This window comes from Gouania willdenowi, chromosome 22 (assembly GCF_900634775.1).
Source record: "Gouania willdenowi chromosome 22, fGouWil2.1, whole genome shotgun sequence".
Classification (NCBI taxonomy): domain Eukaryota; kingdom Metazoa; phylum Chordata; class Actinopteri; order Blenniiformes; family Gobiesocidae; genus Gouania; species Gouania willdenowi.
In genome coordinates this window covers 29,797,250-30,085,607 of record NC_041065.1, presented here as the reverse complement: position 1 = coordinate 30,085,607, position 288,358 = coordinate 29,797,250, and the positions used below count along the sequence as shown (strand labels likewise).

Sequence of the window (288,358 nt, the reverse complement as noted above, 5' to 3'; positions counted from 1 at the left end):
AAATGCATTAACAGACACACAAAGCAACGTGCCAAATATCAAACTGACTGACGTGTTTTTACATCCAGTGCTGCCAAAACATTACTATACAGTATATACAGATCTAGCGGCTGGAGGCAATTTTGGCAGCTTTTACAAAAAAGTCAGTAACTGTACCTTCAAACCAAACCCTGATCCTTTTATCTACTCGAGCAACAATTTCCCACTGCTACAGCATGATTACGCAAATAAGATGTTGAAGTGTAGGAGGAAACCATAGAAATATAGAGTGGAATGGACAAAACCCCAGTAGTAGTACTCAGTACTAACTATGCACAACAGCCTGAATTTTATACATTTAAATCATCATGAAAACTAAGAAATCTATGACGTCATAGAACCACGTTGTGATGTTTAACAGGAGAAGTGTGTTTGTGAATAAAAACAAGTGTTTAGTTTGTTTTTTTTTTACATCTTTATAGTGTAATATTTAATATGTTGTGTTGCTGGTCCCAAGCAAGATGGTGTCCATTTTTGGACCAATCCTCCATAAATATCTAAATATCTAAATAAACGTAAAACAGGCAAATGCTTAGAGTGTCAAACTGATTTTATGTAAAGAGGCCAAAGCTAAAGTAGTTTGATCTCAAGTGGGATTCAAAAAGACCATTTTGCACACGTGTCAAACACAAGGCCCGGGGGCCAAATCCGGCCCATCAGAGCATCTCATTCGGCCTGCAGGAGAAAGTTAAAATGACAGCAAAAACATAAATCATTGTGTAAAATAACAAATAATTCAGCTGTAAATTCTTGTTAAAAGAACTATTTTTTACCTAAATCCTGCCATTTATTCTCAAATTATTCCATAAAATCTCCGCAAATTAAATAAAAATGGGTAAAAAATTAAATAATTTTTTTTTGTCTTTGTCGTTTTTTAATCATTTTGTGTGTTCTTGTTGTAATTTTCTGTTTTTTTTCTGCATTTTTGTGCATTTTTGGGGTCACTTTTTATATTTAGGTTGTGATTTTCTGTATTTCACTGTCATTTTATTAACAGTTTGTGTGTTTTTGGAGGTATTCTGTAATGTGTTTTCGTGGTCATTTTGTTTGTGTCTCTTCTTGTTGTCATTTTGTGTTTTATGAGTTATTTTAATGTATTTTTGGAATTTAGCGTGTGTTTTTGAGTATTGTGTGTCTTTTGCTGTCGATTTGTGTGTTTTGGGAGTTATTCTGTGTATTATTTTGGGCTTCACATTCCTTCCAACTTTTTGAAAAAAATTTTGGGGATTCGTTTTGGGGGCCGCACAAAATTTTACCCCCGAGCCACCAGCTGCCTATGTCTGGTCTACAGCAATGATATGAATTATTGTAGATGACTGAAAAGTTTATTAATATACTGTATTTATTTGTAACTTTTGCCACTGTGGCTGGTTTTCATCGAGAAATTATATTCCAACAGTGAACAAATCAATTATTGCCTTTTATGTTTTGATAAATTGTGACAATTGGACATTTGGTTCATGTTGCGCTTGGAGAAAAACCACAAAGGATGCCCTTTAAACCTAAAAACAACAGCGAACCAAGTCTTGGGAGCTTCTCAATGGGTAATACATCAATGTGACTGCACAAGCCCAGTGCCAATGTTTCATTTCCTACATCTGAAAGTGTAATAATCCCACAGTTCTACTTCCCTGTGGCACCTCCTCAAACCAATCGGGTTTATCTTTTCCCTCTATTAAATATTTATAACAAGCACAATTTCCCACATGTCCTAATCAGCTACAAATGACTTTTCTGGAGAGGTATGGTGTTTAATTGGGAAAAGTAAATTGTGAATGAAAGATTGAGCATTGTTCCTTTTAAAAGAAAAATCATTATTATTGAGCAAGAATTGTTGAATGATTAGAAAAACCAATTTCTTTCATTCTAAACTGGGTAAATCCTTTCTTTTGCCCAACATCCCTTGCAGTTGCATCGCTTTGCTGCCTTAAGAAGAAAATAACACCAAAGCGAACACTTAAAGGGCCCGTGTTTAGGTAAAATGGACTTTTCTGTGCATGCTTTAAACATCATAAAGTCCTATTTAGGCTTCATACACATGTCCAAAGTGTTTTTTCATTGATTCCCTCATAAATAAGTTAGAGGGTGATTTACTCCTTTCTTACTGCAGGGGGAGCCCAAACACCTCGCTACAATTTGATGACACGTTCCCACTTTGATGACGAATTTGACAAGGCTCTGAGCTGGAGAAGCCACGCCTCCAGGAAGCTCTCTGCCGTGATTGACATGTAAACAGACACGCCCACAAAGGTGAGCATGTCAGCGTCCTTCACGCAGTGCTATGTATGTATTTTCTACAGTCTATGTATGTACCGGTGAACGCCCCGCCCCCACGCTCTGTCTCGTGTTTATAAAGCAGCATGAGCTCGACTACTAAGTGGGAGGAGGGTGGGCCGTCCTCTGTCCCTACGTCACCGTGCAGGGAGGATGAAGTCAGTGTCCTGTTTATGGACACGCCCACTCATGAATATGCAGAAGAAGGCCACAAATCAGCCTGTTTGTGAAGAGTTGCTCAGAAAGTGACTTTTCAGAGGCTAAAACTCTGGAAAACAGACAAGTTTTGGAAAATAAACCTCAAATACTATGTTTTTGGGGTTCTTAGAACAAATGGAGATGGATGAAAAAGAGCATGACATGAGACCTTTAAAGACACACTAACTTTTGGCCACTAGGGGCGCTAGACCTGTAACTTTCACGTCTTTCACCCCTCGTGGCCACAAGCCACGCTTCGCACTCTAGCCCGACCGACCCAGCCCTTAGAGCCAATTCTTATCCCGAAGTTACGGATGTGACTTGCCGACTTCCCTTACTAATGAATCCTCGTTTAACTCAACTGTCACGGCGATTAGTGCACTATTAACCCGACACGAAACTACAATATTGTGCTCTTTTGGCTGTAAACAGAGGCTAACTAGTTTCAGCTGCCCACAGAAATGGCGCCGAGTTGGGAAAATTCCCGGATATCCGAGCCTGTGGTCACGTGACTGCCGTGAAGTGAAACGTTCTCCAGGTCACATCACCTGGCCGAAGACGGTCCGTCTCCTCCAAACATACATAGTCGGTATTTCAAGAGGGAAGCCCCACTCGGAGAATTGATATTGTCCAGTGCTGTATATTGGCCTGAGGAATCATTTAAAACAACTCATAGGGTCAACTGTTTAGGTCAAAAAGTCCACGGTGTGGCTTTAAGAAATCACATGTTTAAAAGGCTTCAGATGCCAAACAGCAGATGTCTCTGTATGTTTTTGACATATTCAAATGAAATCGCTGCTTCCCTCTCATCAGAACAGCTTCTACCAGTTGAATGTTGGGAAAATTCATTTAAATCTGACACTTGAAAAACTCCAATTTGATGTTTTTGTCAATACAAAGTGCATTGTGTTGATCAATAACACATTAGTTGGATAAAGTCATTATGTAAGAGAACAAGTTTAATAGCTAATGCAAGTGGATTTATTTATTCTATAACACAGTGTTTCTCAAATGGGGGTACATGTACCCCTCGGGGTACGCAATGGCACTACAGGGGGTACTGAGAGAGAGAGAGAGAGAGAGAGAGAGAGAGAGAGAGAGAGAGAGAGAGAGAGAGAGAGAGAGAATAAAACCATTAAAAATATGGGGTTTTATAATGATTATTTTTAATTAAAAAGGATAATCATAAAAACAAGGATGGAAATCATCTTGATTAGAACATAAACTGAAAATACAAGGGTCAGTTTTGGCCTTGCAGTTTTATAAAAAAAAAAAATTACATAGTATTTTAAGCAAAATGTTGTAGTCTGAATCAGACAAAGGAAGTATTTGCATTCAGAAATAAGAGAACGGGATGAACTTGAGGCAAAAAAAAAAAAAAAAAAAACTTTGAAAACCACTGCTACAGTAATGTCCACCTCAAGAAAGACAATATTATTAAATCCAGGGAGTTTCACCTATTCTGAGTATTCTCATTCACACTCCAGAGACCAAAAAGTGAACGTTTGTCAAACCACATTTCTCTGTCTAATAAAAGTGCTCAACTCAAAATTGTGTCTAAACCAGTGTACTCTGTGCCATTATTGCGCGTAAAAATGCTCTCTTTGCCTGGCTAAAGCATGATGTCTTTTTAACTCACCAGTCCATGTTCCGCACAACTGGGTTTTCTGGGGGGTCTCTGCTGGATTTGATGTGAAACCAGAGCCCAACGCGTCCGGAGGGATCCCAGCAGAAGCGCATCCACTCCTTTTACGCACGTCCAATGCAAACAAACGGTCCAGATTCTTCACATAAGGAGCGCGTCGGTTCCCTCCGCTCCTTCAGATGAGACTACTTTGCATCTAATCTGAAACACAGACTGCCAATCTCCCCACATATTCCAGCAAACTTAACTTCCAAATGTCTTTTTTTCCTCCTCCTCAGGTAGAAAACTTGAACCCAAACATCTTATGAAATGCGACTATCTGAAATAGCTGGAGAGATCTGCAGCTCCCTTCATCCAGAGTGGTGTGTGAAAGTGTTAAAGAGGGAAACTGCTGTGGAAGCAGGAGCTGCTTCTGCTCCATCTGACGCATGAAGGCGCAGCGCACGCACGCACGCACTGCGCGCGCTACCCCCAGCAGCAAATCCTACACCGGCTCCGGGGAGACGCAGGGGCTTCCCGGGATGATGCCTACAGCACTGAGCACTCCGCTCCAGAAGAGATGATCACATAATATCACAATGCGTAACAATCAGGAGTGGTGCTCTGTGTGTGTGTGTGTGTGTGTGTGTGTGTGTGTGTGTGTGTGTGTGTGTGTGTGTGTGTGTGTGTGTGTGCGTGTGCGCGTGTGTGTGCGTGTCATTTTAACATACAATCAGTAGGGCTTACCCGTAGCAATTTTATAGTTTTCATTAGTTTTAATTACATTTCGAGATGTCAAAAAGTATTTTTGACATCTCAATTCTTTGTCTGCACATGCTGTCGAAGGTTAAAACTGCAAGAAGTGCAACATTTTTAAGACAGCAATGCATGTATTATTATTGCAATTAAATGAATGAATTGATTTTATTGCATAATTGTGACCATCACCAGCCCTCCCTCCATAAGGAAAGGTAAGAAACACTTTATTATAGAGAGGATATGAAAAGAGAGGGCAGTGTTACACCTAGGTGAGGGGGAAGGGAACAGGGAAGAGGGAGTCAGGGTAGTAAATGTAAAGGGTGGGGAAGAAGTGACTGCTTTAAAGTGAGAGTGAGATGTGATGTTATAGTCGTGTATATTGTGCTTATTGTGTTGTGAAATCCATCCAGCCAGTCTAGTGACAAGTGTGAAGCTATTTGATATATTTGGGATCAACATAAGGTTAAAACCACTATGAGTTTATCCCACAGCCCAAGACATGCCAGTGCGTCCATGACCAAAGTTTGTGCAAGATTCGTTTCTGCAAACCCAGGTGCCCCCCTGGGCCCGAATAGGCCGCCAGGCCAACAGAAAGAGCGGGGGCCAAGGAGCCCCAGGCCACCCCCTCGGATGTCCCAGAGAAAACAAGCCGAGAGGCAGCCATTGCCCCCACACACACACCCAAGAAAGCCCCAAGAGGCCGTGGGCCCATCGTAGCCCGCCACTGACCCCAACCCCCGCCAACCCACCCCCACCCAATCCCAGCACCAAACCCCCTTTTTGCGCACACAAAAGTGACCTTACCCACAGATGTGGGTACATTTCCCTGAAAAATAAAACTCAACCAGGCACTTTGAAAAGGTTCTGATGCTGGGAGACGTTGTAATGAAGCGTGTGGGTTACTACATCCAACAACCGAACATTTTGACTTCTCCTCTCGTAACTTCTGCATCCTTGAGCTTGGACTACAAAATAAAAGCGAGAAATAAAAATGGCGGATTGCTCGAAGTGTTGGACCTGGAGTCGATGTCCTATTTTGGCAGTTCAGCTGCAAATAATGTGACAATATTTTTCAAAAAACGTTAATCGAGAATAGAAAAATTGAAACAGATTGAAAAATATGAGCAAAACAGAATATAAAGATATCTACGGAGCACCTGAAGAGACTAATTTGAACTTTTCTGTACTTCTAAACACTCTAAATATACAACAAAGTGCATTTAAGGGCTAAAAAAGTGGATTTAGCATGATATGTCCCCTTTAAAACAGCTTTCTGTAGTGTCTGTGTGCGTGTGCGTGCGTGCGTGTGTGTGTGTGTGTGTGTGTGTGTGTGTGTGTGTGTGTGTGTGTGTGTGTGTGTGTGTGTGTGTGTGTGTGTGTTGCCTTGATTAAAAATCAAGGCAACATTCTAATAAAACGTTTGTCAATGTTGGTGCAAAAACCTTGGAGGTCTTAGTTTGTTGGCCGTTTGATTAATTTGGTACCAAACGTGGCTGCTGGAAGTTCAATTTCAAATGAGGTCTGGTTGTAATTAGGTAATACATTTCTTTCCATCAGATCAGTCCCACAACAAAGCGATCCAGCGATTCATTGAGAAATCATTAATTTCAGTGACCTACGCTGTCAAAAATAATGAACAAACAAGGATCTGAAGCCAAAGATGTTTAAGAGATCCTCCACTGTTTTTACAAACATGGCCCTAAACCTTAGAAGATCTATGCCTAACAAAACACATTATTGCACCATATTGGTTTGATTAACTTTTAAAAATGGGACTACAGTTTTAGAGCCTCTGTTCCACCATCTTGAAATCACATGATTGATGATGTCACATGGCCATCCCATTGTTTTCTATTAGATAGAAACTTTCAGCCTGATTTTTAGATCTTTTAGCAGCTTTTTTGGTCAAAATAACAACTTGAGATGCTTTTGGTTGCAGTAAAGATGTTAATGCAAACCTCTTGTTTACCGAAAGAGGATAACAACAATTGTGAACCGAAAAATATCTGTGACCGCAGGGGGCGAAAGTTCCATCTCTTGTTTCGTAGTAGACAATGAAGCAGAGAAGAATAGTTCTCCTAAGATACCTTTACTCCACCCTAAACAGTGCACGGGTGATGCTTTAGTGGGTGAAGTTAGAGAGTACATTACAAACAACTAAAGACACACAGAGGATAGAAGTAATTTTGGATGCGAGTCTTTCCTCCTTTTTTTCAGGTAACAACAGTTTTTAATATTTTTCGGTAAACGATAGAGGTTCACATCAGCATCTTTAACTTTTCCTGATTATCCAGAGCAACTAAAAGCAGCACACGTTGGCATTATTATTATTATTATTATTGTATAATAATGCGTTATGTTAGGCATAGATCTTCTAAGTACATTTCAAGTATTTTGTTTTGTTGATTCTGGAATGGTTTAAAGGCATCCTCCACTGTTTTTACTGTTTGTGTGTTATAAAGTCCAGCTTCTCCTTCCTTCAGAACGTTTGCATCTCTGGAAGTCCTTGATTCCTTTTAGATGTCGAACATTTAATCCCATCAAACTCGAATAATAAAAATGAGCAGTTAGTGTCACTGTGCAGATTCCTATCTCATGACACACAATCTATATTGATTATCTTAAAAGCTGTCTTGTAAGTTCATTAAATACCTTGATTGAAGTCCTGTTTTTCTCCACCCTGAATATTTTATCTTTAATTGAATCAATAGAAGCTCCTTGAACACTGGTTAGCACTTTCCTCAAGAATAAAGATCGGGAGCGCTTCACACTCACACTTTGGCAGAGAGAGTTATGGGATATTTGAAGTATTAAGAAGAAATTCTGTTTGTTATGTTATTGATTATAAATATTCACAGTTGAGAGGAATAGAGTTCAAAGTTGGCAGGATGTATAGTTAGAAATTCATGCTAAGAGTTAAAGTTTTTCGCTGTTCTGTTAGCAATCATTCGTTCATTCACAGACGTGAGGCACAATTAAAATGGGGTACACCGTGGACAGGGAGCCAGTCCATCACTTAACACTGTCAGTGACAAACTGTCTATCTGAATAGACTGCAGATAGACAGGAAGGAACCAAAGAATTCTACCCAAACACAGCAACAACATGCTAACTGCTAGCATGAGATCACAGCATGAAGTGCTAACAGTCAGTTCGAAATTCAGCATGCTTCTAAGAAAATGTATGAGCTAACAAGCTACTATGCAGGTCCTAAAACACTGCAGATGTATACGTTAACAAATTCACCTAATTTGGCATTTACACCAAGATAATGTAGCATAATTTAAAAAGTAGGAACGATTAGTTTAAAATGGCAAATAATGGGCCTGACAAATCGTGAATGTGGTTAAATTGCCAAAAAAAAAAGAATAACATAACGCGAAAAGAGGTTAAAAGCGACAATAATGGGTCAAAATAATGTGACAATAGATTGAAAAGTGGTGTAAAGGGATTATAAGTGGAAAAATGTGCAGAAAAGACAATGAAATTTGATGGAGAAGTGGCAGAAATGGGAGTAATGTAGCAATAATGCATTAAAATGAGCAAAAATATGGCAAGAAAAAGTGATGACAGGTTAAAATATAGCAAGTTTGGTTTAGTTTCTAAAGAAAGGGTCAAAATAAGCAAAAAATTGGTTCAAGTTGTTAAAAAAAATATTGTTAAGTTCTAGAGAACCCCTGCAGAGAATAAGCAAGGTTACTCTATCATTCCACCTTCAGCTAACTTTAAGGTACAGTGGAACAGATGAGTTAAATATAAGTTAAAACTAAAAACTGGCTCATATTGAAAGTGTTCTTTTTACACTGAGTGGTTCAGTTTTGTCCCCAGAGGACATCGTCTGTTCATAATGGACGCTCGATTAATTTTTCACACTGGTCAGAAAGGGCAACATCTCACTGTAACGCGTAGATTGTTGTAAATTTGTTGAGCACATTAACTACTCCCAAGATTGATTTAAAATGTCCTCTAGGGTAATTCCAGCACTTTCACACACACACACACCTTTAGCTCCAATAAAGCGTTTACAGGGACTGCAATAACACTGTTGGCTTTTAAATTAAAGCTTATGTGGAGTTTTATACGAAAAAAAAGTTAGTGTTACTTTAATGTCCTCTTGACCTGTCTCTATATACACTTTCAAATATTTAAATTCTAAATCATTGCATAAAAATAAGATGAAACACATCAAACATAAAATAAAACAAACGCAAACATAACCAAAAACAAAACAAAGGCAAACAAAACAAATGCAAACCAAAATAAACCAAAAACAAAACCCAAACCAAAATAAAAAAAACAAAAACAAATGCAAACCAAAACAACAAGGGTCTGTACTACAAAGCTAGATTTCCTCTTATTGCGCTGATTTCCGGGATTTAATCAGTGTGTGCTGTCCTGTGAAGCTAAATCACCATGGTAACTAAACTTAACCTGGTCGGGACCAGGTTTTGTTATGACTAGGATCTGAGCGAGTACTAAAGCCCCGCCTCCTGACCAATCAGATCTCTTAGAAAATGACCTGCCCAATAAAAGGAGGATCATTGGGAACACGTCTCTGTGTGGATCTGATGTGACGCTGACAGGAGAAAAAATATTTAGACATCGATGCAATATACAGATTTATATCTGATGGACTGATGAAGTAAAAGAAGTAAAATACGTTAGCTGATAAAACCTTTGTGCATTGGTTGCTTTCAGACCGATAAATTAATTAATTCCTTCATTAATTCATGTATTCTAGGGTAATGCAAAGAGCCTCAGTCCTGTAAGATAATATAAAATGTAAATATATTCCACCTTACGCTTTAGGCTGATCTGCATGAATGCAGCATCAGAGCCACAGACAAGGTAAAAGAAAGTTTATTCTCCTTTTATAATCTCACTAATTTAATCAACACATCAATTTCTGCATTAATCACTTTCTGCTTTTACTGCAGCAACAGTGTTGTTTTTGGTCTGAATTCAGGGATTTTTTAATTCTTCATATTTTTCAAAAATGATTCCTCAATTGTGACGTAATTTGCTCTCCACTGTTTATCCATGTGTGTGATTGGTCTGACGCTGTAATCTCCTCCTTGGTCTCAAGAGCGTGCACGTCGTCATGCTGAACCTAGCGAGTTGTAATCTGGATTTGTACGACAGCTTCTGTCTGACAATGTTTGGTGAGGTGAAACACGCTAACGGCGATAAATCCAGGATATAATTATCTAGCTTTGAAGTATAAGCCCAAAGAATAACGATAAAATCTTCCAGCTGTAAATAACAGTGTCTAAATGTTTGATCAAACACTACATCTGAAAAAGTTTTTTTTAAAAATGTAATGGGTAACTTGTGCTGATTCAGATTGTGATGTAGATACAACAGATTGAAAAGTATAAAAACTCATCGACTTTCGATCCACTTCACAAACTCTAGTTTGTTTAATAGTAAAAATAAAAACAAAAAAAAAACACCGTCATGTCCTGTGGAGCAGCTAACAACACATCAGAACGTCTGCATCGACATGTCGGGAGCAAAGTTTGTTATTTTTTAGTGAAAGTTTAAAGAAGCTCTTCCAATTGAACAAAATATTCCCTCTGGATCCCTCCTAGAATAATAATTCCACCATCTTTTTTTTTATTATTGCTGGAAAGTTTGTGTTTGCTTTCAGTGTCAAAAACTTTTGTGGTGTCTTGTTTTTTTACACATTCAAGAAGAATTATATTTAATATGCTAGTGGCCAATGCGACCTCACATTGAAATGTTCCTTGGTTTCCATCGTGCATTTGGACAAATGCTCTCTATGTGTTTTGTGTGTTTTTTTTCTTATTATTCTTGTATCTCGTTGTTTTTCTTTTCAGAATCTCCTCCCACACTGAAAAATAAATGTATTTTAATTGGCACCTCGGAATCAATCTGCAGTGTGAATAGTGTGTGCTGTGCATGTAGGCGCTGGTACCAATCAGCAACCTGTCCAGGGATCATTGTGCTTCATCAATATAGCCTCCAGTGCTCGCTTCTATTTGTGATCAGTCTTTGACATTATGGATTGAAAAAAAAAACCTGGAAATTCAAGTCCATGTTAAGTTTGTGTTCGTGCGTTCATCTTTCATGAGGTTTAATCACAAAACAAATATATTGCGTTGAAGCATGATGAAAGAAAACACAAAAATATAAGAAATGTGCAATAAAAAAATAAATAAATTAAGTGACCTCATTTTAATAAGCTAAGATTGAAGGTCAAAATATGCTACGATAGCATTGATTCTCTTAAGCTGCTATAAGGCCTCGGGCGTGTTATTTTAACCATGATAAGGATGCATTTGTATGCAATTCTAAATTAATTTGAATTATTAATGCATCGCATGCTTCATGTGTGAGCTGCAAATCTATTCGGACTATTTTATTAAAGCTAATTAAGTGAGGCCATGTTTTATATGGAAGGAAGGCTGCATCTTCCTCTTATTGTAAAGGCAAAGTTTGTTTATTTGTTTACTTAATTTTTCCTTTCATGAAAATGTAATCCAACATAGATTCCCCATGTACATCAAATAATATCACAGTCCAAGTGAAATATTTTTATGATTGGATAGGAGCAGTAAGAAAAATACAATTCTTACATTTCTGCCCCTTAACTTAAAGGCACACTGTGTAACTTTTGCCCACTAGGGGCGCTAGACCTGGAACTTTCACGTCAAGTGCCTCTAGTGGCCACTGTCCCAAAAATCAACAGTCAGTCAGTCGAGCTCGCCTCCCTTGACGTTTGGTTGTGTATGCAGACTTTAGATGACCTGTAACTTTGGGAAAAGGATTGGTCGGGATGGGGTGCGAAGCGTGGGTGGGCTCACGCCACGGCTGGAGGAGCCGCCAGATGCCCGGTGTCACAATCTGAGTTTACCTTCGTACTGAGATTATAACCCTAACCCTAACATAATCCAATCAACAAATAAAACACATGTCCGTTCACTTTGAAAACAAAAATAAACAAAAATGAATTATTTTTTTCTAGCAAAAATTCATTTTCCGGTAGTGCGCGTGTGCGTGCATGAGCATATACAATCTCAGTACAATGCGCTCTCAGTACATAACACTGGTGCTCGGCCCTCCTCGCGCTCCACCCCCTACTCCCTGGCCTCGCCGCCGTCGCCGGCCCACTTTGCCGGGGGTCGGCATGGCGGCCGGGGTCGGGGCGGACGAGGGACGTGCAGGGCGGTGTCTGACGCCGGGCGGAAGGCGGGTCGGTGGTGGAGGCCGGGTCTCACCGGCCTTCTCAGAAGCAGTTACTTTTTGCTTGCCTCGGCCATGACCAAGAGTCGATCAGGTGGAAAATCAGAAGCAAAAGCCTTAGCTTAGCCCAATGAGTATATCAGAGCCTGTGGTCACGTGACCGTAAAGTGAAACCTTCTCCAGGCATTCTCCAGGTCACATGACCTGGTGAAAGACGGTCCGTCTCTCCAAACTTACAGAGTCGGTATTTCAAGAGGGAAGCCCCGCTCGGAGTATTGATACTGTCAAGCCCTGTTTATTGGCCTGAGGAATCATTTTAAAACACTCTTTTAAAAGTCCACGGTCCCATCAACCTTCCCCCGTCAGTCCACACAATTTTCACTATTCTAATAACCTAAAAATGACAAATCAAAAATTACAAATCACACCCCAAGTCGACTTTCTAAAGCCTATTGGCAGATTTTTTTTGCCCTCTAATTTTTTTTAAATTGACAAATGTTGAGCATTCCACAACCTCACACCGACAACAAATAAGCACATTAGTCATAAAGTAGTACAAGCTACTTGGTTTTTAAAATCAAACTTCCTTCTGTGATCATCATTCTCAAAAGTTGGACATGGCATAAGCCCTAGAAAGCAGTTTGATTCATTTATTTAAGTCAATCTTTTGCATCTTATTTTTTTTAACCTGTAACCATTTCTGTTTGAATAATTTTGTTTTCAAAGTGGATCAATTATGACATTCAAAAAACTGGGAGGGGAAACGGGCCGCACTCAACCTCGCTCATACATTAGTTAAAGTGCATGACAGTGCAGAAAAGAAAAAAAAAAAAAATCAATGGACAATTTGACAGTCAATCACACAATACACTTTGTTGTCTGTTGTTAATTAAAATATTCCAAGAAACCCTAAAGGTGAGTCAACTTGAATAAAGAAAGAACAAAGCCTGTATTTAAAGCTACAGCGCTCTAAATTAAACACTGCATATCAGCATGTACCATTTAACATTTGGCTTAAAACTGATCAATTCTGCCACTAAATTTAAATGCCACACTAATGTACTATACACTACAAACTCAATTAATATATAGTGTTTACTATATACTATAAATATGATTAGGTATATCTCTGTTGATTCTCCACCTGTGAAAGTTCTGAAAACATTTGAAGTGAGAAAGTGACCAAGTAGAATATCAACATGTGCTCATTTTAACCATAAAACTCACGTAAACACATTTCAGTCAAACATTTTCGGAGACCCTCCAATGCGCAACTGACAAAACTTACGGTTAACTTCAAAACAAGAGTTAAGTGTTAAAAAAAACTAATGGAAGACAAGAAGATATGCTTTTGTTTTGAAAAGGGAATGTTTGATTTACATCTGGGTATTTCTCGCGTACTCATTCTTTTCATACTATCTAATGTGAACGCACTACATAATTTTGACGTGAAACTGAATAAGTGTAGTACACAGCCATAACTTCAATGGGAACAATGGTGTCCAAGGTTTATTTTTAAGCTAATCGACAAATTTATTTTGCTGAAGATTGAATCAATATAGAGCTGGGCAGTATACTGGTTCATACCGAATACCGGTATATATATTTGTTATATTAATTTTTAATATACCGCCGTACCAGTATATTTGATTACACAACTTTCGGAACGCTACGTTGCGCCGCATTTCAGACCGGACCCTTTTCAACGTTGCTTTTCTAAATATGAAGGTAAACAGTAGCGCTCTGGTGTTAGTTACAGTGTAAATCATACGTGTAAATGGATCAAAAAGACACCATTGAAAGCTCTGAATCTGCATGTGAGCGTGTGCCTGCGTGCGCATGCCTCTGCTACAGGAGAACAACACTCACGGACACAGAGGCACGGTTAGCTTAGCATGCCGGCAATTCGAGAGTAATACACAAAAACACGGAAATAACTCCTGGTGGAGCTGCAAACAAAACGCTACCTTATTCACCATAAGGAACCACTGAGTATGCAGCATTTAAAGCTAGAAATAAAGCTAATGCTAAAGCTAAGCTAGCATGGCAAAGAGCCATTGGGCTGCTGTTACAAACTTGTATTACTACTAGTGTGGAATTATTCTATAATTCACTCATCATGACAGTAAAATAGACCATCCTAAGTCAATTCCTCTCTCAACCAGTAGAAAATGCTGTGAACACATGATTATGCATAAAAAAAATACCATCACATACCGTGAAACAGTTACAATTTAGAAAAATACCGTGATTGACATTTTTGGTCATACCACCCAGCCCTAAATCAATACATGTCAAACTCTTAAATCTTGTTGCCCTTTGAAGATCAAAGGATTCCCTGCACTGCTACCTGCTCAAAACTGACAGAAACCAAAATGAACCCTGGCAAACCAACCAGCTTTAAATATAACTGGCTGGAAGTGGTTTTAATAGTCAAGCTGAATTTCAACAATCATAGCTCTGCCTCGGAAGCACAACCAGACAGCTCTTCATTGCATGGAAACAAGTAAAGATGTCATCGTAGCACTGCAATAATGAGGAAAAGCTCTAAATATACAGCAGGAAATAGTTTGTTGACAGGACTGAACAGTGAGCCACAATGAAGTACCTAGATGGAGAGGTTGGGGGTTTGAACGCAGAGCTATATCTATCCATGTGTCAAAGTGTCTTTGGGCAAGACACTCAACCCTTTATGACAGTTTTGGTGGTAATTAAACTACTATGTAAAAAATAACAGTGTACATAAAATCAATGCAATTAAAAACCATACGCCAAAGTAAAAAGATGCATGTTTAAAAGAGATTTAAAAACAGGCAAAGATGGAGCCTCTCTGACATAAAGTGGCAGAGTGTTCCATAGCTTCGGACCCGCGACTGGAAAAGCTCGGTCGCCTCTGGTCAGCTGATCTAAGCGCCTGAGCAGGGACATACGGGTGAAGAAGGTCTGCCAGGTATTAAGGTGCGAGGCCATTCATTGACTTAAAAACAAATAAAACAGTTTAAAATCAATACTAAAATGAACTGGCAGCCAGTGTAAAGTGCTCAGGAAAGAGGAAATGTGCTCAAATTTCCTTGTGCCAGTTAAAAGACATGCAGCAGCGTTCTGTACCATCTGGAGACGAGAGATGGAAGATTTACTAATCCCCACATACAGTGAGTTACAGTAGTCCAGTCGAGAGGTAATAAACGCATGGATCACTGTCTCTAAAAGTTGCTGAGTAGGCATGATTTTGGCCAGTTGTCGTAAATGAAAAAAGCTTGATTTGACCTGGTAAAGAAGGTAGGTCTAACAACTGGCACAAAGATAAACTCGGTGATATTACAGCCTGTGCATGCAGTACGGGGACGCATTTACTCTGGTAAGTCTCCGAAATGTTTCCGGATGTTTCCGGGTCTTAGTATCACCCTTCCGTTGAAGCCTGTTGCGTTTGCTGCTGTCTGCGTGTGTGTAATAAGTCCGTGTGAATGTCCGCATGTGTATGCTTCTGTCCATCCACTCTTTTCATTTTATCCATGTCTTGAATAAATAGTCTCGGCTCTAGTCCGAGCAGCCATCTTGGATTATGTCGTCACCAGCGCGTCATCGCGACATTACGAGCATTCGAAGAACGACTGGAATTAACTTAAAGCGGAATTAAACGTTTACAAGATTGAGGAATTATTTAATTCGGAATTAAAATCTGAATAAACCAGCCACTAATTCGTAATTACGTTTAGTTCAGAATTACATTTGCATTCAGAATGAAATGTTTTCTATAGATACATTTATGAATTCGATAACTGATAAAATAACCTGCATTCAATGCTGTTTTGGTGCTGTGCATTACGTTTAATCTGATTGGCCGGCTATTATGTATTACTCAAAGGGTAAACAAATGTAAACAAAAAGGGGGCTGGCTCACTATGGTAACCCAGAAGGACGGAACACGAAAAAGTCCAAAAAAACTCTGGTTTTTAAAACTCAAATTTGCAAAATAAAAATTGTTTTTATCTACAAATTTCACAAATTGATTAAATCGATTTTTTTGCCCAGCCCTACTATCTATAGTGTACTGGGTGTTTTCTCAGACATGTGGCCAGGTCTTCGTTCTAAGGCCATGTGACTCTAAACAAAGGTCACCCAACAGTCACACGTCTTTGCTCTTCATCACTGAACCAGCCATCAAGTCACCACCGTCGTTCAGCTGTGACTGTGTATTAATGCACACATCAATTATCTTTATTCAATACGAGACTAATTAAACTTCCTCATTGCGTACGCCCTTAAGACTCATGGCTCTTTGAAAGTAATCAAAGGGAAGCTGTGCTGTGTGCTGACACCAGTGATTCCACCTTTAAAGGAGGTGTTGGGCCTCTTCAGTCAAGCCTTGTGGAATTTATTTCCAAAGTCAACCCCCAATGAGTTTTCTCTCACCAATTAGGTGGTGAATAGGTGTAACCGTGTCGCTATGCTACAGTATTAAAGGATGTGCTTTTTGAAGACTAGATTGAGAGGCAGTTTGCAGGTATTTGCTGCAGTTTGCTAGACGTTAAAGTATGTGCTTACGCTAGATTCCACATTTCAAAGATAACAGATACTTTGTTCCGAATGTAAAAGAGTCGAGTGGAGAATTAAAAGTATCACAAAAGGCCATAAGTTATATTTTGGGCAGTCGCTTTGAGGGAAGCATCGATACGTTCTCAGAAGTTTTTAACTTTAAATTCCAGTGATTCATTGCCCTGAGGCGGCTCCAGGGGGAGGTTGTTTCCACTCGACCCACCTGTCTGATGCGGTTAGTGTGTTAGGATCCACCATGTCATATCCACAGTCAGACACACACACATTATTATCAAGAATCAAGTCAAGTGCAGTTAGTGCTCCGTAGAGTTGTGTGTGTGGTGGAAATGATGGAGTCAGATACTACCAGGGTTGGGGTCGCGGGGATCTGCCGGCGCCTATCTCTAATTACTTTTTCAATTGTACATGTTCAATTACAATTAAATTATGATTATTTTGACCAGAATTTTTTCCAATTAAATTACAATTGTTATTTTTTCCCCTGAAAGTTAATTACAATAATGTTCTCAAATACAAAAGTTAATTTACAATTACACTGTACAAGTACATTGTAATACTGTTAAAGCAATCCAATACAATTTATTTATTTATTTATTTATTTTATTTGTTTATTCAGTTTATTTCCGACATGGTTACATTCACTTTTTTTTTTTTTACGGTGTATGCTTGTATTTGTATAGGCCTGTTGTGATGATTGTGTGTGTGTGTGTGTTTGTGTGTTTGCGTGTATGGTGTCGTTTTAGCATCTTTACATTTACATTTTAGTGCATTTATTATAATATCCAGTGACGTGCAGTCATGGTAGGCAAGGTAGGCAGTGCCTACCCAAGGGTGAATTGCTATTTTGATGATTTGTTTTAATTATAATATAATTATGAATTATTTATTTTTCCATTTCCAATAGCCTACAGTACATATAAGTTTTTCAGAGCCCAGATGACTAAACGTTGCTATTTCCTGGTACGGCAGAGACGCAGTCTCACTCTGCTGTAAGGCAGGAGGAGGCCACACCCCCTCCCAAAAGCACATTGCTGCTCTGCCTCTGTTTCCATAGCGCTAGAGATGATAAAGAAACTTTCTTTTGAGGAAAAACGACAGCTTTTAAAAAATGGGAGACCAACACCTGAGCTACCAGACCTTCAGCAAAGGTAAGGTCAGAAAATTGTTGGTACTTTCCACAAAGAATGGAACAAAAGGAAGGATTGGCTTTGTGGATGCTCCTCACTGAACCGGTTGTTCTAAGCTGTCATTTTTTCCGTGTGTCTGTGTTTCCAACACAAACATGAGATATATCTTGTTGGGAGAGTATGCAGACTTTATTGAATAATTGTTTGTGTTTCTTTAATGGTGTTCTACAATGTTGATTTTGTTTGATTAACACTTGCCAGCCAAAACATATGAAATTGTCATTGGTGTCGACATTGGTGGTCTCGATTTGCAACGCCCTCCCTACCCAACCCTAGTGCTCACGGTACATCACTGATTATATCTTATGTAAAAGCCCAACTAGGGACAAGAGTTGGAACTTAGCAAAAGCTATAAACTCTTTGTACTAAACATCAGTTACATTCACTATTGTTTCTATGTAAAAAATTGACATTTTTTTTTAGAATTGTCATGACAACTACAATTTCAAAGTCAATTATCTAAACTCAATTACAACAACAACTACTAATTGACTAATTACACTATATTTGTAATGATTTATCAATTACGCGATTACATTTATAATTGACCAGAACCCTGAAAATCACTGAAAGTTCCAGGACTTTGGATCCCATGGCCCGTTAGGTCAAACCGACCCTATTAGAACCAGGGATTCGGTGAAGTGGAACATTTTTCAATGCTGCGCTGTAAACAATGTGCTGGACTGGGAGTCATTAAAGACGTGTGTATAGACCTATTCTGTGCTGCAGATAGTATCGGCGTTCCAAAGAAGTGGAAATTGCAGCAACACATCACTCCACATGTTCTCACAAAGGCAGATATTTATGAACGCTCACACACTCGACCAAGTGAGATGCCGTCATGGCCTGTGTACTTCCAAAGCAGAAGCGTGGTTCAAATCCAAAAGAAACGGTCAGACTGCGTTCTGCACTACATGTGGTAAACACTGACTTTGATTATGATTAATGGATTTTTAGGCCATTTCCCCAATAAATCAAATCAAGGGTAAACCCTTGGGTAATCAAGCGTAAATATGTTTGGACACTCCCGAACAAGCAGACAAATCAATGATGGTTGTTCAATTTATCAAACCCAAACTCAAAGACTGCAATAAATGCCAGAAAAAAATATATATATACCACTGGATACTATAACAACATCTCTTTTTTTTCCATTATTGGAAACAAAGTTAAAGGTTAGCTCAACAGAAAGCATACACAGCAATCAATACATTCTGGTGTTTCTCATAAATTAAACAAGGTTTAAAGCAGTGGCAGTACTAGACTGTTATACACATTGTAGCCATGGAGAAAAAGCAATGCTACAGGAAGTTCACGTGCTACAGTGAAGTAATCAAAATGTTTCAAAAGATCTAGTCAATAAATATGACTTTAGATTACATATGCCATTTAAAATACTTATAAAGTAGGATGTGGTAGCAATTACCAATGATATTGGTGTTAAGTAGCTTCAGGTTAACGTTAGCTAATGGTATTCTATGACATTACCCTTTAGACACCATCCCCTCTTATGTAAGTATGCACAGTATTTATAATTTATTGAGAAAATCCTCTGGAAACTATTTTGCAACCGATGCTGTGTTGGTCTTTTACATTATTTAGACATTAGTTTTCTAATGTAAAATCTGCTACTTTATCATTAAAATTAGTTATAGTAGCTGTATCTGTTAATGCTGTTAGTCCCTTTAATCAATGTGTAAATAAATGTTATGGGAACAGCATCCACTACAGCTCATTGGTAGCTTAAAAGGTAACTGTACTAGTCATGTTACCAACATCAATTATGTTTTATGTATTTCCAAAAAAAAAAAAAATCCACATTCATTCAGGTTACAAAACAGCTTTTTATGCTTTAAAATATACAAACAATAAAATTTTCAGCAATATGTGACGTAGCACTCACTTTCTTTCTAGGATTTTCATCATTTAATTTTTGTTCTTTTCTTCACATGTTCTTAGATATTGCTTTCATTTAGTACTACTGAAAGCACAACTCGTATGTTGAAGGTATTTTTTTAAAAAAGGAAAAGTATATTCTGGTCATTCCAAAAAAGACCACGATGCATTGTTGACAACCAGTTACTTTACCCGTGGCTTCTTGTATAGGAGCTTGAGTATTACCAGTGGCCTATATACAATCTTTTAATATAGCTTGCAATTAAACCTCACTACATTTTATTGGGAACGCCTTGTGCTCTCCATAAAGGGAAGCATGATCTGAAAAGTCCAAAGGTTTAATGGACACATGCATGTACTTACAATATCAAGACTTTGATAGAGAAGGTGAAGCTTTCCTTTAATGCAGTGTTTCTCAAATGGGGGTACGCAATGGCACTACAGGGGGTACTTGAGAGAGTGAGAGTGAGAGAGAGAGAGAGAAAGAGAAGATGGGGGGAATTCACAAATAAAAGCATTAAAAATATGGAGTTTTATGTTTATTTTTAGGTAAAAATTACACTGAGTATTACCAGCAACTCACCACACAATAACAAAAACACACAAAACAAGAGAAAACTCTACTGAATCATAAAAAGAATAGACAAACAACAACAAAATACACAAAATGACACCAAAAAAACACACACACTAAGAGAGAAAAATAGTACACAAAATGACACACTCACCCATAAATGCAATGGTACTAATTAGGGCTTTAATGTGTTAATTGCAATGAATTACTGATACACAGTCTGCAGTACAAGACGGCAGACTGCTGAAAGTTTGGTGTCAGAAAAGTGTTCTTACAGTTTATGATGTGCTAACTTATAGCACTACATATGACGTGTTATTTATTCACTTATTACAAACCCAATGCAATAATGAAATACTAATCCTGTGGCAACACTTTATCACTGTGTGTTTGTATGTTTTTATTTTTAAAGCTAATAGTCAAGCCCAGTGTGGAAAATTCCATTCACTATGCGCCTATGGTGTATATCTGCATGAATGACAATAAAACTATATCTATTTCATTTGTATTTTCTATAATTTGGAGATTGACAAAAGTACACATCAATATGTACTATGGACTAGTCTCAAATATAGAATAATGTAAATGGATACGCCTGCATCTATTCTAATCTGTTAAGAACAAACAATAAATGACTTTATAAAGCCACTTTGTTATTTATCAATGTTTTGATCTGCCACAATAATATAATTTAATAGAAAATACCTCAAGTTGAGAGTGTTTCTCAGCAAATTTTAGGTGCAATTAAAAAAAGAGATTAATTAGATGAATTAATTACAGAGCATGATTAATTAATCGCACAATGTTTTTAATCTGTTGATAGCACTAATACTAATAATGTATTTTGGTGTTTCGGTTTGCAGTTTAGGCCAAGAATTTTCATTTTGGTGCATCCATAGAAATACATCTGTTCAGGAGGTTTCATTCCACTTATTTACAAAATGAGATTCTTTAAAATGTGTGTTTTCACTCATTCAGTTCATCATTATGCTCTATCGTTGTTTTTCACAGAATTCTGAGCAAAATGTAGCAGTCAGACAAATAAGATAAGAGAAAGTGGGTACTTGAGCCAAAAAAGTGAGAACCACTGTTCCAGACTACTCAGTGACGTGCCGTCAGGGTAGGCAAGGTAGGCAGTACTTACCCAAGGGTGAATTGATATTTTGATTATTTGTTTTAATTATAATATAATTATAATTTATTTATTTTCCATTTCCAATAGCCTACAGTACCTATATGTTTGAAGGTGTCAGCATTTTGTGCATTTCATAGCCCAAATTACTAAACAGCGCTATTTCCTGGAACGGTTGCCGTCTCACTCTGCTGTAAGGCAGGTGGAGGACACGCCCCCTCCCAAAAGCACACAGCCTCTGTTCTCACAGAGTATTTTTATGTGTTTGCGCATGCGCAGTCAGTTCCCAAAGATGACAACCATTTACGACAAAAAAGCAGCTCTCTACGCTGCCTTTGGACGTAACCATGCTATGCTAAATGCTATATGTAAGTTCACAGTGCATTAATGAATTGATATCACGTGACCGCTGCTGCTACGTTCTCTAGCTAGTGGGCGGGATAACACTATAGTCAGGATGACAGCGCAAGAGAAGATAGAGAAACTTTTTTTGAGGAAAAACGACAGCTTTTAAAAGATGGAAGATCAACATCTGAGTTACCAGACCTTCAGCAAAGGTAAGGTCAGAAAAATGTTTCATACTTTCCACAGTGAATGGAACAAAAGGAAGGATTGGCTTTGTGGATGCTCCTCACTGAGGCTGTTCCGAGTTGTTGTTGTTGTCATTTTCTCTGTGTTTCCAACACAAACAACAGATGTGCTGCCGTGTCATGAGACATATCTTGTTGGGAGAGTATAGAGGCTATATTAAATAATTGCTTATGTTTCTTTAACGATGTTTATGATGTTGATTTTGTTAGATGGCTAAATACTTGTTCATGTGGATCTTGTTGGGTTTTTCTTTCTTATTATGAATTTTATATTTTGATAAGCTCATTGAGATGACTTTGTTGTAAATTGCTTTATACAAATAAAGTTGATTTGAATTGAATTAACACTTGCCAGCAGAAACATATGAAATTGTCATTGGTGGTCTCGATTTGCAACGTGCCTACCCAACCCTAGTGGTCACGGCACGTCACTGAGACTACTGGAGCTGATCACTGCTGACTCAAGGCACAGGACTCCTCATGTTCATGTGTCATATGTCTACCTTTGAGAGAAAAGCTACAGCTTTACTGTGGGGCTTCAATTTTCTAATCAAAATGTTCACTCATTTTATTTATAGATGTAAAAAAGTAATTACTGTGCACTGTAATTCTCTTGTAATGTGCTGTTAGCTCAGCGTGAGGTTAACAGCAGGGGTGGGTTAATCAATCAGCCGACGCTCCCTGGGTGTATCTGATCGCACCATCATCAGGGAGAGCCAGACAAGAGGAGGTGATAAAGAAAAGCCACATTTGAGACATAAAACTGTGCAATTGATTCCCTGCGCGCAAACCCAGCAAACATGGAGGTGCTTTAGGTTTCAAATAAGCGCCATAAAAGAGATTTTAATTTTACAATATTTGCAAGATGCACAAGTGTAAAATAACATTAAACAACACCTCCCATTTTATGACCTTATTTATTGTAATTATCGTCACAAAACATCCTGTTTCTATGCTGAGTAATAAAAGTGTCATTTTTATGCTGGTGTTTTACAATGACTTTAATCAATAATCCCAAAACATGTCATAATCAGTGGGGGTGTAACAAAATAGTTAACTCACGATATGATTTAAAATACAACATAGGGCTCACGATCCGAAATACTCAGGATACAAAATTTAAAATGACAAAAATTCTAATGAAGAGTAACAAAAGTGAAACAAATGTTTGTTGATAAAAACTATTTGTCTACAAAAGTGTGAGTGTGTGGGAGCGTTTGGTTTCATTAATAAAGAATTAAAATAAATGTTACCCTGTATATAAAATGTTTTGTTTTATACACTACTGGTCAAAAGTTTTGTAACACCCTAATTTTCCCAGTTATTTATTGCAATTCAAGTTGTGCAATGAATAGCTTGAAATGGTACAAAGGTAAGTACTGAACAGCCAGAGTTTAAAAACAAAAAGGTTTGGTTGCCCAAAACTGAAACACAAAGTGGGTTAACATTTTAAAGCTGTTCTGCAGCAATGAAGGTTGAATCAGCTTTGGAAGCTGGTGCTACTAATTCCTACAGGTGTTCCAACTTCTCTTGGTTACTTCCAACCCCCTCTGTCTGAATAAAAGCACTGTTGGAACACTGTATCGTTCATGGATTCCATGATTTTTTATTCAACTCAAATTGCTTTTTTGTTCTATGCTTTCATTTCAGAGTACAGTGGCACAATAAACTGAATAATTTCCAGTAAAAAACTGAAAAAAAAAACATTTGACCGGTAGTGTACATTTCCACTTCAGGTAACCTTTAAGTTACAAAGTGCATTATGGACCTGCCAATAATACAGTTATTGGCACCCCCTGTAACTTAAAGGAGATAATTAAGTTGTTCAAATCATGCAGTGTTATTATTTATGATGTTCTATAGGATATTTCATACACTTGATACTGTATGTGCTTTAATATGGGAGATACGCTTTAACATGGAGGGATAGACTTGCTGTTAGTTGTAAATCACTGTTACACAGCAGGTAGGAAAGAATACAAAGGATACATAAGGTTTAAAAGCATTTAAAAGTCCAACAACGTAGATTATGGCATCAAAAGTCTCTAACAATGTAACTCCGCCTTTGCTGAATGCATGCCCCTCTCCTGCGGGGATCCTGATTAGCACAACACCGCTCAATGGACACATTGGCTCGTATCCAGACGAGCGTACGCTGACCGCGGCATTTGCTCGTTCACTGTTTCAGCCGGCTTCTTTTCTAGATACGTCACTACAAATAACCGACTGATGAGTCTACGGAGCAAATCAATTCCTTTCAACTTTATTTGTAAAGCGCAAATTACAACAAAGTCATCTCAGTGCACTTAAAATATAAAGTCCGTAGGAAGAACCTAACAAGATCCACATGATAGTGTTGTGTTCAAGACCGCACAATCCGAGACCAAGACTTGCCCGAGACCAGAATGCACCGAGACCAAGACAAGACCAAGACTTTCGGGAGCCGAGACCGAGTCAAGACCAAGACCAAGACAAGCCGAGACCATAAACATTTTTTTTTCAATTTAAAAAAATATATAAATAAATAAAATTATGACAAGGTTCAACAGTTAAATAACATCTCTCTTTAATTTTAGTTTATTTTAAATACATTTGACGGACAAAAAAGGTGCCTGCAAAAAATTAACTAAAATATTAAAACTACTACTGCTACTGATAAATTCACAATTATTCTACATATTTGAAAACAAGGTTTTTATGTCAGCTGAATGTACAGCAAGTGTTTAAAAGCATTTCTGCCAAGAAATAATGATTCTTGATTCTGATTCTTTGAGTTGTTCAGGTTTAACAGGTCACAGATTTCACAAGATAATTTTTTAGTTTGAAAAAGCCTTTACACAGGTTATTTTTATTAATTCACTTAGTTGATATAGTTTAATTTGGTTACTGTAATGTAACTAGGATATTCAATTAACAAAGGTTTCCAACTGTAACTGTAAAAGTGAAACTTTCTGAAATAAAACTACAAACAAGTTGTCATCAGTGTAAAAAACATAGAGCTACAGGTAGATGTGAAACTAAATAAAACAAACAAACCCTGGAACAGTCATGTGACAAATTAATCAATTGTTCTTGTTGAGAATTATTATTATTATTCTGGAAACAGAAACTATAAAAATTAATTATATTGTGAACCTGTTTATATTGTGGGGAACATATTGTATACATACATGTAATTGGAGTCTAAAGACACAAAAAAAAACACCACTTTAAAAGATAATAGACTAATATAAGACCTCTTTACAGTTATTTGACTCATTCTGTGATGCGCGGCGATGACGCGCTGGTGACGACATAATCCAAGATGGCGGCGGCCCGGACTACAGCCGATATTATGTAATAAAGCCTTAAAAGACATGGATATAATGAAAAGAGTGGATGGACAGATGCATAAACATGCAGACTTTCACACGGACACACAAGGACTTATTAAACACACACGGACCTCAGTAAACACGGTAAAAGGAACAGGCTTTACCGCTCGGCAGGCACTAGGACCCAGAGGCAGAGTAAGTGCGTCCCCTATCCAGCCTTCACAGGCTGTAATATCATCAGTTTATCATTTTACCAGTTATTAGAGCTACTGTCTTTACCAGGGAGATAATATTTATTACTGGTGATTGTTTTCTGGAGTTTTACTGGGATTTTTACCGGTGATTAGTTCATATCTCCCTTCTGCTCCGCGGTCCAAACTGACACCGCAGCCACACACACACACACACACACACACACACACACACACACACAGTCACATTAAGGAAGGTTGCGGTCATTATACGGGGTGGATTAAATAATGACTAAAGGATTGTTTTATCCCGTTCTTCTCCGTGTTATTATCACATTATAAAAAAGGTTAAAAATAGCAGGAATTAGTGCTGGTCTCGAACGGTCTTGACGGAAAATCCCGAGTCCGGGCAGCCCGAGTCCAAGACAAGACCGAGTCAAAATGCTTCAGAGACCGAGACAAGACCAAGACCTTTAAAATTTGGTCTCGAGACCAAGACCGGTCTTGACCACCCCAACACTACCACATGAACAAGCATTTAGTGACAGTGTGGAGAAAAAAATTCCCTTTTATAGGAAGAACCAGCGGTGGCAGCCATCCACTTTGACTGGTTGGGTTAGTGAACAGAAGGACAAACAGAATAGGATAGAAGGATAGACCATCCCAGTGTCTCAGACTAGGTGAGCCGCGCATCATTGATCAGGAACTGCCAGCTCCAGCATCAAGACACCTAAAACAGAAAAGATTGAGAAAAGTGAGGAGAAGGCACAGACTGCAGAAAACCATGAAACACTATTAGCAGGTCTGCCCGCATGGTTTTGGGCTTTGTTTTTAGTGGTTCGGTTAACATCTTGCAGCACCTGCCATGGTCTGTAATGCTACCACTACAGACGAGACTTTGTCTTGTATTGCGCGTTCGTAATGATCTAAGCCATCATTACAGACAAGACCTGCTATGATACGGTATATGCATCTGCGGTGTACGCCATGTTGTAAACAAAGAGCCTCTGAGCTGCTACAGGAAGCAGGAGGGTCAAATGTCATTGTGCTGCTGAACTCCTTAAAACTTTTTTTTGTTGATTTTATTTTGTGAACCTTGGAATTTTATAATGCTGTTTTATTTTTGTTTTACATTGCGAAATCTCGTGCCACAAAATTTCGGTACATTCCTAGTGTAAATCTACAAGCTTGATCGAGGTTCTTTATTTCGCTATCCGACTCCCTTGTTCTTCTGTTGCTTTTCCACCTACAGGTCAGAGTCCAGGTGTGGGAGTTTGACCCTCCCAACATTTTTCACTATTTGCTGGTCTTGTGATAACCAACAGCATGATGGGGTGACTTCCTTAGCCTTTGTTCTCTTTCGATTCCTGCTCCAAGAATCATTATCTTCACCTCATGTCGACTCCTTTTTACGATGCTGTGTTTACATTTACTATGTCTAGTTCCCCAATAATAATTCTATACAAGCATTCAGGTAAGAATCTAACATTCTGACAATATTTAAGCTTAGCTTATAAAATAAACATACAGAATCTGACAAAAGTATAGTATTCAAGCAAATAAAGAACACTCCTCTCCTTATTACTTTGGTTAAGTAAATAGCCTACGTTCGCTTCACCTAGCAGCTCATTAGTGCTACATTAGCTTGCTAGCATATAAATTAAATGCTAGCTGCCCTCTCAGGGACATTATTTGTCAATTAAAAAGCTTTATTTAGTTTAGTTAAATTAATTAAACAGAAATGCACTGAATTGTTGATAAAATGGCGTTAGTTTTTGCGAGACAACATTGCACATTTATTAGCATAACCGTAACACAATAGCGTTTTGGCGATGTAACCTTAGTATGTTAGTAACTATTAGATTTGCTATAGGCATTGGATAGTGATAATCAGTCTCTTTTAACAGAACAAGCATGATGTTTTTGCACTTGCTCACACAATAAAGTCCATCTGCATCTTCTCTTCTGAGTGCTTTTTTACATTTAGAAATGAATGTGATTTTCTTCCTTGGTTGTTAGCTTTATGATAGACTGTGACATTCCCTGAGCATCAAAATAATAGATTAGTCTATAAAATGGAAGATTTGTGATCTATCAATAAAGTATAGTAAATTGAGACTTTATTATATACCACATATTTTTTTCCTTTTTTGAATAAAGTAATAGAAAAATATCTGAAAAAATGAAGTTTCTGAGTTAAATGCACTATTGAGAGTCTTTGGAACACAATCAGGACTTTAGTATTTATGCGTTAAAAAAAAAAAAAAAAAAAAAAAGAGTTTTGATTCTGTAAAACAGCTTGAGTAGTCATGATATGATTGAATTTAGCCCATTCCTGCAGTCGGAGCAAAATTTTAGTTTATTGACTTTATCCAAACCACAAAAAAGTATTTTGAGCTTCTGAACATCTCTTTCCCATACAAAGCATTCTTATGACTTCAAGATATTTGCAATATCTTATTATTTACAATACTAATTGCAGAGTTTGCACTAAAGCTTTCAACAACAGACAGAAAAACACAAGTAGTCATTATTATATCACAAAATTGTTTAGGTAAAGCATTTGGCTCGAGTTTATTATAGGGTAACTGTAAGAAATCAGATGCAAATCCTTTAGAGAGTAATTTAATGAGCAATGTTATAGAGTGTCACAAAATTGTTCTTAGGCGTAGGTCCCAAGTTCTTGCAGATACTGGCATTAAATTAACTTTTAAAGAGAAGCAAAGTGTTTTTCCTGCCTGAGAGGTTACACCACTAGATTCTTCACTGTCAAAGATATCAAATATGAGCATGACAGTTGACACATTTAAGGCTGTATTACTTTGAATGTTAAGGTGTACACCTGTACACCATGTGACCTTTTGCATTTTTTTTTTGTTCATAAAATGACTGAACATTAACAATAACGTGGTTTCACTATATGGATTTGTTTATCCACTCGTTCATATAATGTAAACCACATGACCAATACATTACTTTAATCAAATCGATGTCTTGCTTGTACATTCATTTCCAATATCAGTGTTGAAAAAATTACATTTTAGTGTGAGCATTAGCCATTTTGGACGCCATCTTGAAATTAGGCATGTTAATCACAACTTTAGCCTAAATGTGATGATTCCATTGGTTTTCTTGTGTCAGAAAACCTGTATTTAGATACTTAGTAATTACATTATGTGAACTTGTGAAGAAATTTAATTATTGCTAAACGACAGCCATTTTGGACGCCATCTTGAATTTCAGACCCTTAGAATGCAAAGAAAAAATGGCACCCTCATTTTTTTTTTTTTTTAGGTTATGATATCTTTTAAAATCAATCCAGCTTTTGCTTTCACTAAAAAAGTTACACAAAATAACAAATTAGCTTATACTAACCTAAACATAAAAACTAAAAACAAAGGTTATTTAGCAGAACACTAACATGATATTCAAACACAATGAACCATTTACACATTGCTGTAATGGGCTGGAATGGGTGATAGTCCATTCAGTTGTGCCCGGTTGTAGCCACCCCCCCCCCACTTCTGAACCTCATTGTATACCCATCACATTGCTCACACTACTTACACACTATTTACACTGATGTCCACCCCATATTCATTCTTATTCCACTGTATTCCTGTATCATGTTTTTCTGCAGTCAGTGCCTTCTCCTCACCCTTCTCTCACTTTTTTGTTTCAGGGGTCTTGAAGCTGGAGTTGACAGTTCCTGATCTGTGGTTCACGGCTCAACTAGTCTGGGACATTCTGATGTTATATCTCTCCATCCTGTTCTGTTGGTCCTCTTGTTCACTAACCCCAACCAGTCAAAGCAGATGGCTGCCACCTCTGAACCTGCTTCTGCTGTAGATTTCTTCCTGTTGTGGGAGTTGTTTCTTTTCACTGTAATTAAATGCTTGTTCATGTGGATCTTGGTTTTTTCTTTGTTATTATGAATTTTAGATTTTGATAAGTACATTGCCTTCTCCTTTGTTCGGGCGACCGTGGCTCAGGTGGTAGTGGGTCGTCTTCTGATCGAGAGGTTGGGGGTTCGATCCCAGTACCTGACTATGTGTCGAAGTGTCCTTGGGCAAGACACTGAACCCTAAGTTGCTCCCAGTGGCCGACTAGCGCCTTGCATGGCAGTCCTGTCCCACTGGTGTGTGAATGTGAGAGTGAATGGGTGAATGAGCTGATATGTAAAGCACTTTGAGACTGCTTCAGTGTGGTGATAAAGCGCTATATAAAATCAAGTCCATTTACCATTTGTTTGTCAACCAGCACAGCGAGGCTCACTGCCCACGGCTAAAAGGTTTGGCGTGACTCAGATTCAACACTGTACAAGGTAAACCACTGCAATGAGATCAAGTGGCCAAATTGGACTTTTAAATTGTTTGCCTAAAGAATAAAAATACATCTTTTAATGTCATGGCTTACAGATTAGTGCTATTATTGAGTCGCACAGCTGGTTGTTTCAGCCAGTTGTATTAAAAATTTAATATTTGTTTTCTCTCTTTCTTCTTTTTTTTTCTACGGTGATTTTATGTTTGAAATAATACAGTGAGCAGGTTACATGTATTCTATCCTCTTGTGTTTTTATTTGCATGTTTGCTGTTGAAGTAATCCAAAGGTAATCCAAAAGTAATCAGTACATTACTTTAATATAGTGATACTTAGAGTAAGTTACTGATTCCATTTTTTAACTGGTAACTTGTAATTGTACCAAATTACTTTTTTAAAAGTAACCCTCCCAACCCTGACTATATACTATAAGTATGATTAGGATGATGAGCGTTCCAGTGAAGTATACCTACAAGTTTCCCAAGATGTATTTCGGACCTTCAACGACAAAAACCTGAATCACACTGAGGCTAAATATCTGTTGATTCTCCACCTTTGAACGTTCTGAAAGCATTTAAAGTAAGAAAATAACCAAGTACAATATCAACATGTGCTCATTTGATCCATAAAACTCGCGAAAACACATTTCATGCCGACATTTTGGAGATTTTATGAGACCCGCCATTGTGCTATTGAAAACATTTTGGTTAACTTCAAAACAAGAGTCCTTTTTAATAGAGCGTTAAAACAACTAATGGAAGACAAGAAGAGATGCTCTTTTTTAAAAATATGATGTTTGACTTTTAGCTTGAAGCCGGTCCCAGGACCATTTTACATTCCACTCGCATTGCATCATGGGGCGGTTGAGTATGACTAGTGTGCCAACCATGCACACTTAAAAAATGTCCCGATATAGTATACATCTGGGTATTTCTGGCGTAATCATCTTTTTATACTATCTAATGTGAACACACTACATACTAATTTTGACGTCAAAAACTTAGTATGATTAGTATGTTAATAGCACATTTCCAACACTGCCAATGATCCAGGAGCCACTCATTTAAAAATAGAGGCAAGGCAATTGGGAGATGAGGAACACCTTGGGGCAAACAGGACGGAGGGGGAATGTTACCCACTTAGGAGTGATTATACAGAAATGACTGAAACCCAAACAGACAGAGGGACTGCACACTTAACAAGTGACAAAAATATAATTAAGTTACCGAAACCAAACAACCAAGCAAACAGAAGTCCAACTATGATGAGATTAAAACTCACAACCTTCGGTATTGAAAATCAAAACCAAAGAAATGTGCCACAAAACGACTATTCTGGAAAATAAATCCAAAACCCACCCACGAAACCTCAGAACCTATTATGTTTGATTTGTTTCACAAGAAGTAATATTTGATTTCTTCTTTGTTGGAAATTATCATATTCTGACATCAGGACTGGCAGTCAGAGAATATATGGTATCAAAGATAACCCAAACCAACAAATGTCCATCTCATGGTCGCCCTAAAAATTAAAAAAAAGAAAAAGTGAGAGGGTTAATGCTGTTATCCATCCAATATATTGAAAGAGTTAGGTGTGATGTGAATCAAAGCAATGGATGAGCCGACAATCACTTCATACAGGCCGGCAGGCATCAAAACTGGATAAATATAGTCAGATTACATCTCAGTTAGCAAGAGGCAGAGCGGTGTGGAATACATCAATGCCAAATATATTCATACCTCAGTCGGCATTGCTCTTCTCCCCCTCTGTATCCATTTCCTTTGCACATTTATCACCTTCTGTTCTCACCTTCTTCCCCCGTTTCTCAGTGCATCCAGTCATCAGCTGGAGTGGCTGTGGGAGGGATGAGTACTCCACCAGAAGCAGGTATGTGCTCGCTCTGCCTGCCCCATCACTAATTCAACAAGATCATAGGTTATCCACTCGAGGTGCATTCATTTAAAAAGACACCTGATGTCAGTGTCCAAGGCAGAGCACTTGGCTGTCATTGCCACGCAGCGTTTAGCCTCTTACTCATCATTAACTAATTATTTTCTGCTAATTTAGCCTGTTGGTGCCTTTATTCAAACAGCCTTGTAGAGAGCATGCAACATTAAACACAAAATATCTGCCTGGTAGTCATAAAGACACACGCTTCATAATGTAATCATAGCCAGGAGGTACAGCAATTTTATTGTTTGACAAAAGTCAGAGGTAGGATAACACTTAATGGGATATGGAAGGGGCCATAGATGATTATATCTCTGCTGGAATTCTCCTCTCATACAGCCTCCAGATAGTTTTTAGTTTATGTAATGCAAGAGTGCAGAATTTTACTGTTGGATATTGTGGTGGCTGTTGTAATAAAGCCGTAGTGGTGTGTGTTCCTATCTTGTCATGGTCGCTGGGCTAAATTTGCAGCAGCCGCTTGCATAGTATAGCTGTCAAATGTTCACAGCCTGGTGCGTTTGTTCCAACAACAGTAAACAGTGCTTTTATTCTCGGGAGAAAGATATGAGAAAATTAAAACAAATTGCAGAACTCAATTGGACTTCTTGTTTTCTTCCATTTAATTTCATTTGAGAACCAGTTCTCATTTATGATGATGACCTGCGCCAGAGGTAGAGGGGTTACAGATAAAACACACAAACAGATAAAATACCCATAATCACAAATAATAATACAAATTCCTGGTTGGTAGCAGAAACAACGGTCACAGATAACTGAAGGCAATAGACGGAAAGATCTCGTGGTCAGAACTAGGGAAGTCTGAACCACACCAGACTAATTTTCTCATTCTGTCTACAGTGTTCTCCCAGAGCTTTTCTACCCTCTTCTGCTCAGGCAGGGGGAAAGGTACATCAGTGTCAAAGACAATCGGGACAGTGTCTGGCAACGGGACAGGAATGGTAGCTGAAGGTCAACCAACGGACATGGTCTTAGTATCAGAAATGACAAGTTGTCCAGCTGGAGTAGACTAGACTGGAGTAGTTTCTTGGAAAGACCAGACAGAGGAGGCTTTTGAGAGGAAGAACGCCAAGTACGAGGAGCTAGTGGGCAATGGATGAAAGACTCAACGTGACCCTGTTGTTAGATAGTGAGGCTTTGAGGCTCGTCTCTCTGCAGGGCCCTAAACGTGCTCTAGATTAAAGGATGTCACAGTAGGAGAGCCATCAGGAACATGAAGCAGGAGAGGCGTCAACATGACTTTGGATTAAGCGGTATGATCCATGGACCACACAATCTACGTTAAGTGGGGTACACACAAAAAGATAATCCAGCTGCTTATGTCTTAATTTTCCTTTTTCCCAACCAAGGACGGCAAATGCCAGATTATTTTATGTCTTATCAGATTATGCAGTAACACTTAATTTCAAGGGGTATACATTAGGCTGACATCACACATCATTATTATGACATGACACCTGTCATTAGCATGAATTATGTATCATAAAGGCTGTCATTAAGTGTTTTTTGTTACCCTAACCCCAAACCCTACCTTCCCCAAAAAATGCCAACATAGCTCCAATGGTGTCATAATTTAGCGAAACCCCCCAAATAAAGTGTAACTGATTATCCTATTAGATGATCCTGTGGCCTGATGTTTCTTAAGAGTGAATTTGTCCCAATAATCAGCTCTGAAATGGTTCGGGGCCGACAATAGGAAATAAACTTTCTGAATCTTTATGACCGAAGCTCCTCCTGTGATGGATTTGTGACGTAGAACGAAATGTAGCCAATCAAGAGGCGATGTAACCCAGGAACACGTAATGCTGCATTCAAGGCAATTGAAAACTCTGCATTTTTGAGTTGAAATGAGTTGAACCGAGTTCAGAGGTAGAAAGTCAAAGTATCTCAAACATGGCTGATAGGTATAATAGTTGACTTCCAAGTCACTTTTTCAAGAAGGAGTTTGAAAATCTCACTTGGAACGTGAGATTAGATCAATGTGAGATTTCTGTCTTGGACGAAGATCGGTGGCGGGATAGAGTTGTTATGTGTGTGTTGAGATTATTTGAGTAAACACACAGTACAAACAAAACTGCTCTTTGTCTGATTTTTATATCTTCATGTGTGGGCTCTGTAAAACATTAAACATTTTAGGCACAATGCGGGGTCTGAAGTAGATTAGAGTACAGAAGAAAAACTAAGAATATGTCAATAAGAGGTGCATGAAGTCAAATCAATAAAAGCTAGTGGGCTAAATCTGGAAAGCAGACCTTTAATAACTGACAGCTTCAATCCCTCGAATCTACTGAAATTAGGCGTCCACTCCTCTTAGTCATCAGTGTGCACCTGTGTGCAACCTATTGGATTCATAATGTATGATCTCCCTATTTTGGATCTCCTCCTTGTCCCATTTGGCCAGAAAAAGGACAAGCATGAAGTCCTCTGAAATGTTTCCCTCAGTGACAGGAAACAAAGTGTGGGGGGGTGGGGGGGGGGTTGGACTACTGCCAAGTGAGATAAAACTCTCAAACAGTATTCTCTGCACCAGTGTAGGGAATTGGCTCCAACCTGGAGGCTCACGAAATCAGCTCCACCTCTCGTGACATGCGAGGCACCAGAGCTTGATATCATGATATTACTGTTGGGCAAAAAGCAGACACGTAGAGGTAGAGAAGATAATGAATCATCCCGGAACCAATGATGGGAGGATTGTGACTGCATCTAGAGGCAGAGGTGAAAGTAATGGATTACAAGTACCCACAATATTGTAAGTGAGTGGCTTTTTATGGGTACCAGGGTTGGGGTCAATTACAATCAATCACAATTACTGAGCATAAAATAAATAACCTAATAAAACATAACCTTCCTCTTGTGTTAGCATTTCTTATGCTAACGGGTCCTAAATCAACCGTAAAATACACTAAAAACAAATATCTATCTAATTTCTTTCCTATCTATTGGTTTCCTTGTTAAGCTTCGTAATCAATGAAAAAAATAAGTTTTATTATTTTTGGTGTGGGCATCTGAGCCTTTTTTGTGTCAGTATATCCCTCGATTTCAAAACATTTTAAATGGTAAAATGTGGAAAAGCTTGATATGAAACCTATTTTAATAATTGGTTAAGGGCCCATGTTAAGGTAAATTGACTTTTCTGTGTTTTAAACATCATAAAAGTGCTATTTGGGCTTCATACACATGCCCAAAGTGTTTTTTTCATTGATTCCCTCAATCGTACAATTGCGCTATTATTGTTATTAACTATCAATTACACAATTACAATTATAATAGATATCAACCTTGATGGGCACTTGTACTTTGAGTATATTTGTAAATCAGTAATTTCACTTGTACTTAAGTAGGTTTTAAAAGTAGTAATATGTTACATTTCTACACCCAACCGTTACCAAGCAAATTATTACTTTTTTGTGTGATAATTTCTTTTTTTTTTCCATGTCATGGCCTCATTTATAGCTATAATTAATTCCCAAATGGCATATTGACTTCTCTTCAACAGTGTTGCCTTGACTCAGAAAATGGGTCTCAATTCACAAAGCAATCCAAAGCTGCTGAGTGTGCAAGCTGAACATGTGAAAGTAGCTGATACTGTAGAACACTTACTGCTGTTATAGTGCCGCTATGCGTACGTACAACGGGAATCCAAGGCTCCAATGAGCAGATTGAAATCGTACCATAAACATAAACCCTCCAAGAGTTCAACATTAGATCTCAGGGTCCTCAACCCCTGCAGTCCAAAAGCATTAGCAAACTTTCAACAAACACTGACGATTTCACGTTAAAAACTGTTCACTAACTTCAGAGAATCTGAGCCAATTATCAGAATGCTGATGCATGCAAATAATAATAATAATAATAATAATGGGCAGAAAGGCATCCCCAGCATTTCTGCAAGCTGGTATTTCCTCCAGTGCTTATTTTCATATTCTTTACCCACAGATTTCATCAGCAATCAGCAAACAGACGAATCACCACATAGCAAGTATAAACCCATGCTTTTTTAATGCCCAATTTAATAGGTTTAGCATTTTTATTTGGTTTATTGGTGCTATAATTAAAAAACAAAGGATAGTGAGTCAGTTATTAACAGCAAAAACACAGCTGAAGCTCATAAAACAAAGGCAGAATTAGCATGTTTAGTGAAGTGTCTAGCTGAGAAGTAAAGTAGTAAGTAAACAAACAGAATTACAGAAAAATACACAAAATTACACACAAAAAAAAAACAGAAACAAGAGCACTCACGGTACAAACCTCCACTAAGCGTGATATTGTCAGTTATCTGGAACAGTGATCCTGATCATAGTACCATGATAATTCATACTTAAAAGGCTTGGAAGAAATGTTTATCACCATTAATAACCATATAGTAGGTCCACATTTTAGAAAAATCCCTATGAAATGCACAACACGGGTCCAATCTAGATGAAACTTGGTGGGGTAATTTAGAAACCAACGTGGCATGTATGAGTCAAATTTCATAAAGATTAGTCAATCAGGAACGGAGATGTACATTTCTGAAATCCCACCAATAATAATTACTTTGATGTGAATCCCTTCCCAAAAATCAATGGAATGTTCCATGTCCAGTATTATGCTATTTTTCAACAATCTCTATTTGTTCTAAGAATCCCAACAACATAGTATTTGAGGTTTATTTTCTGGAGTTTTAGCCCTCTGAAAAGTGACTTTCATGACGCTTCTAAAAACAGGCTGTTCTGGGGCCTTCATGCATATACACGAGTTGGCGTAAAACACACACTGCTTGAGCGTGTGTGTTTATCACAGCAGCAGTAAATCATTAACAGTCTTCCTTCTCCTCCTTACCTCTTCTGACCACAGGATTAGTCCATTTAAGATACTTGATTGATTAAACTTTATTAATCCCCGGGGGGAAATTCAGTTTCAGTTACATCCCGACCAAGAAACATCAAGACAATCACATATAACATGGGGGGACAGGAACGGTTGAACTGTGGACCAGCCAAATATAGAACAATGGGTAAGAAGAAGACGTAAAAATAAAAAAAACCTAACTAGGCTCTTGTAGAGAAGGGCGGAGTTTGGGATCATGAAAAAACTCCTCAGCAAACATTGCGACAAAAACCAACAATCAACATTAATTTAAATACAACAGCACGTTAGCACCAGGGGGATGGGGTCTTTAGGGTGGGCCGTTCGCAGGTCAGCCACAGGGTGGTGCTGCCCTCACAGCCTTGCCTCCTGCTGCCATCTGCAGGGAAGGCGGAGGGGTTGCGGCCAGAGGAGATGGTGAAAAAACAGGTTGTGTGTGAAAGTGTGGGGGAGTGAATATGTGATTCTACGTCTGTTTTCTGAGACTACGCTGCAGTCTCTCACAGTTCTCCAATACCAATGACGTGGGTCGGCATTGCCGTAGAGATGATCTTGAGAGTTCATTAGCCGATACAAAGATCCCAGGTGTTCATGGGAAAGTGAGAGAAAGGTCAGAGTGTCGCATCAGCAAACCGCCCATGGAAGAGTCTGGAGATAAAACAGACCTTGACAACAGGCTGTTCATCTCAGGGGGCAGAATGAATGAAGATAAGTTTGATAGTCCATTGCTTTGTCCGACCGCTTCGTCGCATTGGGTCACAAACACGTCAGATCATCCCATAAAGGTGATCCGTTATAGTAGTATAATGGCTACTAATAGTGAAACTGATTGTGAGTGCTCTTCAGTTTATCTACAGTGTATACTGGAGTATCTATATACTGAACGTAAAGATATTAACTGTAATATTAACTGTAATACCAACCTGCTTTGGCTATGTTTGTTTTGGAGCTGACTTTTTAAAAAAATGTGGAACAACCAGGGAGGGAGGGAACAGAATTTTTTCACCTTTGGCCCTCTGAATAAGGCTAAATGAAAATATATCACTGTAGCCAAACCAATATAAAGTGATTTTTTTAAATAATACTACCCCTTTAAGCAAAGAAAAACTACCGATCAAGCACTTTTTTTTAAAGAACAAAATGACAGGTTCTCCCCTAGAAAACACATTCAACCATAATATCAAAGACATAAAAACCATCAGAAAATCTATTACTGTGACCTAACTTTCTACAATTCCCCATGTCTACAGTAAAACACATTTACAGTCCTACAAATTAACATACCTTAGAGTTGAAGGTAACATTTACTGTATTTTGTCAACTCGTGGCAGCTACATGTGCTTTTTCTCACCCGAGTTCCAACATCAATGCTTCCGTTTTGCTCCTGATATCCTTGTAGATTCAAGTGAAAATGACTGTGGCTGTCGTTCTATGACACATTCATGAATGTTTCAACAAGCAGCTATTGCCGTGTAGTCAGTCATAAATATGTGCATGCTTTATGGGCAGCTCAGCTTTGAGGCGTAGTCCTCCTTATTGGACACAACAGATAACAACCAGCAGATGTCTGAGCAGAAGTCATCCCGGGGAGGATTTCTATCCTTGGAAATCTTTTGTGTAGTTTCTCTTATAGAGTGGCGATTCTATTTCTGTGACAAAGCAAGGCAGCAGGGCTGTTCCTACTGCTCCACCTGCTTTGAATGTAATTGGAGAAATTGGGTGCTTGAAGAATAAAAAGCAATACAATCAGTGTTTTCAGCACTTTAATGCACAGCTGTCTGCTCTCTCCTCCTACTCTGTAGAAAACCCTGCATGGTCTCCCACTGCTACACCAACACACTGCTGTTTCAACACCTGCTCTGTTTCGCTCACTGTTTGGCTGACAGCTTGTGCATGAACAGGACAATATTTGAAGTCATTAAGCCACAGTTAAAGGTGTGAGGAAGTAATAACAAGCACAATTGGCAATGTGTTGGAACACTTTGCTCTAGTAAAAACGTAATCATTCGGACGAGTCTCACAACTCTAATAGACTTTGATTTGTATTTGAATTCCAAGAATATTAGAGCTTTTCCATCATTAACTGCGTTGTGGTGGTTTTAGATCAATGAGACGGAGGTAAGCTTTAGGGTTGCTGGTCAGATGCAGAAATCGCATACTAACGTACTACAATTTTTCAGGCTGTTCAGCTGTAGCCAGCTGTAGCCAAGGTCGTGTTATCGGAGCGAATGAAAACACGTCTGCTCTCTCCAAAGACCAGAGATTTCTCTTAATGAGTATATACTGTCTACTATATACTATGAGTTTATAGTGCATAGTGAGGAGTATGCCATTTTGAACACAGCCAGGGTTTATTATGTTAAAGGGTTTTGGGGTGAACCAGCATTCAGCGTGTGTGCCTTATATGACAGCGGTAGTCATAACAGAGCCAATCCTCCTCAGGCATAGACCTTGGTGTGTGCCATCAGCGTACGATAGTATCTGGCCTGCTTAGGGCACTCTGACCAGAACTGACCAATCTTTAATTTAGTTAAAGTATTAAATGAGTTACTGTAAAGGAAACCATGTTAAAAAATTAAGCAGTAATCTCAGGGCTCCTGAAGCTCCTTTTTGCTACATTACTCCAATTTTTGCCACTTCTCCTTTACATTTCAATGCCTTTTCTGCACGTTTCCACTTTCAAGACATTTTCTACACTTATAAACCCTTTCCACCAATTTTCTCACCTAATGTCACATATGTTGACACATTATTGTCACTTTTAACCAAATGTCATGCTTATTTTTGCCAATTTAACCACATTCACGATAGGCATGACACATCGCCAATGTAATCCAATTGTTCCTAGTAATTGTTCCAATATTGACACTTTGAACCCTTAATACTACTTTTTCTGTCAATTTTTGCCCACTCTAATTTGTGGTTTTTAAAATTGCATTTCACCACCTTTACTACCATTTTTGGCCACTTTTAACTCTTATGGTAAATGGACTTGATTGATATAGCGCTTTATCCCTACACTAGTAGTCTTAAAGCACTTTACAATATCAGCTTATTCACACTCCAATGGGACCGAGACGCCATGCAAGGCACTGGTCAACCTTTGGGAACAATGTTCAGTGTCTTGCCCAAGGACACTACGACACATAGACCGATATAGACTGGGATCGAACCCCCAACCATCCACTTAGATGGCCCCGTCTCTACATGACTGTTCTTCAGTGTTCACGTCTGTGTTCAACCACCTTCAGGTACAGTGGGGGTCCCCACTCTCTGGAACCTTTAGTTTGGGGATCATGGGCTGAAAAGGTTAAGAACCACTGACCTACTGTATGGTTATTAATGGTAATAGAAATGTCTTCCAAGCCTTTAAAGTGTGAATGATCATAGTACCAGGATCAGGATCACTGATCCAGATAACTATCTGAGAAAGGAGGAGATTTGGAGCTTGGTGGATGTTTGTGCTGCACCATAAAAGGGGCGTATACTATATACTTCAAGCATATTTCGTGCTTGAAGAATTGTGACCATTGACAGCCATTCTTACATGGTGGTGGATCATCAATACCAAATCACATCATTCCCGTTATCTAATGGGTTCCAACAGTCTGTCAATCGGCCTTGACTGAGCTTATTATATTTCCCTCCCCAGCCTCACAACGAGGATAAGAAAATCAAATCTTATCAGTGTGCCTTTCATTCCTTTAATCTCTGTGCAGATCGTCAGAGCTTTGAGCAGAACTCACATGTGTACAGAAACCCTGTGACCTTGCTCCTATACTTTTATCTGCTTCATGGGGCGGTCGATATGGCTTCCGTTGCCTACGTTTCTGCTGGGAGTCGCTGATGAATGTCAATAGAAAGCCATTTTAGAGAGTCACTTCAAGATCAAAAAGCTGAGTCTGAACAAACATCAGCACATGGGCTTATTGGCTCCAGTGTGATGCAATAAATACAAATATGTGCTTTTATTGTCCTCCTCTGGGTTATTAAATTAGAATACAGCAATGTGTTTGTTTTTGCACCAGGAGAGTTTATTGTCTTAGTTGATCAACGGAGCCACATATGCTGCTTTTTAACAGCAATAGGAAATAGAAACAGCAAAATCCATTATGCTTCATTAGTCACTGATGGCTAAGCATAATAAGTAAATATTTTAAGGTATTTTGAGATGTCAGGAGTGATTAGATTCAGCTTCACTTTCACCCAGAAATCATTTTAGGGTTCACCAAGAAACTTATTGTACTAGTAAGCATATTCTGTCTATTTGATCCTGCTTACAAAACACAAGCTTTGATAATATTTTCATTTCTTTTTTTCTGCCCACACATCATAAATATACATTTTGCAGCAAAATCAAACTCTTCCTTTTGTGCTTGTACAGTAAAATCTCATGGCTATAGTGGAATCATATGAGGCGCCGATTGTAAAGTAGCGTGTGCTTAAACCACAACTTTTTGCAACAAACTACGTTTAAAAAAACGTATGTGAACTTTTTTATGTTACTTTTGACCAGATTCATTTTCATTCAATTGACCAGATTGTGATATTTATGTCAATGTTAAATATGAAACCTAAATGTTAAATCTAAATATTACATTAAAATATAAATGTTAAATATAAAGCTTTCTCTTTCGCATTAATGAGTTTTTATTTTGGTACTTCCGGGGAATTTGCATATGCGCTAAATATTAAGTTTCACTCGTGACATTTAGATTTAACATTGACATATTTTTTACGAGAAAAAAACATCACAAATATTGCTGTTAATCTGGTCAAAATTAGAATAAAAAAATTAACATAAGTTCTTTAAATGTGGTTTGTTGTTTAATGTTGCAAAAAGCTGATGTTTTAGAACCGGAGAATTTTTTTATTTATTTTTTTAAATTGAATTTATTGGTGTTATTTTATTAAAAAAAAAATTAACATTTAAAAAAAAAAGAATTTTCCATATTGACAAACCTTATATTTTAAACAGTTCTTTAGACAATTTCCAATAAAAAAAAGTAAAAATAAAAAAGACTGCCATCATGTAAAATAAGCAATGGAAAAACTGTGGGGCCCTGGCAAGTATTAAAGAGTTTCACTGAATATTTGTCGAGCCTGAGATATTTACTTTCTCCGGCGTACCGAATTGGATGCTCTAAAGGGCTGGATTTGGCCCCCAGGCCTTGAGTTTGACACATGAAACACTGAACACAGCAATCAAATAAAAAATCATTATTCTCACATTTTTGCTCATTTTATTTAATCAGGTAATCTTGATGGTATTTGCCACTTAATACTCTCCATATCTGTAGTTTTTCTTGAATGGACCGATTTTAAAGAAACTTTTCATGAGAATACAGTAAGTACCTCAACAACCTTTTCCGTACAACTTCTTGCAGGTTCAGTGTTCTCACAGGCTGGAGAAGGCGTCTTGCATTTGCTTTGGAGTGCGTTAGCATTAGGAGTCTCCAAATGAAAGGACAGAACTGTTAGCATAAGGATCAAGGATTGAGATTTTGCCCTAAGCCTTTAAACAGCCTAAAAAAAAACCATGTAATTGTCTGCCAGAGGAAAAAATAATCCCTCTGATTACATGTAATTAAAAATATTGATTCACATCTATAATAGTTTACCATTGGGCAGTTTTTTTTCTTCCTCCTGACATTTTAAGGTCTCAATAGTATGTCCTAGCTTATTCTGTTTAGGCATTTAAATAGTTCTCAGCAATTAATAATTCATATCATGTCTTTTAATTCTTTGTCTCAAACTTCACAACAAAAGCAACATTAAAAAATGAAAGCAAGACATTGAATAGATATGTTCTAATCACAATACAGAGAGAAAAAACAAAAACATCTATATACAGTACGTACATACACATACATACACATAAGGAAACACACAAAGAATAACTGAGGCCCTTGCTCTGTGTGCTCGTATGAATCAAATATTATTAATGTATTTGGCATTTGAAAATTGCCAAATACATTGTTCTCGTAGGAGTTATTTTTCTTTCCCAACTCCTTTGTCCTGGAACTCCTCCTAGGCTGTTAATGCAGCACTAATGACACGTATGTCATCTCATAGGGGCAGTGTCAAGGATATGCAGTCGACCTTTTTTGCAGCCAAAATGTCAAGGTCAAGGTCATGTCAAGTGTCAAAAAACAACATTTTCTATATGTCTATGAATATTAATTGTACAATTTTGATGCTTACATTTAAGAAAAGCTCATCTCAAGTGGAGTATTTTATTTAATTGGACTGTAGCTGTACGACCTACCAGTAAAAAGATCAGTAGGGGTCAAATTTCATGACTTCACAAAAAAAAACAAAAAAATACTTTATTCCCAATAACTTGGCCACAAATTGAGATACAGTGCTCACACTGGTGCCATTGAACAACATTTCCTTTCAATGTGTGATCTTCGCTCAAAATCATATTTAAGGTCGAGGTCTGTCTTTTGTTTTTCCTACATTATTACTTTCAATTTAATTAATAAAAAGAACAAACTTGTCAACAAATCCAGATACAGGTTGTCATTTTTGCCAATTTTTAATTTGCCAAATATGTATTCGCCTTGCGAATACAGGTCTTGCCTAGTTTTGTATATATATATTTTTTTTATAGCTATATCACAGTTTATACATGATTTTAAAGTGTAATCATGTTTGTTCCACACTTGTATACTGCACACAGAAGTGCACAACTTTGAGATTTGTGTGGACTTTTGAATGAATAAAGTTGTTCCCTCAAATTGTAACCTTTGTCTCTTATTTTGAAAAAAAATTTAAAATTGTATCCAGAGAGGACCTGGAGTCCGCAATCTGTTCAGAAACAATTTTAGTTATACTGGGTGAAATGGTCCTTCCATCATGAGTGTAGTAAATACATTACATATTCAGAAAAAGGAATAAAAAGAGTCAGACCTCTGTAAAAACTCTGGCCAATCCCTGCCTTCATGCAGATGTTGCCAAATGTAAAGAACCAATTAGATGCCTTCATGCAAATGTTGCTCAATGCTCACCATTTGCTTTTTTTTTTGCTTCAGAGGCGTTTGTTATCTTCATATCAGGTGCTTTGACTTTGAGGAAGGGGTGGAGCACCTCCTCTAAGGAGGTGTTGGTAGTTCAGCTGTCAATCAATGAGGCATCACTGCTCCTTTCTGTAGCCTGTGCTTGTTTAAATGGTGATTGGACTGTCCAACACATGAGCTGGAAACAAATGATGTATCCTGGGCTGTGATGTCATCAGGACATTTATCTTTGCTTAACTGTAATAGACTGTCTTGGTTCATGCTAGTGTGACCTAGTGCTATGACCTTCAAGATGATTGGAATAAATCAAGCAGAACAAACGATTAAAAATGAGGCATCCTCACTAATAAACTTCAAATTGCAACCTTTTGCAACCTTACGGCTAATGTTAAGCTAATGCTAGGTTAATGTTATAGCTAGGTAAATGCAATGGCTCGGCTAATGTTAATGCTAGGTTAAAGCAATTTCTAGGCTACTGCTAATGCTAGGTTAAAGCTAATATTAATTTAGTGTTTGCTAGGCTAATGATAAGTTAGTGATAAGGTGCAGTCCGTAACTCTTATAAAAGTGACTTTTTGTCATATTTGCTAAAGCTGTCACTATGTAATGACAGCCTGACATGAAACTAGTAGTTTGTACGAAAAAAAAAAACAAACTCATTGAGTCCCGTCTGCTGCTCCTTTGGCACATTGCCAGAATGCACTGCGACCGAGCAAAAAGAATCAATCAGAGCTAGGATTGTGTTTGATGGGCTGTTTGACAGCTATTGTTCACAGCCCCGCCCCTTTCCGCTGTGGCCAAAACACAGCAATGTTCATAGCAAGGTAGTGCCTGGAGCGCCGTCTTTTTTACAGTGTATGGTCTGGAGGAGTAGATTATGGAATTGGTGACTTTTCTGCTTGAAAGGTAATTACTGCTGCTTGATTTACATTATGTTTGATTTGGAATTGTTACACTAGAACGCTGTAGTGCATGTGTGTGTTCGTGTGTGCGCTGCCGCCTCCGTGTGGGCTGCTGTGAGTGACACTGTGTTGTTACACTGCTGCTGCTGCTGAGGTGTGTGTACATTGAGAGAGAGAGAGAGAGAGAGAAGCGCTACAGTAATATGCTTTTAACAGTACATGTTATATTACTATCGGGCTAACGTTAGCTGTTAGCTCATCTGAGGGAGGGACTTTGGAGGCAGGGCAAGAGAGCAGTGGGGAGGGAGGGATCTGAAATGCTAATGCTATTGCTAGGCTAATGCTAATACTGAGTTAGTGCTAATGCTATTGTTCGGCTAATGCCTGGTTAGTGTGAGGGAAAGGGCTGGGATAAACCATTAATCTAGTGATTATTTTCATCGATGCAGTGCATAGGGTTAGGGTTAACCCTAACCCTAAAGTGCATTTTTTAATTCTTCATTCACATGAAAATAATAACTTAAAGTAATACACTGCCACTCACATTTTTCTTAAACTCAAAATTCCAAATGCTAATACAGAAAGTGCTTTTCGAACAAAAAAAATACATTTTCCTTTTACCCTAGGGAAGGTGTGTGTCTGTGTGTGTTGCTGCTGCTGCTGTCAGGGAGGGTCATACCCGGGATAAAGGACGAGGGTTATGGGAAACAGCTACCTTCGACGAACGAGTTGCTGCCTTGACATCAACGCGTTGTCCCAGCCCTAGTGAGGGATATTATGTGCGCAAACACATGCTTACACTTAGGATTACATATGGCTTTGAAACACAGCGTCTCTCACACACCACTGCATATCACATGGGTCACTGACTCAGGTTAGGTCAAAGGGCGGAGGGCCCAACGAACAAGGAGGGGCGAAGACGACAAAGCAGAGGGAAGCCAGGACTGCTGCCTCTTTCGGCTTCCGGAACACTCGTGTGAAGGAACTCACGGGCCAGCGCTGCATAGTCTCGTACTTACTTGTAAAACGTGTTTGTAAAACAGTAAACTATTCCTTGACTTCAGTTTTATTATAAGTGTGGGATTTTTGCTCCAGTCGACAGTGTAGACCTTCAGGGCCGGGACGGAGCCAAGTGTAAGGGAAAATCCCAACAAGTGCTAATGCTAAAGCTAGTTAATGATATGCTAATGCTAGGTGAATAGCTAATGCTAGGTGAAGTTAGCTAATATCAAAGCAGTGAAACGCAGGCCAGCACCTGCATCTTCATTTGCATTTTCTTCAGGAAATGCAAATATTCGAGTTATTTGTATTTATATATCAAATTACTTAATCTATTCCAGTTATCTTCAGGTTCAATATATTTAACGTATAACTGTTGTTGTGAAACCAGTTATAAATCCAGTGCAGAGATGAACTGTGAGATGAAGACGTGTTTTATCATCATGATGGAGTTCTCAGCCCACTACACTGCACGGACTCTCTTGAGAGCGAGTGCAGAGAAGGAGATGAATACAAATGATCACTTGTTTCACATCTCCAAAGTCTTTCACTGAATCCAAAGCCTTTTTTCACAGTTTAGTCACCAATAAATACAGATTAAGATTGAACTGTTGAAAAACACTGGAAAAGAGAAAAAAAATTACCATCATTTAAGTGTCATCTTTGACAAAAAGCTTTGAACTGAGCCAATGACCATTAATCCGAAAAAGGGTAAAAATCTGTAAAAACTGCTGTTTTTTTAAAAAAAAAAATTAAAAAAAAAATGTGTGTGTTCCACATGTGGCAAATCCCTAAACCAGAAAACTGCTCACAATGTTTCCAAACCTCTTTATTTCTCTTTCTTTTCTTAATGACGATGCAAGTGTGGAAAAAGCCTATGTATTTTTCAAGTGGTTAAGGTTAAAGTGCAGAAACACTGCATGAATTATACAATACGTTATAGAAGCACGCACACATGCCGAGTGCAGCCCACGGGCACAACAAGCAGCCGAGCTCTACACACATCATCTCTTATCGACTTAGAGCTCAGAACACAAACAAATGTAAACAAAAGAAAACAAGATCCAGACAATATTGTTTATCTTACAAATACCATGTCAAAAATAGACAAAAAAAAGAAAAGTAATTGACATGCAGGAAGTAAACAGGAGAAGGCAGTGAGATGGAAATGTGAGTAAAACAAAAAAAAGAGAAAGTAAAGCAGAACGTGACAAAAATAAAAAACGAGGCAAAGGTCAAAAATACACATGGCTGATGATGTCACATGTAACAACAGGGACGGCGTCTCTGAAGGTCCATTTCTAGAAATGTAAACGAAGACTAAACTAAAGCTTTACCGTTTAAATACCTAACAATAAGTGCAGCTGTACTTTTGGTTAATATCTTCTTTTTTACAGAATAATTATTTGTGTTTTGTCTGAAGTTGTTGATCAAGTTGTTTAAGTTCAAAATGAGCATTCTAAATATTCCCTAATGTTTGTAGCTAAAATGTGTCATAATTTGTCTATACCTGGTGGATTAAAAGAGACAAAGATAATATAATAGAGTTAAAGCAAACAAATCAATTTGTATTATTTCATTCCCTCACCCATTCAATTCCCATCCCTGAATACAACACGTGTGTTAAAGTGAAAGAACAGGAAAAATGCAACGCAAAAATCTGTATGTTTAAAAACTATAGCTGCTACACAGAAAGGGTCGTTGCCAGGCAATTTCAGGTAAAATAAGGCAATTCTGAACAACAAGCAGAGTGTAGGAAGATAGAAAAAATGTGGGTTTATTATTTATTTTTTTATCTTTTTTATGTGGCATTCTAATGTACATTTTACATCTCAATTTCTGGCCCAAGAGACGATGCTTTATGTCCCTGTGTTAATTAGCACATGGAAATATCAGCTGTAGATTTGTTAATTGACTAATCCAGTCACCTAGTGTGCAAGACAGCAGATTTCACACGTCAGTCAAAAATTCAATTATCAAGACAAAAATCCCAAAATACACAAATTGGATCTTGACAGCAGTGTTAATTTTTGTCATTTTTTTAATAAACAAAATTTGGAGATATGTAAATAATTCAAATAATATTTAGTAAAGTCAAAATAACCAGATCAAAACTTCATTACAAATGACAAAGCGTAATCCAAAATATAATCCTCACTAATAAATAAACTGTACTTACAATGAAGTATTTCAGAAGACACATGGCACACATTACCAAACAATTCCAGCTGCAGGTAATGAGGAAATCCCGCCCTTTCAGGGCTGTATTTATAGTGGAATGATGATTGGCTGAACCAAGAAAGAAGGAAAAGCACTGGTCTCTCACTGAAAAAGAAGTTTGTAGTTTTTAACAAAAGTATAAGTTTACAGCATTAGTTAGAGTCAAACATTTTGAAGCACTGTAAGCTCAATTACTGATAAATGAAAAATCTGTGTGAATGGTTTGTGTGAAAGTTTGCAGCAAGTTTAGTGTTAATTTAGCAAAAAATAGTGGGAGGAGATACAGTAGCTTAAATATGTTTTACAGAGTGATTGATTTCATAATTTTCAATAGATTTGAGTGAGTAAATGTTTCTTTAGTGTTGGGGCTACAATTTGGTGGAAGTTGTAAATATGTAGCACATATGGTTGATTTTTTTGTGAATTTTCACAATTTTAAAGATTAGAGCCTAGGTTCCCAAAGTGGGGTACGGGTACCCCCAGGGGTACGCAAATTATCATAGGGGGTATGTGAATAAAAATGTAAAACACTGACAACATTGGAAACTAAAACATAGATAGAGCAGTTAATGTTAATGCTAATGCTAGGCTAATGCTACATTATTGCTATTGCTCACTAATGCTAAGTTAATGCTAATGCTATGTTAATACTATTGTTAGGCTAATGATAATGCTAGGGTAAAGCTAATACTTGGTCAATATTACTGCAAGGTAATGCTATTGTTTACTAATGCTAGATTAATGCTATTGCTAGGCTAATGATAATGCTATACTAAAGCTAATAGTAAGTCAATGTTAATGCTAGGTAATGCTATTGCTAGGTTAAAGCTAATACTAGGTCAATATGAATGGTAGCCTAACGCTAATGCTAGGTTAATGTTATTGCTATGTAAATGTTAATGCTAATGCTAGGTTAATGCTATTGCTAGGCTAATGATAATGCTAGGCTAAAGCTAATACTAAGTCAATATTAATGCTATTGCTAGGTTAATGCTAGGTTAAAGCTAATACCAGGTCAATATTAATGGTAGGCTACTGCTGATGCTAGGTTGATGTTATTGCTATGCTAATGTTAATGATGATGCATTGAACAAAAAATAACATTTGTTTTGATTTTGTAAGTGAATGCAATATGCTTCCGTATTACATCATACAACATTTGTTATGTTTGTTTTTTTTTCCTCTTTAATTTAGGTTATAGGAGGAAGACGATCCACAGTTCAAAATTGTGAATGTGAAGTTATTTTTTAGTCTCAGTATTAAATCAGGTTTGCCCTTTGGTACTCAAGCTCTAATCAACCCTCAGAAGTCTGGAATAGACTGAATGAAGCACCTGGTGATGTTGAACACGATAAGAATGGGATGAACCTGGCACTACTGATAAATTCATCTCTTCATCCTACATGGGACTAATTTGGGCCAAATTCACAAAGATCTGAAATAAAGGGTGTTAATTCATTTGCTTCCCTAAATCCTTTAGTGACACAGTTTCCTCACCTGCTGCATGGAATCCACTAAGATTGCAGCAATCATTAGTGCATATGCAGAACTGGTGCAGAACGCCCCTATTTACATGAGCATTTTGCTCGTTTAATGTGGAGATGTCAGTGCGCACAAGCACTGACATTTGAGGAAGTTAAATTTGAGGCAGATGGACTTCTCTGTCTGAGCACAAACATTTAATAATGTAGAAAACTAAATAAACAAATAAAAATGTGGGTTTTTTTTACTTTAAAACCTAATAATTTGTTTTCCCCCTCATTTAATGTGGGTGCTCCATTCTGTCCTGTAACTCTGCTCTGATCATTGCATGCAAAATAGGCAGATTAGGACAGAAACCGTCCTATTGATCTACCATTGATCTGAGTTAATGCAGCTACACAGTCTGTCAATCAGTCTGCACCATTTGAAGATGAACTACTAATTAACCATCAGCAGCGCTGTGTCACGCACACTCTCACATGTCATCATCAGTGATCACTTGCGTAAATTACGCATCTGATCTGCTGATTCTGGCCTGACATCAACACGACACAAGACTTTGGTTAAAACATGGACTGAAAGGAGCTCAGTGGAGCAGTGAGTCTGAAGAGATATCAATTCATGGTCATATCCATATATACATCACTGCACACAGAGACCTTCTTCCTCTCTCTCTCTAACACACACACACACACACACACACACAAACTCAAGCCTTTTTTTCCATCTCTGCTTTTCTGTCCACATTTACGGCAGTGACGATGTCTGTGTGTGTGTTTGCACCTTGCCATGGCGAGTATATCCTTCTTGACCTTTGACCTAATGCGGTAGAACTGAACTAGTGCGAGAATGTGAAAAGGCTTATTTATTTGCATTCACTCCTCCCATATTTTTGCTCCCCCTGGGAGATCCGCCTATTATGCAGATTCATCAGAGGGAAACGCACTAAATGGAATGAGGGCAGATTTAGAAGCACAGTGGTGGCACACACCTGATCCCTTGGGCTTTGTACTCCTTATTAGCGCGTGGAGTGACGTTTGCACACGTTTTAATATCCCTAAACCTTTTGTGAATCCGCCCCTAAGTGTATAATAAGAATAGGAATGACTGCAGGACGGGAACTTCTTTCTCTGTCTCCCTGGAGATTTAAGAAGAGGAAACTGTCTCATTTCTACCTTCTCTTTGAAAATGACATCAGAAAGGTTGAAGAAGACAGAAAGTCACAAATGATCCTGCGGAGATCCATCCTTTTACATAATGTATTTTCATTAAGACTTTTTCCGATACGTTTGGCAGCATGTGGGGCGACTAAGAATGAGCAAAGGTTAGACTGTATCAGACGTTTTAATAATGCAGTGTAGTAAATTAGACCGGCTGTATGTTCCAACACTAGTTGCACATAAAGATTTCTGCAGGGGAATAAAGTGTCGACTACATGTTTCATCAGTGTTCTGATATATTAATGACTGAATAGCTTTGATCCATGCTCCCGTACAAATCGCAAGGATAGAGAAAAAGGAAAGAATACCAAGCTTTTACTGATCATCATCATCATACTCGATAGTGGTGGTTCTTCTTAGATAATCCTCCCAGAGCAGATGAGCTAGTCCTGGGCTTCTTCATGGTCCAGGTGGCTCACTGTTCCTCTGGCACTAGTTCTCTTAACGCCTCACTTGGCTTGTATTTTTCTGTATTTTTTCTCTCCCACACAATGGTGAAGCTGCCCAAGGCTGCAGAGATGGAGTGGTCCATGAGGAGCCAAAGCCCAACCACGAAGGGCATCAATCCAGCTGCTGCTGTTGCTGAAGAAATGTTGAGGTTTTTTTTTCCTCAAAGTCATCGTTCAACAAAGCTCCATGTCCAATGGGTCACCATGGTAACCATCGTAAAAAGCTGCTGGAGACGAACATTTTTCACCAGGTAAAGACAAGGCCTCATAGATGAATAAATCACAAAATATTTGTTCGAAAAAAGATGCAAAAGGTTGAAATTGCTGTTCGAAATTTTGTTTTGAACTCCACTTTAAACACTCCATATCCCACAATTCAATACGTGAAATTTTCCAACAACGTCAATCAGAAAGCCCGGTCCCATAATGTTTGATATCACCCATTTCTACAGGTGGGCTTTACAATGATGTGTCAAGCATTCTGATTGGTCAAAGCATTGCTGAATTAAACAAATGGGTAAAGGCTTCATAGAGTGAAAGGAAAAATAGCATTACGCATGGCACAGCAGAAACCTGAATAAAAATGAATATGTTTATTTCAAGCCAACTTTCAAAACCTAGTGGTCAAACATTTGACTGACATATTACATTATAAACTTGTTTTCAAACTTGCAGAAAACTTTGGCACAGTTGTGGCAAATTGGGCTTCCACCTGAACTTTTTTGTACAAAAACGTGTTATTATTATCACCAAACTTGCTGCAGTTGATGTCCATACATTAGTTCAATTAAATCGGCTTTTATAGCCTTCCCTATTGAGAATTGGCTTTATATTTGATGTAAATCTCTAGGTTTTTTTTTTGGGGCGGAATACAGATTTCTGTGTTTAAAACATGATTTATCGTCACTCAGTATCATATATTTCCAAATGTTCACATCATCTGTAACCACTAAGCATCCTACTTCAATCTGAACCGTGTAAGTCATGTAGAAGCTTAGAAAAACGTTATTTGTTATGGGTATGTCATTTTCAGAGAAAAATGGCTGGGGCTTAAGAGGTTCTGAAACAAAAGTTACCCAAAAAAATATCAATACGAGCGCTGTCAATCGATTGAAAAATTGTTTTACTAATTTATGGCAAAATATGTTTGAATTTATAGTATGAAGGCTACTCTTTCTTGGGATATAAAACTATTTTTAGGCCAGGCTACCGGAATCAAAACGCCACTCACTTAGGGCCCCAAAAGAAACGGCAATGACGGTTGGTGGTACTGGATTATTTGCACACACCAATATATAAATGGGGCCCATAACCCTGTACGTGTCACGGGGGCGCAAGGGGGCCCGCAGGGGCCCCATTTTTTAAATGGTTACTCCTCCGTTAGTTCTTGTTAGATCGGAATGCAGTTTGGTATGAATACTGGCCCAACCCCCATTTCCAGTAATTTCCAAATTTATGGTATAATAGTCATGTGATATATCGTTTCAAAGGTAATTCAACGTAGATTACAATTATGCCTTGCCTTGCCCAAGGAGCCCGAAGGCCCACCCCCTTTTCTGCTAATTTCTTCATTTATCGGAATATAGTTGTGTTATATATCGATTCAAAGGCAATTCAACGTAGATTTTGATTTTACGTCGCACAATTTGATTTGTTTTACTCGATGGAACCCAGTCATTTGACTGAATTCTTGGGAAAGTGGTACGTGCTATTCAGCGCAGAGACGTTCCGTGGGCCCGGTTGTAGTTCCTAATCCGTAATTTTTTAATACCGAAGTGCGTCAGATGTCCTGAAAATTCAATGATTGTGCAATTATGCATCCAAATGGTTTTTCACTATTTTTTCAAAGACAATTAATTTAGAATTTAAACGGTGCCTTTTACCTTGACATGCAATAATAAGATAAAGAAGTTGTGTAATTTATTTAGATTTCAGTTCAGAAAGTATTGCTTCTTCACATTTGTCCAGTACATATTCCCCTAAACTATGAAGCATTTTGCACCAAAATGTGCAACAGTAAAATATACAAACCTACCAACACACCTGTCCCTCTTATTTCATGCAATAAAATGTATTCACTGCATTTTAACACCTGAAGGACGCTCACTTGCTGAGTGCTGCAATTACATTTAATCTACCTGCTACTCTGCATGTGTAAGTGATGTTCTCACCTGCCATATGTTTGCCTGTTTGGATTTCTATCACGTAACTAGCTGTCGTGCCTGGCTTTTGTACACTTTGTAGCCTTTGACACAACATCAATCACCAGCAAACCTCCCATTGTCATCCCTACGTAGAAACACACAGAAACAGATGCATTGTGAGGATGTTTGGGTTGTCACGACTCACATGTGAAGGGAATCAATGGTGTTTCTCTTACTCTATGTGTGGCGCTCACATGTCAGATAGCAGGTGATTGTCTTCTACCTTCAATCCGCCTCCGATAGAATGGGAGACTCTGGCGGCGATTCGTCAACACGGCCCTGTCACTTGTTCCCATTTGAGTGTGTGTGTGTGTGTGTGTGTGTGTGTGTGTGTGTGTGTGTGTGTGTGTGTGTGTGTGTGTGTGTGTGTGTGTGTGTGTGCGTGTGTGTGTGTGTGTGCGTGTGTGTGTGTGTGTGTGTGTGATACTTCTCTTTTCAAAGCTCACTGGATTTCTCTGCATGTGCGTCTGTTGTAATAAGAAATATAACACAGGGTTACAGTCACTATTAACCATAGCTGACACCAAACTGTACTGGATGATGGTGGCACAGCCAGAGAGTGATTGAATGGTAAAAAAAAAAGCCTTTGGATGTGATCGTCTTCTTTGATTTTACTTCATCATATTCTTAGCTTCTATATTCTACTTCAGGGGTTCTCAACTTCACAAAATCACCAGATGCCTTCAAGAAGCTAAGATTATTTTTTATTTTTGAACAGTTTGAGCCCATTTTTGTTTATTTTTATCCTTTTTCTGCAACTAAACCAAACTTCTAATATTTTAACCTATTTCCATCACTTTTTCTTGCCATTTTTTTGCTCCTTTTAAAGCATTTTTGTTACATTATTCTCGTTTCTACCACTTCATCAAATTTTAAAACTGTTTTCTGCACTTTTTTCCCCATTTTTAGACACTTTCGCTACTTCCCATCTGATGTTGAATATGTTGACTTATTATTGTCACTTTTAACATATTTTCATCATATTTCATGTTTATTTTTGCCAATTTAACTACATTCACTATTTGTCATGCCCATTATTTTCCAGTTTAAACTAATTGTTCCTGCTTTTTAAATTACATTACCCCAACCCTCCCAACCTCATTCCTGACATTTTTAAGCCTATATTGACACTTTGAACACTTTTTACCACGTTTATGTCTGTTTTTAGCCACTCTACTTTGCAACTTTAAAATCCCATTTAACCACCTTTTCCAGTTTTAACCCATTTTATTTCTGATGTAAAACAAGGACTTACATCTTTAAGATGACTATACACTATGGAGCAAATAATAATAATTTATTTATTCAGACAAATGTTCCTTAAGAAATCCACTTTGATTCCGTGTTGTAATTCCAGCAAGATTATTTTTGTCATAAGAAGAAAAAAAGAATCTTGCTGGAACTACTACGCAAAAGTCAAGGAAACTTCAAAGGAAACATCAAAGGAATCGGCAGACGCCTCTGACGAAGACTGGCAGTTGACAGTCAAAACATGTCAGAAGACCAAAGTGCATTTCCTGAGGAACAGTAGTCTGAATAAATGAAACCTTAACAAATTATTAAAAAAAAACGACAAAATTAATCAAATAATAATAATTCACCGACCCCCAAGCTACGACTCGAGGACCCCTGGGGGTCCTTGCACCGCACTTTGAGAACTGCTGCTTTGTGACTGTACTTTAGGGTCTTTATGGAGCAGATGAGACACATTCTTAGACAACCCTTCCATGTCAGTTCACCAGTGAGGTCAGACTAATATGAAAGATCTTTAAACTCAATCATTTTACAAACACTCCAATTATACGGGGTGCAAACTCGTGCAAAATATTGCATTCCTTGAATTAATTAGCTCATGCCAATTAGTAAACGTCAGGGATGAGCGGCTCTTTGACCCCGCCCTGACTATGTATATATAATAAACCTTGTTATCCATGGGCTGTGTGTGAGTGGGAAGGCACTGATTACCATAATGCATCCAGAGCCAAGCACAGGCTGGGAAATCTGGATTCATCTGTCCCCTCCATCATATTCATCTTTGTTCATATTCTACCTTTCCAATGTGGTGCTGTAGTGTTTTCACAAATTCAAAGCTAGTTTTTCAACTCCTAAAGATGTTTGTGGTGAAGGTGTAACCAGGCGTGTTGCCAGTGTGGACCTTCGTACCAGGCTGCTTCCTCTTTATTTATTTTTTCTAAAAACTCCTTGGAGGATCTGAAATGATTTAAACGCATCATAAATTTGTTCGTGGTTGCTAGGTTTCAGCGCTCCACATAAAGTGCTCTATAATCCTGAACACGAGGAATAAACTGAAATCAGCTCTCTTTGAATACAGCTGTACTTCTCCGTATCTGTACTCATCAATCATTCACATGAAGGTTGTAGCTTCCCCTCTCCTGCTCATTAATCACACTATCTTTGTACTACAAAGCCTGACGTCTCTGAGCATCTGCAACCACTAATTTATTTCAATTTATAGCAGCTTTTTGGATACACTTTGAGTTAAATTAAAAAAAATAATCTGTTTTTGGATTTTTTACAGTTGATTTACAGGATTGAATAATTCATCTTCCACTCTGAGTGGATCGAAACGTGACACAGTTACAGAGTTACATCCGTACAACGCCTCTTCAGGATATACTACCTGATGTATAAACCACTGTAAGTTATGAGGAGCTGCTGTCTGAAACTGTCGCACAGAATTCACAGGCATGGGGGCTGTAAAAGTAACTTTATCACAAGTACAAGTTATATGCCTGTGTGTATTTATACAACAAATCCCCTAGATACAAAAAAGTGTCACATAAAGGTTTGTAATTCTCAGATTCTTGGTTATTACTGAACGTAAACCGCAGGCACATTCAAATTTAGGACCTACAAATGTAAATACGTCGCTGAAATGCACAAAATGACAACCAAAATACACAAAATTGCTGCCAAAATGCACAAAATGGCAACAATATGTACATTATACAAACATTGTCAGTGCAAACATTAAATATATAAGTTGAATATGGATAACCAGAAGACAAGAACAAGGATAACATTATGCAAAATGACACAAAATGACAGAAAAATATACAAAACAATAGCAAAAACACATAAAATTACTCCAAAAACACACAAAAACAACAAGAACACAGAAACATGTACAATGTGTTATAAACAATATGTGGAAAAAAAACAAAAATACACAAATTTACTTCCAAAACACACGCAAAAACATAAAATCGCTGCAGAAATGCACAAAGTGGCAACAATATTTTACATTATACAAGAAATTTGTCGGTGCAAACAATAAATATAGAGTTAAAGAAAGACAAAAAGACAAGGACAAGGATAGCAGTATGCAAAATTAGACAAAATGACAAAAATATACCAAACAGCAGCAAAGACACACGACACAATGAAAAAAATCCACAAAAATTACAGGAAAATACTAAACCAAGATTACTCCAAAAAACCCCAGAAAATGTACAAAAGTACAACAAAAATACACAAAAGAGAACTAAAATAACAAAATCACAACAAAACACACAAGATGACAAAAAAAGCCATAAAATATACAAAAATGCACAAAGGACAACTAAAATACCGTAATCAAAATAACGCCAAAAACACACAAGGTGTCTACAAAAAATTACACAAAAATATGATAAAATACAAAACAACCACAAAATTACATGAAATGAGAACAAAAATACACAAAATAACTAAAAAAAAACACACAAAACAACAATAACAAACACACACAATTAGAAATAATGATTACATAACACTACAAAAACACACACGATGACTCCAAAATTACACAAAGCAACATAAAAACAATGCAAAATTCCTTTTGTTCGTTGCTGTATTAATGATCAGATCGATTTTTATTCTAAAGGCTTACGGTGTAAATATACAGATTTTTTTTTGTATTTATTTCATCTGAACTAGCTGTGATGACCTCTATAAATAATTTGTTTTCAAATCATGTGTTGCTTCTAAACTAATAACATTGTGAAAATACAGCATGCAACTGAAATAAAAGGCTCTGTTCTTTCCTCCGTCTCTTTCTTTAGCTGAAGTCAGGGCCCAGGGGGTTTAAGAAAAGGTTAATTCAAACCAGAAAACACGTAACGTTACAAGGTTTATGATGTACGTATAGAATCTCATGCCCTCACAGGCAGATTATGATGTTTAACTGACCTATCACAGGCCTTATGCACAGCTTGGTAAATACAGCTTAGATCTACAGTCACATTTATTCTGAGCCGGTGGCTTTACGCTATAAGTTCATACCATAACTTACGCTTTGTGACACAATATTTTAATGTGATTTATGATCTATTTTACCTGAGGGGTATTCCATAAAGCGGGTTATGTTCAAACTCTGAGTATGTTCAGGCTCAAATGAGGGAAACTCTGAGTATCCCATTCCAAAAAGCGAGGTATGTTCTTCTCTGAGTATGTTACCATGGCAACATTGTCCGTGAACTAAACCTGGTCACTGGCAGGTTTGATCAAAGAAATCCTGGGTTTCTACCTGGCTCCGCCCACCTGAACACCGTTTCTTAACACTTTAATAAACCTTAACACTTTTCTCTGAAACACATTAGTAACATCACACACCACAGACGTGCTCACATGTTGTGTTGCTTTTTTTTTTTTTTTTTTAATAACGGTAATTTTCTTTATAACATTGTAAATGTAGATTTCTTCATTCATATTATTCACCACTCGTCACGTCACTGAAGCAATAAAGTGATGAAGCGACCAAAAAGTGTGACTAATTATGGGTGATTTAAGCCACTATAGTCACTGAAGACTGAACGCACCTTTACAACAGGCTCATATTCCTCAAACAACGGCTTATTTCACCGATCAGGGTGAATAAATCACTATCTTCCGTTTGGTTGTCATGGCAGTTTGAGTATTCTTTGATCCATTGATGATGGCTTTTTATCGCGCTCGTGCACGTAAGTAACCCAAGGTTTACATACTCAGGGTTGATTGATCCACTTCATACCAGCTTTAATGGAATCCGATACCCAGAGTTTCCCATCGCGGGGTATGTTGACCCAGAGTTTATGGATAGACCCAGAGTTTGTTAACCCGCCTTTATGGAACACACCTCTGTAGGATGAATGGCTAACAACTTCTGTTTCATGAATTATCATAAAAAAAAGAATCACATTTACCATTGCTAAGTTACAGATAGTGAATTTGAATGTTGTAGAATAGTAAGTTAATTAAACATGAAGTCAATAAACTTGAGCGAATGTCGGTCAAGGATGTCAAAGATGTTATAAAGACATAAAGGGCAACTTTTATCACAGTGGGGGCCACAAAAAAAGAGTGATTGTCTCATCTGAGGGCCACATTATAAACATTTATGTCAGCGTTTAGAATAATGAGGGATCTGAGCATTAATACAGGAAAGAAAAAAAGAATTTTGTCTTTGATTGTTAGGTTTTTGTGAGTTTTTAGTCATTTTTTGTATTTTTCCGTCATTTTGGGGATTTTTGTTGTCATTTCATGTGTTTTTTTGAGTAAAATGTGTGTTTTTGTTATTCTTTTGTGTGTTCTTGCTGTCATTTTGTGTTTTCTTTTATCATTTTCAAATTTTTGGGGAGTCAACCACAACTGTTGTTGTTGTTTTATGAGTTTTTAGTCATTTTGTGTATTTTTCCATCATTTTGGGGATTTTTGTTGTCATTTTATGTTTTTTTAGTAAAGATTTGTGTTTCTTATGTCGTTTTTGAATTTTTTGGATTGTTTGTGCATTTTTCTGGAGTCATTTTATGTTGTTTTGTGTATTTTTCTATCATTTAGTGTAATTTTGATGGCTTTGGAGTCATTTTGTTTATGTCTTTGTTTTGTGTTTTTGTTGTTTCTTTGCGTACTTTTTGTTGACAGTTATTTTGTATATATTGTTGGGCTTAAATTACTAAGGGTAACTGAGGGTTGCCACCAGTTTCCCACATCTGATTTACTGTATTTCGATAATTAAAAGAAAATTAAGTTATCTTAAAAAGTTTTTGTGTAAACCTTAACCCTCAGTCAGATTAACGTGAATGAATCCAGAGAAATGAAGTTTGTGTACATCTTGTAAGTCTACTGAGGTTTCTATCATTGTGGAATCTGGCAACAAAAGCCATTGTTATGTTTTCATATGTGTAGATTTAAAACAATAAAATAAATCAGATTAAAAAAAAACCTTGGTATAATAAAAACAAGTATTATAGTTTAGTGGACATACCAAGATGGTATTTCTCATCTTTAAATGATGTCATTTATCTAATGTTGCTTGAAACTTCATAAATCAAATCAGAAAACAATTAGTGTGAATATAAACAGGCTCATTAATTGAATGTGGGATGTAATGATCATGAATTATGAGTCAAATTAAGTTTTTTATTTTCTATCAGTGCTGTAAAATCTGCCTGATTTCTGTTTCAGTTTGAATTTTAGTCGAAGCATTAACAGAGATCCTTGTTATGTACAGGAGGATTTATGGGTTATTCTCTAATAATATGGCATTCACTTCTTTCCTATGTTCAGTGATTGGTTGGAGGTGGAACTTTGGGGGTTTGAGCTTTGGTTGATGCACCAGATTAGGGTGCATTCACACTGATGGATCCTATAGCGTTAGAATAGTCCATCTCCTTCAGAATCAGAATCAGAATCAACTTTATTGACCAAGAGTGTATGAATACACACGAGGAATTTGTTTTGGTGACCTGTGCTCTCTCAGATAGTGTAACATTAAATAATAACAATCAACTAGAATAAAGAAAAATAAATAAAAAAAGAAGTATAAACATAAATATAAGAGTAGTTAGACTAATATGTGCAAACTAAATAAAAATAACAAGATATTAATAATAGTAATAATAATAATAATAATAATAATAATAATGAAATAAAATAAAAAATACAATAATAATAATAATAAGATAATAGTGCAGTAGTGCAGGTGAACATTTAAATGAAAATATTATGTCCATGAACATTTCACAGTGACAGGTTGATCCAGGGTTGTTATGTTTAGTTCCAGGTTATTTCACAGTAACAGAAACAGGTCTGACACTCTATGACTGTTTAGCGTTGATCTCCTTTGGTTGGTTTGATTTGAACACGCAAACAAAGTCTAGGGTGGATGAAACAGACGATTTCTAGAGCGACTGTTTCTGTCTTATTTCCAATCGAGGCCTAGAGTGATTTAGGGGCCGCGAACGCAACTGCTCTCGGAGCGGATCAAACACAGGAAGTATCAGCGATGACTTAGAACGTACAGCATTGTGGGTGGTCCATTGTTGAATGTTATAAAAGAACAAACGAAGAAGGAAGAAGATCCTGTTCGCTCTTAAAGCTGATATGTAGAGTTTCTGAGAAATCTATGTTTATGTATGACTCCTATGGTCTACTGCTGGTGGTCATTCATATACATTCATGTATATAAGTCCCCCCTTCGTCCTATAGACCCCTATACAAATGGAAACGATCGCCGAGTGCACCCAGCCAATAGGCTTTGACTTCCTGTTTTTGAGACTGTCAATCAAAGTGAATGTGGAACTGTGCACTGAAACAAGGCTGCACGTGAACAGCAAACAGGTAAATATGATTTTGACTCCTACCTGACCTATAGAACTATATCAATGCGACCTTGTTATGTTCCACGATGCATGTACAGAAAAGAAGAGGCGGGGCTTCTGTTAGATTGGCAGAGGCAGTGGGAGGAAGTGGAGCTGTTTAGGGCGGGACGTTGAGACGTTTCTCAGAAACTCCGAATATCAGCTTTAATCCGCTTTGATCCATAAATCAAAGACTTCTTCTGGTTTCTATTTCTTTGCCTTGAGAAGTCTTTACTCCAGTTTCTTTACTGTGCAGATAACAATAAACACTTTTAATCTTTTAATATTGAAAAACTCTGACATTATACAGTATCTTCCACCAAAAAAACATAATACAGCCGAAATCAAAGTGACGCAATATCATGGAAAATAAAATTAAATCAAACCATTTTATTTTCCTTGTTTGGCAACAAAACACTTTAGAAAGAACCTTTTCCACTTTGGCGACATCTTTCCATTCTTCTACGGGACTCCAAATCCCACAAATCAATGCGTAAAACTTTTCCGATGTTTAAGTCACATGATCATTTGTCAACAACTTGTTATTTTTGGACTAAAAAACAACCTTTCGAGCAGCAAAATCTACTTTCCACCCTTCTGAGTAAATCCCTATCAGATGATTTATGAGCACAATTTTTAGAAGACATACAAGTAAAATGGTTTTATCTATACAGTAATACAGTAATCTATGGATAATATAGTCGCTTCCTGTCTTCTCCTTGTCTTTGCGATCTGGTTTCACGCCCTTTATTGTTTATGTCTGTTTGTTGTTGTGATTACGTTACAGTTTTTACCACATTTCCTATTTAATCTAGTGAAATCTCAGACTTCACTGCAGACGGATGGACACTGAAAACCTCCTGATAACACTCTGCATTCCTGTGTTGTTTCACGTCTAATGTGGCTGTAATATTTTATTTAGCATAATATGTTTTCTTGGAGAGAAGTGGTCATGTGAGCAGGTATGTCACGTCCTGTGATGTGTAAAACGTTTTTTCCACTGAGCTTTTGCGAAATATTTCATTATCAAAACATCTGAAAAACCTATTTTTGTTGTTTTTTTTTTTTAATTCAGATCTTTCCATGACCAGTTTTTATTGCACTATTTATATTTTGTACAGCTTGTGTTGTGTGAGATGATAGGAATAACTTTTTGTGTTGTTCTCTTTGATATTAAAGTTTTACTGTATCCAAACTAACTTTTAAAACTACTCTAATATCTAATCTTGTGCAGACTATATTGAATATATAATCAAAGTTAATTGCTGTGTAATCCTGTTTTATACAAAACTAAATAATGGTCAATCTTGGGTAAAACTAGCTTCAAGTATTTTTCTATTACTTTTTTAAAATCTTGATAATCAACCTAATTTCATGCATGGCCAAACAAATATGTCCCACTCAAGTAGCACTTTTCCTGCTGCATGCAGATGAAGTAGAAGACATCATTATTGTGGCTGAGTGTGAGCCATCTGTTTATTGTCACTATCTTGGCTCTAACTGCTCTGAGCCCTTGTGTCCTCGGCTACTGAAAGCCAAGGAATCATCAATCAGGAGTTTCACACTTACTGGAGCTAAAGACTATTTTGCTTTGCTGAACAACAGCGAATATTCAAGTGCCTGCTCCTGTTTGTCCATTATTGCTGGAAACACAAGCTTGTTTACTCATTTCAATTAGCAGTCCTCTCCAATCTATCCCAGTGCCTTTAAAAGGTGGCAATATATAGGCCAGCTAATTATAGCAGTAGCCATGTTTGTTATTTTCCTGACTGATCACACACTGTCACACATGTGTGATCGCTGTGTTTAAAATAACATAGTCCGTGCTATGCACTACAAACTCAGTGAGTATATAATCTACTATATACTGGAAGTATGGTTAGGATGATAAGTGTTGCCACTGAAGTAGACTTCCAATTTTCCCAAGATGCATTTTGAACCTACAATGTTGGGCTCGGCAATTTTGCCTAAAAAAAATCTTTGATTTTTTTAAAGAAAAATTTGAGTTTCAATTCAATTTTCCATTTCTTTTTTTTTATTTTTTGACTGCAGACATCAGTTATATTGGCAAAAGTGCAACTTTCTTGCTGTGATTGTCCTCAAGAGTTAAACAGCATAAAAGAATCCCTAAATAAAAAGTAAATGAGGCTCTGACATTTCAAGCTTTAACCAACTTTAAGTAAAAGTACAACAGTAACTTCACAGAAGCTTCAATTTCCTGATTAAGAAATCAGATGTTTTATAACATATAACATTACAATTAAAAAAATAATAACCTCTTCCCTTAGCATCTCAGCATAGTGTGAATAAAAAAAAATATATATATTTTTTTTTTACTAAAATTTTCAAAAATAAAAATCGTTTTTATCTACAAATTTGATTAATCGATTAAATAGATTTTTTTGCCCAGCCCTACTACAACGACAAAATAAACATAAATACCTTAGTTAGAAAGTCACCAAGTAGAAGATCAACATGTGCTCATTTGATCCATACAACTCACAGAAACACATTTTGTGTTGACATTTTAGAAATTTTCGGAGAATTTTGATGATGCTAACTTCAAAACAAGAGCTCTATTTTCAAAACGTGAAAAAAAAAAAAAAAAAAACTAATGGAAGACAAGAAGAGATGCTTTTGTTTTGAAAAGGCGATGTTTGATTTTTATAGCTAGAAGCCGGTCCCAGGATGGCTTTACATTATGCTTGCAATGCATCATGGGACGGCTGAGTATGACTAGTGTGCCTACTCTGCATACTTAAAAAATGTCCCCATATAGTATACATCTGGGTATTTCTCACATACTCAATCTTTTCATACTATTTAATGTGAACGCACTCCATACTCATTTTGTCATCAGACATAGTATGACTAGTACGTTAGTTAGTATGACATTTCAAACACAGCCATGGACGTTGGTGCATAAATAATTCTCATTTCCTACAATCATAGGGTTTCAAAGTCAAAGTCAAAGTCAGCTTTATTGTCAATTCCTTTGCATGTACAAACATACAAGGGAATCGAGAAGACGTTTCTCACTTCCCACGGTGAACAGATAAAGTGCTCAGGCACAGCAGAAAAGACATTCCTATACTAAAGGTAGACATACAATTTTTACAACAGATAAAACATTTACTAATACCAAATACTAAAACTAATACTAATATATAAATACTAAATACTAAAACTAATACTAATATATAAATACAGTGTGTAGGTGGGAGTAGCAGCATGAGTTCCTATATAGTTTATGATAGTGCAAAGGCAAAACGGTCTTGGTGGCATAAAAAAAATTCTGTATATATGTTTATATATATGTATATATGTATATATGTTTCTATCCAAATGTAACAGATTTCATAATCATGGGGAACTTGGACTTTCCTGTAAGTAAACAAGTCCCAATGTGTATTTTGTGTATTGATTGTACTATGGAATCAGCTTCTAAATAATGCAGCATGCAGGTGAAATCTGAGCATTAAAGTAACTTGATCCATTGGGCAGCAGGCCAACGGGACTTTACATCAGCTGTGGTTGCAGATAGAAGAATAAAATACATGAGAATCAAGAAAACCTGCTGCTCAGGTCAGCATACGGAGAGAAGACAGGTGTTATATTATGTCACATTTTCACAATAAAAGTCAGTGGAAGGATTGGATTCATGGAGCAACCTGCTGTATATTATTTGTGTCTGCACTTACCCTGTGCAATTGCAGAAAGAAAAGAAAAAATCCATTCTGTGTAAATTGGTTCCATGTCCAGTGAAAAAAAAGGAGAAAAATATCCAGAAAATGCAATGATAGAGTAAAGATGACATCACTGAAAAAAATCCTGCTGTGCTTTTCATTGAAGCCCGTCAAACCACCTCATCAGGCTGTGAGCCGCAAGCTCAAACTAGCAAATTAAAAGATCATTTAAAAAGTACGATGTGATCAGTAATCTGTGACAGAGGAGGCACCGGAGGAGGTTTTCTAGAAGGAAAAAGATGCTGACAATGCATGGCTTGAAAAACGTGTGTGTAGATATTCAGCTTCATGAACTGCCTCAATAAAACTAACCACAGATTTTGGTGCACGTGCAAAAAAATGGAAATCAACAACAACTGTGTGATGGTCTGTTGAATAAAAGAGTCAATACCAGACGTGGGCAACTGGCAGCCAGAGGCCACATGTGGCCCTTTGTCTAATTGTGTGAAAGTAAATGAATAAATTTACTCCAAAAACATACAAAGTAACAGAGGAATACAAAAAAGGCCAAGTATACAAAAGTGTAACAAAAAAATACACAAAATGACCACAAATGTGCACAAAATGACTCCAAAAACAAAACGCTAAAACAGAAATACCAAAAAAAACTTCACAAACAAGCAAAACGACAAAAAATGATATCAAAAACACACAAAATGACTCCCCCAAACTGAACACAACACAAAAATACTAAAAATGACTCTTAAATAAACAAAATGACAACAAAATATACAAATACAACAGGAAAACACACATGATAACAAATATCGACAAAATGAGTCAAAAAACAAAACACTACAACAGAAATACAAAAAAATCAAAAAAATAGAATGACTACAAAGACACTCAAAATAATTTTTCAAAAACACACAAAACAAAAATACTCAAGATGACTGCCAAATGTTAAAAAATGACAACAAAAATACAAAAAATAAGCAAAGAAGATACAAAATGACTTAAAAAATGCACAAAACTACACAAAATCAATCCCAAAATACCAAAAACAACAACAAGACTATGCAAAATAACTCCCAAAATACTCAAAATAACAAAATAAACAAAATCCCATTTTTGTGACTTCCACTGTGATAGCAGATGCACAACTCTGGTGATGGGTCAAAGGACTCCAAAAAACACAAAGATGACAGCACAAATACACACCATATCACTCCAAAAAACATACATTTTAAAGAAAAAATACACAAAAGGACAACAGGAATGCACAAAATGCCGCATAACGATCAAGACAACAACAAACATACACAGAATGACAGGAAAACACACAAAATTACCCCAAAAAGGGAGAAAACGACAACAGTAAAACACAAAATTACTCAAAAAAATATACAAAATTACATAAAATAACAACAATAGTTGGACTTAAAGAGCTTTTTTAAGCCAAAAAGTGACACTAAGCCTGGGGAAATCGTGGAGCAGCAGCGGCAGCACGGCAGCAGTTAGCGCAGCGAGTAGCAGCACCTGTAGCAATGATGCTAATGCAGGAGAACTATTCAGGGAACATGAGGAGGACTCAGGATGGACTCAAGATGAGCTGCTATTCTAGGTTTATGAAAGACAGGCCTCGGTTGTGAAATATGTTAAAAAGTTGCGAGGATACAAAGTTCTCCATGGCTGGAGTTATGGAGGGAGTTATGACCTCATGTTATGGGTGCAAACGTTTGTAAAGTTGTGGGTTTTTGTGTTCTAAAAATGTAGCGTCCTCTGTGGCTTAATTAGCGCTGGCTTTGCGCTGTCCTTGGTGCTGAAACATGGCAGCTTTTGACAGTTGTCACTCAGAGTGAGACGGATGCGCTTCGTAACAGGTGATTGTCCGTGTTTCTTTAACGCTGATTTATCATTCTTTTATTAATCATTGAGGTAAATTTGTTGTTTTGTGTTTACGTGATATTATTGACACATTTAGTTAGCAAAAGGCGCTTTAGAAAAATTGTATTCCGTGACATTTTTGTCTCTCTCTCAGTGCCGGAACAACACGCTGTGTGTGTTCTGGGACCTCATGATTTACACGTTCAGCAATGGGCCCCGCTGTGATAAAAGTTTCCTACCTCTGCTGTAGATCAAGATGAGAGCCTAAACCCAAAGATTGTCCTTCTAAATCAACGACAGATCAACACAGATTAATCAATATATAGAAGAACCAATGTCAAAGCTGAGGATGACATTGTCCTTGACACATGGTTTCTGTGTGACTGGGTTGGATAAATGCGTCGATGGATGGATGGAAGGATGGATGGCCTTTTTCACCTTTAATCAATCAATCCTCTGCTCCTGCTTATACCCTCATACGGGTCATGGGAGCTTTGAGATTGTTCCAGATGACTCCGGGAAGAAAAGATCAAAGGAAATTCAAACTTTGATGAATAAAAGGCAGCGTAAGGCTTTCATACAATAAAAAAAAAAAAACCCCAATCATCTCAAAGTGTTTTTGTATTCCAACATTTATGGAAGCTCATAAAGATGAACATGACTTTGCATTACTCTGTGGCTCCAGTTGGAGGCTTTGCACTTTAATGTAGAGGAATAAATCATCAAAGAAAAAACACATATTCAAACCCTCCCATGTGTAAAACTGTGTTATTAAACAGCACGTTTTAATCAAACATCAGCAGTTGTTAACTGCTCCACTGTTGGCAGCGTGTGCTTGTCTGAACGAATGCTATAACGTCTTCTTCAAACACTAATAAGAAGATTATTCTTGACTGAGTGACTTCACAGGACCACATTACCAGGAGTCATTGACACCGGGGCGCTGAAAAGTGCTGAGTCAGCATCAGTGCGAAGCGGAACAACCACAGTGATGGCAGATAAGAGTGAGAATGCTGAGGAAAGACTTTCTCAAGGGCACATGGGGTCAGTGTTTGGTTTAAGACGGATCACAATGGGGGGAAACACCGCTTGGATGAAAAGATATAAATGTACAAGAGGGGTTTCTAAACTTTTTGATATGAACCGTTTTGGAAGATTCTTCCTTTTCAGCCAAACATGAGCTGGTTTCAGCTTCAGTTCAGATCAAATACATGCCTCAGGATATTAAGATTATTAAGAAAATAATCTACATAAGTAACTGATGTAACCAGGAGTGTGTCAAGACTGGAAATAGATGCAAACAATCAGTCAATTTAATCGAAAAGCAAAAAACTAACAAAAGTACCAAATAAAGGCGACAAAGCACAAACCCCCAAAAATACAGACTGGCCGATTTAGGGTCTCAGAATTTCCTTTTCAATATTTCCCAAATTCTACCCACTTTCGCATCATTGTTACACTTTCCTGTTTACTTTTTATTTCATCATCTTTCCCTTTTTAAGGGCTCTATTCTCCCGTCTGGACTTAATTGCTTTTTAGCACGACTGCAGTGACGCGCTTCTCTTCTACTCGTATTCTCCTGCCCAGGCTGCTGACACGCCCACCGCGAGTAAGGAGTCAAAAAGCGCGTATGTGTGAATGAAGGCGGGCTGAAGGAAAAGACGTGGTGATGTCATTTTTCTGGGCTGTCTAGAAATCCCAGAACCTGGAGTTTTCCCAACGCTTGTAAATGTCATTGAAATCTGTGAAAATGATAAAGTTCACTTTTAATTTGAAACGCCTTCATTGATAAACAATGTAACAGAACTATTAGCTTCCATAATACACAGTTTTAAATATAAATTGTTTAAAGCGACCTGAGCTGAGCCTCATTAAAATATGTGTGGGAACAGTTTGTGGTCAATCCTCATCTGCATATGACAGTTTGTTTCACTCTGTAGTGGATCAAACTGTGACATAGTATGAAAATAGTTGAATCACTGTGACCAACGTGGACAGAAGTCTGCGTCTGTCAGAGTTTTCATTAATCGTGCAGCAGCAGCTGAGTGATCACAGCTGCTGCTGCGCGATATAACAATGTTTCACCTTATCAGGGCGCTGCACTTATTCCAGGGTTAGAAGCGCGTAAGAGGAAAAGGACTTACACACACCGGAGAATGTGTGTAAAGCCAGATTTGAATGGTAACACCCACATTTCAGGGCTGCTCCACCCAGAGTGCGTAACTGGGATGGAGGCGCGTAGTGACTGTCTTAAGTACAGGGGGAGAATAGCACGCAGCCGAAAACTGGAGAGAATAGAGCCCTAAATTACTTTACTTGCTATTAAACACATTATTTGTGAAACCTTTAATTACCCTACACAATCATGTGCTTGTAGATGTTTCTGTTGTGCCGTGTCACCAGCTAAAATGAGCACCAATTTTGCTAACACACCATTAGCTAAACCTGTCTTTGAACCAGAGTCTTTTTTGAATGCAGTCATAATAACGTCAACCGCTTGTTCATCACAACTCATGAAAAACACACTTCAGATGAAGTTCTGTATTCCTTGTGAATCACGTAATAACATGATCACTCGTCTCAACACAACACATACAGTAAGCACAAGCTTTTGAACAGTCTATGGGCATAATTAGAAATATTTGTCCTTTTCTCACACTTTCTAGACATTCAATCACCTGTTTTCTGTGGGAAATAGTGAATACATTATGTGATATTATCATGACTGGTGGGTGTGGTGGTAGAGGACTCAAGTGCAGAATAAGATGGAGATAAAGTGTGACATAAAATCAGTCCATGTTTATTATAATTCTAACTAGGGGTGTCCCGAATCATTTTCTGGCTGGTATAAGTCTGATATCATCGATATTGATCCGATATCATCGATATCATAATTTTATCGGTCTGCGTCTAAAATCTCCGATCTAAGCGCTCCGATATTTTTAGTGAGGACTAAGAGCAATGATCACATCGTTTTGGGCCCAGTCAGTGAAACTGAAGCTGTGAACTCTTAACTTTGAGCAGTGGACAGTGGACAATATTGTTTTTTGTCCCCGCCCTCAGTTCTTCTCACCATATACTGACAGTAAAAAAAAATAACTGAAGTGAGCTTGAATTGTTTGCACTTTAAAAGTATAATTTGTTTTCATCGGATTTATTTTAGGCTATTTTTCAGGGTTTTATAATTTATTTTTTATTTATTTTTATTAAATTGTAGAATACCGTAGAGATTATGTTGAAGGTTAAAATGTACGCAACCAATTGGTTAATAACAAATGGCTCAGTTGTTCTCATACCTACTGTTGCTGACTATTGTTCTCTGAATAGCATCACTTGACCAAACCTTTTCTAACATTTCACACTACAAAATGAGTCATAAAAGTATGTATGATTTGTGCTGATGTCGTATTGGATCGAAATCAGTATCGGCCAATATTAAAGGCTACAATATTGGTATCGTATCGGAAGTGAAAAAGTTGTATCGGGAAAGCAAAACATGACAAATCCAGCAATGTTTTCCAGTCCATCGCAGATGCTCAAACCCAAAGTGTCATCCAAGCGCAGGCAAAAAGATAATTATGTGATCAAGTGTTGAACCCTGCGCTCCACAAATAGGGAACTATTTCAAACATTTATTTTTCAGAGCTGTTTGGAAGTGCCTGCAGTGGCTGTAATAGAGAGGTCGGAGCTCTGTGTAGGTGGTGTAAATGTATAATTGCCTGCTGATTACCCCTAACTGAACCCACATGAGACTTCACAACTCTTTAAACTGCAGCTCAAACTTCACACTATCATTGAACGTAAGAGTGTGAGACCTGAAATGGAAGTGACTCAGTGAAGTCATGCAAACACGTCGAGCAAGAGGAAAATTTCCATTTAGATTCCTAATATTCATAATGTGCAAGTTTTTAAGAGTCAGGATCAGAATTACTTTAATAATCCAATGGGGAAATTACTTTTGTTACAGCTGTGGCTCCAAGTGAGTAATTATAACAAATGTAATAAGGCTAAAAAAAAGGATACAAACATGATTAAAGGTAAGCAAGAAAATGATTATACTAGTAGAAGAAGACAAATAGAGATTTATTATGTGTGCACATACGCATTAAAAGATTAATGAGCAATCTACAGACCACACAGTGAAATCCAAGAAAGATTCTGGGGTTGAAGTGTAGAGTTTTGTACGATGTGATGTCGACTTATCAGTGGCTTTTAAATACATACATGGATTTTTATGCAATAATTTAGTTGAGCAAATTGGTCAAAATTTGAGATTCTTGCATGAGAGAGAAACTTGAAAGTATGACATTTCAAACACAGCCATAGTCTCAGTGTGTTCTGGTCTGGGATAGTCTGGTCTTAGTTTTCTGATAGTTCTGAATTTTTGAACCTACATTTCTGGCACAATCTTACTTGTTTGTTGTGACCAAAGAGGAGAGAGAGGTGTGCTGTGGAGGTTGAGCTCCTGAGTGACTTGTTGATAAAACAGAGAAAGCTTCCCAATGCTGGCGACGCAGTGAGGGAAAAGTCAGCAGTGCATTTATTTGCAGATAGAGTGTGGCTTTATTTGTTTCAGGAAAAGAAGGAGATGAGACGAAAGAAAAAAACCACTCTCAGGAACAAAGGCGTTTCTCTCAAATATAAAGGAAAGTAATGGATGCAGAGGCACCTTGAGTGAGGCTGGCGGATGCACGGAAATGTGTTTGTTTTTTCAGAGATCTTTGCCCCCAAACACACACACACACACACATACATGCATATCGTCAGCTTCTGCCTGACTGAGCCCGTGAGCAACTGTATCATCATATTAGAGCTGTAGATGCTAAGGAAGCGACGGGAATTGTTCTTCTTCTTTTTTTTTTAAAGTGTATAGAACATAACTCAATAACAGACTTGGGCTCTGCGGTGCTATCAGGGTGACACACCTATTATGCAGACAAGTGGAGCAAGTCGTATTGCTGTGTCAGCACAACAAAACCACCTGGAGGTAAAAAATTCTCCCACTAAGGAAGAAAAACGATTGTACGCATTTATATGAGAGGGAAATGTGTTTTTGCGTTTTCTCTCTCTCCCTCTGCGCAGATAGAAAAGCTTTTGAAACGAAATCAAACTGTTTCCATTTTCAACTTTTAGCCCATTAGAACCTTTATCTCCAGAAGTCTAATTTCTCTGTATCTTAATTACAGCTTATTACGTTACTGCATCAGTGGGAGTGGGGATGGTATCCGTAGGATAAGCTCTCGCACACCACGACCTTGACCTTAATGAAGAATTGAGAAAAATGGATTATATCTGTCGTTTTTTACACCAAAACATCTCCCAGATGAATCATCAGGATTTATCTTCTAACAGTGAAACTTCTAGAAACCTGTAATATGTTTTGAAACCCTCCAGACATGAATAAACGATGAAGAAAAATATTTCCTAAATAAGGAATGCAAACATTGATTTTGTTACTTTTTAATCATTAACAAAATACAAAGTGAAAGATTCTTACTTAGCCCCGATAGTCAAGAGTTCTCTTGCATATTAATTTATACTTACATTTAAAATTGGACTATTTATTGAAATTGAATTATAGTTTTTTAGTAAGGTGAATTATAACGTTTTATGAATGTTTTTTATGCTGTTTTAGAATGTGACATTTTTTATTTTACTAATGTGGATATATTTTTGTTTTTAGGCTGACTTTGATGCGTTCACTGTAATGTTGATGAATGTAACAAATGTAACTTAACTACGACTTAAGTCTGTTACTGCCACTAAAAAAATATATATATATCACCATGGCAAGTCATATTTATGAGATAGTAAAATCATAATTATGAAATACAAACTGAGCATTTGCTGAAGTCCACCAACACTGACTGTTACCATTCTTAATTACACTTTGAATAATAATTCATTCAAAACACATATTTTGGCTGTTTATTCACTTTATTCAGTACCTTTGAAGTAGCTCAGAAAGGTTGGTGTCACATTTTTTTCATGTTTTTTTTGCAACTTTACATAAAAACATGTTTTTCTGATAATTATGACTTTCTTTCTGATAATTATGACTTTCTATCAGTGCTTTATTTGTAAATCATGAGCTCCTGGAACAAACGTCAGATGTTGTTCCAGCACTAAGAGAGTGTCACGGCAAATTTGCTGCTGCCCTCATTTGCAGACATGATTTGTGCTCCGGATGAATGATGAAGTCCAGTCAAAGCATGATGATTTTATAAAAAAGGATTTATTATAAACTCAATGAAAAAGAGCGTCCATCCATCCTGTAGGAAGGGCAGGTGGCCAGCGTCAGTTGGCGTGTGTGTGTGTATCTGCATGTGGGTCCACGTGTGAGTTTGAGTTTGGCCTTGGTCAGATATCTGTGTGCGTAGGTGAAAGAATGTGAGTCGGCCATCTAAACCCTGTGAAAGGCTTCAGACAAGAATCTGTTACAGATCTCTGTATATCAGAGCTTTGGTGTGAGGCCTTCAGCAGAGACTGTGAATACGGCACAATCTGTCTGTACTGTGGGTAATCTAATCTAACATGACTCAGCAAAGGAGCAACGTCTCTATTCAATAGTACAACAATATAATGCAGTCATTGTGTGTAAACACATGACAAATTGTACACATGAACACACATATGATGATAATTAATATAATAATTGCCATAACAAGAGAGACAAAAATGTCGCGGAATTAGGGATGTAACGATTCACTCAACTCCCGATACGATTCGATTCACGATACTGGGTTCACGATACGATTCTCTCACGATTTATTTTACAAAATGGGACTGTAGACAAATTTTTTTTTTGGGAAAAAAACTAGAAAATACTGTACTATTTTCCTTTTATATTTCATTGTCAAAAGAATTCCTTGATAAACTATTCAAAACAATGCAATTTAACTAAAAATAAATCTTGAATGAAATAAATAAAGGAATAATACAAATGAAAATGAAGCCTATTAATTTAAATTCTGGTTCTATAATAAACAATGCAAAACTGCATAATAGTTCTTTTTCTTTTTAAAAGTGCAACTGAAAATGTATTTTGTGCCTTAACAATTGGACTTTAAAAAAAAAATTACGTCATATTTGTTTGGAGTGGTCGGTTGGCATGCAGATATCTTGCAGTGAAGAAGAGAAGCTATGCTAACAGACAGAGCTAATAGAAAAACGTGACTTTTACAGATATTCAAGTAATATTACAGATATTCTTTCGGTGCTAAAGGGGTAATGAATCATTTATTAACATATTTAAGAGTAGAAGGCAGCCAGAAAGAAAGTAGTAGCAGACTCCGCCCGCCGCCTACACTTGTGGATATCGCCCTCTGCTGGTTAAAAAAAGTACTGCGATTCAATTTTCAGAAAATCGATATCAACCGTGATACCTATGAATCGATTTTTAACTGCCTTACGATTAATCGTTACATCCCTACACGGAATACATTTTTAAAGTACCTTTTGCTAACTAAATGGGCCAATAATATCATGTGAACACAAACAACCAGTTAACCTAAATGATGAGTAATAAAAGAATGATGAATCAGCGTTAAAGGACCATCCGTCTCACTCTGAGTGACAGCTGTCAAATCTGTTATGTTTCAGCACCAAGGACAGCACAAAATCACTGCTAATTTAGCCACAAAGGTCAGCAAACTTTCAGAATGTCAATGTCATTGTCAATGTCAGCTTTATTTATACAGCACATTAAAACAGCCAGCAGCATACCAAAGTGCTTTACAGTGACTAGAATTAAATACATAATACCATAAAACAAAAGACAATAAACAACAATAAGACGCCACCAGTAAAATATATATATATATATATATATATATTTTTTTTTTTTTGGGCAAACAAGTGAGTTTTGAGCTTAGTTTTTAAAAAGGACAAAACACAAAAAGTCACAAATACAACATATTTACAAACGTTTACACCCATAATGAATCATAAAATGTGTGCTTAACTTTTATTTGTCAAAAAAGCCATGGAGAACTTAGTATCCTCGCAACTTTTTTTTTTTTTTTTTTTTACATATTTCACAGCCGAGGTCTGCCTTGTCTTTCATAAACCTAGAGCAGCAGCTCATCTTAGCTTTGAACTGAGCTATGTTGAGATAAAGTGAAACCAGGTCAACTATGGCAGGATTGGTAGAGTTGCAGAAAAAAGAAGCAAAAATGGCCTTAAATTGTTGAACTGAATGCAACTCTGAAGTGGCCCACATGGCAAAATTGGAAATAAAGAAACGACACAGATAAAAAGTGTGTCCTTTAAAATGTTGTGTCGCTGTGGTACATGTTTCTATGGCATTCAGTGGAAAAAGTAGATTACCAGCCATTTGTGGAGCAAGAAAGAACACTTTTGTCCAAAGTTGAGGACTTATCTTAGAACTAATCCTAAATACACAGTATTAGTGTTTAGTTATGAATCCGCTGATCACTTCTTATGAGTCTCACGTAATGTAATTAACAAAAATTCAACATGTGATCATGGAAGATTCTCCGCTCTGTGAATGCCGTCAAACGAACTTTGTATTCAGGTGGATTTAAAACCTCCAGCATTAAAATTAAAAGACCAAACGCAAACATTTCAGGCAGAATAAACGTTAAGAAATGAGCTCACGCTGAAGATTAATGGTAAAATGAATAATGAAGCCTAATCACAGAGTTGGGGCCTAATACTGAAAGTGATTATGAAAGGACAAAGGGATGAATCAGATGTAAAGAGTGGAGGCAGTTTAATCATTTGACCAGGTGATAGAACCACATGAAGAAATTTGATTTTCATTATTATTACAAAAGGTTGTTTACAAATAATATTGCAAAAACTGATCAGAAACATCATCAGTCTTCACTGCCGGTAACACCACATGATGTTTCATAAAAAGGGCATCATTGGGCAAGGTTTGCATGAATATTATGATGGAAATAAATATAGAAATACTTTGAAATGTTATACAGGACTATAATGTAAATAAATATATATATATTTTTAATAGATTTACAGTTTTTTCAAAACAGCAGACCAAACCACACAGTCACACCACATTTTGAATAACAGAATTAATCACAGAAGTAATTTAGTAAGTTACACATACAGTTATTATACAAGTTATTACATATTTAGTGTCTTTTTATGCATTTAAACTTTTTTAACAAAAAAAAAATGCAGTTAGACACAATATTTAGGCGTCACTGTCATTGATTGAAAAAAAGAAAAAAAACTTCCGCCATTGTTTTCCCTAAACTTTCAGTTTGTGAAAACACCAGAAATGTGTTGGGAAGTCGCTTTGGCATAAAAACACTATATGTAACAAACATTACATTCTCTCACTTTACTCTATGCCACCATGAATACAATCCATGTGTGTTTATATTCACATGTGTACATGTATATGTATCTATATGTGTTTTTAGTTTAAGTTTTGTGATTTTCAATTAATATTTTGGTCAATATTTTCAGTTGTCTTTTGATATTGTTTTTTGTGTGTTCTATTTATATATATTATTTTTCCTCATATGTGTTTAGTTGTTAGCTTTTATTCTAAATAGTTTGTGTTTATTGAAAGGGGCGGAGCTCTTATACGAACAATTTGGGTTTTTTTTCGCTCCTTGAATCTTTAACATTGTTTTTTTTTGCGTGTGTGTGTGTGTGTGTGTGTGTGTGTGTGTGTGTGTGTGTGTGTGCTAAATAAATAAACTAAAAACTGAAAATATGCATCCATCTACAGGACTCCAACACCCATTGCACATTGGACATCAAATAAAGCAAATGATCTTCAATTTATTGATGAGGTCTACATTGTGTCTTTATCTGTAATATTACATATGAATGACATTTATTAGGCGTTTTTAATGATGTTGCTGTAATCCCTGTCGCTGCAGAGCTGACAGACACTACTGACAGACACCAGATACAGACCCTTATGTTAAAGTAGCCTGTGCAACATTTTCTTTCAGTCATTTCATCTGTTTTCATCATCAGCCTGTTCCACTTCCTGGTGTTTCTTGCACTTCTGAACCATTGAAATGCAAAGAAACTGGCTCTCATAGACAAACCAGGTGGAGAAAAGTCAAGTAAAGCCTGTAAATAGCTTTTATCTGACTGGAGACGACTTCTGACAACAGACATATTATTACTGCCAGCTGTGCGCTATTCGCTGCTCGCTGCAGTTTGCTTTTTCCTATCAAGCGCCGACTTCCCTGACACTTGGTGAACCACTGCAAGCTTTTTTCAAACTCTTTCTTTTAATAATCCTTGCAGCGATTCAATGATATTCACATCTCATAAGCTGTCTTACAGTACAACAGGGTCAAAGTGACATCCTGTTATATTGATTTAAAAAGAACTTCATAAAATCTCCTTAAACAAATGACTTTATTGTATTATTATTTTTTTAATCCAGAGAATAATTAGAGATAACGTTCAGGGTTGTTGTGACCTTGTGCATGTACTATTTTTGGGAATGCATTATTAACAGGAAGCTCTGTCCTTTATTACCACTTGTCTGTGCTGCATATATCGTTGGAGCCCAGGCAGACATTAATGTCTACTTTCATTTCAGTGGTTAGCGGAGCCATACAGCTGGATGGCGGTAATTCAAGTTTCCATTTGGAGAGAGGCACAGAGCAGGAAAAGAAGCACGCGCGCCCTTTTGTAGCGTGCATGTGTAATGTTGCTTCCACAGTTTTTGAGAAATGGGGCCGACTTATAACCGTGATTTACAGATTCACTGACACGACACGGAGCGTCTCCTCACGCACATTCCTGTGTTTACAGCTGCTTTTCGAGCTCGGTGATCCCGTTAGTCAAAGAAGACGTGCTGCCAAGAAGCTGTCAGACACAACGAGTCGAGGCCAACAACAGACTCAAGTGGTTAGTGTGACACTGGGCCTCATGCAAAAAACCATAGAACAGGGGTGTCAAACTCATTTTAGCTCAGGCGTCAAATATGGAGCACTTTCATTTCACTGATTTTTTGTGGGAAAATGAGTAATGTCAACATTATTGTGCCCTGGTTTGCACTTCTACATATACATAATATACTAAATATGTAACAAACTGACAATATCCAAGCAATAAGTGATAAAAACCAGTCCCAACAGGATCGTCACTTTAAAGTTCCTTGATTTTGTGACCAATTTCTAAGTAATTAATGGTAATGTTATGTCATATTCTGAGAAAAATTAAAGGATTTTGTAAGAATTTAGATTTTTTTTTTCATTAAGTCATTTAACATACATATATATATATATATATCTCGTGACATAAGCACTGGAAAAACTGTGGCCCCTGCAAATATTGTAATTTTTACTTTCTCCTGCAGGCCGAATTGGATGCTCCAAAGGGCTGGATTTGGCCCCCGGGCCTTGAGTTTGACACAGGTGCCATAGAAGAAAAAAATTGTTCATATCTGGGATTGTGTTGATGTTTGGGATTCACCAATATGTTCTGATGTTAAAGGGGACATATCATGCTTTTAAATCCTTCCTTTTTACATATAAATCATACAGTTGTGGTCTATATAAAGCAGAACTGCAATGCTTGGGTCTGAATTCCTCATTATTATAGCTCCACCCCTTTTCTACCCCTTTTCTGATGTGCTTCTGAGAGCAACTCGTTTTGGTGCGGTCTCTTTAAATGCAAATGAGACACTTCGTACCCCGCCCCCTCTCCAGGTTGCAGAGGTGACACTCGGTTCAACTCCACCCTGTTCGGCCATTTTTGTAGTTTGATAGAAGAGATACGATTATGTAGCGGCGATATTTCCATTCCACGGCTGCAAAAGTTCTTTTTTTTTCCTGCTTTCTTTTTGCACGCACGGCAAAACACCTGCCCTTATATGGTGTTTAGTGGGCGTCGCATATGTTAATCAGCAGTAAATGATCAAGTAGGATTCTACATGTCGCACACATGGGTAAATACACAGTTTGAGGTTAAGTACATTTGACTATCGCTTCATGAGGCCCAATGGGACAAATCCCACCCAATGGACCCCAAAATCTGCTTAGGCACTTTTTTACATAAGTTTACATTTTTAACATTGAGATAATTAAGCTGATAAGCCTCAGGATATACAGAGCAAGCACATACATATGTAAATAAATCTATTAAAGTTGCACTAAATTCCTCAAACTAGGATCCATGAATATGATAATTACCTCTGCCAAAAAGATAAAGTTTTTACCCGCATTTGTCTGTCCATACGTCATTGTCGTCTGTTTGTTAACAGAATATTTTAAATGAAATTTGTTGCGTTGAAAGACAATGTCAAAAGGAAGAACAGGTTGGATTTTGGAGATGATCTAGAAGGTACTGTAGATACAGTATCCAGAAGAAGCTTTTTGAGCAAAGATATTTCAAAAAGACATAAAGGGATTTTAATGAAATTTGGTGAACTGATAGACAATGTCAAAAGGAAGAATGAGCTCTTTTTGTGAGATGATCCGGAAGGTATTGCGGATATTGTATCCAAAACAAATTTTGGAGGCTAATGTTGATATTTGGCTGTTTCTACAGCATCACCTGCTGGTGACTTTGCACCTCTAAACTTGTAGGAGGTTTGTACTCTCTCAGTGCTCATGTGATGGATGTTTTAGACCAAACTGAGTTTAAACAATAGTGGACCTTCCTCATTAAAAAGACATGGGCTGAGAAGCAAAATCCTTCTTTTAAAAGCAGCTGCAAACGTTAGCATTCAAGAAGATTAAACATGTTCCATATAGAAAAATTTGCTGCACTTCTTAAATATTCCAATTTGGGTAAGAAATCTGTAAGAAAACCTATACTAGCTTACAGCAAATTAACACAATGAACAATGAGGAAAAAAGTCGTTATAAATTAATTTCAACAAGGACCAAAATTGCATTTCATACAGTCTTGTAGGTGTCCATTAATATATGGAAGTGTGACTCCGTCAAAGAACATCCTCTGTATTCTCGACACTATTTCACCTCCAATTCCATCAACTCCACGTAGACACAGCTATTTATCATTTGCAAAGTTTCCACCCTATGTGTTGTTTTGACTTTTTAATCAAGGGTTAGAATCCATGCTGGGGGAATCATTCAGCTGTGAAACAAGGCGCTGTCGTCCCTGGCTAACAATATGCTTCCTTAACAGAGTGAGCTGCATGCTGACAAATAAGCTCTGCCTTTGCACAAAGTTGGGAAAAAAAAAAGACACGGGAAAATGAACTCGAGGACAAGGAAATGAAAGGAACGAGTGCGTTTGATAGCAACGTCCATGTGGAGAAGCCTTTACACTTTATGTCACACAGAGACACTTTAGGATACTTTTACATCAAGGCATTATTGTGATCTGCCTAAACATTACAAATATTAATGTCATCTGTCAGTTACTCGAAATATTTTCTTTGCAACATCTCTGATATTTGGAAAGAATGTAAGTTACATTTGAACCTTTTCCATTTAATGGTGCTAAAAAGCTCACAGTATGAGCTGAGATGTGTGAAATCCTGTAGGAGGGTCCTCCAGGAGTATAGGGTATCACACCCCCAGATACGGGTCGTCCGTTCCCTTTATGACCGGTCTCAGAGCTTGGTCCGTATTGTCGGCAGTAAAGCTTGCTTGAGTGCTTGAATGCAAAAAGGCAGAGAAAACTAGTGAATAGAAAACCATTCACACAAAGGTTTCCAGGTCAAAGTAACGTCCAAACACATTTTGGCTTTCAAAAATCGCTTTAAAACTAGCTTAAAGTAATGAAGAACACAATGAAAATCTGGAAACTCGTCCCTGAGCAGCTAGTGCTTCTTAAGAGTGAACCGAGCTGGAGGTTGTGAATCTCAGTCTGATTCACTGAATGAATATAATATAATATAATATATCACTGCCTTTGTGGCCTATGAGCAGAGAGATCAGCAGGGGTTGGAAATTTATGACTCCTAGAGAGGAAAAACTCTTTTTCATTTCTCACAGGCAGGCAGCACATTTATTTTTGACTTTAAATCTTTTTTGTGATTCGATGACATTTATGCGTAAAAAGATCTTAAAATAAAACTCTCAACTTTTCTGATTCCAGTAGAGGTAGGAGCATACCTGTCTACCAGACGTCCCACCCGCCCAACCAAGCTCCAGTATTCCTTATATTTTAATATAAATGTACAATAAATCTAAAATATCACTTACTAGATACAATTATGTGATTAGAATCTGGTAGGTCGACCTTTATTAACATTGAAATGCTGTAAACATTCCTACTAGGGCTGGGCAATATGGACCAAAACTCATATCTCAATATGTTTTCTCAAAATGGTGAAATATGATATAAAATGCTACACACGCTCATTTATTACAAACAGCTGATCAATATGTGCCACTCATTAATCATCTAACTTAGCTTTACATGTTGTTCTGAGGAGTAAAAGCAGCGACTCCTAAAACTAGTATTTTAATACATAATAAGCTATAATATATACATATATATGAAATATTATAGTTTTCTATATCGCCAAAATAGAAAACTCGATAAATCTTGAATCTCGATATATCGCCCAGCCCTAATTCCTAAATTATAAAACAGTCTAAATAAAAACATAAATGTGTATATGAAGCACATGTTTATTTAATACACTTACAGTTTATATACAAGTCAACACGTTGTATATTTACTGTTAATTTCACATTGTTTGTCTTTAACATTTTATTTTTATTATATATTTTATTATAATTTCTCACGCTCACTCATGTGGTTCTCTGGTATTCACTAATGACTTATTAGACACATTTATTACAGACTTTACATCCTTTAACACTTTTTACAACAGTGTATATTTGTGGAGCTTGTGATTGGCTGATTTTTCATGGTGACTTACGTCGTTCCTTCCGCTGTAGTAGACGTTATAATCTCAGTTATTAATCTAACAGAATGTGTAACTGTGTCCCATCCTGCTGCTCTTTAGGAAGATAAACTCTGTGTCACATTTTACAACGTATTTAAACCAGTTTTTAGTTTTTTTCACCAGAACGTCTTCATTCATCATCTCTGTTCTGAGTTGTTTCCGGGTTTGTTGCCGCTGTCAGCATTAATCTCGCGAGAACTGCCTCTCAGGCCATTTCAGTTCTCGCGAGGCTAGTGACGGCGTTCAGTTTAGTAAGACATCTATTAATTATTATTACATTAAAATAAGGGATATTTACGGGAAAATACTAATACGGGAAAATGGCGGGAAAGAGGGGTAAAATACGGGAGTTTCCCAGGCGTGTGTGTCAAAAAACTAAAATAATAATGGAGTTGATGTTTTAACATAGACCATACATAGACATACATTTTAGGGTTGCTTTTACTTTTATATATTTTAAAGAATACAGCCTCAGTGTTGTAGATATGATGCATCTGTAATTTCAGATTAGACTACTATTGTTTAAGCAACAACAAAAAACTGACAACCCAAACCTATGTTTCTATAGAATAACTTTTCTATTTTTGTGCATGCTAACACGATTTCCACGCTACGGGACACAACTTTTAGTTATTTTGTGCAGTTACAATAACCCCCAATTTCCACCGGATGCGGCTTCGCTGCGTTACGTCACCGCCGCGCCACCGGTGCTGATGGGTTTCCACTTTAGTCTCTGTGTTCATTTCCACCGGATCCGCCTCCATGCGTGTCTGCTCCTGCACGACGCATCAATCAGAGTAAACGAAGCTAAACAGGAAATTAAGCACGTACTCCACGATAAAATATCCAGTTACTTTTCAAAGTAAAACACTTCAGATTATATTTCAAGTAACTACATCACCAAAACGTCATAATGTGTAAAAACAAAATCACATCCACTATATTGTTTCCTTTCATACTGTAACTGCACTGTAAACTGCAGCAACTTTGATTTAGTTTATGTTTTACTGGTGCAGTTTTATCTCTTCTTGTTCTCATTCGTTAGGAACACTGACCTGTTTATCTGTTTGTTGTTGTGTTTATAACACATACGACTTACAGTCGTCCAACCGGAGTGCACCGCGACGCACTGAAAACACAATCGGTGGGGATTAGCGGACAGCGGGGCAAAACCGTATCGGTGCCGTGGCGCAGCGGAGACGTATCCAGTGGAATCCCCCGGAGAACATTTAATCCAGGGTTTTGGGTGTGGTTAGAAAAATTTATCTCATTGACATTGGATTGGTTTGCAATTTGTTCCCAGTAGCTCCACACAAATTTGTGCTACGCAGCATGAAAGAAATTGGTTCCCTGCAGCTCAAAAATAATGAGGAAACCATCTTACCATGCACGAAATGAAACGAAATGAGCTGAAACTGAGGACAGCAAAGATACATACATCATTACAAGAGCAACAGATAAAAACACACAACACAAACTTCTATTTTCATGCGAACTAACACAATTTCCGCAGTTTTTTTCATGCTGTGGGAAACAACTTCTAGTTTTTTCGTACATATTATGAGAACATTTCATTCAGGGTTTGGGTCTAGTTAGTAAATTAATCCCATTGACATACATCGGTTTGCAATTGGTTCCCAGTATCTCTTAACAATTTTGTGCAAAGCAGCACGAAAAAAAAAAAAAAATTCCCTGCAGCATGGAAAATAATGCGGAAATCATGTTGCATTGCACAAAATTAAATGAAATGCATTGAAACTGGGGGCAGCAATGCCAAGTATCATTCCCAGACTCCAGTAAAAGTTACGCTACATTAGAAAAAAATAATTGTGACAAAAATAACATTTTAAAAATTGCTAAAATTATAAATAATGTTGTAGTAGCCTTGAATTAAAGAATATGCTAGCTACCACATGGTGCTAGCTGCATGTAGGTGGCTTGTTTGATGCTTTGCCAACTCAAGTGTGAAAAAGATCTTTGACCTGCCAAAAAATGTTTTGTTTTGTACTCGAAGCTAATCTGACTACACACAGCACCGTGCACGTCTGGCTTAGGCTACGTTCTTTTATCCGTGATCACAAACAGATGAGATACAATGCTAGCACCTCATCCAGCAAAACATTGTCCTCTAAACCAGGGGTTCTCAACCTTTTCTGCCCATGACCCCTAAAATAAAGGTTCCAGAGACTATGGACCCCCACTGAACACAGATATGAACAGTGAAGCACGGTCATGTGAGAGGGCCATTATTAAGGGGGAATAAAGGGGAGATCTTTTTATGGCCCATCCATTAAGTCAGCAAAATGTTGGTCCATTGTTCTATGAATCTGTGACAAACACATTTAATTATTTATTTATCTGAATAATATCCACTGTTTTCAAGGAATAAATAAAATGGGTTAAAAGTGACCAAAATTGGTGGAAAAGGTGGTGAAATGGGATTTTAGTTGCAAATTGGGACAGAAAAAGTAGTAAAAAGGTGTTCAACGTGACAGTATTGGCTTAAAAGTGGCAGTTACAGGTTGGGGTAATGTAATTTAATAAGTAGGAATAATTAGTTTAAACTCACAAATAATGGGCATGACAAATCGTGAATGTGGTTAAATTGGCAAAAATAAAATAAGCATGAAATATGATGGAAAGAGGTTAAAAGTGACAATAATGGGTCAACATATGCAACATCAGGTGGGGAAAGTGGTGGAAAGTGTTTATAAGTGCCCAAAATGTCTTGAGAGTGGAAAAAAAATGTGCAGTAAAGGCATTTGAATTTGATGGAGAAGTGGCAGAAGTAGGAGTAATGTAATAATAATGCATTAAAATGAGCAAAAATATGGCACGAAAAGTGATAAAAATAGGTTAAGATATGTAAAGTTTGGTGTAGTTGCAGAAAAAGGGAACAAGGTTGAGAACCCATGCTCTAAACCACTCAAAAACTCATTAGAACCAACCTTGTTAAAAGCTACAACAAATACACATAAGTTGTTTTTTTTTTCACCCATTTAAAATATTTTTTTCCACGTGAAATTTAGCTTTAGACCCAGGCAGTAGAAGCAGGTGGTGAGTGAGTGACAGACGAGGCGTATTAGGCTCTTGTTGTGCAGTCGAAGGAAGGACAGCATGGTTTCCGATCACTTTCCAGTATATGTTACGTCCTAAACTCACCCAATGCACGCAGATAAATTACAATAATCAATTAGAAGGGGGAAGTTGGCTACCATCTGTGAGCAATACAAAGCACACATGAAGAAGTTTCAAGACCTTACGAGATAGAAAGAGAGGTTATTAGCAGAGGAGGAAACAAATGTGTAGTTTCAACACAAAATGTACACATTCTGTTGGAAAAAGTTGCCTTAAAAGTGACCAAAGAAGAACAAACCATTGTTAAAACATCAATAATGACTTTTTCTGTTGATTCTCTCAAACCATGATTTAGACATACTGTATTACCAGTTTGTTACCTCAGTCCAAGTTGTGCTCCAAAGGTATCCTTCCACTAGTTTGTTTTCTGCACCTCAGGCACCTTTCTCCCTCTTTTCCTCATAAATTATTTAGCAACTCTGAAACAGCAAGCACACTTTGTAGTTGATGTAAATCCATTCCAAACAGGGACGTTGTGTACAGTATACATCACATCACTGTACAAGATGTCTGCCGTGCTGAGCACACAACTTTTAGAGCCATTTTAGAGTAAAAACAAGTCGATAAGGTCGCTTTCTTTAACGCTGAAAAACACCAGTGATAGTCAATAATACTTTTATCATTCAAATCTCACCGGTCCATTTTCTCTGCACTGACTCACTCACACAGCGTGTATGAACTTAAAAATGTGATCAACAACATTTAAAGATAAATGCCTGGATTTACCAACAGACCAATAACCTGCTCTGTGATAATCTCAATTTGAATATGTTGCCCAGAGCTGTTTGAATAAATCTGTTAGATATCGACATCATCCAAGAGATGACGTATTCACGTGGAAATGCAGATGACGTGTTCAGTTATTTACAAATATTGACTGTTCACATAAAGCCAGAGGATCGATTGGGGATCAAACAGTCAATCGTGTTGTCATTTTCAGCTCGTCAAACAAACAAAAGAATGAATACATCCATATTAAATCTAAATCTAAATGTTAAATCTAAACGTCACAGGTGAAACTAAATATTTTGATAAGGCAAGGCAAATTTATTTGTATAGCGCATTTCATACACAAGGCAACTCAATGTGCTTTACATGATCAAAAAGTGCAACATTCAAAAAGTGCAAGTTCACTGGAACTACCAAAATAAAAGCAATTTGATGGAACAATAGACGGAATAGATTTAGATTTAACATTTATATTTGAATGTAACATGTATATTTAACATTTAGATTTAGATTTATCATTTATGTATAACATTGACATTATATTTTTATGAGAAAAAAATCACAAATTTCACAAATATTGCAGTAAATCACATACATTTTGTAAATGTGGGTTGTTGCTAAATGTTTATTTTAGCATGTTTACAATCGGTGCCCCATAATCCCACTTTTTCCATTTTAGTCAAACTATTTAAATTTAGTGTTTTCAGTTGTAAAATAACAGAGTGACTGCCCTCTATGGGTTGAACGCCGACTATTACAATTACATTTTGCTATTGGCTAAGAGCCAGATTCTGTGATGTCATTGGACCATCGTGCATCACTGCTAGCCCCGCCCCTCCTTTAAAAACTATCACCTGTGGGCTCTACAATCTGTGGTGAGTAGGTTGGATTGAGATGATTGTGAATAGAGAGCTATATTGAGTAATGAGTAGCTAATTAGCATAGCATAGATTGTCCTTTACAGATTTTATAGTATAGACTGGGTGTGTCTTAACTGCTCTAGGAGCCCCGCCCATTATCAAGGCATTTTTTTTTTATTTCCCCCCTAGTAGCAGGTCAGCAAAACCAGGGGTTTCAGTAAATTACGAACATAGGATCATATCTTCTGTCACTAAATATTCCCAAGACTTTTCAATAATTGATTATGATACATTAGTATTGATAACAAAGTTTCATGAGCTTTGTTTTCCATGGAAATGTATTTAAAGTGTAACATGGTACTTTAACAAAGGAAAATGGTTGTAAATCCTTTCAACACTAAAATGCCAAAAAAAAATCCTATTTAATTATTATTTATTTAGGTGTTTTTTGATGTTTCCAAACTGACTCTGCAGTAGAACGAGAATTTATTGGAGGTTCATTCATTTGGATTTATAGTTCTTCAATTTTGGATAACACTGTCTTTCTAAAACCATGACAGCATTGATTGATTATTGATTATTGATTGATTGATTGATTGATTGTTTATTCCGAGCTCAATGTACATTACATATACGACACGACTTTTGTCGCATTAACATACTTTCATATATACAGTAGATAATTCTGTACATAAACTCAAAAAGGAGTGGGAGGAAGTAAACTTATGAGTTCCCACTAGTGTTGGGGTGGTCAAGACCGGTCTTGGTCTCGAGACCAAATTTTAAAGGTCTTGGTCTTGTCTCGGTCTCTGAAGCATTTTGACTCGGTCTTGTCTTGGACTCGGGCTGCCCGGACTCGGGATTTTCCGTCAAGACCGTTCGAGACCAGCACTAATTCCTGCTATTTTTAACCTTTTTTATAATGTGATAATAACACGGAGAAGAACGGGATAAAACAATCCTTTAGTCATTATTTAATCCACCCCGTATAATGACCGCAACCTTCCTTAATGTGACTGTGTGTGTGTGTGTGTGTGTGTGTGTGTGTGTGTGTGTGTGTGTGTGTGTGTGTGGCTGCGGTGTCAGTTTGGACCGCGGAGCGCAAGGGAGATATGAACTAATCACCGGTAAAAATCCCAGTAAAACTCCAGAAAACAATCACCAGTAATAAATATTATCTCCCTGGTAAAGACAGTAGCTCTAATAACTGATAAAATGATAAACTGATGATATTACTGCCTGTGAAGGCTGGATAGGGGACGCACTTACTCTGCTTCTGGGTCCTAGTGCCTGCCGAGCGGTGAAGCCTGTTCCTTTTACCGTGTTTACTGAGGTCCGTGTGTGTTTAATAACTCCGTGTGTGTTTAATAAGTCCTTGTGTGTCCGTGTGAAAGTCTGCATGTTTATGCATCTGTCCATCCACTCTTTTCATTATATCCATGTCTTTTAAGGCTTTATTACATAATATCGGCTGTAGTCCGGGCCGCCGCCATCTTGGATTATGTCGTCACCAGCGCGTCATCGCCGCGCATCACAGAATGAGTCAAATAACTGTAAAGAGGTCTTATATTAGTCTATTATCTTTTAAAGTGGTGTTATTTTTTTGTGTCTTTAGACTCCAATTACATGTATGTATATAATATGTTTCCCACAATATAAACAGGTTCACAATATAATTAATTTTTATAGTTTCTGTTTCCAGAATAATAATAATAATTCTCAACAAGAACAATTGATTAATTTGTCACATGACTGTTCCAGGGTTTGTTTGTTTTATTTAGTTTCACATCTACCTGTAGCTCTATGTTTTTTACACTGATGACAACTTGTTTGTAGTTTTATTTCAGAAAGTTTCACTTTTACAGTTACAGTTGGAAACCTTTGTTAATTGAATATCCAGTTATATTACAGCAACCAAATTAAACTATATCAACTAAGTGAATTAATAAAAATAACCTGTGTAAAGGCTTTTTCAAACTAAAAAATATCTTGTGAAATCTGTGACCTGTTAAACCTGAACAACTGAAAGAATCAGAATCAAGAATCATTATTTCTTGGCAGAAATGCTTTTAAACACTTGCTGTACATTCAGCTGACATAAAAACCTTGTTTTCAAATATGTAGAATAATTGTGAATTTATCAGTAGCAGTAGTAGTTTTATTATTTTAGTTAATTTTTTGCAGGAACCTTTTTTGTCCGTCAAATGTATTTAAAATAAACTAAAATTAAAGAGAGATGTTATTTAACTGTTGAACCTTGTCATAATTTTATTCATTTATATATTTTTTTAAATTGAAAAAAAAATGTTTATGGTCTTGGTCTTGGTCTCGGCTTGTCTCGGTCTTGGTCTTGACTCGGTCTCGGCTCCCGAAAGTCTTGGTCTTGTCTTGGTCTCGGTGCATTCTGGTCTCGGGCAAGTCTTGGTCTCGGATAGTGCGGTCTTGAACACAACACTAGTTCCCACCCCTGTAAGTATCATGATTTTGTATCAGTGGTTGCTTCCTTTCACAAAACAGTTAATATAACAGATAAACAGTTTACATGCAAGAAATATACATATGCATATACACATAATTATATAGACACATATAAAAAAAATGTTACAAACAATGGTAAGTACTTAGAAGCTCTTATATGTAACAGTTTTTTTAATATACTCCTGTCATTATTATTCTAGGAACACTTCCTACACTCTGATACACCCTTTACCTTTATATTCTATATATACTAAGAACATTTCCTACCACTACCAACATTAAGAACATTGCAAAAGGAACAAAAAAACGAGATCATGAATAATGTTATTTATATATATATATATATATATAGAAAGATACACCACACAATAGGAGGATATGTGTAAGCCAATATTCAAATGGTCGTATGAAAATCATAAGCCAAATTTTGCATTCACAGGCCTATTAAAAGGCCTTAGGACTATTATGAAAAGAATAAATAATGTATTAGCACATACATTATCTTGCAACATAAGCATTTTCGTAATTTGTGTGAAGTAGGCTTTTTCTTACTCATCGCTTTAATTGTAAAACATTTTTTATTATTATTATTATTATTATTATTATTATTATTATTATTATTAATATTATTACATCAGGGTTTTTGCATTTGTTTTACATAAGGTTTGACTCTGAAACATCAGCTTCCAAAGGGAGAAATATCCACTCGATAGAAGTAAATTCAGTCTTGAATATCCTCAGTCGTCCTTTGTGGAGATCCTCCCACTGCGTTTTGCTGAAGAAAGCTTGACTAATAATAACCAGATGTCAGGACAATAATTCTTGTGTACTTGTTGTGTGGGCAAACGTCTTTAATAACCCCACATTCAAAAAGTCAGAGGGTTGTTTGGTGGGCTGTGGCAAACCATCATGTGTTTTTGTGTCTTTGCTCGACAAACAGTTTTTGATTGATTCTCTAAATGCCATTTTGCAGGCTTCATTTCCACAATAGTGTGTGTGTGTGTGTGTGTGTGTGTGTGTGTGTGTGTGTGTGTGTGTGTGTGTGTGTGTGTGTGTGTGTGTGTGTGTGTGTGTGTGTGTGTGTGTTCCTGTGGAAGGCGTGTGACAAAACAGTGCGTAACTAACCGGAAATTAATGGACTAGCAACAGCAACTTAATGCAACAGCAGGAAAAGTGTCTCTTATTAAAAATGTGTCGGGTTCTGCATGTGTTGGAGTTCTAAAACGTGGCACCTGCTTTAACAATCATCTCTCTCTGGGTTCAGCCTCTGAAATGATGGACTCGCTTTGTTCTGGTTTCGCCTTTGTGTTTGTGATTGTGTACCAAACTGATGTTAATCTCTCTCTTTTTATCTGATTACCCTGTGCAGCAGAAAGGATGCTGGCTATCAGGAGAGAAATGAGGTGTGCAGCCTCATTTCTCAGCTCTCCTCTGTCACCACGATGCAGACTCACAAGCTTTATGGATTAATATGATGAGTATTTAGGAATGTGTTTACAAAAATTCATTATTGCATGTCTTACAACCAGGGCTTTAAATGAACTTTTTAGATCAGCAGCCAGCATGGTTAGTAGATTCCTAAAGTTACCAGACAACCACATTTTCCGCCACCCTCATTTTTTTCCATCCACATTGGATGAAACAAATTCAGGCTTACCATTTGCTTTTCGAAAGTATTACAACCAATCAGAGAGCTGGATTTGGTAATAATCCATCCTACTTTGTTTGCATTAGGTCTACTAGAACTACTAGTGAATATGTTGGCTTTGCCAGTACTATTAGTAGACTAAAAACATTCTATTTGTACTACTAGTGAAATATTTTAAGTGTACTAGTGCCTGAGAAGACCTACTAGTAAAGCAAAATCATGTTCAACTTTGTGTTACAATTAGTACTAGTAAACTTCCTATTATGAATTTTATATTTTGGTAAGCGCATTGAGATGACTTTGTTGTAAATTGCTTTATACAAATAAAGTTGATTTGAATTGAATTAACACTTGCCAGCAGAAAAATATGAAATCGTCGAAGGTGGTCTCGATTTGCAACGTGCCTACCCAACCCTAGTGGTCACGGCATGTCACTGCAGTTAGATGATGATCCACCTGTAACCACATAACCAGTGTTATTGCTGATGTTGGTTTGGTTCTAATGCGTACGTAGTTGTTTAGTGTTTGTCGCTACATTGACTCTTTTCTTGGACCCTACAATGATGTCATCCCCTCGCCAATCACGTTATTGTAAAACCACCATGTCCTATACCACATTAAATCTCACGTCTAAGTGTGTCCATCTAAAGTTGTGCATCATCACTGAATAAATTACCGCATCATGGTTTCTTATCTTGCCTGCGGGCTATCATTGATAAATGGCTGATGCAAAGCTCACACTGAGCCGGCTCCATGTTGAATCATTGCTTCATAATTTATACATAAAGTGGAAACACTAACTTGTCTACAGCTAAAGTGGAGCAACATACTGTAATGGAATGTACGGTAGAGTGTAATGAATTACTTTGGCTGTTCAATTTGTATATTTGTGGACAATTATTGAACAAATACTACAGCCAAACTGCAAAGTGAACTGTTTTTTTTACATTAAACTATAGCAGGACCATACGCAGAGTTTAAGACTTTAGGTTGGTTCTTCTTCCATTCGTTTTTTTTTTTTTGTAATAAACTCTTCTATTTTACAGTCAAGCACTGTTAGCATCTGTGTTTATGTTGCTTGATAAATGTGAAGCATCTTCCCTGATTAATGCAAATATAAAACAGTCACAGTTAAAAGCTTTAGGTCAGTCACAGGTGAGACATTTACTGACACTTACACCATGTTTGCGGCTGAAAAAAAAGTTATTTTTTCGTGTTCCTGTTTGTGTGTTAGCGACAAAAAGCTGAATCGCTCCAGGCTGCATCACAATGAATCAATTCAGCAATTATTTTCCTCATTCCTATTTCCCTCAGGAATATAAGACACAATAAAGGGGATTACCATTGTCATGCACCTCATCTCTAACTGTCCATAATGTTCGTGTTATCAGTGATTTGTAAAGAATCGACATCTAATTTGGTTTTAAACCTTATTTGTAATTCATTTCATGATTTTTTTCAATGAAAACATGGGGGAATTGACAGCATTGACAGCAGAAAGTATGAAAAACTTTTGTCCTGCTGGGATGTGCAAAAAGTGATAAAAATAGGGGGGAAGCATTATCAAATTAGGAAATTATCCAGAATAATAATTTTTAAAATATATATTTTCAGTTTTTTTTTTAATGATAAAATAATTACCCATGTAATAAAAGACAATAATTAATAGAAATTATAGTGTAAAATGCAATTCTTAGAATGCAGGTTCACATGATCATATGACTATCACTGTAACCAGACAAATTCTTCAATTGTCATTTGCACATTTGTTGTGTTTCTTTCTTTTTTTCTGCTTCTGTTGTTGGTATTTTTCTAATTATGTACTGTATGTCTACATTTTTTCTTTTTTTTGCACTATTATCCTGTGTTAATATTTATATTTAATTGTGTTCTTACTCTCTGCTCATATACTGTATTGCTGCAAATGTGAATTTCCCCACTGGGGATTAATAAAGGTGTATTCTATTCTATTCTACGAGTAATAGCATTAATACATATTTATTAAAGTTATGAAAATTTCTCAATTTAATGTTGACATTCCTTTTTAACTGTAAAATATTATTGCGGTTTTCTTTTACTTTCCTAATGTACCAACGGGTACTGACTAAACTCATTTGTCAACTCATAATGAGTTCAACAGGGAGGTGCAGCGGCCACGGGGTGAATAAAATATTCCACGGGTGACCCTGAAAATATCTCAAATATCATCAAAGCCCTTCATAATCCCACGGAGCTCATTTGAAACTCTGCAGTTATTTAGCCTTTATATAATTTTCTAAAAGGCGTCACGAGAACATTTAACCAAGATATTTTAATTTAACTTGAGCTCCACTTAAAAACTTGTTTTGTGAACAGAAAACTGGCAATACTTAGTATTTTCCTTAGATAATTATGATACATCTGTCTTATTCTTCATTGCTTCTTATGAGAGATGACATATAAATGTAGCACAGCTGCATCCCAATAGAAAAAAAACATTGACATGTCCATTCATCAAGTTCCGCAGCTCCCTCATTAATTATAGATTCCCACTGACACAAATCCTTAGGAAGTGATTTTTCTTATTTATTCACTGATCTCAAACTTCTATCACAGGGACGGTTGCTATGGATAAACTCACTGTCATCTCTGTAGATCAATTGGAAAACATGAGCTGGCTGGGCAGTGACGCCACACAATGAGCCTTTTTTTTAAGATTTATGACTCAATACTAATGAACAAGTGCTCCACTAGCATCATTAACCTATTGTGCTACATATCATCACCACCCCCTCATGTAAAAAAGAAACAAATGATTCTGCTGGAATGAGACTCATTAAAGCGAGACGATTTAGATTTACATGATCGATTTAAAGCTGAATATTAAAACTTAAGCACTAATTTGTAACAGAAACATCTTTGGAGTTATTTATATCAACTTTAAGCCTTAAATACACATCACATCTTTTTTATACCTATACATATTTGGCGATTTTACTCCTTTTTGTATTTGTGCTGTTTTGACTTTATTCAAGATCAAGAGCATATTGATGTTGTACGCACTTAAAGCTGAACTTCTTTGAGTAATCACTCATGTTGACATCTACAAGTGTACATGTAAAGTGATTTTTATTGCATATCTGCGGCTTCTAAATCGTTAAGGATTCATTTAAACACCCAATGGACTTAAACTCACAATTTTTGTTCGAAAAAGCAAAGAAAAAGCACTAATGTATGTCTTAAGTTTCTAACTTAAAGGAGCACATGGCAGGATTTGTGAAAAAAAATAAACATTAATTTTACATTTTTTAATGCTAATGGGTGATGAAGCCATAGCCAGAGGTGTAAAAAGTACTGATATATATTCTACTCAAGTAGAAGTACTGTTACTTGATTAAAATTGTACTCAAGTACAAGTACGCCATACATAAAATACTCAAGTACAAGTAAAAAGTAGCTCAGTTAAATAGCACTCAAAGTAAAAGTTACTATGAAGCTACTTTCACGTCCCACGTTTATTGTTGGTAATAAATGTTGTTGCCACGGTTCCCTTGCATACAGTAAACATCTCATGTATAAACAATTGAAACTTCATTTATTTTCCACAAAGGCATCTGTACAAAAAAAAAATGTACAGTTCTTTTTTTTAGATGAATTAACAGTTAACACATGAAATCATGCATTCAATGCATTACATTTAACCTGATTGGTTTCAGTTTTTTCTAGTTTCACAATGTGGGTTGATTATTTTAAAACCAAAAAATAATAATTTACTCAGTAACTGTTGGGTTGTAGAAATGTAATGGATTGCTTTACTTCTTTTAAAACTTACTTAAATTACTGATTTAGAAATATACTATACTACTACTATATAAACTACAAGTACCCATAAAGGCAACTCAATTACAATAACATGAGTACTTGTAATCCATTACTTTCACCTCTAGCCATGAGGAACACAGAGGTCTATAGTAAATAAATAACCGTGTCACAGTTGGAGTGCGGATCGGGCCGCATTTTTGAGTTCGACCCAAACCCGACATTTAAAACCTCTTTTTGTCTTCCCACAAATGACATATTTACGTTTGTTTTAGTGGTAAACCCGCTTTTATTAACAAACAACTGTTAATGTCAACATCAGATCAGCGCACGTCAAACACAAGCAGAGACGCAGCGACTTTCTTGATCCTGTCCTGTGTTCCATTTATATTATTTCTGAAATTAGTGCAAGAAACACATTTGTTTCCAAAGGAAGACCATATAGAATAAATCCAAACAGAATTTTTACTTGGAAGTTGAATAACTTAAACAACACTAAAAGTCAGTGATTGATGGTCACATGTTTTGGCTTAACCAGTGAATATGAGTGTGTGGTTTATGATCCTGGCAGTAACAAGAAGAAGAAGCTAAAGCTGCCAGTTTTATAAAAACACAGACTGTACCACAGCTCCTGCAGTTCCTCCCACAAAGGTCTTTATAACTAGAAAAAAAAGGAGGAAACTGTGATTTATTATTGCTTACCTGCAAAGTTGAAAGCATCCATAACCATAAAGGAAGCTACAACTGTGGAAAATATTCAAAATGATCCTAATAAGCGACATTTGTGCTACATAAGTCTACTATATTGTTGGAAAATTTGCTCACGCACTATAGATTCATGTTTGTGTTTATCTTTGAAACAGGCAATGACTTAAAAACCTCCTAGTGCTGTTCATTCAGGAGACAATATCACTGAAATTCATCCAGATTTATTAGAAGCAGACAGCTCCTAATAGCTCTTAAGGGAAAAGCAAACTTTTGTTCCTTTATAATAATGTCACGTATGACCAAGTGACTATTTAAAATCATTTTACATTATGATGTCATTGCATTCTTTTCTTTTATCTAGCAGTATATGTGTATGTCCTGTGGGGTTCCTCAGGGATCTGTTCTTGGACCCCTTCTGTTTAACCTTTACATGCTTCCTTTAGGACAAATTTTACAGAACTGTAAGGTTGATTATCAGAGCTATGCAGATGACACACAACTATATCTATCACTGAACCCAGATGACCATGGTCCCATTGAGGTGTTGTGTGACTGTTTAGAAAAAGTAAACTGCTGGATGAGTGAAAACTTCCTTCAACTAAACTATGACAAGACGGAGGTGATTGTCTTTGGTAACAAGGAAAAGAGGACTGCTGTCAGCAATTATCTTGAGTCTCGATCTTTAAAAGCTAAAGACCAAGTCAAAAACCTTGGTGTTCTGATTGACTCAGATCTTACATTCAGCAGTCAGATCAAATCTATCACAAAAACAGCCTTCTACCACCTAAAGAACATCTCCAGAGTGAAAGGTTTAATGGCTCAGAAAGATCAGGAGAAACTGGTCCATGCTTTTATCTCCAGCAGACTGGACTATTGTAATGGTCTTCTGACAGGAATCCCCCAAAAGAGCATCAAACAGCTACAGCTGGTTCAGAACGCTGCAGCTCGGGTCTTAACCAGAACAAAGAGGTCAGAGCACATTACTCCAGTTTTAAAGTCTTTACACTGGCTCCCAGTCAGCCTCAGAATAGACTTTAAAGTTCTGCTGCTGGTGTATAAATCTGTGAATGGGTTTGGTCCAGAATACATCAGTGACATGTTGGTCAGGTATGAACCCAGCAGGTCTCTCAGATCTATGGACACAGGTCAGATAGTGGAGCCCAGAGCTCACAGTAAACATGGTGATGCTGCTTTTAGTTGTTATGCTGCAAAGAAGTGGAACAAACTGCCAGCAGAGCTGAAGTCAGCATCCAATGTGAACATTTTTAAATCAAAGTTAAAGGCACTTTTTTTCTCTACTGCATATGATTGAGAGAGAGATTTTTTGTCATGTTGTTGATGTAATGATGATTTTACTGATGATTTTAATTGATTTTACTGATGATTTTAATTGTTCTTATTGATTTAAATGTTCTTATTGATTTTAAACAATTGAATGTTTTATCATGTAAAGCACATTGAGTTGCCTTGAGTATGAAATGCGCTATATAAATAAATTTGCCTTGCCTTGCCTTGCCTATGTCAAAGAGGAAACGTGAATATAATTCAATTGAGGTTGTGATCACAGAAATAGCCAAACACATTTCTTAATGCAGTGCTAGTGTGACATCAGTGAAAATGGCCTCAAACAAACAAACATCTCTTCATGAGTGTTGGGCAGTAATGGCGTTACGAGTAGCAGCGTTACTTGTTTACATTTCTACATCAAATAGATTTCCATTAGTTGAGCTATACTTTTTAGGACAAAACAGCGCAGAAACGACATTTTCTAAGGCTTTTCTAAACCTTAAAAGCATCTCTCCAGTGTAACGTCTCGTACCTCCTCCTGCTAATGGCCGCCCGTGAATAAAGATGGGACAGAGAGAGCACAGCTGGAGACGATGGCGGAGGAGACACTTTGTTCACTTTGTAAAACTCCATTGTCATATACTGTACCCCAATAAAACACGTTTGTCTTGTATTAAAAACAAGACAATGCAAAGAAACATGTACCTGTGAATATACAGGATTGTAGCTAAAGCTGAATTTCATCCTCAGTCCCACGCCGGACCAAAAGTCAGCCACATTACCCACACGCCATTTTTAATTCAACACATCACCAACACTCACTCTCATATAGTCTTAAACGCTGCCTTGTATCTAACTTAATAACGACAAGCACATGTTTATTCACCCACACTACGCCAGTGGTTCCCAACCTTTTTTAGTATCACAAATTTATGGCGAGCCCAGTCTTTTACTTTGGTACAAGAATTACTGTATAATCATGTTTGTTATACTGCGTTACGAGTAGCCGCAGGGTTAGCGCTAGGGATGTAACGATTAATTGTAAGGCAGTTAAAAATCGATTCATAGGTATCAAGGTTCACATCGATACTCTAAAAATGTAATTGCAGTACTTTTTTTAAACAGCAGAGGGCGCTACATATTTATCATTCTCTTGTCCAGAAGTGTTGGCGGTGGGTGGAATCTGCTACTACTTTCTTTTTGGCCACCTTCTACTCTTAAACATGTTCATAAATGATTCCTTACCCTTTAGCACCGAAATAATTTTTGTAATATTACGTGAATATCTGTAAAAGTCACGTTTTTCTATTAGCTCTGTCTGCTAGCACGCAGCATCTCTTCTTCATTGCTAGAATATCTGCATGCCAACCGACCACTGGGTTACCAGCGCCCTCTGCTGGTTCAAACAAATATCTGACATAAATACAGTGCAAAGACTGTTTTTTTAAGACCAATTGTTAAGGCACAAAATACATTTTCAGTTGTTCAACTGTTATGCAGTTTTGCATTGTTTACTATAGAACCAGAATTTAAATAAATAGGCTTCTTCTTCATTTGTATTATTACTTTACTTATTTCATTCAAGATTTATTTTTAGTTAAATTGCATTGTTTTGAATAGTTTATCAAGGGATTCTTTTGACAATGAAAAATAAAAGAAAAAGAATACAGTATTTTCTAGTTTTTTTCCCCAAAAAACTAAAGGATTATTTGTCATCATTTGGCTACAGTCCCATTTTGTGAAATAAATCGTCAGAGAATCGTATCGTGAACCCAGTATCGTGAATCGAATGGTATCGGGAGTCGTGTGAATCGTTACATTCCTAGTTAGCGCTCAAAGTGACGAGATGCACCAACTTGGATATATTTATACTGAATTATTTTTAACTAGATTTATATTTGAGAAAGTGAAAGTTTAGATGATGTGATGTTTTAATTTGAAAAAGATCAATAATAAAAACACTGCCACTACGCAAACACTCCATACTCACACACAATATAAATCTATATACCAATATGTGAAATTTACAGGGTACATATACAAGAGCACACTGATCACCCATACCAAAATGTGCACCACTAGGTGGAGCTATAATGGGTGCAAACGCATTTTGGCCTGTAACTTTCACATTTTAAATCACATCTTCATAAACCTTATATCCACGCCACAAGCCCGTCATCCTTTGTGACGTACTTCCATGGGCTCCGCAAAAACTTTCAGAACTGCTTGCATTTCTAGTTGATATTTTCTCTTCTTTTTATGGTAAAGAAACATGCAAATCTATTTTTGCTGTCAGTCAAGTTTTTTTATATTGTTGTTTTTTTTGTTTGTTTTTTTTTGTGGGTCAAAACAGTACGACAGGTCAGCACAACTTTCCAGTTAATGAGATCTTTTTTTCACTCAATGTCTGTGTTTACAGCTGTTGGTTTGTTTTCTGTTTTTCACTTTGAGTTTGACGAAAAGAAAACATTTGGATATGCAGGTGTGGGCGCATGAGGAAATTATTATTCACATTTCAAACACATTTCCTGAGTTTTTGAAGGAGACAAAAACCTCTCAGGTCTTCACCAGAGCATTAAAACATATGGTAATCTGCATAAAGCACATAAAACAGACATTAAAAAGGCCTGTGCAAATAAATAGATTAGTTTCCAGATATGGTGAGCAAACACAAAGTCCTAAAATTTGCTTCTAAAAAATCCATGATTGATTGTTTGGACGGATTAACTTTCCATCACTGTGTCATGTTACTGAAACAACAATCAGAAGTTATAGTCCTATCATTTATTTCACATGTGTCAAACTCAAAGCAGGACAGGAGGAAGTAAAATGAATCATTGTGTAAATGAAACTGAACAATATTTGCAGGGACTCACAGTTTTCCCGGTGTTTATATTGCACGATTGCAGTCATTTTTATGTTAAACTGTTGAAAAAACCCCAAATACTTACAAAATCCTTACATTTTCTCAAATTACTTTATAATATTTTCCTTGATTCAATAGAATTTGGTCACAAAATCTAGGAAATTGAAAGTAAAGATCCTGTTTGGGCTGATATCTGTCACTTATTGCTCGAATATTGTCGGTTTCTTACATATTTTGTATTTTATGTACATGTAGAAGCATAAACTATGGCACAATAATGTTTAAATTAGTCTTTTCCCACATAAAATCTGTGGCCGATTTAAGATTGAACTGCTCCGTCTTCGGCCCCTGAACTAAAATGAGTTTGCTTTATTTTCTCTTCTCAGGTGTTATTGCTTTAGTACATGGGAATAAAGAGAACTGTGATTACTGAACTGTTTCTGTGACTTTCTGAGGTTAAGCATGTGCTGCATTTATCATTGTGCTTTAGAATAAATTAACTAGCAGCCATTTAATCAGGGAAACATCCAGGGATGAGGGTTACAATAGGTTTGAGTGATTAAATACCGTTGTATCATCTTTGGAATCATGTTTTCAGACATTTTTAGTTAATATGAGAGTCAGACCTTGAAGTATAATAAAAAAAAATATTAGATTAAAATTCAGTTAATTAATCTACAACCTTCTGTCTTCATTGCAGAGATGGGCGACTTTTATTACAGCGGGGATACAAAAATGTGATTGTTTGAGCCGAGAGTCACGTTATTAGCATTCATGTCAGAATTTAGAGATCTGAGCATTAATACAGGAAAAAAAAAAAGGTTTTGTATGTTTTTCATGTTGCTTTGTGTATTTCTGGAGTCCTCGTCTGTATTTCTGTAGTTGTTTAGTGCATCTTATTTCACATTGTGTGTGTGTGTGTATATTGTTTGTCCTTTTGTGTATTTTTGTTGCTTTTTGTGTGTTTTCCAAGTCATTTTGTGTATTTTTGTTCCAATTTTATGTAATTTTATTTAATTTTGTTGTTGCTTTGTATATTTTTATCTTATGTTTGTGTAAGGAGTAAGTATTTTAGTTGTTCTTTGTGTATTTTTTATTATAGTTTTGTAAATTTCCTGTTTGCTTTTAGTAATCTTGTGTTTTGTAATAATTTAGATTATTTTAGTTGTATTTTGTGTATTTATGTTCTCATTTTGTGCAGTTTTGTTGTACCTTTTGTATATATTCTGGAGTTTGTTTTTTGAGTGAATCTGATAATTGTAGTTGTCTTCTGTATTTTTGTTGTCATTGTGTGCTTTTATCCTGTAATCTAAGTCATTTTGTGAAATTTTGTTCTCATTTTATGTGATTTTGTTGTTGTTTTGCCCATTTTTCTCAGATTATTGTGTAATTTTGGAGATGCCTTGTGTGTTTTTGGAGTAATTTTAAGTACAGTATTTTTGTTGTACTTTGTGTGTTTTTGTTGTAGTTTTATGTATTTTCTGGGTTTTCTGGAGTCATCTTGTGTGTTTTTGGAGTAATTTTGATTTTTTTTTGTAGCTGTCTTGTGTATCTGTGTTGTCATTTTGTATTTTTTCTCCTATAATCTTGCATGTTAAGTCATTTTGTGTGTTTACTTCGAGGGCTGTACAAAATTAGTCCAAGGGCCACATGTGGACCCTGGACCACCAGTTGCCTATGGCTGCTTATGAGCCAATGTTTGTACAGCACGATTACCACAAAAGCTTTCACCACATCTGGAAATCCATATTTGTGAACGACACCTTTAGCATACGGGGTTTACGGCATATTTTAGGATAGAAAATTACCTCCCAAGCCTGATTTTTATGTTGCAGCACAAAGAAAGAATATTGTCCGTGACAGTATCTTGTCAGTAGTTACATTACGAGGATGCTTCTGGCTTAAATTACACCTTTTTCATATCTATTGATGGGATTCCTGTCCTCCTCTAAAGAAGAAAAAGAAGAAAAGGTGTACTTCTTGAACCGTGATGGGAGGCAAATCAACCCCCAGGAAAGGTTTCCCTGCAGCGCTGACATGTAAAACTGAATAGCTCCCTTTCATATGTTCCTGTCTTCTCTTTTTTATTACCTCTATTATTTGACTTTCACATCAGAAGAAAGGAGGATGTTTTTCTGCCTAGGATGGACGTCTTAATACGAGCCTGTGCTCAGCAGAGTTAATGTAGACGTAAAGTGTCTCATGTACCCCAGGCATGCTCTGATCCTCAGAACAAGATGTTGTTCATAAAATTAGTCAAACTCTAGGATGAAGCAATTAGGAAGAAGAATGTCTTCGTTTTGCCTTTTGGGTCTCTTTTAAAATGTAGGAATTCATTTGGACACCGAACACTCGCTTTAATGAAAAAATATATTTATATATAAACAAAATACTGTTTCCTTAGACGTAAATAGATGTAATTAACGTGAAATATGTTGTTGTGGGTTTTCTACTTCTTTTAACTGGCAGTCATTTTTATTATGACCATAAATGGTTCCCTACAGTAACTACAGCAAAAAATAATCCAACAGTATTAAAGCTGCTGGGAACGATAACTAGCTTATTTTTTTTCATAGCTCAAAATAAAGACAGGCTACACACTCAATGAGAATATACTGTCGACTATATACTAAAAGTAGGATTAGGATGATGCACGTTCCCACTTAAGTGTACTTCCAAGTTTCCCAAGATGCCTTTGTAACCTACAACGACAAAAACCCTGAATCACACTGAGGCTAAAAATCTCTGTTGATTCTCCACCTTTGAAAGTTCTGAAAACACTTGAAGTGAGAAAGTGACCAAGTGACATCAGCGAACGGGGAAAATCCAACTGGAGCTGACTTTTTACAAAATGTAGAATAACAGGAGGGAGGAAACAGAACTTTTTCAACTTTGGCCCTCTGAATGAGGCTAAAGGGATGTATATCACTGTAGCAAAACTTTTATAAAGTGATTTTTTCATAATTCTGCCCCTTTAAAGCAACAAAAAGAAGCACAAGTTGTCATTTTGACCAAAAAAGCTGTTAAATTATCTAAAAAGTAGTCTAAATGCTGCACTCCAATAGAAATCAATGGGATGTTTACAGGCAGTGGGGCCGTGTGACATCATCAATCATGTGATTTTAAGATGACGGAACACAGTCTCTAAAACTGTAAAGGAGTCCCATTTGTAAAAGGCAATTAAATGATATGGTGCATAATAATGTGTTTTGTTATAGGCATAAATCTACTAATAAGTTTATTTCAAGGATTTTAGGCCAGATTTGTTAAAACAGTGGAGGATCTCTTTAAAACAGGGGTGTCAAACTCATTTTAGTTCAGGGGCTGCAGATTTTAGGTGGGAAAATGAGCAATTTCAACAATAATTCCTCCAAGTTAGCACTTTGACACATACATTACATAGAAAGAATGTAAGGATTAGGCAATAAGTGACAGATATCAGTCCATGCAGGACTAATTTTTATTTAATTTCAGGAATCTATGAGAAATGATTTCAGGGAAATTGTGTCCTTTGAACAATTTCAGAATAATTTCAGCATTCTAATAATTTCTATCATCATTTTGTGTGTTTTTGTGTGTTATTGGTGTTGTTTTGTGTATTTTGTTGCTATTTGTCTGTTCTTTTTATTATTCAGTATATTTTTCTCTTATTTTCTGTGTTTTTGTTGTTGGTGTTGTTGTGTGTTGTTGGTATTATTTAAATTATTCTCTCAGTGTTTGTGTTTTTGGTGTTGTTTGGTTGTTTCTTATGTCGTTTTGTATGTTTTTCAGTTATTTTTGTGTATTTTGTCATAATTTTGTGTATTCTTCTCTCATTTAGCCTGACTTTGTTGTTCTTCTGTGTGTTGCTGGTAATAAGTATTTCTCTGTCTTAAACATGTTTTTGGTGTACATTAGAATAAAAACAAAACTGGCTAAATACAAAAGATAAATTCAAACAGAAACTCTGATCATTGCTCCTGATAAAAACATCCTCTAATTAAAAACTCTCTTGGTGATCTGGGCTCATCTGTTAAAACCAGCCTCAGAAACCTTGGGGTTGTTTTTGATCAGTCCATGTCTTTGGAGGGACATTGTCGTCAATTGACTAAAAACTGTTTTTACCACCTGAGAAATATCTCTAAAGTGAGGCATCTTTTATCAAAATCAGATCTGGAACTGGTCATACACGCATTTATATCATCTCGTATTGACTACTGTAATTCTGTTTTTACTTGTTTTAATAAGTCGACCCTAAACAGACTCCAGATGGTTCAGAACGCTGCTGCCAGACTTTTAACTGGTGCTTCCAGAACATCCCACATCACCCCCATTCTTGCTACTCTGCACTGGCTTCCAGTTAAGTTTCACTAGAACATAAAATATTAGTTCTCACGTTCCGAGCATTACATGGTCAGGCCCCTAAATATATCTCGGACTTGTTGTGCCCCTACTCATCAGGGCGATGCCTTCGGTCTTCAGGTCAGGCTCTCCTAAAGACCCCAAAAACTAAATTTAAAACCAGAGGAGACCTGGCGTTCCAGGCTGTAGCTCTCAGACTCTGGAATAACCTGCACCAGTCTCTCACGGAGCTCAACTGTGTGGTCACTTTTAAAAAACTGCTGAAGACTACACTTTACAGTAAAGCTTTTAGTTACTGGATTTTAATTTTTATTTATCCTTTAATGTTGCTGTTCTTATGATATTTATGCACTTTTGTTTTATTATTCTATTGTGTTGCACTTGTACTTTTACCACAACTCTGTACAGCACTTTGTGATTTTATCTGCAAAAAGCGCTTTATAAATAAACTACTTACTTACTTACTTACTAGAACATTCTAATCAAGATCTTTTCTGTCATCATTTTGTGTGTTTTTGTATCATTTTGTGTGTTTCTTGTGTAATTTTGTTGTTGTTTGTCTGTTCTTTTTCCTATTTTGTGTGTTTGTGTTGTCGTTTTGTGAGTTATTGATAATAATTAATATGATTATCATTTTAAATTAAAAATAAACTATCTAAAACCTCATGTTTTTAATGCTTTCATTTGTACATTTTCCTCTCTCCCTCTCTTGAGGACCCCCTGTAGTGCCAGCATGTACCCATAGGGGTACACGTACCCCCATTTGAGAAACACTGATCTAAAGGGCCAGATTTGGCCCCCAGGCCCTGATATGGAGTTTTAGATTTAATAGCATTAATAATATGACTAGTATGATAACTATCTAAACGTATATACCTTACTAGAGGTTTTCCCAGGACTGAAACAAAATCCAGCTGTAAAACAGAGTTCTACCTAAGGACACCTTTCTGTGTTGAACTCTCTCTATTTCTCCTGCTAATACTGACTTAACCCTGCTTCACTTTATTTTCCACTCGGTGCAGAGCTGCATACAGAACTTTCCTGCACGTTGTCAGGTCACTTTGTCGGCCACACACGGATGCACTTGCTCATGGGAATTATGCTCGTATCCAGTTTCAGCAAAGTGCCCATTGGACTACGACTGTTTTCACAAAAGCCATTAGACGGGTTGGCTCTGGACTGAAAACAAAGGAATCGTTTTACATTCATTCTCCTTTAAATACAAGCAAGTATTGATTTGGCTCGCTATTCGCAACAAATAACTCAATAGTAAATTACACCAAAAAGCACATTTAATTACACTAAAACCAAAACCCAGTGGCATGTTTTGGACAAAGTAATTCGAGACGATGGATACTATAATCTCATTTTCTCTCACTTTTGTTTTCCAAGTCATCTTGTCATTTGCACATTGTTGTGTTTTTTATGCCGTTGTGTTGTTTTTTTTGTACAATTATCCTATGTTGGTATTTCTTTTTGTTCTTACAGTTTACTTTTTCTATTCTATGGTGTTGTTGCAACGTGTGACTTTCCCCAATGGGGATCAATAAAGGTTTATTGTATTGTATTCTATTATTTTCTATTATATTCTTCCATAAACCAGCAGATGAGCAACCGAGGAAGAACTTTAAAGTTTAAAAAAAAAAAAAGGAAGAAGTCGGACAAAGAAGCAGAGAGCTAATGAGATTAGATCTGAGGTAAAAGAATAAAATAAGCTATTGGCGATTTTCATGTTCACACTCAAAGAAAAAGCCACACATTTGATCTTCAGGACGAGCAGCTACAGCTACAGTAGTTACCGATGTTTGCTGCATTATTTATTATCAAGTAGTGTATTTTAGAATAAAAAATCATGCACAGCTTTTGTGCAATATTTTTCTTTTTCAATAAAAATTTAAGTATTTGTCATTCAAACAAATGTAGAAATTGTGAGATCTATGTATGCACACAGAGATTAGTGTTCCATAGAATGCATATGGCAGGCTCGAGTCCTAATGGATCCTTTCTCTCTATGCAGAGCTCGGATTTTATGTCTGAGAATTTATGAAGTGTGGTGCTACACCTTAAAAAAAACAGAACATGGTCCTATAAAGCCTATAAGCAATAAGAATCAAAGAAAGGCACATTTATTTAGAATTATTGTGGTAGTTGTGGTTTTTTAACGCAAAACTACTGCAAAAATGCAACAAATTACTCCCAAAATACACCAAAACAACAGAACAACCCAAAATTATGACTGAAACACACAAAAATAAGCCCAAAAATGTACAAAATTGCACCCAAATGTACAAAATGCCTCCAAAAAACATACAAAATTACAAAAGAATACACAAACTCTATGTTCTTTCCTGCATTCATCAGTCCCTCCAGGATTTTGTAGCCATTTTCTGTGATTATTGAGGCCTACAATGCCTGATTTTGCAGCAGCTTTTTCCAAAAATCTTGGCAAAAGTTGCTGCATTTTAAGTCTTTATCATTTTCTATAACTTTGCATAAACTTGCAATTCTTTCATAACAATACAGAAAAAAGACAATTTCCATCCCATTTTAAAGGTTTACAGTGCAGAGAATATTACATCGAGAATCAGTGGTTGTTTAAGCTGAACCACATTTTCGTTCTGTCACCGAATTCGCCTCAACACCTCAAACCTCTCTAGGCTCAGTTAGATTAGACAAAATTGCATAAATGCTGCGGTAATTGGACAGAATTCTTAGGGACTTGCTGAATTTGAATTAATAGTTGTGATCGCAAAAATCGCGAATCCTAAATTCTGATTTGAACGTTTATCACAATCACATTTTTGTGACCCCTTACTGTGATAGAAGTTGTCAATCTCTGGTCAAGCATCTTTCATACAGTATATACGATATCTCAAGATGCTTTATATGATTAAAGTACCACATTAAGACAGAATTTGTAAAATAAGTCTCAGAAAAGCTTAAGGAACCAAATTAATTTAACTTTAAAAGGAATAAGACATCAGTAAAGTAAATTTGCATTTTGAGTGTGCTAAAACTTACGTATTATACCGTCAGCATGTTTTTTATCTCAGTAATTGTGATTAATTAAATTTAAAAGTTGGTAATTGAGAACATAATTGTAATTGAATTTCATTTTTAATTGTAATCATAACTGAGTTGTAACTGAACATGGATAACTAAAGACGTAATCAGTGATTTACCAATTCATCGGATTTTTGCGTGTTTTACTTGTATCGGCATCGGCCGATCCACTTTATGCACAGAGCGGCTGCCACAGGTTGCTCCTGTTTCTGGAGACAGAGGCTGCAGTGAGCAGAGCCCCTCCCCCCACTAGCAGAGCGTGAAGAAAGGTCTTCAACCTTAAACTGTTTAACTTAGCTGACGTTGTTCCGTGGTTCTACGTGTTGTTGTCACTGTTGTATTTAACAAGCAGCTGGCTGGAGATTTGGCGCGCGCGTGTGTGTGTCACTCAGTGATATGAGAGCGCTGCGCTAAGAAGAAATTTTTAACTTTGAGAAGCCGTTTACTACTTGTTTGAATATTTATTCTTGTTAATGTTTAGAACAGAAACTTGAACAGTTTGTTGCTTAATGCGCACGTTATTTTCCTCTGTTAATTTATGTTCTGGGGTTGTGTTGGAATGGACTATTATTCATGATTTCTTTTTGTGTTTAATACTATAACTATATATCGTTATACTCAAAGATCCTGTTAATGAAATATATCTTCAGTCAGGCCATCTTTTGTCAAAACTATTTTCAGGACAAGGACGAACAGTTCTTTCATTATATTGCATGAGATGTCTCACTCTGTTTTTTACTTGTTCTTGTTCTACATCACCTGTTTTTATTATTTGTTAAATATTTTTTACTTGGTGTTGTTCTACCTCACCTTTGTTCATTTCAATAAATGTTCCTTTTTTTTTAAATTGAGACTCTCACCATTTGTTATCATCTTTGTGTAATTGTTATGATGTAAATTGAGGGAGCAAAATTATTATCAGCTCCAATAATTGACTCAAGAAAATCAGCAGTGCGTATCGGTCATCGGCTAAGGCTGATGGAAAAAAAAATCGGTATTGGCATTGGCCCTAAAAAATCCATATCGGTCTATCCCTAAACGTAATTGTAATTGACACCAACTCTGCTATCCACATTCCACATGCTTACAATCAGCAACTTAAGGTCGTCCAAACTTGACCAAAAACTTCAAGTTCAGGTTGTGAAAGTGTTACCAGAATAAATTTATCATCACGTTTAAGGACAGATAATAATATATATAGACTGTACTTATCCAGAATTTATTTAGACTTTAAATCTCACTCGCACAGGGAGGCAGTGCAGTGTGAGGAGGGATTTCCTGCTCACTAAAGCTGCTGTAGCATCTGGAACGTTCATTGAAGTTGTTGATTCACAAGCCAGTCAGCAGAACTCCCAGGGGCTGTAGCGATTTTTCAATGTACGCAGTTGTTAGTCTGCAGGTTCCCCTGAGAAGCCATTACACTAAAAGACTAAAATAGATGGCACGTAATGACATTTCCTCAGCACCACAACTTTCTGAAAGGACACAAAATCCTGATACCATCCTTCCATCCTCACCGTGGGAGTGATTTATTGAGTGCATCTTCTTGACTAAATGAGTGGAGGGAAAAGTAGAGCGGTGGTATCCACTTTCCCTATTTCTACTAAGTATATAGCAGTCCGCTTTAGGTCATTTGATTCCACAGAGCTGAGTCAACTCACATATTTGGATATGATTTGATCATATTCCCTATGTTCTGCTGTGTAAATTATCCCATTAACTAACCTTTCAAGGTCCAGTTATTGGTAATTGATTGATATTCCGATGTACTGAAACAGATTATGGTTATTGTTTCTTCATTTCGATCTAACAGAAGCTGCGTTTCCATTACTGTTGGAAATGCGCAAAATCTAAATAGCGCAATAAAAACTGGTGATGGAAACACCTGAATTAAAAAAAAAAAAACAATCAAATATCGCTAAAAAGTTTTTACACTTTAATGAGGCAGAATTTCAGACGTTTCGATATTGAAATGTGTCGCAAAAACGCTTTTCCCGCAATTACACATCACAAAACGTGACGTACTTTGTCCCATGACATGACATACTTGGTCACATGACCACTTGGCGCGGTACGTGTAGACAGAAGAGGAGACCGGGACATTTCTTGAAACAACAAAGGAAGTTTTCTAAGGAGGTTTGGAGCATCCATCTTCCTGCTCAGAAGTCTCACGGGATGAGATTTCACCGGAGTTACGAGGCTCCTCCCCAAAACAACCTTCAATGGAAACACGTTCAAAGCGCAATTCTACTTTGTCGACATTTAGAAATATTGATTTCATTTTGTGAAATTCTGTAATGGAAAATCAGCTCGTGACTTTATTTCATCTGACAATCAGTAACACAATCATTTGATTGTTGCTTAAAGATATAAACTAGGGGAATAAACTGAAGGGCAAATGGGCATTGATAGACCTAAAGTTAAACTTTAAGTTCCCTATCTGGATGACAGAAGACTTGAATGACCAAACAGAGAGCACAGATTTGAGTTGTGCCCTTGCCACAAACCAAACACCCATAGCAATGGTTTTCTCCCAGTTGTAGGGACTCCAATTTTCCGTGATCGCAAAAAACAGATGGAAAACGTGTAATTCCCGTTACGAAACGGAAAACGCATTGTTTAAAATCAGGCCCCAATATGAAATAGAAATACCTCACATCCATATTTTGAGATAATATTGCACACTTGCACACTATTATCCCCCCAAAAAACAGTGACGTAATGTCTAGTAAAGCTGGCAAACGGACGAATAAGTCAAATTTAACTCACAATCTCATTTCAAAATCTTGTGTTGCGTAATCATGGCTGCGCTGGATATCGTGTGAAATGAAATAGAAATCTCTCTATGACATGGACTAAATCTTCAATTGCTTGTTTTGGGACGATATCACACAATTCAAAGGTGTTTTTCCTGTAAAACGGGTGGCTGAGTGTCGAGCAGTGTAGCTAACGGACATTCTTGCAAAACATTAAAAACTCTATCAACCATATATCTACATAACATTTTTTGTACAATTTTAGCCAGTAAAGTAATCTAAATAGGGAAAGATGGAAATAAAATGGAAAACCGTAAACCGGCGAGGAAATGAGTGAACTCTGAAACAGAATTGGGGAAAATCTTATACAGTATCTCCCTTTAATTAAACCAAAGATATATTTGGGGTTATAATGAATTGTAACATGAACTAAAGAAACCCGTCTCTTATACATCCTAACAGATCATAGAGGTTCAACTTGTTCAGCTTTTTGTTTGGCAGTAAAGGGAAAAAAATTGGCCAATCTTTGGTAACAAAACCACTAAGGCTCTGGAGGTGAATGGTGCGTAGGAGGTGGAAGAAAATGTTTTTTTTTACTCATTTTCGAGCATCACAGGAGTCAAAGTCCTCAGCATACTTTGAAAAGACGGCCCATAACTCGATGCTTGGATGCTTCACAGTCTGGGAAGTCTGACAAAGACACTTGAGAGCTGCCAAACTTTGTGTGCTTTAACAAATCAATTTTTGTACGGCTGCAAACATTTCCCAGAATTTCAAACGCGTGTCCGTGATCTGAAAGGCCTCTGCAGTGTTAGACGTCGACTCAAACCTTCTTCCCGTAGCAGGTAATGTTATTCAGTGGCGGATTTAGCTGCCAAAGCTCCTTTCGGCCCTAGTTTATGTGCCTTGTGGCGGCAGAAGCCGTGATGTTCACTTTATCTGACCTCGGGTGTCGTCGCTCTACAGGGAATTCCAGAGCTCGCATTCTGTTCCTCGCCTTTGTGCTCATTAGAGATCAGTAGCAGCACCTCAGAGGAAACTAAAAAAGGATACGTGAGTAGAGTAGAGTAGAGGAGAGGAGGGGAGGGGAGGGGAGGGGAGGGGAGAGGAGAGGAGAGGAGAGGAGAGGAGAGGAGAGGAGAGGAGAGGAGAGGAGAGGAGAGGAGAGGAGAGGACGCCAGCTGATGAAACGACATTATGCTCAAAATATAAACTAATAATTGTCATTTGTGGCTTAAAGTTCAAAGAATAAACATGTATTTCAAACACTATGTACATCCTCTGTACTCACGTTACTTTAATTGAATTGCTTCTAAGGGAACTTGTACTTTTTTAAATATCATTTTAAATCAGTAATTTTACCTGTACTTAAGTACGTTTTTAAACATTTCTACACCCAATCGTTACTTAGTAAATTATTGTTTTTTTGTTTTTAAATGATCAACAGATATTGTGAAATTACAAAAAAAAATGAAATGACAAGACAAGAATCATTATCATAATACAAAATCATTATCATTTGAAATAGCATTATTAATATTCTCATTTGTATAATAAATAAATTATCTATTACTTTGACTTATTAGACCGGTGATTAAAAATGACTGACAAACCTTTTTATTTTATACAGATGCCTTTGTGGAAAATAAATTAAGTTCCAATTGTACGAGATTTGGTCTCCTCCTTTTTAAGTTTATACATGAGCTGTTTACTGTACATTTATTACCAAAAATAAATGTGGGGAGTGAAAGTAACTAGTAACTTTTACTTTGAGGGTACTTTTTATTCTAAACAAGGTTTTAATGACCTAAAGCACTTTGAATTATATTTTATATATGATAAGTTTGATTTGATTTGATTTAATTGAGCTAATTTTGACTTTACTTGAGTATTTTACTGTATGTATGACCTACTTGTATTTGAACTTGAGTACAATTTCAATCAATTACCAATACTTCTATTTGAGTAGAATATATCAGCACCGCTGATCCTCGAGTTTTACCATCATGTTAGAAAATGTTGATGAAAAAAATCAGATTTCACTTTCTTTTATTTTTTGACACTTTATCAGATTTTGTTGTTGTTGGGTTTTTTTCAAAGCTCCCACATTGACCCGTGACTCAGTAAAGTAACAGCTCAGTTTTCAGGCAGAGGAGGAACAGAAATGAAAGACTTTAAATCCACTGATGATTATTAGTCTCTGTGTGTCTGTCGCCATTCCATGGTAATTATCATAATATCCAGAGCAGTTCATAATTAACATGTCAATCACTCTCCAGGAGGGTTGATTGGGATGTTTTCAGTCCAGCCCATTGGCTATGGAAGGTTATGTTCTGTTGACACTGCTGCAGACATGAAGTCGTTAAAAGGTTTTTTACTGTGACACAGAACATTAGTGGGTTCCCACAATCCCTTTTGGCTTTTTAAACCTTAATGAGAGCGAAGCAGCAGCAGGACTGCACTGTTTGGTCCACTGTTAGAGTGTAATGAGGAACAAGTTCAACTTTATGCTACACACATCTCCCATTTCATCCACAGTTTTGAACAATTACCATCAGTAATGACTTTGTTGTTGTGTTTCAAATGCTACATCACTGGATGACATTCATGTCAACCAATAAAGCCTGTCATTTTCTACATAAATATATGTAAACTAGAGGTGGGAGATAAATCGATGCATCGTCATTATTTCCAATAATCAGAGGGGTAAAGAGTACTGATATAGTCTACTAGAGTAGAAGTAAGTCATACATAAAATACTCAAGTACAAGTAAAAAGTTGCTCAATTAAATAGTACTCAAAGTAAAAGTTCCTAGTTACTTTTACTGCCCACGTTTATTGTTGGCAATAAATGTTGTTGCCATGGTTCCCTTGCATACAGTAAACATCTCATGTATAAAATTCTTCAAATCTTGCACAGTTGGAACTTAATTTATTTTCCACAAAGGCATCTGTATAAAATAAAAGGTTTTGTCAAAATGTACAATTCTTTTTTAAATTAACGAATTCAATTCAAAATTCCAAACAATTGTCAGGCTCTAAGTAGAGCTAATTTTATTAACTCTATAACTGAGAAAATAACCACCATTCAATGCTGTTTTGGCGCCGTGCAATACGTTTAATCTGATTGGTCGGCTATTATGTGACGCATTTAATTGTTGTCTGGTCATTTCATTTTTTTGTAGTTTCACAATGTCCGTTAATCATTTTAAAACAAATAATAATCATTAACTCAATAGCGGTTGGGTGTAGAAACGTCATTAATTCCTTTTACTTCTTTTAAAATGTACTTAAGTAAAATTATTGATTTAGAAATATACTTAAAAAAGTGCAAGTACCCATAAAGGCAACTCAATTACAGTAACGTGAGTCCTTGTAATCAGTTACTTAATGATTAAAGTAAATTGATCGATTTTAAGGTGTTTTTAATTTTTCTCAACCATAAATATCACAGTGAGCATGGATCATAACTCAGACAAACTGCTTCTACATGCTAATGCACCGCTAAGAACATCCTCTTGGGTTTGATTATTTATTCCATCTCAGAGGGCAAGGTTTTCCACAGCTTCCTCACTCCTGCCCTCTTCTTCTTCTTCTTCTTCTTCTTCTTCTTCTTCTTCTTCTTTCTCTATCTCTTCTTCCCACTCAGATGGGAGAAACTCCAGAGAAATGAGGAAGGACAGAGGCCAGGAGGGAAAGGTTCCAGGGAAAGAAATAATTTATTCCCGAGCATTTCATGGGGAACATCATGAATAAATTGAGTTCTGTAAGCGTTCATACATGGCCTTCTCATTGTTACGTCTTGTTCCTCTGGAGAAAAGACAGAGAGGGTGTTTTTTGTTGTTACCAGGAAATAATTATTTATCGAAGTATTTACTTGTTTTTATTTGGCACATTTAAAAACAATGTTATGAGAAATGATTTCTGCAATTGCAGTGGTTCAGTTAACATTGAACAGCCTAGCACCCTTACATTACAATGCAGGGTTTGACAATAACTTGTATGCTAAGTGGCCACTGTGGACACTGGTTTCCCACAGATACTAGCCACTTAGCATTTTCGGTAACACTTTATTTTAAGTTTTATACATAAGGCTGACACTACGCTAGTGTCATTATTATGACGTGACACCTGTCCATGTATCATTCGTTCATTAGTTTTTCATTATGTAACAAAAACATGAAAAACGAAGAAGAAAAACACTCATTATTTGATATTTGTTTCCAAAACCAAAATGAAAAAATGGATGAAAAAACGCCTTGTTTTTCAAATTCAAACTCTTTTGCTTCGGTACAGAAAACAAAAAACGGAAAACAAACGCCTATGACGTCAAGCCCTGGTTACAAAGCCTAAGTTTAAGGTTTACACAGAAAACAACAGTTCTCATAGAAACCTATAATGTTGGCTAGCTATTTTTCGGGATAAGAATGTTTCTCAAAGTCATCCCTTCTCTGTTTTTTTCACAAATGTACTCTAAATGTGAGCAGTAGTCAAGCTTAACTGTGGTTGGTGTCACATTTGTGTTATGGCAGCATTGATTAATGCAGTGTACGACTACAGCAGAGACTCCCAGTGACCACACTATTGTACCAAAGGACACGATTATTATTCACTCAACCAGCCGTGGATAGTAGTCAGAGGGCTGTGTTAGTGCGCTGCTGTGTTACAGAAAAAGAAAAAAATCAATAGTGATTGTACTACTCAGCGTTTGAATGAATCAACCTGTGAGGCCTCGTTTGTTCTTATGGAATCTTTTCAAAGGCCTTTCTTTTTATCAGATCCCAAGTGAACACATGAGAGAAACAGGTAAGATGTAGACGTACAGCTGTCCTCCAAAACACAAGCAAGTAAAACACAACCTCATCACGTTTACAGAAGAAGAAAGTTATATATATCTATAAAAACAAAAAAAAACAAAACCTGTCTGCATCAACAAGTCGATTAAACTGCTTCATTAAACAGCAAAGTCTCAGCCAAATCCGCCTGATGCATTTATCAGTTTGTTCATGAATTGTATACTTAGTCCCGGCGCCTCAGCGTGTGGACTGATTAGAATCCAGCACAGATTGGAAACGCACGCACACAGTCTGCTGAATCAGAGGATTTCTAAAGCCGGTGTTATTGAGGAGGAGGGACACACGACTGTAGTTTCAGTCATTATTAGAAAACTGGTGACAGAGGGGAAGCAAACTTTATGAAATCTTTATTTTCTTAAGTTTCAAGGTTTGCCGCCACACTTGACAGCTTGGTGGCAGCAAGTCAACACCACAAGCACAACTGCACAAGTCTGCGTGGGTTTTCTACCAATAAACCTATTTTAATGACTCCTTAAATAAATAAATAGACACACTCCCTGCACTACATTAGAAAGGACAAAAAGGATTCTTTTAATTTCCTATAGTTTGCCACGATATGAAAACAAAGCTCGGGAAAATGAAAGCTAATGTGAATAATTAATCCATAATCCTTCCAAAGTGTCCAGTGGGATTGGCGCACATTTATTTTTAATTCAACTCTCCAAGAGCTTCTTTTTTTCACCAAGAACGTTAACACTGAGCTGGACAATCATCTAAACCTCTTCATCTTTAATAAATGAATCAGGTCTAAGTTTGTCCAACCACGAGCAGGAGGTTGAAAGAAAAATTGGCCAATTACAGTTGATCTTTTCATACTCGTTCATTTATCTGAAACTAGTCACATGTAAGGCAGACACACAGAGAGACTTGGGCTATGTTCACACTGCAGGTCAATTCCTATTTTTTTCATTTTTTCATGTCAATGTGAACAGTAGAATTACTATTTTTTTCTTTCATATGTGGGTATAAATCTGATACGTATTTGATATTTTGTACCCCGATGGAGGACGGAGTAAAAAGTAGACGGTGGAAGGAGAGTGAGTTTTTAAAATTAATAAATATTTAATATCTCATCCATATTATTAGTGCCACACGCGCACAAAGACGAGACGCCTCCATATTTACTTCCAGAAGCCACAACGTACCTCAAGACTTCTTAATGTGCGTACAGGTCACTTCAGGGCAGGAGCAACTGTAGACTCCTGATTTAGTTTATTAAATGAATTTACAAAAAACATGATAAAGCTGTCAGTGATGGTCAACATGTCTTAATTTTAAATATTATTCTCCCAGAAAACCGTAAAAGGGGGAAACTTTTAACCACTTATTACGATTTTGCAACTTCCTTTGTCCCATTTTTGCCCCTTTGTCCCAAAACATTTGACACTTTGTTTTTTTTTATTTATTTTAGCTTCCTTTTGCCAGTACATGTCCTTTTTTCCTAATTTATGATGAATTTTTGCAAGTTAATTCTGACACTTTTATCCAGTTTTTGTCAATTCTTTAACCGTTTTTTGCCACTTTTCATCCAAATAAGCTACACTTTTGCCATTTTTCACTATTGTTTGCCACATTTTGCTCATTTGAGCTACCCTTTGCCCTTACATACTACCTGTTTCTTCTTGTTTGTAATTTTATTTTTGCCACTCTTTAGTGTTTTTGGTCCATTTTAGTCACTTTTCACTCTTGTTACGTGTTTTGCCACTTTTGGACCATTTTTTTCAAGCTGTTACTCACTTTTTGTCACTTTACTCATCGCTGTTAACTCTTTGTTTACCTTCTCGGAAGTGCGGCTTCGTCAAATGGCTGGCTGTGATTGGCTCGATCACCATTCAATCAATCTAGCTGGACCAATACGTTTTCAACAATGAATCCCTCGGTGCAAAGTCAAGTTTTGTTTTTGTGAAAGTGTGGGTGTTGCATCTCCCGTGGATGAGACGAGCCTGATACAAGGTTCCATTTATACTCCAAACTGATAGAAGATGCATTTAATGTGTAATATATGAATGAGCATTGAGACCATAAGTGTAACGTAGCCTTAATTATGCTCACTAACCGATTAATTCCAACTCCCATTAAGGTTAACCCCAATAAACCTGCATTATTTTGTTTAAACTGTGGGAGGAAACTGTAATCGATTACTAAGGTTTAACTGATCGTTTCTTTTTGTTTCTACCTTAAACAAACGGGTTGTTGACAAATGCTCATGTTTCGGTGGAAACCCCAATATTAACAACCATCATTGTTTTGTCAACAACTTACAAACTGTGAAAACAGGAGAAAAGTCACTTTGGCGGTTAATGGACTCACACTAGCATCAGTAGTGGATGAGAAATACTGTTACAGTTTAATAAAATGGGATATATGTGGTTAAGCAGCTTTAAGTTGAATATTGAATCAGTTTTTTAACTCCTGAGGGGGTTTTTATACACATCCTCAGCTGGACTCCATGCTCCTATTTATTGGATCAGCCACACTTTAGTGTGCAAAGTTGACCCCTCTGGGCTTCTATTTATACCCGTCAGAATGCATAATATACAGTAGCCGACATTTAGCAGGGTCAAACTATCCGTCGCTGTGCCGTGCATGTGTATAATGTCACACATTTGAAATGTTAAGCAACTGAAAAGCTGAAAATGTTGAATATTTTCTGTATTTAACGCTGCTCTCACTTTTGATTAAACGTGAGCAAATATAGAATTGATAATATAGAAGCTCTTTAACCAAAATGACCATTTTAATGTTTAAATATGAGGTTTAATGATGGATAAGAATTTCACTGCATGATATTTAATTATAAAAAAGACATCGTCATCACTGGGCAAGGATTGCATGAAAATTATGATGGGAATAAGAATAGAAAAACTCATATACAAGACTATAATGTAACTGAAATAGGGCAGGAAATACATTTTAAAAGATTTGGAGTCATTTTAAATGTATTTTTTAAAACAGCAGTCACTTTGAATAACAGAATAGATTACAAACGTAATTTAGTAAGTAACATTTTTATTATTATTTTTTTAAATCAAGGTGACCACATACTAATTTATCTTTTTATGCATTTAAACCTTTTTAATTAAAAGAAATGCAGTTAAACAGAATATATAATATTTATATTAATTATTATTGTTATCCATGAATTTTCAAATTTACTGATTTACAAAAAAAAAAACTGGAAACACACATTATTACCTCTTGATTTTGATGTAAAATTACAGATATTCACTTGCATTCATGAACAGAAAAATAGTTTTAGTGGTTGAATGTCACGCTTGATGAATTTCTAACTTTGCAAACGAGCCAAATGAGCCGACTCAAATTTGGTTAAAAAGGGAAATTCAGTTTGAAAGTCATCATTCCTGTTCAAAATGGTAAAATGCAACAATAACATGTTTTTGTGTCCACACCGTACGTGACTGTGGCTAATTAGAGCCTTAAGCTACTTCAGAGTAGCCTCATTTCTCACTTGTATGCTTTATTCCCACGTGTGTGCATTATGTTAAGATAATGGAGGCATATTTGTGTATAAAATCTCTCAGGAAGCAAAATGAATTGCATTGTTCCTAATTTTCATTAGGGGCACATTTGGGATGGTGAAAATCATGGAACTCAAAGGTTGTGGTAGCTCACTTCATTTTCCATTTTTCTTAATTTTTCTTTAACATGGGGTTGAATGATGAAGGTCTGCGTTAACTTTTTTGTGGTGAAATGTAAAATGTGAACCCACTGTGGTACAACTCAATGGCTCCTGTTCAAATACCTAATGTACATCAAAAAAGTGGTTTCCATGGATACGTCTGATGATAGTGGACGGAGTGGAAAGGAAAAGTGCTGAAAATCATCAATCGAACCTGCGTTACAAAAAAAACAAAAACTAGCAGAACTAGAAAGCTAGGATTAATCTGCTTAATTAAGCAATACATACTAGATATTAAAAAGTAAAATTTTCCTGAAAACAATATGTTAATAAGCACAGAAACGTATTGCATTCACTTGAAGTAAAATTCTGAATAATTGTATTTATTTTTAATGGTTTTTGTACAACTTTTTTTCGCACAAATTTTTTTCTGAGCTTAGAGCTCATCTGAAACAACAGATGCATGTATTTCTTTATGGAGAATAAACATGGGCATCTTGTTTAATTTAATAAAAATGTACATTCAACTTGGTTGAAGATGGGCGGTATAGTTCTATCTTTAAGCCATATTAATGGCATTACAATTAGTCTATCGACTACGCAGGCATTTCCAAGTATCTCGATAATTCAGAAAAAAAATTTGCATGAAAAACATAAATAGTACTTTGAAAAAAAAATTGAGAATTCAGAAAAGACGGATTAAAAAAAAAAAAATTCAAGTGAATGCAATACACTTCCGTAAAAAAAAACTTTTTCTGCGTGTGTCCGTAATTAAAATCTCGCCCATTCTTCATTTCTTTAGTTTCACAGGTTTTTATGAGATCACATTAGGGTCATAAAGATTGTGTGTGCGCCGTCTTTTATCGCACAATGAAAAAGGAAGGAGGCGTTTCCAGCTGGAAACCTTCCAATGGTGTTTTGTAAGCTGAGTGCTGATTGGCTGGCCCAAACGCAGTCAAAACAGGGTCACAATTCCTCTGTGTATTTGGTTTTGTACTTGTAAGAGAAACGTTCTCACACACACACACACACACACACACACACACACACACACACACACACACACACACACACACACACACACACACACACACACACACACACACACACACACACACACACACACACAAGCAAACAAAATGTTTTCTACAAATGCCAATCATTTTTTCACACACACAAATATTTATGACCCTAACTTGATCCCATAGGTTTTCTTCAGAATACAATTATTTTCAATGCGTAACACTTTATTTGTACTATCTACTGTTGTATTTGTCATTGTTTACCTCATGACAAATGATTTCACACATGCAAACCACCCTCTTTAAAACAACAATCACAAACATATCTCATAGATCCAGAGCTCACCATGCAGATATCAGACTGATTCATTAGACACGCAATTTGTTCTAAATTGGCTACATAACTCGAGGAGCTTGTGTGTGTGTGTGTGTGTGTGTGTGTGTGTGTGCACAACATGCCTCTGAAGGCTTAATGGCTTACACGCTGTGCTGCTCAAAGCTATAGAGCAGAAGGAAATATAGACACACATCAATGCAGTCGTTGAAATAGGCTGAGTTTGAAGCTCCGGTCCCGCTGACAGGGACTAGAGAAGCAGTGGGGGGAACTTAGCGAACGCCTCGGGCCAAGCCATTTGCCTCATGTGAAATACATTTGTTTGGCTTTGCTCTATGGTAAACGCTAAATGCCATCTCATTTGACAGTCAAGCCCTTCGGGCTCTGGCTCATCATGATACTTATTAGTGCAGAACCCTCGAGAAAACACCTCGGATAGCTGCAGTTCACTAGCAATACACAAAATAAGCTAATTATCCAATATTAGATGATACATATTTCCTTTCGTCCCCATTGTCTAATCACAATAAAGCTGCAACAAAGGATGAGACTGATGCAAAATGGTGAATTACGAACCAAAAAAAACGTTATTCCCTTCTCATCCACAATTTTCTCATTATTTCTTATTTCAGCGTGGAGCTGTCAGAGCCCAGCTGTTTGTTTGTGTCTCAGTAGTCAGAGTGTGGGAGGCAGATAAAGGCTGACCTCTGTCTGTGGAGCAACTTCTGGTCACTTCAAAATGACCTTAAACATGGTTTTTTTTTTTGCCTGTAGAAGCACTTCTAATCACACTTTGGTTTCTTTGTCCTGAAGCATTAATCCCATTTGACATTGAGTTAAAGGAGGCGTAGGAAGCTTATCTGTATAGAACTAGTTGTGTTCGTCAAAGTCTTTTGGAAAAATGTGTTCTACGCAATGGTGACATTTTTTCATTGAAATGAGTTAGGATTAATTAAATTGTTTAACACAGAATTATGCATTATACATTTCCCTTTTCAAAGTATGGTCAGGTCTGCAGGGAAGATACAACATTCAACTAAAAGAATGTTTCCATTATTTACAGTTGAGGGACTATATCAGGAGGGCCACCACAATACTGCAGTGTCAAAATATTACACATTGTGAAAGGCAGCTGTTCTAAAAAAAAAAAATGCCAACTCTGTTAAGCTCCACTTAAAGACGCTGACACGACAAATACGTCATGTTTGAAAAGCATATGACAGAGAGAGCTCTGAGTTGGTTTACAGATGATGGTTGGGAAGAATGTGAAAATCTTAAGTGTTTGTAATAGAGTAAAGTTAGTTCAGTTAATGAGACGGCACAGGGCACATACCTCTCCTTCCCTCCGCCATAAATTTAACTCCACTATAACCACAAAATGCCTAACGTGTAAGACAGAAATTGGTTTGGTCACTGCTTTTGGTCTTGTAGGAAAATCCAGCAGGTGTGGCACATCATAGAGCAAGAAATTAACAAAATCTTACATATCAACACAGATGGTGGGCCATTGTCATTACTTCTTGGTATATCTAACACATGTATTACTGACAGATATAAGAGGGAACTCTATAAGTTGTTAACCTTTTGTGCCCGAAAGTGTATTCTTTTAAACTGGATCACAGACAAGGCCCCTTCCAAGGTACAATGGCAGCGAGTCATAATTAATTACATTCCACTGGACTACTTAACATACAAACTGCACTCCAAAGATAACGTCTTCTGCAGAACATGGGAACCTTTTCTGGCATATATTGGACTAAATGTTTCCACTATTCTCAAAAGGGGCTTTGTGCTATAGACACATATTGTTGTTCTCTTTTTGCATTCACTAACTCTTTCTTTACTGATGCAGTTATATAGTACATGATATACTGTATGTCCTGAGCCTGACAGCTGTTTGACTTTAAATTAGGGCTGGGCGATATATCGAATATACTCGATATATCGCAGCTTGTAGTCTGTGCGGTGTTGAAAATGACCATACCGTTAAACTCGCGGACTTTTTTTTTTTTTTTTGATTTTTTTTTTTTTTTTTTTAAATTTCTTAGTGGCATTATGCACAAAAGGTGCTGTAGTGGCAACACACAAAAACGAAATTTTACCACTTCCTTGCAGGACATGAAGTTTTCTGACTCGTCTGTTCCAAACATAATCCAATAAAAAATGAAGAAAAAAGAGGCAAGCGTAGGATGAATCAATCCGACTCTTTAATCCACAAAAAATAGAAAAACTAAAATAAAAGTTCCAAAATCAAAGTGTCCTTATATTTAAAGCTCAGTCTCAAAGTCCCAAAAATAATAAATCCTTACGTAAAGACCACACTGACGTCCGACCGCGACAATGACGTTTCCGATGGCGATGACGTCATTGACGGTGATGACGACGATGACGTCACTGACGGTGGCACTGGCGCTGACAATGCTGACCACTTTGACTGTTTAGGTTGACGGTTTGAACAGTTTTTACGGTCAGAAACACTGTTGCTCCTCGTCCTGCTTCACTAAACTGCTGTCCTTTGACCGCATGGACTTCACCAGCCTGTGTTTTCCTTCACTTTTCGACACTAACCCACACTTTACGGTAGAAATCCAGGTTTACAGCAGCAAGTCAAAACCAATGGAGCACAGAAACTCTGATCATTTAAAAACGTCAACATAAATCAATATTTAAACAATATTACCTTTAAAACTATTTCAAAATTACCTATTCCAAACATATTAATATTTAAACATAAAAAATACTGACATAATAATGATATGGCTCTAACAGATGCACTTAAATTTAGTGTTGTTTTGAAATGCCATCTTAATGACAACATGCACAAAAGGGCACTATTTGTTTTAAAATATTGTAGTGGCATTATGTACAAAAAGTGCACTTTAATTTTGTGTTTTGAAATGCCATGTGAGTTGCATCCTGCACTAATGTCTTGTTTTGAAATGTCTCCGTGACAATTTTGCACAGAACGTGCACTTTCTGTTGACAATTTTATGTTTGAGCCACTCACTGTTTAATAAATACAGTTATGTCAACTTTGACTTAGTTGTGATATCCCCTTTTTTGCATGAAAGTTTAAAATTGGCATATATTAATGCAGTATGATCAAGAATGTTTTAATGTAAACATATAGAATTATCATACTGGTGTGATTTTGTGCATCAAAGTGTTAATTCAAGGGTAATGCAAAATATCGAGATATATATCGTGTATCGTGACATGGCCTAAAAATATCGCGGTATTTATAAAAGGCCATATCGCCCAGCTCTACTTTAAATGTCTATCATAATATACATATGAGCCAAGTGTGTGTTTTGTTAAAGCTGATATCAGGAGTTTATGAGAAATCTGTGTTTATTAATGATTCTTTTGAAATGTGAAAAAATACCTAACAAGTCTTTTACTATGGTCTACCGCCAGTGGTCATTCATATACATTAATGTATATAAGTCCCTCCTTCATCCTATAGAGCGCTATACAAATGGAAACGATCACAGACTGTGCCAATAGGCTTCACTTCCTGTTTTTGAGACTGTCAATCAAAGTGAATGTGGCGCTGTGCACGGAAACAAGGCCACGCGTCACAACAGAAAACAGCTAAATGTGATTTTGGCTCTTACCTGACCATCGACATATATCAATGTGACTTTGCTATGTTCCGCAATGCGCGTGCTGAAAAGAAGAGGCGTGGCTTCTGGTAGATTGCAGAGGCAGTGGGAGGAAGTGGAGCCTTTGAGGGCGGGACATCGAGACATTTCTCAGAAACTCCGGATATCAGCTTTAAGCTGTTAAAAACCTAATAAATATATATTCAAAAAAAAAGTATGATCAGGTAAAGTTGGAAAAATAATAGTGATAAACATTAATTAATTTATTTAAACATGGTTTATTTCTGCACACTATGGTCATGCATCAAACAGGTTGGTTCAACTTCAAACAGTTTGAAGACATAATGTAGATTTCATAGATCAATAAATCAAAGATTATTTGCTCAAAAAGATGTTAAAGGTTGAAATTGTGGCTCAAAAGTTTCCACTGTAAACTCTCTTATTGACATTATCGGAAAGGTTTTGTGCATTGCATTGTGGGATGTGGAGTCCTGCAGACATAGTTATACTTCATTTCTACTGTGATTTCTTGTGTTTCTTGTGTAGAAAAGGACAGAGTTTAGCTCAACACTATTTTTGTTTGAGTTTGTTTCCAGTATTCTCCGATATAACCTCACTCCGCCAGACATACAATTTCGGCCAGATCTCGATCTTTCCGTGTAAGCCCCAAAATAAACTGCTGCCATTAATTTGCCACAATGTTTAGTGAAAACACCAGCAATGTGTTGGGAATAGAGCTTGAAATCTGTGCTTGACAAACCAGGTCGGGTTTGGGCAAAATTTTGATCGTCATACAACGGTTGCGCCAGGTTCGGACGCTGCGCAGTAAATGAACCGTCAGGTGATGTTTCCTTTAATGGGAGACAGACATACAAATATGTGTGCTGTCAAAGCAGTTATCAGATGCTTTACAGCAGAAGTAAACCGGTAAGTAGTGTCTAGCGGCACATGAAGCTGTTTGTCATGTTTATAGTTGTATGCAGAAGGAGGGGCTATCGTTAAAAAAAAAAGCTGAGATAGTAAAGAAACTCGCCTTTGATCATTCTACATGCACGCACACGCATTTGAATAGTATCTAGTTGAAACAAGTTCAGGCTTAAAGAGACATCGGCTTCTTTCAAGTTGGACGAGTTCGGGACGTGTTCCGTCATGCCCGGGCCAGGTCTTCCTTTTTACGAATAAAGCTCTCGTTTGGAAGTCACTCATGCAGAGTTTTGGGGGCAAACACAAGAAATCAAGTAAGAATGAAGTGAAAAAAACAACAACACTACTATGCATTTGTCTACAGGACTCCATATCCCACAATGCAATGTGCAAAACTATTCCAATGACATTCTCAAAGAATGGCAAGAAAATCTTAGTACATTATGTAAACTATCGGGAAAAAAAACACATTTAAATTGAATCACAGAGAATATTCAAAACACAACTTTGAATCATGGCGATTGAGGGGGAAAAGCAGTAAACTGGGAGTGTTGGGTGTGGTAAATCGAACTGTGTCAATGTGATACTGACATCTAAAAGGCTCACCTACAAAAATCCACTTAGCTGTGATATGGCATCAGGTCTGTGCAAACATGTGGAATGTGCATGTGTTTGGCTATGGATACAGACACGGAGGATTTAGAGTTGAGCGTGTGATGTTTGCTGCACCCGAATGCATCATGTTTCCCTATTGTATCAAACAACCGCAGGGCTGCAAACCTACGCATGTGTGAGTGTGTTGCACAAGCTCTAATGAGGCATTTTTATTTGTCCTCTCGTGAGACACTTGTGTGTACGCCCGTTACAGGCAAGACGTGAAGCGTTTGGATTTGCTCAAGGACACTTTGGCGACGTGCAGGTCTGCGGCGTGTCATCATAGATTAGAAACACAACCTCTCTGACTTAGGCAAGTGTATTTCCTGCACTTGTAAGTCAGGCAGGCCTCATTAACATGAAGTTGATAAAGGTTTCTGAGATCGGTGTTATATTCTTCTCTGTATCTCAGTTTCTGAATTCAATTTGAGACTCGACGAGCCACGAAGCAATCTTCAATCTTTTTCTAGGGGCCACCCTCGCCGGTAAATGTGCATAATGACATCTGTATATCAAATTTCACTTCTGTCACTCCGAATCACTTCAATTCCACTCAGAGGTCAACCAATGCAAACAAGAAAGAGACACGCGTGGACTACACATGCGTTACATCATGATGAGAGGTATTCATGAGCTGCCATCATTTACTTCATGCCAGGTATATCATATACAGTTGTGTATAATACAGTGATAAGTATGAGGCTCTGTTCACAATGTGATTTTCTCCGCACATATGATTGAGTACGTCATCAGGAGAAGATGCATTTGAATATTTCAACCCTTCATCAGTAAGAAATTACGTTTGGAAATGTAATCAATATTAGACTAATTAACTAATGTGATTACTTACAACCAGAGGTTTAAAGATATGACATATTCTACTCAAGGAGAAGTACCGTTACTTGATTGAAATTGTATTCAAGTACAAGTAAGTCATAAATAAAATACTCAAGTACAAGTAAAAAGTAGCTCAATTAAATAGTGCTAAAAGTAAAAGTTAATAGTTACTTTCACTACTCACGTTTATTTTTGGTAATAAATCTTGACATGGTTCTCTTGCATATAGTAAACATCTCATGTATAAGCTTAAAAAGGAAGAAATTAAATCTTGCACAATTTAAACTTCATTTATTTCCCACAAAGGCATCTGTATAAAATAAAAGGTTCGTCAAAATGTACAATATTCTTTTTTAAATAAAATAACCAATGAATTACATTCAAATAATTCTCAGGCTCCAAGTATAGCTACATTTATGAACTCTAAAACTCAGAGTGCGCAGACCCCTGCCAAGTACAGCAAGAGTACAGGGACATTCACACAATGCACTTCCCTACCACTACTACATTACCCATAAGCCACCGTGCCTAAAGGAGCAGGCTCAGGCACAGCTCCTATTTTCCTATTTTTTTGTATTTTCTTATTTTTGGTAATCCAGAACATCACCAAAATGTAATCTTCTGTTCCTTGTCCCAGTAGGAACATTTCCTGAAATTTGCATCCAAATCCATTCATAACTTTTCAAGTTATCTTTCTAACAGACAGACAGACAGACAGACAGACAGACAGATAAACGCAGGGTAAAACATAACCTTCCGCTCTGCGCTTCGAGTAATAACCAGCATTCAATGCCATTTGGTGCCGTGCATTAGTTTAATCTGATTGGTCGGCTATGATATATTGCATTTGATCGCTGTCTGGTCATTTCATTTTTTTGTAGTGTCCGTTGATCATTTTCAAACAAAAAATAATCAAAAACTCAGTAACGGTTGGGTGTAAAAATTTAACAAATGACTTTACTTCTATTAAAATGTACTTAAGTACAAGTAAAATTACTGATTTAGAAAAATACAAAAAAAAGTACCCATAAAGTAACATGAGTACTTCTAATCCATTACTTTCACCTCTGCTTACAGCCAATAGAAGAGAGGTTAAAAAGAATGTTTTACAGCAGTTACCAGTACTCAAATGCAAGAGATGAGATGGGATTCAAAGGCGTAGGCACTGGAGCCTGTGATGCTGACTGAGAGCACAGGAAAAAAAAGTTTTTTAGAAACCAAGCCATTAACCCAACACACTGGGAAAAAAACAATAATAGAATAAAAGAGGTCATCACAACACCAGAAGAAAGCTTTAGGAGGAAACTGGTCAGATCTGAGCCACGATGGAATCAAACAGAGGCTGTGTTCCAAATGTCACACGAACATCTAATGTACTACACATAATAAGTTGGACGTCAAAGTTAGAATCTAGTGCGTTCACATTAGATAGTAGGAACAGACTGACTATGTAAGAAATATCTGGATGTATACTATATCAGGACATTTTATCTAAGTATCCACGGTGAAGACAGCAGTCATACTCAACCGCCCCATGATGCAATGTAAGCAGACGCTCATGGAAAGTAAAATCACCCTGTGACCGGCTTCAAGCTAAAACTCAAAAATCCCCTTTTCAGAGTAAGAAAGAAATGAAGACAAGAAAAAAAGAGAGAAAAAAGCAGAAGAAAACAAAAGAAGAAAGAAAAAAATGAAACATCCCCTTTTAACACTAAACCATCTTTCCTTGTCTTCCATTACTTTTGAACTCTTTTGTAAAAATGGGCTCTTGTTTTGAAGTTAGCCAGAAGTTTCGTCAGTAGTAAATGCGGTGCAGGCGACTGTGGCTCAAGTGGTAGTGGGTCGTGTTCTGATCGCGAGGTTGGGGGTTCGATCCCAGTACCTGACTATGTGTCGAAGTGTCCTTGGGCAAGACACTGAACCCTAAGTGGCTCCCAGTGGTCGACTAGCGCCTTGCATGGCAGTCCTGTCCCACTGGTGTGTGAATGTGAGAGTGATTGGGTGAATGAGCTGATATGTGTGGGGCTAAAGCGCTATATAAATCAAGTCCATTTACCATTTAAATGGCGGACAATATGGAATCTCCGAAATATTGCAATGAATTGTGTATATGTGCGTTTTGGAAGTATACTTCAGTGGGAACGCTAATCATCCCAATCATAAGTAGATAGTTGACGGTATATAGTCAATGAGTTTGTAGTGTATAATACGTTAGTGTGACATTTCGAACACAGCCAATGTCAAGTTTTTGAGATGTGGAGGTAAAAAAAAAAGGCTCAGGGTAAATATTAAACATACAAAATGAAAATATAAAAGCAAGAGCACTCAGAGAGTACAAACCTCCACCAAGAGCCAAATATCCCCTTCTCCAGATGTTGGCAGTTCTATTTCATAATATTTAGTGAGATGTCTCGCTATGGGACGTGAGATCTGCTACATTTTTCAGAATAACTATTTCACTTTGTCAATCCTGATTGGCCAGTCAAGCGCATCAGTTTGATTGGAGAACCTCCCACCTTCTAAAGGAGGGGACGAACAGGTGTGCGTCAATTTTAAACCTCTCGGCTACCTCGCGTTTTTTAGGTCTGACCAATTTTAACTGTTCGCAGGTGGGACTTTCTTTTTTCCTGCCGACGAACGCTGGCAAGGATGATGCTTAGCTTTTTAGACCACATCAGGTTGGAAGGTAAGGTTAAACAGCTCTTAACTCGCTTTGCGTGGTAAGTGCTGTCCTTCGCTGCCACAAGGCATGAAGCTCCCAGCTCCAGCTCCAGCTCCAGCTCCAGCTGCTCTCCCGCAGCGATGGAAGACGAGGCTCCTCTCACCGAGGGAACAGGATGCACCATGATTCACCTTTGTCTATGTGGTGGAAAAATATCCAACAAGGACAAACACAAGGCCAGCTCCGGATCAAATCCCCGGCCTCCTGTCAGCACTGTTTCGCATTCAGCGCCTCCACATGACACTAGTACGGCTTCTAAAGCCTGAGCAAGGCCCCCCTCCCTCCACGCACGGCACGGCCGCAGTAGATACAGTGCAGACAATTCCCATAGAAACTGCTGCTGTTCATGGCTTCAGCTGGGGCTCTCAGCTGAACCTGGCAGATATCTCCCCGCCTGACAAGGACGTCCTCGTTATCAACTGTGGAGAATATGATGGGGACTCCACAGACCCACTCCTCTCCGGGGTGGACGAAGGGGACGAAGTATTTGTCACTCCGGCCTGAGATGGACTGTCTGCCTCCTTCACTGCCTCTCGGGAGGACATGGAGGGCTCCACACCCGTCTCTTATCCTCTGAGCCTGGATAGGGTGGAAGTGTGCGAACCCATGGGTAATATGGTCATCCAGGAGCATGCTCGCTGGCTCGACTTTGCAAAGCTGACGGATGCTGAAAGTTGTGACATCCTGGATGCTCCCATCGTTCCTGAGGGAATTTTTGGCTCCATCCTGTCTTCCATGCAGCGGCGCTGCGAAGCAAAAAAAAGGGATGATGAGGCTCTGCGCCTATGCCTCCCTAGGAAACCTCAGCTCACGCCTGCATGTCGGAGAACGGCCCCGCAGCTTCCTCCTCAGGGTTCGCTGTTCAAGGTGCAACCTTAACAAGGCCCGCCTGCCTGACCCAAGTAGTCCCCGGCCCCAGCTGCCACTGTGCTGGTGCAGTAATCTCAGCCCACACAGGCATGGAGAAAGACAAAGACGGCCTGACCGCTTTCCTCTCTCGCCCCAAAGCTGAAGCTGACTGTTCCTCGTTCGTCTGCTACAGCTGTTCCGCTTTCACATGCGTTTCGAAGGGAGTTTCACGCCGGGATGACCGTGGAGAGGTTCTACAGGACGTATGGCTGTTGCCCCCTCCTGCATGTTCACAAGCATGCATCCACACACATGTCAAAAAAAAAGTGATATGCTCATTGCTCACGCCTCAAGGCCAAAGGCCAGAAGCAACCCTAAATGTGAAAGCGTTGCCTGTCACAATAAAAAAAGGGTGATAACGGGACCCATTATATCCACTCAAAGGGAGGCTTTGGCCCCCTTCCAGTCGTTTAACGACGCTCCTCCCGTGGTCACTCTGTCCTCCAGAGCAAGCACTGCATGCTTGCCCCAGGGGGTATGGCGCTGTCCCGCCGACAGTGGGCTCCTGGTGCTCAGTGGGGCAATCAGTTGGCCATAGGGTTATCACAGGACGTGATCTCTACCATACAGAGCGCTCGGGCCCCCTCAACTAGATATCTTTATGACTCTAAGTGGAAGGTGTTTGAGGACAGATGTCTGCAGGGAGGCAACATTCTTTTTCAGTGCCTGGTGGGTGTGATTCTGTAATTCCAGCAGGGCCTGGTTGACAGGCAAATGTATTTGGCAATCACCACTTGTTACATTGGCTTTGCAGACAAACCAGCGAGTTTTATGAAGGGTGCGCGCAGGCTCCTCCCCGTGTCCAAATCGGTGGTTCCACTGTGGGATCTGGCAGTGGATCTGGAGGGTCTTAAGGGACCCCCGTTTAAACCGATGAGTGAAATGGACCTGAAGTTTGCCTCCCTTAAAGCTGTTTTGTTGCTGGCACTGGCTTCGGCCAAAAGAGTCAGTGACATTCAATCGCTCTCGGTTCACCCGTTGTGCGCTCAGCTTTCCCCAGGTTAATACGAGAATCATTCTGAGACCCAACCCGGCCTTTGTGCCAAAAGTTCTGGGTTCATGTTCTACTATTGACCAGCTGGCCTTTCCTGTCTCACAGAGTGAGGAGCGGCCTCATTTGTTATGTCCTGTTCGTGCAATCCGCACTTACATGGACAGGACAATGGGCCTCAGGAGGAGCGATCAGCTGTTCTCTTCTGGGCCAACCCCGTAAGGGGAAGCCTGTCTCACTGGGTGGTAGGGGCTATTGCTTTGGCTTACTCGTGTCAGGGTTTGCAGCCGCCTACGGGTCTGCATGCACATTCGACTTGGGGACTTGCCATGTCCTGGGCTTTATTCAGGGGAGTGTGTCCAGGACATCTGTGTGGCAGCGACCTGGTCCTCGCCCTTCACGTTTGTCCACTTTTACATGCTGGACGTATCCGACCCGTGCATGGCACGGGGGGTCTTACTGTCCTGATGTAAGCAGATTCCCCCTGGGCTGGTGACGCTCGGTAAGCATGTCCGCACTACGAGAGTTTCCATATCCCATAGTGAGACATCTCACGAAATATTATGAAATAGAACTATAGGTTAGTTTCGTAACCCCGGTTCTATGAGTAACATGAGTGAGATGTCTCACCAGACTGCCCTTCTTTCTCAAACGGGAGAAGAGGTTTGCTTACTAGGAATGACGCTCACCTGTTCATCCCCTCCTTTTATAAGAGGTGGGAGGTTCTCCCGTTGAACAAATGCGCATTACAGGATTGGCAGATTGAAAAAATGCTTCTGAAGAATGCAGACGGAGTTTGCATCCCATAGTGAGACATCTCATGAAATATTATGAAATAAAACTGTTTTTAGTTTTTTGGGTCATTGAATGATTTCCCATATGAACAAATCTATGGCCACATTTGCAAATATTTCAGTGAAGAGTTAAACTCTCCTTAATGAGCAACATTGAGTAACTGTAGAAGTCAACATGAAATCCCAATACCCAACCCAGGTCTTACAAAGATAACTAGTCATTGTGCGAAATGTTATTTTCACTTGCTATTTTGTTGACTTGTTTTATGGTTCAAATCCAGTTTTAAAACATTTCAGTTATTGTGCAGCTCATAAAAGTGAAAGGTCAGGAGTTTTTAGTTGAAAAGAGCAGCTGTGATCTTATGGCCAATGTTAAGGAATGGAGGCACAAACAGTTCAGAGAACCAATCAATAAACCACTGCCCAGATGTGTCTGTTTTACTGTAATACTTCAGCCTGATAGGGATTCATCCAATGTAGTTATACTAAAAAGAAAATACTGCATGAGTCTGTTACTGAATAATTTTCAGTGTACTTTCAAACGCATTTTTAAACTCAAATATAATGCTCATGACCTAAACCATGTTATATGCTCTTTTATATCAGATTTTAAGCAGCTTTGTGTCATTTAATAAAAAGGAAAACACATTAAATACAACAGAGCCCCCTGCTGGTGGAAACACATTTTCAGTTATTAAACAAAACGGATATATTGATCTTAAATTTTAATTCTTCTCCCTGTTAACATGTCAATCTCAAATCTGGCCTGCATACAAGAGGTGACAAAACCATGAATCATTGTATAAAGTACCAATTATTTCAGTTGTAGATATCTCAGCCCTTTGAAATGCACGAATTAAATAGCTGTAGGGTTCAGTTTCCCACATACATCAAACAATGGCATTTTTATCCTCGAATTGTTGAAACTGTCAATACTTTAAAAGTTGTTCCACTAAAGTTTGCCAAATTAAATAAAAAAATTGTCACAAAACCAAAGTGAAGATCCTGCAGGGACTGATTTGTCACTTATCGCTTGGATACTGCAGTTCCTTTAACTTATACATACCATATATAAAATCTTTCATAGATGGAAGTGCGAACTACATTACGGAAATTTCTGGTTTTCCAACCTAAATATAGGCAAGAGAATGTTTCTGTATAGTGCATTTCATACACAAGTCAAATAAATGTGCTTTACATGAATAAATAAAACTTAAAAACACTGGATATTAGGCTCCTGAAAGAAAAGGTGGACGGTCCTGCTCGGGATGCCGTCAATACTCAAATGCTCTTTAAATCCTTAAAACTTCCGGTTAACAAACTAGATTTGAAGTTAACTTAACCTTCTTGCTGTGAACCAAAATGCTTTTATCAAAATTGTATTTAACATTTAATAACCCTAGCTCGAGTTAATGTGCATCTTACAGTTTTTCCACCCACTCAGCATATGCCCGAGTTTAAATCTGGAATATTATCGATGCCAACGCCTCAGGATGTATTAATTGCCTTAATGTCTGGTTTCCTAAGAGACAACGAAAACAAACTCAAAAGGTTAGAGAACCGCAACGTTGACTCACGCTTTTTTCGTAGCATTTATAAAAATGATGCCGGGGGTGGAGGGTGCGAATGGAAAAGCAACCAATTAATACAGTAGACTTCTTATAAACATTTATTTATCTTTATTGGCCAGAAGAACTGGGCTCAGACAAGAACGCCATATTGTTTAAGAACGTCTGTGTATTTGGAGATTTTGCCCTCGACGTTCTTCTCCGCCTGCTTGGTCAACTTGATTATTGTCTTTTTCTTGGTGTAGCGGAGCTTAGCCTTCTCTTTCCTCTTCTCCTCTAGAGTGGCTGTGATGGCCTGGTACTTCCAGCCAACCTCATGTGCCAGACGCCCAAGGAGAGCAAACTGAAGAACAACGCAAAAAATTAGCAAAGATATATGCTTCACACGAAAAGATTTACATTGTGAGAACAGATTAATTTATATGTTATTGCTTCTAAATACATAGATTTGTCCTCACCTTGCGGGTGGGCTTCAGACGCACTATTTTCAGAGCAGCTGGGACCACCATGCGCTTCCTCTGTGAATCAGAAACACAATATAAGACCCAGCAAAAGTCCACATATTTACACAGTTAAAGACAGATTGTCTCAGACTTATTTTCTTTTCAGGATTACTAATCAAACAAGGCAGATAAGTAGAAAACATCATAGACAAGAACGTTAACGTCACTGTAGTAAGGAAATGAGAGTGCACCTTGTCGTAGGGAGGGGGGATACCATCAAACACCTTCAGCCTATCAAGGGCAGCCTGACCCCTCTTGGTTTTGTGCGGCAGCATGCCTGTAGAGGAAAAAAATAAATAAATAACTCTAGTTACACAAACCACTCAGTGGTAAACTTGAGATCGGACAAGAAAATGCGCAATTTCAACATTGTGGCATAGTCTGCACTCCTACTTATACATGAATTGCAAAATATGTAAGAAACTGACCATAAAGGATCAGGATCTTCACTTTTAATGTCTGAGATTTTGTGACTAATTTCTATTTATGTAAGGGAAATATGTCAAAATCCTTAAATTCTCAGGAATTTGAGTTTTTCTCAACTCTTTATCAAAAATAAGGCTGTTCGATTTTAGAAAACTTAACCACAATTATTTTAGTTAGTTAAAATCATTATAATTCAAATTACTTATCAACCAAAAAGTTACTTATTTTTTGTACAAAAGGATATCTTTAAACAAATGAAATCCTTCAAACACAAATCAAATACGTTTATTTTTGCACAAACACTTTTTTGCTGCGTTATTTTCTCGATAATGTAATTTTTTTTTAAAATTGTTAAGTTTAATAATCAAAATTATAATTGAATTTCGATTGATTGCACAGCCCAAATTAAAATCGACTGCAATCATGCGATATAAGCTCCAGGAAAACTGTCAATGCCTGCAAATATGTTTATTTATTTACATTATTTACAGAATTCACATTTTCTTTGTAATTTTTATTTTATCCTGCAGGCTGAATGGGATGATCCACAAGGCGGGATTTGATTTTTGGCACGTGATCACAAGCTTCACCTTGCTTAACTCAGCACTCAGATCCGTAATTTTTTGGTGTCATCAATAGATGATCAGCTTCGGGATAAAGTACTCATCACTGCCAAGCAAGGATCTACTTAAGATCAATTGTTCCTATATTAAAATTGTATTTATATTTGCAGGAATACGAATTATTTAAATTAAGCCACATTCACAATGCAAGGAAAAAAAGTTTTTGTATTCTACAAACGGCAACAAATTCATCTTAAATCAGGTCAAATGTTACCATTAAGAGTTTATAGAGACGTGAAATAACAGTGAATGTGTTCTCACCTCTGACCGTCCTCCAGAAAATCCTGCTTGGAGCTCTGAAGTGGTACGGCCCACGAGAAGGGTTGGTGTTCATCCTCTTACGCAGGAAAGCCAGATACTTCACTGTATGTGATAAAAATAAGAATTTTAAATTAATTTCAAAGCATAAGAACAGAACATTTGGACAAGTTAATGCTGATGTCTCAGATGGTAGTGCATGAAGATTATTTCATAGCCATTTAAACTCAAAACTAGGTGATTAAACATCACTGACAACAAGCACGAATACATGCTCAAAAGTTCTAAATGGACACAACTTACACTTATTGCGGTAGAAGTTTCCAGAGATGTTAATTCCTTCACATCTAACCACCACCACTTTGTGTCCTGAAATAGAAACAATTAATATATAAATACCACAATAAGACAATCAAAGCCAACGAGTTCAGCTATGACTGAGTATTTACTGCCTCTCGCCTCAGATGGTAGTGCATGAGAGTATTCTCATAGTTCAAACTCGAACAAGGCGGATAAATCATCATCATCGACTTATGAGGCATTAACTGAGCTGGATTAATCCACGTATGTAGAGATTATACAATGTTAACACAACTAGCGACTAGCTATTGGTTAAAATAAGCAAGTTTTAAGCTTAAAGTGAACTAGATTAAGTGTTAAGAGTCTTAGAAAGTTAAGTGTTTTAGTTTTTTTTAACTCAAAAGATTGGGATGTAATGGCACTAGGGCTGGGCGATATATCGAATATACTCGATATATCGCAGCTTGTAGTCTGTGCGGTGTTGAAAATGACCATACCGTTAAACTTGCGTACTTTTTTTTTTTTGAAATGTCATCTTAATGACAACATGCACAAAACGGCACTATTTGTTTTTAAAATATTGTAGTGGCATTATGTACAAAAAGTGCACTTTAATTTTGTGTTTTGAAATGCCATGTGAGTTGCATCCTGCACTAATGTCTTGTTTTGAAATGTCTCTGTGACAATTTTGCACAGAACGTGCACTTTCTGTTGACAATTTTATGTTTGAGCCACTCACTGTTTAATAAATACAGTTATGTCAACTTTGACTTAGTTGTGATATCCCCTTTTTTGCATGAAAGTTTAAAATTGGCATATATTAATGCAGTATGATCAAGAATGTTTTAATGTAGACATATAGAATCATCATACTGGTGTGATTTTGTGCATCAAAGTGTTAATATAAGGGTAATGCAAAATATCGAGATATATATCGTGTATCGTGACATGGCCTAAAAATATCGCGGTATTTATAAAAGGCCATATCACCCAGCCCTAAATGGCGCAAAAAAAAATCCTTTTAATTTGAACATAGAGGTATTTTGGAGTGAAAAATACAGATTTTCATTATGAGTAATCTGTCTGATTTTTTTTTACGATATATTTTCTTATTATAACCTTACAAAATGAACTCAAACCTTAAGGGCACATTTCTTCATTCATCATCGTGTAAATTTCAACAAAAACATTTTTTTTCAACAACAAAATTTAAAAAAAAGTATTTAAATCATAAATGCATTGAAGAAAAGTGACTTTTTTTAAAGTGCAGCTTATGTTCCTTGCTGGCAATGTACATATATTTTGTGTGTGGATTCGACAGGCCAATTTTTAGCTGCTTTTGGATATATCCTTACATACCTATTAAACATTACAGTCTACAACTGAACAGCACTATAAAAACAATTTAGACTTTTTTTTTTATTTATAATTTTCTATGTTAATATTTGATAATGACACCCATTAAACTACAAGCCCCGTTAAGACTGTTCCCTAGCCGACACCAGTGCTTCATGTATAATCATTTCATTTAAATTATCTGAGGTATGTTAAAATATATATTAAACAAAAACAATAATACATACCCAGAAGAACCTGCTTTGCCACAATGGCAGCAAGCCGGCCAAGAAGGTGGCCTCTGCCATCAAGCAGCAGAACCTGCGATTTGAAATGGGAAAATGGTCAAATTCTACTGTACATGGATCCTTTCCAGTCTTCCTACAATGTAACCAATAAATGTTAAAAAATAAAAATGTACAACGGATACTAAATATCGTCATAATGGACAACAGGCCACAAGCCTGTGTGGTTATTTATTTACTATCGTGATGTGCTAATTAAAATGCAGCCACAAATGCAGATAGTATTAAACATATAAACATGATTTAAATAGTAATCATTTATTTATTTCATCTATTACGCATGGATGTCCTCGCAACTTAGCGCTAGCATTAGCTTAGCTTCAACCTTACAACATGCCAAGACGCTTTAATTATGAAGAAATGCTGGTCTAATAACAAGTATTCAATAAGAATAAGTCCAAACATCCTGTTCTGGATGTTACCCTTTCATACTTTATTATAAAGTTATTTTTTATTATCATTATTACATTAGGCATACATGCTAACAGCATTGATTCGTAGGGAAAGCTGCCATGATGACGGCATGTTCACTCAGCTAAGGCTTGCTGTGCTAAAATGTCCTGTTCACGGCGATACAAACATAACATAGCATTGTAACAAAAACCAAAATAAAACCACATGTATGAGCTACATTTTTAACTATAACAGATTAAAGTATGTTAACGTAAATTAAGTTAAACAGAGGTAATTTCCACGGAGCCGTAGCTCACCTTATTGAACCGGTCCGCCATGATGCGCGAAAAGAAAGACACACGGGGTTGCTCATGGTAAAATGCAGGGACGGCGGAAGTGACGACATGAACTTTTTTTTTTTTTTTTTTTTTTCAATAGATGGCTAATATTTTATCGCCACCTAATGGTGCAGAAAGTGTAAAAATAGAGTAATAATCAACTAATTTCTGTTTTGTGATATTTAAAGACAAAAGCAGTCTCCTATTTCTTGTTTCTTTGCTTTTGTGTTTACATTTTATATCTTTGATCCCTGTGCAAAATGTGATTTTTGTGTCCTGAATTTCAATAAAAATAAACAAATTAAGCTTTGCCTGAAATGTAAATACAGTATGTTTAAATGGTAGGAGTGTGAAAAATTTGATTTCATGATATATCGCGATTTTTTGGGTGCCGATTTTAAATCATTATCAGTAAATTGCATTCACTCGTTTTTGCCAATTTTAAGGCAATATTGACACTTTGAACTCTTTCTTTTTTCTTTTTTTTTAACCACTTTTTCTGTCCATTTTTGGTCTCTTTAAATTGCAACTTTTAACCAATGTCTGTGATTTTTAAAATCCTATTTCACCACCTTTTCGGTCACTTTTAATCCATTTTATTTCTGATTAAAACAAGGATTTACATCTTTAGGATGACTATATACTATGGCCCAAATAACTAACTTCCTGGATAACAGTGGATATTATTCAGATGAATAAATAAATGTGGTTATCACAGATTCCTAGAACAATGGACCATCATTTTACTGACTTTATGGATGGACCCTAAAAAGCTCTCCCCTTTATTTCCCCTTACAGATGGCCCTGTTTCCATAGGACTGTTCCTCAATGTTCATGTCTGTTCAACCACCAAGGTTGAGAACCACTGTCATAAGGAACCATCGAGTTAAAGCTGTAAAATACTGGGACTTAGAATAAGAAATAATGAAGGACATACATTTTTATTGGGAGACTGAGGAAATATTTTGATATGCAGATACATTTTGACATAAATAATCAAATATTGCTGCATTTGGTCGGTCGTCTGCTCACAAATATGCTCAGTTTATTTGTTATAATATAACACAGAATTGCGTTTAGAGTTGCTGAGATATTTTTGCTAAATATCTGTCATCAATTTGAATTCAAAGCCAAGATTTTTGCACTTTATTTGTATTATTCTGTATGTGGATTGTTTCAAGATGGAAAGATGTGAAACAAATGTGATATTTCTACTTTTGAAGTACGGTGTTGAACTGCTGAAGTCAGCATCCAATAGGAACATTTCAAAATCCAAATAAAAAGACTGAGAGGGTGACTTCATAATTTATTTTTTTTCATCATCTAAAGCACGTTCAATCCCAATCACAAATGCATCTGCGTTGCTTTGCCTTAACGACAAAGTTTTATTTCACTCTTCATGTTCTCCACTTCACTCTTGGCCTGTTGGAGATCATCTATTTTCTTCTCCAGCTCAGTGCTCGTCATCTTCTTCTTCCATTCTACAGTCATCTGAGACACAACAGTATCCAAGATGATTTGGACCTCACACAGTGTGATCTCCATCTGTTCCATTCCACTGTCGGCCTGTTGGACAGCTTTCTTTAAACAGAGGATCTCCTTATCTTTCTTCTCCAATTCAATGCTTGTTGTCTTCTCCCATTCAGCTTGCATCTGAGACACAGTATCCTGATGGTGGTGGTTGAGCCTATGCACTTCATGCTCCATGTTCTCCACTCCACCTTCTGCCTGTTGGAGAGCTTTCTTTAAAGAGAGGATCTCCTCATCTTTCTTCTCAAGCTCAGTTCTCGTCTTCTTCTCCCATTCTGCTTCCATCTGACACACCATATCATCACGGATGCTTTTCAACTCACACACTTCGCTCTTCATGTTCTCCACTTCTCTCTTGGCCTGTTGGAGATCGTCCATTAAAGAGAGGATCTCCTCATCTTTCTTATCCAGCTCAGTGCTTGACGTCGTCTTCTTCTTCTTTGTCCTCCTCCTTCTGTTTCTTCTCCTTCCGCTTGTGGCGGCGAGCACCTTCATTTCATTGTTCTCCTTCACCAGAAGCTCAGTTTTTTGTGTTTCTTTCTCCTTTTCCTCAATCAGAGTGAGATGTTGGTTGAGCCTACACACTTCACTCTTCATGTTCTCCACTTCACTCTTGGCCTGTTGGAGATCGTCTATTTTCTTCTCCAGCTCAGTGCTCGTCATCTTCTTCTGCCATTCTACACTCATCTGAGATACAACAGTATCCAAGATGATTTGGACCTCACACAGTGTGATCTCTATCTGTTCCATTCCACTGTCGGCCTGTTGGACAGCTTCCTTAAAAGTGAGGATCTCCTTATCTTTCTTCCCTAATTCAGTGCTCATCTTCTGCTCCCATTCAGCTTGCATCTGAGACACAGTGTCCTGATGGTGGTGGTTGAGCCTATGCACTTCATGCTCCATGTTCTCCACTCCACTTTCTGCCTGTTGGAGAGCTTTCTTTAAAGAGAGGATCTCCTCATCTTTTCTCACGAGCTCGGTGCTCATCTTCTTCTCCCACGCTCTCATCTGAGACACAGTATCATTCAAGATGCTGTTGAACTCACATTGAATTTCTCTCAGTGAGCTGCTAGACCCGTTGATCCTCTTTTCACTCTGACTGCAGACCCTCTGCCATCCAAGTCCATCTCCAACCACCTCATCCATGATCCTGATCTACTCTCCAAGAAGACTTCTATCAGTCCTTCGTGCAGTCAAGCAGAAAATTCAATACACACTCAATGTGTGCTGCTGGGTCCTTTCACAAGAATCTCTCCCTTTCCGTTAAATAAACTCAATGTGCTTTTATAAACTCAATGCAGTTTAACTTGTAATGAATGTCTCTGAGAACGATTATCAAAGTCACACTGAGCAGGCCCTGATGTTTTAGAACAGTTAGGACTCAAAGTACCTTTGATGTTTTAGAACACCTATTAGTCAAAGTACCTTTGATGTTTTAGAACACCTATTAGTCAAAATACCTTTGATGTTTTAGAACACTTATTACGCAAAGTACCTTTGATGTTTTAGAACACTTATTACTCAAAGTACAGAATGTTCCAAATGTTCCACATGAACAGGGGGATAAAAGAAGAGATTAATTAGGACCGTACCAGTCTATTTATTCATGTCAAACAGAAAAAGCTTGCGGTATGTGTGTTAATGATAGCGCAACTGACTCAGTATGTCAGTTCTACATTCGTCATGTCTAGTTAAAAGCATGTTTCTTCATGCACGTGTAACGTAGTGTTAGGATGGTTCATGTTTGAGCAGTAATTCATAGTGGTCAGTGTGTAGTGTTCAGTGTTGTTCTAGTTACTGAAAAAAGTAACTAGTTACCATTACTAGTTACTTCATTCACAAAGTAACTCAGTTACTATTTTGATTACTTACACAAAAAAGTAATGCGTTACTGGAAAAAGTAACTTTTGAGTTACTTAGAATTAAAGAATGTATTATTTATTTTGGGTAATTTGTGTCCATACAGCTTCATATCAGTGCTGTAATAATATAATAATCCACTGTTGATCAACTGCTATAAAACAGCCATAAATGATGTGCATATAAAACACAAAACAGCTTCTCCAAAATTAAAACAGTAATTTTTCAGCCTTAGCACAGTAATGTAATGTAAGCTGTGCATATTCCAGGTGCACATTCTGCTGTTGAAAATGCTTATAAAAATAAATGTGGAAAAACTAATTCACAGAATTTTTCTCAGCTACACAATGCTAAACATATTAGGAAAAAAGAAAAAAGAAAAGAAAAAAAAAAACATAGGCTAATGAGCTGCTGTTAGCAGTGACTCAGCAGTCGCGACAGGCTGCATATTTACAACAACATACCGTGCAATAGTTTGGCTGACCTGTTCCTGGATAACAGTCACAGTCCGTTAAAATCCAGCCGCAGCGTTAGCTTAGCTTCACTGATGCATCTTTTGGAGACAAAAATAATCAGTGTATTTCCACTCTGAGAAGCTTGTCCTGCTCTCGCATTGACTCACCATGATTGGCGCACGTGATGTAAACACAAACACACTGACAATGCTTCTTCTTCTACTGTTTTATTGTGTTTGGCACGGCATACCGCAAAAATATGTAGCGCCACTGTAAACAGGAAGTACACTGCTGCTAGCAAAGTAACAAACAAACACACCATATTGTAATGATAACGGCGTTATTTCTTTAGAAAAATATTGCGTTACAGTACTAGTTACTGTCAAAAGTGATGTTGGGGCAGTAACGCGTTACCGCCCAACACTGGTAGTGTTGTTACTCAGGCTGCTATTCAGTTAAGCTAATAAAATGAGGCCGAGCTAATGTGGGCTATTTTTCTTTAAAATAGGTACAATTTTAAAGCTTTCTATTATGTCATGCCATAGAAATTAGTCGCAAGGGTTAATTTTGATACCAGTAGATTGTAATAACAGTCGTAATCAAGTGCGTTTTTAGAATAACGGTTTCACAGTTTACCCTGGGAAATATGAAAATATCGTTTGAGTTATTATTTTATTTGTGTGTCCATTAAAAAAGGATGGCATGGTTAGTCTTATTTAGCAGAGGTTCATCATAATGTAAATTAAAACTGTACACGTTTTAAATGTAGATTTGAAGGTTTTGTGTCGATTGTTACATAGAAATCATTCTCTGACCAAATTGTATGTGTTATTAATCCGTGTAAATCCCAAAACTGTGGGAAATGAAGGGTTAAAAAAACTGCTTAAGGTAAGATTGTATTAACATGAGTGTTACTTCAAAAACAAATCAAAATCACTGGACTGATGTGCTTCCTTGTTAAGGAGCAAGTGCTGCTAATGCAACACCACTTTTGCTCAAGTAAAAAAAGACTGTGTGAATAAACGAAATTGAAGTTTTGCATGTCAGCTTTTTTGTTCGATGTTAACTGTACTTGGAACCAGTTTGATAAATTGCGTACATAAATAAAAAATAATAATAATTTGAAACATACCTTCACTTAAATGATTTTTCATCCGTGTTTTCCCAAATTAGAGCGATGCCTTTAAATAGGTGAATTGGTATGTCTTACTGGAAAACAACTTGAAAATAGTCTAAATGATGTGAATAAAAAATAGCAATAAAATAAAATGTAACCACATTCATGATTTGTCTTGTCCATTATTTGCCAGTTTAAACTAATTATTCCTACTTTTTAAAATTGCATTCACTCGTTTTTGCCAATTTTAAGGCAATATTGACACTTTGAACTCTTTCTTTTTTCTTTTTTTTAAACCACTTTTTCTGTCCATTTTTGGTCTCTTTAAATTGCAACTTTTAACCAATGTCTGTGATTTTTAAAATCCTATTTCACCACCTTTTCGGTCACTTTTAATCCATTTTATTTCTGATTAAAACAAGGATTTACATCTTTAGGATGACTATATACTATGGCCCAAATAACTAACTTCCTGGATAACAGTGGATATTATTCAGATGAATAAATAAATGTGGTTATCACAGATTCCTAGAACAATGGACCATCATTTTACTGACTTTATGGATGGACCCTAAAAAGCTCTCCCCTTTATTTCCCCTTACAGATGGCCCTGTTTCCATAGGACTGTTCCTCAATGTTCATGTCTGTTCAACCACCAAGGTTGAGAACCACTGTCATAAGGAACCATCGAGTTAAAGCTGTAAAATACTGGGACTTAGAATAAAAAATAATGAAGGACATACATTTTTATTGGGAGACTGAGGAAATATATTAATATGCAGATACATTTTGACATAAATAATCAAATATTGCTGCATTTGGTCGGTCGTCTGCTCACAAATATGCTCAGTTTATTTGTTATAATATAACACAGAATTGCGTTTAGAGTTGCTGAGATATTTTTGCTAAATATCTGTCATCAATTTGAATTCAAAGCCAAGATTTTTGCACATTATTTGTATTATTCTGTATGTGGATTGTTTCAAGATGGAAAGATGTGAAACAAATGTGATATTTCTACTTTTGAAGTACGGTGTTGAACTGCTGAAGTCAGCATCCAATAGGAACATTTCAAAATCCAAATAAAAAGACTGAGAGGGTGACTTCATAATTTATTTTTTTTCATCATCTAAAGCACGTTCAATCCCAATCACAAATGCATCTGCGTTGCTTTGCCTTAACGACAAAGTTTTATTTCACTCTTCATGTTCTCCACTTCACTCTTGGCCTGTTGGAGATCGTCTATTTTCTTCTCCAGCTCAGTGCTCGTCATCTTCTTCTTCCATTCTACAGTCATCTGAGACACAACAGTATCCAAGATGATTTGGACCTCACACAGTGTGATCTCCATCTGTTCCATTCCACTGTCGGCCTGTTGGACAGCTTTCTTTAAACAGAGGATCTCCTTATCTTTCTTCTCCAATTCAATGCTTGTTGTCTTCTCCCATTCAGCTTGCATCTGAGACACAGTGTCCTGATGGTGGTGGTTGAGCCTATGCACTTCATGCTCCATGTTCTCCACTCCACCTTCTGCCTGTTGGAGAGCTTTCTTTAAAGAGAGGATCTCCTCATCTTTCTTTTCAAGCTCAGTTCTCGTCTTCTTCTCCCATTCTGCTTCCATCTGACACACCATATCATCACGGACGCTTTTCAACTCACACACTTCGCTCTTCATGTTCTCCACTTCTCTCTTGGCCTGTTGGAGATCGTCCATTAAAGAGAGGATCTCCTCATCTTTCTTATCCAGCTCAGTGCTTGACGTCGTCTTCTTCTTCTTTGTCCTCCTCCTTCTGTTTCTTCTCCTTCCGCTTGTGACGGCGAGCACCTTCATTTCATTGTTCTCCTTCACCAGAAGCTCAGTTTTTTGTGTTTCTTTCTCCTTTTCCTCAATCAGAGTGAGATGTTGGTTGAGCCTACACACTTCACTCTTCATGTTCTCCACTTCACTCTTGGCCTGCTGGAGATCGTCTATTTTCTTCTCCAGCTCAGTGCTCGTCATCTTCTTCTGCCATTCTACAGTCATCTGAGACACAACAGTATCCAAGATGATTTGGACCTCACACAGTGTGATCTCTATCTGTTCCATTCCACTGTCGGCCTGTTGGACAGCTTCCTTAAAAGTGAGGATCTCCTTATCTTTCTTCCCCAATTCAGTGCTCATCTTCTGCTCCCATTCAGCTTGCATCTGAGACACAGTGTCCTGATGGTGGTGGTTGAGCCTATGCACTTCATGCTCCATGTTCTCCACTCCACTTTCTGCCTGTTGGAGAGCTTTCTTTAAAGAGCGGATTTCCTCATCTTTTCTCACGAGCTCGGTGCTCATCTTCTTCTCCCACGCTCTCATCTGAGACACAGTATCATTCAAGATGCTGTTGAACTCACATTGAATTTCTCTCAGTGAGCTGCTAGACCCGTTGTTCCTCTTTTCACTCTGACTGCAGACCCTCTGCCATCCAAGTCCATCTTCAACCACCTCATCCATGATCCTGATCTACTCTCCAAGAAGACTTCTATCAGTCCTTCGTGCAGTCAAGCAGAAAATTCAATACACACTCAATGTGTGCTGCTGGGTCCTTTCACAAGAATCTTTCCCTTTCCGTTAAATAAACTCAATGTGCTTTTATAAACTCAATGCAGTTTAACTTGTAATGAATGTCTCTGAGAACGATTATCAAAGTCACACTGAGCAGGCTCTGATGTTTTAGAACAGTTAGGACTCAAAGTACCTTTGATGTTTTAGAACACCTATTAGTCAAAGTACCTTTGATGTTTTAGAACACTTATTACGCAAAGTACCTTTGATGTTTTAGAACACTTATTACTCAAAGTACAGAATGTTCCAAATGTTCCACATGAACAGGGGGATAAAAGAAGAGATTAATTAGGACCGTACCATTCTATTTATTCATGTCAAACAGAAAAAGCTTGCGGTATGTGTGGTAATGATAGCACAACTGACTCAGTATGTCAGTTCTACATTCGTCATGTCTAGTTAAAAGCATGTTTCTTCATGCACGTGTAACGTAGTGTTAGGATGGTTCATGTTTGAGCAGTAATTCATAGTGGTCAGTGTGTAGTGTTCAGTGTTGTTCTAGTTACTGAAAAAAGTAACTAGTTACCATTACTAGTTACTTCATTCACAAAGTAACTCAGTTACTATTTTGATTACTTACACAAAAAAGTAATGCGTTACTGGAAAAAGTAACTTTTGAGTTACTTAGAATTAAAGAATGTATTATTTATTTTGGGTAATTTGTGTCCATACAGCTTCATATCAGTGCTGTAATAATATAATAATCCACTGTTGATCAACTGCTATAAAACAGCCATAAATGATGTGCATATAAAACACAAAACAGCTTCTCCAAAATTAAAACAGTAATTTTTCAGCCTTAGCACAGTAATGTAATGTAAGCTGTGCATATTCCAGGTGCACATTCTGCTGTTGAAAATGCTTATAAAAATAAATGTGGAAAAACTAATTCACAGAATTTTTCTCAGCTACACAATGCTAAACATATTAGGAAAAAAGAAAAAAGAAAAGAAAAAAAAAACATAGGCTAATGAGCTGCTGTTAGCAGTGACTCAGCAGTCGCGACAGGCTGCATATTTACAACAACATACCGTGCAATAGTTTGGCTGACCTGTTCCTGGATAACAGTCACAGTCCGTTAAAATCCAGCCGCAGCGTTAGCTTAGCTTCACTGATGCATCTTTTGGAGACAAAAATAATCAGTGTATTTCCACTCTGAGAAGCTTGTCCTGCTCTCGCATTGACTCACCATGATTGGCGCACGTGATGTAAACACAAACACACTGACAATGCTTCTTCTTCTACTGTTTTATTGTGTTTGGCACGGCATACCGCAAAAATATGTAGCGCCACTGTAAACAGGAAGTACACTGCTGCTAGCAAAGTAACGAACAAACACACCATATTGTAATGATAACGGCGTTATTTCTTTAGAAAAATATTGCGTTACAGTACTAGTTACTGTCAAAAGTGATGTTGGGGCAGTAACGCGTTACCGCCCAACACTGGTAGTGTTGTTACTCAGGCTGCTATTCAGTTAAGCTAATAAAATGAGGCCGAGCTAACGTGGGCTATTTTTCTTTAAAATAGGTACAATTTTAAAGCTTTCTATTATGTCATGCCATAGAAATTAGTCGCAAGGGTTAATTTTGATACCAGTAGATTGTAATAACAGTCGTAATCAAGTGCGTTTTTAGAATAACGGTTTCACAGTTTACCCTGGGAAATATGAAAATATCGTTTGAGTTATTATTTTATTTGTGTGTCCATTAAAAAAGGATGGCATGGTTAGTCTTATTTAGCAGAGGTTCATCATAATGTAAATTAAAACTGTACACGTTTTAAATGTAGATTTGAAGGTTTTGTGTCGATTGTTACATAGAAATCATTCTCTGACCAAATTGTATGTGTTATTAATCCGTGTAAATCCCAAAACTGTGGGAAATGAAGGGTTAAAAAAACTGCTTAAGGTAAGATTGTATTAACATGAGTGTTACTTCAAAAACAAATCAAAATCACTGGACTGATGTGCTTCCTTGTTAAGGAGCAAGTGCTGCTAATGCAACACCACTTTTGCTCAAGTAAAAAAAGACTGTGTGAATAAACGAAATTGAAGTTTTGCATGTCAGCTTTTTTGTTCGATGTTAACTGTACTTGGAACCAGTTTGATAAATTGCGTACATAAATAAAAAATAATAATAATTTGAAACATACCTTCACTTAAATGATTTTTCATCCGTGTTTTCCCAAATTAGAGCGATGCCTTTAAATAGGTGAATTGGTATGTCTTACTGGAAAACAACTTGAAAATAGTCCAAATGATGTGAATAAAAAATAGCAATAAAATAAAATGTAACCACATTCATGATTTGTCTTGTCCATTATTTGCCAGTTTAAACTAATTATTCCTACTTTTTAAAATTGCATTCACTCGTTTTTGCCAATTTTAAGGCAATATTGACACTTTGAACTCTTTCTTTTTTCTTTTTTTTAACCACTTTTTCTGTCCATTTTTGGTCTCTTTAAATTGCAACTTTTAACCAATGTCTGTGATTTTTAAAATCCTATTTCACCACCTTTTCGGTCACTTTTAATCCATTTTATTTCTGATTAAAACAAGGATTTACATCTTTAGGATGACTATATACTATGGCCCAAATAACTAACTTCCTGGATAACAGTGGATATTATTCAGATGAATAAATAAATGTGGTTATCACAGATTCCTAGAACAATGGACCATCATTTTACTGACTTTATGGATGGACCCTAAAAAGCTCTCCCCTTTATTTCCCCTTACAGATGGCCCTGTTTCCATAGGACTGTTCCTCAATGTTCATGTCTGTTCAACCACCAAGGTTGAGAACCACTGTCATAAGGAACCATCGAGTTAAAGCTGTAAAATACTGGGACTTAGAATAAAAAATAATGAAGGACATACATTTTTATTGGGAGACTGAGGAAATATATTAATATGCAGATACATTTTGACATAAATAATCAAATATTGCTGCATTTGGTCGGTCGTCTGCTCACAAATATGCTCAGTTTATTTGTTATAATATAACACAGAATTGCGTTTAGAGTTGCTGAGATATTTTTGCTAAATATCTGTCATCAATTTGAATTCAAAGCCAAGATTTTTGCACTTTATTTGTATTATTCTGTATGTGGATTGTTTCAAGATGGAAAGATGTGAAACAAATGTGATATTTCTACTTTTGAAGTACGGTGTTGAACTGCTGAAGTCAGCATCCAATAGGAACATTTCAAAATCCAAATAAAAAGACTGAGAGGGTGACTTCATAATTTATTTTTTTTCATCATCTAAAGCACGTTCAATCCCAATCACAAATGCATCTGCGTTGCTTTGCCTTAACGACAAAGTTTTATTTCACTCTTCATGTTCTCCACTTCACTCTTGGCCTGTTGGAGATCGTCTATTTTCTTCTCCAGCTCAGTGCTCGTCATCTTCTTCTTCCATTCTACAGTCATCTGAGACACAACAGTATCCAAGATGATTTGGACCTCACACAGTGTGATCTCCATCTGTTCCATTCCACTGTCGGCCTGTTGGACAGCTTTCTTTAAACAGAGGATCTCCTTATCTTTCTTCTCCAATTCAATGCTTGTTGTCTTCTCCCATTCAGCTTGCATCTGAGACACAGTGTCCTGATGGTGGTGGTTGAGCCTATGCACTTCATGCTCCATGTTCTCCACTCCACCTTCTGCCTGTTGGAGAGCTTTCTTTAAAGAGAGGATCTCCTCATCTTTCTTTTCAAGCTCAGTTCTCGTCTTCTTCTCCCATTCTGCTTCCATCTGACACACCATATCATCACGGACGCTTTTCAACTCACACACTTCGCTCTTCATGTTCTCCACTTCTCTCTTGGCCTGTTGGAGATCGTCCATTAAAGAGAGGATCTCCTCATCTTTCTTATCCAGCTCAGTGCTTGACGTCGTCTTCTTCTTCTTTGTCCTCCTCCTTCTGTTTCTTCTCCTTCCGCTTGTGGCGGCGAGCACCTTCATTTCATTGTTCTCCTTCACCAGAAGCTCAGTTTTTTGTGTTTCTTTCTCCTTTTCCTCAATCAGAGTGAGATGTTGGTTGAGCCTACACACTTCACTCTTCATGTTCTCCACTTCACTCTTGGCCTGCTGGAGATCGTCTATTTTCTTCTCCAGCTCAGTGCTCGTCATCTTCTTCTGCCATTCTACAGTCATCTGAGACACAACAGTATCCAAGATGATTTGGACCTCACACAGTGTGATCTCTATCTGTTCCATTCCACTGTCGGCCTGTTGGACAGCTTCCTTAAAAGTGAGGATCTCCTTATCTTTCTTCCCCAATTCAGTGCTCATCTTCTGCTCCCATTCAGCTTGCATCTGAGACACAGTGTCCTGATGGTGGTGGTTGAGCCTATGCACTTCATGCTCCATGTTCTCCACTCCACTTTCTGCCTGTTGGAGAGCTTTCTTTAAAGAGCGGATTTCCTCATCTTTTCTCACGAGCTCGGTGCTCATCTTCTTCTCCCACGCTCTCATCTGAGACACAGTATCATTCAAGATGCTGTTGAACTCACATTGAATTTCTCTCAGTGAGCTGCTAGACCCGTTGTTCCTCTTTTCACTCTGACTGCAGACCCTCTGCCATCCAAGTCCATCTCCAACCACCTCATCCATGATCCTGATCTACTCTCCAAGAAGACTTCTATCAGTCCTTCGTGCAGTCAAGCAGAAAATTCAATACACACTCAATGTGTGCTGCTGGGTCCTTTCACAAGAATCTCTCCCTTTCCGTTAAATAAACTCAATGTGCTTTTATAAACTCAATGCAGTTTAACTTGTAATGAATGTCTCTGAGAACGATTATCAAAGTCACACTGAGCAGGCTCTGATGTTTTAGAACAGTTAGGACTCAAAGTACCTTTGATGTTTTAGAACACCTATTAGTCAAAGTACCTTTGATGTTTTAGAACACTTATTACGCAAAGTACCTTTGATGTTTTAGAACACTTATTACTCAAAGTACAGAATGTTCCAAATGTTCCACATGAACAGGGGGATAAAAGAAGAGATTAATTAGGACCGTACCATTCTATTTATTCATGTCAAACAGAAAAAGCTTGCGGTATGTGTGTTAATGATAGCGCAACTGACTCAGTATGTCAGTTCTACATTCGTCATGTCTAGTTAAAAGCATGTTTCTTTATGCACGTGTAACGTAGTGTTAGGATGGTTCATGTTTGAGCAGTAATTCATAGTGGTCAGTGTGTAGTGTTCAGTGTTGTGCTAGTTACTGAAAAAAGTAACTAGTTACCATTACTAGTTACTTCATTCACAAAGTAACTCAGTTACTATTTTGATTACTTACACAAAAAAGTAATGCGTTACTGGAAAAAGTAACTTTTGAGTTACTTAGAATTAAAGAATGTATTATTTATTTTGGGTAATTTGTGTCCATACAGCTTCATATTAGTGCTGTAATAATATAATAATCCACTGTTGATCAACTGCTATAAAACAGCCATAAATGATGTGCATATAAAACACAAAACAGCTTCTCCAAAATTAAAACAGTAATTTTTCAGCCTTAGCACAGTAATGTAATGTAAGCTGTACATATTCCAGGTGCACATTCTGCTGTTGAAAATGCTTATAAAAATAAATGTGGAAAAACTAATTCACAGAATTTTTCTCAGCTACACAATGCTAAACATATTAGGAAAAAAGAAAAAAGAAAAGAAAAAAAAAACATAGGCTAATGAGCTGCTGTTAGCAGTGACTCAGCAGTCGCGACAGGCTGCATATTTACAACAACATACCGTGCAATAGTTTGGCTGACCTGTTCCTGGATAACAGTCACAGTCCGTTAAAATCCAGCCGCAGCGTTAGCTTAGCTTCACTGATGCATCTTTTGGAGACAAAAATAATCAGTGTATTTCCACTCTGAGAAGCTTGTCCTGCTCTCGCATTGACTCACCATGATTGGCGCACGTGATGTAAACACAAACACACTGACAATGCTTCTTCTTCTACTGTTTTATTGTGTTTGGCACGGCATACCGCAAAAATATGTAGCGCCACTGTAAACAGGAAGTACACTGCTGCTAGCAAAGTAACGAACAAACACACCATATTGTAATGATAACGGCGTTATTTCTTTAGAAAAATATTGCGTTACAGTACTAGTTACTGTCAAAAGTGATGTTGGGGCAGTAACGCGTTACCGCCCAACACTGGTAGTGTTGTTACTCAGGCTGCTATTCAGTTAAGCTAATAAAATGAGGCCGAGCTAACGTGGGCTATTTTTCTTTAAAATAGGTACAATTTTAAAGCTTTCTATTATGTCATGCCATAGAAATTAGTCGCAAGGGTTAATTTTGATACCAGTAGATTGTAATAACAGTCGTAATCAAGTGCGTTTTTAGAATAACGGTTTCACAGTTTACCCTGGGAAATATGAAAATATCGTTTGAGTTATTATTGTATTTGTGTGTCCATTAAAAAAGGATGGCATGGTTAGTCTTATTTAGCAGAGGTTCATCATAATGTAAATTAAAACTGTACACGTTTTAAATGTAGATTTGAAGGTTTTGTGTCGATTGTTACATAGAAATCATTCTCTGACCAAATTGTATGTGTTATTAATCCGTGTAAATCCCAAAACTGTGGGAAATGAAGGGTTAAAAAAACTGCTTAAGGTAAGATTGTATTAACATGAGTGTTACTTCAAAAACAAATCAAAATCACTGGACTGATGTGCTTCCTTGTTAAGGAGCAAGTGCTGCTAATGCAACACCACTTTTGCTCAAGTAAAAAAAGACTGTGTGAATAAACGAAATTGAAGTTTTGCATGTCAGCTTTTTTGTTCGATGTTAACTGTACTTGGAACCAGTTTGATAAATTGCGTACATAAATAAAAAATAATAATAATTTGAAACATACCTTCACTTAAATGATTTTTCATCCGTGTTTTCCCAAATTAGAGCGATGCCTTTAAATAGGTGAATTGGTATGTCTTACTGGAAAACAACTTGAAAATAGTCTAAATGATGTGAATAAAAAATAGCAATAAAATAAAATGTAACCACATTCATGATTTGTCTTGTCCATTATTTGCCAGTTTAAACTAATTATTCCTACTTTTTAAAATTGCATTCACTCGTTTTTGCCAATTTTAAGGCAATATTGACACTTTGAACTCTTTCTTTTTTCTTTTTTTTTAACCACTTTTTCTGTCCATTTTTGGTCTCTTTAAATTGCAACTTTTAACCAATGTCTGTGATTTTTAAAATCCTATTTCACCACCTTTTCGGTCACTTTTAATCCATTTTATTTCTGATTAAAACAAGGATTTACATCTTTAGGATGACTATATACTATGGCCCAAATAACTAACTTCCTGGATAACAGTGGATATTATTCAGATGAATAAATAAATGTGGTTATCACAGATTCCTAGAACAATGGACCATCATTTTACTGACTTTATGGATGGACCCTAAAAAGCTCTCCCCTTTATTTCCCCTTACAGATGGCCCTGTTTCCATAGGACTGTTCCTCAATGTTCATGTCTGTTCAACCACCAAGGTTGAGAACCACTGTCATAAGGAACCATCGAGTTAAAGCTGTAAAATACTGGGACTTAGAATAAAAAATAATGAAGGACATACATTTTTATTGGGAGACTGAGGAAATATATTAATATGCAGATACATTTTGACATAAATAATCAAATATTGCTGCATTTGGTCGGTCGTCTGCTCACAAATATGCTCAGTTTATTTGTTATAATATAACACAGAATTGCGTTTAGAGTTGCTGAGATATTTTTGCTAAATATCTGTCATCAATTTGAATTCAAAGCCAAGATTTTTGCACTTTATTTGTATTATTCTGTATGTGGATTGTTTCAAGATGGAAAGATGTGAAACAAATGTGATATTTCTACTTTTGAAGTACGGTGTTGAACTGCTGAAGTCAGCATCCAATAGGAACATTTCAAAATCCAAATAAAAAGACTGAGAGGGTGACTTCATAATTTATTTTTTTTCATCATCTAAAGCACGTTCAATCCCAATCACAAATGCATCTGCGTTGCTTTGCCTTAACGACAAAGTTTTATTTCACTCTTCATGTTCTCCACTTCACTCTTGGCCTGTTGGAGATCGTCTATTTTCTTCTCCAGCTCAGTGCTCGTCATCTTCTTCTTCCATTCTACAGTCATCTGAGACAAAACAGTATCCAAGATGATTTGGACCTCACACAGTGTGATCTCCATCTGTTCCATTCCACTGTCGGCCTGTTGGACAGCTTTCTTTAAACAGAGGATCTCCTTATCTTTCTTCTCCAATTCAATGCTTGTTGTCTTCTCCCATTCAGCTTGCATCTGAGACACATTGTCCTGATGGTGGTGGTTGAGCCTATGCACTTCATGCTCCATGTTCTCCACTCCACCTTCTGCCTGTTGGAGAGCTTTCTTTAAAGAGAGGATCTCCTCATCTTTCTTTTCAAGCTCAGTTCTCGTCTTCTTCTCCCATTCTGCTTCCATCTGACACACCATATCATCACGGACGCTTTTCAACTCACACACTTCGCTCTTCATGTTCTCCACTTCTCTCTTGGCCTGTTGGAGATCGTCCATTAAAGAGAGGATCTCCTCATCTTTCTTATCCAGCTCAGTGCTTGACGTCGTCTTCTTCTTCTTTGTCCTCCTCCTTCTGTTTCTTCTCCTTCCGCTTGTGGCGGCGAGCACCTTCATTTCATTGTTCTCCTTCACCAGAAGCTCAGTTTTTTGTGTTTCTTTCTCCTTTTCCTCAATCAGAGTGAGATGTTGGTTGAGCCTACACACTTCACTCTTCATGTTCTCCACTTCACTCTTGGCCTGTTGGAGATCGTCTATTTTCTTCTCCAGCTCAGTGCTCGTCATCTTCTTCTGCCATTCTACAGTCATCTGAGACACAACAGTATCTAAGATGATTTGGACCTCACACAGTGTGATCTCTATCTGTTCCATTCCACTGTCGGCCTGTTGGACTGCTTCCTTAAAAGTGAGGATCTCCTTATCTTTCTTCCCCAATTCAGTGCTCATCTTCTGCTCCCATTCAGCTTGCATCTGAGACACAGTGTCCTGATGGTGGTGGTTGAGCCTATGCACTTCATGCTCCATGTTCTCCACTCCACTTTCTGCCTGTTGGAGAGCTTTCTTTAAAGAGAGGATCTCCTCATCTTTTCTCACGAGCTCGGTGCTCATCTTCTTCTCCCACGCTCTCATCTGAGACACAGTATCATTCAAGATGCTGTTGAACTCACACTGAATTTCTCTCAGTGAGCTGCTAGACCCGTTGATCCTCTTTTCACTCTGACTGCAGACCCTCTGCCATCCAAGTCCATCTCCAACCACCTCATCCATGATCCTGATCTACTCTCCAAGCTTTCCTCTCTAAGAAGACTTCTATCAGTCCTTCGTGCAGTCAAGCAGAAAATTCAATACACACTCAATGTGTGCTGCTGGGTCCTTTCACAAGAATCTCTCCCTTTCCGTTAAATAAACTCAATGTGCTTTTATAAACACAATGCAGTTTAACTTGTAATGAATGTCTCTGAGAACGATTATCAAAGTCACACTGAGCAGGCTCTGATGTTTTAGAACAGTTAGGACTCAAAGTACCTTTGATGTTTTAGAACACCTATTAGTCAAAGTACCTTTGATGTTTTAGAACACTTATTACGCAAAGTACCTTTGATGTTTTAGAACACTTATTACTCAAAGTACAGAATGTTCCAAATGTTCCACATGAACAGGGGGATAAAAGAAGAGATTAATTAGGACCGTACCATTCTATTTATTCATGTCAAACAGAAAAAGCTTGCGGTATGTGTGTTAATGATAGCGCAACTGACTCAGTATGTCAGTTCTACATTCGTCATGTCTAGTTAAAAGCATGTTTCTTCATGCACGTGTAACGTAGTGTTAGGATGGTTCATGTTTGAGCAGTAATTCATAGTGGTCAGTGTGTAGTGTTCAGTGTTGTGCTAGTTACTGAAAAAAGTAACTAGTTACCATTACTAGTTACTTCATTCACAAAGTAACTCAGTTACTATTTTGATTACTTACACAAAAAAGTAATGCGTTACTGGAAAAAGTAACTTTTGAGTTACTTAGAATTAAAGAATGTATTATTTATTTTGGGTAATTTGTGTCCATACAGCTTCATATTAGTGCTGTAATAATATAATAATCCACTGTTGATCAACTGCTATAAAACAGCCATAAATGATGTGCATATAAAACACAAAACAGCTTCTCCAAAATTAAAACAGTAATTTTTCAGCCTTAGCACAGTAATGTAATGTAAGCTGTACATATTCCAGGTGCACATTCTGCTGTTGAAAATGCTTATAAAAATAAATGTGGAAAAACTAATTCACAGAATTTTTATCAGTTAAACTCATTTAAGTTCAGGGGCCAAATACGAAGCAGTGTGATCTTAAGTGGGCCAGAGATTTTATGTACAATTTCAACACTATTGTGCCATAGTTTGCACTTCTATGTGTTCCAACAGGATCTTCACTTTAAATTCCCTAAATTTTGTGATTAATTTCAATTTAATTAAAGGAAAAAATGTTTTTTCTTACAAAAATCCTTTACTCTTCCTTAAATTATGAGGTTTTTTCCTACAGTTACCCATTCAAAATTACTGCAATCACGAAATATAAGCACCAGGAAAACTGTGAGCCCTGAAAATATTGTCAGTATTCTTCTTCCTCCAAACATGACGAGTTGAGTTTATACCAAAAAGTTCTATTTTGGTTTCATCTGACCACATGACATTCTCCCAATCCTCTGCTGTATCATCCATGTGCTCTCTGGCAAACTTCAGACGGGCCTGGACATGCACTGGCTTAAGCAGGGGGACACGTCTGGCACTGCAGGATTTGAATCCCTGTCGGCGTAGTGTGTTACTGATGGTAACCTTTGTTACTTTGGTCCCAGCTCTCTGCAGGTCATTCACCAGATCCCCCCGTGTGGTTGTGGGATTTTTGCTCACCGTTCTCATGATCATTTTGACCCCACGGGATGAGATCTTGCGTGGAGCCCCAGATTGAGGGAGATTATCAGTGGTCTTGTATGTCTTCCATTTTCTGATAATTGCTCCCACAGTTGATTTTTTCACACCAAGCTGCTTGCCTATTGTAGATTCACTCTTCCCAGTCTGGTGCAGGTCTACAATTCTTTTCCTGGTGTCCTTCGACAGCTCTTTGGTCTTGGCCATAGTGGAGTTTGGAGTCTGACTGTTTGAGGTTGTGGACAGGTGTCTTTTATACAGATAACCAGTTCAAACAGGTGCCATTAATACAGGTAACGAGTGGAGGACAGAAGAGCTTCTTAAAGAAGAAGTTACAGGTCTGTGAGAGCCAGAGATCTTTCTTGTTTGAAGTGACCAAATACTTATTTTCCACCATAATTTACAAATAAATTCTTTAAAATTCCTACAATGTGAATTCCTTGATTTTTTTTTCACATTCTGTCTCTCACAGTTGAAGTGTACCTATGATGAAAATTACAGACCTCTGTCATCATTTTAAGTGGGAGAACTTGCACAATTGGTGGCTGACTAAATACTTTTTTGCCCCACTGTATGTTTAAATGGTAGGAGTGTGAAAAATTTGATTTCATGATATATCGCGATTTTTTGGGTGCCGATTTTAAATCATTATCAGTAAATTGCATTCACTCGTTTTTGCCAATTTTAAGGCAATATTGACACTTTGAACTCTTTCTTTTTTCTTTTTTTTTCAACCACTTTTTCTGTCCATTTTTGGTCTCTTTAAATTGCAACTTTTAACCAATGTCTGTGATTTTTAAAATCCTATTTCACCACCTTTTCGGTCACTTTTAATCCATTTTATTTCTGATTAAAACAAGGATTTACATCTTTAGGATGACTATATACTATGGCCCAAATAACTAACTTCCTGGATAACAGTGGATATTATTCAGATGAATAAATAAATGTGGTTATCACAGATTCCTAGAACAATGGACCATCATTTTACTGACTTTATGGATGGACCCTAAAAAGCTCTCCCCTTTATTTCCCCTTACAGATGGCCCTGTTTCCATAGGACTGTTCCTCAATGTTCATGTCTGTTCAACCACCAAGGTTGAGAACCACTGTCATAAGGAACCATCGAGTTAAAGCTGTAAAATACTGGGACTTAGAATAAAAAATAATGAAGGACAAACATTTTTATTGGGAGACTGAGGAAATATATTAATATGCAGATACATTTTGACATAAATAATCAAATATTGCTGCATTTGGTCGGTCGTCTGCTCACAAATATGCTCAGTTTACTTGTTATAATATAACACAGAATTGCGTTTAGAGTTGCTGAGATATTTTTGCTAAATATCTGTCATCAATTTGAATTCAAAGCCAAGATTTTTGCACTTTATTTGTATTATTCTGTATGTGGATTGTTTCAAGATGGAAAGATGTGAAACAAATGTGATATTTCTACTTTTGAAGTACGGTGTTGAACTGCTGAAGTCAGCATCCAATAGGAACATTTCAAAATCCAAATAAAAAGACTGAGAGGGTGACTTCATAATTTATTTTTTTTCATCATCTAAAGCACGTTCAATCCCAATCACAAATGCATCTGCGTTGCTTTGCCTTAACGACAAAGTTTTATTTCACTCTTCATGTTCTCCACTTCACTCTTGGCCTGTTGGAGATCGTCTATTTTCTTCTCCAGCTCAGTGCTCGTCATCTTCTTCTTCCATTCTACAGTCATCTGAGACACAACAGTATCCAAGATGATTTGGACCTCACACAGTGTGATCTCCATCTGTTCCATTCCACTGTCGGCCTGTTGGACAGCTTTCTTTAAACAGAGGATCTCCTTATCTTTCTTCTCCAATTCAATGCTTGTTGTCTTCTCCCATTCAGCTTGCATCTGAGACACAGTGTCCTGATGGTGGTGGTTGAGCCTATGCACTTCATGCTCCATGTTCTCCACTCCACCTTCTGCCTGTTGGAGAGCTTTCTTTAAAGAGAGGATCTCCTCATCTTTCTTTTCAAGCTCAGTTCTCGTCTTCTTCTCCCATTCTGCTTCCATCTGACACACCATATCATCACGGACGCTTTTCAACTCACACACTTCGCTCTTCATGTTCTCCACTTCTCTCTTGGCCTGTTGGAGATCGTCCATTAAAGAGAGGATCTCCTCATCTTTCTTATCCAGCTCAGTGCTTGACGTCGTCTTCTTCTTCTTTGTCCTCCTCCTTCTGTTTCTTCTCCTTCCGCTTGTGACGGCGAGCACCTTCATTTCATTGTTCTCCTTCACCAGAAGCTCAGTTTTTTGTGTTTCTTTCTCCTTTTCCTCAATCAGAGTGAGATGTTGGTTGAGCCTACACACTTCACTCTTCATGTTCTCCACTTCACTCTTGGCCTGCTGGAGATCGTCTATTTTCTTCTCCAGCTCAGTGCTCGTCATCTTCTTCTGCCATTCTACACTCATCTGAGATACAACAGTATCCAAGATGATTTGGACCTCACACAGTGTGATCTCTATCTGTTCCATTCCACTGTCAGCCTGTTGGACAGCTTCCTTAAAAGTGAGGATCTCCTTATCTTTCTTCCCCAATTCAGTGCTCATCTTCTGCTCCCATTCAGCTTGCATCTGAGACACAGTGTCCTGATGGTGGTGGTTGAGCCTATGCACTTCATGCTCCATGTTCTCCACTCCACTTTCTGCCTGTTTGAGAGCTTTCTTTAAAGAGCGGATTTCCTCATCTTTTCTCACGAGCTCGGTGCTCATCTTCTTCTCCCACGCTCTCATCTGAGACACAGTATCATTCAAGATGCTGTTGAACTCACATTGAATTTCTCTCAGTGAGCTGCTAGACCCGTTGTTCCTCTTTTCACTCTGACTGCAGACCCTCTGCCATCCAAGTCCATCTCCAACCACCTCATCCATGATCCTGATCTACTCTCCAAGAAGCCTTCTATCAGTCCTTCGTGCAGTCAAGCAGAAAATTCAACACACACTCAATGTGTGCTGCTGGGTCCTTTCACAAGAATCTCTCCCTTTCCGTTAAATAAACTCAATGTGCTTTTATAAACTCAATGCAGTTTAACTTGTAATGAATGTCTCTGAGAACGATTATCAAAGTCACACTGAGCAGGCTCTGATGTTTTAGAACAGTTAGGACTCAAAGTACCTTTGATGTTTTAGAACACCTATTAGTCAAAGTACCTTTGATGTTTTAGAACACTTATTACGCAAAGTACCTTTGATGTTTTAGAACACTTATTACTCAAAGTACAGAATGTTCCAAATGTTCCACATGAACAGGGGGATAAAAGAAGAGATTAATTAGGACCGTACCATTCTATTTATTCATGTCAAACAGAAAAAGCTTGCGGTATGTGTGTTAATGATAGCACAACTGACTCAGTATGTCAGTTCTACATTCGTCATGTCTAGTTAAAAGCATGTTTCTTTATGCACGTGTAACGTAGTGTTAGGATGGTTCATGTTTGAGCAGTAATTCATAGTGGTCAGTGTGTAGTGTTCAGTGTTGTGCTAGTTACTGAAAAAAGTAACTAGTTACCATTACTAGTTACTTCATTCACAAAGTAACTCAGTTACTATTTTGATTACTTACACAAAAAAGTAATGCGTTACTGGAAAAAGTAACTTTTGAGTTACTTAGAATTAAAGAATGTATTATTTATTTTGGGTAATTTGTGTCCATACAGCTTCATATTAGTGCTGTAATAATATAATAATCCACTGTTGATCAACTGCTATAAAACAGCCATAAATGATGTGCATATAAAACACAAAACAGCTTCTCCAAAATTAAAACAGTAATTTTTCAGCCTTAGCACAGTAATGTAATGTAAGCTGTGCATATTCCAGGTGCACATTCTGCTGTTGAAAATGCTTATAAAAATAAATGTGGAAAAACTAATTCACAGAATTTTTCTCAGCTACACAATGCTAAACATATTAGGAAAAAAGAAAAAAGAAAAGAAAAAAAAAACATAGGCTAATGAGCTGCTGTTAGCAGTGACTCAGCAGTCGCGACAGGCTGCATATTTACAACAACATACCGTGCAATAGTTTGGCTGACCTGTTCCTGGATAACAGTCACAGTCCGTTAAAATCCAGCCGCAGCGTTAGCTTAGCTTCACTGATGCATCTTTTGGAGACAAAAATAATCAGTGTATTTCCACTCTGAGAAGCTTGTCCTGCTCTCGCATTGACTCACCATGATTGGTGCACGTGATGTAAACACAAACACACTGACAATGCTTCTTCTTCTACTGTTTTATTGTGTTTGGCACGGCATACCGCAAAAATATGTAGCGCCACTGTAAACAGGAAGTACACTGCTGCTAGCAAAGTAACGAACAAACACACCATATTGTAATGATAACGGCGTTATTTCTTTAGAAAAATATTGCGTTACAGTACTAGTTACTGTCAAAAGTGATGTTGGGGCAGTAACGCGTTACCGCCCAACACTGGTAGTGTTGTTACTCAGGCTGCTATTCAGTTAAGCTAATAAAATGAGGCCGAGCTAACGTTGGCTATTTTTCTTTAAAATAGGTACAATTTTAAAGCTTTCTATTATGTCATGCCATAGAAATTAGTCGCAAGGGTTAATTTTGATACCAGTAGATTGTAATAACAGTCGTAATCAAGTGCGTTTTTAGAATAACGGTTTCACAGTTTACCCTGGGAAATATGAAAATATCGTTTGAGTTATTATTTTATTTGTGTGTCCATTAAAAAAGGATGGCATGGTTAGTCTTATTTAGCAGAGGTTCATCATAATGTAAATTAAAACTGTACACGTTTTAAATGTAGATTTGAAGGTTTTGTGTCGATTGTTACATAGAAATCATTCTCTGACCAAATTGTATGTGTTATTAATCCGTGTAAATCCCAAAACTGTGGGAAATGAAGGGTTAAAAAAACTGCTTAAGGTAAGATTGTATTAACATGAGTGTTACTTCAAAAACAAATCAAAATCACTGGACTGATGTGCTTCCTTGTTAAGGAGCAAGTGCTGCTAATGCAACACCACTTTTGCTCAAGTAAAAAAAGACTGTGTGAATAAACGAAATTGAAGTTTTGCATGTCAGCTTTTTTGTTCGATGTTAACTGTACTTGGAACCAGTTTGATAAATTGCATACATAAATAAAAAATAATAATAATTTGAAACACACCTTCACTTAAATGATTTTTCATCCGTGTTTTCCCAAATTAGAGCGATGCCTTTAAATAGGTGAATTGGTATGTCTTACTGGAAAACAACTTGAAAATAGTCTAAATGATGTGAATAAAAAATAGCAATAAAATAAAATGTAACCACATTCATGATTTGTCTTGTCCATTATTTGCCAGTTTAAACTAATTATTCCTACTTTTTAAAATTGCATTCACTCGTTTTTGCCAATTTTAAGGCAATATTGACACTTTGAACTCTTTATTTTTTCTTTTTTTTTCAACCACTTTTTCTGTCCATTTTTGGTCTCTTTAAATTGCAACTTTTAACCAATGTCTGTGATTTTTAAAATCCTATTTCACCACCTTTTCGGTCACTTTTAATCCATTTTATTTCTGATTAAAACAAGGATTTACATCTTTAGGATGACTATATACTATGGCCCAAATAACTAACTTCCTGGATAACAGTGGATAATATTCAGATGAATAAATAAATGTGGTTATCACAGATTCCTAGAACAATGGACCATCATTTTACTGACTTTATGGATGGACCCTAAAAAGCTCTCCCCTTTATTTCCCCTTACAGATGGCCCTGTTTCCATAGGACTGTTCCTCAATGTTCATGTCTGTTCAACCACCAAGGTTGAGAACCACTGTCATAAGGAACCATCGAGTTAAAGCTGTAAAATACTGGGACTTAGAATAAAAAATAATGAAGGACATACATTTTTATTGGGAGACTGAGGAAATATATTAATATGCAGATACATTTTGACATAAATAATCAAATATTGCTGCATTTGGTCGGTCGTCTGCTCACAAATATGCTCAGTTTATTTGTTATAATATAACACAGAATTGCGTTTAGAGTTGCTGAGATATTTTTGCTAAATATCTGTCATCAATTTGAATTCAAAGCCAAGATTTTTGCACTTATTTGTATTATTCTGTATGTGGATTGTTTCAAGATGGAAAGATGTGAAACAAATGTGATATTTCTACTTTTGAAGTACGGTGTTGAACTGCTGAAGTCAGCATCCAATAGGAACATTTCAAAATCCAAATAAAAAGACTGAGAGGGTGACTTCATAATTTATTTTTTTTCATCATCTAAAGCACGTTCAATCCCAATCACAAATGCATCTGCGTTGCTTTGCCTTAACGACAAAGTTTTATTTCACTCTTCATGTTCTCCACTTCACTCTTGGCCTGTTGGAGATCGTCTATTTTCTTCTCCAGCTCAGTGCTCGTCATCTTCTTCTTCCATTCTACAGTCATCTGAGACACAACAGTATCCAAGATGATTTGGACCTCACACAGTGTGATCTCCATCTGTTCCATTCCACTGTCGGCCTGTTGGACAGCTTTCTTTAAACAGAGGATCTCCTTATCTTTCTTCTCCAATTCAATGCTTGTTGTCTTCTCCCATTCAGCTTGCATCTGAGACACAGTATCCTGATGGTGGTGGTTGAGCCTATGCACTTCATGCTCCATGTTCTCCACTCCACCTTCTGCCTGTTGGAGAGCTTTCTTTAAAGAGAGGATCTCCTCATCTTTCTTTTCAAGCTCAGTTCTCGTCTTCTTCTCCCATTCTGCTTCCATCTGACACACCATATCATCACGGACGCTTTTCAACTCACACACTTCGCTCTTCATGTTCTCCACTTCTCTCTTGGCCTGTTGGAGATCGTCCATTAAAGAGAGGATCTCCTCATCTTTCTTATCCAGCTCAGTGCTTGACGTCGTCTTCTTCTTCTTTGTCCTCCTCCTTCTGTTTCTTCTCCTTCCGCTTGTGGCGGCGAGCACCTTCATTTCATTGTTCTCCTTCACCAGAAGCTCAGTTTTTTGTGTTTCTTTCTCCTTTTCCTCAATCAGAGTGAGATGTTGGTTGAGCCTACACACTTCACTCTTCATGTTCTCCACTTCACTCTTGGCCTGGTGGAGATCGTCTATTTTCTTCTCCAGCTCAGTGCTCGTCATCTTCTTCTGCCATTCTACAGTCATCTGAGACACAACAGTATCCAAGATGATTTGGACCTCACACAGTGTGATCTCTATCTGTTCCATTCCACTGTCGGCCTGTTGGACAGCTTCCTTAAAAGTGAGGATCTCCTTATCTTTCTTCCCCAATTCAGTGCTCATCTTCTGCTCCCATTCAGCTTGCATCTGAGACACAGTGTCCTGATGGTGGTGGTTGAGCCTATGCACTTCATGCTCCATGTTCTCCACTCCACTTTCTGCCTGTTTGAGAGCTTTCTTTAAAGAGCAGATTTCCTCATCTTTTCTCACGAGCTCGGTGCTCATCTTCTTCTCCCACGCTCTCATCTGAGATACAGTATCATTCAAGATGCTGTTGAACTCACATTGAATTTCTCTCAGTGAGCTGCTAGACCCGTTGTTCCTCTTTTCACTCTGACTGCAGACCCTCTGCCATCCAAGTCCATCTCCAACCACCTCATCCATGATCCTGATCTACTCTCCAAGCTTTCCTCTCTAAGAAGACTTCTATCAGTCCTTCGTGCAGTCAAGCAGAAAATTCAATACACACTCAATGTGTGCTGCTGGGTCCTTTCACAAGAATCTCTCCCTTTCCGTTAAATAAACTCAATGTGCTTTTATAAACTCAATGCAGTTTAACTTGTAATGAATGTCTCTGAGAACGATTATCAAAGTCACACTGAGCAGGCTCTGATGTTTTAGAACAGTTAGGACTCAAAGTACCTTTGATGTTTTAGAACACCTATTAGTCAAAGTACCTTTGATGTTTTAGAACACTTATTACGCAAAGTACCTTTGATGTTTTAGAACACTTATTACTCAAAGTACAGAATGTTCCAAATGTTCCACATGAACAGGGGGATAAAAGAAGAGATTAATTAGGACCGTACCATTCTATTTATTCATGTCAAACAGAAAAAGCTTGCGGTATGTGTGTTAATGATAGCGCAACTGACTCAGTATGTCAGTTCTACATTCGTCATGTCTAGTTAAAAGCATGTTTCTTTATGCACGTGTAACGTAGTGTTAGGATGGTTCATGTTTGAGCAGTAATTCATAGTGGTCAGTGTGTAGTGTTCAGTGTTGTGCTAGTTACTGAAAAAAGTAACTAGTTACCATTACTAGTTACTTCATTCACAAAGTAACTCAGTTACTATTTTGATTACTTACACAAAAAAGTAATGCGTTACTGGAAAAAGTAACTTTTGAGTTACTTAGAATTAAAGAATGTATTATTTATTTTGGGTAATTTGTGTCCATACAGCTTCATATCAGTGCTGTAATAATATAATAATCCACTGTTGATCAACTGCTATAAAACAGCCATAAATGATGTGCATATAAAACACAAAACAGCTTCTCCAAAATTAAAACAGTAATTTTTCAGCCTTAGCACAGTAATGTAATGTAAGGTGTACATATTCCAGGTGCACATTCTGCTGTTGAAAATGCTTATAAAAATAAATGTGGAAAAACTAATTCACAGAATTTTTATCTGTTAAACTCATTTAAGTTCAGGGGCAAAATACGAAGCAGTGTGATCTTAAGTGGGCCAGAGATTTTATGTACAATTTCAACACTATTGTGCCATAGTTTGCACTTCTATGTGTTCCAACAGGATCTTCACTTTAAATTCCCTAAATTTTGTGATTAATTTCAATTTAATTAAAGGAAAAAAAAAATTTTCTTACAAAAATCCTTTACTCTTCCTTAAATTATGAGGTTTTTTCCTACAGTTACCCATTAAAAATTACTGCAATCACGAAATATAAGCACCAGGAAAACTGTGAGCCCTGAAAATATTGTCGATTTCATTTAAGCAATTATTCATGTTTTCTTTGATTTTTACTTTCTCCTGCGGGCCGAATTGAAGGCTTTAAAGGGCCGGATTTGGCCCCAGGGCCATTAGTTTGACACAAACTTCACCTTGCTTAACTCAGCACTCAGATCCGTAATTTTTTGGTGTCATCAATAGATGATCAGGTTCGGGATTAAGTACTCATCACTGTCAAGCAAGGATCTACTTAACACCAATTGTTCCTTCATAAATTAACATTTTATTATATTATCTGTAAGAATGTCCCATTTAAAATAAGTTAAAGGTTTTGTATTGCAGTAGTGGCAACAGATCCATCTTAAATCAGGTCAAATGTTACCAATCAGAGTTTATAGAGACGTGGAGTACCAGTGAAAGTGTTCTCACCTCTGACCGTCCTCCAGAAAATCCTGCTTGGAGCTCTGAAGTGGTACAGCCCACGAGAAAGGTTTGTGTTCATTCTTTTACGCAGGAGAGCCAGATACTTCACTGTATGCGATAAAAAAAAAAGTGTAAATTCATTTCAAAGCATAAATACACATTTGTACATGTATGTTTTGGGGCTGTCGCCGAGCAACACGGACTTTCAACTCCCTCCACAGATTTTCTATGGGGTTGAGGTCTGGAGACTGGCTAGGCCACTCCAGGACTTTCAAATGCTTCTTACGGAGCCACTCCTTCGTTGCCCGGGCGGTGTGTTTGGGATCATTGTCATGCTGGAAGACCCAGCCACGTTTCATCTTCAAAGCTCTCACTGATGGAAGGAGGTTTTGGCTCAAAATCTCACGATACATTCTTTCCTTAACACGGATCAGTCGTCCTGTACCCTTAGCAGAAAAACAGCCCCAAAGCATGATGTTTCCACCCCCATGCTTCACAGTAGGTATGGTGTTCTTGGGATGCAACTCAGTATTCTTCTTCCTCCAAACACGACGAGTTGAGTTTATACCAAAAAGTTCTATTTTGGTTTCATCTGACCACATGACATTCTCCCAATCCTCTGCTGTATCATCCATGTGCTCTCTGGCAAACTTCAGACGGGCCTGGACATGCACTGGCTTAAGCAGGGGGACACGTCTGGCACTGCAGGATTTGAATCCCTGTCGGCGTAGTGTGTTACTGATGGTAACCTTTGTTACTTTGGTCCCAGCTCTCTGCAGGTCATTCACCAGATCCCCCCGTGTGGTTGTGGGATTTTTGCTCACCGTTCTCATGATCATTTTGACCCCACGGGATGAGATCTTGCGTGGAGCCCCAGATTGAGGGAGATTATCAGTGGTCTTGTATGTCTTCCATTTTCTGATAATTGCTCCCACAGTTGATTTTTTCACACCAAGCTGCTTGCCTATTGTAGATTCACTCTTCCCAGTCTGGTGCAGGTCTACAATTCTTTTCCTGGTGTCCTTCGACAGCTCTTTGGTCTTGGCCATAGTGGAGTTTGGAGTCTGACTGTTTGAGGTTGTGGACAGGTGTCTTTTATACAGATAACCAGTTCAAACAGGTGCCATTAATACAGGTAACGAGTGGAGGACAGAAGAGCTTCTTAAAGAAGAAGTTACAGGTCTGTGAGAGCCAGAGATCTTTCTTGTTTGAAGTGACCAAATACTTATTTTCCACCATAATTTACAAATAAATTCTTTAAAATTCCTACAATGTGAATTCCTGGATTTTTTTTTCACATTCTGTCTCTCACAGTTGAAGTGTACCTATGATGAAAATTACAGACCTCTGTCATCATTTTAAGTGGGAGAACTTGCACAATTGGTGGCTGACTAAATACTTTTTTGCCCCACTGTATGTTTAAATGGTAGGAGTGTGAAAAATTTGATTTCATGATATATCGCGATTTTTTGGGTGCCGATTTTAAATCAACTATTTTTTTTTTTTCTTCTGATATTTAATCAATATTTTTCTTATTGTATTTTTCGGATTTTCGTTGAAGTTTTCTACTGCTGGATATCGTATTGCAACAGCCTTGCCAATACTCACCCCTAGTAAGTGGTAGTAGCTGCATCACGGCTACTTATAAGTTATACAAATACACATCTGAAGTAATAGAAGCAGACTTACATGAACTTGTGCACAGTATTTGTCCGGTATAATGTCAACTGTGCTCGTTTATAATTTGTTGCAACCAATTTAAGACTATATGATCTAATTTCGCTAACACAAATACCATCAATGGTTATTATAACTGTGTGCAAAATGATTCTGCTCAATAAACCTGTCGCACACAGTGTTTTGTTTTAACACCTTTTCTCAACCTCAGAACACTCAAAAGTTGCTTTTAAAATGCAAACCAGTCATTAAAAAAAGGTATTTTTTCATGTCACGTTTTATCTTCCTAATGTCTCGAGTGTAATTCTTTTTAATATATCATAGGGCTCAGAACAATTTACCCAGTAAGTATTATAATGCAAACAGCCTAATGCACAGCAAGAACAGGGTTCATAGGACACATTTATCCAACATAGTTTGATTTTAAGAATTTTCAACTAGAAAAATAAATTTAGCAGAAAGTGTTTGTAATTTATCGAACACATAATACCATCGTTTAGGGGGAGATCTTAAACCTAGAATAAGATCTTATGAACTTATTTAAAAACCTAGTTGATGACTAGCATAAGTGAGAGCCGCTCTGTAACAGGTCAGCTGGGTGCTGTACTGAGCAACTGAGTGTGATGAATTTTTTACAAATATATATAGTATGTTTTTTTAAAAAAAAATGTTTTATACTTTTTATTTACAATTTTATATTACATGGACAAGGAAGAAAAAAAAAAACAAAAAAAAAAAAGTATGTTTTTTTATAGCGCAGTATGAAACAATAGATTTAACGTAATCAGAGACTCATCATTTGATCACATGAAGAAAAAACAACAGTTTTTATTGTGTCACAAAAGATTTATGTAGACAAGTACATTTCCATTCACATTCTCAGCTTTGCTTCTCACAAGTTTGAACACAGTAATGTGTTTAACATATTTCAAACACTTGCAGAGGATCAATCACAAACATCTAGTGCATGCAACAATATGCTAATCTTTTTAGTCTTTTGATCTTTCCTTTTTTTGTGGCGATCGATTTCCTCTTGGTGGTGCACCCTCAGATCAGCCAGTAGCTCCTGCTCCTTACACCTTGAAGATCGACACGTTTTGGAGACAATTAGTCAAACGGAATGCAAACCGCATATGAAATGCTGTGTTTTGTTTCTGCGTTAGTGGTACGATGCACACCTGAAATACAGCTCTTCCTCAGATGCTTGCCTCATCCCCAGGGCTCCTCCAGCCTCTGATGGAGCCTCCACCACCTCCAACTGGTAGATTTTGATCAAGATATCTGCTTGGAATGATCAGTTAAAAAACGTCAGAACAGATTGAAACTAGCATTATTGCTTCTAAATACATATATTTGTCCTCACCTTGCGGGTGGGCTTCAGACACTTAATTTTCAGAGAAGCAGGGACCCCCATGCGCTTCCTCTGTGAACCAGAAACACAATATAAGACCCAGCAAAAGGCCACATATTTACACAGTTAAAGACAAATTGTCTCAGACTTATTTTCTTTTCAGGATTACTAATCAAACAAGGCAGATAAGTAGAAAACATCATAGACAAGAACTTTAACATTACTGTAGTAAGCAAATGAGTGCACCTTGTCATAGGGAGGGGGGATACCTCTTGGTTTTGTGTGGCAGCATGTCTGTAAGGTAGAGAAAAAAAACTCTTTAGTTACACTATTAATCTACAGCAGGGGTGTTAAACTCATTTAAGTTCAGGGGCCAAATACGAAGCAGTGTGATCTTAAGTGGGCCAGAGATTTTATGCAAAAAAAATGTACAATTTCAACACTATTGTGCCATAGTTTGCACTTCTATGTGTTCCAACAGGATCTTCACTTTAAATTCCCTAAATTTTGTGATTAATTTCAATTTAATTAAAGGAAAAAATGTTTTTTCTTACAAAAATCCTTTACTCTTCCTTAAATTATGAGGTTTTTTCCTACAGTTACCCATTAAAAATTACTGCAATCACGAAATATAAGCACCAGGAAAACTGTGAGCCCTGAAAATATTGTCGATTTCATTTAAGCAATTATTCATGTTTTCTTTGATTTTTACTTTCTCCTGCGGGCCGAATTGAAGGCTTTAAAGGGTCGGATTTGGCCCCAGGGCCATTAGTTTGACACAAACTTCACCTTGCTTAACTCAGCACTCAGATCCGTAATTTTTTGGTGTCATCAATAGATGATCAGCTTCGGGATTAAGTACTCATCACTGCCAAGCAAGGATCTACTTAACACCAATTGTTCCTTCATGAATTAACATTTTATTATATTATCTGTAAGAATGTCCCATTTAAAATAAGTTAAAGGTTTTGTATTGCAGTAGTGGCAACAGATCCATCTTAAATCAGGTCAAATGTTACCAATCAGAGTTTATAGAGACGTGGAGTACCAGTGAAAGTGTTCTCACCTCTGACCGTCCTCCAGAAAATCCTGCTTGGAGCTCTGAAGTGGTACAGCCCACGAGAAAGGTTTGTGTTCATTCTTTTACGCAGGAGAGCCAGATACTTCACTGTATGCGATAAAAAAAAAAAAAAGTGTAAATTCATTTCAAAGCATAAATACACATTTGTACAGATTAATGCTGATGTCTCAGATGGTAGTGCATGAAGATTATTTCATAGCCATTTAAACTCAAAACTAGGTGATTAAACATCACTGACAATAAGCAAGGACATGTTCTAAATACATAGATTCATCCTCACCTTGCGGGTGGGCTTTCGACGCACTATTTTCAGAGCAGCTGGGACCACCATGCGCTTCCTCGGTGAAGCGGAAACACAATATAAGACCCAGCAGATGTCCACATATTTACACAGTTAAAGAGAGATTGTCTCAGACGTATTTTCTTTTCAGGATTACTAATCAAACAAGGCAGATAAGTAGAAAACATCATAGACAAGAACTTTAAAAGCACTGTAGTAAGGAAATGAGAGTGCACCTTCTCGTAGGGAGGGGGGATACCATCAAACACTATCAGCCTATCAAAGGCAGCCTAGCCTCTTGGTTTCGTGTGGCAGCATGTCTGTAAGGTAGAGAAAAAAATAATATTTAGTTACACTATTAATCTAAAGCAGAGGTGTTAAAATCATTTTAGTTTAGGGGCCAAATACGGAGCAGTTTGATCCCAAAATGGGCCACAGATTTTATGCAACACATGTAATTTCAACATTATTGTGCCATAGTTTGCACTTATACATACTCAGAAAATACAAAATATGTAAGAAACTTAACATACCCAAACAATAAGTGATAGATAGTCCGACAAGACCTTCACTTTAATTTTTATAGATTTTGTGACTAATTTCTATTCAATTAAGGAAAATGTCAGAATTGAAGGAAAGTTTAAGGATTTTGTAAGAATTTAGTTTTTTCAACTGATTAAAAAAGACAGCAATGATTAATGTTTTCTCTTGTGGGACAAATTGAATGCTCCAAAGGGCCAGATTTGGCCCCAGGGCCATTACTTTGACACAAGCTTCACCTTGCTTAACTCAGCACTCAGATCCGTAATTTTTTGGTGTCATCAATAAATGATCAGTTTCGGGATAAAGTACTCATCACTGTCAAGCAAGGATCTACTTAAGACCAATTGTTCCTTCATAAATTAACATTTCATTATATTATATTATTTGTAAGAATATCCTATTTAAATTAAGTTAAAGGTTTTGTATTGCAGTAGTTGCAGCAGATCCATCTTAAATCAGATCAAATGTTACCATTAAGAGTTTATAGAGACGTGGAGTACCAGTGAAAGTGTTCTCACCTCTGACTGTCCTCCAGAAAATCCTGCTTGGAGCTCTGAAGTGGTACAGCCCACGAGAAGGGTTTGTGTTCATCCTTTTACGCAGGAAAGCCAGATACTTCACTGTATGCTATAAAAAAATTATTTTATTAAGTTTCAAAGCATAAACACGTAACATTTGAGCAGGTTAATGCTGATGTCTCAGATGGTAGTGCATGAAGATTATTTCATGGCCATTTAAACTCAAAACTAGGTGATTAAACATCAACGACAACTAGCAAGAATATATGTTAAAAAAAAGAAAATGGACACGAGAAATTTAACAATAGTGTCATAAAGAAATGAGAGTGCACCTTGTCAGAGGGAAGGGGGGGGAAGTACCATCAAACACCTTCAGCTTATCAAGAACAGCTAGGCCTCTTTTGGTTTTGTGTGGTTTTGTCTGTAAGGCAAAGGGAAAAAAAACTATTTAGTTACACAATTAATCTAATACATAGTTATCAGGTTTCAAGGGCCAATTACAGAGCAGTTTGATCTCAAGAAGGCCATAGATTTCATGGAAGAAAATGTAGGATAATGTCAACATTGTGCCAGACTGCACTTCCACAGATACATAAAATACAAAATATGTAAGAAACCAACCATATCCAACCAATAAGTGATAGATGTGAGTGCCAAAAGAATCACCAGTTTAAATTTCGTTACTAATTTCTATTTAACCGAGAGATATATGTCAGAATTCTTACAAAGTCCTTTAATTTTCCTGAAATTATGAGGTTTTATTTTACTTTTATAACGTTAAAAATCACTGCAATCATACGATACAAGCACCGGGGAAAACAGCTTTATTTACACAATGAATCATGTTTTCTACGTCATTTTTGGTCCAAGGGCCATTAGTTTGACACTAGTTGTGCTCTAAAGCTTCACCTTGCTTAACTCAGCACTCAGATCCGTAAATTTTTGGTGTCATCAATAGATGATCAGCTTCGGGATAAAGTACTCGTCACTGCCAAGCAAGGATCCACTGAAGTTAAGCCACAAGCCATAATTTATTGACTTATTTCCTCTTGCAAAGCCTACATGCTAATGACTCGCTAAAAAGGAAAGCTGCCATAATGACTGCATGTTCACTTAGCTTAGCCTCGCTGTGCTAAATGTCCTGTTCACGGCGATAAAAACATAACACAACACTGCAACAAATACCTAAATAGGACAACGTTAATAAACTATATTCTTAACTATCAAAAAGGAAAATTGTATCACGTAAATTAGGCTAAACTTAGTTAAATTCCATGTAGACGTAGCTCACCATAATGTACAGGTCCGCCATGACGAGCAAAAAGAAAGACACGCGGGGCTGCGCATGATAAAATACAGGGACGGCGGAAGTGACGACATGAACGTTTTCTTCTTCGGATGTTTGGTGTTTTATCGCCACCTAACGATGAAGAAAGTGTAAGAAGAGGGTTTTAATAAACTATTTTCTGATTTATGATCATTTAAAGACAAAAGTAGTCTCTTATTTATTGTTTCTTTGGCTTCTGTGATGTAATATTTACATTTTATATTTTTAAACCCTGTGCAAAATATGATTTTTGTGTCCAAAATTTCAATACAAATACACAAAGGAAAATATTTGCAAAAAAAAAAAAAAAGTGGGAAATATTTGCCACTGGTGGGAGCTGCATCACAACTGAAGTTTATCAAACGAGTACAAATACAGAACATAAAGGATCACGACTGACGTTAAAAAAGCAGACTTGCATAAACTTGTGCACAGTCTTTGTCCTGTATAATAATATAATATAATAGTTAACTGATACAACTGTGCTCAATTATAAGTCATTTGTTGCATTAAGACTATTTCTATTCTCATTTAAGAGTCAATGTGATCTAATTTGACTAACACAAATACCATCAATGCTTGTTAAAACACTTCACCACAAATTAACCATTCCATTACTGTGTACAAAATAATTAGACCTGTCGCACACATACAGGGTGTGTTTGGTTTATGTTTAAACACCATTTCTGCTGATATTATCAGCTGTGGAGGTACATAATAAAAGCTTTTATGTAAACCCCAGAAAGCTTAATTAAGTCTCATACAAATTGTCATCTGATCAATATCTCACTTTTTTGCTCTTTCTTCAGAAATATAAACCGATCCTGCGGCAGGTGAGTATTTACTCATGTCACATGTTTTTACTTTCCTAATGCCTCAAGGCTGTATTTATTCTTTTTTATATATATAATTATAGGGCATCAAATAATCCACCAACTAAAAGTTGTTTCCTATATAAATAATATCTTATAATGTAAACACAGTAAAATAGACGGCAACAACAGAGTTCATGGGACACATTCCACCTATATAATTCCATTTTAAGTAGATCAGACTAGAATAACCCAAGAATTTCAGTGGAAATATTTGCAATTTATCAACAATATTATATTTTAGGGTGAGATCTTAATCTCTAGAATAAGATTTTGTGGAGTATTTATGAAACTAAGTTGATGTTACCCACATGATGAAGAAAGGTCCATGGCTATATCACATTCGTATCAGACTCTGGACCCAGCCATGAAGATAACTGTTCTTCCTTTTTTTACTTTTTAACAGAAGCAGACACAGATAGATATACACAGAGAACAGATAAACACACAGACATAAGCTTTTTCTGCTAACCACCTGTGTGTGTATTTTATTTATTATTGTAATTTCAATAAACCACATTGAAAAAGACCAACTCTTGTCATCTGTACACTTCTAAAAAAAAAAAAGTGCAGTACGAAACAATTTTTAATGTACAATAGTTATTTAATGTACTCAGGAAATGATTGTTGGACTACTTGGAATAATTACAACTGTTTATTATAGTATCCCATAAGAGATTTATGTAGATAATAAAGAAGATTCCCACTCAAATTCTCAACTTTGGCCATTTTCATGCTTTTCACAACAAACTGATGAACAACAAAAAATGAAAAAGGTTGCACATCTCTCCTCACATCTTTGAAAATGGCAATTGATTCAAAAATTGATTTAATTAATACATTTCAAACACTTGCAGAGGAGCAATGATAACCCTGTGTCTAGTGCATGCAACAATCTTTAAATGTGAAGCTTCCTGATCTTTCCCTTGTGGCGGTCGATCTCACGCTGGAGACGTTCAATCTCTTTTTGGTGGTGATCGATTTCTTCTTGGTGGTGCACCCTCAGAGCAGCCAGTAGCTCATGCTCCTTATGCCTTAAAGGAAAGATCGACACATTTTGGAGAAAATTAGTCAGACGTAACGCAAACTGCATAAGAAATTAACATCAGTGGCTTTTAGTACGATGCACACCTAAAATCCAGCTCCTCCTCAACAGCTTCCCTCTTCCCCAGGGCTCCTCCAGCCTCTCCACCACCTCCACCTTTTCCTGCACCTTTTCCCAGTTCACTCAGCTGAAAAAGAGGAACAGATCCATGAAAAAAGGGATGTTTAAAGCACTAAAATTTAGGAGAAGTTCACTATTATTACATTTGTGAAATATAGGGTGGTAATTAAAGTTTAGATACTTTTTCTTTCAAAAAAAAAAAAAAAAAACCTTTAAACTAGATCAAATTTCTACGGTAGCAGATTAGGGCCAATTTTGATGGAGAAAATAATTGTGGGCCAATCAAGGATAAAGTCAAAATTTCAAGATTAAAGTTGAAATATAATGTTCAGATTTAGCTAAAGTTGAAATATGTGGGCATGTGTATGTTGTAAAATTATGTTATCATGAGCTTTAGTATTTGGGTTTAAAAGGCCCGGTCATTTGCCCCGCCCCCGGCTTGGCTCTGATTTGTTCCGCTCGTGATATCAAGATTAAAGTTGAAATGTCGAGATTAAAGTCGAAATTTCGAGACTAAAGTTGAAATATAATGATGTTGATGTTTTAATATTTTCTCCATCTAAATTGGCTCCAATCCAATCTTTTGTAATTTTATATTTGTTTTAACTCAATAAAAAAGATTGTCAAAGTTATTTTTTCCACCACAGAGGGCAAAATTCCTATTTATTTTTAACGTGAGATTACAAAAAAATAGTGGAAAACACCAGAAAACTGCAGACAAATGATGCATTTCAATAATAAACATAACACAATTGAAGCACTTTTAATTACTAGAACACATTTAGCAACATTTTTAGAAAAATCTCGTGGCTGAATTTAATCTGTAAGCTAGGCTGAATAAAGCATTCTGTAAACTTGGTTCATAATTTATTTTATTTCACATCTGTCAAATGTACTTACATGCTGCTTCACCACAGCGATGACTTCCTGTCGTCGGGCAACCATCTCATCAAGTTTGACCTCAGGAGCTGTGGGCAACCCCTCGTGTGGTTCATCCCCTGAGTCCATCTGCAAATAGAAATAAAACATATATACAGATGTTTAATAATAAAAGCAGGCTTACCACTAAAACAAACGTAAATATGTCATTTGTATGAGGAAAAAATAGGTTTTAATTGTCGGTTTCAGGTCGTGATATAAATACTTAATGTCTGTCGGACCTGTAGGTTTCACTTCTGCTTTGTCGGGTTCTGGTCAAAGCTTGAATAATGTTCATATCATAAATGGTCTGAGTTTAAAAACAAATCAGCACCACAAAATGCCAAAACAAAACATTTGTCTCTTTTTCTTTCTCCTCGTCCTCTGCACCTGATCATTCATTCGCTGTGTTTCTTTTGGTCGATTAATCGCTACATGTGCCATAGTCTTGACTAACCAACCATTTCCTTGGTTGACTGCAGCCCTAATATATAGTACACATGTATTATGTAACATAAAATATATCACATATGGTTTCATAACATGGCTTCATATTAAACATTGGGTTCTGGTTAAAAATGCCATGGTGCTACTTGAGTTTATCACACAAATCTTGAAAAATAAACTATACTGGCAAATCACATTTAAAAAGAAAATTATAAATAAAATGAAATGTAAATGATTGACTTACCTCACGGGTGGGCCTTGGGTGGCGACCAAACATTAGGAAGAAAGGGGAATACTTTGTTGTGGCCTGGTTCTGAGTGCGGACGGAGTACGCCAAATCCTCTAGGAAGGTATCCCAGTCTGTCGGATGCTCGTTGACCAGCTTGCTCAGCCGCATCTTCAGGGTCTGGTTGGTTCTCTCATCCAATCCGTTTGTCTGGGGGTGGGAGGCACGGGTGACTGGTGTAGTGATGTTGAAAGATCTACAGGCCTCAGTGGTGATCTCAGCCACAAATTCTGGACCCTGGTCTGAAAGAAGACGACGAGGAGCTCCCCATCTGAAATATACATTGTTATACATATGAATAAATGTACTGATTGATGAATAGATATATATCGTATTCTGTATGGTACATAAACTGCATGCTATAGCTAATACTCACATAAAAATGTGGCTAATGGGGTGTCTGGTATTTAACTTAAATCTATCTACATGCAAAGTCAGAATGCTTTATATTTTAAAATACTAGTAGACTAAAATAAATATTATTTCCACCCATGTGGTTATATTAATCATTGTTTTTTACCTGCACACAAAGGTCCTGATGCAGTTAGCTACACCAGCTGCTGTTTTGTCCTTTAGCGGGTACAAGTCCACGAACATGGTGTAATAATCCGTAAACGTTAGGACGTATCTGTGGCACTTCTCTGTCGTAGGCAGGGGACCTACAAAAAAATATACTGTATATATCATATATATATTTTCTACATATATTGACATGACAATTGCTATATTTATAATTTCCAATATGTCTGTGTATACCTTGTTAAATATTTACACATTTCTTCATTATTAAAATATGATTACAACATTGAGGGAAATTGTAATAATTGTAATATAAAACAGTACAAAAAACATAAATAGCATCATCTGTGTGACCTGTGCAATATAATAATACATAATGATTTAGTACTCGGAATAGGAAACAACAATACATTTTTAGGCAGAAGGCCCTGCGTCAACTTGTCTTTAACATTGACAAGTGAATATAAACCTACCAATAAAGTCCATGCCGACCAGCTCGAGGGCCTCAACTACCTTGATGCACTTCAGTTCAGGAGCCTTGGTCTTCAGCTTGCTGTGAAACTGACAGTGGTCGCAGGAAGAAATCTGTTAAATATAATGTAGCGCACGATCAGATATAAATCAAGTTGAAATACTACATGTATTGAATAATATTGTATTTAAACTTATACAACAAAAAAATAATCACAGCACTGCAGTACACTGAGGAATGATGTGTCTGAATCTAAATGTGCCTATACAGATAATAATGATCATCTTTTAAGTTGCAACAAACTTTTGTATCCCACGAATCAGTAATGTATAAAAGATGATCGCCATTGTTTAGACAGTGAATTTCACAGGAAATACCTACATATTCAGTAATGTCCTCTTTCATCATATTCCATGTGTAGTGGAGGGAAATCTTGGCCAAGGTGGAGTTGATCCCACTGTGGCCGCCCATCGGTGCTGTGTGGTACTGCTGCAAGAGCTCCACCGTCTCGTCAATGTCAGTGACCACCTTCTTGCGAACATTGCCCTTGCCGACATAGTACAGCTCTTGTTCTGAAAGAAACAAAAGTAATTCTGGCTGATCAGATGCTGCATACATGCAACAGACTCATTACATGAACATTATAGGAAGAGTCTCCTAGTATGTAATACGTATCCATATACCGGCATTCTATCCGTACGAAAGATGACGTTACCAGTGTCAGGTACTGAGTTTACCTCCGTACTGAGATTATAACCCTAACCCTAACAAAATCAAATAAAACACGTGTCTGTTCACTTTGAAAACAAAAATAAATTATCATCATTTTTTAGCAAAAATTAATTTTCCGGTAGTGCGCATATGCGCATATACAATCTCAGTATGATGCGCACTCAGTACATGACACCGGATGTCACGTGACCATTCCGTGTGGTTAGGGTTAGTTAGTCCGTAATGTAGTTTAGGGTTACGATTAGTCCGTAACGTAGGTTAGAATTAGGGATAGCGTTAGTCCGTAACGTAGATTAGGGATAGGGTTAGTCTATAACGTAGGTTAGGGCTAGGGTTAGTCTATAACGTAGGTTAGGGTTAGGGTTAGTCTATAACGTAGGTTAGGGTTAGTCTATAACGTAGGTTAGGGTTAGTCTATAACGTAGGTTAGGGTTAGTCTATAACGTAGGTTAGGGTTAGTCTATAACGTAGGTTAGGGCTAGGGTTAGTCTATAACGTAGGTTAGGGTTAGTCTATAACGTAGGTTAGGGTTAGTCTATAACGTAGGTTAGGGTTAGTCTATAACGTAGGTTAGGGTTAGTCTATAACGTAGGTTAGGGCTAGGGTTAGTCTATAACGTAGGTTAGGGTTAGGGTTAGTCTATAACGTAGGTTAGGGCTAGGGTTAGTCTATAACGTAGGTTAGGGTTAGTTCATAACGTAGGTTAGAATTAGGGTTAGGGTTAATCCGTAACGTAGGTTATGGTTAGTTAGTACGTAACATAGTTGACTTATTAATACAAAGGGAAGTACAAGTGCGTGGTGTCTCATTGCGTACGGATAGAATGCCAGTATATGGATATGTATTACGTATTGACAGTTACTGCCAACATTATATGACATTGTTTGACATAAAAAAAAAAAATCACATTGTATAGTGCAGGGTGGAAAGATGTGGAAGGTACAGTGGTATGGGGAATACCAGTTGGAGCCCTAATGGTTGATAACAAACTAGAGGATGAACTGATAATGTCATAATTTTTAACTGCTAACTTATATGCATTAATCAATCCAGCCAAGCTCAGTTATTTGTAAGAATTGTCTATTGATACGGAAACGTATCCATAGCCCCGCGGACCACCGGATCTTGTCTGCATAAGCGTAATGTGCTTGTAAGGCGCCTGACTCAATAATTCTTCTTTCCGCTGCCGTGGGTTCAAATCATTCTTTTGTCATATATATTTTATCATTTTAACATATTTATCAAGGCAAATTCCACCTTTAAAAATACATATTTGAAAAAAAATGTAGGGTTAGGGTTAAAATAAAAAGGTTAGCGGGGTAGCTAAAAATAAATATGAGATAAACTAAAGTGGCGCAATTATCACGTCACCTAAACTGGCCAATGAGGGGCGCTGCCTATGATTAGACAAGCTGTCTATTCATACGTTTCCGTATCAATAGCCACGGGGTAATTTGTATACAGGTATAATTTGAAACTATTGTAAACACTTACTGTAAGTGTCCCAGACATGGTGCTTGGCTTGGTTTCGCAGATTCCTGAGCTCCTTCTTGTCGGTGTCTGGTGATGGCTTTCCATTTATCATGAAGAAGATTAACCTGCCCATCCTTTCTTTGTGGCGTTGGAACCTCTCCTGCCTCGTATATGGAGCCGTTGTACATTTTTCCCCAAGAAAACGAGCCATGTCAGCACTAGTCAAATAACATTAATTAACTTGTACATTAACTTTGAAATTGAATGAACATTCTCAGCACAGCGGAAGTAGCAAAAAAGCACAGCGGAAGTAGCAAAAATTAATTTTCCTGTAGTGCGCATGCGTATATGCAATCTCAGTACGATGAGCCTTTGTTTTTGTTTTGTTTTCTACGTCTGAGCAGAAATATGAACAAATTATGAGTTGCGTGTGTGTGTGGTTGACGTGTAAAACACCTGATCTGAATACATCCTCAGCGGAGGTGATAAAAATCCTAAAGTGAGGCCTCAGAAACATAGACATGTTTGTAGAATAGTCGGAAGTGACGACATGAACATTTTCTTCTTCGCATGTCCAATATTTTATCGCTACGTAACGGTGCAGAAAGTGGAGCTCTTTTCTGTTTTATGATCATTTGTCTTTAAATGTCTTTAAACAATCACGCTTTTTAAACGTATGTACATGTTTGATCCCTATGTAAAATATGAATTTTGTGTCCTACCATTCAAGGCAAGGCAAGGCAAGGCAAATTTATTTATATAGCGCATTTCATACTCAAGGCAACTCAATGTGCTTTACATGATAAAACATTCAATTGTTTAAAATCAATAAGAACATTTAAATCAATAAGAACATTTAAAATCATCAGTAAAATCAATTAAAATCATCAGTAAAATCAATTAAAATCATCAGTAAAATCAATTAAAATCATCAGTAAAATCATCATTACATCAACAACATGACAAAAAATCTCTCTCTCAATCATATGCAGTAGAGAAAAAAGTGCCTTTAACTTTGATTTAAAAATGTTCACATTAGATGCTGACTTCAGCTCTGCTGGCAGTTTGTTCCACTTCTTTGCAGCATAACAACTAAAAGCAGCATCACCATGTTTACTGTGAACTCTGGGCTCCACTATCTGATCTGTGTCCATAGATCTGAGAGACCTGCTGGGTTCATACCTGACTAACATGTCACTGATGTATTCTGGACCAAACCCATTCACAGATTTATACACCAGCAGCAGAACTTTAAAGTCTATTCTGAGGCTGACTGGGAGCCAGTGTAAAGACTTTAAAACTGGAGTAATGTGTTCTGACCTCTTTGTTCTGGTTAAGACCCGAGCTGCAGCGTTCTGAACCAGCTGTAGCTGTTTGATGCTCTTTTGGGGGATTCCTGTCAGAAGACCATTACAATAGTCCAGTCTGCTGGAGATAAAAGCATGGACCAGTTTCTCCTGATCTTTCTGAGTCATTAAACCTTTCACTCTGGCGATGTTCTTTAGGTGGTAGAAGGCTGTTTTTGTGATAGATTTGATCTGACTGCTGAATGTACAAACAAAACAAATTAAGCTTTGCCTAAAAGGTATTTGGCACTGGTAGCAGCTGCATCACGACTGAAGTTCATTAATAAACATTGTACAATTACAAACAAAAAGGATTGAAGTTCTAAAAGCAGACTTGCATAAACTTGTGCATATTGTTTGCCCAGTATGATATAAACTGACACAACCGTGGTCAATTATAAATTATTTGTTGCATTAAGACTATTTTTATTATCATTAAAGAGCCAATGTGATCTAATTTGACTAACACAAATACCATCAATGCTTGTTAAAACACTTCAACACACATTATTAACCATTCCATTACTGTGTACAAAGGAATTAGACCTGTCGCACACATACAGGGTGTGTTTGGTTTAGGTTTAAACACCATTTCTGCTGATATTATCAGCTGTGAAGGTAAATTAAAGTTTTTATGTAAACCTCAGAAAGATCATCTTTAATTAAGTCTCATTCAAGTTGTCATCTGATCAATATCTCACTTTTTTGCTCTTCAGAAATATAAACCGATCCTGCAGCAGGTGAGTATTTACTCATGTTTTACCTTCCTAATGCCTCAAGGCTGTATTTGTTCCTTTTTTTTTTATAATTATAGGGCATCAAATAATCCACCAACCTAAAGTCGTTTCCTATATAAATAATATCTTATAATGAAAACACAGTAAAATGGACAGCAACAACAGAGTTCATGGGACACATTCCACCTATATAATTCCATTTTAGGTAGATCAGACTAGAATAACCCAATAATTTCAGTGGAAATATTTGCATATTTTTGATTATATAACACAATATTATATTTTAGGGTGAGATCTTAATCTCTAGAATAAGATTTTGTGGGGGTATTTATGAAACAAAGTTGATGTTACCCACATGATGAAGAAAGGTCCAAAGGCCTCAAACAACCAAGTCCAGTCAGAAAGACGAGCGTAACTCAAAGTGTGGGCCACAGGTTGGTCTGTTACTGTACTGAGCAACTGAGATGACACTGATGAATTTATTGTGACACTAATTAACCAAATAAAGATACATTATATCTTACTTCTGAAGTATATTAATTTTATTTCTACATTTTTCAAAAACAGCAGAGCAAAGCTCAATTGCCCTGTTACAGTATATATGGCTAAATCATATTTGTATCAGACTCTGCACCCAGCCCTGAAGAAAACTGTTCTTCCTTTTTTTTACTTTTTAACAGAGGCAGACACAGATAGAGATACACAGTATAGTTACTTTATGTACTCCGGAAATGATTGTTGGACTACTTGGAATAATTACAACTGTTTATTATAGTATCCCATAAGAGATTTATGTAGATAATAAAGAAGATTCCCACTCGAATTCTCAGCTTTGGCCATTTTCATGCTTTTCACAACAAACTGATGAACAACAAAAACAAATGGAAAAGGTTGCACATCTCTCCTCACATCTTTGAAAATAGGAACTGATTCAAAAATGGATTTAATTAATACATTTCAAACACTTGCAGCAGAGGAACAATGACGACCCTGTTGGTGTCTAGTGCATGCAACAATCTTCAAATGTGATTTGAACAGCTTTGGCTCAGTCGTCATGTTTCAGCTTCCTGATCTTTCCCTTGTGGCGGTCGATCTCACGCTGGAGACGCTCAATCTCTTTTTTGTGGTGATCGATTTCTTCTTGGTGGTGCACCCTCAGAGCAGCGAGTTGCTCCTGCTCCTTGCGCCTTTAGGAAAAAGGAAATTAGTCAGACGGAACGCAAACTGCATAAGACATTAACATCAGTGGCTTTTAGTACGACGCACACCTGAAATACAGCTCCTCCTCAGCCGCTTGCCTCTTCCCCAGGGCTCCTCCAGCCTCTCTGATGGAGCCTCCACCACCTCCACCTTTTCCTGCACCTTTTCCCAGTTCACCCAGCTTAAAGTGAGGAACAGATTCATGAAAAAAGGATGTTTAAAGCACTAAAATGTCAGACAAGTTCACTATTATTAGATTTGTGAAGTATAGGGTGATAATTAAAGTTTAGATGCTTTTTCTTAAACAAACAAAAAAACTTCTAAATTTCTACAGAAGCAGATTAGGGACAATTTTGAGGGAGAAAATAATTGTGGGCAAATCAAGAATGAAGTCAAAATTTCAAGAATAAAGTTGAAATATAATGTTCAGATTAAAATTGAAAAATAATAGGGGTGTTGAAAAAATCGATTCGACAATATATCGCGATATATTTTTATTTTTTAAAAAAAGAAAAAAAAAAAAATGAATTTTTTTACAATTTATTTAACCAGTTAAGTCTTTTCCACTGCAGGAGACATTGTAACTGCACAAAGAAGTTCTCTGAAACCTGGACATGTTGACCAGCTTGTGATTTTTCAATAAAATTTAAAAAGAAAATACTAACTTTCTGCATTTATGTATTGTTCTAAGCATAAATACCTCAGTTAAGTTGCACCAAAGTCAAAGTTGGTTTAAAAGCCACAGGCAGATTGTATGTTATTATTTTATTTCAAGTTGTTGGCACATGGCACGTTAAAGCCAATGTTTTCAGTGTAAAATATGCCAATAAAATACATTTCAAACATAATGTTCTCATGAAGGTGTACACATTTACAGATGAGTTGTTTCTAAAGTCATATATTGAAAAAAAAAAAAAACCCACAATAATCACCTTATATTTTCATATCGGGATGTATCGTATCATATTGTGACCTATGAATCAGGATACGAATCGTATCGCCAGATCCCAGGCAATACACGCCCCTAAAATATAATGTATCTCAATTTGTGGCCAAGTTATAGAGAAAAAAAAGTAATTTTTGTTTCTTTATTTTTTTTTCTGACGTCATGAACTTTGACCTCTACCTATCTTTTTACTGGTAGGTCATATAGATTCAAATAAATTTAAATAAAATACTCCAGTTGAGATGTACAAACTTGTACGATAAAAATTGGTAGAGATAGGGAAAAATCCATGTCATTCATGCTGCATTAACAGCCAAGGAAGAGACCCAGGACAAAAGAGTTGCGGAAGAAAATAATAAGAACTCCAATGGGAACAATGTATTTGGAAATTTTCAATTAATGTTGAAATATAATGTTGAGATTAAAGTTAAAATAAAATGTTGAGATTAAAGTTGAAATATAATGTTGAGATTAAAGACAAAATATAATGTTGAGAATAAAGTCGAAATATGATATTGAGATTAAAGTCCAAATAATGTTGAGATTAAACTCAAAAAGATGAGATTCAACTCGAATCTTCGAAAATAAACTCAAAATACAATATAGTTGAAGGTTTGCTAATAAATTACGGAAACAGCCTACAGCCAATTCACCATATGGCAATAACAGTCCAAACTTGACCTAATCTGTTGCCGTAGCTCCTCAATAGCCACAGACGGACTGAATTTTGTTTTTGTTTTACTGGTTTTTCTATCTGAACAAATAAGTTTATGGAAATATCTCTTCAAAGCCCTTAAAGACAATACAATGCCATGTTTAGGAGTGAAAAGAGAACAAATCTCTGAAATATAGTTTAACGTAATGGTTCTCAAACTTTTTTGGCTCAATTACCCCCTTTTCTCTTATTTCTGAATCCAAGTACCCCTTTTGTCCGACTACAACAATTTATTCATAATACTATGAAAAAACAAATCTAGAGCATCATGATGAAATGAATGAGTGATAACACACATTTTAAACAATCTCATTTTGTAAATAAGTGAATGAAACAGTGTTTAGTGCAGTGATTCTCAACCTTTCTGTTTGTGACCACATATTAAATTCCAGGTGACCCCACATGGTGTCACGACCCCAAGGTTGAAAAACCCTGATTCAGTGCCTCCTGAATAGATTTATTTCTACAGTTTTATTCATTTCTTGTCATCTCCCACCTGGTGTGGGGCCTTTGTATTTTCAATTCATGTTCTAATAAAGATTATTTCCATCATTATTATTATGATTATTCATTTTAACTAAAAATTAACAAAATAAAACCCCATATTTTTAATACATTCATTTGTTAATTTTTCACTCTTTCCTCCTCAACTGTGCCATTGTGTACTGCAAAAGGGTACACGTACCCCCATTTGAGAAACATTGGTTTAAAGCATTAATTGATACACAGTGTTTTTGCACAATCTGCTGTGTGTTGTTGAATGGTGAATTGGCCCTAATCAGCTTCTGTAGATTTTACTTTATTAGTAAACCTTCGACTTTTATCACAATATTGTAATTTGAGTTCATTATCGAAATTTTGATAATATTTTTTATACTTTGCTCTCGTAATTTCAACTTTCATCTCGACATTTTGACTTTATTATTGATTTACCCTTTAATATTTTCTCCATCTAAATCAGCCCTAATCCTAATCTTTCTTAAATTTCTATTTGTTTTAACTCCAAAAGAAAAAGCGGTCAATGCTGAAGGTCAAAGTTCTTTCTTTCCACCACAGAGGGCAAAGTTTCTATTTAATTTTGACATGACATGACAGAAAACTGGTGGAAAACACCAGAAAACAGCAGACAAACAAAGCATTTCAGCCTCAGAAGACAAATATTTTCATTTTTTTCTGGACTGATGTGACAATATGCATTATTATGATTGATAATCAGTCATCCACAATCCGTTTTGGATTCTTTTTAATAGCAAAAAATGAGAAAATGTAACCAATATCTACGCTTTCCCACTCCCCCTGAACGTTACATTACAGCTTTTACCTTGCGTGACCCCTTTGTTTTTTTTTACGTGTGCGCAGAAATATTAACAAGTTATGAGTGTTGTGTATGTGATTGATGTGTAAAATACCTGATCTGAAGACATTCTCAGCTGTGAAATGATAAAAGTCCTGAATTGAGGCCTGAGAAACCTCGCCATGTTTGTAGAGTCAGTGACAGTGAAGCGTCCTTGTCCAGTCTCGGCACAAACAGGGCGACGCCATTATGGCCACGGAGAGGAGGGGGCGACACCTGCGCTTTCAAACGGTTTATCACAAAAACGATTTAATTACTTTTCATTTAAAACATTAACAAATCAAGTGTTAATAAATGAAAAATAATTTTAAAGAGAAAAATTAAAATATTTGTCATTTATTTTCTAACTGTATTGTAGTTTAAAAATATATAAAAGATAAAGTCCAGACCTACAATATGCAATGGTATAGTCCTCACCTAAAATTAAACAATGTCGAACTGCACGTAGCTATCGTCATCATATGTCGAATATTTACAACTCTATTATTAAAAGGTCACTTTGTATAAAAAATAAAATAAAATAAAATGGCATTCAAAAACTATCATTTGACTTGTAGTGAAGTACGTTTCTTTTTTGATGAATAAAATATGTTGACACTACTTATTTTTATTATATATATATATATATATATATATATATATAATCAGTTTAGAAAATTTCCAAAGCAATTTCTTCTTTTTTATAATAATTTAAAAAATTTGGAAAGTAATTTATAATAATTTAATATATTATTTACGGGAAGGTTTGTGGTTCAAGCCCCTGACTGGACAGTTTTTGTGTGGCATTTGCATGTTTTTTCTCCTGTAACTCCGATTTCCAGTATTTCTGCATTTTTTCTTTGATGAAAACTTATTATGATTATTTTAGTTATTTATATTTAATTTACAAGTTTCATTGATATTACTTCCTTTTGGAAAATTATCAATACTTGGATTTTTTAAATGTCCAAAGGAGATTCTTAACTGTTTTCAAGCATATTATCTTTTTAAAATTATTTCTCATTCATTTTTACCTGTATATTGTAGTTTGAAAATAATATAAAAGATCAAATCGAGCGCCACAATATGCAATGATTAAGTCCTAACCTAAGATTAAACAATGTCGAACTGCACGTAACTCAGCATATGTCGAATATTTACAGCTGTATTATTAAAAGGTCACGTTAAATAAAAAAAAATAAAAAATGGCATACAAAAACTGTCATTTGACTTCTGGTAAAGTAATAAAATATGTTGACATTTATTTTATTTTCATTAATTGATATTTCATTTACATTTTCATTGATACTACTTCCTTTTGGAAATCAATACTTGGATTTTTAATAATTATAGAAAATGTCCAAAGGAGATATTCAACTTTTTTTTTCAATGCTTGGATTAAGTTTTGTCTATGACTTCAGAGAAAAAATATTGAGGTGTAAGTTTTGGTCCATATCACCCAGCCCTAATAAGGACACATCAAAGCAATCAGCAGACGCCGCCGAGGAAGACTGGCAGTTGTCAGTCGAAATGAGTCAGGAGTTCAAAGTAACCTTCCTGAAAAAAAGTCCTCTGAATAAATGAAATGTTAACATGTCATTCTTTCCTTAAAATGTGCCACAAGAATAAAAATATTGTGCGTTGGTTTTCAAGCATTATACAACATAACATTATGATCAAGCCAACACTGGTGTTCATGCAGTGCAAACAACATATCTGCTTTTTTTTTTTAACTAACTATGAACAAAAGAACAAAATGTGTACTTTGTTGAGTGAACAAACCTGTTTGATGGGTCTGGTAGCGCAGATGCAATATATGACCCGTAGAGTTGGAACAGCCTCAAGCACAAAACAGAACCAACTGGATTTGTGGATGATTCTCCTTCGTACCATAAAAGGTACAAAAAAACCACATAAAGAACATATACTGACAAAAGCACTTAAAAACTAATAATATCAATAAAAACTATCAGCCTATCACCTAAAATTCAAATGGGATCGCCTGAAGTGTCTAGCAATTGATAAAAAAAAATAAAAACCCAAAACTTTCATGAACATAAATAAATAAAAATATTAAATGCAGTTTAAAGAAAAGGGAGAAAAAGTTAGAAAAATAAGTAAAATGCAGTATAAACATATCTGAGCTTTGTGCACTAATCCTGGCTATTCTGTATTTGTTACACGTCATAACAGACTTGATTTAAAACTAATTGTAGAAAAAATAAAGTATTTCGGGTCACCAGAGATTAGTGAAAATGGGGTCACGGTCCAAAAAACAAGGTTGGAACCCACTGGTATAAACAGTTTTGCATGAGCATGAAAGTAAATAAAACAAAAGACAAATCAAAATACACTGAAGAGTTTTATTAAATGCCATAAAGAAAGCATAAATCCTCATTGTAGAACAAAACACACTTGGGCTCCTTTAACAAGAAAGAAACCTCACCCCTCATCCCTCCAAAAGTTCCCTATAAATGACTTTCCTTGATCAAAACACACTGGCCAAAAACCAAGAGTGGAAATTTGGAAAAATGTCAACTGAAAAAAGCTTCAATCACATTCAAAAGGTTTCACAATTCAGCTTTAAAAAAAACCTCCTAAATCACCAGTAAACACATAGAAAGGCAGGTTTGGACTCTGACAGACAAACAAAAGCTTTGACTGAAATAAAAACAAAAACAACAAGTCAAAGCGGATTTAAATAAAAATGTCTGCAGAGCTCTGGTCACAACGATTCATTAATCAAAACTAAAAAACAAATGATGAAAAGAGGCAGATGGAAGTTCCTCTAATAAAAGCAACAGATTACTGGAAATATTAGCACAGTTGGAATCTGCTTTGTGTGTTTGAAAAACAAACTATTAACAGATTGATAAAGAACTTTTATAACTGATTTAGCAAAGTTGGACAGCATTAAACTCTTGTAGAAATGGTTTTTTTTCTTTTTAAATCTAGAAAAAAAAGATTAAGAAAAAAGGGGGGAGAATACACTTGAAATGTAGAAAAAGGGACACATTTTAAAACAAAACACTCAGGCCACTTAAAATCTGACCTGTGCGATGACAAAAAAACTTTTTCAAACACACATTGTCCAGATTTATCCCTTAGAATGTGTGTGTAAGCAGCATTTTGGTAAAGAGAGAATTATTGACTGCTTTGTGCTGATATCTTTGGGTTTAAAATAAAGAGTATGAAAAAGAAAGTAGGAGAAGAGAAGAAAAAAAAAAAAAAAAAAGGATGCATCTTAGGGTCACAACACCCGTCCAGCTCCATCAGTCCTGCTTAGCGTCGCCCAAAGCTCTGAGGCGTTCCAGGAGAGGAGGGTGGGAGTAATGCCACATGGAGAACAGCCAATCAGCCACAGGAAAGCCCAGATTGTCCTGGTTGAGCTTGATAAGGGCAGTGTGAAGCCCGGAGGCTTTTCCCATCTTACGTGCAAAAGCATCGGCCTGAAACTCAAACCTGCGACTCAGCACGGTGAGACAGAAGGACAGAAGCTGCAAAAGGACACACACAAAAACCATTTGAATAATACAACTTTTAACACTAATTCCAGCAAGTTCATTCATTTTTATTTTTTTTAATTAATATGTTAAAGGGTAGTAGTAGCAAAAATGTATATAACAAAAACGGTGTCCAATGTATTACCAATAAACAAAATATGTGCACCTTTTTTTTTATATAAAAAACACAAATTAAAAGGACTTTTTAGAACAATTTTAAAAATTTTAAAATATGGAGACCCGCCATTTTGGACAAAATATGATGCACTTTTGTTGATTCCTGTTAGCTGTTGGTCGGCAACAGTATTTCGTTTGTTGGTCTACAGTTTCTTAACAATGGTGGTGTGTACAGCCAATGGTTGCTATAACAAGAGAAAAAACCCTCCTAAGCCGTATAACGACACAAATGCTGCGTTCACACCAGACATGGCTTGAATTTTGTAAAGCAGGCGTTCCTGGATTCATCAGGTTAACCAGCGATGCATCCAACTTGCTTATTCTTCTCCACGCCAAACCTTCCTGGTCTAACAAATAACTGACCGCGTCGTAGAGCTCTGGGTGGTCACACATTGCCATGATTATTTTCTCCTCCATGCTGAAATGGGTGAAAAGTCTGGTTTCTGCATTGACAACAAGGACTCTGATGGGCTTTCGCACCTGAGTGTTTAGTGAAACATTCGCTTGAGTTTAATATTTTCAACTCAAGCGAATTACGAATGTCAAGAAAAAACGGAGTACACATGCAGTGGCCAACGCTCTTGCCGTGTGAATCAAACCGCGCCACAACGTAGCACAAGTCAGAGATTTCCAGAGGTTGGCTCCATAATATTGGTACGGAATACACACTTAAAATGTTTCCGTTGGGATGAAATTCGGTGACATGCGAGGACCGCTTCAAGCCGAGCAGCTATGAGAAGGATCTGTGGGCTAAGCTAATGGGCAAAGCTAGGCTAAGCTAATGGGCACCAAGTCAAAGTTATGTCTGAAATCAGTCCGACAGAATATCTTCACAAAAAGTGCTTTAATGCAGCTTGTAAACGTACTTGTTCAGAGCAATACCACGTTTCGGCTTACAGGGGATACTATGGGTGGCTGTAATGGCACGAACCACATCCCCACCAGATTGTTCCCTCTATTTCTTTGTGGCTAAATTATGAACTCTGTCAGGAGAACTTAACTGTTCGTTTGGGGCACCGTCAGGTGCTGCTCCTCTGAGGTAGTGGTACATCATCCCATCCATGAACAGATATCCATACATGCAGCTTTCACTGCAGTTGCTGTTCATAAACCACCTAACTACTCAGCCATGACTCATTTCTGCTGGTACCAGCTCTGTTCATTAAGCTAATTGTGCATGCCGAGTCAGCACAGGGTCACATAAAAGAAGCAGGTAGTTGCTGAAAAAGGTGATGTTTAATCCTCTCGTAACCTGGATGCTGCACTTTTAACACTGAAGGAGAGGTTACACACAGCTACTTTACGTGAAGACCCAACAAAAAACTACACTTCCCACAATGTAAACAGACCTGTTACGCCTCTACCTCCCACAATGCTGATCAATGAAAGTGTGTCATATCCTGTCCAAAGTGGCGGCTCTTAAAAGTTTATGCATGAACTCTGTCATGCATTAACATGTCCTTTTAATGTGTTTTTTTTAATAAAAAGGTGCACATATTTGTTTTTCGGTAATGCATTAAACACATTTTTCATTATATACATTTCCACTGACAACTTTTCTCAGGAAATGTACGCTGATCTCCTGACATGTTTCGACTATCAACTATCAGTCTTCCTCAAAGTTCCCTCATCTCTGTTAATGTAAAATTTTCACTCTCATACACCTGGGACTCTCTTCTCCAGAGACCATCTGGTGAGAGGGGGCGTGGCCAGCCTGACAGAACTGTCAAGTTGGCCACACCCAGAAATAACTCAGAGGACACATCAAAACAATCAGCAGTCGCGTCTGAGGAAGACTTATAGTTGACAGTCGAAACATGTCAGGAGACAAAAGAAAATTTCCTGAAAAAAGTTGTCTGAACAAATTAAACCTTAGCATTGTAACTTTAAAAAAAAAATTTTAAATAAAAAGATTTTGCTTTTAAAGACTCATGTACCTCATTATATGGGGAGAAGATGAAGTGAAAAACAATCAACAGGCCAATCAGAGTTGGTTGAGTTTCGGTGAAGCCAAAGGCTCTGAACAGCTCAACACGTCCAATCATGAGAGCAAACAGAGAAAAACACAGGAAGGAATTTGTCTGCGGGGGAAAAAAAAACCCAAAAAAAAAACAGTGAGGCGCTCACATCCTAAATTATGGCTCATCTGCAGAAAGGTCTTCACCTGACTGATGACGACGTTCTTGACCGTGTGACCAAGCTTCCAGTGGCCGAGCTCATGCCCCAAGACTGCAAGGATCTCATTGTTGTTGCAACCTTGTCTCTTGGCCTGTGGAACAAGCTCAAACAAAGAGTCAGATGTCAACACACACATGCAAATCAAGGGATACAAGCCAGAGTAGCTGTGACCACTTTCTAGTTTCACTGATGAACTAAGGTGTGGAATCACTGAGCGAGCAAGACTTTGCCTGGAATCCTTTTGAATCAAGAGCTCAAAGAGCGACTCCAACCACAGGCAGCAAACGTTTGAACAAGTACATATGCTACATGTATTTGGAACTATTTATGTTTATGGATTTTTAACCTTGGGGTTGGCTTTGGGCTCTTCCTTGGACTCGGTGGGTGTCTCATTGCTCTCTGGCTGACACTCTGCGGCCTTGTTGAGTGGCGAGTGGTCCTCTAAGAGGGTGTCGAAGAGCACGATTCGTTTGTTCTTGAAGAACCCGTAGAAGTATGCGTTACTGTGAGAGGAACGCTTAGAGCCTGAAAACAAATCAAAATATTTGAGGCATTTGAGATTTGGAAAAACAAAGATTTTTGCACAACCGACCCCAAGCACTTCCACTTACCTTCAACGACAAAAACTTTAGTGAGAGGAAAGTCTATACTCTTGGCCATGGCTTCAATGCCGACCTTCAAATCTCCTTCAGGCAAAGGTGTAAACTTGTCAAACAAAGGGGCGATGTAATCAGCGTAGACGGTTACAAGTACCTTCATTAACAGAAGAGGAAAAAGTGTATTAGCGTGAATTGAAAGCAAAAGAACAAGCTGCTACAATGTCGTTTCTAACAAGTTGTCTAATTTCCATTTCAGTTTACCTATTATCTGTTTCATTATAACTAATGTAAAATATTTTTATATTTACATGCTTCAGATGACTTAAGGCAGATTATCTCAGTTTGCTACACTTGCTAGACACTTAAGGGGTTTGAGTACCTGAATGATCCTGAGAGCTATGTTGTCAGGGGCTTAATGCCCCGGCAGGGTCTCCTAAGGCAAACAGGTCATAGGTGACTAATCCGACCAAGAGCGGTTCGAAAGCCACATGATAAATAAACAAAGGAAATGCACGTCGCACGGATTGGCGCTACCGAGGCCCCACCCTGGAGCTAGGCCTGAGGTTGGGGCTTGAGAGCGGTCTCGGCCCACAGGCCCCAGCCAAGCCGAGCCCAAAAGGATGACTTGGGCCCACCCTCTCGTAGGCTCACCATCCGCAGGAGGAACCATTTGGGGCTGGTGCGATGTGAACCGGGTGGCAGTCAAGGCGGGGGCCTTGGTGATCTGATCCCCGGCTGCAGAAGCTGGCTTTAGGGACGTGGAATGTCACCTCTCTAGCGGGGAAGGAACCCGAGCCTGTGTGCAAGGTTATGAAGTTTGGACTGAATAAAGTCGGCCTCACCTCGACACATAGCAAGGGCTCTGGAACCAGTTTTCTCAACAAGGGTTGGACTCTCTTCCACTCTGGAATTGCCAATGGTGAGAGGCGCCAGGCTGAGGTGGCAAGACTTCTTGCCCCCCCGACTCAGTGCCTGTACATTGGAGTTGACTCCGGTAGAAGAGAGGGGAGCCTCCCTTCGCCTTCGGGCAAGGAGACGGATCCTGACTGTTGTTTCTGCCTATGGGCCAAACAGCAGCTTCTTTGAGGGAGCACTCCCTCAAGGAATTCCCTTGTTCTGCTGGATTTCAATTCCCCTGTTGGCAACGACAGCGAGACCTGGAGGGGTATGATCCCGAATAGTAACCCAAGCAGTTCTTTGTTATTGAACTTCTTTGCTTGTCACAGATTGTCCATAACAAACACACATGTTCAGGCATAAAGGTATCCATATATGCACTTGGCACCAGTACACCCTAGGCCGACGTTTCTTTTTTTTTAATAACCCCCACCCTCCCCCCCGCAAAAAACAAAAACATTGGCTAGTTGTTTCTAATGATCTAATATATTATTTAAAGGTTTAGGGTTCAAGCCCCTGGATGGACACTTGTATACTTTGTGTGACGTTTGTAATTTCTTTATATGCTTGCTTTTCTTTTCTCTGGTTACTCAGATTTCTAGTATTTCTGTGTCTGTTGTCTCAATGGGACTTACCTGTATAAATAAAGGTTTATATATATATATATATATATATATATATATATATATATATATATATATAAAGAAAATGTTGGGGCTTGATTTTAAATAAATGGTTCAGATTGCCTTTTCTATTTCAGAACGTGAATTCCATGTTTTCCATGATAACAAAAAGTAGTTTCCAAATTCTTAATTTCCTAAACTCTCTAAACACGATGATAGAAATAAAGGAATAGTATCACTAACCAGAGAAACTATGAGAGTAAAGAGCCACGCGTAAATGAAAAAGTAGTCTCCACCAATCTTGATGATGTAGAGCAGCAGTGAGGTCACAGGCAGCAGGATACACTGGGTCACAACATACTTCTTCAGAGCGTCTGTGAGGAAGAAGCCCAACGTCTACAAGACACAAACCCAGACGTTCAATTCATTTTTTCAAATATTGATTACGCTCAAATGCTTAAAATTTAACAAGAATTGTCATAGTAGAGCTAGGATAATTTCACACACCTGTTGATTGAAGCCATGCTTCTGCTCAATGACAAAAGTGCTGTACAAACTCCAGGGAAGGCCAGTCAAAGCAGTGAACATGGTGGAAAGGTTCAGAAACAGGAGCGAGTGGAAGATTTCGCACTCTGGGCCGAATCCAAAGTGAGCCAACAAAGAACCAGCAACACCCCAAAGAAAGGGGATGCCACCCAGAACCAGGATCAACTGCAAGGCACAGAAGACAGGACTGAGTCTCAGATAAAGTTTAAAGGATACCTGGAGTGAAAACAATTTTTTTTTTAATGTATTACCAATAAACAAAATATCTGCACCTTTGTGTATGACTTTTTAGAACAATTTTATACCTTGGGGCATAAACTATGAAGAGCCACCATTTTAGACAGGATACGACGCACGTTTGTTGATCAGCATGGCCTGTCGTGTTAAAGAAATGGTGCATTGTGGGAGGTCGAAGCCTAACAGGTCTGTTTATATTGTGGGAAGTGTAGTTTTTCTCTGTGTGTAACCTCCCCCCTTAGTGATAAAAGTGAAGCATCCAGTTGTATGTTAGGAGAGGATTACTACCTGCTTCTTGTATGCAGAATTAACCTAACGGACCGAACTGTTATTAGCAGCAGAAATGAGCCAAGGCTGAGAAGCTAGGTGCTGGAAGTGCAAAATGGCTAGCAACTGTGATGATAGCTGCATGAAAGGTCATCTGTTCATTGATGGGATGATGCGCCGAGGATCAGCACCGGACGGCGCCCTAAACGAACAGCTAAGTTCTCCTGACAGAGTTCATCATTTAGCCACAACGAAGACTTTCTCTGAAGGAATTCTGTTGGGACCGTGTCTGGTTTCAGACGTAACTTAAGCTTCGTGCTTTGTTTATTAGTAACACATTTTTTGTTATATACATTTTCACTACAGGTACCCTTTCAGTAAGAATATTTAATGAAATATGGAGGGGAACAATGGATCATGAATGAAAACAAAATGTTTTACCATTCCCTCCGTCTCAGAATAGAGTCCTGACCAGAAACTGAAGTTGCTTTTGTCCAGCTGGTAAAGACGAGATTTCTCAAAGGTTTCAGAGTCCATGATGTTGTCGAGTTCCTGTGGCACATGTTTGGTTGTTCGATATATCTTTCTCTGTAAAGGAGAACCAAAGGACATTTGGTAATTTCCCAAAATGTGATGATAAACTGTTGGGGTAGATACACAACAACATTACATGGCAACATATAAATAAGTGAAAATTTGCTTTTAAGAATTTGTGACGCTGTGATGTTGCCCCCTATGCTGTGTTTCTGTTGTTTTTCCTTTTTTAATCGCTACCGTCTTAATAATTGTTGCACACAAAAGGGACTTGCAGGCGTGAATGGGTTGTTTTATCGTCCTATGCGATACTGATATTTCAGCCTTGTTTATTGGCTGATATTGATCCAATAATAGCATGGATCAAACATACTTTTGTAGTGTGGAATGTTAGAAAAGGTTTGATCAAGTGGTATTATTCAAATGAGAAAAACAAACCCATTCATTTTTATTAACCAACATGTTACAGACGATAACAATATTGAATATCGGTCTTCGGCTTCCTACTAAATCCTCCTCCTAGTTTACAAAGTTCAAAATGGCCTGGGATCAAAATACAAATACATGTTAGTTTCCTACGAGAGATCCAGAGCTCTAATGTCATCAGGCAAGGGTTTACTATAAGTTCTTAGTGAATGAGGAGTGTTCAGTTATTGTACTTCCTGATCACCTGAACTCTGCACAAACTGTCAGCATTTTCCTAATTCATTATTTTCTGTTCTGTAATGACTGCTTATGGTGGAGCTCTGTTACTATTTCACTGATAAATTTCAAAAAGGTCTTACTCTTAATGTGTTTAATTTTGCACGGTCTGAATTTATGATGTTTGACCAAAAAGTAGCCTGAAAATGAAATAAGATTAAACCTGAATATTTTTAAAATCTTTCCTAGTACCCCTGCAATGTGCTCCTGTACCCCTAGGGGTATGCTTACCCCTGTGTGGGAACCACTGTGCTATACTAACTCATTTGACTGCCCTTGACTGTAAGGCGTGTCCCTTAGAAATAGGCCTGGGCAATCAAGATATATCGAGTTTTCCCATTTTGGCAATATGGAAAATTACAATATTGCCTATATATATATATATATATATAGGCAATATTGTAATTATATATATATATATATATATATATATATATATATATATATATATATATATATATATATATTCATAGAGAGAGAGAGAGAGAGAGAGAGAGAGAGAGAGCATTAAAAGCACAGTTGAATGGATTTCTGAGTGTGTCCTAATCCAGATCTTCTCTTAAACAAGCCACCCTACAGTACTCACTCATACATGCTGTCTCTTATAGTAGTCTGGTCTATTCGGGGAAGAATAGTGCAAATGTGTCTACAAGCATGACATTTGGCTACTTTCATACCTTTTTGGGTTCTAAATACAATGCCGATTTGACAGTAACTATGACTGACATTGCCATATTGGAAAATCCAAAATTGCAACCTGTGAATATTTAACATTTATGTATTTAACATGTAAGCTTGACATCACCGTCAAGTTATCAACTAAATCAAAGGTTTGTGTGACATTTTGCATCAGCAAATTTAACCCTGAATTGTCTTATGGGTCGGAATTCAATTGAATGAAAATTACTTAAATTTATATCGTACATCGCCATTTTGAGAAAAAAATATTGAGATATGAGTTTTGGTCCATATCGCCCAGCCCTATGTGCGCTACTTATTCATTTTCCTGCAGGGTGTGTCCCTTCTAAAGGTATGAAGAAGGTTGTGCAGATGAGTGCTAAGTGTTACTTTATTCCTTAATTAGGCAAATTAAATCACATGGGTTTTTTAAATTTTGATTTTGCTTCAGCAGATAATATTTAAAATCCATGTTTGTTTTAGACATGGACGTTAAGCAGGGCGAAGGCTTGAGCTTTACAGTGAAACACTTCATTTTGATAGAAATGTACTCGTATTAACTGAGTAATGACAACAAAAGACAAGCCCTCACCCACCACCCCCAAAAGCGAAACTAATGCAACATTAAATTTGATGCATTTCGTGATGAGTTCAAAGTTGAGCTAAGTAATAAACTTACCTGTCTGTAGGACAGATAAGCTTCCCACAGGTACATCGTCCATGAGAAGCCCAGCACTCCATAAAAGATCAGGTTTTCCACCGGGAATCCGAAGGCAGTTTGAGCCATGTCTGCCTCTAGTTGTTTCTCTGAGCCTCCGATGCTCTGGGCCGTTTGTTGGCAGCTCGGCTGACTCGACTGGCTCTGCAGGATAATTCTACTTCCGGTCCGCAAGGGAAAGCCGAAAACAGGGGGGCTGCTTTTCACAGTAAATGTACAAAAAGACGCTAAAAACGTAACATCAGCTCCACATCCCAAGTCAACGTTTTTACGGTTATTATTCTACACATAAGAACAGTAATAAAAGGTGACAACGGCAAAGTGAGTCGACAACTTCCGCCCTCCCACCGGAAACGTGGACTATAACTTTAGTTCCGCTGACCTCTGTGTAATAATTTGATTTTTTTGGCAAACATTTTAGACATAAATGTAGATTTTAATTTTTTTTTTTTTTTTTTTTAATTTTTGGATATCCCCAAATTTTGAAGTTTTTAAAATTTATCTTGAATTTTTTTTTTTTTTTTTTTTGAAGTCTTTGAAAACATTAACAAAACAGAAGCGCTATAAGACTGTCCAAAGTTCTAAAATTATATGTTTAAAATTAAAATTTCGGGATTTTTTTTAAAATCCACATTTATGTATATACGGTAGTGTTAACCGAATATCAAATTATAGTACCTTGAAAAAGGTGATGTTGGAGGTCACATGAATACAGCAAACATTAAATTATTACTTAAACCAGACAAAAACCCCATTACCCTCAAGTTTTTGTCCCATCTTACTTCCAGGTTAGAGAAAGTAGTACAGTCAATTATACACCAAGACCAGACAGGATTTATTAAAAATAGACACTCCACAGATAATGCTCAAAGACTGTTTAATTTGATCAACGTGGCACAGAACATACGGTCAAAATTATCAGATAGAAAATCATAATTATGAGATAGAAAGTCATATTTGTGGGAAAGTTATTATTAATGTAAATTTGCAAATAAACATACAAAAATGTGACGGAATAATCTTTGCAATAAAGACTTATTCGTTTAAAATTGAAGTCTATTTTGTACACTATGAACCACGTGTTGAATTCTAAGAACTGAATAAATAGTCAAAATGTGTTTTGAAGTAATTATTATTCAAAGTGTAAGAATTGTAACAGTCAGTGTCAGTAGACTGCTGCAAATGCTCAGTTTGTATCTCATAATTATGACTATCTATCTCATATCTGTGACTTTCTATTTCATAATTATGACTTTACTAACTCATAATTATGACTTTTTATCTCTTAATTATGACTTGGTGTGATGTTTGTATATGAATGCTAAAATACTTGTTTCCCAATAAATTTGGCGATATATCGTGATACTTTACTTTACTTTACTTTAGATTATCGTATCGATTAATGAAAAATGTCCAAATCATTTTTTTAATCTTGTTTTTTTTTATCTTATCAAAGAAAAAAAACATTTTTTAATTGCGCTAACATATGCAGAGCACATAAACGCCCGGTCATTAGGTGTCAGTGAACCACATCAGACCTTGTTAAACTACCTCACTCCTCTACATTTTATTTAGAAAGTTAATTACACTTTATTTTCATAAGACAAACTTTCAATTCTGTCTATTGTCCAACTCCTACAGAAATACATGCCTTTCAATTTCACATGGGTTTCTTTCAATACAGTGCTAAAGCTTGACCAACAGATGTCAACAGTTCACTGTATCAAACAAAAAACCTGTTATAAGTCATTGGGTTATAGGACAGGGGTCTGCAACCTTTACTCTCAATGGAGCCCTTTTGCCTCACCTCTCCTGGATTAAAATCCTTCCGGAATGAAGACAATACAGTGTATAAAATTCTACACAGTGAAAATAATATTGAATAATTTTAAGAGTTAATGGAGGGCTATAAAAATAACTTGAATTTTATAACACATGATCATGTTGGTCAACACATGTTAATTGCTAATTTCTTCCAACATATCAAGCATGCATATTAAGGCGGCATGTTGGCAAATAAATACATCTTTCCCCACACAAATACAATCTCTATTTTCTTCCAAAATAGTCTTTTTGTTACTTTAGTTATCTTACAAGGGATATAAAACTTAAGGTTAGCCACAGGTGCAGGAAAATTGATGGTCAGTAGAGGTTTTGGAGTTATTGCACAATGTGATTTATTTTTATGTTAACCAATTGTTTTATCATAATTTTATTTGACGTTAATGTCATTAATCATCAAACCCTCTGTCGGGAAGAACAATTCATTATTTTTTTTTTATTTTTTTTTGAAGCTACAAAGAGCCATTAAAAAAAAAGCAAAGAGCCACATGAGGCTCCAGAGCCACAGGTTGCAGACCCCTGGGTTAGGAGTTGACAATTTTGAAATAACATGTGATCCATCAAGTCTTTAAATCCAAGATCATTTCTGACCAGCATTTTAAAGGACCCCGATGAACTGTATCAAACTGAAAAGTCCACATACATAGAAAAGTGTTCAGCTACATAACTCAAGGCTATTTTTTTTTTTTTTAAATGAGAAAGATTTACATACATATCTGCTATTTTCCATCCACAGCATCCCAACACTTAATTTAAACAAAGTAAAACATATCTTAAGTATTCCTGGGTTATTGTGTGGAAGCAGAATGCTTTATCTTCATCAAGTCGAAAAAAAAAGACTTCCAATCAGTTACAATTGTATGAATTTGAAAAGCTGTACATTTTTATTGACATATACACACACACACACACAAATCTAGTTTTGTTTTTTTTTTTTTTTTTTTTAATAATTAAGGTGATTCTGGTTCCCACAAAGTCCTTTTCTTGAAACATTCATCCATCAGTCCTGCTTTGCGTTGGCCAAAGCTCTGAGGCGCTCGAGGAGAGGAGGGTGGGAGCGATGGTACATACAGTACAGCCAGTCATCCACAAGAAAGTCCAGCTTGTAGTTGTTGTGCTTGACAAGGGCAGTGTGGAGCCCAGATTCTTTTCCCATCTCACGTGCAATGGCATCGGCCTGAAACTCAAACCTGCGACTCAGCACGGTGCGAAAGAAGGACAGAAGCTGCAAAAGGACACACACAAAAACCATTAGAACACAACTTTTAACACCAATTCCTGCAAGTTCATCTTGTCTTCTTTTTTAATTTATCTTGTTAAGGTTTCATCTAAAGGATTCCCCTTTTAAAGACACACATACCTCATTAAATGGGGCAAAGATGAATTGAAAGATAATAAACAGTCCGATGACTGTCGGTTGTGTTTTGGTGAATCCAAAGGCTGAGAACAGCTCACGACATCCAATCATTCGAGAGAAGAAGAAGAAACGCAAGAAGGAACTTGTCTGCGTGGGGAAATAAAAAATAAAAACAAAACAAAAAAATCATTGAGGAGCTCAGATCGTAATTTATAGTTTGTGTGTAGAAAAGTCTTTACCTGGTTGATGACGAAGTCTGTCAAAGTGTGATAAAGTTTCCAGTGGCCAAGCTCATGCCCCATGCCTGCCAGGATCTCACTGTCGTTGTAACGCTGTCCCTCGACTTGTGGAAGCGTTTCTGAGAGAAATGAACAACGAGCAGAAGCAACACAGTTCCACTTACCTTTGACAGTAAAACTATCACTGAGAGGAAAGTCTACACTCTTGGCCATGGCTTCAATGTCCTTCTTCAAATCTCCATCAGGTAGAGATGGAGAATTACCAACGAACGGGGCAATGTAATAATTGTAGGCAGTGTAGAGGCTCAAATATACCTACATTAACAGAAGAGGAAAAAAACCTGTTAGTGTGAATTTAAAGCAAAGGAACAAGCTGCTACAATGCGGTTTCTTACAAGTTGTCTGATTAGTATGGACTATGATTTTTCCGCAATGAGTTGAGCTACCTCGTAGCTGGCTATTGTGGCACTTTTTTGAGTATTTTCAGCATGAGAAAAATATTACGGTTGAGCGAGCAGGCTAGTGGTCATCTGCTTCACTTCCTGTTTTCTTTCAACACAAGTGTAGGACATATAGGTCTGATGTTGGGTTTCATAGTGTCTTTGTACCTTGTACTCTTTCATCACTGCAACACTTTCTTTACAAATCAAACACACACACTTCCCCTTGACTTTGATAAAGAAGTATTCTTCTTCCCACCGTGTGATAAATTTTCTACACTCGGGCAGAGTCACTAAAGGCTTAGAGGTCACTCCATGTGCTGATAAGCCGTACGAACCCTAGGTAACCAGGAGTGCGCCGCTGCTGCGCGTCGCAATGAGCCCTCAATCCATTTAGTGCGTTTCCCTCTAATGAATATGTATAGTAGGCGGAGCACACAAGGGGAGCAAAAAAATGGGAGGGGGCGATGCAAATAAATCAATGCAGGGGAAGCAATGCAATTCATCAAAGCTGGACTTCATTGTTGCCTCTGTTTTTCCGTATACATTTAGCACAGCCCACAACCAGGTTGCAACTGTCAAAGCTTTTTGTGTAGTGATGGCAGCAGTGATATTTGTGAGGAGACAGGGCAGAGGGAGCTATATGAGCATGCCCTACACTATTTTTTCATCAGTTTTTTCTGAACATCGACTGTTCGGTTCACTGCCAGTGCAGCCAAGTTTCAAGTTTGGCCCATAGTCCAGTATATTATTGGAACTTGCCACGGGTCAATTAAAAAAGAATGGCGCGCTGTATTTTGACCACCCCTGCTTTAGATCATGCCAAATCCGTTTGCTACACTAGCTAGACAACCAGCCACCTGTTCTGATGCCAAAATATTATGAAAAGGTGTGATATGAACATGTAAGTGAGGGTTTAATCTGTCTCATATAGCTATTTTCATTTAATTTTCAGTAAAATAAATTGCTAACTGGCGAACACATTTAAGTTTTGCACAAAATCCACTGTAAGCATGAGTTTTAGACCAAAATTTGACCCTTTTAACAGTTTTCTACACTAGCTAGACATTCATCACTGGTTTTCAAGGGAAAATTAGTGTTTTCATGCGTGATGTTGCTCCAGAGCATGAATGTGAGATATTTTTGAGTGAAAAAAAGGGTTTGGATTTGCATTTTCTGTGACAACACAAACTAGTTTCCAAATCCTTTATTTCCTAATCCCTCTAAACATGATGATAGGGATAAAGGTATCACTTACCAGAGAAACTATGAACAACAAGAACCACGCGTAGATAAAGAAGTTGTCTCCACCAATCTTGATGATGTGCAGTAGTAAGGCCACAGGCAGCAGGAGACATTGATTCAAAATATACTTCTTCAGAGCTTCTCTGAGGAAGATCGCCAAAGTCTACGAGACATAAAACCAGATATTCATTTTTTCAAACCTTTTGGCACCGTTTACTCAACAATGAACAAAAACACAGAAATGTAACAAGAAGTGTCCTTGTACAGTTAATATCATTCCACACACCTGGTGATTGATGCCGTGCCTCTGCTTAATGACAAAAGTTTCGTACAATCTCCAGGAAAGTCTCGTCAAAGTCGTGAATGTGGTGAGAAAGTTCAGAAACAGGAGCGAGTGGAGGATCTCGTACTCTGGGCCAAATCCAAAGACAGCCGTCAAAGAACCAACAACACCCCAAAGAAACGGGATGCCACCCAGAACCAGGATCAACTGCAAGGCACAGAGGACAGGACTGAGTCTCAGATAGAACAGCTGGAGTTTAGGAAAACATCTTTGATGAAACAAGGGATCATGAATGAGAACTAAACGTTTTACCATTTCCTCAATCGCAGAATACAGTGTTGAACACAAACTGAAGTTGATTTTGTCCTGCTGGTAATGCTGACATTTCTTAAAGGTTTCAGCGTCCATGATGTTGTTGAACTCCTTCGGCATCTGCTTGGTCGCTTGGTTTTTTTTTCTCTGCAAAGAAGAACCAATGGAGATTTGGATATTTCCCAAAATGGGATTAAAAACATGTTACTTTTGACCAGATATACAGCAAAATTTGTGATATTTATTTTTTTGTGAAAATATGTCAATGTTAAATATAAATGTAAATATCATGCAAATTCAAAGCTCATTCTGGTGAATTTGCATATTTGGTAAATATATAGTATCACTAGTGACATTCAGATTTAGATTTACATTACATTGACGCCGTGCGGGCCTGTCCTGGTCCTGCATGGAGCGTGCGGCGGGGGTCGCCACCTGGACCACTGGGGTATGTGACTGGTGGGGTGGGGGGTGCCCCGCCGTGCTCCGTGGGGCCGGGGGGTTATTCAATGTTTATTTTAGCATACCCAATTTTACAATCGGCGCCCCAAAGAAATGTACTGTTAACTGAGCAATACATTAGATTAAAATCATATAATAAAATAAAATTAAACAATATTGTATTTAGTGAAGAGTTCAAAGTTTAGGGAAGTAATAAACGTACCTGTCTGTAGTACAGATAAATCTGCCACAGGAATATCATAAATGTGAAGCCCAGCACTCCACCAAAGATGAGGTTTTCCACCAGGAATCCATATAAAGTAGGTTTAGGCTTAACTCGACTTCTAAACATCCACATGGTGACACAGTCCAATAGCTTAAATTCCCAGAGAAATAATGTAACCAGTACTTATCAGATACTGACAGCCAGTTGGTTCCATATATTCTCTGGAGAACCGTCACATTCCATTTATCTATTGTCAGTCTATACGTCAGTTCGTGACGTCTATCACTCATATTACATCATATAATAATATGACATCATTATAGTTGTCTATGGTCAACATGTTCAACAGTGACATCATAAGCATTAGAGGATCTTGATTTTCCATCACTTGAACTGTGTTGTATTAAGTTTGGTTTAAAAATAAGAATAAAAATAAAGTTTGTTTGGACAATCCTTTTTAAATTTTGGCTTAAAATTACTATTCATTAATGCAGATATAAAAACAAAACAAAAAACGAAGCAATGTTTGTCCCTTTTTTTTCTTGGTTGAATAAATTAAAATATTTCAAATTAATTTGTGCATTCTACACCTGCTGAATGAATCCGATTTATTATGGCTTTTATTTTTCATTTTTTGATTGTCAATGTTGTGTTTTGATCTGTTTTTGCACATTCTGTTAATGCAAATATTTTTATTTTTTTTAAATTTTGAAATCTTTACTAATTTATTTACATCAATTCACAAAACTGCCAATTTCAATCTCTAGCTTTTGTGTAAGCCTGCAGATAATAAAAATGGACTCAGTATCATTTCATTTATTTTATTAATATGTAAATGTTTTATTATTTTGTTATCAGTATATAACATACTACTTCGTTTCTGCTGGTACAAAGATGATCTTAATTACATCTTAATTACAAGTGTAAAAATGGTCTGTGCAATCTATACCAATTTCTGCCAACATTTCCCAAATTATTGGAAATGTATGTACTGAATGAATTATAATTTATTATGGTTATCAATTCACAATACCGCTAATTTAAATGTCTAGCTTTTGTGTTAGCCTGCAGATATGGATTCAAGTGTCTGGTCGGATAAATGAAAATGGAATAAGTGTTTTTCAACCTTGGGGTCACTTGAAATTTAAACAGGTTTGCCTGTAATGTGTTAAAATAATTACCAAATAAAATATATCAAAGCCACCTTTTCCAACTTGCTTTTCCTTAACCTTTGACTAGAATTGATGCATCACCATGTATTTACATATATTATTTATTTTTAATTATTCCTTTTAAAAAAAAAACAAAAACCAATCTTAAACAACTGTATGCTGTACTCAAACTTTCTCAAATATAAATCTAGTTCAAATAAAATACAGTATAAATAGAAAAAAAAACAGTATAACAAACATGATCGAAAAAACTAATTCTTCAAAAAATAACTTTGGGTCACCAAAAATTTGGGATATTAAAAAGGGGTCAATCGAAAAAAGGATCTAACGTGTCGTATCGTGAAATCGTTTATTGTCCAATTCCTACAAAATATACAAACTTTTCAATTTCCCATTCCTCCTAGAAGTTCATTTAAATACCATGCTAAAGCTTGATGAACAGATGTTGCTTGAGTTAACTGTATCAAACCAAACACCATGTAACTCATTGGGTTAGGAGTTGAAACTTTTGAATTAAGATGTAATCTGTCTAGTCTTTAAAGCCAATATAATTTCTGATGAGCGTTTTAAAGGACTCTGATGATCCATATCACCTGGAAGTGGTTAGTTACATGACAAACTATTTATGCATTTGTTTTTTTTTTTTTATTAGAAAGAGTTACATACATATCTGCTATTTTCCATCCACAGCATCCCAACACTGAATTTAAACAAGGTCAAAAATAGCATGAAGTATTCCTGAATTATTGTGTGGCAATAGAATACTTTATCTTCATCAAATGAAAAAAAGACTTTCAATCTGTTACAATTGTATCAATTTGAAAAGCTGTACATGTTTATTGACATATATACACCTACACACACACACACAAAGTTTGTATTACACCTAAGACTTGAACATTTAAGGTGAAGATCCATTCTGCTGCAATTATGGTTTCCACATAATCATTTTCTTGAAACACTCAAAAAGGTTGTGAATACGACCTATTTGGCTCACCTCTATCTTGTACTAAACTCAACTACTGTCTTCATTGGCAAGTTAATAAAAACACAGAAGGCAAAAATCCTTATTGTAGAAAGTAAAAATACTAACAGTTGTAATCACACAGCAACGACAATATTAAAAGGTGCTCACTGCTCAGTTGAACTAACTTCCAAGAAGCAGTTTGCTCTTGTTGGTGTCCGATTGGAAGAGGTCTGGTACAGTGGAGGAACACACGGGTCTACCCAGGACCACTACAGGTCTGAGGTACTGAAGCTGTTTTATAGCCAAGTCCCCACACCCCGCCAGAGCTTTGTCCAGGATGGACTTTAAGTTTTGGACTGATGTGAACTCCCCAATCACTGGTGTCTGAGGTTTCTCCTTTGGGGTGGCATCTTGTATAAACTGCAGGAAAGATGACTCGAAGCCGAGAGGCTTGAATTCAGAGGGGGTAAATGGAATTTGTGAAGAGTAAAGAGGTTTTTTTTCTTTATCTTTTGGAGGTTGTACAGCTTTGTCTTCCTGTATTGGTGGGATACAAACAGAAGGAGAGGGCAACAATGTTGACCCATTAACCAGCTCGTTACTACCTTTGCCATTTGAGCTATCGACCGACATGCCATCATCTTTGTTACTAAAGTTATTGATCAGTTTGGAATTTGACCCGTTTATTACTTTTCTGCTAGTTTTGTTATTCAAGTCTTTAGTATGAATTTGCAGTGAGCAGGGGGGTGAGAGGTCGATAGTGAGGTGGCGAAGAAGTGGTCTAATTTTATCCAAGCCTAAATGCTCCTCTTGTTTCTGCCTGTTCCACGTTGTTACATGCTGGTCATTGTTTCCAACTGTGCCCGGCTCTCCGTTTTTGACCACATCGGCCCCCACAAGAATCACTTTTTTAGTGGGTGGCTCGTCTTGGAACTCCCCTGAGTTGCCGTGTTTGTCCTCAACTTGGGCATCTGCTTTGGCTTGCAGGTTCTCTGGTGTCGGTTGTTGCTCTGGATCTACAGCCTTCACTTCATTCTCTACTTTGTTAACTCCGTTCAGCGAACACACTCTTTTGATAGCTAGCTGCACCGACTTCTTTTGAATTATTTCTTCGAGCTTCTCAGCGGTGAAAACAAGCTTCTGCACATTTTCAGCGATATAATTTTGTTGCATGCCATGCACCCTGAGATAGTGCCGATGCAAGCTGTGTGAGTACGTCACCACGGAGTCGCAGTGTTTTACCATGCATGGAAAGGCAATGCGCGTGCAGCGATCCTGACACATCTGTAAAGCTTCTTCATGAGATCGAAAGACAAAACACTTCATTTTTGTTTTGCTCTTCATGCTTTCTTCACTAGTTTTGTTTGACGGATTCAGCAGTGTAGCCTCGACGGTGGGTGAACAAGGCTCCTCTTTCGGAGCATCTAGCTGGGGGACGATAAGCTTCTTTTGGCATCCGCTGATTGACTTTTTTTGCGTACTCTGCAGACGAACCACAAGCGAATCGTACAACTCACAGTGGCTGTAGAGTGTGTGTTTTCTAAGTTCTTCTTTGTTACTAAACACTTTAGTGCAGCCGTTAAATTTACATCTCACCTGCTCGGATGGTCGAAGATGTGAATCGCGAGTGTGCCGTACCAGGCTGCTTTTAAGGTGGTAGGAGGACGAACAGTTTGCAAAATGGCATTGGAACTGTCGTTGGGGTTCCTCCGAGTTGGGATGGGGCCGTTTCTTTGCAGGCTCTTTCTTGACAACGGAGCGGGGCACATCCAAATCTTTCTCCAACAAAAGCTGAGAGCGGTTGTAATGGTGTACAATCTGCAGGTGGCGCACAAGTCCTCCCTGGGTGGAAAAAGCAGCATCACAGTTCTTTGCAACACAATGAAATGGTTTATTGAATCTATCCAGCATGTAGCACAGATTATTTTTGGCTACTAAACGTCTAGTTGTTCTCAACTGTTTGGTCTTATCGCCACTCTCTCTCTTCAACAAATCCTCCGTCTCAGCTCCATCAGCTTGGTTTTCCACTTCCTCTTTGATTGGAAGAATGCTATCGCACTTTTGCCCATCCTCTGCAATCAGATCCAAGTCTTTTTTCTCATCTTGGGGCTGTAAATTCGGACTTTCTATTGGCTCCTCTGTCACACTCTGGATTTTCAAGGATTGAGAAGTTTTCTTTCTCCAAGAAGTGGGTTTTTGGTTTGCTAAGGATTTACCAGGTGACAAACTCAATTTGTTGATCAGGGCTTTACTGAGTGTATGTGTTTGAATATAATGGGCTCTTAGCACACTCTTTTGTCTGTGACCCTTTGCGCAGATCACACAGACGAAAGGCCTAAAATTAGTGTTTTCTGAAGACGTCAAACTTTTGGCCTGCTCGTAGGTACGTCCGTGTATAGTGCAGTAGTGGCGGCGCAAACTGAAACTTTGAGCCGTCCTAAAGCCACATTTTTTAATCTCACAGGCGAAAGGTTTGGAATTAGCAAGCAACTCAATGTCCTTTTCAATGTGGACCTTTGCCTTCAGCAGGTCTGGTCTCTTCTGAAGCAACACAACAGGAGGCTTGGCCAGAATTTCCTGATGAAGAGATATTTGGGCAATATTTTGTGTGTCCAGGTTAGACTGAGTGGATTCGCATTGTACATTACAAGGGGATGATGGATCAAGGTTAAGTTGGCTTAGCTTAATCACGATTTCATTCAGTGCATCATTATCTATTGGAAGGCTTAATGAGTTTACTTCTGGGCTTTGGGAAGGACAAAGAGCATTTCTGTCTGTTCCAGCAGCCACAGTTTGAGAAGCAGGTGGAAGTTCATTGTTACTCTCCATTTCAATGCCTGACTCGGGCTCAGTCTTCACTCCTTTAGATATAGACTCCTGCTCCCTGTCCTGTTTGTGGGTTTTGTTTTCCAGCTTGAGGTGTTCAGGATGAGCACACTTTAGATGTCTCTGGACATCTCTGGCTCTAGAGAAAGACATGCCACACTTCTCGAAACCACAAGTGAACTTGCTTCCATCAAAGCAAACAGCCACCAAAGTCATTGTCGTCTTTGGCTCTGTGCTGTCAAATCTTTGCAAAGTGGATTCACAAACAATTGGTGAAGAGTTAATGACCACTCCAGTGTCTTTCATAGCTGGATTAAAGTGGACTGCATCCATTTTAAGAAGTTTCCGCCTTTTCCGTCTCTGAGCCTCAATGTCTTCTTCGGAGAACGTGATGTTATGCGAGTGTAAATGTTTCAGAAATTCCTTTTTAGAAAAGTAGAAATTCTTACAGTCCGCGCTCGTGCAGGTAAACGCTGCATCTCTGAAATGTTGTGCTTCGTGATGGTAAACCTGGCCCAGGTCTGAATATGTGACGGAGCAGCTGCTGAGCTCACACTGGTAGTTGAGCTGATAATCGTGAGTCTGTTTGTGCCTAATGAGTTCATTGGAAGTTTTAAACTGTGCACCACACCCGACCACCATACATGTGTAGGGACGCTCACCATAGTGTATTCTTCTGTGTTTGCGGTAGTGGTAAGCTGAGACAAAGTGGCGCCTGCAGAAAAGGCACTTCTCCCGCTTATCCCTCATTTGATGAAAGTACTTCACGTTCTCATCCCCTTTGTGTTCAGATCTTAAGTGCACATATAAATACTTGGAATGCTTAAACACTCGAGTACACCCAGTTCCTGGACATGGGTACATTTCCCGGTTCTGGATTTTGAAGTGCTGTTCGATGTACTCAAACGTCACATGCTCGTCATCGTCCGCTTGCTTCCCCGGCACCGTTTTGGTTTGTTCCACAATGTGGTCAAGCACATCCGGATCGTGTGTGGATTTATAATACAGCATCAAAGAAGGATCGATATTAATCTCTCCAGGCTCAATGTCATCATCATCGTCCACCTCATCCATCTTTTGCTGAACATCCTTTCTTGTATCTGCATGTTGCAGGCTTGTTTCTCCATTAATGTGTTTCTCCAAATGGGCAACAAGTTCCTTTCTGCTCTTAAACTTTTCCAAGCAAACCGGGCATGGGTGGCAGTAGCCCACTGCGTGTCTTTTGGAGTGATGAACAATTTGGTTGTCACTAACCGACCTCCTGCAAATCTGACAGTAGAACTTTTGCTTCTTCTCTTTAGATTTTCCTTTGATGTCCGTTTGGTGATTCAATGGGTTTTTGTACCGCCTTTCGTAATCACTAACATTCACTGTGTTTTGTTGCTCCAATTCCGCTTTAATCGCAACTTCCCGCCCTTCATTTTGTTTAACGTGTACTTCTACTTCCTCCTCTTCTCCTTCAGGCTCAAGCTTCAATCCGAGGAGTGAAGCACATTGATACTTCAGGGTTTTCCAGTCCCAAAATTCAGGATCAAAAGGCCAGTACGTTTTCAGTGCCAACAGCAACTCGCAGCGTAGGGAGTTGGGAATCGTACCGGTTTCCTGATCATACTTTTGATCCGAGCGCGAGTAAAGTTCTTCAAGGCAAGTGAAAGAGTCCTGACTCGGGCCAAGCAGGAATTCTGTGAGCTGGCAGGCACGCAACACCTCAAGGTCATCAGAAAGGAGGCGGGACACCGTCTTACAGACAGAGATTCTCGATTCTGAGTCATCCAGTCTTGGAAGTTGAAGAGCTTTGACACAAAGTTCCACAGAGGCAGGAGTCCCATGTTCCTCTACCTGGAAGGGGACACATGTTGATTAAATAGTGGTGCAAGGATAAAGATTATTCTTTTGTTATGGCAGCTTTTGAACACTCTGATTTTTATCATCTTTATCTTATCTTAGTGCAAACAAGAATTTAGAATACATTAAATATCAAACTGATTAATGCGCTTTTTGCAATTTCGTTCTACTTGTTCCAATGACAAATAAACATCTATTCTATTCTAAAGGAGGCTTGAATTAATTTGACATTTAACCCTTAAACTCCAGTTGTGCTGCTAACAACAGAGTTCAGCCTGCAGTTATTTTTTGAGATAACCAGAGTCAAACTCAAGGTCCAAATCCTGCCCTAATCCTTGAATACCTTTTACACTTTCTAAATTTCTGTAATGTTTACCTGTGGCTTATTAAAATGCTATATTTATTTATTTTCAAGACATTTTTTTGACTGTTTGCACAGCAGTTTGTGTGTATGGTTTTCTCACTATTTTAACGTAAAGCACTTTGGTTTCATATCATGGTTCCAATGCATTAAATAATTGATACTTCACCACAGCCAAACATCAATATCGGGCAAATTCATAGTAAACCTTGGATTTCTTTAAATTTCACTCCTAGTGAGAGTCGAAAAGTGCTTTCCACAGAAACCTAAGCTCGGGAATATTAAAAAACAAACTTTTCACTGGAATTATTTATTAAATTAATTAACCAAAAATTGGCAGTCATATTAAATAATCATATCTAAACAAATATTAACATATAATCAATAATACAATGAAAAACAACATTTATTCCACACTTGCAATGGTCAAATTTTTATAGTTGGAAATTTTCTGATTGGCCACTAATGGGAATGCTAAAACAGGGGTTCTCAACTGGTCTCACCCTGGAACCCACATTTTACCACGGTCATTAAATCGCAACCCACTTTTTTTTAGAATTCAACCAACAAAATTTACTTTTTCAAAAACAGCTGTTGAAAACACACATTGATGATCTTTTTTAAAACCTAAATCTATATATTTTCTTGTGCAACATGCATTTCACAGCATGCCTGTCAAAAGAAAAGTTTATTTAAAAATAAAAAACAAGTCTAACATGAGACATTAAGAACAGGTCCTCGACCCACTTTTGGGTCCCAACCCACCAATTGAGAATCGCTGATCTATAATATCAGCATCGGTTATTAAAAAGTTACTATTCATTTGTAGTCAATTTCAATAAATAATTCCTATGAAAATCTCGAACTATCTCTCTAATAGTTAATTTACAATCTCTGACAATCAGTAGAAGACGACCCTGGAAGTAATATCTCTCTGACGCGGTGTCTGGTCGAACTGTAACCTTTTGAACAACCTTTTTGAGGCCCGAGGGTGTGCATCCATTATTTTGGACTTAATTAGTGATTTCAAAACGTGTATTTTCATTTTAGTTTAACCGCTAGCCGCTAGTTAGACCCGGAAGCAGCGGCTGTGCACCAAAGCTAACAGTAAAACATGCACATTTCTCCGCGAACACGGCATATAAACGCTGATATTTTATATTACATAATGCGCACCTTGGATATGCATGCTGAACGCACACAGCCATTTAGAGAGAGACTTAAGTTTTAAGTAGTTCCCGCTGTATATAAACACAGCCACAAAAACAAAGTTAGTACGCTAACATACCTCTGACCAAGTGCTTGCTACAGACACGGGCATAAGCAAACTCTGCTCCTCCCGACCACAGACGTAGGTTTACAATCCACTTTTTACGGCTTTGTTCTGTGAGGTATTTACATTATTCACCATTGTGAATGTGAATGATAATCTCTGGTACTCTATAAAATCTCTTTCTTTTCTCGGTTAGAACGATTGGAGCAGCTGTAAACTACACAAAACAGGGGCAATTTTGATTCTCAAGCGATGCAGCAATAAGACATCGTGTGAAATCAACCTATGGCAGCGGCTGTGCTCAAATCGAACAGCGAAATAAGCACATTTCTCTGCGCACACGGAATTATAAATGCGGATATTTTCACCAAGTGTTAATAACCTAATGCGCACCTTGGATGTACATGACATGTTTGTGCGTAATTATTTTTATCTTCCTTGCCGAAGGAGGGTCTAAGGACAGGGGATGACATTTATTATCCATTTGCTTAAGTCCAGTGAACATCGGTGCACACTTAATCAATTTATCATGCGCATGTCCCATAGAATGAAACCAGGGAAATCGCACACGCTAGTTTACTTTACACCCGCAAAAAAACCCCTTTATAACACTACAGAGTACTGAGTATATACACCCCTTCTTTGTACATCCAACCTTCAAACACATACTGATTTGGCCATAATTGTAAACTCTACTTAAGCTCCCTCTATATGAATACATACTTCCGACGGGCACTGTACTAGTTATATATATAATAACATATTATTCCACTTTGCAACAATAAGTCATAGTATAAGAGAACCTACATGCATTTTTTCGTAATGTGAAACTCATATTATGCTATATATTATTAATAATAATAAGTGGCTTTTGGACTCACCTCTGTCTGGATGACACGAACCAGGTAAAGCAAATGGAGGACAGTTTTGGCAATGGCACCGAGTTGAAGGCATCGTTCAAGGAGAGACATCAGCGAAGGGTCGAGTCTCCGCTGTAGTTTACTCCACAGAAGCATTAAATCCCTTTAAAAAATATTTAAGTATTAGACCACAGAAGATTCAACAATTCACAAATGAACAAATAGGGTAAGAGCAGCGTCTCACCAGGAGGAATGAAGACTCTGCTGCTGTAGCTGCTGTGTAAGAAACGTTGTGCACAGAATAAAGGCTGTGTTCTCTTCTCCCTCAGTCTCCAAGTTGCTTGTGATCTCCAGAACATCCTTACAATCTAGTCTGGATATCTGTTACAGAAAACAAATTGGAAACACAATTTCCTATTAACAAATATAAGGTGCAACAAATGTTGTATTGCATGTGTGCGAGCGCGTGTAGATTGTTGACAGCAAATTATGTAATTAATGGTAGAATAAAGGTGGAAATTTCCAAAATTGAAGGTTGACCCTTAACAGGAACGTAGAATATAGTTGGGGGAATTTATTTCAGCATCATTTTGACCAGAATTCAATCAAATTCACCGTATTTTGCGGCATATAGGACGCTATTTTTTTTTTTCCTTTAAAGTTGAGGGTGCGGCCAATGTGATGGTGCACTTTGTGGATTTTTTTGTCAGTCACACACCTGTGTCTAGTGAAAGCAGAGGTTGGGAGGAAGAACATTACTGACAGTTACCCCTACAGCAGAATGAATTAACTGTAACAGCCACTGAACATCACGGTGGACTGAACGTTCAGAAACGAGCTTGAGATAATGTGGGGTTAAGTGAAAACTCTCATAGCTTAAATAACAGGTCGAAGGCGTCAAGGTCCTTGTGTAGGACGATGTCTGATCGTGGAGGGAAATTAAAGTGGGAGCAAAGAACAGCAGAAGTCATACATATGTTGAATATTTGTTTCTATTTATATATAAAATAAGATTGCTGATTGTGTAAACAAAAATAAAATACCGCAACCACACACACACAGACGTAAATTAACTGATTTTATGTAGGGATAGAAACTTGTCTGTTGAAACTGATCAGAATACACAGAAACATCCGTTAACAGGAGTACAGCAGCCCGCCTACATGCCCGTTCTGATTGGCCGTTTGAAGGGCACCCTTATCAGTCAATAGGGCGCGGCCCAACCGTGGATTTTTCTTGGATTATTGGAATGCGGCCAGAACAGAGGTGCGTTCAATAGCCCAGAAAATACGGTACTTTGCCTGAAAGGGTTTGGAACAGGACTTTTATTGTGAAATATTTTAATTAAACAATCACTGCACTGATTAAGAACAGTTATTGCCATCAGTGACACCGTTTTGGCCACTGAGATTTCTGGTTATAAAAGGTATCGAGTTAAAATAATATTTTTGATGTTTAAGATGGAATTATTTCCTACAAGTCCTCAAAACAAAATGCTTACAGGGCTTGAAATCGGTTGAAATATTATGTTATTTAATTGTATTATATTTATGTTTGGATATGGTAGAGTAAATTACTCCAAATTTACAGTTGATTTCCATGAAAATTTTCTATTTTTTAATATTCCCAAAATTCCCAAGCCTAAGCTCTCGTGGAAAATTACTGGAAATGTTCCCACCATGTGCAACCATGGTTACAGCATTCAAGAATTTACAACATCTAATATTAATGCTTGTAAATAAAGATGCCATTTTAAGAAAACGCATAACATTTTCTAAATTTATACAATTACGACTGTATATGTAAATTTATTGTAATTGTATTTGACGCAATCTTGCCCAATAAAGGGTTTGTAAAAAAACAACTCATACAGATAAGAGAATCATTTGGTCAACCTTAACATGAGTGTTTTGATGGTGGAAGACAACCCTCCACCAACACTGGGAGAACATACAAACTTTTTTCCAAATACAATTGAATTACCTTTTTTTATCCTCAGAAAGTCAATTAACATTACGTTCTCAATTACAAAAGTTCAATATTAATTAATGACAATAACTGAGCATGAAATAAATAACCTAATAACCTTCCTCGTGTTAGCTTTCTGTTAGCATCTCTTATGATAACGGGTACTGAATCAGCTGTAAAATACACTAAAAACAATTTAATTACGATTACGACAGCAAAAGATTTTTAAAATTACAATTATGCCTTAATTGTAATTACTTATCAACTACACAATTTCAATTATAATTGACCCCAACCCTGTCAATAATGTTATAACTGGCAATTATTTCTGTATACTTCCTGAGAGGTGTTCAAGTACCCCTACAGGTACTGTTCTAAAGGACGAGGGTTCTTATAAAGTTGTGATTCCATCATGAGCTACTGCTAAAAATATAAAGGTCGGTGAAGGTTGTGACGTATGATGCCAAAAAATTCTTTAATACTCCACACACCATTCCAGAACATTTGTTCAACACAAACTCTAAAGTCCTGTTCTCTTACCTCCGTTATGGCTTCTTCGCTGGGCAGCAAGTGACAAAGCAGTGAGACAAATGTCTGACGAAACATAGCTTGGTTGGAAACAAAGCTGCACTCGGAGCAAGCTTTGGCCAAAACCACCGCTTTGGCAACTTCGCCCAGCTTCTCCAAATGCTTCACCCGCATCTCCATGAAGCCCTCGCCCTCCAGGCTGATGTAAGAATTTACTAACGACAGAAATAAAACCAAAGCTGAATCAATGACAAGAGCAAATGACTTTGAGCAGTGGATAATAATCGTCGTGTGATAGGATATTTTGTCGCTAAATATCTCATTTAAACTGATATTTTGTTCCGTGTTTCATCTCAGTTTGTGTTAAATTCTGAGAAACTGACACTAAATCAAAGTAATTGTTATCTTTCAAACAGATATCGCAATGTATTGTGTGATCTTCTTGCAATATATTGATTATCGTAGAACCGAAGCAAAATCTTGAAACGTAATGCGAGATAATCAGAATAATCTAGATCTCATGTGTCAAACTCGTGGCAGGGGGGCCAAATCAGGCCCTTTGGAGCATACAATCTGGCCAGCAAAAATTATAGAGAAAACTTGAATCATTGTGTAAATGTATGGCTGCAGTTAAATGTTAATGTTAAACTGTTGCAAAACCCAAAATTCTTACAAATTCCTTCAAATTAAGACACAATTTCCCTTTTTTAAATAAAAATTGGTCACAAAATCTAGGAAATTTAAAGTGACTTGATATCTATCACTTATTGCTCAGATAATGTCGGTTTCTTACATATTTTGTATTTCACGTATACGTAGAAAAGAACAATAAAACACAATAATGTGGAAATTGCCCATTTTCCATCATAAAATCTGCATCAAACTGCTCCGTATTTGGCCCCTGAACTAAAATGACTGACATCCCTGATCTAGACGATTAATCTAACCTTCATCGGTGTCTGTGAGCTGTCCAGACAGAAGGGAGCTCAGCACTGGGCTGCTCCATGCCCCACCCTCTCCTGTTATCTGCAGTAATGCTTGAAGGTCTGTGCTCCCATAGCGCAACAGTGCATCATGGGCAAGCTGCAAAGATATGAACAAAAACATTTATTTTTTTGGCTTCATCTTGGAACTTCTGTCAAAAAACAATTAAAAAAATCTTCAGTTACATAGTTAGAAAGTTTGATTATGTGTGCGCTAATTAATGAGCTACACATAGCAGAATGTTAATGGAACATTGCTTAAATCAGAATAGAACAGCAGCAGGACACTATACAAAAAATCAGAAAATAGACATGTTGCGTCAAGACAGCATGGAGATATTAATTATTTGTTTTTAACAATAATTTATTGAATCCATGAGTAAAAATGGCAATTTTGCATTTATTCCAATTGTAAGCATAAAAGAAAAATTCAAAATGCTGTAAAATGTTCATTTTTCTTTATATCACATTCCGGTATTTTCCAAAAATGATCCATTATGACTCCAAAATGTTCTCTTTTTAATAAACACCGAAAACGTATTTACCAAGAATTTTCAAGTGTATTTTGACATTACTATTTTGATGCACTGTAGATAAATCAAATGTCTGTGTGGATCGTTAGTGTCAGACAGTGTGAAGATGTGCCGTAGCAAGTTGACATCAATTGAGCAAAAAATGTGAGAGAAGTTTTTGAAATAAACAGTGATGGACTTCATAATTTGCAATGGGTTTACAAATACAAGAGTTTCTTCCATAGTGAAGCTAAATTCTGGTGAAAGCTGGAAATCTGTATCACATAATGGTTGATTTATGGTGAATTTTCAAAATGTTTAAATTTAAAGGCTTCCTGTAGCACCACCTTTAGGACTATTGGCCTGTTTTTGCAGCTGAAGCAATTTATTTATGCATGTTGAGAAAGATTTTCTTAAAAGAAGAACATGCAGAGTGAACTAAAAACATTGGCTTTTATGTTTCCATGTTGATCATTTGTTGTTTTAAAATACACACATTTCCATGCATTATCATTTGCAGCTTAAAATCTTTTTATAGCGTTTCTACCTGGACGGATTGGTGGAACTGAATCCAGGCTTCGATGGGAATTTCATTTTCAGGCACTGACAGCAAAAGCTCAAAACAACTCCTGGAAGGAAAAACACAAGAATTCACATTTTCTTCTGAAGAAGAAACAAACGATCAAACCTAACATATGTCCTATAAACCAGTGTTTTTCAATTGGGGGGAGAGAGAGAGAGAGAGAGAGAGAGAGAGAGAGAGAGAGAGAGAGAGAGAATAAATAATAATAAAAGAGATAAATACTATTACCGGCAACACACAAACAACAACAAAGACACGCTAAATGAGAGACAAATACAGAAGATCACTAAAAGAAAATACACAAAAACATACAAAATGACACAAGAAACAATCCAACAAAAACTAAATGCACACACTGAGAGAAAATAATTTCAATAATACCAACAACACACAAAAACAACAACAAAAACACAAAAAATAAGAGAAAAATATACTGAATAATAAAAAGAACAGACAACCAATAACAAAACCCACAAAATTATGATAGAAATGATCTTGATTAGAACATAATCTGAAAATACAAAGGTCAGTCTTGGTCCCACATCAGGAGGGAGATGACCAATAATGATTAAAAAAAAAAAAAATAGAAATAAATCTAATCAGGAGGCTCTAAATACTGTTTAATTCACTTATTCACAAAATAAGATTGTTAAAAATGTGCGTTATCACTCATTTATTCCATCGTTGTTGCAGAATTTTGAGCAAAATGTTGTAGTTGGACAAAGGGGGTACTTGGATTCAGAAATAAGAGAAAGGGTCCGAGAGCCAAAAAAGTATGAGAGGCACTGCTATGAATGAATGCCAGCAAACCAATGCTTTTTATAGCCCCACAGTTTGTATTTCTTTTTACTCAAAATAGCTCTTCTCTCTTGAGATCAGCACAAAACGATACAGTTGAAAGGCATCTGTGATCCTGCAGGGGGGGGAGGTGTGTGCATCGCACACAACTTATCACGATTAGCGGCATTTTTTTCCAATTCCAATTATTTATTTTTTGTTATAACTTACTTCTCTGCGTGTTGTGGTGGTTTTTGATGAATGAGACGGAGTCTAGCTTTATGGTTGCTGGTCAGATGCGGACACAGGGTTTATTTGGTCAAAGGTTTTTGGGCAGGTTTGGGGTCAATTACAGTTTTTAATTACAATTATGTCTTTAATTATCCATGTTAAATTACAACTTATTATGATTAGCGGCATTTTTTTCACAATTACAATTATTTTTTTTCCTGAAAGTCAATTACAATTACTAAAGTTAAATTATAATTAGTCACAAATACTAACCTTAAAATAAATAACCCCAGATAACTTATCCCTTCTCTTGTGTTAGTATCTCTTATGATAAATGTTATGTTTTAAATCAGCTGTAAAATACACTAAAACATTAACTATCATCCAATTTGTTTGGTTACCTTGTTAGGCTTCCTAATCAATGAAAGTATTGGTATTAATATTTTTGGTGTGGACGTCTGAGCCTTTTTTTCTACCTTAATTATAATTAACTTCCAAGCCAATTACATTTAAAAAGTCAATTATTTGAACTCAATTACAACAGCAACAACTATATCCAATAACAATTACAGTTAGAATTGCATCATAATTGTAATCAATTATCAATTAGGTGATTACAATTATAATTGACTCCAACCCTGGTTCTGGGGAACAGACCAGTCTGGGATTTGGAGGTAAATAAGCTTTCAGCATGTGTGCCTTACTGAATCTGCTGCTGTTCAGTGCTCTCAGGGTTATGCATGTTGCCGATGGCAGTAGTCATAACATAGCAGAGACCTTAGTGAATGCCATTAATGTACGATAGTATCTGGCCTGCTTATAGAAAATCTTGTAAATACATATTTTCATTTGTTTACTCACAACGCTAATCTTTTCAACACAAGGGCGACTCGGTCCGACTCTGCGGTGAGGTGGGACCTGGCTGAAGCAAAGCAGTTTATGGACAGACAGTAGACCTCCAGGAGAGGTAGCCCGTGCTCCATGGAGTTCCTGCTACCAGCATAGTGCATCAGTGCCTAAAAAAAACACACACACACACACCAGACTGTCAGTGGGTTAATTACTGTGACTTCCAGACTTCTCCCATCTGAGAGAACAGGTGACTTCCACCTGGGGGGAAACACAGTCTACTCCTGATTGATCCCAGCAGACACAGGTGTCACTTGTGAGACAAAGGAAGGGGGACCTGAGCTAAAAAGCATCTGTTCCTCAAAAAGAATACTTTCTACTATCCAAATTTTTAAAAAAAATGTCACCTGAATATCTACATTTGTAGGAAAAGGGCGATAAATTAAACCAAATAACAAAATGTGGACCACATGAATAGATATTGGTGACATAAGAACACTTAATTTCAGGAAGAAAAAAAAATCATCATTAAAAAAAGGGTTGGCTCAAATCCCCAAAGTACGATTAATGTCTCAGGAGTGTTAATACCAGACAGAAAGATGGCTTTGGTTAACTGCAGTTTGTTTAAGTTTCCAGTGAAGAACTTTTGACACGAGACCTACAGCTGTACACAAATAGCATCAAGACAACTTCCGAATAGAAATGAACAAAATTGCTTCCTTGCACAGATTTGACTTATTTTTGTTTCTTTTCGTTTTCTTTTTAAACTAACACTGATTCTGAGTAGTTTAGGGCTTTGAGTTCAGCTTTAAGGTGTTTCCCCACTTATTCCAGATGCTATTCCAGTTCGGAAGAAGAACCCTCTAATATAGGTGACTGAGAACCTTCACAGATTAGAATTTATTTTTTTTCCAACCTTTTTGCTCCAGTAAAAGCGTAATAAATGTATTTTTTCCCCTGAATACTTGACATCAGTGTGCTTCATTGTATCAGAAACAAAGTATATAAATTACTTCTGAGAAGTAATTACCCTATGAGGCCACACCTACCCTTGTTCCTGCTGCATTTAATGCAGGAAACTCTTTTTGATTGGCTGCAATTATTACATTTGTAAAAGATACAAATGTGACTCATATAAAGTCAGTTTGTGTAAATAAGATCCACATCTTTCTCTACATATACGCCTGCAACACTGTGTGTCTGACAAAGTGGTCAGCAACACCGGAGCCCCTCAGGAGACTGTCCTCTCTCCCTCCCTCTTCACCACCTACACTACGGACTTCAACTACTGCACTGACACCTGTCATCTGCAGAAGTTCTCAGATGACTCTGCAGTGGTTGGATATATCAGGGAGGGGGACGAGGTGGAGTATAGGGCTGCTGTGGACAGCTTTTTCACATGACATGAGCTGAACCATCTACAGCTCAATGTGACAAAGACTAAGGAGCCGAGTGTGGACCTGAGGAGGAACAAGAGGCCGGTCAGCCCCATCTGGAGAACTGATACCTGGGAGTGATGATTGAAAATAAACTGGACTGGGGGAGGAACACTGATGGCGCGTTCACACCAAACGCGTTTCGGGCATCAAAATCGTGCCTCACGCCCCTAATTGGACGCTTGTCCTCATTGAATCAGACGCTTGTTACCGAGCGTCAAAAACGCTCTGGACACGCGTCCAAACAAGTTGGTAAGAGAGCACAATGAGGGGAGGGGCTTCTCTGTTGCCGGTGGTGTTCATACAATGGATGGTATTGTGGTGATAAGCTACGTTCATAATTCACCCAGTGACTGTGAAGTGGTCGGAACATTATTGTGTTGAGAAGGCTGTGTTTCCGGTCAGATGTATTTTAGTGTGACTCAGTGTGTGCACTGTGACGTTAGAGGGCTATAGAGAAGTGTGGTTGAATGGAGAATAAAGTCTGGAGTTCCTTGCTGAACACGTCGCCTCTGACTCCCGTTCATTAGCTCTACATTATCCAGAGAGTGGCTTGGCTTCATTTGATAAATAAAGCCAGACAACGTCGTCGAGGGGCGCCTAGGCACCGTTTCTGGATTGACCAGAGCTGCGCTCGGACGAGAGTCGCTTTCGGCGCTACTTCCGTCTCTCCCAGGCCTAGTGTGACGACCTGCTCACGGCGCTCGCATCTCCAACCAGGACACCAACTACAGGCGCTCTATTCCAGCAGAAGAGTGCCTGTCCATCTGTCTCCGGTTAGTGTTTTTTTTCTTCATTATTCTGAATTAGTCACTGTTGGGGAAAACTCCTGATCCCCAAAAGTTCAACTATCCCAAACTCTAGCGTCGGCCGCATTGGAGGTGCCGGCAGCGGGACTTCTTGACACTTCTTGAAGCGTGTTCACTATTTATTGTGTAAGTACATATATATATATATATATATATATATATATATATATATATGAGTATTTGCACTTTCAATACTGAATTAGTTTCTACATTTTAAGGAGCTCAGCAGTCAGGATTTTTACCATTAACATTATAAGACATTTCCGCAGGGTTTTTTATTCTTTCTTAGCCCTAAATAATCTGCTTTAATTCCTCAATTTACCATTAATGGTGCTCACTCGGAGTAAAATCGGACTTACCTGAATTATTCCTCATTTCGATCAACTAATCTATGATCTACCTCAGTAGTTAAACATGGCTTGGTTTAGCTAGACCTTTTCATCCTGGCTTAGCAAGGAGTGGAATCTATGAAACCTCACTCAGTATTCAGATGTTTATTTCACAGTCACACTGGTCGAATTATTATTTTGGTTAAAAAGTTACGGAATCGATTTCAAGTCGCTAAACCGTTCTATTTAATTAACATTGTCTTTGAATCGAATCAGCAAGAACAAATTGTGATTGGAATCGGCGCTGAAAACGAATCGTTACACCCCTATTAGTTAAAGATGGAGACCATTATCTTATAAGGGTGATGCCCACCCCGCCCCACATCTATACAGACGTGAACGGTGCAATAACCCTCACCATGTGCATGCGAAAATTTACAATTGATTTACTGCTTAACGTTCAGTATTAAATATAATGCACAGGTAAAATGAGGTGTTCAGATCTAAATATAGTGACATCGCAGTAATAACTCCGACCTGTCAAAAGACACACTGACAATGCATCAAACCGAAGCTAAGACTTGTTTTGACGTTATTATTTCGATAAAGATGCGAAAATGTAATAAATGCACAATTTAAGCACATTAAAATGCAAGCCAATAGGTGTCGTAAGGTAATACGTCTTCCAGGTTGAAGGAAAAATAACACTCAAGTATGAGCTAACGTGATGCTAACTGTAGCTTCCGTGCAGCATGTACACATTACCTGGCAGAAGTTGTCGCAGTACTCGGTGGAAGAAACCACGGACACGTCCTGCTGTCTGAGGACGTCCTCGAAAGCCCTTAGCGTGGCCAGCAGGGTTTCTATGGCCACCAGCGTGTCCTCCGCCGTGTCCAGGGCCCAGTCGCTCCATTCGGGCTCCGATTCGACGCTGCCCTCCGCCATCTTCGCTCTCCGCTACAGCGCGTATGCAGTGCAGCTATGGTCGGTGGTGCCTTCCAGTGCAGTGGGAATCTTCAAAACATTTTCAGTTTCACTTCACCTGAATGACCTCAAACCCGAAATGGAACCTCTTAAAAACCCCATTTCCCCCCCAAAACGTTCGACCTATGTTTGCGATTATATATTTAAAATACTTCTTCCTAGAAACACAATCGGATAAAAAGAGCTAATATTTTTAAATTGGACATTGATTCAAGGTGTTTTAATTGTCACGATGAGCATGAAATGTACATATCAAAATAACGTCCCCAAGTTGCCTGTTAAGTCCTTAAATAATAAAAAGAGTAAAAGAATAAAAATAAAAAAACAAATAAAATAGAACAACACCAGTAATATAAATATAATAATGAGTCAGCAATTCTCAACTGGTGGGTCGGGATCCAAAAGTGGGTCGGGGACAGCTGATCAAAAATAAATGCTGGACTTGTCTTTTATTTTGAAAGAAACTTTTCTTTTATGAAAAGCATGCTATGAAATGCATGTTGCACAAGAAAATATATAGATTTATATTTAAACAAAATTATTATATTTGTGTAGTTTAAACAGCTATTTTTGAAAAAAAAAAAATTTGGTTGGTTGAATTCTAAAAAAAAAGCAGGTCGAGATTCAATGACCGTGGCAAAATGTTGACCCTGCAATAGATAATTCAAATATATAATAATAATAATAATAATAATAATAATAATAATAATAATAATAATATACAAAACAATAGCGCCCCAACGTTAGCAGCATTAAAAGAACGGATTAAAAGGAGTAAGTGATTGTAAATAATGATGATAATAATAATGATAAAATTATTATTATTATTATTATAAATCAAAATAAATTGCTGAATAACAGATGATAGGTACAATACAGATTCAGTCACGGTTGATTAATGTATATGGCATTTTCCAATGAAGTTTTTGAAAACTGTTTTCATATTTCATTGAATTCATTAATCTCAGATGAAATATCAACACCTTTTCAAATGCATTAATCAAGTCTGATGTCAGATTGTTTCGCCAGACAAAAAAATGACATAATTACAAGTGAATAAATAACTGCAGAAATAAAAACATAAATTAATAAAAAAAAAATAATCACTCATTTTTCATTACTATATTTTTCCCATATTTTAAATGCATTTATTAATTTTGGAAAAAAATTTCAGTTTGTTATGGGGGACAAAAATAATTGAATGAATAGATAAATAATTACAGAAATAAATACACAAATTAGTAAATAAATAATTACATATTTTGTATGTTTTTATTTCCATATTTTTACATTTATTTCTTAAATTATGCTTGTTTTTTATATTTATTTATGACATTGTATATTTTTTTATAGAATTTTAATTACACATTTATTTGTAATTATGTCTTTTTTTAAAAATTTTTAATCCCCCAGTCTGTTGTCAGATTGTTATTCAGTATTTGGCGCCCTCTATGTGTAGAAGATTGAACTTAACTTTTTGTCTTGAACCGGAAGTAATTCTGACTTTTCCTGAGTGCACGTGTAAAAGGTAAGCAATGCCTGATCTTAGCTTTACTAAGGCTTTTTAACAACAAATCACTTAAATAAATCGTTTACTAGTTAAGTTAGCAGTATATAGTGAGTTAAACGAAAGTTATTATGTTGCGGCGCTGCAAAAAAAACCAACAACACAAACTGTACCACACTGGTTATCGTCTAAAAATAAGGAGTAGTGATATTTTGTTTGTGTGATCAGGTCCTGTGTAAACCCGGTGCTGAGGCTTCCGCCATGGGCCGATCCAAACAAATTGGAAACCACAAGAGCGACAAGAAGAAGAACATCTCAAAGACATGGAAAACAAAGCGCAGAACCAAAGACCTGGACCAGATCCACACGGACATGAAACCAGAAACCGCTGCTAAGCTACTGCACCAGGAGGTGGACTATGACGTCACCGGATGTGCTCAGCATTACTGCTTACACTGCGCGTATGTGATCTTTATTTTATGCATTTTCTCTGATTACAAGGCAATATTTACAAGTTTGAGCTATCAGATAAAGGCTTATATGCACTGTAAATTATTGAAGCCCGTTTATGCAACTATAAAAAAATCACTGCGGCAACTTGCAAGTCATAATTAAAAAAACATCAAAAACACAGACTCTTTACAGAACTTTAAAACACTCCTCATAGCTCACCTGTTTAAACTTGCTCTAACTTTCTTTTATTTTTATTTTTTATTGTTATTTTTATTTATTTATGTTTGTTTTATGTTAAGCAGCTTTGAGTCCCAAAAAAGCACTATATAAAATTGATTTATTATTATTATTATTATTATTATTATTATCATTCATTCATTCATTTTCAGACCCACTTATTCCTGTTCAGGGTCAAAGGGATTATTATTATTATTATTATTATTATTATTATTATTATTATTATTATTATTATTAGTATAAGAAATAGATTTATAATTATGACATTATTTTTTTATGTAAAGTTGCAAAGATGTGATGAAATCATTTTCCAATAAAGACATAATTATTTACTGCCACTATTTTCTACACTATGTACCATGTGTTAAATTCTCAGAACTGAATAAACAGCCAAAATATGTGTTTTGAATGAATTATTATTCAAAGTGTAATTAAGAATGGTAACAGTCAGTGTTGATAAACTGCAGCAACTGCTCTGTTTTTTTTTTTTTTTTTTTTTGTATTTCATAATTGTAACGTTCTATCTCATAATTATGACTTCACTAACACATAATAATGACTTGCCATGGTGATTTTTATTTATTTCTTTAGTGGTGGAAACGGACTACCATAGTAACTGCAGTATGTATTTATTTATTTAGAAAAGGGAGAGTAAGTATTAATGAACATCCAGAATACGTATAGATTTAATTATTTTCTTACAAACATACTCAGCGTGAGGTTTCCCAGTGAGGTTTTGGTCAACAATAAGTCCCTAAAAATGTGGTTTTTATCTACTATGTTAATCTTGACTCCATCAATTATCAAATTAACATCAATTTTGACTGAGGCTAAGGTTTTTTTGAGCTAAAAATCCCGACATTGGTTGTTTGTACATTAAGAGAAAGTTTGTTTTGTTTGAATCGCTCAGATATATTTGATAAGTCATCATTTGCTTCTCATATCAAACCATGTAGTTACTTACAGATGGTGTCTCAGTATATTTATTTAAAAAATTTTAATCTCTTTTTTTTGCAGGAGGTATTTTGTGGACATGAAATCCCTAAAGGAGCATTTTAAAACCAAAGTGCACAAGAAAAGGTAAAGCTAGTTTGTTTCTGGCTTTGTGATTTTATGGGACAAACCAAGATCAGTGTCTCGTCCAATCAGGTTGAAGCAGCTCAGAGAGGAGCCCTACACGCAGGCAGAAGCAGAGCGAGCAGCAGGGATGGGGTCCTACATCGCCCCAAAAACCATCGAAGTGAAGACGCAACAAATAGAAGAAGACATGGACTGAGTTCAGCCAATAGGAACGTTTCTTATGAACTCATTCACTTAGTATCACAACCATTATATTGATTTCACCAGATCAGAAATAGTTTTTCTAACTTTTTGTTCGAAATACTTCTGTTAAGTGTCAGAAAACCTTTTCCTCATCACTAAATGCCACGTGCACCTTTAGTTAAATGCAGAAAAATGATAATAAAGAAATTCCTATGATATGCAATGTCATTTTTACCTTGAGTATACATTGTTTTATTGGTTGTTTTGGACATGCAGTTGACATATTTTGTTCCACTTTATTTGGACACTTATTGTAAAGATCTAATGAGTATAAAAGTGCAGTGGAGTTTGTCTACTTCATTATGCCAGCCCTACTGACATTACTGTTTAAATCAATAATAAGCAGTTCACTACACGCTTGTTTGAACCAGATTTGAAGAGAATGACCAAAAAACTTTAGTGTTGGCATCAAGCATTTAATGCAAAGACACTCGATACTCGCAATAAATAGAATACTTAAATATATTTACTGTATTTTAAATAGCTTACCTGTCAGAAAGATAAGCATAACCGCTTTTTTTAATCAAAGATTGTACTGTCATTGAGTTTGCCAGTCATTAACTGTGAACCAAACTCAGCACAGGAAATTATTAATGTTAGTCCAGGCATGTCAAACTCAAGGCCTGCGGACCAAATCTGGCCCGCCAGAGCCTCCACTGCGGCCCGTGAGAGGATAAAATTATTAACAAAAACATGAACCATTATGTGAATAATTGACATTTAGTTCCCAATATTTCTCAATAGTTCCTCAAAATTAGCAAAAGCCATTCCCCAATACATACAGGGACTTAATTTCTCTCCATTCATACACGATTGATGAATTCTTCAAATTGCATCACAATTTTGGAGGGAAAATGGTCAACAAATGAAGTCATTAATATTCATATATTTACACCTATAATACTCTAAGTGAATTTTAAACATTTCAATCCAAACTCAAATACAAAACTGTTGAAAATGCTCTTTAGCTCGTTAAGAAAATCTGTATTTTGCTGGTTTGACCCACTTGGACTAAACTACAATAAGTGGCCCTGAAATACACCCCTGGTCTAGTCCCAGTTTAAAATAGCATAAGCTTTTATTTGTGCAAGAAAAAACGCTTTAATTCACTTTGCACTGGAGTGGGAATTTTTTTTACCTCTTCTAGGAATAAAATATTAAGTGTTAAGGATTGTGGAACTGTATCTTGAGCAGTTTAGCCCGACATCTTGGATGTTGGTATGTAAAGTAAGGTGGAATTTAGGAATGCACAATGAAGTGTAGGTTGGTACGTAATATTTCATAAAATGGGCATCATCATCGGGCAAGGTTTGTCATCAATATTGTGATAGAAAAAATAATAGAAATACTTATATAGGACTAGAATATGACTAAAATAGGTCAGAAACTAAATTTGAATAGATTTAAAGTGATTTTAAAGATTATTTACAAAACAGCAGTCATGCTATATATATATGTGTGTGTGTGTGTGTGTGTTTTCTTTTTACAACCTGATGTGAAACACAGTTTTTCTCGTCTGAACTGTTGCAGACAAAAAGTCTGAGCCCATTAAATAGTGATGACAGGGCATGAAGCCTGCAGGCAAACATTCCTGCTGAACGTTGTGCCAATGCACCAAACACAAAAAATGTACTCTTTACCCTACCTTTCAAAATAAAGCAGTGGGTGGTGAATAAACCTGGCTTCAATAGGATCAAACTGGCCCTTTAGTTTCTGCAGGAGGACGAGTGTCAAAGGTTAAGAATTTACAATAAACAAATGTTCATGACGTAGAATGCTTTCATTATTTTAGAGAAACCTGTGACTAATTATAACATTGACTTGCCTTTGTTGAAAAGCCTTTACTGTCACAGATGATGCAACTGTGGGGCCACATGCGGCCCTCTGTCTAATTTTGAGTGGCCTAAAAATCAAATGCAGAAAATGACAACAAAAAACCACATAAAATAACAGAAAAACACATAAGACGACAACAAAAAGTGACCACAATCACTCATTAAACACAAAATCACAAAATGACTCCAAAAACACACAAAATGTGAGAAATTTATACAAAAAAGACCACAGCAATACACACACAAAATCATGCAACCCTCCGATTTTGAAAAACACACAAATAGACCAAAAAAAATTTCCCAAAACAACACAAAGTGACCCCCAAAACACAAAATCACTAAATGGAATACACAAATTGACTTAGAAAATACATTAAACAAAAACACAAATAAGAGAAAGAATACAAAAGGTCAACATACATACACAAAATAACAGATAACCACACAAAACAACAAGAAAAACTAACAAAAAGAGAGAAAAAATTGCACAAAATGACTTAAAAAAACACACAAATAACTACAAAAATGCACAAAAATAACAAAAAAATAAATAAACTAACATCAGTATTAGTAAATACTTCAATAAATGTTCATATTTATTTAAAATAACATTTAACTACGATTTAATTTAGTTGTTTTTTTTTAAATTTCATTATAGAAATATTTTTAATTACAAATTAAAATGATTTCTGCAGCATCTAGTTTTCACATCTTTAAACACATTTTCCCATTTTGATATTATGTGATTACTTAAGTACTTAAGAAAAATAAATAAAATAAATACAACAATGCCTGTACGTGGAGTACGTTCCTAATCCGTGCTTTTATTTTGACACAGCCTACTGCAGCTCTTACTTTGTAGTTTGACGCGGTGGTAAACCTTCCATGTCCAACTGTAGCTGTGGGAAATAGGAAATGTGTTCCCGGACAGGGAGGACGAAGCTCCGCGGACAGATTCACCAAAGTGTCGGTAGATCCGTTCCATTTTAAGGAAAGCTTTTGGATCTTTTTGGAGCATGTCTTTAATCCACAGCAGTAGGTGAGAGGATGGGCGCAGACGTGGATAAAGGAGAGCCGACCGATGGGCATCGATCTCCGGACTCTCGGTCCTGGATCTCCCGGTGGTTTTGGACTCTGATGATGATCTGTTCGGTTCCTCTTTTCGCTTTTGGGGTCAAACGGTACCAGGACTCCCAGCTGCTCCATCTTCATGTGAGATCCACATTCTACATTAATATGGATTCATACAGTTTTAAAGTAGTTGTAATACATGTGTCTCACATCTGCAGCCATTCCCACCCCCAGGGGGGCTTTATTATGGGAGGGTGGGCTTTGATCCAGCTGGTAAAAGTCAACCCTTGTTTGAATAAGCACAGACTGGTTTGTTCTCACAGGGTCTTAAACGTTATTCTCTCTGCTTGGCACATCTGCTCAGAAAGAAAAGGAAAGAAAATGTCAATAAATAAAATACATGTTAACGTGGGGCTTTGTCATAAAACTGTGTCCTGCCCTAGATTTACTGGAGCATTAAAAACCTTTAAAGAATGAAGAACAGCAACAAAGATCAGTCTATTTTTATCACAGCGGGGGCCACAAAAATGTGATCGTCTGATCCAAGGGCCACATTTTTAACATTCATGTGTTAGCATTTATAAAAAGGAGTATTAAAAGGTTTTCTGTAATTTAGTCTGTGTTTCTGTCATTGTGTGTGTGTGTTTTTATTGTTGTTTTGTATGTTTATGATGTAAGTTTTTTTTTTTGTTTAATAAAACAAGTTTTGTGTTTTATCATTGTCTTCTTTTGAGTTTTTAAAATCAGTTTGTGTATTTTTGTTGTCGTTTTGTGTATTTTTGGAGTAATATGTGTTTTTGTTGTCATTTTGTATATTTTTTCTGCAATTTCATATTGATTTTTGAGTCAATTTGTGTGTTTTGTTGTCATTTTGCATGGTTAATGTTAATGTTACGTTAATGCCATGTGTTTTTGTTTCCATTTGGTGTATTTTTGTTGTTTTTGTATGGTTTTTAAAGTCTTTTTGTCTATCTTTGTTGTCATGTTGTGAGTTTTTGACGTAAATTTTTGTGTGTCCGTTACCATTATGTGTATTTCTGTTTTCTGTTTTTTGTTATCCTTCTGTGTGATTTGGTTGTCTTTGAAAAAAAAAATAAAAAATTGTGTAAGTCTTTTTGTCTTGTATTGTGTATTTTTGTTATTTTTGGTGACATATTGTGGTTTTTTGTTATATTTTTGTCTATTTTGGTGACATGTGTTTTTAAAGAAATGTGTTTTTATCCTTTTGCGTATTTTACTATTTTTGTTGTCATTTAGTATTTTTTTTCTGTACGTATGTGTGTTTTCTTTTTTTTTGAGTAATTTTGTCTATTTTTGTTATAATTTTTGTGTTTTTCAAGTCATTTTTTGTATTTTTGTTTGAATGTGTTTTTCGTTATCCTTTTGTGTGTGGACTCATTTTGTTGAAGTTTTGTGCATTTTTGGATTCATTTTGTGCATTTAACTTGGGGGCTGCACAAAATTAAATCGAGGGCTGCATGTGGCCCCCGACCCACCAGTTTCCTATATCTGGTCTAACCCACGTGTCCCTCCTACAGGAGGATAGTGTCCGGACTCTGGGTACGGAGGGTCTTTTCCTCTTCTCCTCCTTGGACACAAACCATGATCTTTTCCTCAGTCCAGAGGAATTTAAACCTGTTGTAGAGAAACTCACAGGTACTTTATATACATCTCTTATTTCACCCTCATTGTCCCACTTTGGTTGAACTCCTGATTGGTTTGTTCCGTGACAGGGATTTCCCCCCCTGTGGATGTGGAGGAGGAAGTTCTAATTGATCCCAATGGAGAGACGTTGACCCTGGAGGCCAAAATGCAGCCGCTGGTGCTCGACTCCATGACTAAAAGCAAAGATGGGTTCCTCGGGGTGAGAAAGAACTCGAAAAGTCTCCTTCACGTTACAGGCTGCTTCTTTTTCTACACACCAGCTCTGCATCATTAATACAGGGAGTAATAATATACATAATACAACACCTTTAAGTCTTAATGAACAGCCTTCAATCAATAGCTGGAAAAACAATCCTTCAAATCAAAAATAAAAGCAAACACCTAAAACGTACAATTTACGTAACATTTACAAAAATACACAGGATACTAGAAATACACAATATGGAAACAAAAACACAAACTTTACTCCAACAATACCCAAAATAGCAACAAAAAACAACATAAAATGACTTAAAATTCATACAAATTTACAGAAAAATATTCAAAATGATGACAAATTATAGTAATAGCAATTTTTTAAATACATTTTTTTGTTGTTTTGTGTATTTTTCTGTAATTTTGTATGAATTTTGAGTCATTTTTTTGTATTTTTGTTGTTTTTGGAGTTAATTTGTTTGTGTTTTTGTTTCCAAATGGCAACAAAAATACACAAAACAAGAACAAAATATACAAAATGACAGCAAAAAAAAAGAAAAAAAATTATATATATATATATATATAAAATAATTACTTTTTCTATTTAAGAAGATACAGGATGATGGTCAACCTGCTGGGCATTGCTGCCTAACGCACCTCCACCGGTGCTTCCCTTGCATGTGTGTTAATTTGAACACCTCCCTGGGCGTAAATGGGTCATCAGCTGGGGACCACCAGTCATAGATGTTTCGCTCCTTTAACCCCAGTACATCTCCTGGTGGCGGAGCGATGGCAGGGATCTCTCCCTCCAACCCCCTGCCAATGCACTAGGTGTTATCTGCCCCCCAACTCTTATGCTTCCTCCTCAGCCATAGCCAAAAGCTGCCCCTTTCCGCCTCCTCCGCCAGTTCTTTAATGGCTTTTCGACACCCTGCTCCTGTGCAACCCATATTGCGCAGCAGGCGAACCATTGAGGACCCAACGAAGCCCCTGCATCCCACTTCGACGGGGCCAGCCAGCCTCCTTTCAGTCTTCAACCAGGTCTGCGTACTTAGACCGCTTCTGCTCGTTGGCAGCCTCCATCCCCTCCTCCCAAAGAACAGTTAGCTCCACAAACATAATGGTCTTACGTGGCTCTGACCACATGACCAAGTCTGGCCGGAGCGATGTTTCTACTACCTCCCTGGGGAACTGGAGCTGCCTCCCCAGGTCGACCCTCATGGTCCACTCGCTGCCAGGTGTGATGACTTTTGACATACATCTCTGGCGAGGGGGATTGACATTTTCTCCGGCCCTTGCAAACAGGATGGGTTGTCTCGCTGGAGCCAAAGGACTGCCGTTAGCCTCCTGTTTGCATAACTCTGCCACCTCTGCCAACTTCCTCAACACCAGATCGTGTCGCCACCTGTAGTGGCCTTGGGACAACGCTATCTTGCAGCCCGACAGGATATGCTGGAGGCTTGCATTGCTGGTACTACAAAGGGGACAGGTCTCTTCAGCACTGAACCACTGGTGGAGGTTTCTGGGACATGGTAGGGTGACATAGGTGGATCTGATTAGGAAGCTGAGCCTGGCTTGGGGGATCTTCCACAGGTCAGACCATGACAAGGACCTGTCTGCGACGCTTTCCCATGACATCCAGCCTCCCTGCCGGCTTTGCGACACCGCTTTGATATTAAGGTGCTCCTGCTCGGTCCTCGTCACTTCTGCCACCACCATGGCTCTCCGCTCTTCCTTGGAGGCCTTTGACCAGAAGCGGGGGGTCTCACTCCTCCCAAGGCCTGCTCGTCCCTCCTGGACTCTGCCAACTACCTCGCGATGTTTCAGCCTGCTGATTGCCATGTCGACCTCTTCCTGGGCTTTCCACTTCCTCCCTGTTCGTATCTGGGAGCCAGTTGGTCAATGGATTCCCTCAGTTCCAGCACCATTCGAACCTTCTCTTGCCTGTAACCCAGGCCAATGGATCGCAGTGATAGTTGTAACGTATTCCTGCCGAAGAGGCCTACATCTGTTTTTAATAATTAAATTATAATAATATCAGCTCACTAAATCCTGTGTCAAACTCAAGGCCCGGGGACCAAATACGGTCCTTTTGAGCCTCCAGTCTGGCCCACAGGAAAAAAGTAAAAAACCAACTAATTCTGTTGTAGATATCTCATCCCCTCAAAACACCAATTGGATAAAACTCTACAATATTTGCAGGGCTCACAGTTTTCTCATGTTTATATCAAATGGTGGCTGTTATTTTAAATCTCAAGTAGTTGAAAGCACTTTCATTTTTTCCCAAATCCTGCAATTTTCCTTTAATTTAATCCACAAAAATTACCCAAGTTAAATGAAAATACTAAATGTGGAACTTTACGTGAAAATCCTGTAGATACTGACATCCATCCCTTACTGCTTGGATATTGTTCCACTGAATATGTGTCTGTCCTATAGGTGTCCCACGGTTCTCTGAGTGGTCTACGCTCGTGGAAAAGTCCAGCCGCTCCTTCCTCTTCATTCTCTGCTGGAGAGTTCAGAATGTTTCTTCCTCCTAAAAACAAAGGACAAGTGGGAGACACGTGGTGGTTGATTCCCAGTGAGCTCAACATCTTCACTGGTTTTCTGCCCAACAATCGTTACCATCCGCCCCCACCAAAGGGCAAAGAGGTATAGACCCTCGTATCTCACCCTGCTTAGGCTTTACACCGATGTCACATTTGGTTTTTTGGGACTTCCTCCTCACAGGTTCTCATTCACTCCTTGTTGAGCATGTTTCACACACGGCCCTTCATCAAGTCACGGTTCGCCCCCCAGGGCGCGGTCGCATGTATTCGCGCCATCAGCGACTTTTACTACGACGTCGTCTTCAGGTGAGGAGCATTTAGTACTTTAGATTATAAACGTTTTGGCTCTCGTACTGTACGTTGTATGGATTTTAATCTCTGTAATTTAGTACAAATGTGAATTACTTTGGTTGCATGTGTTTTTCTATTTGATGTGTTGATTATTATAAGTGTTCATTCGTACGGTTGCCGTCCGGACAACCCCCGGTGTTATTGGTACGGTTACCTAAGTACACGTACGTAGCGTCTTAGGGTTAGGTTTAGTCTAGTCTTGTCACGTGACCTAAACTGGCCAATGAGGGGCGCTGCGTACGGATAGAATGTCGATATATTGATACGGCAACCGTACGGATAGCCACTGCCTTGATTATTACAGTGGTTGTCAAAAACGTTTTTGGCTCTTATTCCTAAATCTAAGTAACATTTGCAACATTTTGCTCAGAATACTGTGAAAAATAACTATAAAACATAATGATGTAATGAACGAGTGATAAGACACTTTTTACAGAATCTAACTTTGTAAACAAGTGGAACGAAACAGTATTTAGTGCCTCCTGAATAGATTCATTTCTATATATTTTTTTGTTAATCATTTTCAGTCATCTCCCGCCAAACTGTTACTTTTGTTGACTAAAAACTTTAGTCATTGTTTTCGTCAAAATTTGCTGTTAAAATTAAAACTGCAAAATAAGTCAAATTTTAATACCAATTTTTTTTTTTTTTCAGCAGCTTTAGTTGCTCTTTAACCTGACAACTTTTTGATTCTTGAATATACAGTAGTATATAGTGTTATATTTGTACATTTCTATTATTATTTATTCGACTGTAATGTGTGCACTTGTATTTAATCCTTATTTAATCAACAGTCCTTTACTTAATTATGTACGTTCTTTCATTGTTTAGTGTTTATTCTCTTCATTTGTAATATGTAACAATTTCCCCCTGGGATAAATAAATTATTTCTGATTCTGATTCTGATAATTGAATTATCTCGCCAAAATAAAATTGTCCAACGGTTTTGGAATTGACATACTTTTGTATAAATACATGACAAATCTAAGCTGTGGTTAAAATCACTCGTTTGTTGTCAGAATTCACGCCGAATTCCAACTCAACGACGTCCCTGACTTTCCGTTCTGGTTCACCCCGGGACAATTCACCGGGAACGTCGTCCTCTCTAAAGACGCGTCTCACGTTCGCCACTTCCACCTCTACGTCCCCAACGACAGGTGATTGTCCAACACACTGCTGTCTCTTTGTGTGTGTGTGTGTGTGTGTGTGCGCGTGTGTTCAGTGATCAGGGTCATCTGTTGGCTGCAGGTCGTTGAATGTAGACATGGAATGGCTCTACGGAGCCAGTGAGAGCAGTAACATGGAGGTGGATATCGGATACCTGCCACAGGTAAGTCTCTCCTCAGCGCACACCAGCGTTAATCATGGAGTTCCACAAGGTTCAGTTTTGGGACCAATACTTTTTACATTAAATATGCTTCCTTTTTTTCCCACTGTTGCTAAATGATTGTTCATGTGAATCTTGTTGGGTTCTTTCTTTCTTACTATAGACTGTGACTTTGTTGTAATTTGCGCTATATGAATAAAGTTGAATTGAATTGAATTAAATAGCGCAAAAAGTTTTTACGCTTTCATGAGGAGGAATTTCAGACGTTTCGATATTGAGATGTGTCACAAAAGCGCCATGGAGCTGGGTTTCCATTGGAGATTTTTGCAAAATAAAGGCTATATTTTTAAATTGCGCTTTGAACGTGTTTCCATTGAGCGTTGTTTTGGGCTTGAGCCTTATGAAACATAAAAAAATCCTTAAAGTTTAGTAAATCAAGCAGTTATAAAGACGTAAACTAAATAGTAGAAATTAAAAATTAGGCAAATAAACAAAATAAAAAGATAAATGTACTCAAATAAAACATAATAACATGTTGAAAATAAAAACAAAACTATGGATAAAATCAGTTAGCCTAAAAATAATTGAAATAAACATGTAGTATAACTTCAACAGAAATTACAAAGGTGTAGAAAGTACTGATATATCCGACTCGTACTCAAGTAGAAGTACTGTTACTTGATTTTTAAATTGTACTCAAGGTACAAGTACAAGTAAGTCATACATAAAATACTCAAGTACTCATTTATTTTTGATAATAAATCTTGTTACGGTTCCCTTGCATACAGTAAACATGTCATGTCTAAACTTAAAAACAAAAAAGATCAAATCTTGCACTATTTGGAACTTAATTTATCTTCCGCAAAGGCATCTGTACAAAATAAAAGGTTTGTCAAAGTATACAATTCTTAAAAAAATGAAATGAAATAACACCAATAAATTTAATTCAAAATGAAAAAAATTCTCAGCCTCTAAAAATAGATACATTTATGAACTCTAAAACTGAGAAAATAACCTCCAATCAATGCTGTTTTTGTACGATACATTATGTTTAATCTGATTGGTTGGCTATGGTGTGATTTAATTGTTGTCTTGTCATTTCATTTTTTGTAGTTTCACAATGTCCGTTGATCATTTTAAAACAAAAAATAATAATTTACTCAGTAACGGTTGGGTGTAGAAATGTAACAAATTACTTTCCTTTTTTTTTAAAAAAAAAAAACGTACTTAAGTACAAGTATAATGTCTGATTTAGAAATATACTCAAAAAAGCACAAGTACACATAAAAGATACTCAATTACAGTAACGTGCGTACTTGTAATTTGTTACTTTTGTCTCTGAATGTCTTTATGTGGTTTTTCTGAGAGTTAAACTGTGTCCACAGTTGGAGCTTCAGTCCAAAGGTCCGTCCACTCCGTCTGTGATTGTGGACGAGGACGGAAACGTGATCGACAGCAGAGACGACAGCGCTGAACCCATTCAGTTCATCTTTGAGGAAATCCACTGGAGCTCAGAGATCAGTCGGGCGGATGCCGCTCGGCACATGGAGGTCACCTTTTACCCCTTTAAAAAGGTGGGTGCTCCATCACCCACTTCAATTTCTCCATACTTGTCACCAGACTGGCTTCACTGGTTACACCATATGCACAACTATAACATCACATTTCACTCTCGCTTTAAGATAATCAACTATTCCCCACCCCTTCCATTGTCCTACCCTGGCTCGCTCTTCCCTGTTCCCTTCCCCCTCTGCTTGGTGTAACGCTGCCCTCTCTTTTTCTATTCTTCCTTAAATAAAGTTTTTCTTGCCCTTCCTTAGGGAGGGCTGGTGATGGTCACAATTATGCAATAAAATAAATTCATTTATTTAATTGAAGATGCGACAAAAAATAAAAGAGAGAGAAGAAAAAATAGAAGAGGAAAAACAGAGAAGAAAGAAAGAAAGAAAAATAGATAAAAAGAGAAAAAAGAGGAAAAAATAAATAAAACAAAATAAAAAGGTGGACTACTTGAGTGACCACACCCACTTGGGGGTTTCCAATGGTTTTTTATTTATTTATTTTGAACAAACAAATAAAAAACTGGATGAAAAAACAAATCTCAACAGAAATCAAGTCAATTTAAAAAATAAAATAAAAATAAACACGTGGGCTACTTAAGTGACCACACCCACTTGGGGGTGTTCCCACTGGTTTATTGTAACCGTGCTCCTTCACAGGTTTCCTACTTACCTTTTTCCGAGGCCTTCGAGAGAGCGGAAGCAGAGAAGAAGCTGGTGCATTCTATTCTGCTGTGGGGGGCTTTGGATGACCAATCCTGCTGAGGTGAGACCATCAACACCCACGTCATTGAAAAGTTCGGTACAACCGCAGAAATACTGGTGGAAGATTCCACTCGACCATAGAAAACTTCAAAGGACAAGATCAAAGAGCAGACCCTTCCTAGGGAGAAAAAGATCAAATGAATTACTCACGTTACTGTAATTGAGTTGCTTTTATGGCTACTTGTACTTTTTTGAGTATATTTGTAAATCTGTAATTTTACTTGTACTTAAGTACATTTCAAAAGAAGTAATTTGTTACACCCAACCGTTACTGAGTAAATGATTTTTATTTTTTTTTATTTCCGTTTCATGGCCTCGTCATAAACATCAGCAGTTTATGAAGCCACATTGAACATAATCCATATGTTTTTAGTCGTGCCATTTCTGATCAAAGCCCAGCCACTTTCTTCGCTTTAGGTTGTGGTTTCTACCTATGATGTCGTTACCCAAATGGCACATTTGACGTTTTGTTCATATTGTTTGAAGAGTTCATAAATGTAGCGATACTTAAAGCCGGATAATTTTTTTTATTTTGAATTGAAATCATTGTTATTTTATTTAGAAATGAATTTCACATTTTGATAAATCTTTTATTCTATACAGATGACTGTCGAAAATAAATTAATTTGGTCTCTTATTTTTAAGTTTATACATGAGATATTTACTGTATGCAGGGGAACCGTGGCAAGATTTATTACCAAAAATAAACATGGCGGGTGAAAGTAACTAGTAACTTTTACTTTGAGTACTATTTAATAGAGCTACTTTTAACTTGTACTTGAGTATTTTATCTATGACTTAATTGTTCTTGTAGTTTAGTACAATTTCAATCAAGTAACAGTACTTCTACTTGAGTAGGATACATCAGTACTCTTTAAACCTCTGCTTATGGGACCCTGTAGCTGGCCTCCTTTGATGAGGGTGTCCAGTGTTAAACAGGCCTGAACACCCCCCCATTCAAAGGATAATCTGTTGATTTTATGATTTACTTTCTGAGGAGGAGCTTGTGTTCTTCAGTGTTTTAATTTGACCTGCTTTTTGTGTTTCTTTTGCATCTCTGCACATGTGTAGGTTCGGGGCGAACTCTCCGGGAGACGGTCCTGGAAAGTTCGCCCGTCCTGGCTCTGCTCAACCAGAGCTTCACCAGCAGCTGGTCTCTGGTCAAAGAGCTGGAGAACATGCAGGTAAGGAGTTAAAACTAAATCATGAAGGTTTGTGATGAATAATCTAATCTATCCAGTTTCTTTTCTCACCAGGCTGATGAGCAGAACCCTGTGTTGAGTGAGAAGGCCCGCCTGCATCTGGAAAACTACAATTTCCCCGTGGAGATGATGGTGGCACTGCCCAATGGAACCATTGTAAATATTTTTTCAACCATCTATTGTAATCCTTGTGAGAAAGGGCAACAATGTACATTATTTAATATTACATTATCACTATTGTTCTATAAACTCCTGGGTGTGCCTGTAGAATGTTGTGACCTAAAGATTTGACCCATATGAGTTATTTTAAATCATTCCTCTGGCCAATATTCAGCACTTGACAGTATCAACACCCCGAGCTGGGCTGCCCTCTTGAAATACCGACCATGTAAGTTGACGTACCGTCGTTGTCCAGGTCATGTGACCTGGACAATGCCTGGAGAACGTTTCACTTTATGGCAGTCACGTGACCACAGGCTCTGATATACTCATGGAGCTAAGGCTTTTGCTACTATATTTCACAAATGCGATGACCAGGGAACAGTGTGTGTAGTGGTGACAGAGGAGAGAGAGAGGTCTGATCATTTCTTTTAGGCTTATTCAAGAAGTTATCGCTTTAATTTGCCCGGATCAATTGAGGAAGTGTAGTACAGCCCTCCGCTGCAGCTGTCTGCACTGTTGCGGGAAGCAGCAGGAAAGGGGCTGCACAGATTGTGAAGGACGGAGGAGTTGTTGCTTGAAGTTGCTTAGAAAGTTCCAATTTTTTAACTTTGAGCGACGAGGTCGCGCTTGACCTAGTCCCTTAAATCACGTCGCTTGAGGGGGAATAACTTGAGGTTGCATCATTTATATTGATTTGAATGTACTCTAAACGCTTCGGTCACTTAAATCGTATTCTGTGTGAACGCACCTTCAGGCATTTCGCGCAAGCGACAGATTCCAACTTACATAAAACTTGTTTGCTTTTTAGCTTGAATCCAGGACCATTTTACATTCTGCTTGCAATGCATCATGGGGCGGTTGAGTATGCACACCGTGCATACTTAAAAAATGTCCCCATATATTATACATCTGGGTATTTCTCATGTACGTAATCATTTCATACTATCTAATGTGAACTCACTATGCATTTTGATGTCACACTATGAGTAGTACGTTAGGATGACATTTTGATATTGTCACTTAAAAATAATGTAGGCAACGAAAATTACGCCAAAAAAGTTTAGTCAACCAAATAAACACTAGTATATTAATCCGGATCCACTTGGAAAAATTCAATGGAATCTTATATAGTGTGAGTTTTAGCTTTGGTAAACGTTTTCACACTTAATTACACATCACATTCTTAGATGGAAGTAATTACTGGCATAAAGGTTTGAAATTCAATTTGAAATTATTTTCATTCATTCAAATATTTATTTAATTTTTACTTAAATATACAATTTTTGTTCAAATTTAAACATCATACTGTTTCCTGCATACTAAAGTTATTTGAATAACCAGTTTTAAAACTACTTCCTGTTTTTTTTTAGGTTCACCACATCAATGCCAATGTTTTCCTGGATCAGACGGCCATGAAACCAGAGGAGGAAGGAACCACGTTCAGCTTCTCTGGTGGTTTTGAGGATCCTTCAACGTCCACGTACATCAGCTTCTTAAAAGAAGGGCTGGAGAAAGCAAAGGATTACTGGGCACAATAAGACAATGACTTTCATTCCTCTGAATAATGAGATAGGACAAATGATGATAGGCGTTGGCAGCTGAATAGTATTTTTGGTGTTTTTTTGGTCTGCTGATATTTATTCAGACTCATTTAAGTCACATAAGCAGTATTTGCCTTGGTACATTATTCACAAAAAGCATTTTTTTTTAGCTAGAATTAAATACAAAAGCCTTCATTAATAGAATAGAATACATTATCCTGACAATGCACTCGAGTGCGAGCTCTATCCAAACAACACTGAGCTGTCCGTCCTGCTCCAGAGGAAGAACTTAGTGCGCTTTTCTTCAGTCGGATTTCAGCCGTTTATGAAGGCGGTGCCTGAAAATTCGCTCAGAGTCGGGTAGCGTTTGATGTTCCTGCTGAGGCTGACGAAGGAAACGCCCTTCCTCTGATTCCTGGGATTAAAGATAGAAACCGAACTGGAATATGTTGGAAAACTATGGATTTAGTTTGAATAGTTTAAGCCAGTGGTTCCCACATTTTTGCAGCTGCGTCCCTCCTTTGAAGAATGAAAAACTCTCAGTCCTATGACCTATAACACAATATGAAAAAAAGGAGAAAAAAGAAACGGAAGAGGGGGAAAAAAGAAAAAAAGGAAAGTGAGAATAAAACAAAAAGAGGAAAATAAAAAAAGGACCTTTTTTGAAAAAATAAAAATTTTGACTTTTCATTAAATCTCATTAAAACTATTAGTAACTAAAAATTTTAGAACTTTTATTAAAGCTCTTTATTAAAAAAAGCAAAGAAAAAAAACCTCTCAGGGCCCACACATTTGGCATCGCACATTTAAATTTTTTTTCTTATTAAAAATAAAGGTTAAAATGAATAATAAAAATGTGGAATATTCTTTTTCAAAGCTCATAAAAATGACTATTGATAACTAATAATTTTAGAATAGTAATAAAGCTCTTGATTAATAAATTGCAAAGAAAAATCTCAACATATATGTATTTTTTGTTAAGTAAGGTTTAAAAAAAAAAAGTGACCTTTTTTAATGTAGAATATTCTTCAAATGTCATAACATAATTTTAGAACAGCTCTTTATTAATATGCAAAGAAAAAATTATTTTTCAATCTCAATCCCCCAGTTTGGAACCACTGGTTTAATCCAAATATTAAATGATGTGACAACACCAAAGATTTCTTATGGACAGATTCAGATTACGAATTTAAATACTACATATCATCACCTTAATAAAGCTCCAATGTACAATAAATAAACACAAGTATTTATTTTTGCATCTGATTTTACTTTGTGTTATGCAACAAAGTGTTTGCTTTTAATTCTATTGTAATTTCTTTGTTAAATGGAAAAAACTAGTAACACTGTAACCCAACATTGTTAAGTTTTATGCAATGAAATAAAAGTGAAACTTTTTTGTAAACCAACGCACATTCCTGGCAACACACACACAGTTTATACTGTGCAGCTTTTTAATAACTGATCTAGATTGCTTAAGCATGTATCTAGAATAGAGACGTATACAGCTCAAACTGATACACATCGTTTGGAGGAATTGCACATTTTTAATGAGCCCAAATGTTAGAGATTAAATCAGCCTCTTGAGATTCAAAAGGAATAAACAAGATCTGATTGGATGAGCTTGTTCAGTGTAGAATTCGATCATTGGTTTCCATGACGAATGAGTTAAAACCAATAGAAATTAGCTTTAAGAAACACGACAGATGTACGCATAACATCTATTCACTGTTAAGACTTAACGCAACGTGTGTGAACAGGTAACTGTTACATGATTGTGGACACATGACTTACTCAACAGATCAACTGTATAAGGTTTAGCATAGATTTGATTTCAGTGATATCAACCATAGCTATTCTAGTAGTAGATAGTCTATACTAGTACATGTACTCAATTATGGTATACTATTGCATGAGTAGACTTCACTAGTGAAGTAAAAAGTGTCACTAGTAAGCATTAGATGGTAGTAAGGGGGAGGGGAAAGAAAATACAGGCTTGCCATTGGCTTTCAAAAGTATTGCAACCAATCATGGAGCTGGATTTGGTTCTGGTCCCTCCTACTTTATTTGCATTAGGTCTACTAGTGAATATTTTGGCTTTACTAGTACTACGAGTAGACTAGAAACATTCTACTTGTACTACTAATGAGTGTACTAGTAAAAAAAAAAAAAATGTTTCACGAGTAAAGGGTTTTGGCGCACTAGTGCGAGTAAACTTTACTAGTAAATCAAAATATTTTCTTAGAACAGGGGTTCACCACAGGTCTCGCCCTGGGACCCACATTTTGCCACAGTCATTAAATCGCAACCCACTTTTCCTTCAAAGTCAACCAACCAAATTTAGTTAAAAAAAAAAAAAAAAAAAAAAAAAAAAATCTATATCCAGTATATGATCTTTTTTTAAAGCATAAATGTATATATTTTCCTGTGCAAACATGCACTTCACAGCATGCCTGTCAAAAGAAGTTTCTTTCAAAATAAAAGACAAGTCCAACATGAGAGAAAAATTATTTATTCATTTTTTTTTTTACCAGCTGTCCACAACCCACTTTTGGGTCCCGACCCACCAGTTGAAAATTGCTGCTCTAGTGTCTAAGTACACTTTACTAGTGAAGCAAGAAATTTTACTAGTAATACTAGTAGACTGAAAAATGTCCACTAGTCTTACTATTTAGCCTTATATGCTAAAAAGGGGGCGGAGAAACAAATTCTGGCTTGCCATTGTCTCACAAATATTACAACCAATCAGGGAGCTGGATTTGCTTCATTAGTTAACAGTATTCGCACACTAGTAAACCTAGTAGAGTTTAACTCTGGTTGATATTAATTCTCAAGCAGCTTTCCATAGATGTTTACACACTAATGTATGACGAACAATAAAAAGTGCAGATTCACATGAAAAGTGCAGTTTTTTTGAAACTTTTCGGATCAGAATCCAAAGAATTCCATTTGGTACCAGTTCAGCAGAACACGTCGCTCACGCTGCCAAACAAACACACAGGAATGAGTCGACCACAGTGCATTCTTCCACCGACCACAGCAGTGAGCTCAACAACACAGTTCTGTCCGTCCCACAGCGCCGAATCCCATGCAGATTGTAGTTTTATAATGATATTATCATAACTGGAGGAGAGGTGCTAGGTGTTTTTGTTCTTTACTTTGTGATAAATGCAGTGAGAGGCGTCTCATCTCAGCTGAATGTCCACACTTCCATCTCCATAACCCGGAAATCGTCTGTTTCTGAGAGGCAGCAGTTATTAAAGGTGTAGCAGGGGCTGCTGCGACCCAGATACAGATTCTCATCCACCCACAGACCAAAGTGACCACTGGAGGAGACACAGGTAGCGGTTAGCAAACAATACACCTTTAAAATACATTATTTGGTATATGTAGCGAGTTCAAAATAACGCATTACCTGCCGCCGCCGATAGCAAAGCAGTCCAAGTCACCCTTGATAAAAAAGGAGTTTTCTCCAGTCCATTTGAAAGACTATAAAAAAACGTCAAACCATTACCACAGGATTGACATTAAAACACCGTTGCACTCCTAGTCAATGTGCATGTCCAAAAATAAATTATTATTTATATGTGTTTTTATGTATAGACTAGAAAGATTCTTTTTTTTTTTTTTAACCCCGTTTGTATTGTGGCAAAGCACATTTATGTTATTTGTAGAGCACATGTGTCAAACTCAAGGCCCAGGGGACAAATCCGGCCCTTTGAAGCATCAAATTTGGCCCACTCGAGAAAATCAAAATGATAGATACCATTTAATTTGTAGATAAAATACAAGAAGACAGTCATCAACATCCCCCGTCAGACTATTTGTCATTATAAATCACAACCTTTACCTAAATATCCTAAATCTAAGAACTTAGATGTATACGTAAGAAAAACATCATCATATCAGAATATAAAATTACTGTCTATCTTATACGGTTTGTAAAAAAAGTTGTCCCCTTTGAAGATACCTAAAACAGTTAAAAAGAAAAACGAACAAGGGCAATAACTCCGGGAAAAATATTTGCCCACTCCTCATTTTCAAACTCTATCAAGGTATTGATACCCTGAAGCCACACACAGAATGTGGTTATCCTATCTTAAACAGTTTTTGAGAAAAGCTGTCAGAGTAAAAAAAAAAATGGAACAAGGGCAAAAAGTCTGGAAAAAATAATTGCGTGCTGCTCATTTTCGAACTCCATCAAGGTATTGATACCCTGAAGCCACACACCAAAGTTGGTTATCCTATCTTAAAGGTATAGAGGACGATTTTCCAGAAGTTTAGAAAAAAAAAAAAAAAAAAAACATCCTCTGCACATGCGCAATGCTCTACCTGCTCAAGACAGAACGTGTGCAAGAGCGTGCACGAGCCTAGTTCTCCTCGTGCACAGCTCTGTTTACAAGTTGGAGTCAGCATCGGTCATACAAGATTAGCTTCCAAAAGAAGATTTGCACTTTTCTCACTATGTCAGACTCGCCAGCGGTAAGTGAAAATCCATTTTCAAATGACACGGTGCGCACCGGGCACAAGCACGAATGACGGCCATATCATCAGAATGATTGACACATAACAGGGCCAATAGTCTTGACGATCCACCCGGAATTTGAAGCTAAAACAACATCGTCCACAATACCTTTAAACAGTTTCTGAGAAAAACTGCCCCCTTTAACCCGGACGGACGGACGAAGCTCAACCTATATCCTCTTTCCACTTTGTGGCGAGGGATAAAAATGCAAGTAGAGCACTCGGAGAGCGCAGACCTCCACCTCGTATCTCATTTCCACCTATATTGTGATTTAAAGAGTACAGCATGCACTTCCCTACCACTACTACATTACCCATAAGCCACCGCGCTTAAAGGAGCAGGCACATCCACCCACGAGTGGCATTTTCTCATTCTTGCTAATCCAGAACATCACCAAGATTGAATCACCAATTTCATCCAAATTTGTTCATAACATTTCAAATTATCTTGCTGACAAACAGAGAGACAAACGCAGGGTAAAACATAACCTTCCTCTCTGCGCTTCTTGCTTGGCGGAGGTAATTATAATCCACAATATTTGTAGAGCTCAGTTTTTCATTTCTTATATCACATAACAGTTATTTTTCATCTCAAATTGTTTAAAGAACTCTCAATTTTTCCAAATTCTGACAGATTTTCTTCAAATTATTGCACAAAACATCCCTGAATTCCCAAAATCAGGGAAATTTAAGTTAAGATCCTGCAGTGAATGATATACTTTATCATTTATATGAAAGTGCAAACCAGGGCACAATAATTTTTAAATCTGTGGCCCACTTAAGACGGTATAGCACATTTTATATGCAAGGCTTGTTAGAGCCCGATATGTAACAATGACCCCAAATGTAATAACAGGAGAAAATCAGCATCTTGTTACATTTTTGACCAAATAGTCTAATAATTTTATTACATCATAGAGTGAGTCAATGATTAATGGAATATTTACTTATTTATATTGCTTCAATGTAGAGAGTAGTATCATACACAAATGCGTGCATGTGTATACAACATATACACACGCATGTGTATCTATATACATTTTAATAAAGCATTTAACAGAACCTTGACATTTTTGCCAACAGTTTTTTCTTTTCATACTAATATATATATATATATATATATATATATATATATATATATATATATATATATATATATATATATATATATATATATATATATATATATATATATATATATATATATATATATATAAATTACCAATACAATCATTTAATCGTCAATAAAATTATAAAAACTCCCTTTTAGTTTTAAAACTTTTTTAGATTAAAAAAAAAAAAAACCCACATTAAAGGCTGACTTTGTTCCACTAAAAGTTGATGTTAAATATTGTGGTTATTATAAGACTTGCCTTAAAGCGAGGGTGTAACATGAAAAGAAATGTTTCTCCTGTTCCGTAGAAAGTCTCACTGGGCCTCAGAGGGTGTGAGAGGAACGCGCCAAACATCTGATGGAAAAAAACGTCTTTACAGGACAGTTTAACAATTTAAATAATAGGAAAAAAACTAAACAAGTACATTGTGACCAAACCTCATCATGTGCGTCCTTAATAATGATGAGAATAGGAGATTCTGTTGAACTGAGATGTCTGTATAGAGACTTGAGGCTGGAGCCGTGGCGTGACACGCTGTAAGCGAGCTGCCACGTGAGGCCGATTGTCCTGGCAGGAAGTTCTTTACACAGCTGCACAAAAAGAAAGGAGAAAATGATGGATAGGTTAAAGAGTGCATGTTTGACGGGCAACATTTTGAGCAAAATTCGAGTGGTTCCCAAAGTAAAACTCACAAAATTACTCAGAAAATACACAAAATGACAATAAAAACACAACAGACAACTTAGATAATCAAAATTACTTCAAAAAAAACACACAAAGCATCAAACACACAAAATGAAAACAAATATACAATAAATGAGAACATAGACAAGACAAAAATATTAAAAATGACTTTAAAGACACACAAAACAACAACAAACGTACAAAAAAGAAATATACAAATGAACATAAACACACAAAATGACAACAAAAATACACAAACACATGCAATGAGAAATAATATACAAACAACAACCCAATGCCCAAAACTACTCAACTCACCAAAAAAAAAAAAAAACCCCACACAAACCTTTATTCTGTACTGAATTAATGCTCAGATTGGTCATTACTTTAATGTTAATCTGATATATTATAATATATTTATTTAACGTACAGGCGAACCTTTTCCTAGTTAATCATTCAAAGTCATTCACTGTATTTTATTTGTTCTTTAACAGAAAATCTGCAATGATTTGCAAAATATACAGCAGAAAAAACAAATTAAATGCCATGTATCAAAAGCAAAAAAAAAACAAAAAACGATTTCATAAACTACACAGCTTTGTCATTTAGATTTGAACTACAAACATTGTATCAATCGAACTATTAAGGTTTTTAATATTATTGACCAAAAAAAACCAAAGTTGAGTGTGATACTCTTTGTTGTCAATTTATCCTCTCTTGACTTTTAATGATAAATCAACAGCTTTAGTACAATAAACAATTGTTTACAGGAAACAAACGTTCCACTTCAATGCAAATCATTAACAAAGTTACTTCACTTGCCTCTCGGACGTGCGAAGCTTCCAGAATCTGACTTCTCTCTAAAATATCATGAAGTCCTTCAGGTTCTCTGCCCAAAAACAGAGTCGGCTTGTCCTGATTTTCTTCCATCAAAACCATCTGAAAAATAAAAATAAAAAACAGTCGTTTATGCCCAACCAGTTAAATTTTTAACATTGCATTCTATAGTAGTAGTGGTTAATATATATATATAAATATATATATACACAAGTAACCTAAATTATAAATGTAACAAGAGCCCTCAGAGAGCACAAGGTTTTTCATGCTGCATGTTTATATTTTTCTTTTGTGTATTTCTGTGGTCATTTTGTATATGTACCTGTATTTTAATGTCATTTTTGTATTTTTTCCTCTATTTTCCAATTATTGTGTAAATTTAGTCATCTTTTGTGTTTTTTCTTTTAAGTCATTTTATGTAGATTTGCTGTTTTGTATTTGTTTCTGTTATTTGATTGTGTTCTTGGAGTCATTTTGTGTATTTTTGTTGGTAATTTTATATATTTTTTATCCTAATTTCTGTTACCTGTATTTTTCTCTAATTTGTGTAAATCTTCTCATCTCGTGTGTTTTTAAAGTAATTTTATGTTTATTTGCTGTTTTGTTTTTGTTTCTGTTATTTTTTTTGAGCTTGTGTGTGTAATTTTGTTGTCGTTTTGTGTTTTTGGAGTAATTCTAGTGTATTTTTCTGTCAATTTGTATATTTTGTCGTCATTTTGTATTTTTTCCCCCCACTCGTTTAAAGTATTTGTTGTTTTTTGTATATTTTCTTAGTTTGGTGATATATGTATTTTAGGCTGTAATTTAGCTTTGAAGCCTATTTGTTTTTTGCACATAAAACAAAACGTTGCACCCATACATAGATTTACCAAACACAAGCCTATAAACCTCCATGATTTACCCAGAAGATGGCATCAGCTTAAGGCTCTCTCCTTTTACCTGATCAGTGATCATAGTTCCATGATCATTCACACTTTAATTTAGGCTTAGAACAAATTTATATCCTCATTAATAATCATACAGTAGGTCACAATGCATGGGCACCACTTTTTGTTCTTAAATTGCGATGAAATGCTCAATCTAAATCCAATCCGGGTGAAACTGTGGGTTTTTTGATATTTGAAATTAATCCAGAATCAGTGTTTTGACTGGATTATTATGGAATATTCCGTGACGAAAGATCCATGTTTGGTTTAAATGTTGACAAAATCCGTTAACATAAATGGACGCTGGTGAAAATATAACCTCCTTGGCAGGAGTAATAACTAGCGGTGGGACTTTGTAAATAAAAGATAATCCTTTATTCATCTCGCAATGGAGAAATTTACAGTGTTACAGCAGCAAAACATGATAACAGAAGAAAGTAACTCAGTCTAAAATTAGATCAAAATATAAAAGTTAGAAAAGAGCCAGTAACAACAACAACATAAGTCTGTACACACTGTATGAATACAGTGCATATAAGGATGGACATGTTATTGCACAAGTGGCCCCATAAATTTGTATTACTGCAATGCAATAATAATCGCATAAGAATATTTCCAATTTAAATAGATTTTGGTTTATGACTGAATGAAAACAATAAATGAGCTTAAACAGCATCATAGTGTTTATTATTATTTTGTTGAGTGCTAACGTAATGTGCCATATAATATAAAACTATTATGATCGCATTGTTCACAAAGCACAAACTTAAAAATTTAAGTATGTTCTATTCATGCTTTTCAGTATTTTTTGGTTTTTGTTTTTAACTTTCTAAAACAAATGTGTTTTTGGGGAATTAAAATGAAAAAAAAAAATAGAAAAAAAAAGCACTTAGTGCAGAACAAACAGTTGAAATGAAATCAACAGAGCAACCGATGAAGCTGATGAATTGGAACATGTTAAAGTCCCAGCCCTAGTAATAACACATCTTTGAACGCTGCATACCTAGTGATGTCACAGTGGTTAAACATCACTGCTTTACACTTTTGTCTGTAATCTCACTTAAAACCAACAAAAAGCTCTATTCTCTGTGTATTGTGTCATTTCTACTCACCTCCCAGTCGTCGCCTGAACCGCAGCGCCTCTGCAAACTCTCTGCTTCAACCTCCTCCCCTTCTTCTTCTTCTTTATCTTCAATGACCACAAACTCTTCATCCACCTCCCCCTCCCCCTCCTCTTCCTCCCCTTCTTCAACGATACACAAATCAGGTCGCCGTGGCTGCAGGTAAGCGTACAGCTCGTCAGTGCTGCGTGGGGAGGAGAAAAAAGAAAAACTCAGAAAGACAACGACGATGACAGCTGAGTCAACACACACACACACACACACACAGAGAGAGAGAGAGCGAGAGAGAAATGACCACGAGCAGGTTGAGTCAATGATCGCCGAGTCACTGGTTTAACAAGGCCGTCCCAGTTCTCCCATTACTGAGGTACAATCAAATAAATTACTGTTTTTAATACATATATATTTCTCCAGTCTGTCATTGCCCGATCCCATTAGATCTCTGAAGCTAAGCAGGTCTAAGCCTGGTTAGTAGGTGGATGGAGACCACTGAGAATTCCATTTGCCACAGTGGGGGACAGTCACCCCAGTGGTATCTGTCATTGTGTCCTTGGGCAAGGCACTTCACCCACATTGCCTGGTATGAATGTAGTGTGTGAGTGAGTGTTGGTGGTGGTCAGAAGGGCCGATGGCACACTTTGGCAGCCTTGCTTTACTGCCACTAAGTGTGGCGTGAAAGAATAATCCCTTAATTCTGTAAAGCGACTTTGAGTGTCCAAAAAAGCGCTATATAAATTGATGAAAATGTATGCATTATATATATAGTCAACATTCACTTCCTGAAGCTCAAATTTAAGATTTTTAACTTTGACATCATTCAGTGAGTTAAAGGGAAACCGGATGGTGTAAATCACACTTGTCAAACTCGAGGGCCGGGGGCCAAATCCGGCCCTTTAGACCAGTGTTGTCCAACTTTTCTGGCTCAAGAACCCTTTTTCTCTCATTTCTGATTCCAAGTACCTCCTTTGTCCGACTACAACATTTTACTTAGGAAACGATTTAAAATCAACTACAAATCATAATGATGGAACGAACGAGTGATAACACATTTTAAAGAATCTCATTTTGTAAATGAGTGGGGAAAAAAATAAAATAAAAATTAAACAAGTTTACGCAAGCCTAGTTTTCCTGGTACTTATATCACATGATTGCTGTGATTTCTAATGTTACCTGTTAAAAACTCAAAATTCTTAAAAAAAGATTACATTTTCCTCAAAATATTACATAATAAAACCCTTAATTAAATATAAATTGAAAAAAATGTAAGGTAAAGATGCTGTTGGGACTGATATTTATCACTTATTGCGTGGATATGGTCAGTATCTTACATATTTTGTATTTAATGCATACGTAGAAGTGCAAACTAGGGCACAATAATGTTGAAATGACTCGTTTTCCCACATTAAATCTGTGGCCCACTTGAAATCAAACTGCTACGTATTGAACTAAAATGAGTTTGACATCCCTGAGTTAAAGTGTAGCCGTATGGTGTTTACTGAGTGTTATCACTCATTTACCTAAAGTAGAAACAGGACCTTAAACTAACCTCTGGTATTGAATCATTGCTAAAAAGAAATCATCAGTGATGCATTGTCGTCACTAGATGTTGGATAGTTTCCTCTGTCCAGTATCTATTGGGCATTAAATTGCTTTACAAACACATGTTGAATGCATATGTTTGGCTTCTCATTGTGAAGCAGGGAAATGATTAAAGGCTCGTAGAAAGAACAGGTGCAAAGTTCTCTTTACTGCTAAAATAAACACGAGTGGATGAGTTAACCTGGAACACAAGTACATCCAGAATAAAGACAAATAACAGCATTAATACGAAAAAGAAGAAAGGGTTTTTTTTCCATTATTTTTTATGCAATTTTGTGTATTTTTCTGTCATTTTGTGTGTTTACGTGGAAAATCAAAACCGAGGGCCACATTATCAACATTGATGAATAATGACCGATCAGAGCATTAACACAGGAAAGAAGGAATAGGTTTTTTGGGAGTCATTTTGTACATTTGTGTGTTTGTATTTTTGTTATTTTCTGAATTTATGGTTATTTTGTATCCTTTTTGTTCATTTTCTCGCAACATGTTTTTGGAATCATTGTGTATTTCTGTTATTTTGTATAATTTTCACTCAATTTCTGTATTTTTGTTGCCTTTTATTAATTTTTTCTTAACATTGTTTTGCAGTCATTTTGTGTTTTGTGGAGTAATTCATTTTGTAGTTTTGTTGTCAGTTTGTGTGTTTTTCATGTTGTATATAAATATTTTTTTATTTTGGTTGTCACTTTCTGTGACAAAATGGCTGTAAATTTACAGTCATTTTTTGTAAATGTATTGTTTTTGTTTGAGTCATTTTTGTCTATTTATGTTGTCAATTTGTGTGTTTTTCTGTTATATTGTACATTTTATTTTAGCTATATGTATATTTTAGACTTAAGTTTATCTTTGAAGCCAATTATTTGTGTATTTTATCTGTTTCACACATATGTACATTTATCAAACACTAGCCTATAAACCTCCATGATGATTTACCCAGAGGATGGGGTCAGGTCTCTCTTTAGTTACCTCTCTTTTGTCAGGGCAAACCAGGCGTCCCGTCTCTTTAAGGCTTTCGTGGACCTTAGCTGAGGGCCTTCAACGCTCCATTTCTGTGCTGAGGACGGCTGAACCCGCAGCCGCACAAACATCAAACCTGATGAAGACTTTCTAGAATCTGTGCAAAACAAAACAGAGATTAAACGATGAATGATAAAAGGAGACCTGGTCTAAACCATCTTACCTGCAGTAGGATGGTTCTCAGTAGATGTTTCCTCTGCTTTACCCTCTCGTAGAGAGCTGCTTTCCAGCTCCACCATATCTCTGCTGTCTGCTTCTTCATCCTCACACACATCCTTAGCCAGGCTCACAGTCAAATGGCTCAAATAAACTGAAGCCGACTCCTCGTTGTGGTTTGGAAGGCTGCGTGTGTGGCTTTTGGAAAGTTTAAACTTCTGGGAAAACTTCTTTCCTTTTCTCCTGATAATAGCGAATAAGAAGAATGTTGTGGTAACTTGTGTAATGTTAAATTTCTGGCACTGAAAAGTCATGGCTTATTGCTTTCACTTGGTAAAAAAAAAAAAAAAAAAAAAAAAAAAAAAAAAAAAAAAAATTTTTTTTCATAATATATTTTTTGTTTGTTTTTCAGGCTTTTTTTCATGTTTTTGGACTAATTTTTTGAAGTAAGTTCTTTCTGTTTTTCATGCTATATTGTTTCTATTATTTGGACTATTTTAGTTTTTTAGATGTGTTTATTTCCTTATTGAGAACAAACATGGCAGGCTTGTTTAAGTCAGAAAAACTGAAGAAAAAAGGGCTGAAAAAGAGAGAAAAAATTGTCTGAAAAACAAAAAAAATTGGTAAGAAAAACAAAAAAGAATTTTTCAGAAAAACAGGGAGAAAAAAAAAAAAAATTGTCAGAAAAAATATTACTCTGACAAACAGAAAGAAATTTGTCCGAAAAACAAAAAATTCAGAGAAAACCTTTTTTTTCTTAAGTGAATGCAATACGCTGATTACATTCCGTAATGGCTGACCTCTGTTGGGAGGTGACGAAGTGAACGCGGGAGATGTCGGAGAAGAAAGCGATGGAGAGCAGGTTGTCAATGGAGCAGGACAGGAAGTATTCCTCACACCCGTTCTCCTTCACCAGAGGGTGCGTCTTACAAGGGTCGAAAACCATTTTATGAGAAGTCACCAACAAGATGCCTGAAACAACTCCCTGAGTTAAAAAAAAAAAAAAAAAAAAAAAAAAAAAAAAAAAAAAAAAAAAAAAAGCGTTAGCCTCAAAACATCTGCAATCACCTTTGTTCAGACCAACCAGTCAAATTAAAGTGCATTATTACTCCCCAAAAAACAAAACATAACACCAAAAATAAAATAAATCACAAATGCATTAAAAAAAAGCCTAAACAAACATAGTAAACAAAATAAGTTAAAAGAAAATAGAAAGAAAGCATAAAGAATAAAATGTAACTTTGTAATAACAAAATGGATAAAATGTAATATGACTCATGCAGTAAAATGACAAATATCATTTTTTTAGATATTTATATTTAGGTAATTCTTCAGCCTGCATTTAAAATAGTCTAAAATGCATAAAATGACTCTGAAAACACACAGAAAAATACAATATTTATAAAACAACAAAATTACATAAATTGAGAGAAAAAACACAGAAAATGTTTTTTCATAATGCTCAGATTGGTCATAATTCCAAATGCTGACAAATGTTTATAATGTGGCCCTTAAAGCAAACCAAGGCTTTTTAACCTTGGGGTCACCTGAAATGTATATTGTAATCAATTAAAAAAAAGAATTACTTATTTTAATTTGAAAATACATTATAATAACACAGTCTTATACAACTATTCTTTACTTTCACTTTCTCAAATGTAAATATAGCTCAAAGAAAATTCAGTATAAAAATATGTAAGGTGGCCTATCGTAACCCTGGTCACTGTAACACAGTAATAATAAACATGATCAAAAACTAATTCTAGAAAATTAATTGTCTTTGGGATCGCCAGAATTCAGGTCACGATCCAAAATAGGTTGGGAATCAATGAAGTAAACACATAAAATGACCTCAACACAAAAATTACAGAAAATACACAAAAGGACAAGAAAATACACAGAAAAGATTCCAAAATGACAAAAAAAAAAAAAAAAAAAATACACAAAATGAATCTAAACATTTTGACAGAAAAATATACAAAATGTCAACATGAATACATGGATCAGATTGATTAAATCTTAACGGCCCCACTTGGCCTTAAATGTCTCATCATTCCCACCTTGCGATCTGTGATGTAGCGGCAGAACAGTTTGAGGTACGGTACGGCCTCTGGCCCCGCCCCCTCACAGCACTCTGGTGGCAGGGCCAATAGGCAGAGCTGTCCGTCAGGCATAGGCACCGCCTCCACATCCTATCACGAGTTTAAAATATTAACAGTATGTTAGGAACAGGAAGCCGTGCTGCTTTAAATGGACAACTTTATCCCTTCCTACAAAATAAAAGTCGAGTGAGAACTACAAATCATTTAGGATTGATAAATAAATGATGGGGATGTGTGTTTACCAGCAAAGTCTTTTCATATACATATAAATCTCTTCCTCAATGGATAAATACTGTGCATGTTAATCTGAATAACAAATATTATATGTAAAGTGGGATAATCTTTTGCACCGTGGTTGATTTTGCAGTAAAACATGCCGAACAGGAAGGAGCTTCACGTCGGATGTCTCTGACGTCCGAGCACAACCAGCTAACACTGAGACTCATTTAGCAGGAATTCAGAACATTCCTAAAGCCAATTATTGCAGCTTTTTCCTTTTTATTCAACACTCAGGCTGTGTTGTAAATGTCATACTAACTAATGAGTATGAAGTGAGATCACATGATATAGTATGAAAAGATTGAGTACGCGATATACTATAAATAACTGAGACACTCAGATTATCACTAAAAGACAGTTTGAGAGCAAAATGCACAGTATAGGGGAGCCCAAACACCTCGCTGCAATTTGATGACGCGTTCCCACTTTGATGACGAATTTGACGGGGCACTGAGCTGGAGAAGCCACGCCTCCAGGAAGCTCTCTGCCATGTAAACAGACACACCCACGAAGGTGAGCATTTCAGCATCCTTCACACAGTGCTATGTATGTATTTTCTACAGTCTATGTATGTACCGGTGAACGCCCCGCCCCCACGCTCTGTCTGGTGTTTATAAAGCAGCATGAACTCTGCTACGGAGAGGGTGGGAGGAGGGTGGGCCGTGCTCTGGAAAACAGAAGATTTTGGGAAAATAAACCTCAAATACTATGTTTTTGGGGTTTATTTTTGGGAACAAATGGAGATGGATGAAAAATAGCATGACATTAGACCTTTAAAGCCCCATCAAAATAAAATTCTAAGAAATAGAAGATGGATGGAGGATGTCAAATGGAGTTCTAACTTTAGGTTAAGAAACATATATGTATATATGAGAGAAAAAACAAAGTTCTGCAACAAGAGTTGATTTAATGTTGCATTTTTTAAAATTGTTGTAAAGCATTTGATTGGCACTTAAATGGAAGTTAAAAATCAGCAGATTTGGATTTTCAGAGGATAAAAGCAGCTGATTTCTCTATATTTTTGGTGAATAATAGCAAAAATTCACATATATTGAATATTGTATTTTATATTTTATTCTATATTATCTTCTTTTGTGCCCTTCTCTTCCCATACACAGTTTTAGGATGATGTAAAATGACAGCTGTCTGAATGTTAGACGAGGTTTTGTCTTACCAGTAGTTTGTCATACTCTGCCTCTGGTGACGGGGACTGACACTGGACCGGAACTGGATCCAAACAGTCCTGATCTGCCTCTTTCACTGCCTTCTCGTTACATCTGGAGTCCATTTCTAGGCAATCCGATGTTTGTTCAGGGCCAATTTCCTCATTTGGTGCAAACAGCTGCTTGAGGAAGGAAGCCATTAGTTTAAAAATAGATCTGACATTGACACGGACACACAGGAGTGACCGCTTCCTCTCACTATGAGCTTGGTTTGGCACACTCTTCTTTGTTTCTGGTCACATCACAGATGCAGACGATGCATGAGGGTTTCAGTTTAAACAGGAAACAATTTTACTGTATTTGATGAAAAAAAATATCTCCACACAAGACAGTTTGATAACTTTTGTTACACACATTTTTAAGCATTTACAAATCACTAAATGAACTCATATGTTTGATACCCCTGATTTACGCCTTCAAGGGCCAAAAACGGACCAGTTAGATCTCAAGTGGGCCACAAAATGAGCAATTTCAACATTATTCTGCCCTATAAAAATAGAGCACTGTAAGTTTGTGACCAATTGGTAAAATAATTTTAATAAAATTGCAGGATTTTTTACATTTTGCAATCAACTCTTGCTTTTTTTTTTTTACTTCCACTGCATCAAAATTTCATCAGTTACTTCAAACCTCCTCATGTATCATAATTTTCAAACCTTTACGTTTGTATGGACTTTTTATTATGAGAAATCTAAATTATTTCAGCAGGAAAAGCACTAAATACACAACACTTCCAAAAATGAGGGGGGGGGGGGGGGAAGTGAAATGTTTTTGATTAGATATTGCAGCCTGACTGTCATTAGTTGATAACAGAATTTGATTTTAATGCATTATTATTTTTGGCACAATTGACTATCATTACATGATAAAAGCATGGGAAAAGTGTGCATCCCCGCAAATATTGTGGATATTCATTGAATTTATGTATTTGAAAGGGTTGAGATATCTACAGATGAATTATTGAGAATTTTTACACAATAATTAATGTTTTGTCATTTCGAATCTATCCTGAGTGCCAAATTTGATGATCTAAAGGACCGGATTTAGCCCCCGGGTCTTAGGTTTGACACGTGTGTAAATGATATTTACGATACTTGTTTGACTAAAATTGTTACTAAAGTTAAAATGTGGCGCACGTCACGTCTTGATTTGCATTGTAAACAAATAGCAGCAGGTTTCACCTTCCTCCTTTACATGCACAGAAAACAAAGCGACACTCTCACCCGTCTCTGGATGAGGGGGGCAGATGAGGACGTGTGGGAGGGGTTGTGTCCCATTGTGCTGTCTTTTGCCGACAGTGCTATATTCAACTTTGATGAGACGCCAAAAACAGAGTCTCCAGTGCCACCCTGTGTGGTGAAAAACACCAACATGGGAGCGTTTGTGAGGTTATTTTTGTTGCTAAAAGTTTAAAATTAACACCAGACTTTTAGAGATTTATTATCACTCCAGTGTCCAGGCAACTGAAATCTAATAGAATAATTAGTTTCATCCTAAATTTAAATGAATTTAGTGATTATTTAAAAGGGACAACACACATTAATTAACAGATATGCTGTAAATGAGCCATATTTAGCCAAAAGAGGCTAGGTGTCATCTGGTGTCCCTTGTCAGATTTTTACAAGGCAACCTAAAATGTAAATGGTATTAAAATAGAGAGAATACAACATGACAAAAGGAGAACAGGTATGACAAACTACTGATAAAACAAAGCATCAAGCCAGGACTGAAACTTCCACACAGTATATTACAACAGGAACACAGTTGAAATAAAATAGTTGATCTATACTTAACACAAGAGCAAACAATGTACAAAAATCAAAATAAAATAAAAGGTTGTCGGTGTGAACATAATTGGTGGTCAAGAAGCCAAATCTGCTTTTCTCCCCGACAAAGAAGCTGAATTAAGGAAAGTTGTACTTGATTGTAAATCATTTCTTTACATTTTAGGGAATCTGATTCAATCTGACGTGAATCACAAAAAAAAAAAAAAAAAAAAAACATGGCACTTGTTTTAAGAAGCAAAATACTTGGGGTGTCCCGATCCGATGTTAGCCTGAAAACAAATATTGGATTCAAATTTCCGGATTCTCCGATCGATATATATTCATTTTATTCAATTGTAGAATACTGTAGATATTATGTTGAAGGTTAAAATGTATGTAACCAATTGGTTAATAATAATTGGGTCAGTTTTTCTCATCCCTACTGTTGCTGACAATTATTCTCTGTTTGAATCACATCACCTGATCAAACCTTTTCTAACATTCCACAATACAAAATAAGTAATTAACTTTTAATTGAAGAAAAAAAAAAAAAAAAAAAAAAAGTATGATTCATGCCGATATTGGATCAATATCATATCGGCTGATACGCAAGGCTGCAATATCGGTATCATATCGGAAATGAAAAAGTTGTATCGGGACATCTTTACAAAATACTACTGGAAATATGTCTCAGTTGTATTTTGTAGACAGGTGGCGCCAGTGAGCTGATTTAGATTACAAACCCATGATACATTATGTAACCAAACCACATTAGAGTAAATATTAGCCTGGTATGTATAGACATACGTAAGCAAAATGCTAATGTGTGGACCTGTTATTCATTTTTAGTTATAAAAGATTGATTTAGTTAATTATTTTAACTTCAATTTAAACTTAGTTTGTATTTAAAAGTCTCGTAGACTAGAGTAATGACTTTAAAAACAGGCAGAAAATTGTGAGAATTTTCAGTTCAATTCAATGTGACAAAAAAAAAAAAAAAACCCAATAAAAATATAATCAGTGAATCACCAAAATACAGTTTTTTTTGTTTTTAAATGCAACCTATACAATTTTTAAAAAATGTGATGAGTTTTGGTCTCTGCCTTCAGCAACTAACTTAAATTCACTCAAAACTGTAAAAATACTTTAGTTTAGAGAACACCTAATAACCATTAATTAGTAGCATGCAAATTAGTAACATATTGACTCTATATTAGTCATTATTAAGCACTTATTAATGTCTTATTCTGCAAACCATTAACCAAGAGTTTTCCCTCAATAACCTCAGAATTATTACTTATTAGTAGTAAGTTATATATGAATTACCATCTCAATGTACCATAACACTAACCCTAATCCTCATCCTGTTTGGACTGTGAGACTGCCATGAAGTGTATAATAAGGCATTAATAAATACTTAATAAGGCATTAATAAATACTTAATAAGGCATTAATAAATACTTATCGATGCCTAATTAAGAGCCAATATGTTACTAATGCTAATAAGAAAATAATTAATGGTTAATAGGTGTTCCCTAAACTAAAGCGTTACCAAATACATAGAAAATGTAATCTAATTCAATCAATCATGTAAACAGAATATTTTAAGAAACAAAATTTCGCAATTCAGTTTACATTTCCGAAAAGGAATGGGAAGTAGTAATTCTGAAAGCATGAATCTATTTCGACCACTATTTACTTCCTAAACAATACCGTAAACTTTGATACAAACTTTAAAAAGAAACCATAAATTGCTACAAAGTCTCAATTTGTACACATCGTCTCAAATTGGATCATCTTGTGGTAAAAAAAGCTGATGCAGACGTCTGTATGAACATAATCTGGTTGTACAAACAATACAGTTAGAAAACATGTGCGACTCCGCGCTTTAAAAGTCTGACACAGTCTGTACAACCCAAACATCGGTTTTAATATTTAGTCATGTAATCAAACGAGCAGCATTGCAAAGGTTAGATTCAGATTTGATGCCACACCTTCAGTGATTAAGCTCACAGGATGCAGAGTGGAAATGAAAACAGAACAAGAAATACACAAACTAAAACTTATACCAAATGCAACATTCTGTTCTATTCCATTTCAGTTGTGCACTACTATTGGGTATAACACTGCAGATATGAGAGTAAATACATTTTAAAACTGAGTTAATAAATTATTACCTTTGAAACAATGTGTGAAAAATATCCTCTGGCTGCTTTGAGTCCCTTTCCAATCCTGTGTTTTCCCACGCTGTTAAAGACTCCTTATAGGCTCCTCCTTTATGAACTTTGGACGCTTCTTATCAAAAACTTCCACGACCATAAATATTCAACCCAATCCAACAGACAGTCTCTTCCCTATTCCACAAGTATTCTTTACCAGAAATGTAAATGCAGCAATAAATCCACTTCTGTTCCCTACCTGCACCACAGCTTGTCTCCACTGAGTGTGAAAAGTAAACAAAAAAAAAAAAAACCAACCCACTGACTCACCCTGTCGCTGCGACTGTCATCTGACTTTTCGCCTGCGTGCTCCTTTGTCACTACAGCATTACCGAGATCCCATGAAGTCCCTGCGAGGACAACAAAAACAACATCTGTCACACCACGTGAAGTATGAGGAAGAAGGATTCGAACATGGCTTCAAAACAAAATAAAAAGTGCTATTTATCAACAGGGTTAGATAAGGACAAATAATACTGTTGACCATTCTGGTTTTATGGAACACAAGAAGACAGTCATCAACATCCCCCGCCAGACTGGTTGTCATTATAACTCACAAACTCTTCCTAAATGTCCTAAATCTAAAAACTTGGATGTCTACATAAGAAAATATTATCACATCAGAATATAACATTACTATCTTAAACGCTGTCCCCTTTGAAGATACCTCGAACAGAGTAAAAAAAACGGCACAAGGGCAATAACTCCAGAAAAACTTATTGCGCGCTTCTCATTTTCGAACTTCATCAAGGTATTGACACCCTGACGGTTTCTGAGAAAAGCTGTCCCCTTTAACTCGGATGACGCGTGGACAGCCGGAGCTCAAACCTATATTCCCCTTCACACTTTGTGGTGGGGATAATAGGAAGTGAGTCAAACCAACGATGCAGGTGTACATTGTAAGTAGTGCTGGGCGATATATCGAGTTTTCCATTTTGGTGATATAGAAAATTACAACGTCACCCATATTGATACATATTTTCTATAGCTTATTTTGTTTTAAAATACTGCTTTCATTACTTCTCAGAAGAGCATGAAAAAGCTCAACTAGATGGATTCCTAACCCAGACCTTCCCCTAAACAAGACACTACAGAACTCACTCACACATGCTGTCCTGTTATAGGAGAAAAAGCCAAAAGTGGCACATATTGTGCAACTGTTTAGTTAATAAATGTGGCTGTGTGGCATTTAGCATCAGGAAATTTGACCCAGAATCGTCCCCCTGCTAAGACTATATTTAATAATGATTATCAAGATTTATATCATACATCGTATTTTGAGAAAAAATCTCAGGTTATGAGTTTTGGTCCATATCTCTTAGGACTAGGACAGGTGTACGAAAAAAAATTATTCAGCAACACATTGTGATATTTCACTGCGAGATTATTGTATTGATCCAAAAAATGTTGATATGATTGTTTATATTTTGATAGCGCTTCGAGATGACTATTGTACTATATAATTAAAGTTGAATTGAATATAACCATGGATGTCTAATTGGTTAGTATTGTGATGTATTGTATCGTGAATCATATCGTAACGTCAGATTCATGACAATGCACACCCCTAGAGTACCTTGCAGGTAGTACTGGCGGAGTTTGGCGTTTCTGATGTGAGGGATATGGTTGAGAGGTCGGCACACGATGGTCTGGTGCTGACGCTGGCCGCCGACCATGGCCTCCTGCCCCGGTCGGGTTTGAGTCTCCCAAGGCCGCTTGGCAAACTGCGGAGGCTGCGAGACTCCAGCGGGCAGCTTTGATCCTGACCTGAGAGACAAGAAAGAGGAGAGTCAGACCTCAGCAGGAAACATCCAACATGGACAACATTAATCCAGAAAGTTCTTTTTGATTAATATGTTAAGGTTTCATTTATTCAGACAACTGTTCTTCAGGAAATTTACTTTGAGCAGTAACTTGATGGAATTATTACGCAGAAGTCAAGGACACATCAAAGCGATCAGCAGATGCCGCTTAAGAAGACTGGAAGTTGACAGTCGAAACATGTCAGGAGATCAAAGTAAATTTCCTGAAAAATAAATGAAACCTTAACATATTATTAAGAAAAAAGATGAAAAGAACTTGCTGGAAGTATTAAGTGAAAGTCAAAGAAACATCAAAATGATCAGCAGACACCTCTGGAGAAGACTGGAAATTAATGGTCAAAACATGTCGGAAGATCAAAGTAAAATTTCCTGACAAACAGGTGTCTGAATAAATGAAATCTTAACATATTATTTAAAAGAGACTTGCCGGAATGATTACACGGAAGTCAAGGAAACATCAAAGCGATCAGCAGACGCTTCTGAAGAAAACTGGCAGTTGAAAGTAAAATTTTCTGAACAACAGTTGTCTGAAGAAATGACACCATGACATATTAAGAAAAAAAACTTGCTGGAAATAATTAGGTGGAAGTCAAGGAAACATCAAAGCAATCGACTGAAGAAAATCATATTCAATTTTCTGAAGAACAGTTGTCTGAATAATGGAAACCTTAACATATTATTCAAAAAGAACTTGCTGGAATTATTACGCACAAGTCAAGGAAAAATTCAAAGGGAACATCAAAGCGATTAGCGGAAGCCTCTGACAAAGACTGGCAGTCGACGGTCAGGAGATGCAAGTAAATTTCCTAAAGAACAGTTGTCTGAATAATTGACAGTCAAAACACGTCCTGAAGAACAGTTGTCTATTCAAAAAGAAGACAACAAGAACTTGCTGGAAGTACTGTATGACGAGAAAGTCAAGGACACAAAGCGATCAGCAGACACCTCTGAAGAAGACTGGCAGTCGACGGTCAGGAGATCCAAGTAAATTTCCTGAAGAACAGTTGTCTGAAACAGTTCAATATTAGTCATTCCATCTGTGTTCTCAGCGGTAAATAAACTCACATGCTCGTCACGCTGCTAAAGTAGCAGGGCCTGATCTTGTCTCTGCGAGGCTCTCGGTTCATGGCTCTTAAAAAGTCTCAGGCAGACCTTTTTTATTGCGACACTTGCTGCAGTGGAAGATTATGTTGAGATTGGGCGGCTCAGACGGCTTCCTTCCTCTTCCTTTTATTCCCCATGACTTCTTTCTGCTTCGTTTACAGCATCTACAAAACACAAGACACCGACTATTACATATGAAATGAGCTGAGTGTGCACAAAGTACCTGCAGCAACCATATGACTCCAGGAAGTAGAAGATCACTGACCGAATAGGCCCAAGCGATATATCAAGATATATCACATTTTCTATTTTGGCCATATAGACAATATCGATATACATATTTTTTATAGCTTATTTTGTTTTTAACGGAAAAACAATTTAATTGCACTAACATATGAATAGACGCCTGGTCATACTAGGTGTCAGTGAACGCACCATCAGACCTTGTTAAACTACCTCACTACTCTTTGCATTTTAGTTTGGAAGTTGATTGCACCTAATTTTATAAGAGTTTATGAACTTAACAGAATCAGAATCTGTTGTAGAAGCAAAAGTTAAACTTTTTTTGAAAAACGTAATTTGACAATTTGATAAACATACCATTTGTTTTTGATATCGGTGCTTGAATTAGAGTTAGTTACTTGTAAGTAATTTTTTTTTTTTTTTTTTTATTTCCTACCATTTTGTACTTGTAAAGGTGATGTATATAGTATTGTTTACTATCGGGATATATTGTATGGTGACATGCAAATTGCGTATCGTATCGGAATGCACATCCCTAGATAGGACTACAATGCAGGATGCACTACTACTTTCCTTTTTAACAGAAAAAATATTATATGAAAGCAAATGAAACAAATACTTATTAAATGTCAGTGTGTTGCTGCAACAAGATTATAGGGCTGGGTAAAATATCGAGATTCAACATATATTGATATTTCTATTATATGATATTATTATTATAGCTTACTTTATATACATAAAAGATACTCGTTTTAGGAGTCGCTGCCTTCGCTACTTCTCAGAACAGCATGAAAAGTGCGTCTTGACCCACACCTTCCTCTAAACAAGCCACACTACAGAACTCACTCACACATGCTGTCCCTTATAGGAGAAAAAGCCAAAAGTGGCACATGTGCAGCTGTTTGTTAATAAATGTGCCAAGCTGTGTGGCATTTTGCGTCAGCAAATTTAACCCAGAATTGTCTTTTTGGTTAGACTTCATAGAGTTAAATCAAGATTTAGATCGTATATTACCATTTAGAGAAAATAATAATGAAAATATACCTTTCGGTCCATATCGCCCAGCTCTAGATGATTATTACCAAATGTTACATGACGGCAGCAGTGCCTCTGACTACATTTTGCAGTAACCTGGTTTCGACAGTTGTTCACATCCCTCTGCTTGGTGACATGTCAAACAAATATGAATGAAAGAATGATGTTGAAAAACAGGATGAGCTCATAGCTCAGCAGCATAGCTGAGGAGCTCAGAGCATTAGTCACCCTGGTCATGATAGGACAACAATTTGCTTTCTGTTGCTTGGTTAGCAAGTGATTACAGTGGATGGACGTTTCAGACGACATTACAGGATGATAGAGAGAGATAGAGAGCAGATACAGCAGCAGCCGCTATGGCAGAGCCGACAAACACAGCAACACCAGCGGGTGAAGGAAGCAGAGACGGTGAGTATGTACTATGTAAACAAAGCAGCATCTTTACAAACCTGCGTCCAGCCCGGGGGAGGAGGGCGTCTTCATGATGCAGTATTATATCACTGCGACAACATTAACAAGTTCAACAGCAAAGCTCCGCCCCGACAAAAACAAATCAAGAGAGTTGCCTTCCCGAAAAACAAAACCGGAAGTGAGAGGGGGCGTTTCATCTTGTGTAGGACCTACACAATGCCTAGCATTGACCGACAGCAGCGTCTTCACCAAAATCTGACGTTTTTCTTTGTTTGAAACAAAACTCATTATCCACATATTGAGCTATGACACAAGATGACGTGAAAATTACAAGTTATTATTTCAAGATATTTGTATTGTGTAAAACTACCAATATTAAACCTCATTAAAAAAAAAAAAAAAAAAAAAAAAAAAAAAAAACTTATCTAAAAGTAGCAATGAACTAAATCAAATAAAGCTCTCTTATTTTAGATCAACTTAATTAACATAAAGCTATCTATTGATCAAGTTTTCAAGGTCTTAAATTTCTATGTGACGTTTAAAACGAATTTTGAACTTCAGAGCCTAAGAAAATAGGAGTAAATAATAAACAAAATATAACAATAGAATAGAAAATAGAATGCATCACAAAACAGAATAACGATCTGTATAATAATCACAATTAAAAACAATGAGAGAATAAAAATAATATTAGCAAAAGGTGTATCAAGTCATGCTTTTTCCTCTACACTTAAATAAGAAATTAAACCTGAAACCTATTTCAGCATTTATTTCCTGTCAAAGTTGCATTTATTGATGGATGCGGTTTTGGTTCTTATTCTGTCCAATAAATCTAAGATTATCACACAACATGAACCACACATGCCTTTAATGATCATTCTCACGAACGATTTTTAAAATTGGATTTAATTTAATCTTTAAAACTTTTTGTTGCCCAACATCACCATAAATATAGTTTTCATTGAGTCCTATTCTTCATTGAAATCATGTATATATGATATACATGTCTGTAATCCCAGATATCTAGTGATATCCACAATAGCATTATTTTCTTTCTTACTTGATATTTTTAATCATTTTGTTGTCAAGCAACCACTTTATTTTTTTCCACTGTGCAATATTTATTTCATATGTGAATATTAATGTCCATCCCACCCTTTCTTTTTATACATTGGTCCTTATATATATGCTTTACTTGTATTATTTGTGTTGCCTAAATTACTACACATACAACTTTTGCATTATTTTTTCCACACTGTCTTGCACTGTTTGAGAGCTGCTATATTTCCAAAAAATGTGTTGTGCTTTTATTGTGCAGTGACAAAAAATGATTCAGATTTTTTAATTTACTCAAAATTAACAAACTCATCTAAGGCAAAAATCAATCTGACAGTATTTTTTTTGCCTGTAAAAAAACCCCATAAACAATTACTCAAATGTGAAATAGTCATGCTGGTTTAAATTAAAAAATATATATTATTTTTGTGAGCGTTTTTGAATATTTCGTCTGGAACACTGTCAATTTTTCCTTTTGTATCATATGTAGTACCGATCTTAACCTAATAGCGTCGCTGTTTTCATTGTCGTGGCAGAGAACCCGTTAATGGCTCCAGCCAATCAGCTCACAGGACAGTGAGGCTCATTTCCGGTCTAATGTGAAGACACTAGAGCGTAAAAGACGAAAAGGCAAAGCTGCTGCATAACATGAGAAGGTAAGGTTTTGCATTTGTAATATATTTAATGTACATATTTTCTGCTGCGGGTTTGGCTTAATTCTGTAAGGACAAGCACATTATGTCGGTTTAAGTCCACAGCTGGGGTCAAGTAGAGGGCCGCTGTTTGTGCTAGGCTGCTAAAGCTAGCTGTTGGTGAAGATGATTTGGCTAATAACAAAGATCATCTGCACAATTGACGCAAGTAAACCTAATAACGATAAAGAAAACGTATTTCAATTGATAATTTCGACTTGTGCTCACGAAACTGTTGTTTAGTTTAAAAATTATAAACTACAAAATTATTGGCGCTTATTACACATTAATATGCACTATTTTATTTGACCATTTGCATTGACCAGCCTTTATTTTTGCTTGTTTCTAATATTTTCAACAAGGTGAAGCGTTTTTTTTTTGTGTATGTGTAGGTTTTAAGTGCACAAACAATTGTAATTGTAAGTTACTTTAGATTTTACACAAATTAAACTTACCTTTTAAAGTAATGGAATTTTATTGGGGCAAATCATATGATTTGTTTGTGTTTTAAACTAGTTAATTAGGTTTAATGTTTGATTACTCTAATCCCTTAATTTGTAAATTGATAATTTTACAGAGTAAATAGTTACATTATTAATCCTACTGAGTTTTACATCAATGACGTCGGCTCTCTGAATGAAACTGTAAGAAGTGATACATTTGTTAGTTTTTTTTTTTCCTCTCATGCTTGTTTTTCTTAACAGATGTTCTGACTACTCCCTGATTTAAATGCAAAGAACAGAGAGCAGCTCTAACATGAGATCTGTTTGCTGAACGGCGCCGCCTTCAGACTTCGCTACACTCGACATTGGCGTTTGACTCGTCACCGAATGAAACTGACCCATCGTCACAATGGAGACAGACGCGGTGAGTAGCTTTTTAGTTGACAATGCGGTGTCGTGTACATATTATTGCTGCCGTACAGTGATGTGACTCTGTGCTGTGCTTGTTCATATCGTTGCAGGAAGTGATACCCATCTGGCAGAATAAGCCTCACGGATCCACTCGTAGCGTTGTGAGAAGGATAGGCTCCACACTTCCACTCAAACCTCCACAAAGGGCATGTTTTCAGGTAAAAGCTGAACTAGTGGAACCAGTCGTTTTAGCAACAATTTGATTCACGATTCATCAACAGAAATCTAGACTAAGTGTTTATTAAAGTTCTTAAAAGTAGCTCAAAGAAACAAAAAGGAACTGGAGACCCTGGCCAAACTGAACAAAAGAGGGGGGTACTGGGCCAACCCTCCCTCTAGACCAGTGTTTCTCAAATGGGGGTACGCAATGGCACTACAGGGGGTACTTAAAAAGAGAGGGGAAAATTAACTAATTAAAGCATTAAAAATATGGGTTTATATCAATTTTTTAAAAAAATGATAGTCATTAAATATTACCAGCAAGAACAGACAAAACAAAATTACATCAAAAACACACGCACCTTGAGAGAATAATACTTAAAATTACCAGCAACACACAAAATGACAGACACACTAAATGAGAAAAATACACGATTACTACGAAATACACAAATTACAGAAACATACAAAACGACACCAATAACAAAATAATTTAATTAATACCAACAACGACAAACACAATAAGAAAAAAATAAATGACAAATACATAAATTGACACCAAAAACCCACAAAATGACTAAATATTATCTTGATTAGAACATGAACTGAAATTACAAGAGTTAGACTTGGTCCCACATCAGCAGCTAAATGACCGTAAATGATAAAAACAATAGAAATAAATCTATTCAGGAGGCACTAAACACTGCTTTATTCCACATATTTACAATATGAGATTCTTTAAAATGTGTGTTACTCATTAATTCCATCATTATGCTCTAGAGTTAGTTTTACCAGCATTCTGAGCAAAATGTTGTAGTTGGACAAAGGTGGTACTTGGTCCAAAAAAGTTTGGAACCACTGCTCTCTTACACAAATGTACAAAACACTAAAGCTACATTAAGAAAAATGAAAACAGAACTACCAGTGATCTCCAGCCCAAACTTACATATGTCGAGCAGAAGAAACTCTCCACATGTCTACTGCAGGTCTGTTGTTGTGCCTCCTTCCTTTTGCTCCTCTCAGCCCTTTTATAAGCTCCTCCTCCCTCTGCACCTGATTACTGATGTGAGTCAGGTGTATTAGGTGAGAGGGAGGAAGGGCAGCCTGAGAGGCCACGAGGAGGAACCAGCCATAACACTTGTATCGGAAAAAATCAATTGATTACCTTTTTAAACAATTTTAGATTGATTAGTGTCATCAGGAAGGCCAACTTGCCGAGCAGAGATTGATGTAGTTGGATCGTAGGAATAAAAATTGATTCATCGGTTTAATGGATGAATTGTTACACCCATATGTACAACTAGGGTTATCCTGGTCATAAAACGAATATCGGATTTTATCGGACTACATCTAAAATCTCCAATATATATTATATTATTTTTCTTCAATTGTAGAATACTGTAGATATTATGTTGAGGTTAAAATGTATGTAACAATTGGTTAATAATAAATGGGTCAGTTTTTCTCATACCTACTGTTGCTGACTATTGTTCTCTGTTTGAGTAACATCACTTGATCAAGCCTTTTCTAACATTCCACACTACAAAATAACTAATAAAAGTATGTATGATTTGTGCTAATATTGTATCGATATCGGCCAATACTCAAGGCTGCATTATCGGTATCGTATCGGAAGTGAAAAAGTTGTATCAGGATATCTATATGTACAACATATTGCTCTTGTGTTTTACAGGGTCCCCACGGTCATGAACCTGGAATTTGAAAAGACAATTTTCCAAAATTGAAAAGTCATGGAATAATTGAACTGTTTTGGAAATATAGCCTATTTTATTTTAATGTTTAAAATCCAACCTTTGCTATGACTATGGGATGTTAAACAAGTCCCTGAACCCTAACACCTTGTGTTGTACATCGCTTTGGATAAAAGTGTCTGCTAAATGAAATTGTAATCTTATAATCAAACATGGTAGCACTTAGTTAGTAGTTGTTTAATCAATCAATCTCAATCAATCAATCTTTATTTGTATAGCGCCAAATCATAACCAATGGTATCTCAAGACACTTTACAGTAGAGCAGTCTTAAGGACGGACTCTTCATTTTATGGATACACACATATGCATATATACGTATATACACATACATATGTATCCCACACCCAACATGAATTCATCATGGCGGCAAGGAAAACCTTCTGTTAAGCAGCAGGAACCTTGTGTGGATCCCATTCCTATGATGAACAGCCATCCACGTTATGCTGTGTTGGGTGTGTGCAGAGGAGAGGGTGGAGACAGAGCCCCTGAGACTCTGTAACTCCACACTAAGGATCCCACGGACCTGCAAGACAAAAGCCAGAAGGAGTACAGGAGCAAACACACAAGGGAAGAAGCAGACATAGAGGGAGTGTTTGAGAGAGGAATGGGACCCTCTCCGGTCCCTCTCTAACCTAAATGACCTCTCTCTTAACGCCCTCTCCAACCTCTCTCCAACCGAGCATGCCAGACCCCCCCCCCCGGCATTCTATGCCTATTGCATCTTAACTATGAGCTATGAGCTGGTTCCTAACTAAAAGCTTTACCAAAGAGGAATGTTTTGAGAGGGTGTCTTAACCCCGAACCGTGGTTGGTAGATGGTTCCAGAGAAGTGGGGCCTGATAACTGAAAGCTCTTCCTCCTATACTACTTTTAGAGACAAATGGAACAACGAGTAGTCCAGCATTTTGAGAGCGTAGTGTTCTGGGGGGATTGTATGGCACTACAAGCTCCTTGAGATAGACTGGTGCCTGTCCATTTAGGGCTTTATAAGTGAGAAGAAGAATCTATATTTTATGGGAAGCCAATGCAGAGAGGCTAATACAGGAGTAATGTGATCTAGTTTTAGTCAGTACACGTGCTGCAGCATTTTGAACGAGCTGAAGTGTCTTAAGCGACTTGCTCGGGCAGCCTGCTAAAAGAGAATTACAATAATCCAGTCTAGAGGTAACAAAAGCATGGACTAGCTTTTTAATGTAACATTCAATAGCTGATGCATTGTTGTGCACTCTGTTACACTGGAAAGGCCTGCTCATTTTTGTGTTCTAATTGTCTTAAATAGATCTTAGCGGTTCAGGACTAAGTTAGGGAAATATTAGTAAATAATAACAACAATAAATATTTGTTTCAATGTCTCTGTGCGTCAGGAACTCCCAGGCCTCCCGTCCCTTCGACCCATGGACGGCCCCGCGGTCCCTACGTTAGCAGACATCGCCTGGATCGTTGCAGATGAAGAGGAAACGTATGCCCGAGTGAGGCAAGTTTGTCTCATCATCTTTAGCGGATCACTTGTGATATTTAAAAGCTGTTTAATGGTATTAACTCTTCATATTTGTGTCGTCAGGAGTGATACACGTCCCCTAAAACATGAGTGGAGGCCGACGCCCCTCCTGGTGCTTCACAGGAACTCCTCTGTGCCCAACTTTCGCCGCGAGGGCAAAAGGATGGAGGGACTGAAGAAGCCTGGCGTGACTGCGCTGAACCGTACAACGGCTCTGCAGGATGAGCTCAGCAGACTCAGAGCACAGATCGCTAAGATTGTGGCGAGTGATACAGGTACGTGGTCCCAGCTGAGAACAGGAAGCTTCAGACTTTACAAACCCTCATACTGTTAAACATTAACCCATACTTCTGTTATTTCTGAAAAGTCTCAATTCTGTGCATAGGTATTCATATTAAAGTCATGAATGTAGGGCAGACAAACGGTCAATGTTCTGAATGATTCATGCATTGACTGAGCTAGGGCTGCACAATTAATCAAATTTTAATCATGATCTGATCGGCTGCAATATTTACATTTAAAATAGGGCTCTGCACTGTAATAGTGTATTTATTCATTTAGCATTTGGTACATTTTGAATTAGAATTCCATTTCAAAGCTCAATTTTGTGCTGTAAACTGTACACATATTGTTTGTTTAAAAGTAGCGCACTAAAAACACAGATTTTTTTCCTAATATGATAACTAATTGTGATTACAATATCGTTCAAAATAATTGTGATTATCATTTTGACCATAATCGTGCAGCCCTAGACGGAGCCAAGGCATTTTTGATCATTTTAATAATCTCTACAAAGCATGAAGTTGTGGTATTTAGCAGCAAATTGCTTTTAGACCAACAACCTACTAAACCTAAACCCTGTAATTACATTTCATCCAATATCAAAGCTGGTGAAAAGCCAGAATTATTGAGTCACCTCATGCACGTTAAACTTTATTTTGGTTTAATAACGAGCTGTGAAACTGTTTTTAGCTGCTTCTTATTCTTTTTTTTTTGTGTCTGACTCTCTGTTACTGAGTTGTCTTGGCACCAGTTTTTAGGTCTGTGGCTAAAGATAATCCCAGTGGCATGTGGGCATCACCCACTGAACCAATTACTGGTGACGTTTAGTGAGGGTAGTAACATGTTCCCTAACATTTGCACTTAACACCTCAACATTCGTGTCCTTCTATAAAACTACAAAAACAACATTGAGACCAGGATTAGATGGCAACATTATTGTTATTTTAATATCTATGTTAGAGTTGAATAGCGTTCCTCCAAGTCTCTCCCCCATCATTCTTGACACACGCAACTTCCTCCTCATCCCGGACATACCGAGTCTCACCGCGTGCCCTGTTTATTGATTGTTTTCCCTCACCATCACCACACTCTCAATAGTCCACTTAGTTCCACACATGCTCTGGTCGAGTGTGTGCTGCTGGGAACATCAGCATCAACTCTCGTTGCGCCATTTTATATCTTGCAAACTCCTTTCCTCTCCCTCTGAGCTCTGCCCATCACGGTGATCTCTCGTCCAAAGGTGCGCTGCTGCCACCTACATGTCACCAGCTGGTCACTACATCATTGTACAAGTTAGATATTTTCAGGAGAGCTTTGTCACACTATCTCCTAGAAACTCCAGCCGAAAAACACAATTCACGTCTATAGACGTAAATGACACTGAATGAGTTAAAAGCATATGATAATAGTTCCAATGAGTGTAGATTTGAACTAATGCAGATGTTTTGTTCTTTCAGGCTCCAACCCGATCACACCTGACCTGCTCTCTCCTGATGACACAAGCATGACTTTTTCAATGGCGCCTTTCGAGACGGCGCCGTACCAGCCGGTCGCCACGGCAGCAGCCTCCTTCGTCATCAGTGATGTCACTGAGGAAGAGGAGGAGGAAGAAGAACAAGAGGAGGATGATGACGAGAAAGACGCGGTTTCTGTGGTATCCGAGCTCGTCCCCGACCCTCTGCCCAACGTTTCTATGACGGCGTCTGCGACCTTTGACCTGGACCGGCCCAGCATGGACTTTAGGGAGGCCGAGGAAGACACGGTGTCTCTGTCCAAGTCCACCAGCTTTGCTGATGTCATGGACATCCTGAAGGACATGAACCGCATGAAGATGAGCAAAGACAGGTCGGAGCTTTCAGCTGGAAAAAGCTGATTTTTATTTATTTCCATAAAAGGATTTTAAAGTGATTGTTTGTGTTGCAGGTACAACTGCTGTTGTTTTTTTGTGTTTTTGAATTATTTTGTTTATTTTTGTGGTTGTTTTGTGTGTTTTTGGCATCATTCTGTGTGTTTATGCATTGAATTTGTGTGTTTCTGGGGTTATTGTGTGTTTTTGGAGTGATTTTGTGTATTTGTGGTTTTCGCTGCTTTGTGTATTTTTGCTGCTGTTTTGTGAGTTTTTTGTTGTCATTTTGTGTATTTTTTGCTGTTTTGTGTGTTTTTGAATTCATTTTGTGCATTTTTGTGTGTTCTTGCAATCATTTATGTAATTGCATTTGTTTTGTGTGTTTTCGTTTGTGCATTTTTGTTTGTTTTGTAGTAATTTTGTGTACTTTTGATGTTTTTTTTTTTTTTTTTTTTAAAGGGATAATTTGTGTTGCAGGTACAACAGAGGCTGCATGTCCCTGAGAGAAGAAGACTCTGCCACACTGATATCAGAAGCTTTAAAGAAAAAGTTTGTCCTAAAGGAAGAAGATACCGCTGCTCTGCACAAGAAATAGTTCCACCTCCAATTCCAGCTGCTCTATGTAAGTCACATAGAAGGAGAAGTTCATTTAAATTCATTACAATTTGATCTTATGGTTGACAAGTTATTTTTTCCTCTCTTCCTCATTATTCCAGGCCTTTCCTTGTGGGAACATCCAACCATGGATCCACAACTTTTGCTGCTCTGCAGACCAGAGGCAGGAGATTCCTGCCAGAGAAGAACAAAAATAACCCAGTTTGAAATGTTTTAGATTAAACGTGGACTCTCTCAGTGACTTAAAGGCATCCGTCGACCCTCGTTTTTCTGTTTCTGCCTCAAAATTTCCCATGCTTGACATCAATACATGAATATTTTTACTTTAAAGAGAAACAAATTGCCACAATTTTAATTTTGTGAATGGTTATTGAGAAAGCAGCATATGCATATTACAATAAAAAAAAAGAAGTTGTCTGAGCGGAGTTTCTTATATTTCAGTGTGTCACTTAAACCTCCAGGAAAACTTGTCTTGAACAATACTGGAAGATGTTTTCTGCCTGAATAAGAAAAATGTAGTTGTTGTAAGGTTTGTGGTTGGGGAAAAAAAAACAAGTTTTCTGTCTGATTTTCACATATTTAGTTCATATTAAGTACCAGAATTAGTCCCTCACTATATATATATTTTTTTTATTTGTTACAATAAAACAAGGTCACATGTTGGTTTCACTTTGATGTTTAGAAATGCCCTTTTACACTTTTTTGATAATCTTCAAAAGCCTATTTCCATTCTTATATTAGCTCCAAGTGCCATGGGTACAGCCCACACTCGTCACCTCACCTGTTTTTTGTGTGTTTTAATTTTTAAAGAAAAAGACACAAAACAAACCTCCATCCACACTAACTCTCTGGACTTTATCTGATTTAAAGGGTGTTCCCATGTTGTTGTATACAGTGACTGTATTGTGTGTCCTTTTGCTGATTTTTGACAATGTGTAAACTTGGTTGAGAATTTTATGCAGATGATCGACTCTTTAAGTTTTCAGAGCGTTTGTTGCTCTGAAAAAAGTTACATTTTAAGTTGTCACCATGTAATAATAACATGTAAATAAACAGTGCTGAAGTTTTAAGAAAGTCGTTTTGTCATTGCAGAGACTGAAGTGTCCACAGGGGAGCAGCACATGACAAAGTATATAAAGAAAAGCTCAATTTCTAACTTCTTTCCAGTTTGAATTAGAGTGCAAAAATCTGTGGAAGTTATGAAGCATTTTTGAATATTTCCTAATGTAATAAAAATGTACTTTTCTTATTTAATTAAGATAACTTTAAAATTTTATTATTGTAGGTGAGCATGTAGTCGATACCGAGACTATGCAGCTAATCTCGGCTGAAGTTGGCCATTAAACTCGAGGCCTGGGGGCCAAATCCGGCCCTTTAAAACATCAAACTGGGCCCACAGGATTAAGTAGAAATGACAGATAACATGAATAATTGTGTGAAAATTGTAAGTAATTCAATTATTGATATCTTAGCCCATCTAGATACAAAAAATTAAATGAACATCGACAATATTTATAGTGTTCTCACGCTTTTATCTCATGATGACATGAAATCTTTATCTTTTCCAAAATTCTGCAATTTTATGAAAATTATTCCACAAATGTTTCCCAAATTGAATCAAAATCAAAAGTTTGGATATTGTCTGTAACTTCCATCATTACTTTACATATATTTAAAGGGCAGAATAATGTTGAATTTGCTCGTTTTCTTGCCTTTCGTTGGCCCTTAAAATATGTTTGACAGCAGGGGTGTCAAACTCATTTCAGTTCAGGTGCCAAATACGGAGCAGCTTAATCTCAAGTGGGCCGCAGATTTTATGCGGGAAAATTAGTAATTTCAACGTTATTGTGCCAGAGTTTGCACTTATTTGTATATATGAGATTCTAAATATGTAAGAAATCAACAATATCCAAGCAATAAGTGACAGAAATCAGTCCCAACAGGATCTTCACTTTGTGACCAATTTCTAATTCATCAAAAGAAATATAATTTTTAATAACTTAATTTCAGACTGGTCCAAATAAACCATACAAACAAATACAAAAACACAAATTATATAATAATATGATAAAAAATGTAAAGATTTTGTAATAATTTTGAGTTTTTCCATCAGTTTAACATTAGAAATGATTGCAATCATGCAATCGAAGCACTGCGAAAACTGTGGGCAATATTGTTGAATTACATTTACACAATGATTCATGTTTTTTCTGCCATTTGTACTTTTTCCTGCGGGCCGAATTGGATGCTCCAAAGGGCCGCATTTGGCCCCCGGGCCATGAGTTTAACACGTGCCCTACCTAAAGCATCCAAATTATCTCACAGGATAAATTAAAAATGACAGGGAAAAAAAAAAAAAAACATGAATCATTGTGTGAATTATCAAATAATTCAGATGTATAAATCTCAGTTTCTTTAATTTCAATGAAACTCCTGCACAGTGTTTGGAGAGGCTCTCTTTTTACCCGTTTTTTAATCGCAAAAGTCAAAATAACGACTCAGACTTCTAAAATCCTGACAATGTCTTATAAACAATCCATCAACATCTATGTCAGCATTTAGCGTAATTATCGATCCGAGCAGGAAAGAACAAGGTCTCATTTCTATTTATGTGTATGGTATTTATATGTATGCTACAGTATATTTTTTGTAGTTGTGTGTCATTTTTTAAATAATTTTGTGCAGTTTTGTTTTCAATTTGTGTATTTTTGCTGATGTTTTGTGTGTTTTTGTATTCATTTTGTGAATTTTTACTACTGTATGTGTTTTGGTTTTTGGAGAAATTTTGTGTATTTTTGCTCTTTTGTGTGTTTTTTAAAGTCATTTTGTGTGTGTTTGAAGTCATTTTGTGAATTTTGCTGTTGTTTTGTGTGTTTTTGAAGTCATTTTGTGTATTTTTAGTCATTTTTTGTATTTTTGCATTTGTTTTGTGTGTTGTTGGAGTAATGTTGTGTGTTTTTTAATTCATTTTGTGTATTTTTAGAGTATTTTTAAATTTTTTCATTTTTGCAGTCATTTTGTGTGTTTGTTTTTTCAGGCCCCATGTCTATATTAAAAGGATATGACGTGTTTTTTAATCTTTGTAGAATTAGACTAATGCTGATGTTGCTTTCTTTAAGGCTCCAGTAGTCAAAATAACGCTTAAGTCTTCTCAAATCCTGAAATGTCTTACAAACAATCCCATAAAATGTTGTTTTGGTTGAAGTGCAAACTTGGGCATAAAAAAGGTTGAAATTGACCCTTTTTCCACACATTTTATTACAACGCCAGCATCACTTTGGTGTATTACAGCTTTGGTTTGAATCCTCCTCTACACTCACATTCTACATCTTCTGATGAATGAAACTCAGCTGTCATGAGCAGCACTAACTCTTTATTCGATCGTTCCACCATGCACACTCCAAATTCCCAGGATTATTGTTAGCCCACATCTCACTTTACTGTCATTTCTCAGAATGAGTCGTCCCCTCGGTGACTCACATCCTATTTTCTGTGAGAGTCCTTGGCCTATTTTATCTTTTACACCTCCACAATAGACGTCCTACTGTATACTGGGAGGAGATGTCTGAAGAACTGGATTACTGGGATTCAGACCGGATAAATGCACGCCTTCTATGTGGGAAGTGACTTTTACACATTTTATGGGCATCAAACCCTGTGGATCTTTTAACTTTAGAATTATAGGGTGAAAAAAGGACTTCAAACGCTTATATCCACATTAATATGTGTTGCTTTTAATGTTTATATCTATGCACTATTGCTGTATTACAAGATGTGACACTTAATGTGTGATAATAAAGACTAGAAATAATCATTGAACAACTTAAACGTTTTAGTTTTGATTAAATTGAAATAAATTCAAACTGATTTTTTTTTCACTAATCTGAATCAAAGTATTTGCTGCTGCCAGTGTGTCACATGTGGCTAAAGATGTTGCTCACCTTCACCAGTATGACATGAATCACATCAATAAGTTCTTGGGGAAATAATTTTTTTCATTGCTTATGTTAGAAAACGGGCCATAAGTTCATTTTTGTTCAGATAAAGCCAAATACGGAGCCGTTTATTGTCAAGTGGGCTGCAGATTTTAGGTGGGAAAACAAGAAATTTCAACATTAATGTAGATATTAGTCCCTGCAGGACCTGCACTTTAAATTTTCTCAATTTTGTGACCATTTTGTGAAATAATTTGAAGAAAATTGCAGGATTTTGGAAAGTTTTGGAATTCCTTAAACAGTGTGTGATTAAAAATGACATGTATGGCAAACGTGTGAGCCACATGAAATATTGTTGAGGTACAGTGTGTTTTATTTGGATGGGCTGAGACATAAACAGCTTTCTCCTGCAGTCTTTCTCAAATGTGGGTATACACATACTCCTAAGAGTACGCAATAGATGTTGAAAATTAACAAATGAACGCATTAAAAAATGTGGTTTTGTATTGTTTAAATTTAGTTTAAAATAATCATAATAATGATGACTTGATTAGAACATGAACTGAACAGTCCCGGTCCCACAACAGGCGGGAGATGACGGAAAATGATTAAAAAAAAAAAAAAAAAAAACCCAGTAGAAATAAATCTATTCAGGAGGCACTAAATAATGTTTCTTTCCACTTAATTACAAATTTTTTATTATTATTTACAATGTGTGCTATCACTCACTCATTCTATCATTATGTTCTATATATTGTAGAAATAAGATAAAGGGGGAACTTCAGCCAAAAGTTTGAGAACCACTTGTCTAAAGGGCCGAATTTAGCCCCCCGGCTTTCAGTTTCATGTAGGAACTCTTAAAAATGGCGAGCAGTGAATGTTTTTTACCTTTTATTATTCATATGTTTTATTGTATATATGATTTATCCTACAGCAACATTAGTCTGTCTTTATCCCACTTCAGCTTTTATTTATTCTATTATTTTATTTTATTTCTTGCTGCACTCTGTTTAAGGGAAAGTAAATGCCCTTTTGGAGAGCTCTTCTTCTCTGCTTTCTACGAAACTGCAGAGTTAGAATTATTGCTCCTTGTGGTCACAGCTTTTTTTCCAGGTAACAACTGTTTTTTTTTTTTTTTTAAACTATTTTTTTGGTAAACAAAAGAGGTTTGCGTCGCCATTTTTAACTTTTCCTGATTTTTTATGGCCAACCAAAAGCAGCAAAAATTGGCATTTTGACTGAAAAAGCTGCTAAATTATTTGAAAAACAGGCTGAATGCTTCACTCCAATGAAAAACAATGGGTTGTTTACAGGCCGTGTGACATCATCAATCACGTGATTTCAAGATGGCGGAGCACAGGCTCTAAAACGGTAAAGTTGTCCCATTTTTAAAAGGCAAAGAAAAATTATTTTTGGTGCGTAATAATGTTTTAGTAGATATATATCTTCTAATAAGTACATTTCAAAGATTTTAGCCCAACGCTTTTTAGAGGCATTTGTTTCTTCCACGTACTCAGCAGAGCAAATGGTTTTCTGGGATTCCTTCTTATGCTCGGGGGGATTATGAAGGTTCTACATTGGACAGAAAGTCCTGGCTTCTGGCTGCTTGGATGGATCTGTTGGACTGAATAACCAAACTGTGCTGCAGCTGTGTGGGTACAGCTGCTGTCTCACTTCTGCTTTTAAACAGAAACAGCGTCGCTGCAGCTCTCATTTATTGAAACATTGCACCTTTCCCTGAAGTGATGGAACACGGAACGATCTGTGGCTCACACTTATGATAAATACCACGTTGGTATTTCAGCTTCAGAATGAATAGGCTTCTGTCAAGTAGATGTATCAAAATGCTTAATGTGTTGAATATTAGTCAACAAATATTGTCCAATTATTTTGATGACATCCATCCATCATTTATAACAATCTAGGTTTTATTTCTCTTTGTGTGTCGGAGACAAATCAAGGAGAGGTGTCCAAAAATCTTTGGCAATCTTCATCATATCAGCAGTGGTAAGCAGACGCCTCTGATGAAGACTGGCAGTTGACAATCAAAACATGTCAGGAGATCAAAGTCAATTTTCTCAAGAACAGTTGTCTGAATAAATGAAACCTTAACATATGATTCAAAAAGAAGACAAGAAGAACTTGCTGGAATTATTACGCAGAAGTCAAGGAGACATCAAAGCGATCAGCAGACGCCTCTGACAAAGACTGGCAGCTGACAGTCAAAGCATGTCCTGTAGAACAGTTGTCTGAATAAATGAAACTTTAACATTTTATTCAAAAAGGAGACAAAAAGAACTTGCTGGAAGTGTTAAGCGGAAGTCAAGGAAGCATCAAAGCGATCAGCAGACGCCTCTGAAGAAGACTGGCAGTTGACAATCAACACATGTCAGGAGATCAAAGTCAATTTTCTAAAGAACAGTTGTCTAAATAAATGAAACCTTAACATATTATTCAAAAAGAAGACAAAAGGAACTTGCTGGAAGTGTTACGCGGAAGTCAAGGAAGCATCAAAGCGATCAGCAGACGCCTCTGGCAAAGACTGGCTGCTGACAGTCGAAACATGTCAGGAGATGAAAGTGGATTTCCTGAAGAACAGATGTCTAAATAAATGAAACTTTAACATGTTATTCAAAAAGAAGAACTTGCTGGAATTATTACGCGGAAGTCAAGGAAACATCAAAGCGATCAGCAGACGCCTGTGACGAAGACTGGCAGTTGTCAGTTGAAACGTGGTCAGGAGATCAAAGTGGATTTCCTCAGGAACAGTTGTATGAATAAATGAAACCTCAACACAATATTGAATCCTGAATGAAAACTACTAAACTAACTTGACTGTATTTCCTCCCTGAAATAACAAAAGTTCCATCAGGTTTGATAAACTCCTTTTCTCTGTGGTTTGTTATGTGGTTGCATATCACCATTTCTGCACTGAACGTCCTTCAACTTTAGACAGAATGTGCTACGCTTCCTGATCGTCAAACCAGCTCCGAAACATCATCGTTCCTGTAAATCATCGTAGAGGAAAATAATCTGTGGGAACATGACAACTCTCTCATGATGTGGTGATGCTGCCTTTGGGCCAAAGAACAAATAAACAGCAAAATATCTCATTTTTATAGCACTTCTCATACAAAAGGAACCATCCATGGGGTCGTAGCCGCTGAGGCCATTATCATGTAAAACATGAGCTTATGTGTTCGTTTATAGTGACAGCATTACTTTTTAATGCTTATATTACCGCAAACTCTCAGAAAAATTGTGCATTAAAATAAGGAAATTCTGAAAATGTACCTTTAAATAATGATCCGATACACACGAGCCAAACTGAGGAATGAATAGTAAATAGATGATATGTTTTCAGATATGTTAAGATTTCATTTATTCAGACAGCTGTTTTTCATGAAATCTTCTACATCTTTTGACTCTCAACTGCCAGTCTTCTTCAGAGGCGTCTGACAATCGCTTTGAGGTGTCCTTGACGTACGCGTAATAATTCCATCAAGTTCTTTTTTTCTTCTTTTTGAATAATATGTTAAGGTTTCATTTATTCAAACAAGGGTTTTTCGGGAAATTTACTTTGATCTCATGACATGTTTCAACTTTCAACTGCCAGTCTTCTTCAGAGGATTTTTCTGTTATATGTATTTATATATATAGTACAATACTATCATATACAGTAGCTATGTTTGGCAACGCTATCCTATTTGACTTCTATGGGGCGGCGATTGTAAAGTTGCGCATGCAAAAATAAACAGCAACTTTTTCTAACATTGAGCAACAAACCAGGTTGAAAAAAATGTTTGTGAATTTCTTAAAGTTACTTTTGCAATATTTGTGAAATTTATGATATTTACTCGTACAAATACAACGTCAATGTTAAATATAACTGGTAAATATGATATCTAAATGTTAAATATTAAATGTAAATCTAAATGTTAAATCTAAATCTAAACGCTACATTTAAATCTAAATGTTAAATCTAAATCTAAATGTGAAATGTAAATCTTAAATGTTAAATCTAGACGTAAAATCTGAATGTTAAATCTAGACGTAAAATCTGAATGTTAAATCTAAATCTAAATATCAAATCTAAATGTTAAATATCAAATCTAAATGTTAAGATTTACATTTAACATTTAGATTTAAATCTAACATTTAGATTTAATCCCCACGATCCTGAAAGAAGGAACGTGCGGGTCAGAAAATGGATGGATGGATTTAGATTTAACATTTATATCTAAATGTAACATTTAGATTTAGATTTAACATTAACATTATATTTTTATGAGGAAAAAATTACCACAACTTTTGCTAAGTAACATAAAATAATTCACGTACGTTTTTAAAGGAGGTTTGTAGTTAAATGTTGTAAAAAGTTGCTGTTTATTTTAGCATGTGCATTTTTACAATCAGCGCCCCCTGGACTAGACAAAGTGATGAAAGCAAACCACAATAACAGTTTCTATATAAAGTAAAGATTTCCCTGAGTGTGGTAAAAATAAATCATGTTGTGTTTGTATGTGATCAGTTGGAGTGTCATCTTTGTAGCATAGCAACAAGCCGCTGAATGAGGGTGGGAGGGAGACAAGGGTCTGGGGGAGACGAGCAGCTCGTCTGCTGCTTATACACCCACCCTAAGTGACACCCACGCATCCACCCGCGTCATCAAGAAACAAAACACTTGTGACTCAACGACTGTACGAGAGCGACTGTTGAGTCCAGTACATCGTCTATTTCTGTCTCATTAGTGGGTTTGGCCTCTGAGCGTGATTGCTTTGTGATGCAAAGCAAATTCTGTCCTAAAGTGGTCTGTTTATGTTTTCTAAATGTAGTGCTGCCATGTCCCCTATTGTTACACGGAGGTGGGACAGATTGGGGAAAAAACCCTATACACATTATTTATTATGTCATTTTATTGTGGTCAGTCTCATTCGAAATGGTGTATTAGGGCTACATTAAAAAATACAAAAAAACAGGCTCTACGAGATTAAAGTCGTAATGTTTCGAGAATAAAGTCGTATCTTAGTAAAATCATAATTTTACGAGATTAAAATCAGAATGTTTCAAGATTAAAGTCGCAATATTTCCTAGAAATAAAGTTGTAAAAATTGAAATATAAAAACAGGATATTGTTTGCATTGCGGTCACTAGTGCGTTATCGAGAAAGTGGAGCATTTAGTGAGATTTATATTTCTCTTTAGGTTTGATCACACATAGTGAGTCTTTTGGCCCATTATCACCACAATGTTATCAGTTTAAGGACTTTAAAACCACTTTGCAGACGGTTGTGTTTGTTCCGACCAAAGAACCAGATGGTTCTCTTTAGTGGAGGAGGAGTTCACTTCAACAGGCAATTCTGAGTTTTTAAAAATTTGGCTTTATTCTCATAAAATCATGACTCTATTCTCAAAATATTACGACTTTAATCCCAAAATATTATGACTTTAATCTCGTAGTACTCAGATTTTGTATTTTTTTTTTTTTTTTTTTATCGTGGCCCTAATACGCCATCATAACAAAGAACTGTTAGCTGTTGCTAGCATAATTTGAGGCTCGTAAAAGTGTGTGTTTTACTAAATGTGTTACTTCTTCCATGTTAATCACATTTTCACAACAACAAAGCAAATCTTTAAAAGACACCTTGACAAAAAAAAAAAAAAACAAGTTAACTTTGCAGAGTAGCTAATCGCTAATTGATCGCAATGCTAATTTATTTTCCTCTTGAGCTTTCTACAGTTTACATTTACTTTGGACTAAATAATGTTTACTCAAGTTAGGAATCATAACGGAGGGTTTATTTTAACTACACAGTCTTACCCATTCATGGCTTTTTATCTATAAAACTTTGAGCCTCTTAGCATTTGCTAAGCTAAGTTAGCTGACTGTTTTTGCCCACTCGGGAGGAGGATAATTACCTTAAAAAACACATTTATCTACAGAGATAATCTGACAAATTAGAATAAGACAGAAGTGGATAAGAAAATATGGACTTTGGAATTGGAGAATACAAATATGGGTCTAGTTTGCAGCAAAAAGTAGCATTTTTTTTACAAGTTTATTTCCTGTGCTGGTGGGTAAAAGGTGACAGAAAGTTCACACTTTATTGAGGAAAACCAAGGTGAAGGTTATAGTCATTTGAGGAAAGACATCAGTGAGGCATTCAAAGCCTTTTATTTAAAATCCTATTTAGGCCGTCGGGAGCCCACAGCCAAATGAAATTACTTAGTCTTTATATCTCTAATATGCTGAAATAATAATGTAGGGCAGGGGTGTCAAACTCATTTTATTTCAGGGGTCAAATATGGACCAGGAAAAACTTCAACAACAATATGCCCTATTGCACTTCTACTTTTAATAAATAGTAAATAAATTATGTTAGACACTGACAAGCGATAAGATACCAGTCTCTGCAGGAGCTTAATTTGGGTAATTCTTGTGGAATAATGGGAGTTAAAATGCAGGATTTTTGGAAAAATGTATATATTTTTTAACAATTTGGTTTTAAAATTGTCTGCCATAATGTGATAGAAACATGGAAATACTGTAAGCGCTTGCCAACATTGATTCTTCATGTTTACTTTCTCCTGCGGGCCAAATTGCATGCTGTAAAGGGCCGGAATTGGCCCCCGGGCCTTGAGTTTAATGCATGTGATGTAGGGGATAAATATATATTTATCACAAGCTTCAGAGTTACACATTTTTTTTCCATTTAGTTTTTCAAGAACCTGGTTTTTTATGTTGTCATACAACACAAACAGAATTGCGTAGAATTGCAGTATTTGTACAAGTCTCTGAAATGTGTATTTTGATGTTTGGGACCCAGTGTAGAATCTTCAGATAGACTTTATTAGAGATCAAAGGCAGGGGCAGACCTGAGAAAGAGCAACCGGAGCAATTATTACTACAGGAATTGGCATAGCAACCACTAACAGCTTGGTTGGAACCAGCCTTTGATAAATCCCACTGATCTGTGCCAGATTATAAATAAAACATTTCACTTCAGGGCCACTAATGTGACAAAGAATCTGGTGCTTTCACATGAATAGTTTCCCCGATGACATATTGATTTGACTGTGGACAGAGTGAGTACAACATACGGGTGTTGTCATCTTTTAAAATTAAAATGATTTTTTTGTTAAATAAATCCAGAAATAATGTCATACATGAAGAATTTTTCCTTTTTAAAATAAAAAAATAATTTGTTTTCTTTTTTTATTTTGATCAAATAGAATTGAGATGATGTAGATTATTTAGGTCAGATACAGTATGTGATGATTAGACCAGTTAATCAAAAAAATAAAAAATAAAAATATTTCCTTCTATATTATGTTTTGACACAAATGCACATTGAACAAACCCAAACTTTAGTGTAAAAATATCAAACATAAACACCTGAAGTTTTAAAAATACTGTGGGTAAAAATAATATAATAACATCTCATTGGTTGTATATACAATGTCAACTTCCAGAAACTGTTGAATTTATTCCAATACATGAAGAGATTCATACAGTATTACCTCTAAAACACAGTCTATTTTTGATTTTCACAAAAATATAGTACAAAGCGCGTCCCATGCTAGTTAAATATAGTACTGGTAGTTTTTTTTGTTCAAATACAGTACAATACTATCATTTATAGGAGCTGTATTTGGCAAAGCTATACTATTTGATTTCTATGGGGGGGTGATTGTAAAATTGCGCATGCTAAAATAAACATCAACTTTTAGCAACATTTAGCAACAAACCGCGTTTAAAAACGTTTGTGAATTTTCTAATGTTACTTTTGACCAGATATACAGCAATATTTGTGAAATTTGTGATATTTACTCTAATCCAAAAATATAGTGTCAATGTTAAATTTAAATGTTAAATATTAAATTTAAATGTCAAATATTGAATGTAAATCTAAATGTTAAATCTAAATGGTAAATCAAAATCTAAATGTCAAAAATGAAATGTAAATCTAAATATTACATTTAAAAATAAATGTTATAAATCTAAATGTTAAATGTAAACCTAAATGTTAAATGTAAATATTAAATCTAAATCTAAATGTTAAATGTAAGTCTAAATGTTAACTCAAAATCTAAATGCCAATTATTAAATGTAAATCTAAATGTTAAATCTAAATGTTACATTTAAATCTAAATGTTATCAATCTAAATCTAAATGTTAAATCTAAACATCAAATATTAAATGTAAATTGAAATGTTACATTTCAATATAAATGTTATAAATCTAAATCTAAATGTCAAATCTAAATCAAAATGTTAAATCTAAATATTAAATCTAAATCAAAATGTTAAATCTAAATCTTAAATCGAAATGTCAAATAATAAATGTAAATCTAAATGCTAAATGTAAAATCCAAATCTGAATGTTAAATGTAAATCTAAATGTTAAATCTGAATGTTAAATGTCAACAAATGAAACTTGCGTTTATGTCACCCAGACGTATATACCATGTTCTCCTGAGTGAGAAAGAGGATCTGCTGCTGGTCTGAGCTTTTTTTAGCCTCTGTTGTCTCATTAGCCATGACTGGCACACAGCGAGCCCTCAAAGGAGCAGCTGGAGAGCAGCTCCATGGTCACAGGGGGTCAGAGTGGTGTATGGAGGAATCATGCCACAGTACAAACACCAGCTCACACCCTCCAATGTGTGGAGAAAAAGAGCTGCTTTTTCCCTCCGTCAGTCGATGTTTTACACCTCAGAAGTGTCAGATTCTGCACGAGAAGTGCTAAACATTGATGTTTTTAAGACCCTATATTCACGCCTTTAGATCTTATAGTGAAAGTGCACCACCTCTACCTGGCTTTGATGAAGGCTGTTGATAGGGTTAGGGTAAATTCATTGTAATCACGTATTTGATAATTAATTACATTTGTGGCATATTTAAATTGTAATTGAGTTCAGATAAATGACTTTGTATTTGTAATTGCCATGAAAATTCTATAAAAATTGTTAAAATATGTTTCACATCAAGTTTCCCCACATTTTACCATTTAAAAAAAATGAAATCAAGGGGTATACTGACACAAAAAAGGCTCGGACACCCACACCAAAAATATTAAAACCTATATTTTCATTGATTAGGTAGCCTACCAAAGTAACCAATAGATAGAAAAGAAATTAAATGATAGATATTTGTTTTTAGTGTATTTTACAGCTGAATTAGCACCTGTTTTCATATGAGATGCTAATAGAAAGCTAACACAAGTGGAAGGTTAACTTTTATTAGCTTTTTAATTTCAGGATCAGTCATTAATTGTAATCAAACTTTAGTAATTGAGAATGTAATTGCAATTGACTTTGAGGAAAAAATATAATTTGTAATTTAATTGTAATTACAAAAGATGCTGGTCACTGTAATTGTAATTGAACATCGGTAACTGAAAAAAGTAATTCACCCCAACCCTGGCTGTTGATGACTTTCAAACCCACATTATATTTATATATATTTTTAAAATTAATACATAAATTAAACAATATTTAATGATAAGCACGATGTGAAAGTTCACTAAACATGTGATAATTGATATTTTAAAGTTGCACGTGTCTCAGCATGTGTGACCGTAATGGGCTGATGGCTTCCCCAAGATCCAAGGCTAATTAATGTTTCTTATTACGAGGTAGCTCATAGCAATCATCCCCGCAGGATACGAGCAAGTAATGAGAGCGCCAAAAAAAAAAAAAAAAAATAAATACCGTACTCATTTCAGTCTCACTTTAAGGACACACAGAGTAGAAAAGTGATAATGTGTGTTTTCATACCAGGTCCACTAATACAGACCTGATCAGAAGTCCACATCTCACCCACTTTGAATACTAATGATTCTCTTTTTCAGCCAATTTCTGTGACTTCTGTGATAATAACAATTATTCCACGTTCTCTCAGAAAACTGTGTGGATTCAATTCATCCATCCATCAATTTTCTGACCCTGTTTTCAGGTTACAATTAAACTCAATTCAATTCAACCTGATTTGTATAGCGCTGATTACAACAATAAGTCATCTCGTAGCGCTCGTCACAAAATACAAATGAAATAATATCAGCCTGATGTTTTATAGTCCTTGTAGTATAATACTATTTATTCAATTAAAGCTGTTAAAATGTCACAAAACAGTCAATTACAGTATCCTGCTAATTATGTACAAAGCTCGTACCCCTTCTAACAAGTCAAACCTTCTATTTTAAAAGAAACATTATAGCTCATTAATGAAGTACGGTACAGATGTGTTGGGGGACATGGTGCCCTATGATTGATTTTGTTTGGTAATCTTAATTTAAGGTTTCAGGATATAAGACTGTAGCTTGTTTGTTATATTTGGATTTTTTACATTGCATGTTATGATTTACATTGTATTTTTGATTTCTTACTATCCGGGTGTTATGATTTTTTGATCAAAGTTTTTTTGAAACTAAGCACATATTATAAGACTTAATTTTCTTCATTCCGCTCATTTTCATTCAAAATGGAAGTTTTTATGTTGTATAAATACATTGTTTTGTTTTATTGAATGAATAAATAAACACTAGTAGACTTAGAATATGTTTCTCGTAAAAATACAAAGCTTTACTAGTATTACTAGGAACACAAAATTGCATTCTAGTAGACAAATGAGCTTTTATTAGTAGTTTTTTTTTTTTTTTTAAATTTTATTCCAACAAGTTCATTTTTGTTCTTTTTTGAAATATTAGACTGTCTCCGAAGACCATTGGATGATGGGGGCGTGGCCAGCCTGAGAGAACTCTCAAGTTCACCACGCCCAGAAAGAACTCATGAGCACGCTACAAAGTGATCAATAGATGCCTCTGAGGAAGACTGACAGTTGGCAGGTGATTAAAGTAAATTTCAATGTAAATTTCCTGAAAAACGTTGTCTGAATAACATATTAGAACATTTTTTTTTATTACTCGTACTACTTGTACACTCAAAATCTCACTTAATATGCATTGTTCCTTGAATAAATAAACAAGTCAAATCAAATATAGAATCAGAAATAGTTCTATTGCTAGTTATTGTTGACACAATACAACAGGTATAAACATAAACATGAAGGAAAAAAACTCAAAAATATAACCACAAGGATAGCAGAACAACCAAGTTCACTAGTAGTACTAGTAGACCTAATGCAAATGATGTAGGAGGGATTAAAACCAAATACAGCTCCCTGATTGGATGTAATATTTTCTAAAGCCAATGGCAAGCCTGAATTTACATTTCCCCACCCCCTTATTAGCATATGATACTTACGAATGACACCTTTTTTGCTCTATTAGTAATTCTATTAACTTCCATATGCAGCACTCAGAAACATTTCTCCTAATCTGCCAATCCTGACCGGCCCGTGAAACGTGTGCGGTTCGTGCGGTGCGCACTTATATGGACATGACAAGGAGCCTCAGGAGGAGCGATCAGCTGTTCATCTCGTGGGCTAATCCCCATAAGGGGAAGCCTGTTACTAAGCAACGCTTGTCACACTGGGTTGTGCGGTTGCTTTGGCTTATACGAGTCAGGGTCTGCGGCCGGCTGAGGGTCTGCACGCACACTGAACTCGGGGTCTCCCTACATCCTGGGCTTTGTTCAGGGGCGTGTCCATTCAGGACATTTGTGCAGCGTCGAGTTGGACCTTGCCTCTCATGTTTGTCTGCTTTTACATGCTGGACGTCTCTCGGGCGGTTTTACTGTCCTAATGTCTGGGCTGGTCTGGGCTGGTCTTCGCTCAAAAAGCATGTCTGCAATACGGGAGCTACCACAACCCACAGTGAGACCCTACAAAACGGAACTTTAGGTCACCTACACAACCCTCATGTTGTCTCACTCATGTTGCTCCATGAGCAACATGAATGAGATGTCCCACCAGACAACCCTTCTTGCTTGGGCGAGTGAGAATAGGCACTTTTTTTAATCAATGTGTGCCTTGACAAGGTCGAGCCCCCAACTGTTGTGGTGGTTTTGAATGGAATGAGACAGAGTCAGGTTGGAGGGTTGACTGGTCAGATGCGGACACAGGGTTTATTTGGTCAAAGGGTTTTTTGAGGCAGACTGATCTGGGATTCAGAGGTTTCCATGTACTGAATCTGTAGTTGTTCTGTGCTTTCAGGGTTTTGCATGTTGCTGATAGTGCTAAGCATAACAATGACAGAGTCTCTGAGAAAAGACCTTGGCAAATGTTATCGGTGTATGATGGTATCTG

The 288,358-nt window shown here is 36.9% G+C and overlaps 10 protein-coding genes, 1 long non-coding RNA gene and 9 other non-coding genes across 24 annotated transcripts in view; 3 read left to right on the top strand and 17 right to left on the bottom strand.

The window, feature by feature from the left end:
• htr1d (5-hydroxytryptamine (serotonin) receptor 1D, G protein-coupled) overlaps positions 1-4,583 on the bottom strand; it is a 35,603-nt gene extending 31,020 nt beyond the window's left edge. The window contains exon 1 of the mRNA XM_028437798.1: positions 4,151-4,583. The gene's annotated coding sequence lies outside the window, so the exon portion shown is untranslated. The remainder of the gene's footprint in view (positions 1-4,150) is intronic.
• Positions 4,584-131,843: 127,260 nt separating this feature from the next.
• rpl13a (ribosomal protein L13a) lies at positions 131,844-136,262 on the bottom strand. Its single transcript, XM_028437727.1, has 7 exons — positions 136,213-136,262; positions 135,446-135,518; positions 133,866-133,931; positions 133,566-133,667; positions 132,447-132,532; positions 132,211-132,270; positions 131,844-132,095 (listed from the first exon to the last, which is right to left on the bottom strand). Exons 1-7 carry the CDS (start codon positions 136,231-136,233, stop codon positions 131,886-131,888), a joined length of 618 nt encoding a protein of 205 aa, XP_028293528.1. The 5' UTR covers positions 136,234-136,262; the 3' UTR covers positions 131,844-131,885.
• On the bottom strand, positions 133,279-133,356 carry LOC114457003 (small nucleolar RNA SNORD50). Its single transcript, XR_003672920.1, has one exon. It is a non-coding gene; the product is annotated as a small nucleolar RNA SNORD50 (small nucleolar RNA).
• On the bottom strand, positions 133,742-133,821 carry LOC114456994 (small nucleolar RNA Z195/SNORD33/SNORD32 family). The gene has a single exon (XR_003672913.1). It is a non-coding gene; the product is annotated as a small nucleolar RNA Z195/SNORD33/SNORD32 family (small nucleolar RNA).
• On the bottom strand, positions 134,017-134,096 carry LOC114456997 (small nucleolar RNA Z195/SNORD33/SNORD32 family). Its single transcript, XR_003672915.1, has one exon. It is a non-coding gene; the product is annotated as a small nucleolar RNA Z195/SNORD33/SNORD32 family (small nucleolar RNA).
• A 27,655-nt stretch (positions 136,263-163,917) lies between the features above and the next one.
• On the bottom strand, positions 163,918-163,995 carry LOC114457002 (small nucleolar RNA SNORD50). Its single transcript, XR_003672919.1, has one exon. It is a non-coding gene; the product is annotated as a small nucleolar RNA SNORD50 (small nucleolar RNA).
• Positions 163,996-166,661: 2,666 nt separating this feature from the next.
• Positions 166,662-168,632, bottom strand: LOC114456928 (uncharacterized). The gene is made up of 6 exons (XR_003672899.1): positions 168,571-168,632; positions 168,276-168,377; positions 167,456-167,503; positions 167,222-167,281; positions 167,037-167,139; positions 166,662-166,937 (listed from the first exon to the last, which is right to left on the bottom strand). It is a non-coding gene; the product is annotated as an uncharacterized LOC114456928 (long non-coding RNA).
• Positions 168,006-168,083, bottom strand: LOC114457004 (small nucleolar RNA SNORD50). The gene has a single exon (XR_003672921.1). It is a non-coding gene; the product is annotated as a small nucleolar RNA SNORD50 (small nucleolar RNA).
• On the bottom strand, positions 168,452-168,531 carry LOC114456995 (small nucleolar RNA Z195/SNORD33/SNORD32 family). Its single transcript, XR_003672914.1, has one exon. It is a non-coding gene; the product is annotated as a small nucleolar RNA Z195/SNORD33/SNORD32 family (small nucleolar RNA).
• Positions 168,633-169,356: 724 nt separating the features above from the next.
• LOC114457001 (small nucleolar RNA SNORD50) lies at positions 169,357-169,434 on the bottom strand. Its single transcript, XR_003672918.1, has one exon. It is a non-coding gene; the product is annotated as a small nucleolar RNA SNORD50 (small nucleolar RNA).
• A 371-nt stretch (positions 169,435-169,805) lies between these two features.
• On the bottom strand, positions 169,806-169,885 carry LOC114456998 (small nucleolar RNA Z195/SNORD33/SNORD32 family). Its single transcript, XR_003672916.1, has one exon. It is a non-coding gene; the product is annotated as a small nucleolar RNA Z195/SNORD33/SNORD32 family (small nucleolar RNA).
• A 662-nt stretch (positions 169,886-170,547) lies between these two features.
• On the bottom strand, positions 170,548-170,625 carry LOC114457005 (small nucleolar RNA SNORD50). The gene has a single exon (XR_003672922.1). It is a non-coding gene; the product is annotated as a small nucleolar RNA SNORD50 (small nucleolar RNA).
• Positions 170,626-180,676: 10,051 nt separating this feature from the next.
• Positions 180,677-184,354, bottom strand: atp5if1b (ATP synthase inhibitory factor subunit 1b). Its single transcript, XM_028439000.1, has 3 exons — positions 184,196-184,354; positions 181,194-181,306; positions 180,677-181,112 (listed from the first exon to the last, which is right to left on the bottom strand). Exons 1-3 carry the CDS (start codon positions 184,262-184,264, stop codon positions 180,971-180,973), a joined length of 324 nt encoding a protein of 107 aa, XP_028294801.1. The 5' UTR covers positions 184,265-184,354; the 3' UTR covers positions 180,677-180,970.
• Positions 184,355-186,462: 2,108 nt separating this feature from the next.
• LOC114456915 (CAAX prenyl protease 1 homolog) lies at positions 186,463-196,112 on the bottom strand. The gene is made up of 9 exons (XM_028438984.1): positions 195,740-196,112; positions 193,588-193,734; positions 192,604-192,807; positions 192,340-192,492; positions 190,589-190,730; positions 190,324-190,502; positions 189,964-190,068; positions 189,737-189,880; positions 186,463-187,616 (listed from the first exon to the last, which is right to left on the bottom strand). Exons 1-9 carry the CDS (start codon positions 195,845-195,847, stop codon positions 187,392-187,394), a joined length of 1,407 nt encoding a protein of 468 aa, XP_028294785.1. The 5' UTR covers positions 195,848-196,112; the 3' UTR covers positions 186,463-187,391.
• Positions 196,113-198,545: 2,433 nt separating this feature from the next.
• Positions 198,546-202,422, bottom strand: LOC114456917 (CAAX prenyl protease 1 homolog). 2 transcript variants are annotated; one of them, XM_028438988.1, is made up of 8 exons: positions 202,161-202,291; positions 201,874-202,063; positions 201,497-201,643; positions 201,188-201,391; positions 200,915-201,064; positions 199,217-199,531; positions 198,981-199,124; positions 198,546-198,845 (listed from the first exon to the last, which is right to left on the bottom strand). In XM_028438988.1, the coding sequence occupies exons 3-8, from the start codon at positions 201,614-201,616 to the stop codon at positions 198,621-198,623; spliced, it is 1,158 nt and encodes a 385-aa protein (XP_028294789.1). In that variant the 5' UTR covers positions 201,617-201,643; positions 201,874-202,063; positions 202,161-202,291; the 3' UTR covers positions 198,546-198,620. The 2 variants fall into 2 exon arrangements, with proteins under 2 accessions (XP_028294789.1, XP_028294788.1); XM_028438987.1 differs by lacking the exon at positions 201,874-202,063 and having other exon boundaries at positions 202,161-202,422.
• Positions 202,423-203,963: 1,541 nt separating this feature from the next.
• rlf (RLF zinc finger) lies at positions 203,964-221,843 on the bottom strand. Its single transcript, XM_028438962.1, has 8 exons — positions 221,238-221,843; positions 217,911-218,065; positions 216,006-216,087; positions 214,911-215,046; positions 213,976-214,178; positions 211,712-211,848; positions 211,489-211,630; positions 203,964-208,967 (listed from the first exon to the last, which is right to left on the bottom strand). The coding sequence occupies exons 1-8, from the start codon at positions 221,415-221,417 to the stop codon at positions 204,483-204,485; spliced, it is 5,520 nt and encodes a 1,839-aa protein (XP_028294763.1). The 5' UTR covers positions 221,418-221,843; the 3' UTR covers positions 203,964-204,482.
• Positions 221,844-222,930: 1,087 nt separating this feature from the next.
• Positions 222,931-225,134, top strand: znf593 (zinc finger protein 593). Its single transcript, XM_028438999.1, has 4 exons — positions 222,931-222,984; positions 223,192-223,424; positions 224,671-224,733; positions 224,803-225,134. Exons 2-4 carry the CDS (start codon positions 223,225-223,227, stop codon positions 224,927-224,929), a joined length of 390 nt encoding a protein of 129 aa, XP_028294800.1. The 5' UTR covers positions 222,931-222,984; positions 223,192-223,224; the 3' UTR covers positions 224,930-225,134.
• Positions 225,135-227,684: 2,550 nt separating this feature from the next.
• On the top strand, positions 227,685-240,604 carry selenon (selenoprotein N). Its single transcript, XM_028438980.1, has 12 exons — positions 227,685-228,023; positions 229,421-229,538; positions 229,616-229,746; positions 232,182-232,394; positions 232,473-232,597; positions 233,662-233,799; positions 233,891-233,972; positions 235,355-235,543; positions 236,189-236,294; positions 237,365-237,477; positions 237,550-237,651; positions 239,028-240,604. The coding sequence occupies exons 1-12, from the start codon at positions 227,859-227,861 to the stop codon at positions 239,193-239,195; spliced, it is 1,650 nt and encodes a 549-aa protein (XP_028294781.1). The 5' UTR covers positions 227,685-227,858; the 3' UTR covers positions 239,196-240,604.
• Positions 240,605-241,718: 1,114 nt separating this feature from the next.
• On the bottom strand, positions 241,719-263,547 carry LOC114456910 (oxidation resistance protein 1). Of its 4 annotated transcripts, none has more exons than XM_028438976.1 (16): positions 263,424-263,547; positions 261,658-261,860; positions 260,346-260,536; positions 259,040-259,119; positions 256,008-256,133; positions 254,736-254,903; positions 253,241-253,372; positions 251,981-252,165; positions 251,188-251,423; positions 250,974-251,121; positions 248,397-248,589; positions 246,344-246,460; positions 245,275-245,427; positions 245,096-245,191; positions 242,614-242,687; positions 241,719-242,524 (listed from the first exon to the last, which is right to left on the bottom strand). In XM_028438976.1, exons 2-16 carry the CDS (start codon positions 261,717-261,719, stop codon positions 242,389-242,391), a joined length of 2,097 nt encoding a protein of 698 aa, XP_028294777.1. In that variant the 5' UTR covers positions 261,720-261,860; positions 263,424-263,547; the 3' UTR covers positions 241,719-242,388. The 4 variants fall into 4 exon arrangements, with proteins under 4 accessions (XP_028294777.1, XP_028294778.1, XP_028294779.1 ...); XM_028438977.1 differs by lacking the exon at positions 263,424-263,547 and adding an exon at positions 262,984-263,103; XM_028438978.1 differs by lacking the exon at positions 256,008-256,133 and having other exon boundaries at positions 241,721-242,524.
• On the top strand, positions 263,216-273,290 carry mtfr1l (mitochondrial fission regulator 1-like). The gene is made up of 9 exons (XM_028438990.1): positions 263,216-263,382; positions 264,978-265,097; positions 265,838-266,000; positions 266,098-266,205; positions 269,344-269,453; positions 269,541-269,752; positions 271,217-271,604; positions 272,083-272,227; positions 272,322-273,290. The coding sequence occupies exons 3-8, from the start codon at positions 265,986-265,988 to the stop codon at positions 272,198-272,200; spliced, it is 951 nt and encodes a 316-aa protein (XP_028294791.1). The 5' UTR covers positions 263,216-263,382; positions 264,978-265,097; positions 265,838-265,985; the 3' UTR covers positions 272,201-272,227; positions 272,322-273,290.
• Positions 273,291-288,358: the final 15,068 nt, after the last annotated feature.

Bases quoted from the DNA above. Each gene is read 5' to 3' on its own strand.
- rlf (XM_028438962.1), bottom strand. From the start codon at position 221,417: ATGGCGGAGGGCAGCGTCGAATCGGAGCCCGAATGGAGCGACTGGGCC. The intron at 214,179-214,910 runs GTTAGATTAATC...TTCTGTCGTTAG, and splicing joins GCTCACAGACACCGATGAAG to TAAATTCTTACATCAGCCTG. The intron at 211,849-213,975 runs GTAAGAGAACAG...TTTCTGTAACAG, and splicing joins GCGAAGAAGCCATAACGGAG to ATATCCAGACTAGATTGTAA.
- rpl13a (XM_028437727.1), bottom strand. From the start codon at position 136,233: ATGGCGGACCGGTTCAATAAG. The intron at 133,932-135,445 runs GTATGTATTATT...TTTCTATTTCAG, and splicing joins GGCAAAGCAGGTTCTTCTGG to GACACAAAGTGGTGGTGGTT. The intron at 133,668-133,865 runs GTAAGTTGTGTC...TATCACATACAG, and splicing joins AAACTTCTACCGCAATAAGT to TGAAGTATCTGGCTTTCCTG.
- znf593 (XM_028438999.1), top strand. From the start codon at position 223,225: ATGGGCCGATCCAAACAAATTGGAAACCACAAGAGCGACAAGAAGAAG. The intron at 223,425-224,670 runs GTATGTGATCTT...TTTTTTTTGCAG, and splicing joins CATTACTGCTTACACTGCGC to GAGGTATTTTGTGGACATGA. The intron at 224,734-224,802 runs GTAAAGCTAGTT...TCGTCCAATCAG, and splicing joins ACCAAAGTGCACAAGAAAAG to GTTGAAGCAGCTCAGAGAGG.
- mtfr1l (XM_028438990.1), top strand. The intron at 269,454-269,540 runs GCAAGTTTGTCT...TTGTGTCGTCAG, and splicing joins GAAACGTATGCCCGAGTGAG to GAGTGATACACGTCCCCTAA. The intron at 269,753-271,216 runs GTACGTGGTCCC...TTGTTCTTTCAG, and splicing joins GATTGTGGCGAGTGATACAG to GCTCCAACCCGATCACACCT.
- atp5if1b (XM_028439000.1), bottom strand. From the start codon at position 184,264: ATGGCGAGGTTTCTCAGGCCTCAATTCAGGACTTTTATCATTTCACAG. The intron at 181,307-184,195 runs GTATTTTACACA...CCTCACTTTAAG, and splicing joins TGAGAATGTCTTCAGATCAG to CTGGGTGAACTGGGAAAAGG. The intron at 181,113-181,193 runs GTGTGCGTCGTA...TTTTTCCTAAAG, and splicing joins GAGGAGGAGCTGTATTTCAG to GCGCAAGGAGCAGGAGCAAC.
- LOC114456910 (XM_028438976.1), bottom strand. From the start codon at position 261,719: ATGAACCGAGAGCCTCGCAGAGACAAGATCAGGCCCTGCTACTTTAGC. The intron at 256,134-259,039 runs GTGAGTCAGTGG...TTCACCACACAG, and splicing joins ATGACAGTCGCAGCGACAGG to GGTGGCACTGGAGACTCTGT. The intron at 246,461-248,396 runs GTGAGTAGAAAT...TTTATTTTTCAG, and splicing joins GTTCAGGCGACGACTGGGAG to ATGGTTTTGATGGAAGAAAA.
- LOC114456915 (XM_028438984.1), bottom strand. From the start codon at position 195,847: ATGGCTCAAACTGCCTTCGGATTCCCGGTGGAAAACCTGATCTTTTAT. The intron at 193,735-195,739 runs GTAAGTTTATTA...TCTCCTTTACAG, and splicing joins CTTATCTGTCCTACAGACAG to AGAAAGATATATCGAACAAC. The intron at 190,731-192,339 runs GTTAGTGATACT...CTGTTAATGAAG, and splicing joins TTACTCTCATAGTTTCTCTG to GTACTTGTAACCGTCTACGC.
- LOC114456917 (XM_028438987.1), bottom strand. From the start codon at position 202,295: ATGTGGATGTTTAGAAGTCGAGTTAAGCCTAAACCTACTTTATATGGA. The intron at 201,644-202,160 runs GTACGTTTATTA...TCTTCTTTGCAG, and splicing joins TTTATCTGTACTACAGACAG to AGAAAAAAAAACCAAGCGAC. The intron at 199,125-199,216 runs GTAAAGACTTTT...TTCCCCACGCAG, and splicing joins CAGACTTCGTCATCAACCAG to ACAAGTTCCTTCTTGCGTTT.